Below are 234,239 nucleotides of genomic sequence, written 5' to 3'. Positions count from 1 at the left end.
GGTGCTGGATAGTTCTAGTATTTATGTGCCCCCTAGTGGTGAAGTGCTGAATAGTTCTAGTATTTATGCGCCCCCTAGTGGTGAGGTGCTGGATAGTTCTAGTATTTATGCGCCCCCTAGTGGTGAGGTGCTGGATAGTTCTACTATTTATGTGCCCCCTAGTGGTGAGGTGCTGAATAGTTCTAGTATTTATGCGCCCCCTAGTGGTGAGGTGCTGGATAGTTCTAGTATTTATGCGCCTCCTAGTGGTGAGGTGCTGGATAGTTCTAGTATTTATGCGCCTCCTAGTGGTGAGGTGCTGGATAGTTCTAGTATTTATGTGCCCCCTAGTGGTGAGGTGCTGGATAGTTCTAGTATTTATGCGCCTCCTAGTGGTGAGGTGCTGGATAGTTCTAGTATTTATGTGCCCCCTAGTGGTGAAGTGCTGAATAGTTCTAGTATTTATGCGCCCCCTAGTGGTGAGGTGCTGGATAGTTCTAGTATTTATGCGCCCCCTAGTGGTGAGGTGCTGGATAGTTCTACTATTTATGTGCCCCCTAGTGGTGAGGTGCTGAATAGTTCTAGTATTTATGCGCCCCCTAGTGGTGAGGTGCTGGATAGTTCTAGTATTTATGCGCCTCCTAGTGGTGAGGTGCTGGATAGTTCTAGTATTTATGCGCCTCCTAGTGGTGAGGTGCTGGATAGTTCTAGTATTTATGCGCCTCCTAGTGGTGAGGTTCTGGATAGTTCTAGGATTTAGCCAACTCCCATGGAAGAGGCTATTTCCTATAACTCAGAGGGACCTGGTCCTCCCTAGTCATGGGAATTAGTCTGTTCTGAAGCAACTGTCTATTTCTCATGACCTGGAGGGACTCTTTATTCTCTTAATGGTTTGGACTATCTTTATCTATGAGAAATTTTGGCTTCTTCAGACTAAATATACACTTATTTAATATTTTGTATATTTTTTAACACCGACTACGTTACGACTACTAAGTACCAAACTCTACCATTTCCCCTTGACTATATGTGGAGATTGGGTTATTTAGGAGAGGTCCTTCTGAGTGTTAGTGATATATTCCCCTACAGCGGCCATTTTAGACCAAGAGAACCAAACAGAAGCCATTTCGAAAATCAAGCGGCCATTTTGGTATTAGCCTGGGGTCATGCCAGGGGTGAAGCACTGTCCAGCTAATGTCATGATTCAAACTTCATTTTTATGTAACCTGCTTGCTCACCTGCCAGCTTCTCCTTGACATTTTATGAGAAGCCAGTCTGTCCTTCACTATTGTCCTATATTTTTGTTCTAGCACCTGCATATCTCCTGTTATTTTCTCAGGGAAATAAGTATAAACAAGGCCTCTGAGAAGAAATAGTTAAGCTATGGTCCTGGTAAATTCATTATGGCCAATAGCATTGCAGTATTCTATCTCCCTGTCACACCCCCCGTATGCTGCTTTTTCTGTTTTTATATACACGACTGCGGTTTTGTAATATACAGTGTAATTTGAGTGCAGCTGAAGACCGTGTCTGTGTCTTGGGTTTGTTCTCTCTCCTGGTACCAGGGCAGCCATGAAAGAGTTAATTTGAAAGTCACCTTTACACTGAAGTAAGGACTGTTTTGAGTCCTAGATAAAAATCTCTATCATGAGTAATGGGGTTTAGCCGCCTCATATAGAAATGACTATTTCCCATGATCCAGAAGGACCTTTTCTATCTACTATATGGGGAGATTGGGTTATGTAGGAGAAGGTCCTTCTGAGTAATGGGGTTTAGCCGCCTCATATAGAAATGACTATTTCCTATAACACAGAAGGACCTTTTCTATCTACTATATGGGGAGATTGGGTTATGCAGGAGAAGGTCCTTCTGAGTAATGGGGTTTAGCCGACTCATATAGAAATTACTATTTCCTATAACACAGAAGGACCTGGGTTATGATCGCCCGGGTACAAAAGGAACAGGAAAGCTCCCTGAAGTCACTATTATAGTCTGATGTCTACTGAAGGGAAATGAGTCAGTAGTGCAGTCTGTTCACTATAGAAAACACTATTCTAGTCTGTACAGGACAGAGAGAGATAGAGCGGAGCTGTCACTATTCTAGTCTGTACAGGACAGAGAGGGATAGAGCGGAGCTGTCACTATTCTAGTCTGTACAGAGGGATAGAGCGGAGCTGTCACTATTCTAGTCTGTACAGAGAGGGATAGAGAGGAGCTGTCACTATTCCAGTCTGTACAGGACAGAGAGGGATAGAGCGGAGCTGTCACTATTCTAGTCTGTACAGGACAGAGAGGGATAGAGCGGAGCTGTCATTATTCTAGTCTGTACAGGACAGAGAGGGATAGAGCGGAGCTGTCACTATTCTAGTCTGTACAGAGGGATAGAGCGGAGCTGTCACTATTCTAGTCTGTACAGAGAGGGATAGAGCGGAGCTGTCACTATTCTAGTCTGTACAGAGAGGGATAGAGCGGAGCTGTCATTATTCTAGTCTGTACAGAGAGGGATAGAGCGGAGCTGTCATTATTCTAGTCTGTACAGAGAGGGATAGAGCGGAGCTGTCACTATTCTAGTCTGTACAGAGAGGGATAGAGCAGAGCTGTCACTATTCTAGTCTGTACAGGACAGAGAGAGATAGAGCGGAGCTGTCACTATTCTAGTCTGTACAGAGGGATAGAGCGGAGCTGTCACTATTCTAGTCTGTACAGAGGGATAGAGCGGAGCTGTCACTATTCTAGTCTGTACAGAGAGGGATAGAGCGGAGCTGTCACTATTCTAGTCTGTACAGAGAGGGATAGAGCGGAGCTGTCACTATTCTAGTCTGTACAGAGAGGGATAGAGCAGAGCTGTCACTATTCTAGTCTGTACAGAGAGGGATAGAGCGGAGCTGTCATTATTCTAGTCTGTACAGAGAGGGATAGAGCGGAGCTGTCATTATTCTAGGCTGTACAGAGACGGATAGAGCAGAGCTGTCATTATTCTAGTCTGTACAGAGAGGGATAGAGCGGAGCTGTCATTATTCTAGTCTGTACAGAGAGGGATAGAGCGGAGCTGTCACTATTCTAGTCTGTACAGAGAGGGATAGAGCAGAGCTGTCACTATTCTAGTCTGTACAGAGAGGGATAGAGCGGAGCTGTCATTATTCTAGTCTGTACAGAGAGGGATAGAGCGGAGCTGTCATTATTCTAGGCTGTACAGAGACGGATAGAGCAGAGCTGTCATTATTCTAGTCTGTACAGAGAGGGATAGAGCGGAGCTGTCACTATTCTAGTCTGTACAGAGAGGGATAGAGCGGAGCTGTCATTATTCTAGGCTGTACAGAGACGGATAGAGCAGAGCTGTCATTATTCTAGTCTGTACAGAGAGGGATAGAGCGGAGCTGTCATTATTCTAGTCTGTACAGAGAGGGATAGAGCGGAGCTGTCACTATTCTAGTCTGTACAGAGAGGGATAGAGCGGAGCTGTCACTATTCTAGTCTGTACAGAGAGGGATAGAGCGGAGCTGTCATTATTCTAGTCTGTACAGAGAGGGATAGAGCGGAGCTGTCACTATTCTAGTCTGTACAGAGAGGGATAGAGCGGAGCTGTCACTATTCTAGTCTGTACAGAGAGGGATAGAGCGGAGCTGTCATTATTCTAGTCTGTACAGAGAGGGATAGAGCGGAGCTGTCACTATTCTAGGCTGTACAGAGACGGATAGAGCGGAGCTGTCACTATTCTAGTCTGTACAGAGAGGGATAGAGCAGAGCTGTCATTATTCTAGTCTGTACAGAGAGGGATAGAGCGGAGCTGTCATTATTCTAGTCTGTACAGAGAGGGATAGAGCGGAGCTGTCACTATTCTAGTCTGTACAGAGGGATAGAGCGGAGCTGTCACTATTCTAGTCTGTACAGAGAGGGATAGAGCAGAGCTGTCACTATTCTAGTCTGTACAGAGAGGGATAGAGCGGAGCTGTCATTATTCTAGTCTGTACAGAGAGGGATAGAGCGGAGCTGTCACTATTCTAGTCTGTACAGAGAGGGATAGAGCGGAGCTGTCACTATTCTAGTCTGTACAGAGACGGATAGAGCGGAGCTGTCATTATTCTAGTCTGTACAGAGAGGGATAGAGCGGAGCTGTCACTATTCTAGTCTGTACAGAGGGATAGAGCGGAGCTGTCACTATTCTAGTCTGTACAGAGAGGGATAGAGCGCAGCTGTCACTATTCTAGTCTGTACAGAAAGGGATAGAGCGGAGCTGTCACTATTCTAGTCTGTACAGAGAGGGATAGAGCGCAGCTGTCACTATTCTAGGCTGTACAGAGACTGATAGAGAGGAGCTGTCACTATTCTAGGCTGTACAGAGACGGATAGAGCGGAGCTGTCACTATTCTAGGCTGTACGGAGAGGGACAGAGCGGAGCTGTCATTATTCTAGTCTGTACAGGACAGAGAGGGACAGAGTGGAGTTGTCACTATTCTAGGCTTTACAGAGACGCATAGAGCGGAGCTGTCACTATTCTAGGCTGTACAGAGAGGGACAGAGCTGAGCCGTCATTATTGTAGTCTGTACAGGACAGAGAGGGACAGAGTGGAGTTGTCACTATTCTAGGCTTTACAGAGACGCATAGAGCGGAGCTGTCACTATTCCAATCTGTACAGAGAGGGATAGAGCAGAGCTGTCACAATTCTAGTCCGTACAGGACAGAGAGGGACAGAGCGGAGCTGTCACTATTCTAGGCTTTACAGAGACGCATTGAGCGGAGCTGTCACTATTCCAATCTGTACAGAGAGGGATAGAGCAGAGCTGTCACAATTCTAGGCTGTACAGGACAGAAAGGGATAGAGCGGAGCTGTCACTATTCTAGTCTGTACAGGACAGAGAGGGATAGAGCGGAGCTGTCACAATTCTAGGCTGTACAGGACAGAAAGGGATAGAGCGGAGCTGTCACTATTCTAGTGTGTACAGAGGGATAGAGCAGAGCTGTCACTATTCCAGTCTGTACAGGACAGAGACGCATAGAGCGAAGCTGTCACTCTTCCAGTCTGTACAGGACAGAGAGAGATAGAGCGGAGCTGTCACTATTCCAGTCTGTACAGGACAGAGACGGATAGAGCGGAGCTGTCACTATTCTAGGCTGTACAAGACAGAGAGGGATAGAGCGGAGCTGTCACTATTCTAGGCTGTACAGGACAGAGACGGATAGAGCGGAGCTGTCACTATTCCAGTCTGTACAGGACAGAGACGGATAGAGCGGGGCTGTCACTATTCCAGTCTGTACAGGACAGAGATGCATAGAGCGGAGATGTCACTATTCTAGGCTGTACAGGACAGAGATGCATAGAGCGGAGATGTCACTATTCTAGGCTGTACAGGACAGAGACGGATAGAGCGGAGCTGTCACTATTCCAGTCTGTACAGGACAGAGATGCATAGAGCGGAGATGTCACTATTCTAGGCTGTACAGGACAGAGAGGGATAGAGCGGAGCTGTCACTATTCTAGTCTGTACAGGACAGAGACGGATAGAGCAGAGCTGTCACTATTCTAGTCTGTACAGGACAGAGAGGGATAGAGAGCGGAGCTGTCACTATTCTAGTCTGTACAGAGATGGATAGAGCGGCTGTACAGGACAGAGACGGATAGAGCGGAGCTGTCACTATTCTAGTCTGTACAGGACAGAGACGGATAGAGCGGAGCTGTCACTATTCCAGTCTGTACAGGACAGAGAGGGATAGAGCGGAGCTGTCACTATTCTAGTCTGTACAAGACAGAGACGGATAGAGAGCGGAGCTGTCACTATTCCAGTCTGTACAGGACAGAGACGGATAGAGCGGAGCTGTCACTATTCCAGTCTGTACAGGACAGAGAGAGATAGAGCGGAGCTGTCACTATTCCAGTCTGTACAGGACAGAGACGGATAAATTTAGGCTGCACAGAGAGGGATAGAGTGGAGCTGTCACTATTCCAGTCTGTACAGGACAGAGACGGATAGAGCGGAGCTGTCACTATTCTAGTCTGTACAGGACAGAGAGAGATAGAGCGGAGCTGTCACTATTCTAGTCTGTACAGGACAGAGAGAGATAGAGCGGAGCTGTCACTATTCTAGTCTGTACAGGACAGAGAGAGATAGAGCGGAGCTGTCACTATTCCATTCTGTACAGGACAGAGAGAGATAGAGCGGAGCTGTCACTATTCTAGTCTGTACAGGACAGAGAGAGATAGAGCGGAGCTGTCACTATTCCAGTCTGTACAGGACAGAGAGAGATAGAGCGGAGCTGTCACTATTCCAGTCTGTACAGGACAGAGACGGATAGAGCGGAGCTGTCACTATTCCAGTCTGTACAGGACAGAGAGGGATAGAGCGGAGCTGTGACTATTCTAGTCTGTACAGAGAGGGATAGAGCGGAGCTGTCATTATTCTAGTCTGTACAGAGAGGGATAGTGCGGAGCTGTCACTATTCTAGTCTGTACAGAGAGGGATAGAGCGGAGCTGTCACTATTCTAGTCTGTACAGAGAGGGATAGAGCGCAGCTGTCATTATTCTAGTCTGTACAGAGAGGGATAGAGCGGAGCTGTCACTATTCTAGTCTGTACAGAGGGATAGAGCGGAGCTGTCACTATTCTAGTCTGTACAGAGAGGGATAGAGCGCAGCTGTCACTATTCTAGTCTGTACAGAGAGGGATAGAGCGGAGCTGTCACTATTCTAGTCTGTACAGAGAGGGATAGAGCGGAGCTGTCACTATTCTAGTCTGTACAGAGAGGGATAGAGCGCAGCTGTCACTATTCTAGGCTGTACAGAGACTGATAGAGAGGAGCTGTCACTATTCTAGGCTGTACAGAGACGGATAGAGCGGAGCTGTCACTATTCTAGGCTGTACGGAGAGGGACAGAGCGGAGCTGTCATTATTCTAGTCTGTACAGGACAGAGAGGGACAGAGTGGAGTTGTCACTATTCTAGTCTGTACAGAGAGGGATAGAGCGGAGCTGTCATTATTCTAGTCTGTACAGAGAGGGATAGAGCGGAGCTGTCACTATTCTAGTCTGTACAGAGAGGGATAGAGCGGAGCTGTCACTATTCTAGTCTGTACAGAGAGGGATAGAGCGGAGCTGTCACTATTCTAGTCTGTACAGAGAGGGATATAGCGGAGCTGTCACTATTCTAGTCTGTACAGAGAGGGATAGAGCGGAGCTGTCACTATTCTAGTCTGTACAGAGAGGGATAGAGCGGAGCTGTCACTATTCTAGTCTGTACAGAGAGGGATAGAGCGCAGCTGTCACTATTCTAGGCTGTACAGAGACTGATAGAGAGGAGCTGTCACTATTCTAGGCTGTACAGAGACGGATAGAGCGGAGCTGTCACTATTCTAGGCTGTACGGAGAGGGACAGAGCGGAGCTGTCCTTATTCTAGTCTGTACAGGACAGAGAGGGACAGAGTGGAGTTGTCACTATTCTAGGCTTTACAGAGACGCATAGAGCGGAGCTGTCACTATTCTAGTCTGTACAGAGACGGATAGAGCGGAGCTGTCACTATTCTAGGCTGTACAGAGAGGGACAGAGCTGAGCTGTCATTATTGTAGTCCGTACAGGACAGAGAGGGACAGAGCGGAGCTGTCACTATTCTAGGCTTTACAGAGACGCATTGAGCGGAGCTGTCACTATTCCAATCTGTACAGAGAGGGATAGAGCAGAGCTGTCACAATTCTAGGCTGTACAGGACAGAAAGGGATAGAGCGGAGCTGTCACTATTCTAGTCTGTACAGGACAGAGAGGGATAGAGCGGAGCTGTCACTATTCTAGTCTGTACAGGACAGAGACGGATAGAGCGGAGCTGTCACTATTCCAGTCTGTACAGGACAGAGACGCATAGAGCGAAGCTGTCACTCTTCCAGTCTATACAGGACAGAGACGGATAGAGCGGAGCTGTCACTATTCCAGTCTGTACAGGACAGAGACGGATAGAGTGGAGCTGTCACTATTCCAGTCTGTACAGGACAGAGACGGATAGAGCGGGGCTGTCACTATTCCAGTCTGTACAGGACAGAGATGCATAGAGCGGAGCTGTCACTATTCTAGTCTGTACAGGACAGAGACGGATAGAGCGGAGCTGTCACTATTCCAGTCTGTACAGGACAGAGACGGATAGAGCGGAGCTGTCACTATTCTAGTCTGTACAGGACAGAGAGGGATAGAGCGGAGATGTCACTATTCTAGGCTGTACAGAGAGGGATAGAGCGGAGCTGTCACTATTCCAGTCAGTACCGGACAGAGAGGGATAGAGAGCGGAGCTATCACTATTCTAGTCTGTACAGGACAGAGAGGGATAGAGCGGAGCTGTCACTATTCTAGTCTGTACAGGACAGAGAGGGATAGAGCGGAGCTGTCACTATTCTAGTCTGTACAGGACAGAGAGGGATAGAGCGGAGCTGTCACTATTCTAGTCTGTACAGGACAGAGAGGGATAGAGAGCGGAGCTGTCACTATTCTAGTCTGTACAGAGATGGATAGAGCGGCTGTACAGGACAGAGACGGATAGAGCGGAGCTGTCACTATTCTACTCTGTACAGGACAGAGAGGGATAGAGCGGAGCTGTCACTATTCCAGTCTGTACAGGACAGAGAGGGATAGAGCGGAGCTGTCACTATTCTAGTCTGTACAGAGGGATAGAGCGGAGCTGTCACTATTCTAGTCTGTACAGAGAGGGATAGAGCGGAGCTGTCACTATTCTAGGCTGTACAGAGACTGATAGAGAGGAGCTGTCACTATTCTAGTCTGTACACAGACGGATAGAGCGGAGCTGTCACTATTCTAGTCTGTACAGGACAGAGAGGGATAGAGAGCGGAGCTGTCACTATTCTAGTCTGTACAGAGATGGATAGAGCGGCTGTACAGGACAGAGACGGATAGAGCGGAGCTGTCACTATTCTAGTCTGTACAGGACAGAGACGGATAGAGCGGAGCTGTCACTATTCTAGTCTGTACAAGACAGAGACGGATAGAGCGGAGCTGTCACTATTCTAGTCTGTACAGGACAGAGAGGGATAGAGCGGAGCTGTCACTATTCTAGTCTGTACAGGACAGAGAGGGATAGAGTGGAGCTGTCACTATTCTAGTCTGTACAGGACAGAGAGGGATAGAGCGGAGCTGTCACTATTCTAGTCTGTACAGGACAGAGACGGATAGAGCGGAGCTGTCACTATTCCAGTCTGTACAGGACAGAGAGAGATAGAGCGGAGCTGTCACTATTCCATTCTGTACAGGACAGAGACGGATAGAGCGAAGCTGTCACTCTTCCAGTCTGTACAGGACAGAGAGAGATAGAGCGGAGCTGTCACTATTCTAGTCTGTACAGGACAGAGAGAGATAGAGCGGAGCTGTCACTATTCCATTCTGTACAGGACAGAGAGAGATAGAGCGGAGCTGTCACTATTCTAGTCTGTACAGGACAGAGACGGATAAATTTAGGCTGCACAGAGAGGGATAGAGTGGAGCTGTCACTATTCTAGGCTGTACAGGACAGAGACGGATAGAGCGGAGCTGTCACTATTCTAGTCTGTACAGGACAGAGAGGGATAGAGCGGAGCTGTCACTATTCTAGTCTGTACAGGACAGAGAGGGATAGAGCGGAGCTGTCACTATTCTAGTCTGTACAGGACAGAGAGGGATAGAGCGGAGCTGTCACTATTCTAGTCTGTACAGGACAGAGAGAGATAGAGCGGAGCTGTCACTATTCCAGTCTGTACAGGACAGAGAGAGATAGAGCGGAGCTGTCACTATTCTAGGCTGTACAGGACAGAGACGGATAGAGCGGAGCTGTCACTATTCTAGGCTGTACAGGACAGAGAGAGATAGAGCGGAGCTGTCACTATTCTAGTCTGTACAGGACAGAGAGGGATAGAGCGGAGTTGTCACTATTCTAGTCTGTACAGGACAGAGAGAGATAGAGCGGAGCTGTCACTATTCCAGTCTGTACAGGACAGAGACGGATAAATCTAGGCTGCACAGAGAGGGATAGACAGGAACTGACAGTATTCTAGGCTCTACAGAGAGGAATAGAATGTTCAAAAACTGAAGTGAGAAAAAATAAAAGGACATTTTTTATTTTTTAATATAAATGTATTAAATTTTTTTTAATGTGGCACAATAGAACATTCCCTCAATAGCAGGACAAGTTTCAGGCCTGCTGCAGTCTACTACTGGCCTCAGAGGCCAAGGGTATAACAAAGCACATAGCACTTTTAAAGAGCACTTATCACCATGTTAAATATTCTTTACTAAACTTCCAGTCATGTAGAAGGCAGTGTGGTTGTGTTGGCTGTAGCACAGCGAGATGACACTGTCTGCCGCTGATGGCACAATGTAAGAGAAGATTAGCATAAATGCATGACACTCCCTTGCTGCAGGCAAAAGTGCCCCTAAAGCAAGACTCACATGGTGGGAAGTTCAATAAAACAAGTTTACCATGGTGATTGTACTCCTTAACGACTTTTTGTTCTGACGTCCGTGTAGCTGTGATCTTCTCTGATGACTTTTTCTCCCTTTGCTGCCATGCGCTGCCTCCAGGATTCCATACGGAATAGAATCTAAAAGAGAGACAAAAACACACACATTTTTACCAGCAAGCATAGAAGTAGATTTTAGGGTGGGAAAATTGAAAGGGATGTTTCAGTGTATCCATGGCTGTATTTAGACTTGATGGCCCCATTGGCATTTACAGAACTTAGGCCCCTATTGGTGTAATCAGGTTATGGCTTTTTTCTAGAAGAGGCCTTGCATAAAGGACATCTATCACCAGTTTGAAGGATTGTAAACCAAGCACACTAACATGATGGCATGTGACCCTTCTTGCTCTTAGGCTTTAAGCATTATGCAAATGTTCTAGTTGACGGTGCTCATTACTAAGGGGGGTCATCATGTAAAACTGCCAACAAAATGGTGGCAAACACTAACGCCCCTACCATTACCTAAGTACCCATCGCCAACAGGTGTTCCGGGAAGATCCAGGGTGACTGCAGGCTGTTATTTTTGCGTTGGCATAGTCCACTAACAGTGGGCTATGCTAGCTCAGTAATGGCAGGCTGCTGCTGTTTTCTTGTACTGGGCTGATTTTGACAATAGGGGGGACCCCACATCATTTTATGGTCAGAAAATAAAAAAATTGATGTGGGGATCCCCCCTATCTTCAAAATCAGCCTGCTACAAAAAAAGAAAAATAAAGCAGCAGCCTACCATTACTGAGCTGGGAAAGCCCACTGTTAGTGGACTATGCCAATGCAAAAATAACGGCCTGCAGCTGCCCCAGTACCTGGTCATCTTATAGATCAGTGGTGGCGAACCTATGGCACTGGTGCCAGAGGCGGCACTCCGAGCCCTTTCTGTGGGCACTCGGGCCAACGCCCCAGCACACCAGACAGAACTCAAAGAATCTTCCTGCAGTTCCAAGCAACTTAAAAGATGCTGCTTTCAGTCATATATTGATACTTGCTTTGCTACTTGGGACTGTAGGAAGAGGTAGAATGAGTAGACAGGGCCGAATTATCTTTGGAGGACCCTTCTGCTGGCCCCACGATTTTCTCTGTGTACAGAGGGAAACTGGAAAGAAGCTAAAATGATAAAAATTTCCATCTTTCTATTGTGTTGCTGTTCTCAGGAGGCCAATATGATTGAAAGTTGTTGAAAAAGGAGCAATAAGTTACTGCTTTAATTTTTGTTGGGCACCCCGCGATAAATTGGGTTGCAGTTTGGGCACTCGGCTGCTAAAAGGTTCGCCATCACTGTTATAGATGGTCAGGTGCTGGTTTGTACCTGGCTCTTCCCAGCACCCGTGGTGGCAATGGGTGCCGGGGTGGTGGTGTGGGTGTTAGTGTAAAATTGCCAACAAAAACACACTCACATTAACCAATTTATTTCTAAAAAATGCTGGTCATTGTCAGATCTGAAGTAGTTTTGTTGGTGCTATATGTGGGAGCATATCAGGAGTACATACTTACCTGCCCTTATTAACTGTTATGGCCTCATGAAAATTTGCATTAATGTTACATAGAAGTTTTGTAACAATCTGTGGGACAAAAGTTAATAGAACAAGAATTGGATTATACTCGATTAAAAGAACATCGTCACCAAGCTCTCGGCATCTATCGCGCATGCACAGATACTAACTCTCACACAGCCGGCCGGCGATAGGTGCTTGGTGAAGTCGCGGCTCTCGGCACCTGAAGGAGGACGGCTACAATGAAGGAGGCGGGCATAATTAAAGATCGGAAGCCATCGCCCTTCCGAAGATGACGTAGAGTAGCACCGGAGGGCTATTTTCATATGTAAGTAAAACATTTTTTTTAGCTAAACTAACGATCGCCGTGCCAAACTATAGTATGTGCCGGCATCAGTATTAAATAGCCTACCAGGTGGTCTGCTCGCATGATTTTATCATGCGAGCAGTGGTAGGTTTCCTTTAAAGGCTTCTGGGTGTGTTTCCAGAGCCACTCCATGCTGCAGATACACAGGCTGTTACAAGGTCTCCTTCCTTTGCCAGCTGGAATCTCTCACAGTAGGGGCAGACAGGGCTCCTGCACATGGGCCTCTGGAAACACATCTAGGAGCCTTCTGGGATCATAAAAGTTGATTTTAGAAGGAAGGAGGCCATGGATGAGCAATATAAGATTATGATGGTAGATTTCCTTCCCACACCCATTTTTGCCCCCCCCCACGTCTTTGCCCCCCCCCCCCTCACCAAGGCCCTGCAGCCGTCTCTGCTCCTCCCCTCACTAAGCCCCCGCAGCCGACTTTCCCTCACACCTCACCAAGGCCCTGCAGTCGCGTGGCTCAGTGACGTCACAGGGTCCCTCTGAGTTATAGGATTTAGTTGCTACCGATGTAGTAGGGGAGGGCTACAGGGAGAAGGGCATCACCACCAGCACTAGGTCCTTGCCCTCTCATGTGCCGTCATGTGAGATCCTGCTAGCAGGGAGTGTATAAATAATGCCCCAAGTTTTAGACTTTATGCCCCTCCCATTTATATAGGCCACGCCCAAAACACCCTTTTTAAATCTAATTTAGTTAATAGATTCCCCTATTTCATTACCCTGAGATGAATGTAGCCGTCAGCATTTTGTTAGTGATTTGTTAGTGATAGGTCCTCACTACTACAGAAGCAAGGTCACACTGTGCTTAAATAAAGACTGTGTGTATCCATAAAACATGTGATTCTGCCACTGAAACTGTTAATAAATAGGGCTTGGCACTTTTTATTTATTGTAAAAAAGCACCCTTCCCTTTCTATCTTTACAAATAGTGACAGAATAGGATTATTTTAGATTTTTCGAGGTGGACCACAGCAGGGAGCTATACATTTAGGACACATTGTACAAAATTGTTGGTACCCCTCGCTTGATGAAAGAAAACCCTACAATAGTCACAGAAATAACTTGAATCTGACAAAAAGTAAAAATGACTTACATTTCTATGAAAATTAATAAATGAAGGCCGATGTTGCTTTTCAGTCATGCTTCAACAGAATAAAAAAATAATTAAAACTCAGGAAACAGGCCTGGACAGAAATGATGGTCCCTTAAATGGGTTTTACCACAAAAGAAATTTCTCACATTTCAATCCCCTAGTGATGTTTACACAATAAAGATTATTTTAAGCCCTGACTTTAGTGTTCATCCATTTTATTGCTGTTTTAGCTCCTATCACTCCCTAGGCTGCTCAGTGCAAAATCCCAGGGTGTGGACGGGGACTCTCTAAGCAGACACATTGTGATCCATCTAGTTCTGTGGGGTGACAATGTGGTTAGATTATCAGGATACAGGTGTATATACACTTTCATCTGAATTCTCACATTGTACTAACACACTGACCAATAGAAAGAAATGCGACAGATGAGAAATGATAAGATGCATGAGATTACACAGAGGCTGACAGGCTTTTACACTGTTACACTGTGAGCTCTGCTACATCTCTGTTATCACAAATCTATGCCTGCCTCCCCCTTCCCCCAGATCACTTATCTCCTTGTAGTTTCTCTCTCCTCAGGATCTGCTGGCAGGAAGTGAGGAGTGAGTGAGCTCCGTGCAGGGGGCGTGGCTACAGGCTCAAAGCAGAAGGACACAGAAACTCAGCAAGCACTCACACAGAAATCCAAGATTGCGGCCCTAAGTCAGAAGTTAAAGGGTCAGGGGCAACTGAAATTGTATACACCAGGACTGATAGAGACAGGTTGGACATATACCTGTGTATTTTTGTGAATTAGAGAATGTGTTATTTTGTTATCCTGAGTACATATAAGAAACTTGTCATTGTGCGAATTCCCCTTTAACTTATAACATATGTTGTTGTACAATCTTTTGAGGCAATCACTGCAATCAGACAATTTCTGTAACTGTCAATAAGACTTCTGCACCTCTCAGAAGGTATTTTGGCTTCTCCTCATGAGCAAACTGCTCCAGTCATTTTCCAGCCGGCAAGCGTCGTGTCTTGTCAACATGTAGTTTTGCAGATTCCACGCTTGCTTTTTTATGATTTGTTTTCACCAATGGTGTCCTCCTTGGTCGTCTCCCATTAACTCCACTTTGGCTCATAAAACAACGGATGGTGGGATCTGACATTATTGTTCCTTAAGCTTGAATTTGACCTTTTTTCTGTGTTGCTGTAGGGTCTCCTGCTCCTGCATGGGAGAAGATAGATAGAAGGTAGAAGCAATTTACTACCTCATCTGCCTTCTCCTTTCCTCATTACATAGCGCTGCTATAGAGGATGTTAACTCTGAGGGTGCGTTCGCACTTGGAGTTTTGGATGCATTTTTTTAGAGGAGTAGCACCTCTCAATGACATGTTCTCACCCATTATATTGCACCTGCTTTTGGCTTCAAAAACTGCATCTGAAAAACTGAACATGTGAACACACTTGTTATCCACATGCGATCAGCAATCTGCACCCGGTGTCTTGACCCACCGGCCATGGCCCGCCCCCATGCTCTTTGATTCTGTTTCAAAACTGAATCAAAAAGCTATCATCTGACAGCACCCTTAACTGCAACCTGTAAACGCACCCTTAAGACCAGGCAGTCTTAAGGGTGCAGAATTTGAACACGTGGGGCTATACAGTGCTCACCTGGCTGGAGAGCTGTGCTGAAGCAGACAATGTTAAATCCATGCTGTCCTGCCGGGACCTCCATGGGGCACAGAGTAGGCAACGCCGGGAATGTGGAACCATGCACTGTCTGTCCGTTCTATTGGCCAAGAGTTTCACTGGGGAGAGGCCAGGACAGAGAGTATGCCTGCCGAGCGGTATGCCTTGGCAGAGGGCAGACCCCTGTCAACGTCGAGCTGAGAAGGGTGGGGGACCTGGCACCATCTGGCATGATACTACTGGGACACCATGGTGAGACTTCCAGCGGTGGTCGCTGTCAAGCAGGGATCGTGAAGAGCAGGAACAGGTGCATTCTCCTATGCTTCACCGTACAGACAACCGCCTATCACGGCACCGCCTTGGATTTTGGATATTTGGATATAATATATCAAAACTAGTTCTATGTATCGTGAAATAAAGGTGCCAGTGCGCAGTGCCCAAAAAATTTACTTATGGCCCTCAAACCACTATATCTTCAAATTTGCTAAAAATTATTTTCAGGCTTTGTCACTAGGGAGTTAAAAACCACACAAAAGGCTTATTATTCACTACTGACCGCTAGGTGTCACTTAACTACCAAAGTGCTGAAGTGGCTGCTTACATTGTGCAATAATAAGTCATCACAGTCATCACAATGCTATAGAACTGCTGGGTGAGTAGGGACTTCCAGGGACAAGCATGCTCCTCCTGGAGATCACAGTACCCAATAAAGAATCTGAGGAAGCAGCGCTCCAATGAAGTGTGATGCTTTATTCACTAACATTCCACACTTGTTTAATGATCCAGCAAACAGGACACTTAGACACCAATGCTTTAAAGATAAAACTCCATGCCTTTTTTTTCGGACCGTGGTCAAAGTGAAAAAATTAACAATGTAACAGCTTTAAAAAACTTCAGCTTTATTCACCAATACTGGGAAACATACAATGTTTCAGCCCCTCAATGGAGCCATTTTCAAGTCTCCTCTGGACAAATATCTGTTGTGACAAGGCTGCTTTTTCCCTACTATTGCTGATTGACTCACAGCGACCATCAGTAGGAGACCAACTGTAAGGCTTTGTACACACCTTACCTTTTGTATACATTAAGCATATACATTGACATATACTGGCAGACGGAAGCTTTATTTTTAGGACATTGAATAGGCAGTAAAACACCCCTCCTCCTCCCACATTCAGAGGCAGGGGCGGTTAAAGACTTTCATGGGCCCTGGGCTGTTGATATTATAGCCCCTACTTGTCTGGAATTCACTTCCTACATATGATACTAGAATCAAGCAGAAGAATGGAGGATGCAGGGTCCCTTCTGCCTGCATTTAATCTGCAGTTACAGGACCTATTGAGGACTTTCAGAGGTTCTGAAATGTCTATTGTGTACATATTGAGAGCATGAACGGATATCAAGATAATCCACTACTGTTTAGGGGGAAGGAGAAGACGCCAGGTAACGTATCCCACTGTATGTGTATACAGTAGGATACGTCTGTGCACCCCTCCGTCATAAGGGTACATTCGGAATGCTCCCAAGGGACACAATAAGGTGTGAATACAGCCTTATACACACCCAGGTGCCTGCCGCTTCAGCCCGGAATAGATTTTAGGCTACCTGCACTCAAAGGGGCAAATTGTTAGGGCGCAATTCTTCACCAAATCTCACCACCCAGCACAGCATATCGCAGCTGCCTGCCCAGATTTATCAGGAGATCCATCCGGATCCAGGGCACCATCATACACTGGCTTACTTAGCGCCAGCGTATGATCAATTTTCCTCTATATGTATAGTTTAATGGGCCAATAATGTGACAATAATAAAGGACTTCAAGGGGAGGAATAAGGTCTGCCCTATCTTTTGTGGCCTGGTAAGTCGGATAATGCGTCAGGTCTTGGAATCCACTGCCTTGTACATGAGCCCCTAGAAGTTTTTAGCTGTAGAAACAATTGCCAGCGCACATCCTACATTTCTGCATGTAGGCTTAGACAAGTGAGAGAAGGTTCCCTGTGTTACCCTGTGCCGTGGGCTTGCCAAAGCAGTGTTTCTGATAACTACAGAAGCCTATTAGAAACAACCTTGACTTAGAGATATATTATTAATATAAAATATTATTTTATAATACCTGTTATGAATGACATAAAAATACAAAAATATATCCAAAATTGCCATTTTTGTGCTTTTGTGTTTTTGTCGCCAACAAAATGCAATTAAAACAAAAATTTGGATTTACCCCAACATAGTACCAATTAAAACGTCATGTTCTTCTACTGTAAATGTTTTCTAAAAAAAGAAAAGTATGGAATAGCTGTTTTGTTCTGTTCCCAGAAAGAAAAGAGTAAATACATTTTTATTATACCGTTTTTACTCTAAATATGAAGCCATGGGAAAATACAACTGCTACTGCAAAATACAAGTACTCAGATTAGCCACTCAAAAAGCTATGGAAAAATTAAATAAAATGTCTCATCGTGAAGGCCCAAATACACAGTGTTAAATCTACTTACAAGGTTACGAGGGAGAGGGGCTGGGACAACCGTATATGCGTTTCCATGCAGTCGGGAACAAGCACATCCCTTATTGAATCCTTATTCCAGTTAATGTTTTCTTGCAGATGTTAAAGAGCTGGATACAGGGGGGTGCACTACTACCGTAGCTATGCCAGCACCACTTATGAGACAAGCTACATGCAGTTTTCTGTCTTTCCACCAGAGGGGACACCAATGAATAGTTTATTAGTTTAGACAAGTCTTAATTGTTTATTTAAGAATTCCTTTCCACTTACTCATTACAGTTTATTTCATAATGATTTGTAAACTCACTGAGATAATAAAGATCCTCTTCTCACGCATTGTCTAACAGCTCCCTAAAAACATCAATTATACTTGGAAATGTTTGATTCATGTCCTGGGCATCTGATTCAAATATACATAGACTAAAGCATCCAATGAATAATAACCCTTTAAAGGAAGTTTACTATTTGATTTTATAAATTATGAAGCAAACATACCTTGAGAATGTTGTAGCTACACTGATGCAGAAATATTTCTTGTTTAACCCCAGACAGGACTAATCAATCTGAGCTGGATGACTCATACACAGCAGTTGGGAGATGGTGCAGCGATTGATTATTTCTGCCTCTCAGGGATAACACAGTAAATACATCATTTTCTGGTGAACTGCATAAGTGATGTGAGAGGAAAAGCGCTGTGCCAGGCAAAGGAGCGACAGAGCTGCACTATCATAATTTTATAATTGTTTTTTCAGCAAAACTACTCAGCTCAGGGATTAAACAAGATATGTTTCTGAATCAGTGTAGCTACAGCAGTCTCAAGGTATGTTTTTTTTTATATTGCATAAAAACAAATGGTAGATTTCCTTTAAGCAACTGAATGGTTTAAAAACCAAAGTTTAAAAAAGATGCTGATAATTTCCATTTCCCAAAAGTAAAAAAAAAAACTAAGAATCTAGGTCTCAGCACAGTAGTTCGTAGGATCATAAGATGGACACCAGCATTTGCTAGACTCCCATTGACTATAGCTAGATTGTGATTGTGCTAGCATGAGACTTGCTATTTGAAGAGGATTTCGTCGGCTGAAGAGAGGGGGCAGTGAGGGAGTTGCCGGAGGCATTGGCAGCGTCACTATGGATTTTTAGATAAAAACTAGATGGGCAAGAGTTAGAATAGTGCTGTGGGAACCTGTTATTAGGTTTAATGGGGGAAACCTGATGACAGGTTCCCTTTAATAACTTAATCCAGTGCAGATCTAGCAATCTAATGAAGATAAACTACCGTCTTTATTTTTTTTAAAGATCTAAAACCCTGCAAATTTCACTTAGGCCATTAGTCCTAATAAGAACTAGACTGATAAGATTGCACAACTGTATGATTTATTCAGTCTTGTAGGATGGGCCTGGATTTTACAATCTTATCTGCTATGAAACAAATTCTATAGGGGTTTCCTGTTCTGCTGTGACCTAATTTACATCACAGAGAGGATAATTATAGAAGATAACACTGCAAATGTGCACAGGGAATTCCAAGAAAACCTCAACTGGGGGGATTTATCATGATTTCTCTAATCGCAACTACGCCGCCTTTTTGAGAAGTGGGCGGGGAACAATGTCCTGCCCCTGGCCGGTCGAATTTACAATCCTCTTAGAATATCTGGTGTTCGTGCTCAGATGGAGGGAATGTTAAGGCTAGAACACGATTCATAATTTCCCAGCAATGCATCTACTGAAGACTATTGTGGCCTATGCCCCTGAGGCTGCTGGAAAGAATCACACTAGATGCTGTCCATAAAGCCAATAAATGGGCTCCCAGAAAGTAGGTACAAAAAATGCGAGAATCTTGATGTATGATTCCTCTGTGACTCAAGATATAGGGTGGCAATATTCTTATGTAGTGTATGTGATCATATATTACACAAAAAGCAACTGAAATCGGAGAATAATTACTGATATTTAGTAATTAACTCCTGGGTAGTTATGAAAGATTGGCATAATGTCGTTTTGGTTGGCACGCATGAAGAGTGTTTGACGCCATACAATGAACTCGTTTGAACTTAGCATTTAGTGAGTAATGAATTGCGCAATGTAATTGAGGTGATGCCGAAAAACACGTCCAATTATACTGATGATCATTTGAACATTTGCTTACTATGCAATGTTAAAGGACAGTTGCTTTCATAAGGCGGTTCACATCCTGTGTTATAAGAGTGTTCCCACAGGAACATTCATTGCGTAGTAAAGATGGGCAGGTTGGTTCACCAATAGGTAAACAGATCTTACAGGTAACAATCTGCTCTTCTGTGTCCAGTACTACATGGATACTTCTCTAAGTTATGACTTATCACTGTTGAATTTAGTAGCAGATGTCTTCTGCTCCTTGCAGCTCATCTCCACACAGTGCCCCGAAAATTACCCCAGTCGTTTACAGTATAGTGTCACCTGAATAACCACTATGTCATGCAATAGCGCCAATATATTACCTCCTTACCACTCCATGACACACAGGATATATGAAGTGGGCTCAAACCCACCGTCAATCACGTGTGTTAACCCTTTGATTGCCGTCAGCGGCATCTAAAAGACAGCGGCACATGAGCACTGCAATCTTTGTTGTGATTGACGCTCCCCATAATGGGAGTGGTGATATGTTGCCATGACTGCCACGGGTCATACAAAGACCCGAAAGTGTCTCATTTTAGCTGATCTATAACAATATGCGATTTTCACATTGTAATCGATGATGTGGAAAATCCCCATATACTGCCATAGTATGGCAGTATATGGTAGAATCAATCAGACAACCTAGGGTTAAAGTACCCTTAGGGTGTTTGAAAAATATAAATAAAACCTAAAAGTTCAAATCACGCCCTTTCCCTTGAACCAATATAAAAATAAATAAACAAGTTAAATCATCATGTTATATATCACTGGCGGGAATCAGGAGCGGGGACAAGTGAGTGGCGCTGTGCCCACGGGCAGCAAGGGGCACAGGTGACCCTGCGACCCGCCATATGGGTCACGGGAACACCCGTGACAATAACTATATTCAAACACATAAAGTTCCACGTTTATACACTGTTACACACATACATACATGTATACACTCATATGCACACATTTATGTAATCATACATGCATTCATACACTCATACATACATAATAAACACATATATACTGTATATAAACAGTATACACACAAGCATACAGCATATACACACACACCATAAACACACGTACAGCATATACACAGAGACATACAGTATAAAGATATCATACACATGTATATACACACATACACTAAATATACAGAATATACAGACACATACGGCATATATATATATATATATATATATATATATACACACATGTAAAGATACATATAACAGGTAAATATATTTATTATACTCAGATAGATCATCTGCTTTGTGAAAGAAAATGGTGCTCAGCATCTGCACTAGCTGGACATCATTGTGTTGGGTCGGGACATGGTCATGTGACGTCACTTGACCTCATCCCGGGAGAAGAGCAACAGACATAGAAGCATGGGGGCATGGCCAAGTGATAATTTATTCATACCGTGTCCTGAGTCTGTTCCTCTATGTCCCTTCTGAGCATAGCCGCCTACAGGGACTCCGTGATGATAAGGGGCTATGCTCAGCAGGGACATAGAGGGAAGGGCCCAGGGGGCCCTGTATGCCCACTGGCTCATTAATATGCCGGTCCCTGGCTGCACCACTGAATGCACACAGTGCACTCACATAACCTGCACTGGGACCTGCACCTTTCTTGGGAAAGAGGCCCCCCTGACCCCCTTTCTGCAGCAGGTCTGAACAGGAGTGTGCCATTCATGTATTTCTATAGGTAAGGGTACATTTACACAGCCGTAGCGGCCAGGTGGGCATACAGCTGTGTGCTGAAAAGGGGGAGGAGGTGACCCCTCCCCCCTCCATACAGAAAAGTGGCGCATATACATCCACCTAGATGGCCGTCTGAATGCAGCCTAACCCCGCTTGCCCCACAGCCTCTCTCATTTATGTCCCTGATGTAACTGTCCCCCCACTCACTGAGGAGGGGCAGCTCCAGCCTCTCAGAGATCCCTGATCAGCTATGCCCCCAGTAGCTGCTCTCAGCTTCTCATATGGGAAATATCTTCACACTTTTAAATAATATCCATTTGAAAAATCTGTATCTGTACGGAAAATGAATTAAATTCAATGTGAATGCTGCGATGGGAACCCACCTTTAAGGTACTGTAAGGTAAGAATATATAAGGTAAGTAAGAATATGAGCTGCCATCCATCTAATATCATTTCTAAATCTGATACCAGTTTATTAATGAACCATGAAATTCCCTAATTATGACCTGGCCCAGGCCTCTAGTAATTACAATGGTGCTGTCAGTCATCATTTGGAAGGGAAATGGAAGTTTAATGAGTCACGGTCAATGATGTAACTCTCCTGTAACATCTCTTGATGAACTGCATTGAACTTGTAGCAAGAACCGTGTATGTAACATTATAACACCGGATAAAGACTCTGATTACCTGTCATGTCTGTACACATCATATGTTGTATGGTTTTATATTATGCGTTGCTTGTGTCACTGTGGTTGGGTGGCCATGTCCTTTATTGAAGAGTGTTGGAAGTGATAATCAGCCAAAGCCAATGCTTTCTCTATAACGTTACTACTTCATTAATGTTCTCAGAATAACATACACATATGCTGGAAAAACACCATATAAACTAACATTTACATAGTAGCACACTATATATACTATACATACTAATAAGTTGCAGGTTCTACATGAGAGTAATCCTCATTTCCAGTTATTACAACATTTACTATGAGTCATAATTAATCTCTAACAATACATGGCAGGGTGGGGTTTCCCCTTTAGAAATGCCAAATCTATTGCTAAGTCATCCTAACTTGAAACTCATTTTGAAGAATCAGAAAATATTGGGGATCTGTAGATTTTGTGGGCAGAATGATTTTTATGATAGTTATTAGTTCTGTAAGGGTAGAGTCTTATAGCGGCACAGTCTACAGACAGTAAGAAGATTATCGCAGGCAGCAGTAGATAACATTTTTAGTAGCACTAACAGGATCTAGTGTCGCTGCTGCAGGAGTAGGGCACTTTGGGAACATTACTTGTAGACAGCTGCTGGGCAGAGTAAGGGGGACAGCTTTAGCTATAGCACGTGACCTGGCATGCTGTGGGTACTGGCCAATGTAAAACTATCAGGCACAGTATGGCAGTGTAGAGAGCAGTGTAAGAAATCATTCACGGACTGAGACATAATGGCTATAGGGGTATGACATGTGTGCATCAGTGGCTCAGGACCACAGGTAGAAAATACATTTTTATATACCCAGATGAGAAGCAAGAAGACCAACCTGGCGTAGAACTGCGCTTCATGACCCCCGCTTGACTTAGGGCTGACGCAATGGGGGAAATAGAACTGCCAGGAATTGCAACTTTCTCAAGGCTTGTACACAGTAGTCTATTGTAATCTAGGTGGTTTGTGGCCAAGCCCCAAGCTTGGGGCCACCCAAACCACCCACCAAATTTACCGATGCAAGGCAGAGGTGTTGTTGCAAATACATCCCACCATGTAGCTTGCAGCCTGTGTAGGGTCTGATCAACCCCACAGCAGGTCACTACATAACACAGGGGAGCACTGCAGCGGTAGAGTCTGCCTGGTAAGGCAGGAGTTAAGTATTAAATGTGATGTAAGATGTGTCACATGTGTTCATACCTTGTATCTGTAATCTGGGATGCAATTGGAGGAGTAACCACCACCTGACCAGTGGGAGTAATAAAACCCCTGGTCAGGAAAGTTCTAGAGTTCAGAACAAGAGCTCTGTCAGACCAGGGAGTCTGAACAGTTCCAGTCTAGTTAGCTCAGCTCCCTGCCCGAGTGGAGTGAGTTAGTTAGTGAGAGGAAAGGGGTATCATCCTACCTTCAAGGTTGATATCTGAAGCAACCCAGGACAAGCTGAAGCATCCTACTAGGACACAGCTACCTCCCAGCCTGCCCTTTGCATCCAGGCTGGTGATCTACTCCTGCCAACATCACCCTGCTGGAGACCTGCCAGGCTGTAGGACAGCCCTCCGGTTCCCCATAACAAGCACCGTGACACTAGCGTGCCTAGGCCGCAACCGCCAGCCACTCAGGTACTGCGGGCCCCGGCTGTCTCTAGGCCCCAAGAAAAGACTAGGACTTGGTGGGGGATGTAGCAGATGCATCCTCCATTGCTTAAGAAGATTGATTCTATTTCCATAAGAAGGACGTGAATTCTAGACTTGTGAGGGCTATAATACTCATACACACCAGGGCCATGGCAGTCTGTACCCCACCTTGTACACCAGTACAAACCTTGATCCAGAACCCCCCTCCCATCAAATCCTATTTGCTTAGTGTAGGGAAGGGAATTGCACCAAATAATCTTAGCCCTTTTCTAAGGCCGTATCCCTTTTGTCATGCTAGAAAAAAAACTGTCTGAAAAATCCTTAAAGGATGTCCAGCATCCAGATGTCCAGTTTTTAGTGCATAAAGAAAGGGCAGGTTTGCAGGGAAAATTACTTAAAATATATGTAAATGATTTGGCTTGGAGCCGGACGGTGACATCAGAGGGCTGGGGTGTGGAGAGAGGGCTGGGGTGTGGAGAGAGAACAATGTATGATCATTTGATTTTTTTTTCCAAAATAATGTAATCTCCATTGATCAACATTTGATGTTTTTTTGTAAGGAGTCACCAGGCCACTAGAACAGTGTTTTACAAAATTACCAAACTATATCAACATAAAACCGTTATTTTGCAAAGAGAACAGCAATGACTGTAGCACAAAGAAAGATTATAGCTCGTAAATGTTTGTACTGTTTTGTATTGTATTTCTTTTGCCTGTAATGTTATCTGTTACACCTTAAACAAAAAAACAATAAACACGAATATGCCAAAAAAAAAAAGTATGTTTCTTGACCAAGGATTTGCCATTTTCCTATTGGGTTTGGATCAGGATCTGGCAGGGGTGTAACGATTGTGATCGCAGGGGGTGTGACCGTGACCAGGCCCCTGTAAGAGAAGGGCTGCAGCCTGGGCCCTTATGTCGGCGATAGCTGTGGGGGGTGGAGATGCGGGTGTCACAGATTTAAATCTGGGCAGACACTGGTTCCCTATTGCGGCTTTCAACTGTATCAGAGCTATCCTCCAATAAAGCTATAAGCCGAGACAAAACAGAAAGTGATGTACAGTGACACTTCCTGCTTAGTCACCTTTTACAGTAGCAGCGCTCGGGCCGCTTCCCCACGCCTGCATCATAATGACGTAATTACTCTGCCGGCGCTGGGTGTGATACTCTGTGCACTGAAGGCAACCGCTAACTGCCGGAGCAACTGAGCAGATTTTCATTTCGCTCATAGTAAGCCTGACCGGGCACTGGGAGCTAAGGCTATGCCATGCCCCAGTAGCCTCTGCAATTAATTTACATATTACATTACTATAATAAAGTTTTTTAGCAAGTTAGGTTAGGTTCCAGGATTATCAAATTACAGATTAGGACAGGAGGAATCTACCATCAGATCTACTTCTGATAAAAGAAAGGAAATTAGCACCAGGTGCCATATTAACACCAATAACTTGCAGAAATAATAGTAATAATCATGATCATCATCATCATCATCTTTATTTATATAGCGCTATCAAATTCCGTAGCGGTTTACAAATCATGAGGTATCTGAAAGTTTTCTCTAATTTTGAACAGTGTTTACAAAAATCTAATTTACATTTTTATTCTATGCTTTAGAATTTTATGAAATAAGCTTAAAAAAACTGCTATTTTACTTATGTTAGGATATATTCACATAGGTCTACACAACAACATTGTGTATTCTCTAATTTTCTATCTCCAGTGTATAGATTGTATGTTTTTAACTTAATCGGTAAAGATATGGGATCTAGGTCATGAGGCCAAGATATTCAAATAAGTTAACTAAAAGAATGGTAAACGTAGCTTAGTTGTAAGGTTTGAAATGTTTCTGACCTCACAAAACATGACCAGACAGGCCATGCATGCAAGGCATTCCAAAAATATTGATGAATTTTAACACATTTACTGGTAGATACAAATGCCTTAGCCTTGGACCTATCTTGTATTCTTATATCCCAGTAGCTCACGGTGGAGACAACTAGCTCAGCTCTTCACGTAAATGACGCTTTATAGTATTTCTCTGCACAGCAGGTGGGTGGCAGCAGAGCAGTAAAAATCTATAAAGGGGCTACAGTCCCCTTCAGTCTGAGTGTTTTGTTGAACTAGCAGTGATCAAAATGCCATTATATGGTAGGACAAAAACACTAACATAAAATGTGGGCAGAATATATATAATGAAGTCAAAACTTTAATTTAGAAGTTCAGCTGCTTATAAAAAATAAAGTAAAATTCCTTTATTGGGGCTTTCTGGGTTAACTGGTAGTAGGATGTGTAAAGTGAAAAGAGAAGACATATTCACCGGCAACTCTCTCTTCCAATAATGGGGCTCCTGTTCACTCTACTTGTAGTACCAGGAGTTCAAGCAGTGAGTCTTCAGGGACCACTGCAGCCTCAATGTATAAAAATGGTGACATCACTTCCCGACATAACCGTAAATGTGACCACTTAGGCCAGATATTAGCTGTTATGTGACTCTTACCGGGTCCATTTTACCCAGATGAGAATGGAACAGGGGCTACGCTGCTGCAACGAAGCACAAGGGGACGACAAGTATGCTGGCCACAAATGGGCTTCTGGTGAGTTTGGTAATAATAATAATTCTTTATTTATATAGCACACACAGATTACGCAGCGCTGCATAAAGCATGACGATTTGGTCCCTGTCCCCATGGGGCTCACAATCTAAACAACCTACCAGTATGTTGTGGAGTGTCGGAGGAAACCCACGCAAAAATGGAGAGAACATACAAACTCTTTGCAGATGTTGACCTGGGTGGGATTAGAACCCCGGACTCCAGCACTGCAAGGCAGTAGTGCTACCCACTCAGCGACCGTACCGCCCCTAACCCCTTTTAACTCTTGCTGGAATTTGATAGATACAAGAGTGTCAAATACTGCAGATTAACAAGAGGCTATAGGAAATTGTATGTTGTGGAAAATCTCCCAAAAAATGTCATTAATAAAATATTAACTTGTTTGGTTCTTTGCTCTTCTGGATTTAACAGATTATAATGCAGTAATGTTCCAGATTATCTGACTATCTGGGTCATGGGATTCAGGTATTTACTATGAATGGATCTGTATACACAGTAGGTAGCATGTGGATCTAAATGAGTGATGAGAACGATGAATTTTTCACGTTGCTCTTTCTAGTTTTTAAACTTTCACTTTGTGGAAATGACTCATAAAAAGTGAATGGAGGAAGATTACTCAGAGCCGAACAATTGTGAGGAGAAATGGATGCCACAGTGCCCTGTGTCCTCTCCAGTAGAGATGAAATGATATACCATGACAGCTGGCAGCAGTTACGCACTTTCCCGCTCTTATCTATGTGGAGAGGAGTAGGTGTGTAAGTCCCTCATTCATATTTATGCTCTATACTTGTAGGATACGTGACACATCTGCTGATGCTTTTCCATGGATTTTCTACTATGAAATAAAGTGTTTTTGTGGATTGCAAAGGATGCAAGCCATAGTGTACACCTGTATCATAAACTCACATGTGGCCTTTTAAAAACCTACAGCGCAGGTCAATTTGGCTGTATTTTTTTGTTCAGCAACCTTCCCTACTTTTTAGGGGATTTGGCACTGACAGGTCCGATTGGCTGATCTTTCTCAAGTATGCCCTGTGTACACCCAGCCTATGACATGCATTTACCAGGGACATGGTATCTATGGAACTAAAACTTCAAAAATCTATGTACACCACTGATCTGAAAAAACCAAGGAGCATGAATTTTGAAGGCTACTTCTGCACTAAAGCAATTGTAAGCATAATAATATAGTAGTAAGTAGATATTAAGTAGATATCTAAAAATGATGCTCCATCAAATCCAACCCATAAGTCACTGAGTTTTGATCCAGAGGAAGGCAAAATAAGGTAGGTTGATGCCGGTTGGACCAAATTATAGAAAAGTTCCCACAATGTGATATTTCCTGCAGCAGAGCACGGCTTTCTGATGGCCTTCAGAGGGCTGTATTATGGCTGGGTAGCAAAGTCCTTAATTTACCAACTTGGTATTGGCACTTCAAAGCTATTATACCATAACTCATAATGATGCTGTAAGTTCTAGAACTATTATAGGGCTTGTACTCTTGGTATCAGATAGTAAAGCCGCAGTAGTTTTAGAACTCACTTCATAGTTCAGTTTTGTTAGGAAATGCAGCGGTATTAACAAATTATCCATTTTGCATATCCAGGTATTCTTTACTGTAAAAGTAGTGAAACTATGGGATGCAAAACCACAGGATTTTGTGATGGTTGCTACATCAGGCACATTTAAGAGGTGCCGGGATACATTTTTATTAAAGTGAAAATTTATGGAAACTAGATTCTTGGGGACTGTGTTCAAGGGCCCGCCCGTTTTCCTATATGAGAAAAAAAAAATCTGTACTCACCTTCCGGCTTCTCCTCCCCATCCCCATGGCTCCATCTTCTGCTCTTCTAGCCCGGACGCCTCAGTATGAAGCAGCGGTGTTGCGATCGCTTGACATCATATTGTATGCGTCATGTGGGCCCTTACACTATACTGTCCTGCTGCCGCAACACCGCCTTAGTAATGCGCCCGGGCCAGAAGAGCAGAAGATGGAGGCACAAGGAGAAGACTAAGTCGCGAGGAGAAGACGGAACTGCGGGCATCTGTGGTTGACATTTCATTAAAGGGGGCGTCTGGCAGGACTTTTCATTAAAGGGAGCTTCTGGTAGCACATTTCATTAAAGGGGGGCATCTGGGGTGGCCATTTCATTAAAGGGGGCGTCTAGGGTAGAAACTTCATTAAAGTGGGGCATCTAGGGTGGACATTTCATTAAAGGGGGTGTCTGCTGTGAACTGGGGGGCTGTGGGGGCTGATTATGGACTGGTAGGACTATCTATATACTGAGTGGGCATGTGCAGGGGCTATCTATATACTGAGTGGGCACGTGTAGGGGCTATCTATATACTGAGTGGGCATGTGCAGGGGCTATCTATATACTGAGTGGGCATGTGCAGGGGCTATCTATATACTGAGTGGGCACGTGTAGGAGCTATCTATATACTGAGTGGGCATGTGCAGGGGCTATCTATATACTGAGTGGGCACGTGTAGGAGCTATCTATATACTGAGTGGGCATGTGCAGGGGCTATCTATATACTGAGTGGGCATGTGCAGGGGCTATCTATATACTGAGTGGGCATGTGCAGGGGCTATCTATATACTGAGTGGGCATGTGCAGGGGCTATCTATATACTGAGTGGGCATGTGCAGGGGCTATCTATATACTGAGTGGGCACGTGTAGGGGCTATCTATATACTGAGTGGGCATGTGCAGGGGCTATGTATATACTGAGTGGGCATGTGTAGGGGCTATCTATATACTGAGTGGGCATGTGCAGGGGCTATCTATATACTGAGTGGGCATGTGCAGGGGCTATCTATATACTGAGTGGGCATGTGCAGGGGCTATCTATATACTGAGTGGGCACGTGTAGGAGCTATCTATATACTGAGTGGGCATGTGCAGGGGCTATCTATATACTGAGTGGGCATGTGCAGGGGCTATCTATATACTGAGTGGGCACGTGTAGGGGCTATCTATATACTGAGTGGGCATGTGCAGTAAAGTAGGGTCCTGTCTAGCTTGTCATGACTCAAAAATGTTTTGGTAAAAATAAATTGTGTATAATGTTATGCATCAATGTGGGAATGGAAACCGGTGGGGGGTTTCACAAAAGTCTTCCAGTCAGGGGCCTCAAAATTCCTAGTGGCGGCCTTGCTGGGGATATCTCATCTTTGGAGTAAGAAAGGAACTTTTTGCCCTTCATGGCCCAGTTGGCATAAGCCTTACTGTGTTTTTTGCCTTTCTCTAAGACTAACACTATAGGTTGAACCTGCGTGTTTATTGTATGACAATGACTATACTATATCTGTGGTGGTTCAATTTTTTTTCATGTTCATTGGCATCTTGTGGAAGATTTTCTCATGCCAGTCTGTCCTAACCATCATAAAACGCCACCGGTATATCACATACACTTGCATTGACAAATCCAAAGGGCAAAACCAAAGTAGTGAGTTGACCATCAAAAAGTCAGCACAAATTGGTAATTTTACCAATCTCCTTTATTTATGCATCTATAAATCTATCATCTATCTATAAATCTATCATCTTCCATATTTATCTTCTATCATCAATCTACCTATCATCTGTCTGTCTCCTATAGAATTCTCCTACAGCCCCATATTACAGATACTTACCTTACTAATTTTTGGAAACTACAACATGTTATTATTGTGCAGGGGTAAAGGAGCCTCTTACTGACTTTGACTGTTCATAAAATTGTTTCATTTCGGGGCTTCACTTTCAGTTTTGCCCAGGGCCCCGCTTTCTCGGAAACCGGCCCTGGGCATTATGTTGGTTAGCCATTTCACCATCTACCATTGCACAATATTTTTGGCACTGAGGTTTCCGAATGTGCAGTATGTGAATTATTTCTGTGGATTCAGAAAAGGATTTTTACCATTGAACTACAACTGTTTAAATTTGGGGGTCAGCTGCTGAATATCTACTTTGGAAATTATGCATTAGCCCCTCCTTGTGTTTCCCCGGCCTTAGACTGTTTCATAAATCTCCACCATTGTTTTATTACACACTGAATGTCTGAAAGTATGGAGTCACCCATCCTCAGACGGGTGGCATGGCCCACCCAGTCCATTATCCTAGTCAGTGCATTTGTTATATGACAAATGTCAGCCAACCCTGTGCATTTACTTACTTCTGTTACGTAGTCTATCCATATAAATACTAACATAGAAAGCTTGGAAATTCATGATTTGCACATTTCTACCTGCATGAAATGCAGAAGTGGCAGCCTGGCCTGTCCCCAATTCTGTCATGTATAACTTTCGAGCATTTATCTTCTCCCATCTGAATGGCCCTAACACCATGAAATGTGATTAGAGAGACTGTGACAACGTGCAGTAAGAAAGCTGTTACACTTATAACCGCCGGCCTTGTGGTCTTGTTGCCAGATTTCCCTTCCTTTTGCTGGTTTCCCTTCTATTTACTCATCCATTTTGGCACGGGATTAAAAACTGAGAAGGATATAGAGGATTCCTCTCCTGTGAGGGAAGAGGGACCCTCATCATAGTGGAATGTGTTTCTTATCCAGGAGCACAAAGGGGATTTTTACACTGGACTATAAAAACACCACTGGAATGCGTAAAAGACCATAATTCAAGGTACTAAAGCGAATCCAGAAACCACAAGTCAGTTATACAACTGTAATATCATTAACAGCATGACATTTCTATATCATTGCACTGACATAGGAAGATCATAGAGCATGAAGTACAACTTCTCCTGCATAACCCATGATATATTTATGAGAATTTATACAGGTTGTGATATACCTGTACATGTGATATGTATTGTGACATACAGGTGACTCAATCCATGCTTCATGTGAGTTTATATCTAACACCTTGTCTAAACTTCAGCCTTGTTACGATTGTCCTTTGTAGCACCTCCATGTGTCCTACTTCCCCTTGCAAAATGGCTCGCTTTCTGTTTAGTCTAAGTAACCTGTCACTTCACATTACCATATTACAAAACTACCTCTCCTCTTGATCATTTTTTAGAGATATTGGGGCTCAATTAATAATGATCCGGGATCCGTACTATTTCCAACCCCTTGTGGTTTGAGGGTTGTGGGGGACATTACTGTGGGGAACATAACTTAGGCTTTGGGGGCATTACTAGGGCTGTAGGGACAATACTGGGGAGACTAGAGTACTGTACTATAATGGTAACATTACTTAGTGTGGGGACATCCCTTGGGTCTTTGGGGACCTTCTAAATTAGATCTGTAGGGGGCATTACTAGGGGCTGTGTATGTAGGGGAGATCACTTACTTGGGGTTGTGGGGGGGCATTATTTACTGTAGGGGACATTACTTATTGTGGGGAATATCTCAGTAATTCCTGCTGCCATTTCTTGACAAAGTCTAAGAGGGTGACCCTCGCCACTGGAAATCTGGCATTTGTCCTCCTTTCTGTAAATGAGTTTCTGTGATCAACTAATTTATGAGGATGAAAGAACTTCTGCCACTTGACTTGGAATGACTGGAGGGCTTCTTCAAAACTTTGTCAGCCTGGTCAACATTTAAGATGGAAGGCAACCTCCCAAACTGGCTTAGGATCTGTGATGACTTCTCACCCTTGTAGGTCTCTGGAGACCTCCTCTCATTGAACTTGCTTGTTGAAAGCCTTCCTGCTATATTAAGCATTTTGCATAATTTGCATTGACGCCCTCCTGGGACTTCCCCCCACTCCTTCTTCTTATTTCCCTTCTCTTTTCTTTCCTGAAAAGAAAAACATCCTCAGATAAAGACCTCATGCATAAGACCATATGCATTTTGCGGACCCATTTTTGCAGGTGCCAGGTGCCTAAACGGGCCATGTGTCACCTATGGCACCATAAATGTGCTGTATATACAAAAAATTACAGTGGGTTGGCACCCACGTGACCTGATCTCCTGGGCAAACCACTGCAATTTTTTTTTCTGCAATCCTATAGACTTCTATGGAGTGACCAAACCACAAAAATGTAGAAATAAAACATGTTCTATTTTTCACATTGCGGCCTGAAGGCCAGTATAAGGTATAGCGAGAAATACAGTGATCAGATACATAGCTGAATTAGACGAAAAAAATCTTGCTGTGTCCAACTTCAACATCATGTGCAGGAGACCAACCTGAAAGCTTGTAACTTTTTGTTTTACAGAACAAATAACCTTAAAAATAAAATCACTGGTTTCACTGGGGATTGAACCCAGGACCTTCTGCGTGTAAAGCAGACGTGATGACCACTACACTATGAAACCTTCTTACTTCAGTCTCTAATGTCCTAAATAACCAACACAGATGCTCCATGCAATAGGAAACTTAAAATGCAAAAATGTTTATGTGCCTCTTAACCTCTTCACGCTCAGCGTCCGATATATCGGACGCTGAGCTCAATGACTTAGCGATCAGCGTCCGATATATCGGACGCTGAGCTGATGCCGGTTCAGCTCAAGATCTGAGCCGAACCGGCATCGGGAAAGACGGGGTGCCGGCTGTGACTGATAGGTCAGTCAGCGGGACCGCGGCATCTAACATGTATCTGGGGGGTCTTTCCCCCACGATCGTCCCCCCCGAACCGTTTTCAGGGTGCGCCGATCGTTGCTATAGTAACTCTGGGGTCCGATCTGGACCCCAGAGTTACCTGCAAGAACTGCCAGTAAGATGGCGTCTGTGACGTCATCTTACTGGCACAGTGCCAGCCTATGCAAGTGTATAGGCTGACACTGATAATGCCCTGCAATACATAAGTATTGCAGGATATTATCATGAACAAGCAATCAGATGATTGCTTCTTCATGTCCCATGGTATAAAAGTGAAAAAGTAAAAAAAAAAATTATTCAATAAAAAAATAAAGTCATAAATCACTAAAAATGCCCCAAACCCCCAAAACATATAAAGAGACATATAACTAAAAAAAAAGTCTAAATCATAAGACAAACCCCACATATATAGTATCACCGCGTCCGTAACAACCCGTAGAATAAAAGTAAATCATTATTGAACCCGCACGATAAACGCCGAAAAAATTTTTTTTATAAACCCTCCAAAAATTATGATTTTTACCTTTTCAATCCCACAAAAAATGCTATAAAATGTGATCAAAAAACCATATGTATTGCGACATGATACTGGTGCAAAGTACAACATGTCCCGCAAAAAACAAGCCATCAACCAGCTCCGTAGCCAAAAAAGTAACAATGTTATGCCACTTGGAAGACGGCAATACATAAATGATAGATTTTTCCCCACATTAGGGTTTTGTTTGACAAATTTAGTAAAACGTAAGAAAATATATTCATGTCTGGTATCCCCGTAATCGTATCAACCCATAGAATAAAGATAACATGATTATTAGTCTATACGGTGAACACCAAAAAAAAAAAAAAAAAAATCCAGTACAGAATTGATGCTTTTCTACTCCTGTCCTCAAAAAAAGTTCCTAAATTTTCAACAATAGGTGATACAAACCCCAAAATGGTAACACTGGAAAAAGCATCTCATCCCGCAAAAAAAATGGCATCACATGGCCCCAATAACGAAAAAGCGAAAATTTTATAGCCTTCAAAAGGGGCCAATGAGGAAACTAAAATCCTGGCAGCTGCAGGGCCCTCCTTCCCTTCTGCGCCTCGCTGTGCCCCCATAACACAAGTCACAGCCACATGTGGGGGGTCTCTGTACTCAGGAGAAATTGCAGAACAAATTGTATGGTGGGTTTTCTCTTTTTATCTTTTGGAAATGTGTAAATTTTAGGGCTAAATGAACGTATAAGGGAACAATTTGACCATTCTAAATTTCACCGCCATTTTGATTCAATTACTATGAAGATCTCAAGGGGTTAACAATCTTCGTAAAAGCTGTTTATGATAGCTTGAGGGGTGCAGATTTGAAAATGGGTTGGTTATATAGGGGGTTTTGATGCTAAATATGTAAAATTTCATTCAAAACTGTATTTATCCCCAAAATAGTCAATTCTGAAAATCCGGAAAAGCGATATTCTATTTGTAAGCCGCATCAAAATAAATTATCCAAACATTTCAGAAATTATGAAAATGTAAAGTAGACAAATGGGAAATGTTATTCAGCAACTTATTTAGGTGGTAAATCTATCTGCCTGAAAACGCAATGATTTAGAATTTCGCAAATTTTTCAAAAAATTTATCATATTTTTTACTTATCAGCCAAAATTTACCACTAAAATTAAGTACAACATGTGGGGAAAAAACAATCTCAGAATCGTTTTGATAAGTAACAGTGTTCAAAAGTTATAACCATATAAAGCGAAGCAAGTCAGAATCCAAAAAATCGGGCTGAGCCTTAAGCTACAAAATGGCTGCATTTTATTAGCTCCTATAACTCAGTGACGGTCATTGGGTAGATTGTACATGGACTCTCTAAGCAGACACTTTATGATTCCTCTGTGCTATTAGATGCGGTGTGCTGACAATGTGCTTAGATTATCAGGGTACAGGGTTTACTTTATTTAGCAAAAGCAGGTAGACGGCACTCTGTGAAAGAGCAGTGCTCGGTGTACGGTCAATGCCTCGATCACATATAAAGTAAAGATCCCCTGTACTCTCGGTCTTCTGCAGCTCAATCTTTAATTGTTAAGTATATCTTACATCATATTCACGCAGGAACATAAGGGAATGCGTTTTCAGCTCGTGACACAAGCCTATACTCAACCATATCAAACAGCTTCATCAAAAGCATATAAATACAAAGAGACATTTGCAGACCCTGCCCACTAACGTCACACTACCAGAATCCTGCTATCCATGGTGTGACGTATTGTCATCATGACATGTGATGTTCCTGCGTGAATATGATGTAATATATACTTAACAATTAAAGATTGAGCTGCAGAAGATTGCAATTGCGATTTACTTTATATACTTTTATTTAGCTTCTTAACAATCTACTAGTACTTGACACATAGAATAAGAGAGATCAGACAGATGAGAGATGATGAGATGGATATAAAACATAATGGGGCACATTTACTAACAGGGTCACCAGAGTTAGCAGAATGTGCATTGTTCGACTACAATGCACCGTGCGGCGATTCACTAAGATTGTGCATCCGATATCCTACTTGTGGCGCTTCCTCGCTCAGGTCCGACAGAATTCACCATCTTTTTAGTGGTGCATGTAAGTGCTTGGGCTTGCCACACAATTTGAAAGTTAAATCCCGCGCTCGGCTCCGAATCAGTTGGACTGTCCGACGGCATGCCCCCCAAATTGTGTCGCATGGAAGCCAGCGCAGCTGCGCAATGCTCCAGAAGGAAAACCTATTCCTAATTTCATCAATGGCAATATTACTGACTAGTCTATGATAAAGTAATTTATTTCTTTTATTTTCACAGAATACATTCTTTACAATACATAATTTATCAAATTAAAAACCTTGTTTGTCTAAATATTTTTTATTGCACTCAACTTATTACCCTTTTTATTTTTAGGTTCCTTCTGGAAGTTTTTTTCCTGGTCAAGGAGTTCATGTTCTCTGTGATTGACTCTTCAGATTCTGCACTGACATAAAGGGACTGGTTCATATAACTGAGTGTTCCCTGGCGTATTATAGTGCTGGAAGCATCAATTAATTTTTCTCGAAGAGGGCAATTTTAAATATTCCTGGCAGTGCTTCAGGAATATTGGACATTTTTCCAGTTTATATTTACCCATATAACATTTCCAATAAACAACCCCTTTCAGCCCGTACAACAGCTGGCGATTACAAGCACACTGCCTCTCCCTTATGCGCCAGTCTCGCCTCTGCCACTTTAAGACAAAGAGCTCTCAGAGGTGACAGCGAGCTGAGTCACAATTACGGGAAATCAGATAGACACACGTGATGGTGAGGCAGCAGAAATAGACAGCTGGGAGTGGTGGAGCCAGTGTCAGAGTATCAGGAATACTAAGGAAGGAGGAGGGAATGGGAAGACGGAGTCTTGGGAATAGTAAGGGGAGGAGTGTAGTTACTACTATGAACAGTTTAGGGGAAGAACAGACAGACATATTGGAAGCTATGTAACAGTGAGGAATATTTCTTACTAGAAAACACCCAGAAGCTTCTAGAACATTGTACTAACCCACCACACAGAGAGGACAAAGCTCAGTACACAAAGTCACCCTGTTCATGAACAAAGCCGCATTGACTTCACATGACATGTTGGCAGGATTGTGCCCACTTGTAGCTTTTTCTCCTTTTGTAATAGCTACGCATCGAAATTTTCTATCATTTATGTCATATTTTCAATTGTTAGATTTCAGTTTAGTCCCAGACAAAGAGAGCTGAGGGTCCTGCTGAGAGAATATGACCCCCCCCCTCTTAATAGCTCCTCATAGACTCACTTATGTGTCTCTAACAATTCAGTTGGGAAAATAAAATTTATTAGCTAAGTCTTTGCATATGTGTTACATATTGGGGCACATTTACTTACCCATCTGCTGAAATTCACGAAAGTGCATTGTCCGCGATTCACTAAGATTGTGTTCCCGATATCCTGCATGTGTCGCTTCCCCGCTCAGGTCCGACGGAGTTCACCTTCTTCTTTCTGGTGCATGTAAGTGCATTGTCTTGCGACACAATTTGGAAGTTAAATCCTGTGCTTGGTCCAAATCCGACGGTGCGTTCCCCCCGGATTTCTGTCACATGAAAGCCAGAGCAGCTGCGCCACAATCCGATCGGGTGCAACACAATCCCAGCCCAAACCCCTGTCAAAGCTGCGCAAATGCCAAAAACGACAAACAGTTCGACCTAAGTGCGATCCGGGACCATCAGTAAATAAGCTAAGCCCCATTGTATGAGAAAACATACATCGATGTCCTGTAAAGCCGATGCACGGAGTATCTGAGCCGGAGTCAGTAGATATAGGAGAGAGACATAAGGAGGTATCCAGCACTCGACCAAATCCATATATGAAGTTTTAAAAAGCAAAAAAAACTTTATTTCATAAGCCTCTATATAACAATGAAATGCCATACATCTAGTTATACTACGATTAAGGGTCGTTCAGACCTGATTTGCGGGTTAGTTGCCAAGTAACACAATCATATAAGCCTTCAAGAGGCTGTGATATCTTTACTAGACTTGATTTTCGTTTTTAGAATCCACAAAAAAGTACATACGGAACATTTTTAAAGATATTACATATTACTGATACACCGATCGAGAGCACAGGCTCATGTGATCTGGTGCTGATCTGAATTTGGTAATGGTGCCCTCAGATAGTAACATGGCAGTGCCTATGTAGTCATTGCTAGGTATCCAAGCATGTTACACTTGATGATGATGATAATACAAGATTGTGCTTGGCTAGTGACTCTTTCACTTGGAATGCTACAGAATTATACAACCATTTTGAAAAACTGCTTTGTGGAGTAGTGACATATCAGCCAAAAGTTCAATTTGCATGGCACATTTTTAGGCAATGAAAGATGGGAGAGGTCAGAATGAGTCAAGGTTGGGATCCTTCAGAATTTCCTGAGATCGCATTCCAGACCCAAGGGTAGCTCTGCTTGTATGGTTCAAGAGAATTGGATCCTGGTTCTGTAGATCTCATTCAATACTTTTTTTTACATAGGACAACACTAAAAGCAACCAGAAAGAAAAATTTGGATCTACTTTGAATTGAAAATCCCAGGCAAACCAATTATTTCAGAAATGAAAAGGGAAAATGAATAACCCAGGAACTAATGGATGAGGAGGTCTATCTTTTAAACTATGTCTGTAACATGTCCTACTTCTTGAGAGCTTCCATATAGCATCAAGGGGAAGTTTTTTACCAGTGGGCAGGTGGGCATGTGGCATATCGAAGAAGACCAGAATTGTCTCAGAAATTTATAGCCATGGTCAGATTTAAAATATTTCTTGTGGTTCAAAAGTTATCAACACTGAAAGCTTCACGAAAAACCAGTGAAATTATGTGAAGCAAAATTATGTGATGCACAGATATTTGAGATGCTAAATCCATTATCCTCTATATTCCTGTAGGCAACACTTCTGGTGTGACAGTAACAAACGCGGTAACCCCATAAACAGCTCCGTCGGAGTGTTGTCACTCGGAGTACGAATCGTTCCTGATTAAATGCCCATTGAGATGAGAAGCTTAACATCCTTGAAAGGAATCAAATTGGGTAGGACTACTGGTTTCAGCCATACTAACAGTTGGCGGTTTCCTGACGAATAAAGCTGTTGTCTTTCGAAACACCTAGAAGAGAAGTATTCCTTTGAAAAATTTGTGGTATCAGTGACGGAAATTTTGCGGGAACTCACTGGAGCACATTTACTAAGGCCATTGCAGCAGTTTTGTGTCTGACTTTGCACGCTCTTTTATGTGCAAACTGCTTCCACATATATTTAAGAAGTTTCCGTGACACAAAATTTTTCACATAAAGGGTCATTCTGGTGCACAGTCCTCGCGTGCGCAACATTTAACATGCAGTGTCCGACAGAAATTTGCAGCACGTCCTATTTTAAGGTACACCAAAAACAGTTGGTGCACTCTGCTTGAGCAGTGCAGAGGACGCCAGATTCATAAAGAACGGGACCCAATAACCTACTCGGTGGATTTTATACCAGTTGCTTATAATCGTGTTGGTATAATAAGGTTTGCTCCAGTGGCATTTTTATTTCCGTGCTTATATATCAATTTTGATTTTAGAATATATGCAAAGATATAAAAAAAACAATAAAAAGATGCCATGTACCGTAACAGCAAAATCAAAAGGAATTTCCTGAGTTTTTGGTGCAAAAAGGGAAATGGACAATAGTGAAAAAGAATGCATACGTTTCTCACCATCCCTGGATACACTTGAAATAAATTTCAAACTAATTTCAACATTTCCATCAAATGTTTAACAATTTGAATGGTCACCATGTGACGCTACATGCATAATTCTGCTTATTAGCAGATGATCCACAACATGATGACTTATTAAAGGGAGTCTATTAGCATTTTTATCATGTAAAAATACAGACACTGTTAGGCAGCAGCACTTGAGATCTGTGTAATTAGATCTCTGTGTGTTTTGGTAGTGGCAGCAGGACTGTGAAAAATGTATTTATGTTCCATGATTGTAGCTGGACTTGGAGCACCAGGAGTGTGTCCTCCCTCTGATTTAATGTTAGATCTCTGCATTTAGATGTTCTACAGTGCCCCTCTGCTCTGTGTGACTGCTGCTGTAGCAGCTTTTATTCAGGGGAGAGATGAGATGAGGCTGTACAGCAGTTCATTGCAAAAAAAAACTAATAGCAGTGAGAGGAGAGGAGTGCACAAAGTCCCGCTGCAATCATGAAATATAAATCCATTTTATTTATTACTGCTATTAGTTATGGCACAAAAAAAGGGATTTTTACACAGGTCTCCAGGACGGCTACCTAAGCACGCGACTGGAGAGGTGAGCGCTCATCACCCCTCCTCTCTCTATAACATGCCAGGCAGGCGTGCCTTAAATCCCACAAAAGATAGGACATACCCTATGTTTTATGGTGAGGCCGCCCGGCTTGGTCATTGTGCGTTCACTGCACCGTGACGGGGTGTAATGCCAGCCTATGAAGGCCATAAGCTAGCTGTAGCTGTTGCAGCCGCTGCATCCGCTGGTGTGTAAGGGGCCTAATGCTGTCCGTAGTTTTTTCCAGTCTCGTTTTGTGGCTTTGCATATAAAATCTAAATAGAAAACTGAAATTAATACATATACAGAGTATTAATAATAATCTTTATGCATATAATGCCATCAAATTCGCAGAGCTTTACAAATTATAGGGGACATATACAGATATAATATTACATTATAGAATACAAGCAGTCATATGGGACAATAGTACCGAGGGCCCTGCTCACAGGAGCTTACAGTCTATGGTGACCTGTGTCACATGCACCAAGTTTATCTTTTCTTTGATGATAAATTTGGCTTATCAAACAAATTTGTACAATACTTTTCACAGATTGTGAACACAGCACCAGGGTAAGGCCACTGACTTCCATGGAATGTTTTTACAAAGTAAATCAATGGGGTTTCCTAAAATATTTTCACAAAGTATATTACCAGTTAATGATACACAGGACACTGGCTAGGGAGTTGGGGTAAGAGTGCTGTACCGAGGACATCAGAAGAGAATATTGTTTTCCCTGGAGTACAAAGTTTTCTAAATAAAAAATTAAAAAACACATCTCTCTTTAGCTTTTAACCTTTTGTGTTGCAGTGAGAATTAACAAGACAGATTTCCACCATGGTGCTACTAGAAAATGCCATGAGGCCCAGTCACACCTTCATCTGTTTAAGGAGGGCGGAACGGAAACTAAAAAACGGACTGTGAACAGAAAGTTTTTCCGTTCACCTTCCTTACCCAATAGATTTTAATAGACCTTCGATTATCTTCTGTTACAAATGGAAAAAAAGATGCAGGCTGCTCCGCATGTTATTACTCTGTCATTTCTTATTCTGTCTGTATATTTGCCCCATAGGAGCACATTTACTAAGGGTCCGAACGCCGTATTTTCATCGGGTTTCGCAATTTTTTTTAGATTTGCCCTGAATTGCCCCAGGTTTTTGGCGCACACGATCGGATTGTGGCACATTGGCGCCGGCTTGCATGCGACACAAAACTGGAGGTTTGGACGCCAGACAAACCGGAATTTAAAATCCAAATTGTGTCGTGAGATCAGCACTCACATGCATAGGGAAGAAGAAGATGAACTCCGGCGGATCTCAGCGGGGAAGTGACACATGCAGGAAATTGAACGCACGATCTTAGTGAATCGCGGAAGCTCTGAATCCTCGACGGGCAATCCGGATCGGCGGCGTCAATGGGACGGGTAAGTGAATGTGCCCCATAGTCTGTAGAGCGCTGCAGAATATGATGGTGCTACATAATAAAGATTTATTACTATAAGGAAAATGGCTGTCTACCCAATTTGATGCCCGCTTTAATGCCCAGAATCCCTCTGCGTGAGTGCTGTGCTCCACAGATATTTAACCCTTTATAAACACTGGCCTGACAGTGGACTGATATATAGTAATGAGCAAAATAAATCAGAGATCAAACAAGTGAAGGAGGTAGGGAAATATAGCAGGTGGACTCGCCTTATAACCTCCTTGGTGGGGTGTTACAGGGGCAATTCCTTTTTTTTTTTTTTTTTTAAAAGCTTTTTAGAAAATAATGAACTCAAGTGGATTAAGGAGTGAGAGGGTTATATCACATCAGACGAATGTGCTGGGTCTGTGTATCCCAGTTCCTATGGTGGACGGATTCTTTTGGGCTGAACATAAAGCATCATAGTTATAGATTATAATAAAAGGGAAAATACAGTGATGTAATGGGATCCTGTTATCAGTACCAGGGGTTTTGCTGGCTCCTTGCATCATATGTTACTACAATTTGCTGGGTTACAGGAAAGCTGTGTTCCTATACTAGTTCAGAATACCTGGTCCTTGCTGTATTGCTGAATGGTACATCTCTTCTTTCAGGAGCCAGAGAAAGCAGTGTGCCTGTCCTATGAGCTCTGGAGAACAGCTTATAGCTCAGGCTCAGTACAGCAGCAGTAATAGCCACACATCTTTCCCACAGTCCTGCAACCCATCATTTCTAAGAATTGGTAACTTTCTCCTCAGTGATTATTCTCCACAGTTACTGAAATGGTAAGAAAACACAAGTACATTTCTTGTGAATGTGGAACTGGAAAGCGTCAGTGTAAACAAGCATCATTTCCCCGCAGTGCTCTCCTCTCAGCCAGGGCTCTCGGGCGCCATTTACTTCACCTATAGTTTCCGTTCCATTCTGGAAACAGCACAGACGCCTCTAGCGAAGGGTTTTCCTTTCGCCGAGGAAGTGCGACCTTATAAGGGCATGTACGTCATCGCTGTAGGTAATCCTAGGAGTGTACCATCGGCAAGGGAGAACAGGGGATGTCATATTTTTTATTAAATCGTATACAAACCATTATACAAATTTTACACTCTCTGTGAATTATGTAGTATTTATAACAGAGCCTGTGATATGAAGGAGATAATAGTGTGAGTATTATCATAGTGTAATAACGTTTCTCCCTTCCCGCTTCCCCCTTTCAGTTTTGGGTTTACTCATTCCGTAAATCGAGGAGTCCCCATTGATAAAAATGAGGCAGCGTAGATGTGTGAGTCAGTGTGAGCGTGACCGAGCGACAATTCACTTCTAGACAATGTACAGAGACTTTACTGGGACTTTTCCTCACCAGGATTTAGGCTGCAGTAGAGGCAGCCCCAGCCCCAGCGACCAAGGAGCTACACAGGTGTATGGGAACATCGCTATGGGTCACAGCCTGAGAGCGACACCTCCGGAGGATCCCCAACAGGTGAGTCCAGTCACCTCTGACCTGTTATCAATGTATGACCACCCCCTAATATAATAAGTACCCCAGATATCCTTGTGTATTTATGAATGAATACAACATTTTGGAATATATAACTTATTTGGGTTATCAAATTTTGTTAGCATTATTTGACAGGAGAATTATATTATTATTTATATATACATATATCACCTTTATAGATATATCACCATATAGATATTCTCCCTTACATATAGATATCACCTTTACACATCTGTCACAATATAGATGTACTGTATAGATATATCACACACACATATATATATATATATATTTGTTACCTTTCTAGATATGTCACCATAATTTTATATCAACATATAGATATGTTACTGTATAGATATATCATATAGATAAATCTACATATAGATATATCACCTTTATATATAGACTTAGCACGTTCATAGATATGTCACCATATAGATATATAATCATATACATATGTTACCTGTCAAGAAATTTCACCATATAGGTTATCACATGGATATTTCACCATATGTATACATGACTGTATAGATATGTCACCATATAGATATGTTACTGCATAGATATTTCACCTAGATCTGCAAATTATATTGTGTTATACAGCAAATAAGAGTTATGATAAAAAGTGCTCTCTAAGGTAACATAATGAAATGGAACTTGCCGCTCCCTACTACAGGAGGAGTTCTGAGATGTGAAAATAGCTGGATTATCATTAGAGATCCTGCTCCAGGCCCCACTACTATTCATGGTCAGGGTATCCTATCCTAGGGTATCCTCTGGTGTCAGGATACCCTTTACGATTTATTCTCTTTAAACAATTCAATTTTGCTGCATACAGAATAGTAAACTGCAAGCCATGCATGTCTAAGTACAAACTACTTGTTATGGTGAAACTGCAAATGGCTCATTAAATCAGAATTGATCATCATAATATACACAAAGCTAAAGTGTCAACTATCTGGTTAAACCCCATGCAAAATAGTTTTACTGTAAATGGCTGGGGGTTGGATGCCATTGATTCTGCAGCAATTAACCTCCATCTAGTGTGGACAGTGACTATACCATCTCTGGAAGACCCAATGTATTTGTCTCACAGAACATTCAGGGCACTTTGGTTCTGATATTTTCATCTGGCTCTTGCAGTTGTGAGGTCTGCTGCAGAATTTCCACTATGTGTCCACAGCATAAAGGTGGTTTTGAAAATAGGAAAATAGGTACTTTAGGAATGTTACACTGGTTTAGCCCAACCACCATCAGTTACCCATGTAAGTTACCACAGATACATGGATCATTATAACCTTACAGCATGTTTTCCCACACTTACAGAACATGTATAACAGCTGGGACCACCACCACACAATAGAATGAGGACCCCTACCCCACATTTAAGGCAGTGATCAAGCACACACCCTAGTATCTTACTCAGAATCCATGGGAATGACTGCGCTGTACCTGGCTGTGAGGAAGAAGGTGGGCTTAGGACCCCTGTTCTAGTGATCAGAGGGAGGCCCCACTAGAGGGACCTCCAGAGATATCTCTCATCTATTCTCTGGATAGGTGACAAATAGCAATTGTTGACAATCCTGCACTTCCCTAAAGCAATGGGGCAATGATGGGTAGTGCAGGGCCACCACATCATTGGTCTTGTAGTAAATGGCGTCTAATTTAGATTATATTAGTTGGCTACTGCCCAGCTCCTAGTGTCTATAGTGCATTGTTCAAACTGATGTTTCATTAGGTTTCTAAATGTGGGGTATGTGCAGGTTGTATATTAGATACACTGCTCTTCCTTAGGTCATAACTAAAAGAGGAGTTGATATAAACATCTATATATGAAGTAAAAAGTGGACAGCACTCCGTGGTTCCAATTTTTAAAAAAACAGTGAAGTTTATTGAACAAGTGGCGAGATTTCGGTGTATAACACCTTCATCAAGTCTCAAATCCTCTTTTCTATATGTGGTAAAGTTAACCACTGCTCTCTTTTCAGTACTGTGGAGGGTGGCATAAAATGTTTGATTAGGCGATGTTGTCCTCTAACATGTTTTTCCTCATCATGACCTAATTCTGCACATAATATCCACACAAAAAAAGTTCACTGCTCTAACGCCATTGTCTTCTATTTATATCAATTTTACAACAATTTAGTTCATTAGCATGTGTGATTTTCCTGGGAAAGGTTTGTTCTCACAAGGGTCTTCCTTGGAGCCTCAGGTGCTATATGAATCACTGCTGACGCCATTGCTGATGTCAATAATGTTTTGTACTGAATGTCCTAAATGTATTCAGTGCATGTAGCAGGCTCAGTCATTTCACAGATTACTCTTTATTAGGCAATATCAGCAAGGATGAGTGAGGCAGAGAAGTACATCATCGGGTCTCTGATAGATTTCCATTGCTGGAATCTGAAGGCAACCTGAGTTCCGACCACCGGACCCATGCCACATAATTCTTCTCCTGGATTCTGGGAGAACATAATGTCATGTGACAACCATCTATCCTGCATTTTAAAGGCAGAATGTAAATCCATCATATCCAGTGATACGTTCCTTCCTGCCTCCTATCATCAGGTCTTTGCCTTTCTATCAGTGGGCATCATCTTAATATAGAGACAGATCTCCTTATTATAGCAGTGTGTCAGATTTCTTTCAGTACTTTCAATATTTTGTTAGGTGAAGTAAGCAAGCACCCTTTCATTTCATTCATGAGTGTCATGCAATGAGGGGTCTGACTGGGGTACATCAGACCCTATCTTACCCCCGTTCACGTGATCTCTCTGAGACCCCCACCGATCAGCAAGTTAGCCCCTTTCCTCTGGATAAGGCCTAACTTGTTTAGTAGGAAAACCCCTTTAATGTACTAAGGAGAAAGCTGTCAATCAGAAATGGTTGGGTGAGAGAAGCCAGCATATCAAGGATGCCAGAACCTTCCTATATAAGTCAAATGAATGTGTCTTTTTATTGTTCTGCACATGATTCCTTGTTGGTCACACTCTCCATGTACATTGGATTCTGATTAACACCTTTCTCCTGATGCAAATTAATGGAGAGATATCTCAGAAATTAATAAAGTAATTGCCACACAACAATAATCACAACTTCATTGTGCCGCCAGATAGGGGAGAAACATTCTCCCATTGATACCATATTACTAATAACCCACAACGATATTATAATATCTCTGAAATATTTTGTCCTTTGTTATGAAAATCTTAATAAAAACTATTGAAACAAAATGATATCTCTGAAATACCTATAAGGGTGGTTTCACATCTGCGTTTTTTCCAAATCAGTGATTTTTCACTGAACCCATTTTAGCTTATTTTTTACTGATGCCTTTCTGACCCATTTATTTTAATGGGCTTTTTCACACTTTTTTTTTCAGTGATCAGTTTAGAACCTGTTCAGTTTTTTTTCATTGATCCAATGTTGTCAGTGAACTCACAAAGAAGTGTGAAAAAGCTCATTGAAAAGAATAGGTCAGAAAGGCATCAGTAAAAAATCACTGAAGCCAGGAAGAAAAATACAATCTGTATGTGTTCGTAAGCCAAAATGTTTTCTGTGAAAAATCATTGATGTGAAAATAGAAAACGCCAATGTGAAACCAACCTAACACAAAGATTTTTTGATAATTGAAAAGGTGAGCTGCTGTTCCAAATCTGAAAACTTAGCACATATTTTCAGGCTGGTTAGACGGCATAACTTTCACTCGACAAACATGGCAGATGTAATAATCCTGTCAAATATCTTGACAGTCTAAATATGTGCCTAATTTATCACAACGGCTGATGCTGGATGATAAAATCTTTAGACACTTGTGTCTTACTTTACTCCACAGAATGTTTTCAGATTTTGGTTCATTAATACAATCTTTCATCTTAAAGGGAACCTGTCAGGTCGATTTGGGACCTGATGCCTGTTCAGTGGTCAACTGAAGCCAGAGCAGTACTCTCAGGCCTTAGTGCACATGTACCAGACCTACTGTACATGCACAGCTTAATTGGGGGTTGTGATTTATACCTTATAAGCTTCACTGACAGAATCCTCTTGGCACCCTGATAAAGTGTCTGGCCTTATAACCCTTTTTATGGTCTCCTTTTCCAAAAAAAAAAAAGATGTTTGAAAAATATGCTACATGCCCCCTTGCAGGACATTATGATATTTTTAAAACATCATTTGTAGGAAAAGGAGGCCATGAAAAGGATTTTAAGGGCAGTTCTGTCAGCGACTCTGCTTTATGTGGTATGAATAAGATGGTAGATTTCCTTTAAAGGGGTTTTCCCCACAAAGGAAAGTTAGGCCCTATCCATGGGATAGAACCTAAATTGCTGATCAGTGGGGGTCTCAGTGCAGGGTCATTTGCAGCCGTCTGCTCCATTAGTGTGAGGAGCGGCTAGGGATCTGAAGGCCCCCTCATTTTCACGATCCCCGGGGGTCTCAGCAAGGAAGACCCCCACTGATCAGCAAGTTAGGCCCTATCCCGTGGATAGGGCCAAACTTTCCTTGGTGGGTAAACCCCTTTAAGGCATACCCCTTAACAGTCAAGGCAAAAAAAATGTAAACTTGGTACAATTTTTGCGACACATTGGGGGACATATTGGTTTTGAGTCTCTGCTGCACATTTGTCATAGTGTTTGGGTGTACTGTTGATTTTTGCATGCCATTTATCTTTAATTGGCGCCTAAAATGTCACAAAAAACACTCGAAAACTAACCTGCTCTGAGCAGGTGCACTTGCAAAAAAATACCCTTTTCATTACTGGATAAAAAGGTCTACGCTTCCCAAATTAAAAATAAACTCTATGCATTGTGAAAAAATACTTCAGCACAGTTTTAAAATGTAAAATCTCACCATTAAAATGGCTTTTTGAGTTGGATTATTGTCAATATTAATATTCATATCTAAAAGAGTCATCAGACTCCATTCCTGGGACATTATAATAAACAAAGCAGACTCATTTGAGCATGAAAATATAATTTCTTTTTTTTGTTGTTTTTTTCATATCTTTAACATTCTATCTATGTACCTACAACAACATGTTGTCTGGACTTTGTACATGCATTTACGGTACTTTTTGGTGCACAAATTAAGTTAGGAGTGTTCTGTCACACCTCAATCTAGCTTCCTTATTGGTCGCAATTGAGGGAAAAATGTTGAGACAAATTAGGCAGTGCGACAATTCCAAATGCATTTAATAAGGCAAAACAACAACTAACATAAATTAGAAGACATGAAAAGAAACAAATCAGGCGCAAAAAAAGGCAAACCTGAGACACAGTAAGATAAATGTCCCCCATTGTGCCAACATTTTAGTTTATTTTCAGCTAAACTATCCAACAAAAAACTGGCATTTTTGCCCAAAGCAACCATCAAAAAGTCAGCTTTTAATGAATAAATAGCATGGAAGCATTAAGCTGAATGTTGACTAGTTACTGCAGCCAACAAAGCCTAATAATAAATTTGTTATACCATATCCCTGTATAGCTGCGATGACTGGTACCGTAACAAAAAAAAAAAAGAATACTATGGCATCTCTCCTCCAGGAAGAAAGGAATAGGTGACATCATCCAAGATGAATTCCAGGCCCATTCAATTTTCCAAGCAGTGTAGATTTCCATTCGTGGGGACCTATGATCAGGTTGTCCATAATAGATTTCTCAGATCTGACCACGGAAATTGTTAAATATAACTCTGATATGTGCAGAATTTTATGGTGTGTGACATTACCACCAGCAGTCAACCAGCAGAAATAGGTTCTCATGAATACATCCTCTGTCTATGTGTCCTATTAATGGCTATGTAGGGGGTAACACTTATGAGAATTAGTATTGCACAAGACTTCACATATATTTTATGCCCCTGAGCTAGTGGGGTCTCAAAAGACATATGTCTATCTATGATCATGAAGAAGGCATAATGCAAAGTTTACAAGGTTACACTAATCTTGCGATATTACAACTTTCCAGAAAGTCATCCAGGCTCCTTCTCAATTCCTTTTGTGACTCATCTAACGCTACATCCTGTGGTGGAGAAATCCATATTCTCCCTGATCTGACACTAGTGGAAAGCATATGTGCTGATGGTGCTTCTAACTGTAGTAGAATCAGTCTTGTTAAGAAAAAGATTGTTGGACAGATCAATAGTATGCAAACATGAACACATTACTAAATTATTCTTAAGTGTTAGTGTAGCTTTTTTCAGGTTCTGTCGCATGACATTTATCTTATTTGTATCTAGGGTTTATGACTAGTACATTCTAGGGCTAGAATTTGCTAGATAGCTAGATAGGGCTAGATAGTAGAGGACTACACTGCAGAGCTAGAACTCAGCACAAAGTTGAAAGAATGAAATATTAATATTGCTATTGCCTTAGGGGGTTGTATATGAAGCCACAATTCTTCTAGGATTACATGTTGGGGCTTCCTATCTATAGGATTAGTTGCAGCAGAATCAAAGGGTTTAGGTTTATGTGGTAAATCATTGGTAATGTGCCTTAGGGTAAATATTAACACTTCTACCCCTAACCCCACATCATTTATGTCTATTTCATGTAATATAGTGTGGAATGATAGAACTCTCCATATACAACATAACCTATCTCATCATAATCTACTATAAATTAAAAAGCATGGCCACCCGAAGGGTCAAGAGACTCCCCAGGGCAAAACCTGTGTGATACATTTGCTTGGGCTCTTGTATAATTAGTCATCATAGTCATAACAGGAAATGATATCATAGGCGACCGCGACCCCCTAGTCCTAAGATGTTTCATAATTATACCAAACTTAATGCAAATAGAAATGTACTAGACCTCTAGTCATAAAGTAGAAGTGCAGGTATGGTCAACTGTGCAATATGGTGAGTAATGAATGACTGAGTAGTGAATGAAACTCTACCAGCTCCAAGTAAGCTAAAGTTCACAAAGTGATCTAAGGTTGGCATATTGTATGAAAATATATAAACTTATTACTCAATCTTCTTAACTTTTAGAGAGGGAATAGTGGGACATGTATTATATGTGCATTGTAGATCTATTACCAGAGAATTACACATAAGCAGGCAATCCATTGGTAGTTTATGTGATTTCCTCTTCTTACGTTATTCCCATATAATCTTATTTAACACTTACCTCTTTGGTATCTCTTTCACAGAAATATCCAATCCATACATCATCTGGTCCTTTTATACCAACAATAAATGCAATAACTTCAAGCCAGGATCTGAACTGGATGGTGCAACCAAGCGTTAGACCGCTGACCTTACCACCCTACCATAGTCCACGTCATGGCGTCATCAGAAGCATGGGGGGAGCGTTGGGCATGGGACGAAGAAGACAAGGTGAACATGTATGTATTCACTCATTAATATATATTATAATGAAGACATTGAGGGTGCGTTCACACGTTCAGTTTTTGAGATGCAGCTTTCAAAGCCAAAAGCAGGTTTGGATCACAATGGGTGATAACATATCATTGATAGAAGCTGCTCCTCCTTTTTTTAACTCCTCCTTTTTAACTCCCGGTTTAAACATCAGAAACTGCATTTGAAAAACTGAACGTGTGAATGCATCCTAAGTGTTCTGTAAATGTATAGTTTTCTTTTAAGTAGTAGTTTAGTCAGCATATGATTACACTTGCAGACTTTTGTATACAGTCTGTAAACCATTTATTGCTAATGCATAAATATTCATACTTCAGGGCTGAAATCCTCTAGCATCAATGTCATCCCTAGCTCTGTCGTCTACACAGGGTGATGTTAAGTAGTCTGATTTTGAACGAAAACTGTTGTTGTTCTATGTCACAGTAAGGGATGTGATGACAAAATTTGTGACCATTTCCAGTACACTAATTTGCTGCTCTGGACTATTATATGGACTGGAACCCAGGGTCTGTAGAAGATAAGAAATGTATCTATACAGGCTCTGACTGGTGAACACATGAATTCCTGGATAGGAGAGGTATTCTCACTGTACTTCATACAGATATTCAACATATAAGCCATCCTATGCTAAGGAACAAACTCTTTAAGGGCTAGGCCACTTATAGGAAACAGAGTAAGCATAGGGTCACCCATATTATGCTTATACATGTTATATTATATCCTAATAAAGTTTCCGGTACATCGCTCAGACCTGCTGGTCATGTGACCCCCAGAACTCTGAACTTCCTGTGATGTCCCATGTCCTGCTGGCTTTCAGCGGGTGGAGGGTGCAGTGCAGACATTATTTCCCCCCTCTCTCATAACCACTTTCATGCCAGTGGTTGGGGGGCAGTTAAATCCCCCTATAAGGGTTTTATACTTAATCAAGTTGCACCAGGCTATTATCACCCAAAAATTTTTCTCTCCAGGCTCCATCTTCTCAAAATTTTTGTAAAGGTTCCTATGTTTTATGACGTTAGGAATGGGTGTTCAATAATATTTGTGTGCAGATGTACTGTGGTGGACCCTGGATCTCCCAGACTGACACTGTATCCATATATACATTGTTAAAAGGTGTTCAAAGACATATTACTGATTAGTACACCAGGTTCTTCAAGGGTTAAACATTGCAATTAGCCTGATGTCAAACTAGCTTCCCATCTGACGGAAACAATTGACGGGCGACTCATAGACCTACGACATGACTCAAAAGGAAAAGGAGCTAAGATATGGGTGCCAAACCACAGCTTGAATCGGGATAAGCATTAATGGCTGACTCATTGGGTCACACACACACACTGCCAATCCTTCTATTCATAAGGAATCAAACCTCATTCATTCCCAGGTTCATTCACCGTTACCTATGTATACAGTTAGAGGACTTAAAGTTCATTGACTATGCCATCCGCACCCCAAAATACCATTCAAAAGTTGGTGCAACTGCAGTATGGGCGGATTATGTGATGTATATGAAATGTCATAAGTAACATTAGTTGTATTTCTTCTTATAGATGTCACCAGAGGAAGAAGAAAGACGAAGAGTTCGTAGAGAGAGAAATAAGATTGCTGCTGCTAAATGCCGTAACAGACGCAAGGAGCTGACAGATTACTTACAGGCAGTAAGTATCCTGAGAGGAAGCACAAGGGCACATGTATCTGGGAGTCGTGCTGCAATGCAATGTAATGTATGGCTCAACTAGAAATTGCCATCTATCCACTTAGCCTAAAGATGAGCCTCGAGGCTAATGTTATCTCTGGTTCTCTTACATTGTAGAAGGCTGCTGCACCTTATTACGAGGTTTATGTAACAGCTTACAAACCACAGGTTAAGACTACAAAACAGCTATTGTATCCATAATCAGAACCAAACCGTTTCCTGCATCCACCTTGAAGATGAGGTCACTGCAAAAAGATTTTCAATACTCTGCATAGTGGTTGCATCTTGCTCGAATTTTATGTAAGGGAAGTAGGGAAGCTAAAGCTGCTTTTATTGTCTGCCATCTTAGGCCCAGTACACACATGTGCTTAAACTTCCACTATTATCTTTCGTCACTAAAATGAAAATGGCTAAAGGGATTTGTTAAAATGTGATTTCAGTGAACTATTAATGGCTTCCATTATTCTCCGTTTTTACCACTTCCATTATCTGAGACCAAATTTTCTATTCAATAAAATAACCAAAGCCCTAATAGAAGTGGAGCCAAGGTTAGCGTAAGGGGACGGCAAACTGGGCTTTTGCCCAGGGCCCCCTGTCCTAAAGGGGCCCCCGGCATGTGGACTTTTGTGGGCAGAGGATGCATTGGTCCTTTTATACGCCTTAGTTGACTGCCCGTGTGAAGATGCTTATCATCTCCTGTCTATATATTGATCATCTATCTGTCTAGTTATCTATCTCCTATAATTTGTCTACTTCCTATCTATATATTTGTCTATATAACCATTTATCTATCTAGACAAAGGAAAAAAAGCAGCACACCAGATTGTAGTGAAAGAATACCTTAGTGGATTTATTCCATGTGAAAGAGCAACGTTTCGGCTCCAAACAGTGAGCCTTTCTCAAGCTGGAGAAAAGTCGACCCTTTTGTCCTATATATTTCAATTAGAGTAGGTGTAAGAGAAAATAAGTAAACTATAATGGAAGAGGAAGTAAAAGTAGAATCCTAGGACATCAACCATTCTGACATTATTTTTGTATCGCTTCAGGAGACCGACAAACTTGAAGATGAGAAGTCTTCTCTACAAAAAGAGATAGCCGAACTTCAGAAGCAGAAAGACAAGCTGGAACTGATTCTGGATGCTCACCAGCCCATCTGCAAGGTGCCCAGAGACCACCAACCAACTCAGCAGACTGACTCTTATAGGATCCTTAAGAAGGAGGCACATGAAGAATTGGCAAGAGGTCCCAAAGTGAAACTCCCCAGAATTGAGCTCAGCAGCACGGTTCTTGAACCGGAAGCTCTTCACACTCCTACACTGATGAAAACTCCATCCATCACTCCCTTTACTCCAACTCTGGTCTTCACTTACCCTGGAACCCAGGAGTCCTGTTCTACCGCCCACCGTAGGCTTAGTAGCAGCAGCAGTAGTGGTGGTGACCAGAGTCCAAGCTCTCTAAGCTCATCCACAATATTGACTCTTTAAGGAAGTCTTTGAAAGGCAATGATATTCCTAAGTGTTACACTATGTCTAAAGAATCTTACAATTGACTTTTGCCAGTATGACTATTGTTCTTTCATAGAATCTAATTCACTCACTCAAAGTAAGGAATGATGGCACCTTCTCTTAAAAGGGTTTCCTATGCTACCTGTAAGAGATTTGTTAGATGCGTGACCTTTTATATGGTCAGAAGTTTATTCAGTAATAGAGCTATATTAGACCCCAGGGTCACAGATATGGGCAGAGCCGACATGTAACTGCATGATCACTGTAGTAAAGTTTTTAGAAAATAAGCGGCAGAGCCGAAATTAGTTTATGTAGTTGTGGGTCATGTTTAAAAGGAACAGCAGAGCTGGACTACTCTGTGGTAAAGTATATTTTTATATGGTCAGTGCTAGGGGGTGCATATATACATTTTGATAATGGTACATTGTTAAGTGCCCCCCATTTAAGTATTGTTCGTTTTTGACTTACTGTGCACTTTTAACTCACAAATCTACATTTATTACTGTATGAAATAGATAATATATATTAAATATAACACTGCTGCATTTCTGTAAAATGTCTGTTGCAATTAATTTGGGTATTTGAAAACTGACTTAGGAAAAAAAGACCAACAGAGACTAACATAAACTGGCCATACACTTAAGCCTACAGCCATAGCCCCCATAGACTAGCCCCCCATTAACTGCCTTGGCTACAATTGTAAGAAGATGGGGATGGGCCTCTGCTCTGGCCAGTTGCCACACAATTCTGATCTAAGGATTGAATAGGGAATGACTCATCTCAAACAAAGTTTTGATTGTAATCAAAAGAGAGGATCAATGGAGGTGTTTTTGCTTTTTATGTTTCCCCTACATGTAATGTTGCTTTAATGAGTCATTCCTTTGGGCTATTGAACATGATCAGAATAAAGCTTCTTTTGGGTCTTTTAAAATAAAAGAGCCTCTCCATTCACAGACCACAAGCAGAGATTTTAGAAATGCCAAAGAGATGAAGCATTAACTATATTAAAAAAAAAAAGTTGCCCAAATTCACTTTACAATGATTAAAGAGGGTTTCCCACATGATGGACAATTGTAGGGTCCAAGTAATGAGCAGAACTTAGGGGAGAGATGCTGGTACTACCACTACGGGGCAAGCCAACATTTAAAATATAGGCCCATATTTATCAAAAATAGTGTAGTGTGCCTGTAGACCTGGGGTGCACAACCCGCTCTATGGGGGCTGTCCTGGCCCTTCACAGTGATCAGAGGTGTGTGTCTTGCGCGGATTGCCCGACCCAGGCGCCGACTCCTGAGTCGTATAGAGGACTTATCTCTATGACCCAGGTGCCGATGCCTAAGCAATGACATCAGCGTCTGGAGAAGAAGATCCCGTGAGTGTGGAGGAGACTGCAGGGAGCGCAGGCAGGTAAGTATTCATTTCTTAAATTTTGTTTGGGTGTTCTTAATATATGCTGCCATGGCATGTGTGGGGCTACTATACACTGTTGGGCACATGTAGGGGCTACTATATACTGTTGGCCACATGTAGGGGCTACTATATACTGTTAGGCATGCGTAGTGGCTACTATATCGTGTTAGGCACATGTGGGGACCACTATATACTGCTGGGGCACATGTGGGGGCCACTATATACAGCTGGGGCACATGTGGGGGCCACTTTTTTCCCCCATGGGGGATATGTACATACTACATACTGCTGGGGAACATATGGGGGATACTATATACTGCTGGGGCATGTGTGGGGGCTACTTTATACTGCTGGGGCATGTGTAGGGGCCACTATATCCTGCTGGGACAAGTGTGGGGACTGCCCCTTCCCCCATGACTTCACGGGGAGTGGTGATCTTCGCCAAGATGGAGACGATCGCGGGTGTAACGCGACTTACGGTGAAGACACACGAGGCGTTTTTAGGCCGTTTTTGGGACATTTTTAGTTAGTGCGTTTTCAGATCGTTAAAAACGCATGTGTTAAAAAACGCATCCGTTTTTTTTAAACGCATGCATTTTTGTCCAGTTTTCCGAATTTGCGCAATTAAAAACGGACAAAAACGCATTACATATTTCTATTACATGCAGCCGGCAGCTGAGGTTCTGTATGTTTGACCTCTCCTGGTTTTAGATCATAAACCTCAAGGAAATAACTGAAAACCTAACAGAGATGTGAACTCCTTATTGCTCTTTCACTTATTTTTTTGGGTAAATTTGCCTGCTGAACACATGAGGGCGGACACCTGAATGTAACACAGGAGATCACCGCTGATCTCTAAAGAGCTTTACCGAGCTCTAAAAAGCACAGGAGGCTTTATCCATGGATTAGAAAAAGTGAATGAAATCGCTGCATGGGAAATGGGGGTTGTGCAAACTCGTGTGACCGCAGATTACTGGCAGAGCGTCATTGGGATGACATCATAAGGACTTTAAGGTTCCCTTTCCAGCTAAAGGGATTAGGACCAGACAAAGGAACTGATGATGTATTAAATGCTGACCTCTGCTACACATGCTTTACATTCAGCGTGTTTATAACATCTGTTATTGGGCATAATCGGTCATTTTTGGGCAAAAAGTGGAATGAAAATGTTTGATTCAATCAGCAACAGGAATACCTGACTTTACAAAAGGAGGGGGGGGGTGCATTTATATTAAATAGGTCAGACAAAATCACTGTCCTCACAGCAGAATATCATAATGTCATGTCACGGTGACCTAGTGCAGAGTGACGTTTTTGCACTGCCTAGTGGAAAAGTAAGATTAAATAATTCACCTTTCTCCATCTATTTTTAGAAAACAAAAGCTTCCATGTAACGGGTAGCAGTGGAAAATTACTATGGAGCTTTTGGGATCTTTCAAAGTGATTCACTTTCATTATGACTCCTGCCTTAGTTTCCTGTGACTTGATGTTTAACACTAGTAAATTGGATTTGTAGGACTTATAGTACATGCTTTGTAACAGAGTTGTGATTGTTTTTAACCCCCAGCATTCTGTATCTTTAATGACTGAGTGAATTTGAGGGAGAAAAATGTAAAAAAAAAAACAGCTGTAAAAGCTGTAAAAAAATTTTTATCACCATTACTGAGAAACTCATGGAAAAACCTTGTGTTATAATGACACTGCAAATAATGAAATCCTGGTAACAAAGTGGTATTATTAGTAAGGTGATGGATCTGCTTTATGGAGTAGGGTAAAAGTAGGGGACAGCAAAGAACAAACTAAAAATGGACCAATGCTTTTTGACTAGTCTTAATCATGGTATAACTTTGGAATTATATAAACCTATTTGTTGCTAATACCTAAATATTTGGCTGTTAAAAGTGTGGGCTACATATGAGAAATTCCTATAGGGCAACTTATTTAGGCATTTTTTTATTTTAGCATGAAGGCACCTTAAATGTCAGTATGTCGAGTTCTCTGACTGGTAATGGACATTGCCATTCTGAGTTCTTTAAGGGAAGAAAACTATAAAGACAATTCCATAGAGAAAATCCATAAAATTGTGGCAGGTATTCATCTTGTGGCCTCCATTTCAAAGTTCCCAGTAAAAAATAAAAATATAATATCTGGCCACAAGGTGGCACTGTCCTACAGATCTGTATGAAGGCTGTTGAAAACTCAAGGCAGGTCCTATTCCTGCCCATGTTTGTGGCTCAATCCTTCCCATAAGAAGTGTATGGGAATGTAAAAAAACAGATATCACATGTGTGCTTAATGGCGACATCATTTATATACGAGGGGACTGCATACAATGATATGGGGGCTGTGTATACAGCTGTGGTAAACTATAAGAGGGCAGCATACAAACTTTGTGTTTATAAATTGAAGAAGTAATCCTTAAATAGAAAAAGTTTGGGGGCGACCACAACTCTTCCTTGACCTTGCCGTCCCGCAAACTAAGCTATCGTGGGAGAAGAGCATTTGTGAGAGAGGTAAAGAAATACCCCAGGATCACTGTGACGGAGCTCCAAAGATGCAGTAGAGAGATGGCAGAAAGTCCTACAAAGTTAACTATCACTGCAGCCATTCATCAGTGAGGGCTTTATGGCAGAGTGTGCCGACAAGCCTCTTTTCAGTGCAAAACTTATTAAAGCCGCATACAGTTTGCAAAAAAACACATTCTCTGGTCTGATGAGTTGAACATTGAACATTTTGGTGTTAATTCTAAGCGGTATGTGCAGAGAAAACCAGGCACAGCTCATCTCCTGCCAAATACAATCCCAACAGTGACACATGATGGTGGGAGCATCAAGCTATGGTGGCAGGGACAGGACGACTGGTTGCAACTGAAGGAAGTGAAAGAGAAAATGTGGCCAGGTACAGAGATATCCTGGACTGGCCAGAGCACTCTGAACCTCCAACAATGACCCTAAGTACACATCTAAAATAACAAAGCAGTGGCTTCAGAACACGACTGTGATCATTCTCGACTTGACCAGCCAGAGCACTGACCTAAACCTAATTGAAATGACCTGGAGAGACTTGGAAATGGCGTCCACCAATGTTCACCATCCAACATTAGTTAGCAAAGCTGAGAGTGTCATTGTGTGTTATATGCATCTCATCATCTCTCATCTCTGATCTGTCTCATCTCTATTTTTCTGTGTCAGATACTAGTAAAATGTTCTTAATAAAAGGGTAGGTAAACCTGTACCATGATGATCTAAGCACATTGTCAGCACACAGAATCTCATAGCACTCGAGGGATCATAATGGGGCACATTTAATAAGAAAAGTGCAAACTGCACTATATGCAGTTTGCCTGTGTATAGTGCTGAGGGCGCCAAATTCAGAATTCCTGGTGCCCAATCTTCATGAATCTGGCGCCCTCTGCACAGTTCCGACAGAGTGGACCACTCTTTTTTGGTGCACCTTTAACATAGGGAGTGCGACACAATTCTGTCGGACTTTCCATGTTAAATCTGGTGCACGGTCCAACTGATCACTGAAACGCTCCCTTTAGTGCAGAAACTTTTGTCACATGAAGAATAGTGCATCCACGACACAAAAGGGACGCGTGCAACACATATGTGGCGCAGATCCTTCTTAGATTTATTGTGTGAAATTTAAGAACTTTCTTTCATGTGAAACCCCTTTAAGTGTGTGAACCAACCAGGATGTCTTATGTTACTCAACTATTCATCTTATATCTCAACTAGCACAGAAATGGGAGCAACATGGGGTCAGGGTTTGGCACACACGTCATTTGTTTTCTGTATTTTGTCTTCTCAACCTTTTGCTTCTACAATAACAAAAGTGTAACATTAGTAAGTTCCAGACGGCCATTCTCTACCAGTAACAACTGGTAAATTAAAAAAAATTAATCATCAAAAAATCTAAAATAAAATACAACACGTGACATGAACGTTCACATGACCATATGGGGGTGTACGTACGGCCACAAGCTTGCAGCCGTACATACGTTCCCTATAGAAAGCAATGGCTGCAAGGAGTGATACGGGTACCGCTCCGTACACAGGGAAAAGGTAGGACGTGTCCTATCTTTCCGCATGTTACAGACCGTGCGCAATAGATCGCTATGGAGAGGGGAGGGGTTACCGCATAAGTCAGTGTGCATGTAGCCGAAGGTCTAGGCTTCATGTGAATGCTGATTCTAATAAAAATACCAAAAGAAAACCCAATGTCAATAAATGCTTCTACTCCTCTTTTAAATCCACACTAGGCTTTACCGTAAAGTTGAAAACTACATTAAAAAATTTAATGTATGTTCTTACCCTTTATATGCACGTTTTTAAAGCTAAGAATTTCCAAAACAGTTCTCACTATTGGTTCACATTATACGATTTATAGGGATTTTTTAACATTCAATCACTTGATAAAAATGCCAGTACATTATAACAAAGGAAAGCAGGCAGGTTGGGGTCTCAGCATTTCCTGAATTGCTATTAATAAGTCGAAGACATTTGTAAAACAATAGGAAAGGAAATGGGTGGGACATATTGAGCGATACCAATGACTACTAGCAGAGAACATGTCAAAACCCTTAAAAAGCCAACCATGACTTGTACATGTCAGCAGCCAGTTACATCACTTCCAGGCTCAAACACACAGGGTAAAATCTACCTATTAGATCCATTAGTGGATTATTCCACCTATTAAAATGTAAGACCACAACATAGAAATCCCCAAATATATATTTATTTGATCATGTGAAACAGGTGAAGATATCTGAACCACACACACATGTATGTGAGCATACGTATGTTTTATGTACAAAGTGACTTTAGTAATGAAATAAACTTTATATATACAAAAAAGTTCATTGCTCCATTAATAAATTGTACAACCATATTTTCATCTTTAGAAAAATCTGATTAATAAGACCATTGGAAATGGGGAACAGAGTGAATACTGTGAATCCTTAGGTATATCTCGGTATCAGGTCTGGCTTCAGTATTCTGAGACTTTCTGGTAGATAGACATTAGATTAATGTTGGCCAAACCTACTGATTCTGTTGGATGTACTGGGGTATATCTCAGCTCTCCCCTAACTGATCATGTAGGTAGAAAAAAATTGCTTGTTGAATTAAAGGGGCTGTACCAACTTTTCAAGTTATCTCCTATCCACAAAATAGAGGATAATTATTGAGGGTCCAACTGCTGGGACCCCGAATGATCACGAGAATGGGAGCCGCAGCAATCCGGAGAATGAGAGTCCTGCTCTTACTAATGGGTGAAGCAGCAGAAAGAGCATGTGTCCTGCCGCTCTAATCAATGGTATGGTAACGCCAGCAATTGCTAAGCTCTGCCACTGCCATAATATTCTATAGAGTGGAAGCGCGCATGCTCGTCCTTCCGCTCCAACCATTAGTGAGAGCAGGACCCCCATTCTCTGGATTGCTAGGGGTCTGGTTCTCATGATCGGTAGGGAACCCAGAAGTCAGACCTTCACTGATCGGATTGTTCTCTCCTATCAGGAGATATTTGAAAACTTGCTAAGTTAGTACAACTCCTTTAATTCAAAAAGTTTTATCCTTATTTGACAGATTTGCCACTCAGAGTTGTATTGGAGTAGCTCTGCTTTCCTTTCCCCATGAATACTATGCATGGCTGAAAATGTTATGGGGCTCAGCAGGATTAACTTTTAGCCAAAGTAATATTTAGCCAAAAACATTGAATATTTATGGACACTTTAACCAGACTATCCCAGCCAGCCCAGACTTTGTTAAAGAGGACCTTTATAGAGGTTTTTGGGGGCTTCCCTTGTTTTTTTTTTTATATAATGAGGAACTACATTGAATAGGAGCTGAGCTGCAGTTCCCCAGATATGCCACTATTAAAGAGAACGAGTGTCCAGCTTTTGTCATTACCCATATAAGGCTGGTTTGTGCCGCTGTCAGAACTGCCACAAAATATCCGCTGCAGTTCTGGCACTGGCACTAAGCAGTCTTTGTAAATAGTTGTATTTCACATACAATGAAACCAATGAAGCACAGTTTTCTCAATGTTGGGCAAGAGGCACACAATCCCATTCGTTCTACGAATTACGGACTGTGTGCCGGCCCGATTTCATGGACTGACTTCAGTGCAGAAGATGGGACTCCATGTATCATAATGATCCCTCTTTCCACACAGAAATACAAGTGTATCACAAGTACAGTTTTGTGTTGATGTTTTGCGGGGTGATGCTTTACTATGATGCTTGGATTCCAGTCCTCTGTACTCTGGTCAGCCCATTAAATTTAGTCAGCACATGGTCCATGATTCACATATAGACCACGGTTGTTTGCCTCTGACCTTATTGTGTCCTGCTTTTAACCCTTGTATGAATAACATTAACTAGAAGTCTCCATTCTCCTGTAGTTGGTTTAGGGTTGGACCTGACAGGTCTTCTGTAAGTTATTTATACATTTCCAGGAGGAACAACATAGGAAGCCCAGCAGAATTCTAGTATTTCCTGAAATAGACTTGTTAATAGAGCTGACATGTCCTCCTTAAGTGACTCTTTCAGATTAATCAGTTTTTTCCACATAAAATATCAGCGGAGAACCTATTTAAATATAAAACAATAAATCCCAACACTATCCAAGCACTTTCATTTATTTGGCAACATTCCATATGTGAAATGAGTTTTTGTATGCTCAGATGACCTGCGGCAGGTAAAAAGTGAACTACAAGTCCCAGGCAGTCATCAGCTTTCTCTTCATGCTATAAACATCCAATGCGGATCAGGAAATGTATTTATTTCACATTTTATGACCATAGCAGACTATACATGACCTCTCCTTAGAATAACTCTGGACGAACGGGAGAGGAGGTACCCTGTCTCCCGACTGTAGAAAAACCTGGAAATGAGATCTCCAACATCATTTTATTCTTTGGTTAATATGTGTTTCCCTGGTTGCCAGAGGAAGTTTATCTCGACCAGAAGCCGAGGGCATCAAGACCGAACTTACAGAAATGTCAGGGATTTCAATCAAGTTAATATAGTCCCGGAGGGGGGGTCAACCTGTAAAACTGATAACCTGCAGAAACTACTAGCGGCAAACTATAGCGACAACGACTGAATCTATCTACACACATTTGTAAATTGCATCAGGAGACCATTGTGACAATAAAACGACAGTGGAAATCTCATTTGCCATCAGAGATTAGTGACTCCTGTATACACATTGATCAGTGACTAGGAGTAGAGTCTATGCTGCGTCGCTCGTCTGTATATACAGAGATCCATGACTGAGAACAGACCTCAAGCGCTCTACCACGTGCATATACTGTATACAGGTCAGCAGAGATCATGTCACCCTGCTAATAAACAGGCCCCATTCTAGTCTTTATATACAGTGATCTGTAAATGGAAAAGGATGGTGGTATACAGGTATCTGGGAAGGAATGAGCTATCTCACACCTGTATATATATAAGGAGATTGATGACTGGGTAAGCTGTTGCCATACATATACAGAAGCAATCTTAGCTCCATTGCGTCTGCATGTATACAGAGATTAGTGTGCTGTCTTCTTTCTTGTATTCACAGAGAGGAAATGGCTTCAGATTTTATGTGTGTACAATATATACATAAAGTGTAGTAGGAAAAAGAGACCCTAAATTCCCCTCAGTAGCTCAATTGGCCCTAGAGTCTGGTTGTGAAAGTCTACAGTCTTTTTCATTCATAGCCATATACATTCACAAGTTTGAGCAGAACGCCCATTTTTAGTCATCGGGTGAACATACGACATGGAGTTGATCTGGACTTCCTACACTCCCTGTACTGGAGCTTCCATCTCCTAAGTCTCGTGGTCCACATGGTAAAAGGCTTAGCTCTGATGAAGCCACAGGGCTGGCATGATGCCTTATGGAAGCCCCGTCTTCCTCTAGAGCCAGAAAAACTTCAGAAAGGCATGAGTTTTCCCTCACCAGCTCATCCTGACGTCTCTCGAGCTCTGAAAGTTTTTTCAGGTACCCACCCAAGTCTTCCCGTAACACTTTGGCTGCGTGGTAACCAAAGAGTTGCCATTCACTAGCCAGCTTCTTGCTTTTCAATCGATCATCATCCAAGAAGCAGCAAAGGTCCTTCAACTCTCTGTTCTCCTCCTGAAGACGATGATTGACTTGTTTTAACTCGCGAATCTCTGTTAAGTGTCCTTGGAGCTGACGGTTCACCTCCTTAATAAGACGACCTCTTTGGATGAGGGCTGCCATTTTCTCGGCTTCCTCTTCTCTCAGTTTCCGCACAAGTTCTTCCTTGCTATGAGATAGCATTTCTTCATCTGTCACCTTAGATAGGTCACGTCCCAGCAGACCACATTCCTCATTCATCCTGTATATCCTTTCTTTTAGCCAAAATAAGTAAAATCTGATGGTTTTCCTTGTTGAGTCAAATCCTGTCACAAATATTGTGACAGACGAAAGAAAACTGTGGAAATATGGAATACAAAATACTTTTTGGACTACAGAGGTAGAGCCCGGAGGCTCTTTTTAATGTCTGACAGGATGATGAGCTGAAATGCTGATTATGCCCCTTCACCGACTCAGGATGGCCCTGGCTCGCTTTGATCTTGCCAGCAGACTGCTGTTAACTGTTCCTTTTTTCCACATTCCTCATTTTACTGAACAGATGGGAACGTGCCTAAGCAGAAGAATAAGACACATTAATAAGACAATTAATAAGATACATAAATCAGTTATTTTCAAATAATTACAATATATCTGGAATGTATCTAGATTTGAGAGTTCATTTTCAGAAAGGTAAGGATTATATGGCTTATTATATATTACACATTCCATACCTAAGGCAAGATCTTGGAGCTGTATCTATAGGTAAGCCCATTTTTCTCTTTACATACATATTTATACTGAAGCTTTTAGGACTGTGACTAGTAATATCCTGTGTGACGTGGGAGATTAGGCCACAATTATAAATGCTGTAAAGAATACTGTTTTTATGTAGTAATGGTGAACAATCTTCAAAAAGGAAATTTTAACCCAGTTCACTGTAGCCTGGCCCTGTTGTCAGTCATGATGATGGGCGATGCCAAGCCATAGTGAACAAGATGGGGAAGTAAAGATTAAATTAATCGCTGGCAGCGTAAAGAGTTGCTCCAGTGATGTAGCCTACGGCTCATTTACATATTTTTGAAAACTTTAATTAGTCTGATTGTAGATACAGTATCCTTTAACTTCACCCAACTGCCTACTGACAAAATACATCACCAGGTGCGGGTCTCGAGTCTGCAGCAATGTCTTTTGGTCAGACATGGCCAGAGATCCTAGAGAGAAGGTAGAAGGGGTTTATTATCGCTTCTACCTTCTCCTTTCATCACTGCATAGTGCTGAAGTAGCAGTAGGCAGTGAATACTGGAGCCAGCAGTGCCGCTGGCTCTATAGACCTGACGGTCATGTGATCACCATGGGTTAAGCAGAGCTCCTGGGTCAGACCCACTACAGCCCACTACATACATTTTCCCTGTGTCTCTTATTGATGCTCTTGTTACAGGGGAAAACTTGTAGAAATAAATTTAAAAAAAAAATGAAAATGTCCATCAGAGGACTTTTATGACATCATGGAGGACATATAAAGTAAAAAAAAAAAAAAAAAAACACACACACAAAAAATATCAATAAATAAAAATCAATCTGTACACTATAGAAAACATTGCCATAGTTGCCTTTTTTTTTTTTTTTTTTTTAGTTTCAACAACATATTATTGAAGGAAAACAGAATGGTGACTTACAATAGGTCACGGCAAAAGCCTTATTTAATTTTTTTAAAATGTATAATATACATGACAACATTTTTAAGTATCCCAATGTGTTACAAAAAAAATCACAGTAAAACCTTTTAAGGCATTGCACAAAACAAGAAGCTATGGCCCTTAGACCAATAATTATAAAAATTTTCTAAAAATGCTGCAGTCATTAAAACCTTTTAAGACCTGGTCAGAAAGGAGTTAAAAGTATGAAACTTTTACGCCTGCTGTTACAATTCATCCATAACATGAGAAAAGTACAAGTGACCATACAATAGGCAAAAATTGTCTAAGCTTGCCAATCTGTATGAAGGTGCCACGGCTCTCCCTACGATGGATGTTGTCGAAGGGTCGGCACACTGGAATTCAACATGCCCAATTAATTTTGTTCTTATGGGGAATAAGCAGTCTCCAGATGGATCTATTAAATAGAAAGCTATTAATGTGTATGGCAAAATTAATAGAGGGCATACCCCAGGGGGTCATTTACCATAGTTGTCATTCTTTCTTTTCTCTCTATTTGTGCCTTCATAAGCAATTTGAGCCTTTTTTGTGACTATTCCAATTTCTGTATAAAAGTGGAGATGTTGTTTTCTTTGCTAGGTTTGCCGTATTTATCTAAGCAGGACAAATCGGGCCAAAAATAGGTGCAGAACTATGCCAGGAAAACCTTGAAAATGAAAGGAGAAAAAGGTGCAAAAAAGCAGAAATCAGAGGACTTGCACCTTTTACATAACAAAGGTGCAAATTGTGCCAATTTCAAAATAAAACCAAACATTAGATTGAACAAACCCTTATAATAACACCTCACTATGATAAATTACCCCCAATGTGTATATCAAACATGTCCATAGCGGATTATAGGCCAAATTTTTAACAAAACTGCTGCTTTAGTTCCAATCCATGTATGTACGGTTTTCTACTGTATTAAAAAGTGTAGTCAACAACATCCGGTAAAGTAAAATATCCGTCACACTATTCCCTGTACACACGTGCTTTCAGATGTAACAGTGTTGTTTGTGGTTATGATACAGCTATGATTAAAAGATCTACAAGTAAATCATCCATGTACTCAGGGGTGCCCTTGCTCATCATGTCATCATTAGAAAGTGAGTTTCAGATTTGTTCAGTCATGATCAGGCTGGAGTCAGGTATTCAGAGCACATCAGAAGTTGCTTATGAAGTTCTTTACCTTTGCCACTACTGGTTCTCATACGTTTGTCCATCAGTTATATGTGGACCCCTGACTTTAAAGGGATTGGTCACTTAATATTTTCTAGCTGTTATATTCAGTGGCGTAACTAGGAGAGGCAGGGCCCATAGCAGACTTCTGAATGGGGCCCCCAATCACCCTTAAAAAAATATACATATTTATATGCTCACAAATGTGAGTTACAGTTGCACGATATACACAGTACACATATAGAGCATAATGCAGTATGTATACACATCATACATTGTGTACACATACAGTATACACACATCACATACAGCATATATGCATCACATATATGTTATACACATATTGGGGCAGATTTATCAAGCTGTCTGAAAGTCAGAATATTTCCAATTGCCCATGGCAACCAATCACAGCTCCCCTTTAAAATATTCATGAGCACTGGTGAAATGAAAGCTGAGCTGTGATTGGTTGCCATGGGCAACTGGAAATATTCTGACTTTCAGACTGCTTGATAAATCTGCCCCATTATGTTGTATAATGTGCTGCACAATATGTATATAAGGGTGTACATCCTCCATTCTTTAGTTTGTCAGGTTGGATGATGGGGGCCACAAAGCAGCTGCTATTGCTGCTACCACTGTAGTTACGCCCCTGGTTATATTTTATTACAGGACATAAATCGATACTTCAGATTTTTAGGAGGCCTGAGGGAGGCTGCCACATTGGGGCACATTTCCGCCGGGCTTCCCTTTTACGCCGCATTTAACAGGGTTTTTGGCTCACGTCATAGTTGTTTGGCGCAATCGCCAAATCGGCACAAATTGGGGGGCGAGGCCGGCGGACGATCCAACTGATTCGGACTGAGCGCGGGATTTAAAATTCAAATTGTGATGCAAGACGTGCACTTACATACACCGGGAAGAAGAAGGTGAACTCTGGCGGACCTGAGTGGGGAAGCGACACATGCAGGAAATCGGGCGCACAATCTTAGTGAATGGTGGCAGACTTCGTCCTCATCGGACAACACACCTCAGGGATCGTGCAGGGACCGGGTAAGTAAATGTGCCCCATTATTTTCAGTCCTTTCGCAGATGCAGTTGATTTTGCATGTGCTACAAGTGTTAATTCAGTTTATATCTACAACATGTACTGTACAAAAATCATCTGTATCTGCCCAAAAAAAAATCTAAAAAAAGGGATCACTACAGCAAATCGTGCAGATTTAATTGCAGATTTATTGAGCAATTGCAGCTATAGTGATATAATATAATGCTCCTGTTTCAGAATCACTCTTCCACATTTAAAGCATAACTTTTGTTTTGGTACCAGCCGGGGCACCCAAGAAAGTGCACATGTGGGTAAACTGCATGACTGCTCCAATGCTTATGGATGCTGACACATCACTTCTGCTTACATCCGGGACCCGCTACTCTATAGGGATTCATTTGCTACAATGTATCAGTCTTGAAACTTTTTATCTATCACACTTTTGTAAATTATTATTATACCCCCATAATTAAAAGCTCTTTACATTATCATACTCTTTACCTTATTTGGGCCTCCCCTCAAGGTATATCATGTCTTAGTATATAAGGAACAATACAGCCAAGGTTATATGGACAAAGAATGTGATGGATAAAGTTTCAGGTTGTAGGTAATGTACACCGAAGGTCAGTTTCATAATCCTGTCTATGAAGTGGATACAGCGGTAAGAGCGCACCATACATACTGGTATACATGATCCAAAATGTTGTTCCTAAATATAACAAGTCTTGTTAAATTGAAAGCTTGAGGTATGACAGAAAATGGCAGAAAGAATAAGCTCTAACAGAAAGCGGACAGATTGCTGACATGTATACACCGGGACCTACATAAACTATTATACACAGGGATGTGGTTGGGGAGGCAGAGGAAGAATGACAGAGGGAGGAAGAGATCTGGGAGATAAGAAGGATGTGAGGGAGCAAAAAGGAAATCTGAAATGGTAGGATTAAGCAATTATAAAAGGAGCCGTGAAGGGCTGATCATGAAGCAAGCAATGGAGCAAATGGCAAGTGAGGCATGAAAGTAGTCCGAGAAAATGGAAGATGCTGAGCTGAATAAATCGAGAAGGAATTCTGCACATAGACGCAGAAGATGTATACTGATCACAGGGCCCAAGGATTGCCAAAAACCTGCCAATGACATGATGCAGACTGTGTGCTGAAAATATATGGACACAGGCGCAAGGTGGAAGAAATGGAGAAATACAAAGAGAAAGACAGATGCAGATATAGGAGGAGAAGGAGGAGGGAGGAACAGAGATGAGAAGGAAAAGCGGACGCAGGCAGAAGGACACACACCTAGAAAAGGCTAATTGTACAGAAATCATGGATGTACAGCAACGCGGAAGGTACGAAGGTAAAGATGGGTATTAAAAAGACAGGACTAACCTGCTCCTGCAGCTGATGGGGACAGAGTGGGAGAGAGAGAGCTGGGGGAGGGGGAGAAGAGGGAGATAAAGGGAGGTGTGCTACGTCACAGGCTCTAGGAGCTCAGGAAATCCTGTGTACAACACACATACCCTGGATGGATGGAGTGTAGGGGGACATGGCAATAGGGAAGGCAAATATGACATTCCACATACATCCTAGCATCAATCAGAGATAAAGAGACGGCATCAGGTAAACATACATACAATGATGATAAACATACATACAATGATGATAAACATATGTATGATGATGATAAACATATGTATGATGATGATAAACATACATACAATGATGATAAACATATGTATGATGATGATAAACATACATACAATGATACTAAACATATGTACAATGATGATAAACATACATACAATGATGATAAACATACATACAATGATGATAAACATATGTATGATGATGATAAACATACATACAATGATACTAAACATATGTACAATGATGATAAACATACATAAAATGATGATAAACATCCATACAATGATGCTAAACATAGGTACAATGATGATAAACATACATACAATGATAAACATAGGTACAATGATGATAAACATACATACAATGATAAACATAGGTACAATGATGTTAAACATACATACAATGCTAATAAACATGTATGATGACGATGAACAAACATACAATGATGATAAACAAACATACAATGATAAGCAATAAGTACAATATGTATGATGATGATAAACATACATACAATGTTGATACACATACATACAATGGTGATAAACATATGTATGATGATGGGAAAGGTAGTGCCACTATTTCATGTCATGTCTCTACTACATGTGGGTTTAAGAAATTGGACCTAAGTCAGCAGATGTTATCTTGCACATTTACTATTTATATTCTGCTTATGAATGCCGGCGTAGGAGCCACCACCTAATAACCCTGACATGCCAATAAGCCAACCTGACCACCGTCCTAGATGCCCCTGTCATGTCACAACAGGCACAAACACAGCAGATTTTCCTTCACAGGAAGATTGCAGTTTTTACGTCCCATGTGGATGTATAAAGATGAAGGTGATTCTCCTATTAGAGTTGTCATCAATCAGCGCTGCAAGGGAACATGACAGCAACAATTCAATTCCCCTGCAGTGCCCCCACAGGGAAACTTAAGTATTACATGATGCCTAGTTAAATCAATGATCAGTCTGTATTATATATGGATGTGTCAGACGGTCTCTGTTCCAGTGAATTTATAGAAATACTGAAGCTCATTAGCTACCCTGCTGGACCATTTGGAAATTGTTCTCATAAACTAGACAATTCATCTAAAGGGTTAAATTGTTTTTGGCCTTTCTTCCGATAACTTCTTCCTGTATTTTTCACAAGTCAGAACAAGTTCTCCAGTCGTTCTGGGTGTTTGTTTGTTCTCTTGTATGTTATACAAAAATCTGCACATGGATTCCTGTACGGATATTCACTTCACAGCCAAATGGGCTTGTAATGATGTGAAATCTGAAGCTTACACAAGAAAGATAAAACCATGTTCACACAGTACAGATTTGTAGGTGTAATGTGGAGATAACCAGCGGCATAAATTAAAGGAAATCTACCAATAAAATCCATCATAATACCATGGGCGCTTACTCATAGATCCAGGTACTGCTGCTGTGGTATTTGTTATCCATGGCCTCCTTCCTTCTAAAATCAACTTTTAGAATTATGATAATGAGTCTAAAAGTATCTAGGATACAATACCAGAGCCCCACTGTCCTGCAGCTTCACAGGTTGCTACAGTGTGCAAGGAGCACTTCTAACCTCCCACCTCCGCTTGTGTAAGATCAGGCAGAAAGAGGGGGAAGCGATGTGGGAGCAGTGTAACAGCATGTGAAGTTACAGCACGTAGAGGTTCTGGTATAACCCTTCAAGCTTACTAAGCATCATTTTAAAAGTTGATTTTTGAAGGAAGGAGGCCATGGCGCCTAGATCTTTGAGTAAGTGCCACTAGTCTATCATGCTTGATTTTGATGGCATATTACCTGTATCTATTTCTATTCTTGGGTCCATCCCTGTACACCTACATGCAAATATAAGCTGTCAGCTGACATCCATTCAAAAAATCTCTTAGTCTCTTTGTACTAAGACATAGCTAGCACAGATTTCCTTTAGCAGTAGTAGCTTGCTTCCTAGCCCTTGCCCTATGTTTCCGCAGGTCATGACAAGCGTAACAAGAAATGAGGCAGCCCTGGTGCGAATTTAGAATCAGGACCCCAAATTCTTAAACCCATGCTACCAGCCCCCATTCCTCAAATTTTACTGCAGAATACACATATACGATATATACACAGACATATCCACATAGACATTACATTATATATATATATATATATGCTTTACACACATACACCAAATATTCTAAATAAATACAATTTTCTGGGAATACAATGTACCCGTGCCCCTCGGTACTCGCTGGCGTTAGTGCAACTCACCCGTCCCCGCTCCGGATCCCTGTCCATACCTTGTGCGCCAGCTCACCGTTAATTGGAGATAGCCATTTTCCAGGAGGTTATTTAAACCTGCCTCTCCCCTCACACCCTGCCTGATTATTATTATGTCCCCGACTACGAGATTGCCTGACGTTTCTGTTCCTCCACCTTGGCTGCCACCCCGCCACACCTGTGGAGTGACCTGGTGGTACCACGCCGCAGCAAGTTCAACCCGGTTAGCGGCGGGCTCTGGTGAAAACCGGCTACCACTTAGACTCCGTCCCAGGTGTCTGCTTGTGTCATCGTCTGCGGTGGTTCAGAGGATCCACTACCTCTGATCCTAACACGTATAATTGCCTCCTGCTCCTTTCAGCATGCCATTGTCCTAGTGCAACTCACCCGTCCCCGCTCCGGATCCCCGTCCATACCTTGTGCGCCAGCTCACCGTTAATTGGAGATAGCCATTTTCCAGGAGGTTATTTAAACCTGCCTCTCCCATCACACCCTGCCTGATCTTTGTGCCTTGTGCCTAAGAGAACGCTTTGTCTGATGCCTTGTGCTGTTATTGTGATTTCCTGTTGTGACCGTGGTTCCGTTCATGGACTACGCTCCTCTGCCGCCTGCCTTGACCTATGGCTTTGTCCCCGACTCCGATCCTGTGCTGCCCGCCCTGACCTCCTGCATGTCCCCAAAACATACTGCAAGACTTCAAAAACATACTGTTAGGTTGTTTAGATTGTGAGCCCCATGGGGACAGGGACCAATTTGACCTGCTTTGTGCAGCGCTGCATAATCTGTGTGCGCTATATAAATAAATTATTATTATTATTATTATTATGTCCCCGACTACGAGATTGCCTGACGTTTCTGTTCCTCCACCTTGGCTGCCACCCCGCCACACCTGTGGAGTGACCTGGTGGTACCACGCCGCAGAAAGTTCAACCCGGTTAGCGGCGGGCTCTGATGAAAACTGGCTACCACTTAGACTCCGGTCCCAGGTGTCTGCTTGTGTCATCGTCTGCGGTGGTTCAGAGGATCCACTACCTCTGATCCTAACACGTATAATTGCCTCCTGCTCCTTTCAGCATGCCATTGTCCTGTTGTAGGATGAAATTTGCTCCAATCAAGCGCTGTCCACAGGGTATGGCCTGGCGTTGCAAATGGAGTTATAGCCTCTGATAGTGATAGTACAAATCTCCCAAAGTAACCCCAGACCATCACATAACTTCCACAGCTTAACAGATGGCGTCAGGCATCTTCCAGCATCTTTTCAGTTGTTCTGCATCTCACAAATGTTCCACTGTGTGATCCAGAACACCTCAAACTTGGATTTTTTTCCAATCTTCCTCTGACCAATGTCTGTGTTCTTTTGCCCAGATTAATCTTTACCTTTTATAATCTTTACCAGTATCATATATGGATTTTTCTTTTCCACTCTGCCCTGAAGGCCAGAAACCTGGAGTCGCCTTTTCAATGTAGCCTAGCGTTTGTCAGGTAATATTTAATGAAGCTGCCAGTTGAGGACCTGTAAGGCGTCGGTTTCTCAAACTAGAGACTCTAATGTACTGGTCTTGCTGCTTAGTGCAGCAGGGCCTCCCACTACTCTTTCTACTCTGGTTAGAGCCTGCTTGTGCTCTTCTCTGAAGGGAGCATAGAATGGCCTTTATTTCTAAGAACAAGAATAGATTGTCGAGTTTCACACTAAAGTTCTTTTTTTCTGGCCATTGTGAGAGTTCCATAGAACAAAAAAAGGTGATGCTCCAGATTGTCAACCAGCTCAAAGGAAGATCCGGTTTATAGCTTCTCTAATTAGCCAAACTGTTTTCAGCTGTGCAAGCATACTTGAACAAGGGTGTTCAAGTTTTTTTTTTAAATATTCATTAGCCTTCTTACACAGATACAATGTACCATTAAACCACTGGAGTGGTAGTTGTTGGAAATAGGCCTATACACATATGTAAATATGGCATTTAAAACCAGTCGTTTGCAGCTAGAATAGCTATTTACCACATTAACAATGTATAGAGTGCTTTAGTTTCAAAAATAACTTTTGAGCGGATTAATAACTTTTGATATATATATATATATATATAAATATATATATATATACATACACACACACTGTCCTAACTTACACACACACTGTCCTAACTTGGGGCCTTGTTGTTCTCACAAGAGGTACATTACGCCCCTGCTTGTCAGTTACCTGTTGACTGTCCTTTGCCTTCATCTGCATATATGCCTGTACAGTGACAGACCTCAGGTAGCAGCATGATATAGGTGATATAGCAAGGTACCCACATAACAAATGATATGATGGAGCCTAGGGTGGAGGAAACTGGTTGACTAGACACTGATTGTAGATGTCACCCAATGCATCTACAGATATAAAAGCAAACTAAGGAGCTTGTTGCATAATATCATTATTATTAAATGAATACATTGGATTGTTAAAATGTTTGAAATACCATGAGGAAACTCTGTTGGCATCACTCATGCAGCACTTGAGGACCCACATAGCATAAAAGACCACCTGTTCACCTGTGGGCCAGTGCGAGTCTTCTTGTGGACCTTAATGCAAATTTCCTGTCTAGCATATCTAGCTAAGTCAGTGATGGGCAACCTTTTGAGCTTGGTGTGTCAAAATTCGCCAAAAAACCGAGCATAACTTGGGTGGTGTGTCACCTTGACAAAAAAAACATATTTTTTTGATATTTATAGTTTAAATAACAAATATGTATACTATTTAACTTCTAGGGTACTTTAACCGTGGGTTGTCTGATTGATCCTACCATGTACTGCCATACAATCAGACAGGTGTGAAATTGCTTAGTAACCTGCAAACTTTCAGTCATGAAAGTTCACAGGTTATAGCGAGGGCGCAGGCACCGCTGTCCGCATTTCTTTCATGCCCTCTTGGCATGGAGAAGGTGTGCGGAGCAAAATAATCGCAATGTCTGGCGATTTGCAAGGCGTTGCGATTATTTCAGGGCTTGTATGTCACAAAACTGACACACAAGCCCTGATAAATGTCTTCTATCATACAGTCACTGACCTTACTCACTGTATGATGGGAGTGGTTGTCCTCCCTCATCCCTGCTCTGGAGCTGGTCAGTGTAGAGGTGGCAGCTGCTGGGACATCACACAAGGCAGCAGCAATGTGGCCTCTGACTGTGTTGCCATCCTACCCCCACCACAACTATCAGGAGCTGCAGAGGAGCCTCCTGGGTGTATGGCCGGGTCACCTCTCCTGCTGTGCCCTGTGCTGATACCTGTGCTGACTGGAGACACTAGGCACAGCTCACACATGGGGAGGGGCCGGCGCGGGGGAGGAGGGGGGAGTGCTGGAAGCTCAGTGCAATCCCTCAGCCTCCCGGCTACTGCACCTGATCATGTAGGATGAAACTTAACTCTCAGGCAGCCGCGTGTCAGTGAAAATGGCTACGTGTGTCAGCACTGAAACGCGTGTCATAGGTTAGCCATCACTGAGCTAAGTAGAAGCATATGTATGCTAGACAGTAAACATCTGTTTTTTTAAAATATATACCTGATGTTGATCAAAAAAAGCCTTAGCCCCCTAGCACCATGCAGACACAAGGGCACATTTACTTACCCATCCGGAGTACGGAGTGTCTGACGATAATGCACCCGATCGTGCGGCCAATATCCTGCATGTGTTGCTTCCTCGCTCAGGTCCGCCGGAGTTCACCTTCTTCTTCCTGGTGCATGTAAGTGCATTGTCTAGCGACACAATTTGAATCTTAAATCCCACGCTCAGTCCGAATCAGTCGGATCATCTGAAGGCCCGACCCCCCCCCATTTCTGTTGCATGGAAACCAGTGCAGCTGCACTAAAATCCGACTGCGTGCGTCACAATCCCCAGTTAAATTTAAATACCTGGCACAGCGGCGAAAATCCTGAAAACTTCAAAAATCGGACGGATTTTCGCGATCCCAGGACCCTTGGTAAATAAGCCCCACAATGTCACTCATAACCCAACCTGGGTTATGTTGAGATGCAGCCAAGCAGGTTTGGGGAATCATGGAGAAGCAGACCCCAGTTACAACACTGATAAGAAGTTCTCAATCTGTAACCTAAAATTGTTTCATCTAAAATATGAGCTGTCCCATAAAAACAAGCCAATAATGTAGGTTTAAAAAGCTCAACAAGCTACGGCTCTGGAGAGACAAAACCTGAAAAACAATCAATGCTTTCGAGGAGCAAAATATCTACATATTCTCCACAATTTTAATTATGCTTGTGGACTCTAATGGTGTCCTCTGTACTAAGCAAGTATTGTATTTCACCTGCTCTGCCGGCCACTCACCAGATTAAGAAATCATGTAATATTACCGCAGCCTCCTCCTAAATGATGATGTACTAGTACCGGCATCTATTTCATGGTTAGTTTAAAGGTTTCTGCCGTATTATTTATAGAGTAGGCCCTCTGGGGCTCATTTATCAAAAATCACAGAAAATCTGTATTTGTTGTTGATGGCAACTAATGAACAATCAGCTTTAATTTCCTAAATGCAATGGTGTAAGGAGCCTCAATGACCTCCAGTCACCCCTACAGATATCCTACAGCAATGGGCAATACCTTCATGTCTACCAACAGCTGAGTGCTAAGGGATTTGTACACATCAGTGGCGTAGAAGCCCTGAAATAATCGCAAGTGCTAGTTTATTGCGAGCACTTGCGATTATTTAGCCCAATCCACCCCCTTTACTCTAGTGGGACATACATCATACATGTGGGTCATACATCATACATGTGGCTCATACATCATACATGTGGCTCACACATCATACATGTGGGGTATACATCATACATGTGGGGCATACATCATACATGTGGCTCATACATCATACATATAGGGAATACATCATACATGTGGGCCATACATCATACATATAGGGCATACATCATACATGTGGGACATACATCATACATGTGGGACATACATCATACATGTGGGACATACATCATACATGTGGGGCATACATCATACATGTGACTCATACATCATACATGTGGGGCATACATCATACATGTGGGGCATACATCATACATGTGGGGCATACATCATACATGTGGCTCACACATCATACATGTGGAATATACATCATACATGTGGGGCATACATCATACATGTGGGGCATACATCATACATGTGGGGCATACATCATACATGTGGCTCATACATCATACATGTGGCTCATACATCATACATATAGGGAATACATCATACATGTGGCTCATACATCATACATATAGAGAATACATCATACATGTGGCTCATACATCATACATATAGGGAATACATCATACATATGGGGCATACATCATACATGTGGGGCATACATCATACATGTGGGGCATACATCATACATGTGGCTTACACATCATACATGTGGCTCATACATCATACATGTGGAATATACATCATACATGTGGAATATACATCATACATGTGGGGCATACATCATACATGTGGGGCATACATCATACATGTGGCTCATACATCATACATATAGGGAATACATCATACATGTGGCTCATACATCATACATATAGGGAATACATCATACATATGGGGCATACATCATACATGCGGGGCATCCATCATACATATGCGGCATACATCATAAATGTGGGGCATACATCATACATGTGGGGCATACATCATACACGTGGGGCATACATCATACACGTGGGGCATACATCATACATGTGGGGCATACATCATACATGTGGCTCATACATCATACATGTGGCTCATACATCATACATGTGGGGCATACATCATACATGTGGGGCATACATCATACATGTGGGGCATACATCATACATGTGGCTCATACATCATACATGTGGCTCACACATCATACATGTGGGGTATACATCATACATGTGGGGCATACATCATACATGTGGCTCATACATCATACATATAGGGAATACATCATACATGTGGGCCATACATCATACATATAGGGCATACATCATACATGTGGGACATACATCATACATGTGGGACATACATCATACATGTGGGACATACATCATACATGTGGGGCATACATCATACATGTGACTCATACATCATACATGTGGGGCATACATCATACATGTGGGGCATACATCATACATGTGGCTCACACATCATACATGTGGAATATACATCATACATGTGGGGCATACATCATACATGTGGGGCATACATCATACATGTGGGGCATACATCATACATGTGGCTCATACATCATACATGTGGCTCATACATCATACATATAGGGAATACATCATACATGTGGCTCATACATCATACATATAGGGAATACATCATACATGTGGCTCATACATCATACATATAGGGAATACATCATACATATGGGGCATACATCATACATGTGGGGCATACATCATACATGTGGGGCATACATCATACATGTGGCTTACACATCATACATGTGGCTCATACATCATACATGTGGAATATACATCATACATGTGGAATATACATCATACATGTGGGGCATACATCATACATGTGGGGCATACATCATACATGTGGGGCATACATCATACATGTGGGGCATACATCATACATGTGGCTCATACATCATACATATAGGGAATACATCATACATGTGGCTCATACATCATACATATAGGGAATACATCATACATATGGGGCATACATCATACATGCGGGGCATCCATCATACATATGCGGCATACATCATACATGTGGGGCATACATCATACACGTGGGGCATACATCATACACGTGGGGCATACATCATACACGTGGGGCATACATCATACATGTGGGGCATACATCATACATGTGGCTCATACATCATACATGTGGGGCATACATCATACATGTGGGGCATACATCATACATGTGGGGCATACATCATACACGTGGGGCATACATCATACACGTGGGGCATACATCATACATGTGGGGCATACATCATACATGTGGCTCATACATCATACATGTGGGGCATACATCATACATGTGGGGCATACATCATACATGTGGGGCATACATCATACATGTGGCTCATACATCATACATGTGGCTCATACATCATACATATAGGGAATACATCATACATGTGGCTCATACATCATACATATAGGGAATACATCATACATATGGGGCATACATCATACATGCGGGGCATCCATCATACATATGCGGCATACATCATACATGTGGCTCATACATCATACATGTGGGGCATACATCATACATGTGGGGCATACATCATACATGTGGGGCATACATCATACATGTGGGGCATACATCATACACGTGGGGCATACATCATACATGTGGGGCATACATCATACATGTGGCTCATACATCATACATGTGGGGCATACATCATACATGTGGGGCATACATCATACATGTGGGGCATACATCATACATGTGGCTCATACATCATACATGTGGCTCATACATCATACATATAGGGAATACATCATACATGTGGCTCATACATCATACATATAGGGAATACATCATACATATGGGGCATACATCATACATGCGGGGCATCCATCATACATATGCGGCATACATCATACATGTGGGGCATACATCATACATGTGGGGCATACATCATACATGTGGGGCATACATCATACATGTGGGGTATACATCATACATGTGGGGTATACATCATACATGTGGGGCATACATCATACATGTGGGGCATACATCATACATGTGGCTCATACATCATACATGTGGCTCATACATCATACATGTGGGGCATACATCATACATGTGGGGCATACATCATACATGTGGCTCATACATCATACATGTGGGGTATACATCATACATGTGGCTCATACATCATACATGTGGGGCATACATCATACATGTGGCTCATACATCATAGATGTGGCTCATACATGTGGCTCATACATCATACATATAGGGAATACATCATACATGTGGCTCATACATCATACATATAGGGAATACATCATACATGTGGCTCATACATCATACATATAGGGAATACATCATACATATGGGGCATACATCATACATGCGGGGCATCCATCATACATATGCGGCATACATCATACATGTGGGGCATACATCATACATGTGGGGCATACATCATACATGTGGGGCATACATCATACATGTGGGGTATACATCATACATGTGGGGTATACATCATACATGTGGGGCATACATCATACATGTGGCTCATACATCATACATGTGGCTCATACATCATACATGTGGGGCATACATCATACATGTGGGGCATACATCATACATGTGGGGCATACATCATACATGTGGGGCATACATCATACATGTGGCTCATACATCATACATGTGGGGTATACATCATACATGTGGCTCATACATCATACATGTGGGGCATACATCATACATGTGGGGCATACATCATACATGTGGGGTATACATCATACATGTGGCTCATACATCATACATGTGGGGCATACATCATACATGTGGGGCATACATCATACATGTGGGGCATACATCATACTGGATATCTTACATTGTTTCTTCGGTTCTTTCCTGATTTGTTGTTGTGGCCCTTAAAAAAACACAGAGTGCAAATAAGCATAAAAAAACTGCTGGTTTTGGGTACCAAATGTGAAATATGTGACAGCATAGCCTCCATAGTAACTGCCAACAAAACAATATTAATAAATACAAAACAGGTGGGCTTTGTTGCTTTTGTTGTCAGCAGTGCATGGCAGATAATCCCCCTCCTGTGGCACACCATGGCATACATTATATGAAGGGAAGCCTGCTAAAGCTTCATCCGCTGACTGTATGCAATTAATCAAACCCTTTGTGTGGTTACCATAGTAACAGAGTGGAAATTTTGATGAATCGTGGCAAAATTAAGGCAGTTATGCCACCTGACAATTTTGACAGTTTAAAAAAAAAAAAAATTATATAGGTTTAAAAAAATGTTCTATGTATAAGAAAAAATAAGAACTGCTTTGAACTGGAAAGCAAAGTGCATTGTAACAAACCCAATTTTTATGGAAAGCTTCGTACCATGCACTTTCCCTCCCCCGTTAACGTCTACAAACAGTGAATGTATATGTGGTCTATAACAACCCCTTTGCAAAAGGAGAGGAGTCTCCCAAAAAACTAATCACTAATTTTAGTGAGAGCCTGTCATACTATTCATCTCCTGTGGAAGTTGTATCCTGTGTCGGACTGGCTCACCAGGATCCCAGAGAATCCTCCGATGGGCCCAGGCTCTAACATATCGGCCCACATTTACTAAGTGCTGTGCGACACTTTTCTGTCGGACTTTGCACATTCTTTCTAGTGCAGACTACTTGTGCATGCATTTAAGAAGTGTCAGCGCCACATATATGTCACACGCGACCCTTTTGTGTGGACATGCAACACAAATTTCTGCACTGAATGGGGCGGTCCAGTGCTTGGTCGGATGTGCACCAGATTTAACATGCAAAGTCCAACAGATTTGTGTTGCACGCTTGTTAAAGGTGCACTAAAAAAAAAAAGTGGTGCACTGTGTCAGGAAACACCAGATTCATGAAGAACGGGAGCCAAAAATCCTGAATCTGGAGCACTCTGCACTATACACTTGGTAAATTTGCCCCATTATCTTAAGCCCCAAAGATTAAGCAGGAGACAAAAGCCTTTGGAAGTAAAAGGAGCAACACTATGGTCTGTTTCCATAAAAATTATGGAATATGAAATATGGGGATTTTATGGATGTAGGTTGAGCCCTCATAATCACCATCTATGGTAGACTCATTACACCCCAGTCTGACATTGGTTGTTTCCACTCAAGATAGGGTCCATGGTTCAGGGTCTTAAAGGGTTTTTTTTCACGAAGCAAGTTGGGCCCTATCCACAGGATAGGCCTTACTTGCTGATCGATAGGGGTCTCAGTGGTGGGACCCCCGTGGATCACGAGAAGGAGGTCCGATGTACCCCTGTCGCACCCCTTGTCATCTCCCCAAAATAACTGGAGCACCCGGTCGCACATGCACGACTGTGTAGTGTGCAGAGGGCACCAGATTAAAGATTTGTGGTGCCCGTTCTTCATGAATCTGGCGCCCTCTGCACTGCTCCGACAGAGTGCACCAATTTTTTTGGTGCACCTCTAACTTGTCTGGAACCGTCTTTAGACGTCGCTGGAGTTTTCTACTGCTCCCGCTCTAGCCGGTTCTCCCTTCTCTGCTCCTCACAGCATTGCCCTGAATGAGCGCGATGCATAGAGGAGTGGAGCCGGTGCGGCTGCCGGCTCTATAGACACGGCAGTCACATGACCGACGGGTCTATAGGGGGTTGAACATAGCTACTGGGTCTAAATAGACCCAGTCCAGCTCTGATCAGAATCCCCAGTCACAGGTGGTCATTTAAACCTAAAATTAAAAAAAAAGTGAATATGTCCCCCAGGGGTCTTTTATGACCTCATGAGGAACATATAAAGTAAAGACATACAAAAAAATATTGAGAAATATTTATAAAAATACAATGACATTTCTCCATATAATTAAAAAAAAATCCCCCGCTACACTACAAAAAGCATTGTCGTTTGCCAGAAACTATAGATATTCTATATCAAAACGACCAAAACAAAATAGGGAATTCATTAATAATGTTCATTTTGAGTTAATTTGAAAATGAAAAAAGTACTATAAAAAACAAAAAAAGCATTTGCCACTTTTAACCCCAAATAAAAATGAAAAGAAATGTTTAAACTTTTTAAGTAAAACCGGTGCTTCCGAAAATTCGCTAAAAAATGCCTGGTCACTAGAGCCATTTTAGGCTGCAACACATTGCTGTGCATGTTAAATGTGGCGCACGGTCCAAAAGAGAACAGGAATGCCCATTTCAGTGCAGAATTTTGTATAGCATTAAAAATAGTGCAGTGCGCAAATTTCAACAGAAAACTGGCGCAGGGGTTTTAGAAAGTCTGGGCCACTCTGTGCACGTAGCCTTAGTTGGGAAAGAACAAGCATTCCCTTACATTTTCAGGAATTCTGATATTTTCTCGGTACATAATACTTCTCAGAACAATGCATAATAAATTTCAACATAGACAGATGTTCCAACTAACTGGATATCGAGTGAACGGCTTTAGAGGATTGTAAGCAATTTTTATCTCCCCAAGGACAATTCTATTTCTGTAGACCATATTATTGAGCTGAGCAAACACAATAGAAACACCGAAGTTAGACATACAACAATCAGTCATAACAGTAAAATAGAATACGGTTGTGTTGAACCCTGTTCTGATGCCAAAAAAGTTGTGACCCATTCAGCGATGGACTCCACAAGAAGTCAAAGTTGTCTTGTCTTGTAATCTAATTTTAAAGGCAGATCTACAGAGAAGTCAGTAGTCCAGTTTGTACAGAGGATCTCTGCTCTTTCTGGGCTTCCCTTTCTGCAGTCTTTTCTGTACATTTACAGACTACTTTCTGCCGGGGTTTGAAGTCCTAGCGGCTAAGACTCATTGCTCTCCTTCCCCTCCATTTAAAGCTTCTATGTAATCTGACGTCTCAGTGAGATTCTGTCCATCTTGCTAGTGAGATGGAATTCAGAAATAATTTTAGGGTTAAAGCAGCTTAGGTAGAAGCCAAAGTAAGTATATATAAGGAGACCTATATGGGCTTCCCCGTGTGGAGCTTCACATAGAGAGATCTCTTGGGCTGGAGCCTCCTCCACAGAAGAGGATGATGATGAGAATGCAGCTCCGCAGAGGAAGCGCTTCAGCCCCTGGCATACGGCATCAGTATCTTCTGGTAGGTCACCAATCACCTCTTTGGTGTCCCAGCAGTCCGGTCGGCTCAGTTTGTGGGTAGTGCTCACACAGGTGCTGGAGCCAAAGAACACCTTTGCTTCAAGTGGCTGGTCACTGGTGGCAGTGGTGTCCAGAGTGCAGAACAGCGGCCTCAGGCTGAGGGTCGAGTGGCACATGTAGATATACAGGCAGACCCTTCTCAGCTTTCCCCTGCACCCATTCCCTCTTTTGTGTCTCTCTAGGATCCCAGGCTGCTACTTCTCACCAAGTGGCAGGATCCCATCTGCCACCGCTTGCTCCTTCTAGAGGCTGCACCGACTCCTGAGTGCGGGAACACTTATATTTTTTTTTAATAACATCAAATTACAAACTTTGTTATTTTTCTACTCTGAATGTAATTAGGATTTGCCCTCACTCATTGTTTCAATATTTGATGCGTGTATGGAATATCCAACAAAGGAGATATTCCACTCACAACAAGTTTTTCCCCTATCCACTGGATATTGGATAACTTGCAAAAGAATGGGTGTATGTTGTTGTACCCCACTTGAATATTAGACCAGTATAAGCATTTGTGCTACCGCTCCTTCAACTGTGCTCTGCTATCTTAGCAACAGGGTGCACATGCGCCCATCAATATGTCTCCATGTACCTGCTTGCACCAGAAAGGGGTAAGTGCAAGCAGGCACTAGATAGGGAAAATGGCAAGGAACATCCAGGCTAAAGTTACCGCAGAAAGTACACATTCTTTTCAGTTTCTTGGCTAGGCTCCCTCTGCTGGTCAGTTATGGGCAATATACACTCACCGGCCACTTTATTAGGTACACCATGCTAGTAACGGGTTGGACCCCCTTTTGCCTTAAGAACTGCCTCAATTCTTCGTGGCTTAGATTCAACAAGGTGCTGGAAGCATTCCTCTGAGATTTTGGTCCATATTGACATGATGGCATCACACAGTTGCCGCAGATTTGTCGGCTGCACATCCATGATGCGAATCTCCCGTTCCACCACATCCCAAAGATGCTCTATTGGATTGAGATCTGGTGACTGTGGAGGCCATTTGAGTACAGTGAACTCATTGTCATGTTCAAGAAACCAGTCTAAGATGATTCCAGCTTTATAACATGGCGCATTATCCTGCTGAAAGTAGCCATCAGATGTTGGGTACATTGTGGTCATAAAGGGATGGACATGTCAGCAACAATACTCAGGTAGGCTGTGGCGTTGCAACGATGCTCAATTGCTACTAAGGGGCCCAAAGAGTGCCAAGAAAATATTCCCCACACCATGACACCACCACCACCAGCCTGAACCGTTGATACAAGGCAGGATGGATCCATGCTTTCATGTTGTTGACGCCAAATTCTGACCCTACCATCCGAATGTCGCAGCAGAAATCGAGACTCATCAGACCAGGCAACGTTTTTCCAATCTTCTACTGTCCAATTTCGATGAGCTTGTGCAAATTGTAGCCTCAGTTTCCTGTTCTTAGCTGAAAGGAGTGGCACCCGTTGTGGTCTGCTCATGCTGTAGCCCATCTGCCTCAAAGTTCGACGTTCAGTTGTGCGTTCAGAGATGCTCTTCTGCCTACCTTGGTTGTAACGGGTGGCAATTTGAGTCACTGTTGCCTTTCTATCAGCTCGAACCAGTCTGCCCATTCTCCTCTGACCTCTGGCATCAACAAGGCATTTCCGCCCACAGAACTGCCGCTCACTGGATGTTTTTTCTTTTTCGGACCATTCTCTGTAAACCCTAGAGATGGTTGTGCGTGAAAATCCCAGTAGATCAGCAGTTTCTGAAATACTCAGACCAGCCCTTCTGGCACCAACAACCATGCCACGTTCAAAGGCACTCAAATCACCTTTCTTCCCCATACTGATGCTCGGTTTGAACTGCAGGAGATTGTCTTGACCATGTCTACATGCCTAAATGCACTGAGTTGCCGCCATGTGATTGGCTGATTAGAAATTAAGTGTTAACGAGCAGTTGGACAGGAGTACCTAATAAAGTGGCCGGTGAGTGTACATTTATGTTTATAAAACACTGCATTCTGCCTCTTCAGAGACACACAATAAATATGTGGGGTTTTTTTCTCATCACCTTAAGAAAAATTTAATTTATTAGCTAACCTATATGGACAATAGCCCTGGGACACTTATCGGAGCATTGGTGACACCCTATTCTAAATCGAAAGTTGGAGAAATGAGCCATCTCAGCATATCACTGACTGAGGACCCTCACCTACTGTTTCCTGCACTGTCAGGAAATAACCAGGAAGAGAAATTAAAGGGGAGGGCAGGACCTATGGGTATTGTTTTTTATGTATTTTTTTCACAGACACTGACATGTGATCACTTGTATAATGCATTGCAGTACTTATGTAGTGCAGGATATTATAATGTCACACACTGACAGTCATTTGGGCATAGGCTAATAGAATCTGCTACAGATCGTCCTGTGTTGCCATCTGTATCCTGAAATTGCTTTCACGGGGTGCTGAGGGCCAAAGAGGGAGCTCCTTTCCTCTTTTAACACCTTTTAACTTTTCTGTGGCTAGAACCCTTCATGATCTCCAAAAAAAAAATCTGTTTAATCGTTTAACGACTACCATATTGGATTTCTTCAGAATAAGTACCCTAAACTGCTGCTGTGAAAACCACTTGAAGGGCTCTAGCCACATAAGAGCCACATAAACATTTAGAAATGATCAAAGATCTGACAGGAAGGTGCCTTGAAAAACTGGCCCAGATCCTGTGAACAAAAACATCTGCTAAAATGTGGTCTGAGGTTGTCCGCTCCTCTGTGGTCATGTACAGTTGCAAGCAGAAGTTTACATACATTATATAAAAAGACATAATTGATGTTTTTCTGACTATCTGACATGACATCAGCATAAACCTTTCCTGTTTTAGGATTAATTAGGATTACCAAAATTATTTATATTTTCCAAATGCCAAAATAATGATAATGAGAATTTTTTAGGCATTATCATTACTTTCTGCAAAGTCAAAAGATACATTTGATTAGTATCTGGTACTTATTGTGCATTTACAAACATGCTCCTTTTGGAGTAAAGGCTTCTTCCTGGCAGAGTGGCATTCCAGCCCATGTCAACACAGTTGTTTCAGTGGATAATGACACACTCTGACCAGCTTCACAAGGTCATTTGATTTTGTTCTTGGGTTGATTTGCACATCGTGGACAAAAGTAGGTTCATCTCTGGGACACAGAACCTGTCTCTTTCCTGTGCGGTATGGCTGGACATTCTCCTCTTGTTTGTACTTGTGTATATTTGTTTGTATAGATGAACAAGCCACCATCAGGTATCCGGAAATTGCACCCAAGGATGAACCAGACAATTCTCTTTCTGATATCTTCACTGATTTCTTTAGACTTTTGCATGATGTTACACAAAGAAGCAGATGTTGCGGATGTGCCTTAACCACTTACCACATTTGGACGTTCCTGAACATTATTCACAGTGTTATTTACAGTGTTTAACCCTATAACGGAAAATGGCGCCAAAAATGCTATTTATTTGCCTGTTTTGCAAAAGAAATACAATAAAAAGTGACCAAAAGGCTGTAAAGTCCTCAAAAAGGTAACATTGAAAAACCGCATCAAAAGTCCCAAAAAATGACACCACACACAGCTCTGTACAAAAGTATGAAAAAGTTATTAGCGCAAGAAGATGAAAATGAATAATTTTTTTTGTACAGGAGGTTTTAATTTTTGTAAATGCATGAAAACAATATAAAACCTATACAAATATGGTATATCTGTTATTGTACCGACCCAAAGAATAAAGTAGACATGTCATTTGGGGCACACAGTGAAGGCTGTAAAATCCAAGCTCACAACAAAATTGTGCAAATGTGGTTTTTCAGAATTTTTTCCCGCTTCCCTGTGCACGGCATGGAATATTAAATACCGTCACTATGAAGTGCGATTCGTTACGCAGAAAACAAGCCCTCATACAGCTCTTTACATGGAAAAAAATTTAAATGTTATAGATTTTTGAAGGTGGTGAGTGAAAAATAAAAATGCAAAAAAACAAAAAGGGCCTGGCCGTTAAGGGGTAAAATACATCCACCGGTGTGTCTCTAATTAACTCATCATATTGGCTGTACCAAAGGCATAGTCACTTAAATGTATGTAAGCTTTTGACCTTGCCAAAAATTCTCTCTCTCATTATTCTGACATTTGGCAAATATAAATAATTTTGGTCATTCTAATTGACCTTAAACGGGAAAGGTTTATGTTCAATTCATGTTAGATGGTGAGAAAATATGCATATGTGTCTTTTATACAATGTATGTAAACTTCTGGTTTCATGAAAGCACCTTACTCCCCTGTACATATTGGTTAATTAAAGTATTCATTTACCCGGTCAGGTGGACTAGAGGTCCCTCTGTATCTACGGGGTGTTCCATCTTTTTATTTATCACTTATTCTCTATAATGAGACTTGGAGCATTCACACATGGCATTTCTTCAAGCCCTGAAATACATATCAAATACAACCAAAAACATGTGAAATATAAATAATATATAATATATCATTTTCCACACCTGAGAATGTAATAGATGCTTTTCCGTTTGGTGCATATTTTGCAGGCATCTACACCACTGAAATAAAAAAAAAAATAAAAGTTAAAAAAGTTAGTCCATATCTCCGGGCTTTGGTTAGCGACATATCCGTATACACACATCTCCGTGACCTGCGTATAGTGATGAGTCCCTGCTACAGCCATGTAAACATATCAGCAGCAGCTCTGCAGCGGTAAAGATGACTGGTGAGTATGGGTGGGATTTATTTTATTTTATATATAGACAACCGTGGATTTCAATGGCCCCGCATACGAGTTACTGCCCAAGCTACAAATTAAAGAGCAGGTTCCATCCCCGTGTTTGCGCCTCTGCAAGTACTTTTCTACTGTAACTGGCGCGTTGATGGAGCTCACATGCGGCTGCAATCATTGGAACATGAATATTGTACACGTTTCATGTGCAGGTAGATTAAACGTTTACAGGAAGCAGAATTTGAGGTTAGGCAATACAGGATACCCTACAACCTACGTGCTCTCATAGTTCTGAGCTGGGCACCTTACTGCATGCCTTCTGCAGGCCTTAAAATCTAGATTATGTAACTCTCTCCCAATATTCCACTCACTAAACTCTCTCCTCTTTAATCTGTTCTTAATGCAGCAGCCAGGCTCATCTTTCAGAACAAACACTACACAGATGCCTCCAGTTTGTGCCAATCACTGCACTGGCTGCCTTTCTCCTTCCGAATACACTTTAAATTAATAACCCTCATCCACAAAGCTCTTCATAACTTTGCACCCCCCGACCTCTCCTCTCTCATCTCAGTCGTTTGCCCAACCCGTGCTCTTCCATCTGCCAGTGATCTAAGATTATTTTCTCCCTTAATTCAAACCTATCACGCACATCTCCAGGACTTCCCCTGAGCTGCACCAATTCTCTAGAATGCCCTACCCCGAGCTATCAGACTAATACCCACCCTACAAAAATTCAGACATGTTCTTAAAACTCATCTCTTTAGACAAGCCTATCACAATGCATGAAATTTTGACTCTCTCTTTACTAACCTATCCTGTGTCCTCCTCCCGTCTGTTTTTCAGCAACCACCAGATACCAGGCTGCAAGCTTCTCTGCAATCCCATTGACCTTGGACTCTGTATATAAAATGGCGGCTGATAAATAAACATCAACATTTTTAATTATTAAATTACTGTATATATTCCGGCGATTTGAATTTAACATGGTCCTTTTTTTAATTTAAATTCTTATGACATGCAGGTATATAGCAGGAAAACTGTCGCTCATAAACATAAGGCATACAACAACAACATTACCATCGTCCATTTTACTGTAAATGTTACCATACTGTACCTTAAATTTTTATTTTATTAAATATTCCATGCCATGTACTCAGAAGCGGGAAAAAAATTCCAAATGCAATGAAAATGGTGAAAAAACGCATTCGCGCCATTTTCTTGTGGGCTTGGATATTACGTCTTTCACTGAGCACCCCAAATGACATGTCTACTTTATTCTTTGGGTCGGTCCGATTAAGGGGATACCAAATTTGTATCGGTTTTATAATGTTTTCATACATTTACAAAAATGAAAACCTCCTGTACAAAAATAATTTTTTTGATTTTGCCAAATTCTGGCGCTAATAACTTTTTTATACTTTGGTGTACGGAGCTGTGGGTGGTGTCATTTTTTGCGAAATTTGATAATATTTTCAATGATATCATTTTTAGGACTGTACGATCACTTTTTATAGATTTTTTTATATTTTTCAAAATGGCAAAAAAGTGCCATTTTCGACTTTGGGCGCTATTTTCCGTTACGGGGTTAAACGCATTGAAAAAACGTTATCATATTTTGATAGATCGGGCATTTTCGGACGCGTCGATACCTGATGTGTTTATGATTTTTACTGTTTATTTATATTTATGTCAGTTCTGGGGAAAGGGGGGTGATTTGAAATTTTAGGTTTTTTTATTATAATTTTTTTTTTTTACTTTTTTTTATTTTTACTATTTTTCAGACTCCCTAGGGTACTTTAACCCTAGGTTGTCTGATCGATCCTATCATTTACTGCCATACTACAGTATGGCAGTATATGGTGATTTTCCTCCTCATTCATTACAATGTGCTATCAGCACATTGTAATGAAGGGGTTAAAACTAAATAGCCTCAGGTCTTCGGAAGACCCGAGGCTACCATGGAGAAGGATCGCCCATGCGCTGCTATACCATCGCTGTAAAAACACCCGCGATCGGTGCTAGCACCGATCGCGGGTGTTACCGGTAAGCCTTTGCTGCAATATGCAGCAAAGACTTACCGGCTATGGAGAGGGCTCAGCCCGTGAGCCCTCTCCATGCACTGGGACCCGACCGCCGCCGTGAATACACGGCGGGCGGTCGCGATTACCGGCGTATAAGACGACCCCAGACTAGACAGAAGATTTTTCTGTCTTCAAAAGTCGTCTTATACGCCGGAATATACGGTATTTTATTCTATTCCATTATAAGGAAGGGCTGGACCATTATACAAGCTCTTATACCTCTTGTGTCACCCACTTCATACTCATGGACTGTAATCTCTAGTGTCACCCCCTCATCCTCATAGACTGTAATCTCTTGTGTCCCCCATCATCCTCATAGACTGTAAGGTCTTGTGAGCAGGGCGCTTTATAAAGATTATTATTATTACATTTTCCGGCTACATTCTTTACACCTTTGTGGGGAATCTCATCAGTAGGGGGGAACAGGATCAGTTTTAGTAATAATGTGGTATCATTGCCTAGCTGTCCTTAGAGACGGCTTTTGTTGCCCACACCACTATACAGGAAGTTCCTGGGTTATGCTCAAGATAGGTTCTTTGGGTTTGTTCTTAAAGGGGTTTTCCCATTAACCCCTTAAGGACGTGGCCCTTTTTCATCTTTCCGTTTTCATTTTTCACTCCCCACCTTCAAAAATCTCAATTTTTTTCTTCTTTTTTCATGTACAAAGCTGTGTTTGGGCTTGTTTTCTGCATAACAAATTGAACTTCATAGTGATGGTATTTAATATACCGCTCGTGTACTGTGAAGCGGTAAAAATTTTTTTTGAATGCAGTGAAAATGATGAAAAAACGCATTTGTGCCATTTTCTTGTGGATTTGGATTTTACAGCTTTCACTAAGCGCCCCAAATGACATGTCCACTTTATTCTTTGGTTCGGTACGATCACGAAGATAACAAATTCATATAGGTTTTATAATGTACACTTAAAAAATATTAAAACCTTCTGTAAAAAAAAAAAAAATCTTAATTTTGCCATGTTTTGGCACTGACTATTTCATACTTCAGTGTACGGAGCTGTGGGTGGTGTCAGTTTTTGTGAATTTTGATGGCGTTTTTAATGAGATCATTTTGAGGACTGTACGGCCTTTTGATGACTTATTATAGAATTTTTTATATTTTTTTAAAATGGCAAAAAAAGGGTCACTTTCGACTTTGGGCGCCATTTTCGGTTAGGGGGTTAAATGCCAGGAAAAATCGTTACTATATTTTGATAGATCGGACATTTTGGGATACCAAAAAATGTTTCTGATTCTTACTGTTTATTTGCTTTTATATGTGATCTAGGGAAGGGGGGGGGGGGGGGGGAATTTAAACTTTTACTTTTTTTTACTATTTTTTCAATTTTAATTTAAAAAAAATTTACCAATATTTCAGATCCTCCAGGGTAAATTGACCATGCAGGGTCCGATTGCCAATACTATGTACTGTAATCCGACTATATTGCAGTATATAACAATATTACAATGATTTCTAATAGCCTGCCATCTGCTGGCTATTAAAGATCATTGCAAATGGCAAGCCTGCGAGTCTCAATGAGACTTTAGGTTGCCATGCCAACCGATCGCAGCCCTCTAATGACGTCACAGGGCGGCGCCCATGTAAAGGTAAGTTAGGTGTCACGGTTGGGTTCGACCACGGCACTTAACAGGTTAAGGCCGCGATCGGTGTCAGCATGGACCACGGCAGTAAACAGACGGGCGTCAGCTGTGTTATACAGCCGTCACCCGCTGTGTATGGAGAGAGCTCCGCTCGTGAGCTCTCTTCATACACCCTTCGCAGCATGAGGACGATATCGTTCGTCCTCGGTCGCAAAGGTGTTAAAGAAAATTCTTAAATCTCAAAACTTATCTGCCTATAGCTTGCAGCTTTCCTCTCCTCACGACTTATGAAAGTGCAGTCACATGTGGCCTTATTGCTTAGGTTTTCAAATGCATCACAACAGCTGAGAAGAGGAGATTTGCATGACTGCATTGCTGTCAACATTGCATTTACAATTACACGAATGTGTTAACATTGTGTTAAAGGAAATCTACCACCAGGTTGAAGGATTGTAAACCAAGCACACTGACATACTGGTGTGCGGCCCCTATGGCAGGATATACTCTTTTTGTAACTTCATATGCCTTTGTTTCTAAGAAAAAGAGGTTTTAAAAATTATGCAGGTGAGCCTTCGGGGCTCCAAGCTCCATTGACATCTACAGAGTCTGGAGCCCCGGAGGCTCATTTGCATAATTTGTGAAACCTTTTTCACGTAAAAATAAGGTCCTAAGAAGCTAAAAGAAAAGCAGAACCTACCAGAGGGGGCACTCACCAGTGTGCTTGGTTTACAATTCTTTATCCTGGTGGTAGATTTCCTTTAATGCATGCGTTTTTATAAGCACCATGTTTACATCAATGTAATTAGGAAAATGTGCTCTTCTCAGCTGTTGTGATGCATTTGAAAATGCATGTGTGAGGCATGTAAAAACGCCAAGTTAAGACACTTTAACCTAAAACCCAAAAAACGCAACGCAAAAAACCAAACAAAAAGGCCACATGTGTCAACCGGCCTCAACGCCACGTGTGACCACACCCTTAGAAGTAACCAATAAATTTCAATAAAATGTGATTGCAAAAATTTATGGATTTAAAAAAATTAAACAGCCCAAACTTTCAATACCCAACAAAGTGCAAAATTATAAACATTTAAATCATGTGAAATAATTTCAATTTACATGTTAAAACAGGGTCCATGAAAAAAAAATTAGGTTTTTAACGTACTGCTTAAAAACGGACTAAAAAAGGGTTCTAAATGTGCCCACAGAAATGGCTCTGAGTGCCACCTCTGGCACCCGTGCCATAGGTTCGCCACCACTGCACTGGGGCATAGGCTAGGAATAAATAGTGCACGATGCTATTGTGCACAGACCATAAATCCCCGAAAATCACTGATCATAAGGACAACACTTGTCTGGCAGAAAACTTAGAATCAGACCAATCCTTTCTTCATTCTTTTAGCATTAGATTCCTTAGTTTCTTTATATCTGCTATATGTTTGATATTATGTTTTTTTTTTTTACACACAAAAAAGGACAACCCCTGTAATGTGCTATAAAAGTCATACATACATTTACAATACATACAATCGGTATCGGGTAGCACATGCCGCTGTATTCGTGAGGCATTGCTAGGCTACGTGCACACGTGGCGTTAACGCATACGTTTTGAAACGTATCACAACAGCTGAGAAGAGATTTGCCAAATACATTGCGTTTACAAAACGCATGCGTTAATGCAACATTAGTGCTTCCCATCAGACAACACCTTCCCCCGTCTGACCTTCCGCCAATCATCTCTCACACTGCACAGACAGCACGACCACGTGATCGTGACGTCATCGAGGTCCTTTCCGCGGAGCTGGATTGGCAGTGGAGGTAAGTGAGGACAGAGGGTGTTGGTGTAATGGTTCCGGTAGAGGTCTCCTCTGTAGGAGGCCACGTATGGAGACATAGCAGGATAGATGCGCTGCTTTCTCCTCACTGTATGCCCTTTACTGTTATTAGCTTGTATATTGTAAGGCACACAACCGTTCTGTTTACGCGTGAATATCGATTCCAAAATGTCGGCTACGTAGCGTTCTAGTGGCGGCGGCCATTTTCCTGTAGACTTTTTTTCTTTTTCGACCTTTGGACCTTGACGCAATGTTGACGGTTGTCGTCGGGATTCCTGGTCTCAAGTATTTTGAGATTTAGCTCCACCTACTTTTTACAGCGTTTTGAAAATATTTAGAAAGAATTTAAAACGAAATGCACTAAGCAGCTTATATATTTGCATTGTGGCAGGTGCCTGCTTTATTATAGACACCCACTGCAACTGCCTGCACCCAGCACAGCTACTTACACCTAAATGACAAATTTATTCAAAGCTTCTGTACAATAAAAGATTTTTAATTTTTGCATCTTCCGATGTATGATTTGTTTTACTATTTAGTAAATCGAGACTATATCAAGTAAATCGAGACTATATCGAGTATATCGAGACTTTGCTATAGTAAAAGTGGCAAACTGACACATTGGGGCAGATTTATCAAGCTGTCTACAAGTCAAAATATTTCTAGTTGCCCATGGCAACCAATCACAGCTCTCCTTTGAAGTATTCATGAGCACTGGTAAAATGAAAGCTGAGCTGCAATTGGTTGCCATGGGCGACTAGAAATATTCTGACTTTCAGACACTTGATAAATCTGCCCCATTGTTACAGATCTTCAGCAATGACGATGGTGCCACAGTGACTGATGTTCACAGACAATATGTTCCATGTTCCGTCAGCATTTCACCAGTGGCAGTCAAAGGGTTCACATCTGCGATTGGTGCAAGAACCAATGGCGGGTGTTACCGGTTCATATGGAGAGAGCTCAGCTTGTGAGCCCTCTCCATACATCCTATTAAGGGTGTTGTCAGACAATAGCGTTTTGATTCCGTTTTTAGATGGAATTATAGTTCACGGAGGCAGGCCATTGACAGTCACATATACGCTTCTATGCAAATGTTTGAAAGCATTTTTCTTCATTGCAGCTGTGAAAATGTTAACACGGCTGCTTGCACTTCTAGCAATGAAGAAAAACTTTTCAAACCAGCCAAGTACATGGTAACATGTAAAAAACTAATGCATTTAAAAACTCATCGCAAGCGCCACGCATGACTGCACCATGAAAGTAAAAAAAAATTCTGTTCTCCGCTCACAAGTACATTGCATGGAATATTACATGGTGAAAGTACAACAAAAAATAAAAACCATTATGGCTTTTGGAATGTGATACTGGAAGGTTATTTGGAAGGTTAACCATGTTAGAAAATACCCTAAACAGTTTGTGTACGCTTAGTTCATTATAGTAAGTAGTGACAATATGTGGTGTTTTTAAATAATACTTGTCAAAAGTACTTGTTGGCTATCAGGGGCACATTTTGGGAAGAGAGTTTCCCAAAATTAAGAAACATAACTCTGTCCAGATTTTAAGGTTTGATATCACTGGGTTTTGTATTAAGCTGACATTATATAAATCACCACTAGGAGGAGAACAACTATTCATCAAAAGGGACGTTTCAAAATGTTACAGGAAAGGGTAGAAAATGAAAACAAATAGGTAATATTAAATATTTTTCCACTTTGCTGGTCCCTGCCATTGACTTTATAGAGGAAAATTTCTGCTCAGGTCCAAACTTAATGAGCTCGAACAAGATTCTGCTGTATAGATGGCTCCCACTCTCAGACTCTAAATAATTCCCATATGATAGTGACTAGTTGTGTAGCAATTGTGGGATCTTCGGAGATCACCTGAGGCCAGCGGCACACGTGACGTTTTGAACCTGTTTTTGGGCCGTTTTTAAGCAGCCCGTTAAAAAACACATGCGTTCACACACCACACTTTTGAAACACAATTCAGTAGCATTAAGGAGGAGTCACTTTGGAACATGTGTTTTATGGGTTAAGAAGGCAACATTTCAAAACATAATGGGGGTCATTTACTGAGGGGCGGAATCGTGGTTTTCCGTCGGGTTACCCGTATTTTTCCGATTCGCGCAGATTTTCCCTGAATTGCGCAATCGGATTGTGGCGCACCGGCATGCACGCAAGGGAAATCGGGGGGCATGGCCGTAAGAAAACCCGACGGATTCGGAAAAACCGCCGTATTTAAAAAAAAAAAAAAAAAAAGTGCCGTTTGACATGCACTTACCTGCACCCGGGAATAGCTTGGTGAACTTCGGTGAACTCTGATGGAATTTAGCACAGCAGCAACACCTAGTGGACATCGGGCGCACTACCTTAGTGAATCACTGGAAGACCCGAATCCTCCACAGAGAACGCGCCGCTGGATCGTGAATGGACTGGTAAGTAAATCTGCCCCAATGTGTGAAGGCGGCCTGAGATAGACATAACTGCTGCTGCCAGGTTTATAATGGAGTGTTTCTCATCCAAGATTTTCTTTTTTCAGGGTTTTTTTTTCACTATGGCCAATGAACTGGACGTGTTTGTTGGAAATACCACCCTGATTGATGAAGAGGTTTATCAGCTCTGGCTGGATGGATATTCAGGTGCTACATTCTTTTACGACATGTCATTTCATGCTTATTTGTTAAAAAGGCGGCTAGTGAGACAAGGGGCCAGCAGAAGTATGGCCATACAACGCAGCTTTTGGACTGACTGCTATTTCTGCAGACCCTACCAGTACACAGACCTGGCACACTTGGCTGAGCATTTGTTTGTATTGTGTAAGGGGAGGAAATTGTTGGCAGTGCCTATCTCGGTTGAGAGCAGTCATGTTATATTACTAGTATCATGCCCTTATCTTGCTCTATATCTAAGATCGGAAGGCTCCAACACATGTGAGAAGGTTGCCTTGTCCCATTAAATTCAACAGGGTTGTCTGCAATTAAGACAATTTGCAGATTTATAGAAACAAGTGATACTGTTTAGGGTGCGGTCACACGTTGCAGTTAAAACTGCAGCGCAATTAGTTTTGGGGTGGTTTTAGGTGATATTACTTAATTTAACAAGTGAAAGACATCAAATCAACAGGTGAATGAAATTTGTGGAACAGCTTTCTCCTTCAAAATCAAATTCACCCATTCAGCTCATTTCTTTCACCTGTGGAATTGACAAAACTTCACCTAAAACCACCTCAAAACTAATTGCGATGCAGTTTTAACTGCAATGTGTGACCGCAGCCTCATACAGATATCATTTACAGATCTGTGTATGTATTTAATATTAATAAACAGTCAGGGGCTTTTAGGCAAGGGGTGCTGGTTCTTCAGATAAAGTTTCCATGTAACATGTATTACCATATATACTCATGTATAAGCCATGTATTTCAGCACAAAAAATGTCAGCTTATACATGAGTCAATAAAAAAACAAACTTACATACTCACCTTCCGGCGCCCCCGATACTCGGGGTGGCTCCTCTTCTGTCTGCTGTAACAGCCGTCAGAGACGCGGCCATGTGCTTTGCTGGCCGGCGCATACTATGACGTCAACAGCGGCCGCTTCATAGTGTGCGCAGCAGACAGAAGAGGAGCCACGGGGAGCGGAGCATTGTGGAGAAGACAGAAGAAGAGCCGTGCCGAACATCTGGACTGCCTGAAGGTAAGTAGGTAAGTTTATTTCTTTTAAGTGCTGGGCAAAATGGGGCCCCTAGGCTTATACTCGAGTATATACGGTATATATATTTTTCTCTATATTTTTGCAGTGAGTGATGCTGTCAACATTCGCTTGAAGAGCGGGATTTTAGATCAGACTGGAGCTGGCCCTGATGTCCTCGAGAGTGACACCATGGACCATTACAGAACATTTCAGATGCTTGAAAGGCTTCTTCATTACCCACCGAAACTGGTGCAGCAGTTACTATTTCAGATCCCTCCTCATAAGCAGAGCATGCTGATCGAGAGGTAACACAGCTCTGTCTGATATCTAAGCACACAATCCTCCCTATTCATACAATAGTGGTATAGTTACATATAGAGATGTGTACCAGGGGTCTTCATCTGTGGGTTATATGTTCTTTGTAAATCTGTGTATCACACAGGCGCTTTGCATTAAGCTAAGCCTTGTCCATATGACCACACTGAGACTGCCATAAAAGGTAGGCCGCCACTTGGATCTGTGATGTTATAGCCAAAGTGGAAAGCTGTGTCTCGTAGATAGACAGGGCAAAGTAATAAGAACATCCCTTTGCACAACAGCCTCATCTAGATCACTACAAGTGATGTAATATCCAGCTCTTCACATGCCATAGACCAGGGGTGTCAAACTCATTTTCATCGAGGAGCCGCATTAGCCTTGTGGTTACCCCAAAAGGGCAGAATGCAATTTTATTATAGTTTTCGTGCAATTGTTGTATGTACTCGAGCTGTTAAGTAGTTACATCTATACAGCATTACTTATACAATCAGTCATTTGAGAGCTACCACATGGCTGAACATATTGTTAAATAACTAGAAACACAAGCATGGATAGTATATGCCCCTACAGTAGTCACATTGCCCCAAATGGTAGCCAGTAATGCCAGCTCAAGTTTTATGTTGCTCCAGGTACTATGCTTTTGATGAGGCTTTTGTGAGGGAGGTTCTTGGGAAGAAACTGTCTAAAGGAACCAAGAAAGATCTAGATGACATAAGCGCAAAGACCGGCGTGACTCTGAAGAGCTGCAGGAGACAGGTATTTAGTAGTATTCTATACTTTATATTCTGGCATCTCACTTATATTAACTGCATTCAACACCTTGTATGGTATGTTCAATTTTTGTTTCCTGCAGTTTGATAACTTTAAGCGGGTCTTCAAGGTAGTAGAAGAAATGAGAGGTGCTCTAGTTGAAAACATTCAGCAGAATTTCCTTTTGTCAGACAGACTTGCCAGGTATGTCGCCCAATCTTGTGTGATTGTATCCAAGATTTTCCATCATGTGACATTTGGTCAGTAAGGCTCTGTTCACACCTGTGTTTGTTAGGTTCTGTTCCCCTTTCCATTATCTAATAGTGGAAAAATAGCCACATAATTTTTTCCACTACTATACCGGAAGTGTAATGGCATGCACCCTTCCATACATTGAAGTCAATGGGGAACAGAAGGTGAACAGAAGACTTTGCGTTCAACAGCTCACCCCAACGCAAGTGTGAACTGGGCTTAAGATGCAGGATGACCTTTCAGATAAATAACATCTTATTACCTGTATATTGCTGGCTCATTATAGAGGGGTTGCTACATCTGCCAGTCAGCTGTTTGCTGTTCAGAGCACCACTTCCACTTCACAGCCATTTGACGTCACATCCATTTTGTAGTTTCCAGCTCAGACCTATTGATATGGTGGGCAATACCAAATACAACTGATGTACAAATGTATGCTGTGTACAAATGTATGCTGTAGACTGTAAGGAGGCAGCAGCACGTGTCTGAATATTTCAGTTTCTAGTAGCTTATCCAATATTAATCACCTTTCCTAATCGTCTGTGAAGTTACTGGTACTGTACTGCAATACAAGTTACATTACATTTTCTGAATAAATCAGCCATATATATAACTTTGATTCTTAATATGGCTGTGAATACGTTTCTTGTTTGTTATTAGTTGTTTTTAACTAAATGTTCTTTTCTCCCTAGAGATTATGCTGCAGTCGTTTTCTTTGCAAACAGTCGGTTTGAAACAGGCAAAAGGAAACTCCAGTATCTGACATTTGAGGACTTTGCAACCTGTGCGGAACATCTAATCCAGAACTGGACCTTAGGAGCAGTAGGTGTGTAAAGATGACATATACAGTAGATCCATAGGCGAAACTGCAGCTATAAAGCCATTGTCCTGTGGTGACAACTCCTGTCTTTATAACCTGTTAGGGATTAGAACACCAAAAATACCTTTCTCAGTTTACACAAAGTAATTAAGTAAAACAAAGTATATACAAATAATCTTTATTGTGTAAACTAACCATAAAATATAACAGACACATTAGGAGCAACACACAGATAAAATCGCAAGCACTTCCCTGGTAGAAATACTATGGTACACACATATATAGAATGCAAAAAGACATATACAATACAAGCAATAAAAGCTATCAGATTAGCATTCATATCCCCACCTGAAGCCCACCTAGGGGAAAAAAACATATAGAAATGGGGAACCAAAGAAGACATAAATGGAAGTTACCGACCAAGAGTAGTGTGCGCCCAAACCAATACGTGTTTCGCGCAATTCATTTTGTCTGGGGGAATAAACCTGTTAAGATTGGACCTTCACATGCCCTAATCCCTATCTGCCAGAAAGAGATTATGCAGCATTATTATCCAGTGGTGATATTAGCCCATATCTTGTAATCACCTTTATGCCTCTCTAACAATCTTTTAGTAATTGAAACCCATGAGCCCATTAAAAATGCAATCTAATTGTAGGAAGCAGGTGACAGTGGGCCCTCCTCACTTGTGGGGCCTCTGTGCAACTGCACAAATTATAACACAGGTATGCACCCCCTGTTCTAGTCATTCTCCAAACTAAAATGCACAATTATATACAATACCAGACAGTAAATTGCCTTTTACTGCATAGAAACAGCTCAATAACAACAGTCTATAATATAAAGAGTGTTTACTATTTTATATATATACGCAGATGTAGCAGAGGACATGGACATGGATCTAGATAAAGAGTTTTTACAAGATCTAAAGGAACTGAAAATTTTAATAACAGATAAAGACCTTCTGGACCAGCACAAGAGGTGAGACGTGTATATGTGAGCAGGAGGAGGGCCTGTGGCCTGGGACAGTAGTAGTTATCACTTGGGAAGCATCTCACAGTGATTGATGATATGTTTGCAATGAGCATAATTGTATGTTCAGGTGTCTGATCAGCGGAGTCTACAAGAATAGGGGTGTTGTGATCCCTATTATTAAAAAAACATTCCTCTTTTACCTATATCCAGCTATTTGTGAAGTTTTAGAAACTCTCGGATAACCCCTCTAACGCCGGACTCGCTTCAAGTTTTATGCACACTTTCATCATATATGCCAGCATAGCCTCTGGTGTACATGGAAAAGTGTCCATAGACTTATATTCTCCTATAGTCCTATTATTCCATACAACTGTTTGTACTCTGTAATGTCTTATTTTATTTGTATATGTCCCCTATAAGTTGTAAAGCACTGTGGAATATGTTGGCTCTTCATAAATTAAGATTATTATTTTACTGGCAGACAGAGACATCCATTTTTCCTCAGTACATGTCACATCCAGCAGGAAACACAGGATGAAAAGATGCAGTTAGCTGTGTTGTTCTGCAACTGTATGGCACCTATCCCCAGCCTCTGCTGAACTTACATTCTGGGAGGTCCCCAGTAATGTCACTGTCCATATGATCATTCCAATGTTCACTCCTCCTCCCTCTATCTTGTAGCCCAATATATCTTTACAACGGAGAGCTACAGCGAGGTATAATCCTAGCCCTAGGGTACAGGTTCAGTTTTCTCTGTTCAGGTTTTCTGATGTAATGTTGAAGCTGAAACAAGAACTGTTTCTGGTTGTATTCATTTTCCAGCGGCTCCCACCTCTGCTGCCTATCACTTAGCTGCTGGTTGGAGACGTTGCGCCACTGTGAGTGGCTGCTTACCCTCCTACCTAGCTAGACTTTCTATATAATGCCAAATCTCCATTAACTTCTTGTTGTTAAGATATCATCTGGGGAACATTTTAGAGTGAAAAGCAAAAGGGGGAATACATCCAAAAGTAATGTGAGTCTAATAAGGTTTATTACAAAGTCTCTTTATGTTCAATCAAGTTTTATTAAACATTTTTATAACCGCAAGAAGAACAAAAATATATTCCAGGGCATTGTAACATTATGACAGCAACAGTAACATGTCAAGTACAGTCTAAAGTCATTGAAGACACTAATGAGACAGGCCTGCAAATGAGGGTAATTTCTGAGGCCGACTCAGCAATGGAAGGACAATGGGTCGAGCACCAATGGCAAGATAAAGTCATTCCAAATTGTTCCCAAAGAGTCCTCACCGCAAAAAGTACAATTTGTGTGTGTATATAAAGATCTGTGGTCTGAAGGTTGTGCCCTTTTCCTGCTCCCATGTAGATAACAATGCACCTCCCCTGTCACCTCACATTGCATCATGGAGTAAACAAGGGAAATAGCATTGGATGAGTGTAGTGCGTCAGTACAAAGGGTCACGTAGTAGGCTGATTCAAATGCTCTAGGACAGTGATGGCGAACCTTTTGGAGATCGAGTGCCCAAAGTACAACCAAAACCCACTTGTATGTAGCAAAGTGCCAACATGACAATTTAAGCAGTAACTTGAAATCTATTGTATGACAGGTTTCAATCGTATTGTACTGAGTTCACCAGTACAATAGCAAGATGATGGAGAACTTGGATTCAGGGTCCCCTGAAGAGGAACAATCAGGGTTCCCAGAGCAGGCGCTCCAACATTAATCTCTATCCAAACCTTCTCGGTTCTCCTGTAGCCTTGGCAAACGAGGATGTTGCTTTAAAATGGCGCCGAGCATGGCACATCCTGGGCTGTATTGGACCGCAGGAGGAAGCCTTGAGTCCTGTCTGGCACACTCTGTGTTGGGGTGAAGGCCTGGGTGCCCACAGAAAAGGTTTTTAGTGCCACCTCTGGCACCCGTGCCATAGGTTAGCCACCACTGCTCTAGGAGATCGTAGATAAGAGCTAAAATGTGAGAATTGCAGCCAAGACAAATCTAAAGTAAGGTCTCGAGCAGGCAACCTAGCGTATGTCAGTAGGGGAGCACTACGTAGGATAGTGTAGAAACAATGTCAGCCTGGTAGCCTAAGAAAGATTTTGTGTATCTCACAGGGAGAAGGATAGTTCAATTATGGGGTCACAGGGTTAAATGCGTGGGATAAGATTATAAGAAGCCCTTTTTGAGCAGTCCCCTACAAGTTCTTAATGTTGCTTTATGGAAGTGAGCCCTGATAACTACATCTACCAGCTCAGAGGGGTAAATCCAAGGAAGATATTTAATAGGTTTTGAAGAAAGGCAATTTTCCAATTAACCTTCTGTTTTCCTCTGGGCAGAAGCAGTCACATAAATGTTGAAATGAAAACGTCCTGATGGTAGACCTGGAAGTCCTGCACCACTTAGGGCGAGTGAGGAAGCGCCAACCCACCCTAAATCTTGATGTGTACCAAATTGAAGCATCACTGTGCCTAATTTTTTTAAAATGTGAATTATAAAGTTGCTATAACGGTCATGAAGATCACACGATATCTGTGGTTGATAAGTACAGCATAGAGAAGAGGGGACGTTATTAACAGAGAATGCATTGGGGCATACAATTACAAAGTCTCTTTTAATCACTTGTACTATCGATTCATGCTGTGGAGAGGTTAGTAACCAGTCAATATCTGGATTACAGGGAAGATTGTCAAGGCGGACTTGCTATACACCATCTGGGATCTCTGGGGGAATTTAATCAATGTGGTGCAGAGTATATACACCAGTTTGGTCTTTTGCTGTGTCAGATTTATCACCGTGATGATAATTTTAGCACAGTGTACAACTGTCGGGACCTACGTTACACCTTCTTTGAGTGGGTCTAGATGTGCACCACAATGTGCTCATGTGCACAAAAGTGTAAAATAAAAAAAATTAAAAACCTATAAAAGCCTCGATAAATGTGGCTCAAGGCATCTAAGCCAGTTATTGGACGCAAATGACGCCAGAAGTCTGGCCAAAGTGCACAATTAAATCCCCCCCCCCCCCTGTGTTTTTCCTGCAACAGTTGACATAAGACATCACTTCTCAGCAGCAGGAGGCGACACAAGTCTATTTACACAAGTGGTGGAGATTGACTTTTTTCTCTCTTTTTATTTTTAGTTTGGTTTGTACTTCACTAAGAGGGAAAATCTCTGTGTTCCATGAAATGGAGGCAAATTTTAAGGTAGGTCTAATAGTAACTGTGTATTGCACCATGTAACATTCCCATATTTTGGAATAAAAACCCTGTCCTTGTCTCCACACAGATGCTCTCTAGGGCTTTGGTGAACATTGGAACGAGCCTTACCCATAACAAAGATGTGCGAGATTTCTTCATTGATCTTGTGGAAAAGGTATTGATCTGTAGACTGCTGCTTCATTATAATTTTTTTCTTCTTTACATTAAAATTCATTCATTTACATGTTAAGGCTTATCATCTTCTACATCTTTCATAGGGACTATAATATGCACAGACCTGTAGGTTATTATCAGAATAAATCATTGCTTACACATTGGATATATACTGACCAACCTCCTACTGTTTATTAGGTCCTCAAGTACATGGGTGGACATTTATCATGGCATGATCTGGCCTCCTGATCTATTAGGTGGGGCCAGACAACTGGCGTACAAGCCCTAATAAATCTCCCTGAGGTGTCTTTTCTCTCTCTGCTTGTGTGGGTTTCCTCCCACACTGCTGTAACAGAGTTTAATGGAGATTGTGAGTTCTGCGGGGGACAGAACTACAGAATATGTTGGCACAAGAGGAGTAAATTATACATTATAGTTAGAATTTTAGTTATAACATTGGTTACTCTTCTTATCATACATATATATTTGATATGTAGGGAGAGGACAGTATGTGTATTACTGCTTCCTGTCACCCAGTATATAATGCTTACACATATCTTGTAATCGGTGGGGGTCCCAGCGTTTGGACCCTCACTGATCAGTTTGATATTCCCTACAATGTGGATAGAGGATAACTTAAATAGTTGGGACAACCCCTTGAAGCGTGATGGTCACACATTAGGCTTGTATTTCATGGGGACAGGAAGGTGTTAATGATGGGGCCGCGTAACAAGCAACAGCTGAGTTTTTTTTTTTATCTTTCTCAGTTTATAGAACCTTGTAAAGCTGCTAACTGGTCGGCTTCGGATGTTCAACTGTTTCTCACTCAGTACACAGCATCTGCTCGCGCTCTTGATGCCTTCAAGTGAGTGTTTTATTGGTTTCACTGATGTAACTGCGGCACATCCTGTTCTGTCTTACCCTCTTTCCTCTCCAGCCAGTTTTCATCCTTTTCCTTATACCTTTCTAATATTCTTTCTGTAACAGTTTCCGTGACTTTATTCAGTAGAAAATCATGTAGCTATTTCCTATTAGTCTTGCTGACCCTTGAGTTATTTTCAGTTACTCAGTCCCATGTGTACAGCAGTAACAGACCTGTAATATCAATATGCAGTATCCATTGCAGCCATTCAATCCTCATCAATTGGCTTGTAAGCAGCTTTACCATGGAGAGTGTATCCTCTCCTCAGTGATAGATGTTGAAGAAGGGAAAGATTGGGTATGCGCATTGGGGTTGTTTTGAGTTCTACATTCTTAGGTGTATGGCTAACCTATGCGGGCCTCCTTAATCCTGGAACAGTATCAGCATTACAAATTCATATGCTGTAAAAGGCCGTAAGCAGATAAACCAGGGACACTTTTAGACTCATAGATTTAGGTACCGTGTCTGTGGTAATCTTCTTACAGTTGTTATCCATGGCCTCCTTTTAAAATCAACTTTTAAAAGTAGGCTAATGAGCCTGAGGGCCCCTCTATGATCTGGCATTACAGACACTGTCTCACGCACACCCCCCTGCTCTGTCAATACTGAGAATACAGCAGTGTTATATCCGTATATCCAATATATGAAAGGGGAGATTCTCTTCTTTAATAGGACACCATAATTGTGTTTCTAGCTGCCACAGTCCAGGAGATAAGAGGGATTAAAGTGTGCCACACGTATATATACATGCAAACAGGGCCTATATAGCCATTTGACATTGGTGAAGGGACTGTTGAAAACTGCTTTAGGCCCCGTGCACACAAATGTTATGGGGACTGGCCAGATATATACGTCTATAGACGGTTATGGCACCCAACCATGGTACATCACCGTACCGTAACCGGAAAAAAGCATCTTTTCCTGTAAGTACTGCCGGGGCGCTGCTCATTGCTATGCAGAGGGGGTGAGCAGCGCTCTGCTGTATGTAAATACGTGTGTATGGAAGGAGCCTTACACTGTTCTGACATCGTGTTTGAAGCACCAATGTTGGCTGTTTGGCAATACAAGGATTAATCGTAGTAAAAAAAAAACAAGAGTCCATTATCGTGGATATAAAATACATCTCCCTTCCCCATTAATTAAATTCTATTAATTAAAAATTCTAAGTAGAAATCACAAATATCAGGGATTCCAATATAAATCTTGTTATAGAACAATTCCGAAGCCTCTAAGTCTATAACAGTACTAATATATTAATGGTCTATACATCTATACACCCTACACACCATCTTCTATCTGTTTAATCCATATTCTGTAGCTGTTGGGGGTATTTATGGTACCAGCTATATATTGTATATATGAGGAGATGTTCTTCAGCAGGGGTCTTACATCTGATCCCTGTGGTATAGAAAATCCTAGACATATAAGTCTTCTCTCTAATATACAGAGAGATTGATAACATATTAACTCTCTATGCCAAGTGTGCTCTGATCTATCTCTAGTTATCATTGTTAGTGAAGTATAACTAGTAACACCTTGAACCATGTTTGCTGTGTTCTTCACAGGCAGCAGTCTCTCTGGGAAAGATACATGGGGACTTTAAGGAGTTGTCTGATGAAAATGTATCACAACTGATACAAGCGATTGGTTTCCTGCATTCATACATGGTCAAGCCTGCGCAGTCCATAATCTGCATCATCTAACACGACACCCTCCATATATGACAGCATCAATTAGGGGAGATCCGGATCTTCACTGTCTGACGCCAATGTTTGTATATTTAGTGTATATATGTACATATGGAATGGATAGAGATCTCTTTTTATAATAAAGCTCTATAAATCTCAGTTTGTGTAAGTTTACACTGTCATACTCAATGGTTCTTCACCTCTATGGTCATTGACTACTATTTGCTACCAGTCATTAAACCTACTAGCTAATGTGTGTGATAGACTGAAAACTGTCCCTCAATGGAAAGTGTAGAGGACTGGTAAACCACAGTGCACGTAGCCTGAAGCTGATGGCTCCATGCAGGGTGTAGTGGTTGGGAGCTGTAATCACAGACTTATCTCCTATTCAGACACTTCTTTATACTATACATCAGTGATGGCGAACCTTTTAGACACAGAGTGCCCAAACTACAACCAAAACCTACTTTTATGTCGCAAAGTGCCAAGATTACAATTTAAGCAGCAACCTATTGATCCCAACTGTATCAGAAGTCTTAATCATATTGGTCTTCTGAGGACACCAATACAATAGAAAGAACATTTGGATTGTAGCTTCCCTCCAGGGTACCCTGAAGAGGAGAAATCAGGGGACCCAGAGCAGGAGCTCCAACCATAATCCATCTCTATCCACACCTTCTTGTTTCTTGTGTAGTCCTTGCAGCCAAGAAGGTGTTACCAAGAATAGTTTTGGACCGCAGGAGGAAACCTTGAGTCATGTCTAGAAAATGTTGTGCTGGGGTGAAGGACTGGGTGCCCACAGAAAGGGCTTTGAGTGCCACCTCTGGCACCCGTGCCATAGGTTCGCCACCACTGCTATACATCATTCTGCTCTCAGCCACTACTAGTTGCATAGAGTCCTCTGCTTCTAGCTAGGTGCATCACATTGTTTCAGGCTGAAACCGTGTATTGATGCCCTATGTGCTGCATGGTAAATGTTGAAGAGGATAAGGATGCGGCAAGCTGGAATTCAACTGAAAAATCTTTGTGTTCTTTGCAGATAAGACAGTGACCGAGGAGTCTGGTTGCATATTTCACCTTTCTCTACAAATGGACTATTGTCTGTGCCAATCATGCATACATATGAGGTAGTCAGGAGAGAAAGATACTTGCTTTATTTCAATTTTTTGTGACATATTTCCAGATTGACTCATACAATTCCCCCTCTATGCTGCTCTACTAACCTACTTCTTAAGGAATGCTCTAGTACACAGAAATGTAACTTCTGTTTTACTGCATTTTTATAATAAGGAAATCTCCCATCCTGAGAAGCAATCGCACCACTGGGTGACGGTGACAGCGGGGATGTGTCTTACTGAACACGGTGGCTTCTTGCTTTTTTCTCAGTCCTGTGCTTTGGCCTCTCTGCCCTCTACCTTCTAATGTAGATAACAGATTATCACTCTTTTCCCCTAGGAATGTAATGGAGGATTTTATAGTGACAGCTGTCCCCTTCTGGGACCACCCAGCCTGTAGGCACATTTGTTATGGTCACCTGCTTTCCTTAGTCCCTATGCGGAACGTGTCGCCACATCAATATTCTGTTTGATGTCTGCTTATTTTTAGATATATGAGATTCCATTGGTGATTGATCTCTCATGCTACAGATTCTAAGTGTCCATTTTCCAGACTTCATGTAGAGTATATGCAATGAAATGTATTCAAGAACAAAGCCTGGGTAGCTATGGTGTCTTTATTGCTCATCCTCCAAGCTGAAAGATGCTAGACATGGGGACTAGTTCCTATAGTCATTGGTTAAGAATGGCAGAAATCCATATGTCATTACAATGTTACTTAACTCCTTGCAGAAATTAACATATGGATTTTAAAATCACCAGCGTATTAATTTTCTCCTGCAGCTCTGGTCCAACTTTCTTTTGAAGGAAGCCTACCGGCTCACAAGTAGTGGAAGCAGCATTGTGTATGGCTGTTTACCAGAGAGCTATCATTTTGATGCCGTTTTTATTTAGGGGCTTTGCTGGTGCACTCATATAATTTATAAACTTTCCTTCTCTAAGCAATTTTAATCATTGTGTAATGTTCAATAATGATCAGGATTCGCCCGTGGTGTACCAAAAATCTAATTTAAATAAAAACTGAATTTTCTCTAAGATAAGAAATGACTAGGCCAGAGTAAAGATTTGTCTCTGTGTACAAACAATCCATGAATCGTCTAATCTCCTGAGAGGTGAATCATTAAGTGAAATATTCTCAAAGTATGCAAAACGTTTATCTTTACCCTTCTTATTTGCCTGAGGTCGACAGGCCTCAGAAGGCTTTCAGATGCACTGCTCTCTACGGGAGAAAGAGCAGAAAAAAGTACAGTGAACCTGCTTCAGGTACCTAGTATGAAGGTACAGTAATGTCTCAGAATTACTTTTCCAAACTAATATTTGGTGGTGTTACCATTGTTTAACTACTGTTTGGTGGTTCCAAGCTAAACAGATGTTCCAAGATCAACTGCTGGCACCTCTGAACAGGTATTCCAGTCCAGGAACATTGGATTACATTTAATACATTCAGGGATTATGTGACATACTGTCTGGTCTCACTAGACACAAAAACAAGACTTTTGTTATCTTTAGACCATAAAATGCTACCGTTTCTCATTTGGCCAGGTAATTTATTCCTTTGGTAACTTCAGATCTTCTTGTTTTTGAACACTATATCTTGCGGGCTTTTGGTTTGCATTTATGCACCATGAATTTCCAGACAGAATACAGGATTTGTGGACAATCTATGTTTAATGCATTCCTACAGGGTAAGATAAATCTGGATTAGAGCAACACATGTTTTTCACCCAATATAATATCAGTTTTCATTTTAAATGTTTCTATAGGTGTCCCAACATACAAATGAGTGAACTTTGGAAAATATGTAAACAGCTTTAGCTACCTGTAAGTATATGTCTGAGTGTTAAACAAAGGGTTAATGAGTTCATTTAAAGTTGCCCAAGGTTGGGGAAGGAAATACATTTCATATCCAGTGGGAGCTGCTCCATACACAGAGCCCAAGGGCCTGTCTCATAAGATACATGTGTAGGGCTCAGAACATCAGAGTCAACTTGAAGTTCTTCTTAAATATTCCAATATAACGTTACCCTGTTCACCTCGCACATAACAATTCTGAGATGAAGTTACTATTGGAGAAGTCCATGGATATAGTTAGGTTGGGGGTCTCACAAATGCTTTGGCCCTTTAAGATCAGGACAGTGAAATTAGTAGGCGTTATGTAGAGTTTTACTATAAGTAATAACAATTCTGATGAGAAACCAATGGCAGCTCTTCTGTTAGGTGTTGGGGCCTCTTGTAGAGCAACTTTTATTAGTGTGGTTAGGTGAAAGGTGTAACATAAGTATGAGTAGTGGTTGTGGTAATGTGTGGGAGGGAGGAGGAGCGCAGTTTTAGCTAAACGCAGGGGCTCCAGCTTACGAGGGGGTCTGTGTAAGGAACATATAATAAGTTCTGGGGATCTCTGGGGGAAGGTGTTGTGACACAGGTCTCTAAGGATTGTGCGAGGGGTGGGGACCAGGATGGGGGTGAACAGCTGGACATGAAAGAGCTGTGTGTCTGTGTTTAAGTAAAACCAGGTGTGGGGGGGATTTTTACTGGAAAGTAGGGAGGGATTGGCAGAAACTCAGGAATTTGGAGAGAGGCAGAAAAAGAGAGAGATAGAAGTAGTGAGAGCCTAAACACACAGGGTGGGACCTGGTCACTAGACGTGAGAAGTTAGAGTGTGTAAGATTGTGTGATTAAGGGGGAAAGGAGAAAGAGACAACTCCTGGCATAGGGAAAGCGAAGGAGGGGAGACGGGCGCACAAAGAGGAAGTGAACAAGAGAGACATTTAGTGAAGGAGAGAAGAGGGGGGAGTGTCGCTGGACTGGAGAAAAGGAGAAAGTGTGCAAGAAAGTCAACCGGCTGCGCTCATTCATCATAAAGAAGTGTAAGTACGCACCTCTCTCTGGCTACGTATATGTACAGATTTGTGATCTTCATATGCAATAAATGAAATCTATCCAATCTACCCATCTGTATTCTCAAGCAGATCTCCAGGTACAATATATAATAGCAGCTTCAAAGATGGATTCTGCTTATTAATAGTGTTATTCCCCACTACTGCTTTGTATATACTAAGAGGAGATGCCCCTAAAAGTTAGAGTTTATCTGGTCACGGTGGTGCACAAATCCATGTACAATGGATGAGTGTCTGCTTGTCTTGTGTCCATGTGGTTGTGTGTTCGTTTTGTGTGTGCTATAGTGCCGCTATTACTATTAATGATATATAACATGTGACCATTTGTGAACTTTTTGCAAAGACGTAAAAAACTTTGCTTATAGCGCCAGAGAATTAGGAATAGAAATAAGTGTGAGAGTTTGTATTATACCTGTGGGATTCAAATGGACCTGAAATAACTAATGTAACTTGAAGCACCATCAGATCTGCTGTAAGAACTTAATTATGTCATAATTATATCCATATTTTTTATATTAACATTATAAAATGTATGAAGAATTTATTTTACTATTGTCTAAAGTGAAATTCCTATCATGCAGCATGTGCTCCTTCTTCTTGTCCTCCTTCATTCATCCTGCAGAAAACGCTCAGTCTGAGGGCATGCTCACATAGGATTGGAAACATTTTTTCAGATTTTTCTTACACAGATTGTGATACTATCCTTGGTGAAAATCCATGGGAATTCTGCAGCTTTTGAATGTGAAATTGAAGGTCCTTGTTATATATAGGTTTCTTGTCCTAGTAGCTGTGTGTGTCAAAAGTGTTTTCTTTTATGTATTTATTGCCCGGTTTGTTTTGATGGCAGCCTAATTCCTCTAGTTTCCCCACAAAACTGGTAACAAGCAATAAATGTTTAATAGCGTTTAATAAAAAATACCCGTGACATGCATGGCTGAACAGGAGGAGATAATGCATGACCACTATGTGAGTCTTTGTCCACAATGGAGCACATAAGGGGAGAAGCTTCCAATGCTCCAAAAACAGGTTATTTTCTTAACCCTGTGAGAATATCTGACTGACTGAATAAATGGTGGTTACAAGAAGCCACCACATGTAGGATCTGTGAACCAAAGATACTTCAGATAAATTTGTGACCATCTGAGGTATCAGGTTCTCACAGCAAGCTTCTGGTCAGCAATCTCATGGAAGTTCACGACTTCAGACATTTCAGGCTATAATGGTCTGATAAGAGGAGAGTTGTTTCTTCTCAGATATAGCAGTCGTCTTTGGCTTTCTGGGTCCATACACAGGACGAGTGAGGTTGTATACAGGAATACTGTGAATGGTTTCCTCACCTAACTTTCATCTTCTTTGCTTTTTTTTCTAGATGATGCATTTTATCTTACTACTGTGTGTCCTGCTGGTTCCCAGCTTCCAGCAAGAAACTGACGAGGCAAACACTTTCACGGTACTCTGCTTATATATATTTACATAGATGATAATGTTGTATGGTATAGATCATGACATCACATGCAAAATCTGAACAATTGAATCTACTGCCCATAATACAGTCTATGCGGGAGATAGATAAAGGTTTCAGAATGAACTACATTGCAGCCCTAATGTTCAGCATAGTGGATGCTAAACGATCAACTCTGAATGTACTCAGAGTAAGGGACTACATGGACACTTCATCCAACCAATGGTCACAAGTGGTTACCTACCCTTATTGTACACGGGGAAGATATCTAATATTTTTAGGCAGCTTGAGTCTTGCAAAAAGCTTATCAGCTTGGAGGCAAACCCTTACCCATCTGATATTAATGACCTATGCTAATGATTAGACATCAATATAGTGATCCCAAAATATTCTTCATATGTACTTTACAAACTGATTGAAAATGGGGCATGCAATATAAAAACTTTACAGGCAGTTGTAGATATAGTTAATCATTTTATAAGTAACACTGTAATGGACTGTATTTTTTCATAGTAGTCAGGAAATGCATTGGCTCAGTGGAGTTGTGGCGTTTCACTGGAAACCCATATTCGATCAGGCTGAGGCCCACCCAGTGCACTAGTGTTCTGTTACCGCACCCTTAGGAATACTATCTTGTAGGTGGGGACAGATTTGTAAGACATTGATCTGCCAATACGACTACACAAGAAAATCACATCGGTTGATTGGAAAGCCACATCTACTACTCAGTTTTCCAAAAAGAAAATTTATTTGCTTTTTTTTTAGCAAATAAATGTTTTTTTTTGGAAAGGATCATTCTTTAGGACCTTTCATTTATTACTCAGTTATAGATATCCTGGTCATATGAAGATGTAATCTATAAATTACTGTTATATATATCGTAGTAGGAACACATAAAGCAGAATTGCCATGTCGCTTATAAACCATAGCACAGTATCCAGCCCCTACACTATTACTGAGTGGTCATCTGATTCTGGTAGAAAATGTGGTGTTCTAGACGTCTCATTTGACAAGTTAACAAACTGATGTCAGTGCTACTCCATGTAGTCCCAACTTACACTCCAAGACTCCTTTATATCATCAGATTACCAGGACAGATTGTTAGCAAATGTGAGTAAACACTTAGGAAGCAAGCAGAGATCTTGACAAACATAATGGATTTACACTATGTACTGGAAATCAAAATACTTCTTGTTATACAAAGAATAATAACTGGAATCCACCTGTATTAGTAATGTGACCATTAATGTGAGTAATGTACAAGTGATGGCATCTGTGAACAGCACCACAGAATATGCTGGAGCTATTGAACCAACAGGAGATGTGTGGATATTTTTCATTTACTGTTACCGGACTGAAAAGTCACTTTCTCACTACAAAACTTATGACATATCTACCAGAAAAGTGATAGTATCAGATGTTTAGGACTAGCCAGGATATTCTGTAGAATAAATGTGTCAGTGCGGATCACTTCTGGGTGTATCCTGGATGTTAATGCTCCATATTTTTTGGAAAACCTTACACATATTTTACAGTAATGACAATTATACTGCAAAGACTCCCCTATTTTATTTCCAGACCATTGTCCAGGTCTGTCAAACCAGGCCCCAGTCCTTCCTGTTATTGTTTCCTTGAGATAAGGGTAATAGGAACATATCAGTTTTTTGCCTTACACAATGATATCGGTATCTGGTATGCTGCATATGTTGCTTCCAACTTTTTCTAATTTCTAGTAGAGGTGTCATCGGGTATAGTAAAGATGTCATCAGAGGATTTATTGTATATTTTCTACAGCTGACTGCTTTGAAACACACAAGAATTGTGGGAAGATGTTTCCATGTGTGGTTTCTAGGGTGTATGTGGGATATAACTACATCACTGACACTAGAAGTTTCCCTTTGGATAACAATTAGTATACACGTATTTAAGGTAACCCCTACGGTCTGATCAGGGGATCATCTATTTCCCATGGAGGTGAAATCCGCAGCCAATTAAATTTTCACTGGCAGTAAATTAGGAAAAATTAAATGTATTAAAAGATACATTTTTTTAAAAGGGTATCTATTATAGGAAATAGATGGGGTACCAAGTGGGAAACCCCCTTTGCGATCTCCATTTGCCATAATAAGATATACAGACTAGGTTTTCTTTATGGTTATCCATACCCACCAAAATGGCTACAACTACTTACCTGCCCCTACTTACAGTATAAACTGCAGCTCTGAAGTACAAACTGGTCCTCCATCAATTATAAAACAAAATATGAGTATATGTGTATTTATTATGACATGGTTGGAGATAAATCTTTGATGTACAGTAAAATCGCCCTGGATTCAATCTAAAATAAGGAGTAAACTGGTTACAGGGCACAGAGGCTTTACGACATAGACTCACAATTTATAACATGCTGATGTTTTCCTCTCTGACATTTAGGAATGCACAGATGGATACGAGTGGGATGCAGAACGACAACATTGTAAAGGTAATGTATAGCAATCCCTATTGAAATCCCATGAAATAACCACTGCCTGTCAGCCATAATGATATCTCTCCCGCTGTCTTGCTTGCACTGTTACAGATATCAATGAGTGTGTGACAATTCCTGATGCCTGCAAGGGTGAAATGAAATGCATCAATCATTACGGAGGTTACTTGTGCCTCCCCCGCTCTGCCTCTGTGATCAGCGACACCCATACCGACCCTGGGACCGCCGGGGCACCCAACACAAACACAGCTGTGGAAATTGATCAGAGAAACAACCCGTGTCCAAATGGTTACCAACCAGACTCTCAAGGATTGGGCACCTGTGTAGGTGAGTGCATTAGCATTAAGAAGTTGTCCGGGAAAGACAGGCAGGTCAGAATTTGCCTTTTTATTACTTTTCTATATTTACATGCCACAGTTGTTTTTTTCCATTGTTTACATAAAATTGCTGTGGAAAGCTGTAATTTTGACAGATATTTGTATTTCGGTGACTAATACTATGCAAACTGTGATGTAACATCCACAAGATGCTCCCTTCTTGCCTTAAGAACAGTAGAATGAGCTATAAAATAGGGTGGAAGGCGCACGGGGAACAGGTCCTTCAGTCATACTACACCAAAAAATGTGGAGGAAAATAATGAAATGTTTTGTATAAAGCACATAGATGAGTTAGTAAAGTAAGAGCACGACGTACAGAGCTCTATAGGCAGTCCCTTGGTTACATACAAGATAGGGTCCGGAGGTTTGTTCTTAAGTTGCATTTGTATGTACCATATATACTCGAGTATAAGCCTAGTTTTTCAGCACAAAAAAATCTGCTGAAAACCCAAACTCTGCTTATACTCGAGTAAAAAAGAATATTTTTTTCTGTAATGGGACCAGGGATTATCAATAAAGCTTCACACAGACACTTTACAGCTGATCATTGCAGTCTGGGACTATAGTAACATCCAGAGAACTTCACCAGAGATCACAGTGGGCAGAGGGGTCAGTCTTTAACTAGGGGTCATCTGTAAGTCGGGTGCCCTTAAGTAGGGGACCGCCTGTATAGGCCACTGTAACTTTCCAGCAGAAACCAAGAGGTGGCAGTCACCATATTCTGGCTCCCGTTACAAGATGTGAGGATGAAATTATTATTACTTCTAATTTTTCCCCCTAAGATGTAAATGAATGTGAATATGAAATGGACGACTGTCTTCCCAGTCAGGAGTGTGTAAACATACCTGGTGGATTCCATTGTAAGTGTCCCGAAGGCTACAGGAAGATTGGAAATGAATGTGTAGGTGAGTGTAAGCCTGCGCTACATATACTGCTTTCATTACACGTCTCTGCTCTTACCCAAATGAAACTACTTCAGATTATTGCAATTTATTACTGCTTATTTACAACAGCCTTTTGTAGACCATATTGAGAAGGTGGATATTTTCAAGTAGAGTTCATATTATATTGGTTGGGAAACAGGTTTTGCTGTAGATTCTGGTTCCTTATTGTCAGATATGAAATGACCACTGGACATAGTGACCTGTGTGTGAGCCTCATGTCCTATGTCTAAAGAACAAGGAACAAGTATTAGAATGGGAACGGCGGTTTCTTGATCGATATCACATATTATGGGAATTTTTTTTATTGCCATTCTAATATTCTCTTTATTGTCCATAAATCTGCTCCAAATATAATGGTAATTATTACATATCTTCATGTCTCATTCTAGACATTGATGAATGCCGATACAGATACTGTCAGCACCGCTGTGTCAACTCCCCCGGGTCTTTCACCTGTCAGTGCGAGCCGGGATTCCAGTTGGCATCCAACAACCGCTCATGCGTAGGTATGGAAAGCAAAACTGGATTAGGACCTATTAGAATAAAAAATATAAGAACCCCCTTCAATAACTAAGAGGAAAAGGGAATTGCAATACAGGGACCTCTTATTGAAGAAATGGCAGTGACTGGGTATATGTATATACATATTATCATCACTATTTGAAAGGGAACTGACAAAGTTAACAAGTTATCATATAGCCATAATTTAGTGATCATCTCTACAAGGATGACGCTCGGCTGTCTCTGACAGACTCAACTATAGTATTGACAAAAGTAATGAAGTGCATTGTAATTTAGTACTGTAAACATTTGCAATATTGCAAAGACTGGAGCTTATAAAGAGGGAGCATGGTATTCTGCAACTAGAGAGGGTTATAGTGTATACCCAAATTATAGCTCACTTGTACAGCAACCCCATCGCTGATACTGATTGCACAGAGTGGTATAGAATTAATAGGAATATCTCCCTAATGAATAACTTCACTCCAGGGTGGGGAGATCAAGACCCTCCATAACCCCCCTCCCCTTTTTGTGTAATATTTAGTTCATATATGTTCATATATTAGTTTTGAGTTACAACCTTTATTATAGTGTACAGGCAGTCCCCGGGTTACGTACAAGATAGGGTCTGTAGGTTTGTCCTTAAGTTGAATTTGTATGTAAGTCAGAACTGTATTCTTTATCATTGTAACACCCAGCCAAATTTTTTTGGTCTCTGTGACAATTGGCTTTTAAAAATGTTGGGTTGTCACAAGAACCAGGATTAATAATAAATCTTCATTGTAGACACCAGTGATAACTATTACAGCTGATTATTGTAGCCTAAGTATAAAGTACAGTAAATTGCCAACATCCAGAGGTCCGTTTGTAACTAGGGGTCGTATGTAAGTCAGGTGTTCTTAAGTAGGGGACCGCCTGTATTTAACATTCTCATGGTTGTTATTGGACCTGGTCCACAAATTCTGCTGTCAACAGGCAATGTTTTCCTTTTCCCATCCTGGAAAACTTATTTGCATATTTCCCAGAATCCCCCAGTGGAGCATCAATGGCTGTATGTCTCCACACACCTGCTAGGTGGCCTTTAATGGCTTCTTAAGGAGTCTTTGTACATCCCTGACACAAATTCTGTTTTCAGACATTGCCTACATGGCACTACAAGCTATATAATACTCTAGAGCTGTATTCACAATTCTGCTGCTTGTAATTGAAACATGTCCAAAATATTCTGACATCAGATGTTGCCTGGTTAGGTGACAGCTCTTTTTTCCGACATCATACTACTCTGCAGTGCTTGGAAGTTACAGTGACAGATCCCATGTGTAAGGATGCAGGTTCTGCAAAGTAATTTCTGAGTTATATTTTTATATTGTTAACTGTAAACTATTTTTTGTTAACTATTTGTTCCATTTTAACAACCCTTGCTTGGAATGATGTGGGCCCAGATCATAGGTTTGTTAATATTCGGACTTGCTGGACCGGTGTCTTGTTTAGTCTAGTTGCTCTACTAGTGATAGCACATCAGAGGAGATCAGCTTTAACTTGGATAAAGACCAGATAGCTGGAGGAATTTTAAGATTTTGGTGCCAAAAACCTCATAATAATAAGACTTCAGAGGGCTCAGTGAGAGGATGGTTGTGAAATCCTGCTGGTAATGGTAAGGATTCGGATATCATTTACTGGGAATGCAGTAAACATATTTTAACCATTTACAGTAAGGCTATGCCATGTCTATTATTGTCATATAGAGTAATCCATATTTTATCACAAACAGATGTCAATGAGTGCTCCATGGGGGCACCGTGCCAGCAGCGCTGCTACAACACCTATGGCACTTTTCTCTGTCGCTGTAATCAAGGCTTCGAGTTGGACAATGATGGATACACCTGCAATGGTACGTAATGCGGTTTTATCTGTGCCATTATTATCGCTCTTCACATAATGTAGATTTTCATTGTCCAGAATTCAATCACTTCTTATGGATTCTGGTAAGGCCTCCTCCTAAATGAACCCAATAACTGCTTATATTTTAACAGCTGACTGGTCCAATGCTGTGAATGTGATTGATCATATTGGCATTTGGTCAATATGCTATGAATACTTCTAATAGGAGAATGCCCAGCGTGATAATCAACATTTACACTGGTCTAAAATTATTACTAACATTTTTCTATCGATATCAATAGTACAAACAAATATAGGAAACTTTGTAAGACATCAGAGGAAACTTATTCTTTCTCCACTTCTCTCACCATATTCCTCCTCCTGACAATAACTGAATTCTCAGAATCACAATGAGATTTTTAACCCTTTACTTTACAATTTTATTGATGTTTTAGCTCCTATCACTCAGTTTGGGTGGGGACTCTCTAAGCAGACACTTCATGATTCCCGTGTCCTATCATATGTATGTACTGATAATGTGCTTAGATTGTCATGGTTCAGGGTTTATCCACACTTTTATTTAGCTTCTGAACATTCTACTAGCATCAAACAAGAGAAACCGAAAGATGAGATCCATGAGATGGATATCAAACACTGACATTCTCGGCGCTACTAACTCACCTAATCAATATAACACAGAGTCGGCTCTGTTATAAAGACCTTATCTGTCTGCCGGTTGTACAGTGAGTCTCTGCATACTGCTGCTTGCTGGCAGGAAGTGCTTGTGTCTGAGCTGGTCTTGTAGTACAGTGGGAGGTGCAGGAGGCAGAGAGAATAGAAGCTGCAGTGTGCAGACAATAGAAGCTATTGATGAGAAGAATCCAACCATAGTCATAAGATTTACAGTCGTATCCAGGGACAACCAAAATTGGAAACCCCAGAACTGATTATTTCACAGTTACTGAATTATAACTGTGAAATGCTGTATTTTTGTTAATAACAGTGAATTAGAAAATGTGTTATTTTGTTGCAGATTGCGATCCAAAAATTAACCCTTGCAAAACAAAGGTTGAATTCCGGCCCCTGACCGCAGCAAAATCAGAATTGTGTCTGCTTTCTGATGGCTGCAGATTTACCACTGATGTAAATCCAAAATCAATTTTGCAACGTGTACAGATACCATAAAACAAACTGCTGCTCACAGATCTATGCAATTACTGATTTCGAATGCAATGATGGAGTTATAATAAAATGTAAAGAGGGAGTGAGCTTTAGCTGTGTAAGAGAAAGGCTAGTGTAGCTAAATAGTACTTTTCCATCTCACCCCAAGTGCATTATAGAGCTCAATACTCATCACATCAATACTCATCTCATATACCTGCTGTTGCTTTTGAGTGAAAAAGAGAGATCATAGAAATCTTCTTTGTGCATTGCCTATAGATATCATTGCAGTTCTATTACAACTAAGGTGGAGCCTGCAGAGGAGAAAACTGCTAAAACAAATGCTAAATACAATTACTACAACAGTCATGATCTCCCTTACACACTGTATTATGGATTTGTGCAAAGTATAGAGAAAATCCAACCAAATTTGGAGGGGGCATCCCGACTTTTCCCTTACATGATGATGCTTGTTGTATTTTTATCATGCCTGATATTTTATTTTCTATGAAACACACAAGCTCAGCCGTGTGTGCATGTGCATGGGGCAGACAGACTGAATACCTGCCAGCTGAAGAATACATGAACATTGTTCTGAATTACAGTACATTATTAAGGAGTATTTTTTGACTCTAGACATTGATGAATGCAGTTACTCCAGTTATTTGTGCCAGTACCAATGTGTGAACGAGCCTGGGCGCTTCTCCTGCGTTTGTCCAGATGGATACCAGTTGTTGGGCACTCGTCTGTGTCAAGGTGAGACCTGTCTTTCTAGCATTTCCTTTATGATGGTCTTACATTTGGGATCATTCAAATGCATCATACTACTTACCACTTTGTGTGTCTCTGCAGAGTTTTATAAAATTGTATTGTAGAAGGATCATGGGCTTAAGGGGTGGAGCTCAAAAGTTTTGGCTTCTGGTTTTTGATTTTAAAGGGAACCTTTCACCACATTATTCACAAATACAGCTAGTGGCAACTTCCTATAGGTCCTAGCAACTAACTGACACCCTTCTTTTAGCTAAAAATAGTTCCCCTCAGATTCTCATATATTCAACTTTATAATTTTACCTGGTGTCTAAGGATGTCTGTAGCATGTTGAGGTGGGCGTGGCCCCCTCGGGCTGAGTCTGGCAGCTCCCCCCCCTTGCTATGTCTACATGCAGCAATAATGACATGTGACCAGGGTGACATCATCGCAGGTCCTTTAGCCTTCTAACATTAAAATACTGTACACCAAGCACATATCTCATGAAATACAGCAAATCCGTTACCTTACATGAACTCACAGCAGGCAAGCAAGTAGAAGTCCATGCAGGCATGCTGTGATTTTTTTATGTTATGTGGTCAGATATGTGCATGGGGAACATTTTGCTGATGTTAAGAGGCTATAGGATCTGTGATGATGGCACCCCGATCACATGCCATTTGGTTATGCCCCTTGACTCACTCTATAGTTGCATAGATTGGCAAGTTTATCACTAAGATTTTGTGGGGATCTGAGGGGTACAATTTTTAGCTAAAAGAAGGGTGTCAGTTACTAGAGCTCCATAGAAACCTGCCACTAGTTGTATTTGTGAAAAATGTGGTATCAGGTTCCCTTTAAAATCCATATCATCATTTATGTGCCTCCTTTTAAGTACACAAGTACTTAAATAACATTGGGCAGTAATACTCACGACATAGATTGTATTATACAGGTATCCAAAGAAACACCATTGTTATTGCGCCACAGCTCACCCAGCAGAGTATACTATTTATTCGTTTTAAGGGGGCTTTTACTTCCCTAAATGGTCTGACCGAAAAATGATATCGTATCATGCATGGTGATCATATGTATTAGAAGTTTATTTTCATTCTTTACTTTCTTAAGTGGACCATATATGCTGGAAGATTTTACCAGTATTGTAATGGGTATTAGGTATACAAACATCAGGGGAAGAAAGGTTAAGCTACCCTGATGTCAGATGTCTCCTTGTCTTCAAGTGTACAATTCCACAGCACCGAGGAATCTTCTTAATAACAGGAGACACTGGCTTTGTTTTGTCTACTGAGTAAGAATTGCCATGTTAGGATTTGTCTGATTTTTATCATCTATGATGATTCCTATCTTTAACATGTATTCCTTTTACATTCCTGCTGCCCACCCCCTTAAATAATGCTGTCACCAGACAAATGGCACAACATGCAGCTTTATGTTTGTCAGATAACCTCAAAGGGTTTTTTTCCAAGAAAAACATTTAATGGCCTTTTCTTAGGGTTGGTCATTAATAGTTGATCTGTAAGCATTAATGACCAATCCTATGTCCCCGGCTGCAATGATCAGCTGTAAGGCGTCTGTAGTGAAGCTTTATTGATAATCCTTGTTCCCATGACAGCGCAAAATTTTAAAAATCCAATTCTCACTGGGACAAAACAACATTTTGTATCGAGTTACAATTAGAAAATATACCAGTTCCGACTTGCATACACATTAAACTTAAGGACAAACATAAAGAACCTATCTTGCATGTAGCTGGGGTACTGCCATACATACATACATATTGCCTGTAAGTCACTTAAATATTCCATACAATCGATTGTATATTTTAAAGTATATTTTTATTCATTTACGAAGCACCTACCCTGAAAGTAGTCGTAGTACTCTTGTGATCACTGCTTCTGATACTCAGGCCTATAATATCTCATTTCATGATTACATTAATCCAATTTGTGGCTTATTCCCATTCATATAAGCTATCAACATCTTCTTGCAATTAGTAACTGGGCTGGGTTAACATCATTAAACTGGTATCACTTGTTAGTTACATGTTGTTATAACATGTTTTTAATAATTACAGTAAAGTTTTGATACTTTTCTGTTTAGATATTTAAATTCAAGTGAAGGAGGCTGCTATAGGTAATAGTGAGGGTTTTGGCCTGAGCCCATGGCTAGTGATCTCCAGTGGTGTGATGTGACATCTCTATCATGACTGTGCACAAGTTTCTTGTACTCTCTTGTGTCCAGCTACTGCCGCTCCACAAAGAAACCTTCACTATTTTAAAAGCTTTGCCATGAAATGATGTATAAATAGATTTTTTTTACTCTCTAATTTGACAGAAAAGCAAATACTTGTGATGGCGTAGCTCTCCGCTGGCTTGTGGTTTCTCTGGCTCCCGTCTTCTAGTAACTTGCCAGAGCAAGCCTGACACAGATATGCTTGAGGGAGCACATCAAAACATGGTGCTAAGGAAGATTACTGATGTGGGAGATCCCCGGAAGCCTCACATTGGGATCCCTCCTTTTCTGTGGGAAAGAGATAGTCCTGTTATTTCAGAGGCTAAAGTATGAAGTTATTCTCTGTTAAGTGCTTGGGGTATACACAGTACTGGCCAGTGGCCAGAGAAAACTAGGCGATCCATAAAATCAAACATATATTGTGTTGCCTCAACACTGGACCAGTGCCATTTTCTGTTTTGTGGCTGGGAGAGGTAACTGCATCTCAATGAAATTAATGGGAGGTGAGCTGCTCACAGAATGAATAGAGATGTTTTTTCCAGCTTTTGAGCCCAGCGTGGGAACAATGGGGGTGCTAGGTGTAGGACACCCACCAATCTGGGGTTACCTGTATATTTAAGTGCAATCCCCCCTTTACAGTGAGCTTCTTCAAGATTAAAAAAATCTCAAGTTAAAATGGGCTATGAAAATGTAGAAATGTTACCTTTAAGATGTAGAAATAAAAGCGGCACATATGGTATTGGATGGTCACACCAATAAGTTGTGTTCCAGTCATTGAGCAGGACAATCCGGGTTATGATTATGTCTTGAGGTCGGTGGAAAGTGATATGTGCATTGTTGCTTTTAACACCTGTTTCACTTTGATATCTTTCATTATATTAACAGACATCAATGAATGTGAGACAGGAACTGACACCTGCACGGACACACAAACCTGTATAAACTTCCATGGAGGATACCGCTGTGTGGAGCAGAACCTTTGTATTGAGCCCTATATACAAGTGTCTGACAAGTAAGAGAAGAGAGTCAGAACCTTTTATTTCCAGCATGCAGACATCTCAGTTGGATCTTGCCCTTCTACTTATCCATTGTATTTGTGTTATTTTCTGTTGCAGTCGCTGTATGTGCCCAGGTAGCAACCCACTATGCCGTGATGAGCCTGGTTCAATAGTGTATCGGCACATGAGCATCACATCAGACCGAAGCGTGCCCTCTGACATATTCCAAATCCAGGCAACCAGCGTGTATCCTGGAGCGTACAACACCTTTCAGATTCGGTCAGGAAATGAGCAGGGAGACTTCTATATTCGGGTGAGTGACAGATTGTGTATAGTATTATACATCACTCATTTACTATGGGATATCTGACTTCTTTCCTATAGATAGAATCGCTCCATTAACATAAATGAAAGTAAAATGACCTTTAAGGCTATGTGTGTATATGACCATATCACCAATTTATTTAAACAAACAATGGAGATTAGATAGAAATCTCATATAGTGTTGTGTATACTATGTAGACCTCCTGTGTAACATCTGCCACACCTAGCATGTAACCCTCCATACAGCCTTCTTCTTTGGCCCTCTGTACACTCATCGCTAAATATTTGGCAGCACAATAATTGAGTTTGTTCAGGTTACATTCGGAGCATCCACATAGGGAGACGATAAAGCAGTATTGGACCCTATGGACATTTATGTCCTATGTATGATAGACACAGATCCCATTGCTGGGACTTGGCTCTTCCTGTAACTACTGTAGAAGTGAATGTATATCTGTGACCACCCTCCTATTTTTACTTTGGATGGGGTTACTGGCCATCTCTTAGACTGCTGAGGGACCCCCATTATCTACAGATGTGGTACCTGCATCTACCAGACATTTAGGCAGTTTCAAATGTCCAAGGTGGGAATACACTGTGGTCTCACAATCATACATAGGGAGCAGCGGATTTCTGTTCATTATATGCATTATATGTTCATTATATGGCAAAATTAGTGTTTCTTGGATAATTTAGCTAAATTATCCAAGAAACACTAATTTTGCCATATTAGGGGACAAAACAACTTCTTCCGGACTCCAAGTCTTTCCGCTGGAAGTAATTAGGATTTAACATCACATGGCGTATCACTGGGGCATTCTCTGCTATAAGTATTGATAGAGAATATAGGCACCATACTATAGCACATGAGGACTCAATGTGCACCATCAGTGCCGGCACCAGCACTTGGCATACATGGGCAAGTGCCGGGGCACAGAGCTGCTGGGGGGGCCACATAAGGATGAATATAAGGAATCTATGGGGGAGAGGGGGGCTGTATCTAATGAATCCATAGGGTGTGAATTGTGCTATATAAAATAACCATGAGGGGGCTGTTTGGGATGATAAACAAGGGAAGATTTTAGGGAACAGGAAACTGTTTTAGTTTCTTTATTTTTTAATGCTTCCACGTGAGGTTACTGCAACTTAGGCTCTGTCGCCCATGGGCCTACTGAAACCTGGAGCCGACCCTGGGCATCATACAAGGACCCTGTGCATAAATTTGCTGCGTCGTGTATTGTACAGTGACACAATCTCTCTAAGCTAAATATAGAGTGTATCCAGTTTCGTACAGTCTGTCCTTCACGAAGAAGAATAACATTGATCATTCTTTATTTTCCAGCAAATAAACAACATCAGTGCGATGCTGGTCCTGGCGCGTCCTGTCAAAGGTCCTCAGGAGTTTGTCCTGGATCTGGAGATGCTGACTGCCAACTCCCTCCTCAGTTACCGCTCCAGCTCTGTGCTGAGACTCACCATTTTCGTGGGGGCCCACCCCTTCTAGACAGCGAGTGTTGTCGTTTGTGGGGCTATTAACATATTTTTGTCAAGTCATTTTCACTCATTGGTATTTTTTTTTTTTTTTATTAATGTCTACCTTGGTTTTGAAAGAGACGGTATCTTTCAGTGCAAGGCGATGTCACAAGCCTCCGGCACTGGACAGGTGACCAAAGTCCTGCCTGTAATATACGATAGCACTATAGACAGGGCCATGTAATATAGTGTGACTACCCTGCTACATAGTTATACTATCTGGATTCTAAAAGGTCTGAAGAACTGAACAGAATTCTGGACCTTAGAACCGGAGGGGGTTCCTCAATATGGGCTATATTGATCGTTAGACATTGGCTCTCGTGATGCCATTGGGACAGACTAAGGTGCACTGGTATTATTTTAGGATGTAAGTTAGGGTCAGTAGGGGTGTAGGTTTTCTGCTCATGTAATATTAATATTTAAGTAAAGTCTCTAGAGCTAATCCCACCATTCACCATAACATGATTTTTTCCCTCACAAGCGGTCATTAAATTATAAAATTTCCATAGGTTAATGACTGAAGAGCCTCAAGGCACGGCCTCTACATGGTGTGGACTTCATGGTGTATAAACATTGTTTCGTATTACCCCTGTCCTTGTAAATGACTCCTCTTTGTTATACTGTTTTCATTGTTACAATTGTATTGATCATTAATAAAGAGAAAACATAAAACTTCAAATTATCTATGAGTGTTGTGGAGGAATAAGTAAATCTAAAGTTACCTGAAAGGGAATTGTCATATGATGTATACATGATCTTTCTGACGGAAGCTCATATACACCAGAGGTGGGTCATGTGTCTGTCAGTAGTAGGCAGCCTTGACCATTTTTTGCCATTTCCATAGAATATAATGAGTGGTGTCCTGCATTATACAGACTAGAATTGTAATAATTATAAAAGGCCAAAAAACACATGATATATATGATATAAGAAGTCCCTTGTTCCCCATAGAACAGCAGCGCTGATCACATGGTAATCACATGCTGATCTCTCATGACGCAGCTCAGCAGCAAATGAGATTTCAACAATTAAATCCACCGAACTCTGCAAAGACTGTACATATAGGATCTAGCCTCATATGGAGGAAGAGATTCACAATGGAATAAGTAGTAGAAACCAGCAGTGAAATAGTTACATGCGTGTGTGTGATGTGTGAGCACCAAGGGTTAAGTTGAGTAGAGTTAAAGGTGTCCGTGGTGCAGCTTGAGGTGAGAAGAGAAATGGAGAAAGTTGTGCAGGATCACAGACTGGGAATGGATTGTCTGGGAATCGGAGACTCATTCTGCCACCCCTATTCTTTGCAGGAGACTTGAGCATCGACAAAGACAAAGAGACACACACACACACACACTAACAATATTAGGAGAGATGTATTAATGTGTCCATCTTTAGAACTAGTCAGTCTTCTGCTTTGCCAGATTTATCCTGGTGTCCAATGCTGCATGATTAATCTGGTGCAGTACTGGGGAGTCATACGTTGCACCTCCTATTGTGCTGCACCACAATATTTAGCTATGATCTATTTTCTACAAGGCTATGCCGCCCCCCTCTTTTTTGGATAAGTAGGGAAATTTTCTAAAAATGCTCTTAACCCCTCATTAATTGTGGTGCACAGCACTTCAGGGGCAAAATACTTTTGTATTCAATGTATTCAAAATAAATCACTCCTTTCTAATGGCAACCCTTCCTCACAAGCCATACTTTCTCAGTCTTTTTCTAATTGTAACCATTATGCTAATGAGCCTGAAGGGCTCCAGGGGATGTTACCAGCTTCACAGGCTGTTATACTGTCTGAACCCCTGCCTGGCTAATGTAATCTCATAGCAGCAGAGGAAATTTCAGCACACAGTTGAGGGGGGGGGGGGTGGCTCCTGCACAGTGTAACAGTGTTTGTATCTTCAGCACTGAAACACCCTCAGGATCCCTTCATAGCGTGTACTGTTCAGGTTATACCTGTATACATATTGTTTTACTGACAATACAAGTGGGTGAAAAAACAAATAATTTTTATGAAAATATTTATTGACAAGTAGAAAATATTATTAGGCCACATCCACATGGAGTACAGAACATGAGGGGGGGGGGGTACTCTTAATACATTCACATTAATATTACCAGTTGGTAATACTGTATGATCTCAAATTTTCCATAATGTACACACATATAAACATTCAAAAAATGAGGTAGATTTAACAGATCAGAAGATTCTGATGGTTTCTGAACAATTTCACTTGACAGGAAGAATTGAGCGATCACCAAACAATAACACCGAGCACTAAGATTGTATGTTCGTAGTTCTCAGATTACCTATGATAAGTTATGGTCAAATAAATGAATTCATCCTATAAAACTGCAAACAATGTCACATATTGTCCCTGGAAATCCATGTAACATATCCTTGTGTGTGGTGTTAGCAGCAGCAGGACTATGAAAGATGTAGCTGGATCAGTGCACTCTGCTGCACTGGTGTGCAAGATCTCTTCACTGTACGGCTGCACATCAATAACTGCTGTAGTAAACAGAAGCCTGCTATAGCATTGAGGTATGTAGCTATGGGAAGGACATATCACACACCCGTGCACCAGAGTGCTACAATATTGAAATATAAATCCATTTTTCACAGTCCTGCTGCTACTAACACACAAAAAAGGTATGGTTACACAGATCTCCAAGCCCAATACCAAACATTGTCTGCAGCTTTCTATGGTCAAAACTGCTGACGGACTCCCTGAAAAGCGTAATGTTCATTTAATATAATGATATTGTGTTGAGGGGAATGTGGTTGATGTCTACAGCCTCCATGGTCTGCGTATATACAGGATGAATGTGAGATGCAGCTTTAGAAGGTTCACATGGTGGAATGTGACAACACTGATTTCTAACTGTTATGTCCTATATTTCTGGCAGAATCTGCCTGGATTCTGGCCGAATATAGGGCACGCTATGAGGACAAATCTGCTCCCAAAAAGAGTACCTGATGACTTTGCATCCCTTTCCACACTAGAGGTATTGTAACAAAATCCACTGTGTGAACATACCCCAGGGGTTACAGCTTCTATTCTCTATTTTAATTATTTTTTGCTCCCTATGGCTAGAATTTATATAATCTACTAACCCAATACCTTGTCCCCCTGTCTTTAACTTTCAGCTAGTGGAGGAGAGACTTGCTAAGGTTTCCCCGCTTCCAAAGACACACAGGACTTTACAGCCTGTTCTGCACAAACTAAGCGAATTCTACCATCAAAATGCATAATGATAAACCAGGGATAATTACTCCTAGATCCAGGCCCCGTGACTGTGGTAATCTTAGATTTAATATCCATGGCCTAGGGATGGGAGATAGTAGCAACCAGTGAAAATAAATCACTGGGGTTGTCTGGAAACAACCCCCAGAGCCCTTGAGGCTCATTAGCATAATTTTACAAGTTTATTTAAGAAGGAAGGAGGCCATGGATAACAGTGGAAGAATTTATGAGTAAGTGCCCCTGGTTTATCATGCTTGATTTTGATGGTAGATTTTCTTACAATTCAGAGTTAGTTTGTGAAGAACAGGCTGTAAAGATAGAATTACCGAGAGAAAATTTACATAATTTTGAATGACTATCATCTTAAATAGTCTTGTGTCTGCTCCAGGCAAATGCAACTATAGAAATGCATCAATAGTAATATAAACATGTAAATTCAGAATAGTGGCCATATACTGCCCCACAGAATAATCCGCTGCCAGGTCATGCAAGTGAATGGAGACTTTAAAGGTTGAGATAACTACATGGGAGAGTGCTACAGAGCTTCATAGCGGGTATTAGTTTCAGTGACAGATGAGAAAGTTCTGCCACATAATTACAGATTAATCATCATATGAGAATATTATTTGCAGCTATTTCCATCATGATTACTGTTGTTTGGTTGATGCAATCTTCAGACCAGGGTTGGAATAGTGCAGAGCAGTCAGGCTGTAGATTCACTGGATCGTCCATCTTTAAGACAAGGCTTCTTTACTACAGTAAAGCTGAGATATAGTTTTGCTCAGGACTGGTCCAAGGTTTCTGTGGAAAGATTAATGAAATGAAAATGCATCTGGAAGGAGATTTCTACCATGCAGTCATATTCTTCTCTTCAAAATATTAACTTTTACCCCTTCTATCACAAAAAGGTGGCCTATTTAGCAGGACTTACCTCTGTAGCTTCCCACATTTCACACTGGACAACAGCTTCTCCCTCTCCTCGGTGGAGGTGCACGATTCATATGCAGCAAACAGGCTGTTGGTCATAAGAAGAGATATCTGTGATATAACATTAGCTCTGCAAGGACATCACTATCAAATGTCTATCTGTAAGGAGAAACTGAAATGAATTACTATCCAGGTATGTAAGGGGTAAAGCTTTAGCTTTCTCTCCTTATCTCTCTGTTAAATACAGATTTCAGGAATATTAATTAGTGCAGGGGCAGATGAGTACAGACACACACATTTTTTTCTTTTCTGCCCCAAGAACTTTCAAAATGAACTTAAGTAAAAAATGAACCCTCGCTTAGTGGCTGTCCTATTTCTTTTTCTAGTCCCTGTCAATCTATATACCAAACAGAGATTAGCAGATAAGCATTGTTGTCCAATGAGAAATCTTTGGATAGCTAGTTCTCTAAACGTGACAAAAGTCACATTTTCTTCAGTAGGATAAATAATTTTCAACAGTGACTATAACACCACAGATATGTTTTAATGATAATAAGTAGATATATTTCTTTTTTTTTTTGTTTTTTTTACATATTTAAATTTTATTAGGATTTTTATAACAGTAAACAAATCAGGGGAAGGGAGAACACAATGTTGAAGGACGCATGGATACCAAGTTGTACCCAATATGGGGGGTTACCAATAAAAGTTACAGCATGTTCCAAATTGGAAAGAAGGTACAAACAACAAAAATACATAATTCATCATACAGTATTACTATAGTTATCCCGAATATCCTTATTTGCCTAACATAGTTAATCAGTTACCTAGAATAATTTCCGCATTATGTGAGTGGAAAGGGGGAGGGTAGAAAAGGAGAAGAGGGAAAGGATTGAAAGAGAAAAGAATGAATGGGGGGAGGATAAGGAACCGCACCTCCCCTCTACCTGGTGTTCAGCTCTCCGTAATTTCACTGTCCTGCAGCCGCACCGAAACTGCACTAGTCAGTTCCAAATAGCGAGGAGATGTCACAAAGGTCGTCCAATGAAAAAGTTGATATATTTCTAGTTCATTACCTTGCCCATCTCCGTATTGCACTACTATTCAAATGTTGCCAGGACTTGATTTAGGTAAAATTATTAAAATGACATCTACCATCAAATATACTGATGGTAGACTCCTATAATGTACTTACACTTTTAAAAAGAAGATTTTGAGAGGAGTTTTTATTAACTCCTGGAATGGGCGATTCTTCAGGAAGAGGACTCAGGCCTACGTCACTACCTGGCTCCGGAGGCCGATAACTATATTCACACCCCTGTTAATCTTAATACAGCCGGGTCTGGTCTTCTCATCGTTCAGACTGACGGAAACGTCAGCCAGCAGTCTTGCACATGTGCACTGAGACTTTCCTTGCACAGCCGAAGACGCAGCATACATGCAAAGTCTCTGCAAGATTTTCAGACTGCCGGCTGACATAACCAGCAGTGTGAACGATGAGAAGGCAGGACCCAACTGTATTAAGATTAATAGAGGCATGCATATATTATCAGCCCCCGGAGCCAGGATGCGCTCAGGTGACGTAAGCCTCAGACCCTACGGCTCATTACCATATTTTATTAAAGTGAATCACCCGTTCCAGGAGTTAATAAAAACACTTTTAAAAAGAAGTTGTTGCAATGAGTAAGTATATTATACTTATCAGTATACCTGATGGTTGATGTTCTTTAGGAGGAAGTACACTTGCTTCATGATCCCCTCTACAGGAGTCAGCATGTCGTATATTACACAATGTAAGGTAGGGCTGTAGTGACTTACTTTCTTCACAAACAACACCGGAAGGGGAAATCCAGGAATCATTTCCAATGACATCCCATGAATTAGCAAGATATGCTGAGGATTGTCACCGGGTATTCCATTATTTTCTTTTCATCAGTTTTGACAAATCAAAAATTCTCACTTAGTCGTCGGCAGGAAACCTGGACACGCCCTTAGAATTAATATAAGTTAAGGTTGTACTCTACCTGAAGGGGGTGCTGTATCTTTCTAGGATTGCTGCGGCCTTCTCACCACTAACCCCACTTATCTGCATCAGTTGTCGAGCAAACACTTCTTTCACAGTCTGTGCCTGTAGTTGAAACAATTCATGTAAAATACAACTTTGTTATTAGCCTTTCTCTGATGTACTTAGCCTGTATTTATACATTAACAGAAAAAAAATCAGGACATAACCAGAGTCATACAATGATGCCCTGACAGCAAAGAACTCCATTTTAGGATACTAATTTTAGTCGCCCATTAAAAAGATGCATGCTGGATTCCCTTTCTCCAGGCAAAAACTCTTTCCATGTCTCTTCTATTCTTCATCCTCTTGTTTGCTTACAGGGCAGTCGATCTAGGGATAGAATTTCTTATCACATTTTCCCATATAACAGTGAGGATCGTTGTGACCGATTGCAGCCACCAACTGGGCAATTCTTAGGAAATAACCCTGATCCTTACCCTGCTTGTCATCCCACTTAAAAAGGAGAAGTGATGTAGATAGCTATAAGTGATCTACCAGATAAAATTACACAGGCAGGAGTAGAACGTAAAGGAGAAAAGAAAATCATCCCAACAAGATAATGCACACAATCCACGAACATTTAGCAAAGTACACAAATATTAGAGTCATCACGTCACCTTATTTTTCATAGCTCCCTCATTGAAGTCTCTGAACTCTAGAAGGATGCAGCTTTGGTCTTCATGTTGAAAGACTCGGTTACATTTACTGGCTTCTTCCTTGGTGCAGCTCAGCAAAGTCTTGTTCTGGAAGAGATAAAATTTAATCCTAAAATTCCTGCCCAATTAAACAGACTAAGGGGGGGGGAGGGGGTCATGCCTCACTCCTATTGCATTCTTTTTCTTTTGGCAACTTTTGGTGAGACTTTTTGCAGTTTGAGACTTTTAGGTGCAGAATCAGTAAGCTGCCTCCAGGATTTAATTCAGTGTTTCGTATTTATCTTTGTAGCCAAGATGTTTTCTCAACTTGTGTGACTTTTGTGCTCTGAATTTGTCCCATTCTTGCACCTACAAGTCACAAAACAGAGCCCGCTAGACCCAGACTTACTTTTGAGAGCTACTATTTGGGACTAAGAAGTCAACTCCTCACATGTATCACAAAGGGGAAAAACCTATGATGCAAACTCATAGATATTTAGTTCAGATTTTTAAAGGGGGCTCATCACTGGACCAAGAGCCAATTTTCACAAACAACCTCTCATCCAGGCCACTCTGATCTAACTGTTGCATGCAGGGTTAGCAGGTTGGGAAGGACCTGACAAGCCCCAGTAAAAAAAATGTTTGATAAGCACAAGCAGCACCCAAAGTTTTTTTTTTTTTAACACCACCCAGTCCCAGGTCTCTGGAACATTTCCATTGACAGCTCAGCTGCCACATCGGCAGTGAAAAATGCTGCAGAAATGATACATGGAACATCCAGACAAGAGGCGTCCCAATATCCCCCGTTCAATTGTCACTGCACATATTTTTAATGAAATTCCTTCTTTACATCTTCCTGTTTTTTTAGTTAGATAAACAGTTTATTCCATGAGGCAATAAAAATGTAAGTTTATTCTTATGTATGGGATGTGCTGTCTGTGTTCTCCAATAAAAATAATGTGCAGCACATATCCATCATGAACTGATTAAGATAAAGAACCAATTACTTTGATGGAAGCCATTGGCCTAACAAAACAGACGAATTGGAGCCCGTCCCTGTGGTGTGGTCCGAACAGATCCATTATAGTCAAGAGAATAAAACCTAAAAGAGCCTTAGATTTATAGACCAAAAACAGAGAAATAGACTTGTAAAATAAGAAGTCGAGCTTTTACCAAGTACATTGTCTGCAAATGCCGGGTCATTATGGTCAGGTAAGCAGCAGACTCCCGCACATCTTTGGTACGCTTGATGAAGAATCCATCGACCACCTAAAAGGAAAATCATGCATAGACTAGTTGTTCTTGTCCTCTATAGTATGATTTATCTGGGAGCATAATACTGGTAAGTGTGCTTTATTTATGGTTATAAGGGGTTATATAATAAATTACATGCATTCTTTATCCATGGGAATAAGAACATCCACTGATTATGGTATATGGTCAAGGGTTTCCTAGTCTGAATAGGGGACATCTCACTTATACATCCTGACAGTTTATTCAATATTAAGGAACAATATTAAAATATAGAAGAGCACTGCTTATCCTTATGTACCAGCTACATTAATGGAATGACTTTGTGTAAAAGTGACCACCAGTGATATCCATGTCCTTAGTCTGTGCAGGATGTACGCTGGCTACAGTCCAGAGCTTGAGCATAGTGCAGAGGACGAGACTCCATGCAGTTGTGTTACAACTCCTTCGAAAAGTGGTCACAATTTACCAACAGCCACCATATCTACAAGCAGACTCAGGTTGTTGTATGAACCATTGTCAGCAAGCAATTCAAGGTGTCTTGTCCATAATGAAACAAATGAAGGAAACACAAAAAAAACTTAATTATACAGAAAAAAAAAATATTCAGGTTATATTCCATGCCAGATTTTGTATGTTACCTGTGTATTGACTATGGCTTGCTGCAAAGTACTTTCAGGAATACTGAGGTGCTGTGCGGCCCCATAATCTTCCACCAGATATATTGGGTGAAGTAGTCCACACCTCTTGAGCCGAAACTACAGAGAAGAAAACAAGAATACATTCAGATAAAAGGAAACCAGACTAATGAACCTACAACATTATTTACTGGCCCTGTGAAAATAATTTACTTATCATTTAATGACATGATGTCGGGAATATGCTGAATATTTCCTGGTTTTAGCTTCTTGTACATGGAGAGATTATCCTGCACATTACAGTGGTATAGAACTTTAATAGTTCACACTTTTCCTTGAATTATACAAGAGCAAATCATAATCCCACCAAATCGCTGGATTAAATAGAAACCCCAATATTGCTCACATTACAGCAGTCATGAAGGGAACCTGTCATCAGAAATTGACCTAAATAAACCACTAGCAATATGTTGTCAAGCAGTTGAGCAGCTTCGAGATGATGTTTCTTTCATGGCCTGGTGTGGTGGCATCATCCAGAAAATCAACTTCAAATTGATTTTCTGCATGATGCCACCACACTGGGTCATGAAAGAAATATGAACTAGAAGCTGTTCAACGGCTTGACAACATAGAAATTAGAAATTGCATGTCACACATTGTTCCGTTATTATTCTACTATTATTGTAATTTTATTCTATGGCTTTTGGTACTTATTGCCCCAAAAGGCACGCCATTGCTTCATTGCACTGTCATGCCATTGCTCTGTTTTCTGTTCTAACCTCATGATTAATAAAATCACTCGAATGGAAAGAATTAGCATCTGTTAGCAGATATTCTTCAGCCTTCATATATTGTACTATGTGGAAGCTGCTGGAAATATGACATTCATCTTCATATCTCTATCTTTGTAATGTTCATGTGAAAGGTTCTTTTTCTCAAGTTACAAGAAACTGAGAGGAGACGAGTCCAGTTATGGGTTCTTCAAAACAATAGTGGTTTGGCTATTTATTAGTCAAACTAAATGCAACTTGCCTTTTGTTCTCTAAATCGACCATCTATAATACTCCCACAAAGGTCGTCCATTCTCTTTCTCTCAATAATATAATCCAGCACCAGCTCCCGTGCCTGTGGCATTCGGAGTTGCCCTGCAGAAAAATATATATGTTTAATCCATATAGACAATTCAGGAGTCATAGTTAGGACCGGACACAATACTAGAGATGATGGGAGGCCGTTTCCTATTTACATGATAAGAAGAATATTCAGGTTGACAATAAGCTCACGTTAGGTCTTAATGGTAGCTGTCTTACTGTGCCTGGTAACCTGGGATCCAACTAAAAAAAGCCTATATTATAATGGCACGTGTATGTTTCAACACTGCGAGTCTTCACCTCACTATAGTATGCATCTGGCTGTAACTTGATTTATAGCAAAGCTGAACCCAAACTCAATGACTAGCAGAAAGCAGAATAATTTGGCTAGAATGTATCATTTTCCGCAGCTCTTCACCTACCTGCCACTGGTTGGACTTTTTCTTGTGCTATCCACAGAAAGTCTCCAATGTGTAACTTGCGGACATCAAAATTGACTCCATTTCTTTTCAGTTCTGAAACCAATTCCTGTTTTTTATGTGCTGCACCCCTGAAAAAAAAATACATTATAAATCTTAAAGAGGATTTCCATCTTCTATACAGTAATGACCCATCCATAGTTGAGAGAGGAGAATTTGTGATGTCTGTGCAAGAGTGTAGTTAGTGTCACTGAAGAAAGCTGTGAGAATGCAGATACCTTGTCTGCCTCTCTCTCAAGTGAGAAACAGGGGAGCATGAAGTGACTGTCCTCTCCAGAAATGAAACTTCCTATTAATACATCATCAATGACAACATCAGGGAAGCGTCTAGATTAGAGATGAGCGAACATGCTCGTCCGAGCTTGATGTTCGGTCGAGCATTAGCGTACTCGTAACTGCTCGTTGCTCGGACAAATACTTCGCCAGCTTGAGAAAATGGCATCTCCCGCCGTTTTGATTTTTAGCGGCCAGAAACAGAGCCAATCACAAGCCAGGAGACTCTGCACTCCACCCAGCATGACGTGGTACCCTTAGACTTCGATAGCAGTGGTTGGCTGGCCTGATCAGGTGACCCTGGAATAGACTAGCCCCTGCCTGCGCTGCTCGGATCATTCTCTGTCTGGATGTCCTTAGGGAGAGAGCCGCTGCTGCTGCAGGGATAGCGTTAGGGTGTTATATTAGCTTACTGTTAGGCAGGAGTGATTCTACAAGAACCCAACAGCCCTTGTTAGGGCTAGAATAGCATTATATATATATTTTGTTGATTTGCTTGTGGCTGGGCTTGCTGGCACTAGTAGTGCAGCTAGTACCATATTGTGAGGAATTTGCTGGGAGACTTGCGAACGTTGTGTTTAGCTCTTAGTGACACACATATCCATCTCAAACACCAAAGTGGGACAATTTATTAGGGGTTTGATTGAATTAGGCACAGTCAGCTTTTTCTTTTTTTTTTTACTTTTATTTTTTTTTATAACTTAAAGTCATCAGGCACAGCACAAAATCCTGTTGTGTGCTGTCAGTGTAGGCTAGAAACTAGCCATAGCAATAGAATAGCATCGTTTTGTTAAAAAAACAAAAACACAAAAAAAACTAAAAATTATTTACAGTTTACACTTTAATTTTGAAAATGTTGAAACCGAGGGCTAGGGGTAGAGGACGAGGACGTGGGCATCCAACTACTGCAGGGGTCAGAGGCAGTGGTCCTGGGCGGGGTGAGACACCACCTGCTGATGAGGGAGCAGGGGAACGCCGCAGAGGTACACTCCCTAGGTTCATGTCTCAAGTTACTGGGACTCGTGGTAGAGCACTGTTGAGGCCAGAACAGTGCGAAGAGGTGATGTCCTGGATTGCGGACAATGCTTCTAGCCATTTGTCCACCAGTCAGTCTTCCACGCAGTCCACCCATGTCCCCGAAATCAGCACTCCTCCACCTCAGCCTCCTTCCCCCCCAGTCTGACCTGACCACGGACACGTGGACGAGTGCTGCCGGGCAGGGCCACTATATGTCGCTGACGGCACATTGGTTTAACTTGGTGGAGGCTGGGATCGAGTCTGACCCTGGGGCTGGTCATATACTGCCGACGCCGAGGATTGCGGGGCCTACCTCGGTCCAGGTCTCAAAGGCCTACTATGGCTCCTCCCACCCCTCCTCCACCGAATTACCATCCGTGGGCATGGCGCCATCAGTCGGTAGCTTTAGGCACAGCAGCAGTGCCATCGCTAAGCGACAGCAGGCGTTGCTCAAACTGCTGAGCCTAGGCGATAAAAGACACACCGCCTAAGAGCTATTACAGGGCATCACGGCGCAGACTGATCTGTGGCTGGCACCGCTGAACCTGAAGCCAGGCATGGTTGTGTGTGACAACGGCCGTAACCTGGTGGCGGCTCTGCAACTCGGCAGACTGACACATGTGCCATGCCTGGCCCATGTGTTAAATCTCATAGTTCAGAGTTTCCTCAAGACATACCCCAATCTGTCTGATTTGCTCACGAAGGTGCGCCGCATCTGTGCGCATTTCAGGAAGTCCAGCACAGATGCTGCCACTCTCAGGGCAGCGCAGCGCCGCCTCCAACTGCCCGCTCACCGACTGTTGTGTGACGTGCCCACGAGGTGGAATTCAACATTAACCATGTTATCCTGACTTCATGCTGACCAGAGAGTTTTTCAACAGGCCAAGCAGCGGGATGGTGAGGCTGATGATGGCGGCATCGCCACTGACCATCTGTGTTGACTCCTCAAAGTGCATTTCTGCAAGAAAAGGTCTTTTGACCGAAGAGAAAAAGTGAAAAAGTATGTCTAAAATTTAACTTTTAATTATATTCATATACTAAAACCAGAACCAAGTCTGTGTTTGTCTCTTATTTGGAAAAAATGTGCTAGGCCGAAAATATTTAAAAAGTTTTTGTGGTGGTAGTGGGTTTGTAATTGTGTGTATCGTAACACCATTTAAGGAGGACACCCAGATCTATAGCAGTGGGGTGTGTGTCCGTGAAGTTTCTTTTGTCTCTATTTGAGATGGGAGTAATCTCTCCAATTGTAAAAGCTGCCGGGCTGGTATAGACTTCCCGTGGTGCCCCAGCAGTCTTCGATGCCCCCAGAGGAGATCCACCAATTGGTGGTATGTTGCCTGTCCTCTCTTTATCCGCAGTCACACATGCTTGCTGGGAAGAGGTATTGTAGGAGTCCACACACACACACACACACTGATATATAGCTTACTGTAGTCCTGCTTCTTGCATTGTCCCTAGTATCAGGGCTGAACTGATACCCCCTGAGGACGCCAGATTGTAGCGAAACATGTCGGGGGGGCTGATTGAGTGGCTTCTATTTTAAATTGTGATGAAAAGTAGTGGGCAGATCTAGAATTTATATATGTCGGACTGCAGCGACTTATCATTAGGTCAATATAATACTAGGGACAATGCAAGAAGCAGGACTACAGTAAGCTATATATCAGTGGGGATATAAGTGTGTGTGTGGACTCCTACAATACCCCTTCCCAGCGAGCATGTGTGACTGCGGATAAAGAGAGGACAGGCAACATACCACCAATTGGTGGATCTCCTCTGGGGGCATCGAAGACTGCTGGGGCACCACGGGAAGTCTATACCAGCCCGGCAGCTTTTACAATTGGAGAGATTACTCCCATCTCAAATAGAGACAAAAAAGAAACTTCATGGACACACACCCCACTGCTATAGATCTGGGTGTCCTCCTTACATGGTGTTACGATACACACAATTACAAACCCAGTACCACCACAAAAACTTTTTTCGGCCTAGCACATTTTTCCAAATAAGAGACAAACACAGACTTAGTTCTGGTTTTAGTATATGAATATAAATAAAAGTTACATTTTAGACATACTTTTTCACTTTTTCTCTTCAGTCAAAAGACCTTTTCTTGCAGAAATGCACTTTGAGGAGTCAACACAGATGGTCAGTGGCGATGCCGCCATCATCAGCCTCACCATCCCGCTGCTTGGCCTGTTGAAAAACTCTCTGGTCAGCATGAAGTCGGAAGCTTTGTGCTCGTCACAAGAGCTTTGTTGATAGCCAAAGCACCCTCAGGTCTGTTTCTCAGCGCATATCGGAGGAGGTGGAGGAGGATGAGGAGGAAGAGGAGGAAGAGGAGGAGAATGTTGGCGAGACAGAAGAGGGGAGCATTGCTCAGTCCTTCACTGTTCAGCGTGTATGGGCAGAAGAAGAGGAGTTGGAGGAGGAGGAAATGGACAGTCAGGCCAGTGAGGGGAGTGAATTCTTACGCGTTGGTACTCTGGCGCATATGGCAGATTTCATGCTAGGCTGCCTATCCCGTGACCCTCGCGTTCAAAGAATTTATTCCAGCACCGATTACTGGGTATTCACTCTCCTGGACCCAAGGTACAAGCAAAATCTTTCCACTCTCATCCCTGGAGAGGAAAGGAGTGTGAGAATGCATGAATACCAGCAGGCCCTGGTGCACAAGCTGAAACAGTATTTCCCTTCTGACAGCGCCGTTAAGCATACACGCCTGACGACTGACAGCGCTGACAGGCTGACGCTTATCAAGATGAATAAAGCCTGGATTTCTCAGGATTTCCATTCTCCACCAGGTGAAAGAAGCTCAACCTGAATAATGTATGCACTCCTCCTCCTCATTGTCCTCCTTCTCCTCCTCTTTGTACACTAAAGCAGAGGAAACTGGCTATTTTTTGCCAGGGCCAACTGGCTCTAGGTATAGTACTCTATGTATTTAATTTTTCTGGAGGGCCACCTACCCAGTCCTCTGGTTTGAAATTTTTTTTGGAATGCCACAAACAGGCACTATCCAAATTTAATTGTCCATAGCAGCCTCCACACGTCGTCTTTATAGCTGCCTCCACACGTTGTCTCCATTGCTACCTCCACACGTCATCTCCATAGCTGCCTCCCAAAGTCGTCCATATAGCTGCCTCCATACATCGTCCCCTTAGCAAACGAGCTGTGTCAGGCAGAATTTTGGGTTGTTTTCATGGCTTCCACATCAAACTTGTTAACTTTGTCGCCACCCTGCTGTGTTATCCACAAAATATACTGGCAAACTTTTATCATTTACCAATATTATTTCAGCGCTTCTTGCGCATCTGTTTACATTCCTCTCACCCGCCATAACCAAAACTTACAAGAACACTACTACACTTGATCTTATACAAAAGGTTCTTAGAAGTGCTGTTTGTAGCCCCCGCCTGCTTTGAAAATTATAATTTTTTCAAAGTAAACGCTTCTGGCCCCCAGGCCCATTTTGGGTGGGTAGGAGCCGAGAGACAGGGGCTTGGACAGGCGAAAGCTCGTCTGGCAGCGGACCGCCAGCTGCATCCCAAGAATAGGCAGCCTCAGAGAAATCCATGCATGCTGCCCCTGCTGTTTCCTGTCCATTTCGACTCCACGATCCTCCACAGCGTCCACCAATGTCTCCATGCGCAACTTTCAACTCTCTATACCCCAGACGCTGGAGCACGAGAGGATATGCAGCACCTTCATCCCCTTATCAAACGAGCTGTGTCAGGCAGAATTTTCAGGTGTTTCACCAGATACATAGTGGAACTCGGCCCATCTGTCGCCGCCATGCTGGAGACCTGAAGTTTCAATCATAGCAGCGCAATATGGATGCCCCATACTGTCGCTCTTAATCATGGAAGTCGTCTCCATGGCTGCCTCCACATGTCGTCCCCTTATCAAACGAGCTGTGTCAGGCTCATTTTTCGGGTGTTTCACCAGATACGTTATGGAACTTGGTCACTATGTCGCCACCATGCTGTGTTATCGACTAAATATACCATCAACCTTTTGTTCACATAGGAAATCATTTCAGCGCTTCTTGCTCACCTCCTTTGGTTCCTCTCTGCCACCCATTGGTTTAAAGCCATTTGGGGTATGTCGCCATGACACTCTCTAGCCTGCCGCTGCTGCCTCTGCATGCCGTCTTCTATAGTGTCAGGGTCAATTATTGGATGTTTTAGATGCTATCTAGCCTCATTCGATCACTCTGTCATGGCCATGCTGTTGCCCATAATTTTGGCATAATGGTACGATTAAGCAGCCTCAGAGGCATCCATGCATGCTGCCCCTGCTGTTTCCTGTCCATTTCCGTGGTGTTTCCATCCTTTTCTGAGGTTCCCAGGTGTTTGGCCAAGCTTCCCTGTGCAGAGCCTTGGTCCCCTTGAAAAATGCTCGAGTCTCCCATTGACTTCAATGGGGTTCGTTATTCGAGCATTGGGAAAAGTTCGTCTCGAATAATGAGCACCCGAGCATTTTAGTGCTCGCTCATCTCTAGTCTAGATGCATGTTTAAGCTGTATTGACCTCCATTTGCACAACTGAACATACAACCCCAGTCATTGCCTTATGTGTCCTTCAGGGCAATCATGAAAGATAGGAGGTGCTATGTTCAGTTAGATACAATAGAGATAAGTCATATAAATGTACTATTAAAATACAAAGTTAGCAAATACACATCAAGCAAATGTTCTAATAGTCTTACCCCGTAGTCTCAATGAAGTCAACACAAAGAATGACATTGAACTGGCCTGGGCGTAGTGTAAAATCTGGAACATGGTTATATGAGCTGAGCACAGGATCTTCTCTTGACTGTCTACTGGAGATAGCGGAGAAGGGCAGACTAACAGTTGTACGTGATGGGGCTCTGCAACCAAGCAGGAGACAAACAACAAAAATCAGCCAACAAATAAGCAAATGCATACTTTGTACAACTACCCCCTCATTTATCTGCATCATGTCAACAGAGATAATGCAAAATGTATGTGGAAAAACAATCAAACTATGAATCTTTAACTCATACTTTTGTGCCATTCAAATGTAATAAACTTAGCCTCAGTTCACACTTGCATTACACTCACAGTTTAAGGAGTTGTTTAATATGTCCCTGCAGCCTAGAGAACATATGGAACAGCAAGTGGTTATACGCAACCCTGGAGAATATGTATACATTTCTGTAGGAGAATTAAACACTTTATACAGTTTGTATATAGAATATATTTCAATAATAATTTGGAGACTAAAAAGAAATTATTCACTCTCCCATTAGAAAGGTATATAATGTCACTTGTAATACAGGTCTTATTACCAGTGAGTGATTCTGGTCCTCCCCTGTGTCATGGGACCATAAACCAACCTCCCTGACACGTTCCAGTGTCTTATGTGCACAGGTAGTCAGTTTCTGTATTCATTCCTGTGAGACCCGGAATTCAGTCCACACAAAAGACACTGGGATTGATCTACTAAGAGTGGCTACAAGTTACACTGCATAAGTATTATAACACTGTCTAGTGCTAAATGAATGAGAAATCTGTCAATGTTTAAGTGTTTTAAGTCTTATGTTACATCGCATAGGATTAGTTTGTGTATTTGCACACAATTTTGTTAAGTTGTAAAAGAATCAACAGTCGATATCATATACCCATAAAATACAAACTTTTCTTGATTTTTAATATATCATAGACAAATTAATTGTTATGAAGTTACAGCCTATAGACAACATTGGTAGTGGAATGATTGAACTCTCAATGTCTCTTTTGAACTTGCTTTGATCATTTGTCTAAAGAAAAGGAAAACAGAGTGAAAGTATCTCTAGTAACAAATTAGTTAAATCATGTATTTACAGAATTACATTTGCACATTTGCTTTATAATGGGGATCAAGGGTAGCTTCACCCTTTAGGCTTGGAGATAGTTTCACTTACAATACATTTAGGGTATTTTCTCGGTGCGGTTCATCCAGATCCTCTTGATCTTCCTCAGATGCGGTGGTACAACCATGGCTAGCACTACCATTGTTATCTTCAAGCACTTCTTCAGCAGCTTCCAATCTCTGTGCTAGGAGAAGTCCCTTGTCAGTGAGTGAGTATCTGCACAGAAGACAGAGGATCATATCAACAGCTATACTGTTAAATGACATGTGTTAAGGCAGTAAATATGTGAATGTAAGGGTGCATTTACACGGCCGTCTGGAGGGATAGTCCCCATAGACGGCAATGGCGACCTGGCAGCGGTACAGGTGTGGCACCATTTTGTGCCGTACACCGGGAAAAGATAGAGCATGCGCCGCTGTTTCCTATGGAGGGGGTCATCCTTGTGTGAATGCACCCTAACCCCGGCAGAGTCTTCCTAAAACAATTAATCCCAGCTTCTCTTCTTCAGCACATGGTAGATGAATGAGACTAGTGAACATTGGTTACAATGGGAAAAGAATATCCAATTTCTTTGCCAGACTACAAAGAGTATCTAGGTTTACATTATATCATCGAGCACCCTGGAGCATGACATGAGAGTGACCTGAACAGTATAGATCAAAGACCCCCCCCCCCCCCTCCCCTGTGCGGGTAGGACCATAGAATGAGAGCCACCCGAGTAGTGCAGAGCACAAGGCTTCATGTAACAGCAACACAGGTAGCAGAGATTGACGTCAGAGTAAATAAAAGACGCCTTACATACACACTAGATGGTAGATAGATCAGGCAATGTCTGTGCTTGTTAACAGCATTTGGTGGAAATTCTTGGTAAGTGTTTTCTTAAGGGCATGTGGCAAATAACAAGTCACAATCCTTTCTAGCTACAAGACATTTGCAATGCATTTATAGGGTTGTGACATTCAATAGCAGTATACTGAAAGGCTGACTGTGTTACCTGGCTGGGCTGTGAGTTTTCAGAACCAATTCCTTCTGAATCAATGTGCTAACAGAAGACCAGGCTGTGTATTTATTACTGGGGTCAGTCTGTAGGGGAGGACAATTAAGATGTTACGCGTCTTTTACACATGATGACATACTTTGCATCATACTTCTCAATACATGAAAATAAATTCTATTCTCTAGACGCTCCAATTGAAGACATAGAGATGTAACCCTGCAGCAATAAATGTACACAAAAACTAAAGCAGTATACACCAAAACTGCAAGAAGGCTTGTGTAGACAGAAAGGCACCCCCAGCCTGAGCCGTGCCCTGTCATTTATAAGACAGACGGGTAAGGCACAGGGAATGGTCTCACTTCCAGATATGGGCTGAAACAATGTATTCACTGTGTGTGGCCTGTGCACAAAGTCTGACTGCAGAGATGGCCAAAAGCAGGCACTGAAAGTTGTAACTATTTATTTGAGCACTGTGCTAAAAAATTACATACATTTATTAAAAAAATTTCTTTTGTTTTACAAATTAAGTAAAAACATACTGATATTCTAGATTTATAAAAGTTGCAGTGATATTTGGATTTTATACCCCCTTCCAAAGTCTGAGTTAGTGACGTGTTGAGAGGAACTGGCAGTCTGGCTCAGTGGACAGGGGGCCCATTGTGTTTCTGTAGAGGGTCTGTACTTCAGGGCTGCTCTTGTATCAGAAGACAAGCTGGTCATTGAAAAAACAATGACATAAACCCCACTATATATGCAGAAAATATTATTCAATATGTATTCATTATATGCACATAGTAAATATCCCTACTACGCACACAAGTCTCTATGGTTACAGACGGAATCCAAAAGAACTTCATGAAGGTTGGCGATGTTCCCCCTGACATACCCACTGACATAAATACAAATTTTTGGCTGCTAGGAATCACTCCTCTTTAGGCCTTACCAAAGTGAATGACTTGTCGCACAAAGTCTGGGCCTCTCTCTGCAACTCAGTCTTGGTCATGTAGCCTTTAGAATTCGGATTCTTTAAAATAAAACCAGAAGATTGGAATGTATCACTATACCTTTTTATCAGGTAGCTTCATGGTATAAGGGTAAAGAACAGTATGTGTCTAATCGTATGTAGTACATATAGATTGTCCACCATAGTCTACATTGTTTTTATTAAAAAGGGGCCATCTCCTTAAAAGGGGCCATCTCTTTGACTTCTCAACATAGGAAGAGCAGCAGTGTAGGTGCAAAAAAGACTGATAATAAGACTCAGTTCATACTAGCACTTATCCTTTCCATTGAATAGAAACAGTAAGTCTCAGTTACAACAACTGCACCAATTTTTCTACTATAATTAACAAAAAGACACCTAGGAGTCCTTGCTATCATCAGGTTTTTAGTAGAGGGAGGCATCACTCCATGCAAAGAGGAATCCACCAGGGAACAAGAACACACCTATGCCACAGTTTGCGAACTATCATTGGTGAAAGTTTGCATTCTGTGTATATATATATTTCTACGCCAGGTAGGACAAACCTCCTCTCCTTAGCGGTTGTATTGTGTTTTCAAATGCAATGTAAATGCCACTTGTTAACGCAGCCTTAGGGTGGTGGCACACGTGCCGCTGTGTCTGCGTTTGCAAACGCAAACAAACCCGCACCCAATGGGGCGGCCCGATCGCATCAGCTTTCTATGGAAACGCCTGCGATCGGGAACGAGCCGCAGGAGTTTTGCATTAAATTAACGAAAAACACCGGCGGCTCGTTCCCGATCACAGGCGTTTCCATAGAACGCAAACGCAGACAAAGCAGCACGTGTGGCATCACCCTAAGAAAATTGTAGAGACTAATAAACACTCATTACCTTGCTCTCCTTGTAAAGAGTGAGCAGCACAGCATAGCCTCCTGATCTCTTCTGTGGAACATATTCCCGCTGCTTTTTTCCCTCTGTCTTTTTCTTTTTCTATCACAAACAGCAAGTTAAACCATTTTATTTCTTGTAAGTGATGTTGCATTTCAGTAAATACAATTCCATCATCCGCTTGAATGATGAACCTTTAATCCAAGAAGTATAGGATGCCGAACACAGAAGTAATTCCGTTAATGTTTATACATCAATTGGTCACAGATAAAACAAAATCCAAATCTGACAATCAGACAAAAAATTACCATGAGTGAGCACAAACCTTATAAATGGGCCAGTTGCCCTCTGGTTAGTTTTGGCTGACTCTCTGTAAGCAGTTACGTTTATGTCTGGATCAATAAAAGGGGAGGGGTACAATTTTGGCAAGAGATACATATTTTTCCTTCATTTTTCTGCTAGACCAGATAATATTTATACAGACAATCAGAGCTCCAGTGTGGCAGGACATATTAGCATACAAAACAAGTCAAGCTTATTATAGCACATGAAATAATAAGAGGCAGTGTTTTTAAGAAGAAAAGTGAGCGTTTTGTGGAACAAACAATTGTTAAATCTTCTGACACAATTCTGTTCCTCAAGCACACTGCCACCCATCCTCTTAGCGGTACAATCTAATTTGGTCCCTCTGGTGTTTGTTGATATGGCTATTAAGGTGACGGCACATGGCTGCAACAGACACTCACTGGTCCCGGGTGGCATCATGTCACTGGAAGTTACTGAATGCAGCAGGTGTATGAAGTCAATGTGATGGCACCGAGCAGAGACTGAGGCTGCATCCACATGTTACGTAGGCATGGTATTTATAAACGCAATGCAAATGTACGTGGGCGAGGCTTGGCCCAAACGCATATGCATTTCCTTTAAAACACAAGTGATTGGCGAAGCCCCTCCTCATTCGCTTGGCATGCGTTTTGAAACACAATCCAGACAGATCGTGTGAATGCAATGGTGGGGGGAATAAGAAGTTAAAGGGAACCTGTCAGCAGAAATTGACCTAATAAACCAATAGGTTCTCAAGCAGCTGAACACCTTCGAGAATATGTCTCTTTCATGACCCAGTGTGGTTGTCTGATCCAGATAATCAACTTTGAAGTGATATACGATTGGTTGTATAAAGTCAAGGAGGCGGAGAGTGCAACTCTCAAGTCAAGCTCTCCCGACCTCGGAATGCCTCTTTCACTATATTAGTGGTCCAGCATCCAGAGACATCACTAAGCAGATATTCTGAAGTCAATTATATCAATTATGATATCAATTACAGCTCAGGGGGCATTCTGAGATCAAAGATCTTGATTTCAGGACTAAACTCTCCGCCTCCATAACTTTATACAACCATTTTACATCTCCGTTCAAAAATGATTTTCTATATGGTTCCCATCACACTGGACCACGAAAGAAGCATGATCTCAAAGGTGTTAAATATCCTTGCAACAAACTGGTATTGGTTTTGAGCACTTAAAATTAGAACTAAAATCTTTCCAATATTTCACTAATACGGTATCTTGATTTTCATATTGCACAATTCTGGGAGAAGAACTTACTGTAGGGGATGGTCCGTCCTGTGGAGGTTTTGTCAGATCTATTTTCAGGGTAGATGAAGTGGGAGGTGGAGAGGCAGCTCTAGGCTGGTTTCTACTTTTGCCTCGGCTGCCAGGGAGAGAGTGAATTGGAGCGTTGGGTCCTAGAAACAGAAGAAAATAGATCTGTAAATAGTGGATATGAGCCTTTGTCTAGTCAGCTTTCTGGAATTTTCTGATATTTACTGGAAATTATGTAATTGCTCAGATTCACCACAAGATGGCAGCACTGCTCCTGATATCCGTTCCTACTGTTAGAAAAAGAGGCCATTTTATGGATGTTTTGACCCAGGCAAATAGATGAGGAATCAAAGACCAAGAATGAACATGTTTAGCAATGCTCCCACGGCAGAAGGCTTTCACAACCCAGCTCACAAATCACAACAGCCTTTCCTGTACGGCCACTTTTAACTAGTACAACTAGTAACTAGTAAGGTTCTACTTCCCACATTTAGTAATAGAGTATCTGGGCTGGGAATGGTCACTCGAGAAGCGGATCTTACAAAGTATGTATAACTATTACCCACCATGCTCTGCATAATGCTTTGCCAACCGCTGATCCAACATTTTACAAATTCCGTCTCCAAAATTTTGAAGGATCTTTGCTTCTTTCCCGTTCTGAAGCGGCAGAGGATACTTCTTCAATGAGCTAATGGCCTAGAAAGAAAGATGGAGCTTATAAGACAGTTACTTAACCACACAGACATTTCAGTTTCAGCTACGTGCACACAATGCAATGCAATGTACAATAAGATAATTGTAGCAATGTATCACAGCTACAAAACAAGGAAACGTTTGTGCACCCCGAGATGCTTGTGTGATGAGTTGGTAATTTTTTCCTCACAATGTTACCAACAGGTTTACTAATTTTGTAGGCCTCAATTTTTTTCCAATACAAAAAAAAAAATCTACAATACAGTCACAAGGTGCGACCCCGCAGCATATCTGTCCGTGGGGACTTCCTCTTATACTCGGGTGGTCACACACAACAGACATTTACATGTAACAAGTCATCTTCCCTTTGTATTAAAAAACTGAAGGAGAGAATTTCTGAGCTCCTGGTCACATGAAAAGTCCTACAGTCACAAAAAAAAAAAAAATTTATAATAAAAATAGATTTCTGCTTTTTGTCCTTTATTGTGACCTGGAAGAAAGGGTTTGTCAGGGTGGAAGCTCCATACAATGCTCAGAGCACTTCTCCATCTGTCCCACCAAGATCCTTATTGCTGTAACCTATGCTCAGTTACAAAGTCCTAATCTTCCTAAGGGTGATGCCACACATGGCGTTTTTTGGTGCGTTTTTAGTCGGTTTTTCCCAATTATCTTAATAGATAAACAGGTTCTAAGCAGCCAAACGCATGGTAAACTGCCAAAAACGGACCGAAAACGGATGTTTAAAAGCGGACCAAAAAAGCCATGTGTAACATCACCCTAATTCTGGAAGATGTGAAGCACAAAAGAAATAACAGCTGGGACAAGACAAGTTCACAAATTTGTCTCTTGATTTTAAAAAAATTTGGGTGATTTTGCATGATGTTTGCAAAACGCATCACATTCGCATTCAACTACTGAGATAGGATTGTTTTTGCATTGCGCAAATGCCATGTGTGAACACGGCCTGAGGCTTTGTTTAAACATTGTATTTAAATTATGTAAAATAGTGTTTACACAGGCACATAAATAATACATAGTGTTAACAAAATGTGAACATAGGGGATGGAATAAATCGGATACGTTATATAACAATGAATCATCACACATTTATGTTTATAATGTTTATGTTTATAAGTGTACACCTTTTCATCTGAGCACTGCTCCTAGTTTTTGAAAAGTAAACATTTGGACAAATATCCCAAACCTGTTAAGCTCTGGGCAGCTGCGGTGCTGTTTTTTGTTTCAGTTAACATTTCTGTAACCTTAAGATGTGATTGCAGGTTGTGCCTCTGTATTGCTGTGAAGAAATGAGGACGTGTGCTAGCCATATTTTCTACATATAGTCTCCATATGCTTCTACAGGCTCATTCCACGTGGGAACGCACCCTGAATGGTCATCAGTGTGAGCTCTGAGATGGGGTACAAACAAGGGTCCACAGGACTCTTGTTTGGGTCCCACATTCCTGCAAACGCTGTGTACAGCTAGGTAGAATTTATGACACAAGTACAGTGTTCCTCTTGTTATACATATCATGGGGTACAAGTGTCTTACCTTTTGGTACACAAATTGTGTTTTCAGACCTTTCTCAGCAGCAGAATCTTTCCACTCTGTCAACCATTTCAGAAATAAAGGGTTGGGGCAGGGAGGCAAGGGGCGTTTACGTCCAAATGTGACTGGGCCCGGCATCTTCTGTCTGCTCGTTTCAGCTGGACATGAGGACTATCGTATTTTCTGTGAAAGATTTGACATTTGACATTACAAAAAAAAACCCTATAATTACAATAATAAAACTAACAATGAGCTATAATGTGCGGACACAAATTCGGTTTTTCAGATGCAGTGTTTGCAGCCAAAAGCAGAAGGGTGAAGACATATAATTGAAAGGTACTACTCCTACTATTATTACTCCATGGTCTGGACATCAAAAACTACATCTGAAAAACTGTCCGCACTCATAGAAAAGGGGTAGTGGATATGGGGTGGACCAGCCTCCTTTCCTAGGTGTGCTTAGTTTTTGAGTAATGGGCTGTAAACTAGCACTTTAATATACCAGTAATCAAAAAGAAAATGGAATATGATCGCAAGTACATGGCCTTATACAAGGCAGCAGCAGTGTCCCCTCCACCCAGTGGATGGGCACCCCAGCACCTCCACATTCCTGACACGGAAATGTGGCTGTGTTAACATAACATATTTTTACATTTTTTCACCAGTGTTAAAGTAACCGATGTATGACAAGACTTGGCAGCTCCACAGGTGAAATGCATCTCTAGGTTTATGGGAAAGAATGACACATCCTCTGGTATTTGTAGAATCCAAACACTGCAAACATCCATTTATACAGAAATTGTCATAAACCATCATGCAATGCAAATCTGGGGAGCTGGGAGAAATCGGAGAGATAGAATGTGCAACATCCCTTGCTAGATGTTTTCGTAATGAAACACAAGACAAGATAAACATCACAAATGTAAACAAATGACTACTTTTTCAGGAGGGATAGGGTCCGTTCACACCTTCAGTTTTTCAGATGCATGTGTGTTCGGGCCGAGGACCTCCCCCTGTGCGCTAGCGTCGCGTTATGACGGACGCCTAGCGGTACGTGTAACCGCGGCCTGAGAGAATCTGTTCCTCTTTTTTTCATTCCACTCCTAGTTTGGACATGAAAAACTGTATCAGAAAAATGGAAAGTGTGAAAGCACCCATACAGAGAGAGATCAGAAGAGTGTGAAAGTGAGGGTGCGGTCACACATTGCGTTTAACGCATGCGTTCAAAAACGCATTGCAACAGCTGAAGAGAGATTTGCCTAATTAAACAGCTGTTAACGCTTGCATTTACAAAACGCTACCATTAATGCATTGTTTACACAAGTGTTAACGGCTGTTTAATTAGGCAAAATACATAATCTATAGAGCGTCTCAAGTGCCAGTAAGGCCGCGGTCACACGTACCACTAGGCGTCCGTTCCTAACGCGACGCTAGCGCACAGGGGGCGGTCCTCGGCCCAAAAGCACGTGCGTTTCCAGAGAAACTAATGAGATGGGCTTATCAATCGCATGCGTTTTCCTGGAAACGCATGTGCGTTTGGGCCGAGGACCTCTCCCTGTGTGACCGCGGCCTAAAGTGACAAGGTGTCAAACATCTGTTAAAAGGGTGTAGTGATGCTGCAGAGCTAGATCCAGAGCAGGTATATAATGTATATAGTCAGTGGGCTATCCAGAAGTAGTAAAACAAGTAATATCCCTTATAATATAGCACATGGTGTTCTGTGATGTTGTATCTTCCAAGCTAACAAAATGCTTACGAGAGATACTTGTAGCCTGCGGCTCCGGCCTTCCCAGCCCACAAAGCAAACAGCCTTCAGATATAAAAATAGTCATGTGGTATGCGGAGATTACACTATTCTACATAATCAGACAAGTTATTATGTAAGAATAAAATTACACATACTAATGACAGTAAATACATTTCTATTGTGTTTGTTCATACAACTAACGAGATGTAAACCTCAAACTAACCCTTTGTGCTCACAGGTATTGAAAAAAGGTGACACCTTAAAGTCTAAGCTCAGTGTCACAGATTTCACAGCCGCGTCTGTAGGAACATGCGGATACTTGTATCTCTGCAGTAGGAAAGCTCCAACATTTACCATCACAGACCTGGAACAAAGCCCTCAGGGGAGTCTGTCACCAAGAGAACCATCCTACACCACTACCCTGCAGTCACACAGCATACACTCTATACACTACTAAAGCACATAGGACTCTGCCATGTTATTCCCTGGAGCTCAGGAGTCCACAGGAGCACGGGCCATGTGTGGTTCTTTGTGGGAAGATTTACCCACAAAGAAAAAGTTTGGGGCCCCAGCGATCAAATAGACCCTAAGGTAATGGGATGAAAGCAGTTGTAATTATTAGGGTGATGCCACACATGGCGTTTTGAACCTGTTTTTGGTCCGTTTTTTGAAAACGCATCCGTTTTTGACAGGTCTTTTCGAATTTGCGCAATAAAAAACAGACAAAAATGGATGCGTTTTTAACGGACTGCTTACAAAAACGGTCTCAAAACGCCATGTGTGGCATCAACCCCAGGCTGCACATGTCAAGCATGTATAGAAGGAAAGCTCCTGGCAGATACATTGGGGGAGATTTATCAGAAGTATCTGAGGTAAAACTGTTCTAGTTGCCCATGGCAACCAATCAGAGCTCAGCTTACATTTTCCCACAGATGTTTATAAAATTACAGCTGAACTCTGATTGGTTTCCATGGGCAACTAGAACAGTTTTACCTCAGATACTTCTGATAAATCTCCCCCAATGTGTCCATAGACTTATACTGGCAGGCAGACACATCCATTTTGCCTCCATCTGCACAGTATGTCATGGGCACCATGAAACACTGGATGAATAATGCACCGCAAAATGCACTATATAATCTGGTCTATCTGCAATATACACTCAGCGGACACCATTAGAGGCTATGGGGGAATGATGCCAATGTATGGCATTTGTCTTTGGCCTCTGCTGAGAGTACACTCTGTGGGGCAGATTTACTTACCAGGTCCATTCGCGATCCAGCGGTGCGTTCTCTGCGCTGGATTTGGGTCCAGCCGGGATTTAATAAGGTAATTCCTCCGCCGTCCACCAGGTGGCGCTGCTGCGCTGAAAAGCATCTGAAAACGCCGGAATTCACCGCGGCCGGCTGAATGCAGGTAAGCGCGTCCCGAGCGACACATTTTGCGTTTTTAAATGCCGCGGTTTTTCCGAATCTGTCGGGTTTTCGTTCGGCCACGCCCCCCGATTTCCGTTGCGCGCATGCCGGCGCCGATGCGCCACAATCCAATCGCGTGCGCCAAAATCCCGGGGCAATACAGGGGAAATCGGCGCAAATCGGAAATATTCGGGTAACGTCGGGAAAGAGCAAATCGGGCCCTTAGTAAATGACCCCCTGTGTGTTTTCCCAGTGATGTCACTGGTTACTATAAGAACAGGAAACAACCTGAATGTCAGCAGCAGCCAATCACTGAGGCCTCGGTCATACGTACTGATAGGTGTCCGTTCATAACGTGATGCTAGCGCACAGGGGGTGGACCTTGGCCTGAACGCACATGTGTTTCCAGGGAAAGCTGATTGATAAGCCGAAAACACATGTGCGTTCGGGCCGAGAACCGCACCATGCGCTAGCGTCGCGTTATGAACGGACATCTAGCGGTACGTGTGACCGCAGCCTGACAGCCAATTCACTACTCTTCCTGCTCTAGGGGGGAAGAGATGAACTGGAGGACATATGCCACTGTAGGATCGTACAGAGGGATATATAAAGACATGTCGGGAATCCTCCCTCCACACACTATCAACAAAGGGCTAAAAATGTATTGGGAATCCAGCCTAAGAGGAACATTTCTTGCCAATTTTACGGCGTGCTTTAACCCCTTCACGGATATATCCGCCACGGAGCTGTGAAGGTTGTATGAAGAGGGCTCACGGGCTGAGCCCTCTTCATACAGAGTTGGGCTTTGCTGCATATCACAGCAAAGACCCATCGCTATCACCGATCGCGCGTGTCAACCTTTTCTTTGCTGCCGGCAAAGTCGCCAGAGGCACTTTAAATGTGGCGGCGCATGGGCGCCGCCATCTTACCTCCAATCGCTGCTCCCCTGATCGGTTGCCATGGTAGCCTCGGGTCTTCGTTTAACCCGAGGATACATGGCTTCTGCACATGCATTACAATGAGCCTGTGGTAATGTACAGTGTGCAGAAATGCCATATACTGCAATACAGTTGTATTGCAGTATATGGTAGGAACGATCAGACCATCTAGGGTTAATATACCCTAGAGGGTCTAAGAAATAGTGGGGAAAAAAAGAAAAAAAAAGTTTTAAAAAAATAATAAAATATTAAAAGTTTAAATCACCACCCTTTCCCTAGAACTGATATAAAATATAATAAATAGTAAAAATCACAGACACATTACGGATCGCCGCGTTCCAAAATGCGCGATCTATCAAAATATAAAAATGGTTATTGCAGGTGGTGACCATAACGGAAAATAGCGCCCAAATGTCCAAAACGCGACTTTTACACCTTTTTAGATTACATATAAACTGTAATTAAAAATGGTCAAAATGTTGCACAGACCTCAGAATGGTAGCAATGAAAACGTCGGCTCATTTCGCAAAAAATGACACCTCACACATCTCCGTGCACCATGTATGAAAAAGTTATTAGCGTCAGAAGATGGCAAAAAATTTTTATTCTTTTTTGTACACATTCGTTTAATTTTAGAAAATGTATTAAAACGCAATAAAACCTTTATAAATTTGGTTTCACCGCGATCATACCGAACCAAAGAATAAAGCAGATGTGTAATTTGGAGCGAAGAGTGAAAGTCGTAAAAACTGAACCCACAAGAAAGTGCCGCACATGCAATTTTTCCACATTTGGAATTTTTTTTACGGCTTCCCACTACATGGCAGGGAATAATAAATAACGGCACGGAAAAGTAAAATTTGTTACGCACAAAATAAGCCCTCACACAGGTCTGTACACAGAAAAATGAAAAAGTTATGGATTTTTGAAGATGGAGAGCGAGAAATTAGCGAAAATACCCTGCGTCCTTAAGGGGTTAAAGTATCCTCTAGGGCAGTGATGGCGAACCTTTTACAGACAGAGTGCCCAAACTACATCCAAAATCCATTTATTTACCGTGAAGTGCCAGCATAGAATTCTATACAGTAACTTATTGCTTCCTGTTCTTCCACATCTTTCAATTGTATCGCCCCCTGAGGCCAACAATATAGTTGACAGAAGGAAGGCAAATTCAAACTATCATTGTAGCTTCTCTGTACAGAAAGAAATGGTGGGTCCAGCAAGATGACCTCCAAAGATAATGCAGTACTGTTAACACCTTTTTACTTTCCCCGCAGTTCCAAACAGCCAATAAAGTGCCACTTTAAAATAGTGCAGAGAGCAGCATCTCTTAAATTGAAGATTCAGTGTTTGGTGAACTCTGCCCTTGGACAATGGTCTGAGCGCCCACAGAAAGGGCTCCGAGTGCCACCTCTGGCACCCGTGCCATAGGTTCGCCACCACTGCTCTAGGGTTTGTCCGGTGGTTGAAAATTGTGGATACTTTCTTCCAAAAACAGGGGCACACCCAAACATGGGTAGAGCACTAAGTTACAACTAAGTTCCATACTTTTCTCTACAGCTGAGATGCGATACAGGCATAAACCATGTTCTGGCGTGGTGCTGTTTTTGAAAGGGGACTACCAGAACAGGCAAACCCACCCCTAACAGCAGGTTCGTAAATATTAGCTTAAAATTACTATTTAATTAAAAAAACATTTATTAATTGAATTTGTGTCTGTCATTTTTTACTTGTTTTTAGATACTGTCTTTGCAGATCCCATATAACAGTGATCTTCTGGTGATCCCATAGGGTCACTGTTATCAGTGCTCCAGTCACATGACCTTCTATCCGAGGCCATCGGCTGCAGCTCCACAGGAGGGATTAGGAGAGAGGAGAAAACTCTCAGGCGGATTTTTACACCTGAGAGCTTTTTTAAATGTCACATGTAGCATACAACTCATGCCACCTCAGCACCCGTCAGACTAGCAGTCCCATGAAACATACACCTCATGCCACCTCAGCACCTGCCAGACACACAGCCCCATGTAACATACACCTCATACCACCTCAGTACTCGCCAGACATGCAGTCCCATGTAACAAGCACCTCATGCGCCCTCAGTACTTGCCAGACATGCAGTTCCATGTAACATACACCTCATGCCACCTCGGCACCTGCAAGACACACAGCCCCATGTAACATACACCTCATGCCACCTCAGTACTCACCAGACATGCAGTCCCATGTAACAAGCACCTCATGCGCCCTCAGTACTTGCCAGACATGCAGTTCCATGTAACATACACCTCATGCCACCTCAGTACTCGCCTGACATGCAGTCCCATGTAACATACATCTCATGCCACCTCAGCCCCGCCAGACATGCAGCTTCATGTAACATACACCTAATGCCACCTCAGCACCTGCAAGACACACAGCCCCATGTAACATACACCTCATACCACCTCAGTACTCGCCAGACATGCAGTCCCATGTAACAAGCACCTCATGCGCCCTCAGTACTTGCCAGACATGCAGTTCCATGTAACATACACCTCATGCCACCTCAGCATCTGCAAGACACACAGCCCCATGTAACATGCACCTCATGCCACCTCAGTACTCACCAGACATGCAGTCCCATGTAACAAGCACCTCATGCGCCCTCAGTACTTGCCAGACATGCAGTTCCATGTAACATACACCTCATGCCACCTCGGCACCTGCAAGACACACAGCCCCATGTAACATGTACCTCATGCCACCTCAGTACTCACCAGACATGCAGTCCCATGTAACAAGCACCTCATGCGCCCTCAGTACTTGCCAGACATGCAGTTCCATGTAACATACACCTCATGCCACCTCGGCACCTGCAAGACACACAGCCCCATGTAACATGCACCTCATGCCACCTCAGTACTCGCCAGACATGTAGTCTCATGTAAAATACACTTTATGCCACCTCAGCCCGCCAGACACACAGCCCAATGTAACATACACCTGATGCCACCTCAGTACTCGCCAGACATGCCGACCCATGTAACATACACCTCATGCCACCTCAGCACCTGCAAGAAACACCCCATGTAACATGCACCTCATACCACCTCAGTACTCGCCAGACATGCAGTCCCATGTAACATGCAACTCATGCGCCCTCGGTATTTGCCAGACATGCAGTTCCATGTAACATACACCTCATGCCACCTCACCACCTGCCAGACATGCAGTCCCATGAAACATACACTTCATGCCACCTCAGCCCCCGTCAGACATGCAGACCCGTGTAACATATACCTCATGCCACCTCAGCCCCCACCAGACACACAGCCCCATGTAACATACATCTCAGCCCCTGCCAGACACACAGTCCCATGTAGCATACACTTCATGCAATCTCAACCCCCGCCAGACACACAGCCCCATGTAACATAAATGTCTTCCCTGACCTTACTACAACCATCATATCCATTGCTATCAAGCCCCCTCACCTCCATACATCTGTATACACACAGTACCCCTATGGGTTCTACTTGCAGGAACCCATTAAAGTTCTACTACCTGCACTGAAAAGAGACTGAAGAAAGCCACACCCCTTTCCCAGAGGCTCTGCCCCATCCCATGACAGCATTGCTACCCAGAGCACCTTTTTCTGCATCCCCTACTTTATAGTGCCCCTTCTGCATAGCCTCCTCCTTATAATGCCTCCTTTTCTATAGCTCCCTTCATGCAAGGACAGGCCACAGAACAGGGGTCATTATGCAATGCAGTCTACAGAATAACACCCCCTTTTCTCTAGGCTCCCACATATAATGGTCTCATATCTGTGGTCCATGTAGCATCACTACCCACACTTGCACCCTCCTTCCCAGAAGCAGTCCTCTTCTCCTGCAGCGACAGTACAACAAACTGACAAAAGCAATGTGATGAAATCATTGCATCTGCAGACTCCAGCCCAGCATACAGGAGGAGAGAAGAGCATTGCTGCTTTGGGGGAGCAGGGATGGGCAAGTATGTTTGTTTTTAAAGTGGTTGGCCGCTTTTCCTTATGTTTTTTTGTAATGTATGAAAGTGTGGTGGGCAGAATATTAGCAAATTTATCAATACACAACTAAAAGTACTTTCTGGATATGTAAATTGAATCCTCCTGTCTTTTACCTAATCAGGCAAACATTCCTAACCATAATAGGGTGCCAGACAAACTGCCAATGAACAAACGTCCTGCCAGGACCTTAATCTGCCAGGATTATTGATCATGGACAGAGATCATATGACCATCTGCGGCCATTTTATAGGCATGAATGTCTGGCTGATGAGTACGCAACAGGAGGCTTCACTTTATATTTCAAAAAAAGTGGTAAAGAACTATTAATAAATGTATATCCCTCCCCCACACATTACAAAAACATGATTAAAATGGCCAACCCCATTAAAGTTCTTTGGCCTTGGCCTGGGGTCCGGTGTTCCTCAGACCAGTCTTGGGCCATAGCCCAGCATCTGTAATACTGTTTAACACAGTAGGAAGAGGATTCTCCATCTAATAGTCAATACAGGTATAATATATATGATTTGTAACAGTTCCTAGAAACAGCCAAAATAGGTCAATCACTTTTTGGTTGTGACACATTTGGTTTAAAACTCTTCTTAGTACAGTACCATTCCTCCATCTATGGAGACTCATGGAGGGGAATTTACTGGCTCATTTTTGCACACCAGATTTACCACGATGTTATGATCTTTTCTTAAATGTGGTGCAGCAATCATGGATATGTATTAGTTGTAGCCTATAGCAGACAGTTTATATTAAATGAAGGCCCCTAGAACACTGTCCAATGTGCTTTTATTATGCATAAAATATTTAATAAAAATAAAAGAGAACATTAATACATGACTGGTCTATGCAATTAATGATGAAAGGGCATGAGTAGCAGCAGTTGTCACTGACCACAAACACTGCGCACTGAGGGGGAAGTATGAATGATTGAGAAATATATATATCCTGTGACACCATTATAGAATGGAAGGGTTATTAGTACAATTGTATTTCACCAGGTTTTAACTTTAAAGCCTACAAATTCTGTATTTCTTTCAGTAGAAGTTTAATAGCAAAACAACCTTAACAGAAAAACATTAACAAAGTCCTCACTTAAAGAACTTTTCTTAAGAACTTAAAGAACAATATTTAACAATTTTAGTAGCGATTTGTAAACCGCGCATCATTTGGTCTATTGTGTCCAGCAAAGTCTCCACCACCTTGTGGTCCCACAGTGGCTGGCATGTTTTGTGAATTCTCATTTGGAGGAAAATTGCTATGAATGCCTCCTCCTCTATTCATATGTCCTTGTCCTGATGGACCTGGTATTCCACGATTACCAGGTCTAGATGGGTAAGTATCCATTTTACGACCATGATCTCCCCAATCATGACCATCCCTACCCTGCAGTGGTGCACTCCTTTCTTCATGCACATGTCTATTGTAATCCCCCCAACCTTCACGGGGGTCTCTTCCATGACGATCGGGATAATTATCTCTTCCGCTCCTGTCAGTGTGCAATGGATCCATGTACCGCCCACGGTCTCTGGTTGCAAAATCTTGATATCGGTCCTGTCTTCCAAACTCATATCGATCATCCATAGCCATTCTCTTTGACTCTGGCCAATATGAGTCATCTCTTCTGAAATCCGGATCATAGGGCCTTCTGACCCCAGATCTGCGATCTTGTTCGTAACGCAAGCGACGAAGCTCCTCTCGTTCTCTCTGTATACGGTCCTGTTCAATTCGCCTTTCTTCCTCTATCCGCATGCGTTCCCTTTCTAGTCTTTCACGCTCCATTCGCTCCCTTTCTAGACGTTCCCTCTCAAACTCAAGCCTTACACGCTCTCTACGGAGCCTCTCGCGTTCTTGCCTTTCGCGAGCCATGAGGATGCGTTCTCTGAGTCTTTTGTCTCGTTCTCTTTGCCTTTCTACCTCTCTTATTTCTCTCTCTCTCTGCCTTTGACGCTCATGCTCCCTCTGTTTTTTAATTTTATCAAAAGACAGTATTTCCTTTTTTTCTTTACTTTCAGACTTTCTATCACGGCTTTTGGAGCTCCTTTCAGAAGATGTTTTCACACTTATTACGGGCTCCCCCTTTGATTTATCCATTACAACAGTCCTTTCAGTACCTCTGCTTCCAGATTTGCTTGTTCTGGAACGATCAGAAGTTCTACTTCTGCTCTCTTCCTTATCATTTTCGTTAGGTTTGCCATCATCTTTGTCAGACACACCATCTTTCTTGCTTGGTGAAGACTTTCCCAAATTTTCAGCTGAATGTTGTTGGTCACTACTTGATGACTCCTCTCTCTTTGACTCGTTTTCTTTCTTGTCTGAAGGTTTCTTACCAACAGGCTCATTTTTTGCCATTTCCACTGAAATCATTCTTCCATTCAGTTCTGTTCTGTGAAGATGGTTGATGCATTTTGTTGCATCTTCTGAGGAAGACATTGTTACAAATCCATAACAGCGTGCCCCAGGACTACGAGCATTGGTTACCACTTTTGCACCAACCACCTTCCCATATTTGCTGAACAGATTCTTTAAGTCAGTGGCTCTTGTGGTAGATGAAAGTCCACTGACCCACAATTTACCAGAATAGGCATCAATTTGCGCTTTATCATCTTTTCTGATGCTTTTATCAGGTTCATTAGCTGTACTCGATTTCTGATCTCCCTCTTTCATAGAAGGCTCTCTTATGGTAGAACTCTCTTGTGACTCTTCACTTTTCTTGGAGTCTTCTTCACCACCAGGGTTTTTCTCTTCATTTGCCAAGTTTTCTATTAAATCAGACTGAATCTGGCTACTCTGACCACTGTCTTTAACTACATCTATCATCTCACAGTCTATGTCCTTGTTTGTCTTTGATTCTTCTAACATATTATTTGAAACTAAATCTTTACTCTCTCCATCTTTACACCCTCGATCTGATTCTCCATCTAAATCAATGGGGTTGTCTGCAGATTCCATTGTTACAAATACCTCTTCTCCCTCCTTGGGATTCTCTGATGCAACACAGGAGTCCTGATGAGGCGAGTCTTCTGCTTCTGGAACTTTAATCTGATCATCTTTATCGTTTAGTCCCGATGTGTCGAGCACTTTCTCCTTCTCTTGCTCGGCGAGTGTCTCTTCATTTTCCTGACTATCGCCCGAATCATCCTCCACTCCGTTATCATCGGCCTCGAGCTTCTGCACTCTGCTAGCACTGCGCCTAGGGGGCTTTGTATTAGGAGTATCGGGGTATAGCTGAATCTCATCGGGATTCCCACCCTCCTCCTCAATGGCTCTCCTCAGCCTCTCCGCGAGGACGCTCTTGTTCCCGCCAGTGTCTAAATTGCGCTTCTTTAGCTCGGTCTTTAGATCGATAACACGGAGCTCGCTTAGCTTCCGGGTCTCCACCTCGCTGGTGGCTCCGGCATCAGCGGGAGAATGTTCGTCCGCCATGTTGCGATATGTAGAGACTTACAAAGACCGTTCGCCAACCTCTGCAAGACTGTGCAGCGTGCGCCGTAAAATGCAAACCCCTCAAGACTCATGTGCGCATGCGCGAACACCCGCGGCCGGAACTTCCGTTAGTACAGGGCTACTGCGCATATACCTGCTTAGGACTTCCGGCCCAGGGGGGTTACTATAGACCAACCAGTAATATCCTTGTTCAGCGCCGGCGACACAACACAATAACACAGATGTGAACTGGTTAATGTGGGGCGTCTACAGTGCTTTACAGGCGGCCGACGTCACGTACTGACAGCTATGAGAGGGGCCAGGAGTGTAAGCAGTATACATAGCTGACATGCAGCGGCATCTCATGTACACTATGCTCGTCATGCTATTACTGTTGGGCACCACTGTCACCCACATAAACACTGGGGGCAGAAACCTGCAGCTCCTCCGTAGGCAGCAAATTAACACAATTCCCTGTGGCAACTAGTCCTGGAGCCAACAGCAGGGGGGAGGGGGGCACTGCTGGACCTTATCCTGACAGGGTATCAAAATTACAGGTTGGTGGGATCCTGGGTAATAGTGATCATAATATTGATTTTATATTAGGTTTTACAAAGATATTAGAGGGGCAGCAATAACCTATAACAGTGATGGCGAACCTTTAAGAGCCCGAGTGCCCAAACTTCAACCAAAAGCCACTTATTTTTAGCAAGTGCCGGCAAAGCAATTTAAGTAGTAATTTATTTCTCCTTGTTCTTTGACAACTTTCAATCGTGCAGCCTCCTAAAGACACCAATGCAGTTGAAAGGAGGAGGGCAAATTCGCCTATCATGGTAGGAAGATTCTATAGGAAAATTCTTTGAGTCCTGTTTGGTGAACTTCATGATGGGGTGATGGCCTGGGTGCCCACAGAGAGGGCTCCGAGTGTCGCCTCTGGCACCAGTGCCATAGGTTCGCCACCACTGACCTATAACCTCAGGAGGGAAAATTTTCAACAGCTAAGGGGTTGTCCGAGAGTTCTGGAAAAAAAAACTAAAGGTGGCCGGCAGAGGGCTACTTACCTTCCGGTGTCCTCTGGTATCCAGCGCTGCTGTCACTCCGGTCCGGGCGCCATGTAAACAAACATGGCCGCCGGAGCAGCGCAGGACTCAGCTTCCGGCCGGCCATGGCCCGGGCACGCCTACCCGTTCCTAATCACAGCATTGTGTATGGGGCCGGAAGTTTGTCGGGTCTGGCCGGAAGCTGAGTCCTGCGCTGCATACCGGAGGGCACCGGAAGGTAAGTAGGACTTTTTTTTTAAGCAGCCCTCTCCTGGCCACCTTTAGTTTTTTTTCAGAACTCGGACAACCCCTTTAATGGCATAAACTGGAACAATGGCCCACATTTACCAAGAAGGGCGCATTCACATGTTGCGTTTTGGCCTGTGTTTTCATTGTGTTTGAAACGCATTACAACAGCTGAGGAGAGGTGATTTGCCTAATTACATTACTGTGAACATTTGCATTTACAAAACGCAAACGCGTGAGTTTACAATACAGTAACGCATACGTTAACATCGCATTAACAAATGTAAATAGTAATGTAATTAGGTAAATCACCTCTCCTCAGCTGTTGGAATGCGTTTCAAACGCAATGTGTGAACGCGGCCGAACAGCGCAGTCTGTACTATGGTAGTGCACAGGGTGCGTCAGGTTCAGGATTTCTGGCGCACATTCTGCATGAATCTTGCACCCTTTGCACTGCCCCAACAAAGTGCACCATTTCATCATGGGGCGTGCGACACACTTCTGTTGCACTTTGCATGATAAATCTGGCGCACGGTCTGAGCACCAGAACACCCCCTTCTGTGCAGAAATTTGCACAATTGTGGTGCAGACACTTCTTAAATACCTTCAGCTAAGAAAAAAGACGACTGAGGGGAGACCTCATTACAATGTACAAATACCTGAACGGACAGTACTAGGATCTCTCCAAAGATCTTTTTATACCTGGGCCTGTGACCAGGACAAGGGGGCATCCTCTACGCCTAGAGGAGAGGCGATTCTACCATCAACATAGACAAAGGTTCTTTACTGTAAGAGCAGTGAGACTATGGAACACTCTGCCGCAGGAGGTTGTAATGGCGGACTCTATGTACATGTTCAAGAGAGGCCTGGATGACTTTCTGGAGAGTAAAATGCACAGGTTATGGGGAAAAAAACATTTGTGGCCAATTTTAGCGAGTACGTTTTCAGGTAGTTAAAAACGCATGCGTTTTTGTCCGGTTTTCCGAATTTGCGCAATTAAAAACGGACAAAAACGGATGCGTTTTTTTAAAGCATGCGTTTTTAACGGCCCAAAAACGCCATGTGTGTCTTCACCCTTATAGGTTGGACTTGATGGACTTTTTCTAATCTTATATGCTATGATACTATGAAGCCATGCTATTGCAGGGGAAGAGTCGCTTAAGAGTAGGGCTCAATTCAACAGCCCTAAAACAAAGACAATGCTATTCAGGAGGCGACATTGAGGGTCCACTTCAAATGTAAAATTGTATTGTTAAACATTAGCGTTAAACGTGCACATTTACAGTAAGGTTATAGCCAGAGGTATTATTACTTTGTCAGACATGAAATGATTACTGATGATCATCTTCAAATTATAAGACACTTAAAGGGAACCCGTAAGAAGAAATTGACCTATTAACCACTAGTAATAGATCACGTTTCTGTCATGGTCCAATGGGTTGGCGTCATTCAGAAAATCAAATTTGAAGTGAGATATAAAGTTAGGGAGGCAGAGTGTTAAACACTGAAGTCAAGCTCTCTTCACCTCAGAACACCCCCTTTGCTGTGATTGACGTCATAAACTAGACTTCAGGCACTTAGGCCCCTTTCACACTAGCATGTTCAAACGCATATTCTATGTGTGTTTTTGACACTTCGCATTGCACTCTGTCCTATTGTATTCAATAGGTTTGTTGCTATTTGCGTCTTTTTCTTACATGTGTGCACTGCCACCACCCCCACACACAGAGTGTACTACTACATCCTCCACACACGGTGTGCACTACTACATCCTCCACACACCGCGTGTACTACTACATCCTCCACACACAGCGTGCACTGCTACCACCTCCACACACAGCGTGCACTGCTACCACCTCCAGACACAGCGTGCACTGCTACATCCTCCACACACAGCGTGCACTACTACATCCTCCACACACCGCGTGCACTACTACATCCTCCACACACAGCGTGCACTGCTACATCCTCCACACACAGCGTGCACTGCTACATCCTCCACACACAGCGTGCACTACTACATCCTCCACACACAGCGTGCACTACTACATCCTACACACACAGCGTGCACTACTACATCCTCCACACACCGCGTGCACTACTACATCCTCCACACACCGCGTGCACTACTACATCCTCCACACACAGCGTGCACTACTACATCCTACACACACAGCGTGCACTACTACATCCTCCACACACCGCGTGCACTGCTACATCCTCCACACACAGCGTGCACTGCTACATCCTCCACACACAGCGTGCACTGCTACATCCTCCACACACAGCGTGCACTGCTACATCCTCCACACACAGCGTGCACTGCTACATCCTCCACACACAGCGTGCACTGCTACATCCTCCACACACAGCGTGCACTACTACATCCTCCACACACAGCGTGCACTACTACATCCTACACACACAGCGTGCACTACTACATCCTCCACACACCGCGTGCACTACTACATCCTCCACACACCGCGTGCACTACTACATCCTCCACACACAGCGTGCACTGCTACCACCTCCACACACAGCGTGCACTACTACATCCTCCACACACAGCGTGCACTACTACATCCTCCACACACAGCGTGCACTACTACATCCTCCACACACAGCGTGCACTACTACATCCTCCACACACAGCGTGCACTGCTACCACCTCCAGACACAGCGTGCACTGCTACCACCTCCACACACCGCGTGCACTACTACATCCTCCACACACAGCGTGCACTACTACATCCTCCACACACAGCGTGCACTACTACATCCTCCACACACCGCGTGCACTACTACATCCTCCACACACCGCGTGCACTACTACATCCTCCACACACCGCGTGCACTACTACATCCTCCACACACAGCGCGCACTACTACATCCTCCACACACAGCGTGCACTACTACATCCTCCACACACAGCGTGCACTACTACATCCTCCACACACAGCGTGCACTACTACATCCTCCACACACAGCGTGCACTACTACATCCTCCACACACAGCGTGCACTACTACATCCTCCACACACAGCGTGCACTACTACATCCTACACACATAGCGTGCACTACTACATCCTACACACATAGCGTGCACTGCTACCACCTCCACACACAGCGTGAAAGCTGTAAAATCCAAGGCCATAAGAAAATGCCATAAATGCGTTTTTTCACCAATTTCATTTGGAATTTTTTTTCTTCCCAGTACACGACATGGAAGAATAAATACCATAACTATGAATGGCAATATGTTACACAGAAAACAAGCCATAACACAGCTCTGCGCATGGAAAAATAAAAAAGTTAAAGATTTTTGAAGGTAGGGATTGAAAAATGAAAATAAAAAAAAATTTTAAAAAAAGGCTGTGGTAGGAAGGGGTTTACTTCTAGAAGAAATAATTTTTTAATCTAACATAAGCATATGAGAATTTTTAGGGGTAAGAGTTGATTTTTATGGTAAAAATAGCATAATGATAACAGTATAATACAATAAAATGCAGTACAGCCTTGGGTTGGGCCTAATAGGCTTCTGTACATGACAGACACAGACCGGTGTAACAAATTGCACTTCCTGGTGGTGGAAAGCTGGAGAAAAATTCCATTTTTTTTGTGGGCTTCATTGTTACGGTTTTTGCTGTACGCTCCAAATGACACCTCTACTTTATTCTTTGGGTTGCTACGATGCTGGAGATTCCATATTTTTATAGGTTTTATAAGGACAGAAATAAGGACCAAGCAGAACTGTTGCTTTTCATGAATTCAATGTCTTCAGAAGTGCAATAACAGCAAAAAAGGCTGTGTCACCTATGGCTACTGGTGCTGGGATTGTCCCTGACGCCGAGATATCCCCAATGTACCTTTAATTTGGTTGTGAAGTCCAAATAAATTGTCTATGGGTTTTAGAAGGTTTTTTTGCATGAAAAAAAAAGCATTGTGAAATGCAAAAAAAAAATGTGGTAATTCAGACATTTGGTCGCTATTTTCCATTATGAGGTTCAACGCTGGGAATAACCATTTATATATTTTGATAGATAGGGATGTATGGGACGCTGCAATACCTAACTTATTTATGATTTTATTTGTTTATTTTTTTATCAATTCTTGGGAAAAGAGGGCGATTTGAAATTTCTTAACATTTCTAAACTTTTAACTGTATTTGTAGAACGCTTAGGGCGCTGTCACACGTTGCGTTTGCAGACGCAGACGCAGACCAAACCGCGCCCACCGGGCGGTCCGCGGTCCAATCGCATCGGCGTTTCTCTATGTTTCTATTGAAAACGCCGATGCGATTGGACCGCGGACCGCCCGGTGGGCGCGGTTTGGTCTGCGTCTGCGTTTGCAAACGCAACGTGTGACAGCGCCCTTAGGGTGATGTCAGACGTGCCATCTTGGCTGCGTTTGCAACGCAAACTCAGACCAAGCCGCTCCCACCGGGGCGGGACGCGGCCCCATCGCATCGGTGTTTCTATGGAAACACCTGCGATCGGGAACACCGGCGGCTCGTTCCCGATCGCAGGTGTTTTGCATTAAATTAACACAAAACACCGGCGGCTCGTTCCCGATCACAGGTGTTTCCATAGAAACGCCGCTGCGATCGGGCCACGGCCCGCCCTGGTGAGTGCGGCTTGGTCTGAATTGCAAACGCAGCCAAGACGTCTGACATCACCCTTAGGGTGCGTTCACACATGGCATTACCGCATATATCACCTATGTACCCTAATGGGTCTGAAAAAAAGTAAAAAATAAAAAAAAAGTAAAAAGAAATTATTATATTAAAAAAATATAATCACAAATCCGAAGTTTACGGTGATACTTGGGAACGAATTTCAATTTTTTTCCTTCCCTTTATTAGCAAAATGGTCATGAGCACACCGTTTTTTTGGGCAGAGAGCTCTGGGAAGAAGGAAGGAACATGGTTGTACTGTTCCTCACTGTATGGGGGTAGTGTCCCTCACTGTATGGCGGTAGTATTCCTCACTGTATGGCGGTAGTGTCCGTCACTGTATGGGGGTAGTGTTCCTCACTGTATGGCGGTAGTGTCCCTCACTGTATGGCGGTAGTATTCCTCACTGTATGGGGGTAGTGTCCCTCACTGTATGGGGGTAGTGTCCCTCACTGTATGGCGGTGGTGTCCCTCACTGTATGGTGGTAGTGTCCCTCACTGTATGGCGGTAGTATTCCTCACTGTATGGCGGTAGTGATCCTCACTATATGGGGGTAGTGTCCCTCACTGTATGGGGGTAGTATCCCTCACTGTATGGGGGTAGTGTCCCTCACTGTATGGGGGTAGTGTCCCTCACTGTATGGCGGTAGTGTTCCTCACTGTATGGCCGTAGTGTCCCTCCATGTATGGAGGTAGCGTCCCTCACTGTATGGCGGTAGTGTCCCTCACTGTATGGCGGTACTGCTCCTCACTGTACGGCGACAGCGTTCCTCACTATATGGGGGTAGTGACCCTCACTGTGTGACGGTGGTGTCCCTCACTGTATGGCGGTAGTATTCCTCACTGTATGGCGGTAGTGATCCTCACTATATGGGGGTAGTGTCCCTCACTGTATGGGGGTAGTATCCCTCACTGTATGGGGGTAGTGTCCCTCACTGTATGGGGGTAGTGTTCCTCACTTTATGGCCGTAGCGTCCCTCCATGTATGGAGGTAGCGTCCCTCACTGTATGGCGGTAGTGTCCCTCACTGTATGGCGGTAGTGCTCCTCACTGTACGGCGACAGCGTTCCTCACTATATGGGGGTAGTGTCCCTCACTGTATGGGGGTAGTATCCCTCACTGTGTGGCGGTAGTGTCCCTCACTGTATGGCGGTGGTATCCCTCACTGTATGGCGGTAGTGTCCCTCACTGTATGGCGGTAGTGTCCCTCACTGTATGGCGGTAGTGCTCCTCACTGTACGGCGATAGCGTTCCTCACTATATGGGGGTAGTGTCCCTCACTGTATGGCGGTGGTGTCCCTCACTGTATGGCGGTAGTGTCCCTCACTGTATGGCGGTGGTGTCCCTCACTGTATGGCGGTGGTATCCCTCACTGTATGGCGGTAGTGTCCCTCACTGTATGGGGGTAGTGTCCCTCACTATATGGCGGTAGTGTCCCTCACTGTATAGCGGTAGTGTCCCTCACTGTATGGTGGTAGTGTCCCTCACTGTATGGCGGTAGTGTGGTAGTATTCCTCACTGTATGGAGGTAATGTTCATCACTGTTTGGCGGTAGTGTCCCTCACTGTATGGGGGTAGTGTCCCTCACTATATGGCGGTAGTGTCCCACACTGTATGGCGGTAGTGTCCGTCACTATATGGCGGTAGTGTCCCTCACTATATGGAGGTAGTGTTCCTCACTGTATGGCGGTAGTGTCCCTCACTGTATGGCGGGAGTGTTCCTCATTGTATGGCGGTAATGTTCCTCACTGTATGGCGGTAATGTTCCTCACTGTATGGCGGTAGTGTTCCTCACTGTATGGCGGTAGTGTTCCTCACTGTATGGCGGTGGTGGCCCTCACTGTATGGTGGTAGTATTCCTCACTGTATGGCGGTAGTGTCCCTCACTGTATGGCGGTAGTGTCCCTCACTGTATGGCGGTAGTATTCCTCACTGTATGGCGGTAGTGCTCCTCACTATATGGGGGTAGTGTCCCTCACTATATGGCGGTAGTGCTCCTCACTATATGGGGGTAGTGTCCCTCACTGTATGGTGGTAGTGTCCCTCACGGTATGGCGGTAGTATTCCTCACTGTATGGCGGTAGTGATCCTCACTATATGGGGGTAGTGTCCCTCACTGTATGGGGGTAGTGTCCCTCACTGTATGGGGGTACTGTCCCTCACTGTATGGGGGTAGTGTCCCTCACTGTATGGGGGTAGTGTCCCTCACTGTATGGCGGTAGTATTCCTCACTGTATGGCCGTAGTGTCCCTCCATGTATGGAGGTAGTGTCCCTCACTGTACGGCGATAGCGTTCCTCACTATATGGGGGTAGTGACCCTCACTGTATGGGGGTGGTCTCCCTCACTGTATGGCGGTGGTGTCCCTCACTGTATGGCGGTGGTATCCCTCACTGTATGGCGGTAGTGTCCCTCACTATATGGCGGTAGTGTCCCTCACTATATGGCGGTAGTGTCCCTCACTGTATGGCGGTAGTGTCCCTCACTGTATGGTGGTAGTGTCCCTCACTGTATGGCGGTAGTGTCCCTCACTGTATGGCGGTAGTGTTCCTCACTGTATGGCGGTAGTGTTCCTCATTGTATGGCGGTAGTGTTCCTCACTGTATGGCGGTAGTGTCCATCACTGTTTGGCGGTGGTGTCCCTCACTGTATGGCGGTAGTGTTCCTCACTGTATGGCGGTAATGTTCCTCACTGTATGGCGGTAGTGTTCCTCACTGTATGGCGGTAGTGTCCATCACTGTTTGGCGGTGGTGTCCCTCACTATATGGCGGTAGTGTCCCTCACTGTATGGCGGTAGTGTCCCTCACTGTATGGGGGTAGTGTTCCTCACTGTATGGAGGTAGTATTCCTCACTGTATGGGGGTAGTGTTCCTCACAGTATGGGGGTAGTGTTCCTCACTGTATGGCGGTAGTGTTCCTCACTGTATGGCGGTAGTGTCCCTCACTGTATGGCAGTAGTGTCCCTCACTGTATGGAGGTAGTGTTCCTCACTGTATGGAGGTAGTATTCCTCACTGTATGGGGGTAGTGTTCCTCACTGTATGGGGGTAGTGTTCCTCACTGTATGGGGGTAGTGTTCCTCACTGTATGGCGGTAGTGTTCCTCACTGTATGGCGGTAGTGTTCCTCACTGTACGGCGATAGCGTTCCTCACTATATGGCGGTAGTGTTCCTCACTGTATGGGGGTAGTGTCCCTCACTGTATGACGGTAGTGTCCCTCACTGTATGGCGGTAGTGTCCCTCACTGTTTGGCGGTGGTGTCCCTCACTGTATGACGGTGGTGTTCCTCACTGTATGGCGGTAGTGTCCCTCACTGTATGGGGGTAGTGTCCCTCACTGTATGGGGGTAGTCTTCCTCACTGTATGGGGGTAGTCTTCCTCACTGTATGGCGGTGATGTTCCTCACTGTATGGTGGTAGTGTCCCTCACGGTATGGGGGTAGTGTCCCTCACTGTATGGTGGTAGTGTCCCTCACTGTATGGCGGTAGTGTCCCTCACTGTATGGCGGTAGTATTCCTCACTGTATGGAGGTAGTGTCCCTCACTGTATGGCGGTAGTGTTCCTCACTGTATGGCGGTAGTGTCCCTCACTGTATGGCGGTGGTGTCCCTCCCTGTATGGCGGTAGTGTCCCTGACTGTATGGCGGTGGTGTCCCTGACTGTATGGCGGTAGTGTCCCTCACTGTATGGCGGTAGTGTCCCTCACTGTATGGCAGTAGTGTCCCTCACTGTTTGGCGGTGGTGTCCCTCACTGTATGGCGGTAGTGTCCCTCACTGTATGGCGGTGGTGTCCCTGACTGTTTGGCGGTGGTGTCCCTGACTGTATGGCGGTAGTGTCCCTCACTGTATGGCGGTAGTGTCCATCACTGTATGGCGGTAGTGTCCCTCACTGTATGCCGGTAGTGTCCCTCACTGTATGGGGGTAGTGATCCTCACTGTATGGGGGTAGTGTTCCTCACTGTTTGGCGGTAGTGTCCCTCACTGTTTGGCGGTAGTGTCCCTCACTGTATGGCGGTAGTGTCCCTCACTGTATGGCGGTAGTGTCCCTCACTGTATGGCAGTGGTGTCCCTCACTGTATGGTGGTAGTATTCCTCACTGTATGAAGGTAGTGTTCCTCACTGTATGGAGGTAGTATTCCTCACTGTATGGGGTTAGTGTTCCTCACTGTATGGGGGTAGTGTTCCTCACTGTATGGCGGTAATGTTCCTCACTGTATGGCGGTAGTGTTCCTCACTATATGGCGGTAGTGTTCCTCACTTTATGGGGGTAGTGTCCCTCACTGGATGTCGCTAGTGTCCCTCACTGTGTGGCGGTAGTGTCCCTCACTGTTTGGCGGTGGTGTCCCTCACTGTATGACGGTAGTGTTCCTCACTGTATGGCGGTAGTGTCCCTCACTGTATGGGGGTAGTGTCCCTCCCTGCTATGGGGGTAGTATTCCTCACTGTATGGCGGTAGTGTTCCTCACTGTATGGCGGTAGTGTCCCTCACTGTATGGCGGTGATGTCCCTCACTGTATGGCGGTGGTGTCCCTCACTGTATGGGGGTAGTGTTCCTCACTGTATGGCGGTGGTGTCCCTCAATGTATGGCGGTGGTGTCCCTCACTGTATGGGGGTAGTGTTCCTCACTGTATGGCGGTAGTGTCCCTCACTGTGTGACGGTGGTGTCCCTCACTGTATGGCGGTGGTGTCCCTCACTGTATGGCGGTGGTGTCCCTCACTGTATAGCGGCAATGTTCCTCACTGTATGGCGGTAGTGTTCCTCACTGTATGACTGTATTCGTCACTGTATGGGGGTAGTGTCCCTCACTGTATGGTGGTAGTGTTCCTCACTGTATGGCGGTAATGTTCCTCACTGTATGGAGGTAGTATTCCTCACTGTATGGGGGTAGTGTTCCTCACTGTATGGGGGTAGTGTTCCTCACTGTATGGGGGTAGTGTCCCTCACTGTATGGTGGTAGTGTTCCTCACTGTATGGGGGTAGTGTTCCTCACTGTATGGAGGTAGTGTTCCTCACTGTATGGAGGTAATGTTCCTCACTGTATGGAGGTAGTGTTCCTCACTGTATGGCGGTAGTGTCCCTCACTGTATGGCGGTAGTGTTCCTCACTGTATGGGGGTAGTATTCCTCACTGTATGGCGGCACTGTTCCTCACTGTATGGAGGTAGTATTCCACACTGTATGGCGGGAGTGTTCCTCACTGTATGGTGGTAGTGTTCCTCACTGTATGGAGGTAGTGTTCCTCACTGTATGGCAGTAGTGTCCCTCACTGTATGGCGGTAGTGTCCCTCACTGTATGGCGGTAGTGTCCCTCACTGTATGGCGGTAGTGTCATTCACTGTATGGAGGTAGTGTTGCTCACTGTATGGCGGTAGTGTTGCTCACTGTATGGAGGTAGTGTCGCTCACTGTATGGCAGTAGTGTCCCTCACTGTATGGAGGTAGTGTTCCTCACTGTATGGAGGTAGCATTCCTCACTGTATGGGGGTAGTGTTCCTCACTGTATGGGGGTAGTGTTCCTCACTGTATGGCGGTAGTGTTCCTCACTGTATGGCGGTAGTGTTCCTCACTGTACGGCGATAGCGTTCCTCACTATATGGCGGTAGTGTTCCTCACTGTATGGTGGTAGTGTCCCTCACTGGATGTCGCTAGTGTCCCTCACTGTATGGCGGTAGTGTTCCTCACTGTATGGCGGTAGTGTTCCTCACTGTATGGGGGTAGTGTCCCTCACTGTATTGCGGTAGTGTCATTCACTGTATGGAGGTAGTGTTGCTCACTGTATGGCGGTAGTGTTGCTCACTGTATGGCGGTAGTGTTGCTCACTGTATGCCATAGTGTCGCTCACTGTATGGAGGTAGTGTCGCTCACTGTATGGCAGTAGTGTCCCTCACTGTATGGAGGTAGTGTTCCTCACTGTATGGAGGTAGCATTCCTCACTGTATGGGGGTAGTGTTCCTCACTGTATGGGGGTAGTGTTCCTCACTGTATGGCGGTAGTGTTCCTCACTGTATGGCGGTAGTGTTCCTCACTGTACGGCGATAGCGTTCCTCACTATATGGCGGTAGTGTTCCTCACTGTATGGTGGTAGTGTCCCTCACTGGATGTCGCTAGTGTCCCTCACTGTATGGCGGTAGTGTTCCTCACTGTATGGCGGTAGTGTTCCTCACTGTATGGGGGTAGTGTTCCTCACTGTACGGCGGTAGTGTTCCTCACTGTATGGGGGTAGTGTTCCTCACTGTATGGGGGTAGTCTTCCTCACTGTATGGGGGTAGTCTTCCTCACTGTATGGCGGTGATGTTCCTCACTGTATGGTGGTAGTGTCCCTCACTGTATGGTGGTAGTGTCCCTCACTGTATGGCGGTAGTGTCCCTCACAGTATGGCGGTAGTGTCCCTCACTGTATGGCGGTAGTATTCCTCACTGTATGGAGGTAGTGTCCCTCACTGTATGGCGGTAGTGTTCCTCACTGTATGGCGGTAGTGTCCCTCACTGTATGGCGGTAGTGTCCCTCACTGTATGGCGGTAGTGTCCCTGACTGTTTGGCGGTAGTGTCCCTCACTGTTTGGCGGTAGTGTCCCTCACTGTATGGCGGTAGTGTCCCTCACTGTATGGCAGTAGTGTCCCTCACTGTTTGGCGGTGGTGTCCCTCACTGTATGGCGGTAGTGTCCCTCACTGTATGGCGGTAGTGTCCCTGACTGTTTGGCGGTGGTGTCCCTGACTGTATGGCGGTAGTGTCCCTCACTGTATGGCGGTAGTGTCCACCACTGTTTGGCGGTGGTGTCCCTCACTGTATGGCGGTAGTGTCCCTCACTGTATGGCGGTAGTGTCCCTCACTGTATGGGGGTAGTGTTCCTCACTGTATGGCGGTAGTGTCCCTCACTGTATGGCGGTAGTGTCCCTCACTGTATGGCAGTGGTGTCCCTCACTGTATGGTGGTAGTATTCCTCACTGTATGAAGGTAGTGTTCCTCACTGTATGGGGGTAGTATTCCTCACTGTATGGGGGTAGTGTTCCTCACTGTATGGGGGTAGTGTTCCTCACTGTATGGGGGTAGTGTTCCTCACTGTATGGCGGTAATGTTCCTCACTGTATGGCGGTAGTGTCCATCACTGTACGGCGATAGCGTTCCTCACTATATGGCGGTAGTGTTCCTCACTGTACGGCGATAGCGTTCCTCACTATATGGCGGTAGTGTTCCTCACTGTACGGCGATAGCGTTCCTCACTATATGGCGGTAGTGTTCCTCACTGTATGGGGGTAGTGTCCCTCACTGGATGTCGCTAGTGTCCCTCACTGTGTGGCGGTAGTGTCCCTCACTGTTTGGCGGTGGTGTCCCTCACTGTATAACGGTAGTGTTCCTCACTGTATGGCGGTAGTGTCCCTCACTGTATGGGGGTAGTGTCCCTCCCTGCTATGGGGGTAGTATTCCTCACTGTATGGCGGTAGTGTTCCTCACTGTATGGCGGTAGTGTCCCTCACTGTATGGCGGTGATGTCCCTCACTGTATGGCGGTGGTGTCCCTCACTGTATGGGGGTAGTGTTCCTCACTGTATGACGGTAGTGTCCCTCACTGTATGGGGGTAGTGTTCCTCACTGTATGGGGGTGGTGTCCCTCACTGTATGGTGGTAGTGTTCCTCACTGTATGGCGGTAATGTTCCTCACTGTATGGAGGTAGTATTCCTCACTGTATGGGGGTAGTGTTCCTCACTGTATGGGGGTAGTGTTCCTCACTGTATGGCGGTAATGTTCCTCACTGTATGGCGGTAGTGTTCCTCACTATATGGCGGTAGTGTTCCTCACTGTATGGGGGTAGTGTCCCTCACTGGATGTCGCTAGTGTCCCTCACTGTGTGGCGGTAGTGTCCCTCACTGTTTGGCGGTGGTGTCCCTCACTGTATGACGGTAGTGTTCCTCACTGTATGGCGGTAGTGTCCCTCACTGTATGGGGGTAGTATTCCTCACTGTATGGCGGTAGTGTTCCTCACTGTATGGCGGTAGTGTCCCTCACTGTATGGGGGTAGTGTTCCTCACTGTATGACGGTAGTGTCCCTCACTGTATGGCGGTGGTGTCCCTCACTGTATGGGGGTAGTATTCCTCACTGTATGGCGGTAGTGTTCCTCACTGTATGGCGGTAGTGTCCCTCACTGTATGGGGGTAGTGTTCCTCACTGTATGACGGTAGTGTCCCTCACTGTATGGCGGTGGTGTCCCTCACTGTATGGGGGTAGTGTTCCTCATTGTATGGCGGTAATGTTCCTCACTGTATGGCGGTAGTGTTCCTCACTGTACGGCGATAGCGTTCCTCACTATATGGCGGTAGTGTTCCTCACTGTACGGCGATAGCGTTCCTCACTATATGGCGGTAGTGTTCCTCACTGTATGGGGGTAGTGTCCCTCACTGGATGTCGCTAGTGTCCCTCACTGTGTGGCGGTAGTGTCCCTCACTGTTTGGCGGTGGTGTCCCTCACTGTATAACGGTAGTGTTCCTCACTGTATGGCGGTAGTGTCCCTCACTGTATGGGGGTAGTGTCCCTCCCTGCTATGGGGGTAGTATTCCTCACTGTATGGCGGTAGTGTTCCTCACTGTATGGCGGTAGTGTCCCTCACTGTATGGCGGTGATGTCCCTCACTGTATGGCGGTGGTGTCCCTCACTGTATGGGGGTAGTGTTCCTCACTGTATGACGGTAGTGTCCCTCACTGTATGGGGGTAGTGTTCCTCACTGTATGGCGGTGGTGTCCCTCACTGTATAGCGGTAATGTTCCTCACTGTATGGCGGTAGTGTTCCTCACTGTATGACTGTATTCCTCACTGTATGGGGGTAGTGTCCCTCACTGTATGGTGGTAGTGTTCCTCACTGTATGGCGGTAATGTTCCTCACTGTATGGAGGTAGTATTCCTCACTGTATGGGGGTAGTGTTCCTCACTGTATGGGGGTAGTGTTCCTCACTGTATGGCGGTAATGTTCCTCACTGTATGGCGGTAGTGTTCCTCACTATATGGCGGTAGTGTTCCTCACTGTATGGGGGTAGTGTCCCTCACTGGATGTCGCTAGTGTCCCTCACTGTGTGGCGGTAGTGTCCCTCACTGTTTGGCGGTGGTGTCCCTCACTGTATGACGGTAGTGTTCCTCACTGTATGGCGGTAGTGTCCCTCACTGTATGGGGGTAGTATTCCTCACTGTATGGCGGTAGTGTTCCTCACTGTATGGCGGTAGTGTCCCTCACTGTATGGCGGTGATGTCCCTCACTGTATGGCGGTGGTGTCCCTCACTGTATGGGGGTAGTGTTCCTCACTGTATGACGGTAGTGTCCCTCAATGTATGGCGGTGGTGTCCCTCACTGTATGGGGGTAGTGTTCCTCACTGTATGGCGGTAGTGTCCCTCACTGTGTGACGGTGGTGTCCCTCACTGTATGGCGGTGGTGTCCCTCACTGTATGGCGGTGGTGTCCCTCACTGTATAGCGGTAATGTTCCTCACTGTATGGCGGTAGTGTTCCTCACTGTATGACTGTATTCGTCACTGTATGGTGGTAGTGTTCCTCACTGTATGGCGGTAATGTTCCTCACTGTATGGAGGTAGTATTCCTCACTGTATGGGGGTAGTGTTCCTCACTGTATGGGGGTAGTGTTCCTCACTGTATGGGGGTAGTGTCCCTCACTGTATGGTGGTAGTGTTCCTCACTGTATGGAGGTAATGTTCCTCACTGTATGGAGGTAGTGTTCCTCACTGTATGGCGGTAGTGTCCCTCACTGTATGGCGGTAGTGTTCCTCACTGTATGGGGGTAGTATTCCTCACTGTATGGCGGCACTGTTCCTCATTGTATGGAGGTAGTATTCCTCACTGTATGGAGGTAATGTTCCTCACTGTATGGAGGTAGTGTTCCTCACTGTATGGCGGTAGTGTCCCTCACTGTATGGCGGTAGTGTTCCTCACTGTATGGGGGTAGTATTCCTCACTGTATGGCGGCACTGTTCCTCATTGTATGGAGGTAGTATTCCTCACTGTATGGCGGGAGTGTTCCTCACTGTATGGTGGTAGTGTCCCTCACTGTATGGCGGTAGTGTCCCTCACTGTATGGCGGTAGTGTCCCTCACTGTATGGCGGTAGTGTCCCTCACTGTATTGCGGTAGTGTCATTCACTGTATGGAGGTAGTGTTGCTCACTGTATGGCGGTAGTGTTGCTCACTGTATGGCGGTAGTGTTGCTCACTGTATGGCAGTAGTGTCGCTCACTGTATGGAGGTAGTGTCGCTCACTGTATGGCAGTAGTGTCCCTCACTGTATGGAGGTAGTGTTCCTCACTGTATGGAGGTAGCATTCCTCACTGTATGGAGGTAGTGTTCCTCACTGTATGGCGGTAGTGTTCCTCACTGTATGGCGGTAGTGTTCCTCACTGTACGGCGATAGCGTTCCTCACTATATGGCGGTAGTGTTCCTCACTGTATGGGGGTAGTGTCCCTCACTGGATGTCGCTAGTGTCCCTCACTGTATGGCGGTAGTGTTCCTCACTGTATGGCGGTAGTGTTCCTCACTGTATGGGGGTAGTGTTCCTCACTGTACGGCGGTAGTGTTCCTCACTGTATGGGGGTAGTGTCCCTCACTGTATGGGGGTAGTCTTCCTCACTGTATGGGGGTAGTCTTCCTCACTGTATGGCGGTGATGTTCCTCACTGTATGGTGGTAGTGTCCCTCACTGTATGGTGGTAGTGTCCCTCACTGTATGGCGGTAGTGTCCCTCACAGTATGGCGGTAGTGTCCCTCACTGTATGGCGGTAGTATTCCTCACTGTATGGAGGTAGTGTCCCTCACTGTATGGCGGTAGTGTTCCTCACTGTATGGCGGTAGTGTCCCTCACTGTATGGCGGTGGTGTCCCTCACTGTATGGCGGTAGTGTCCCTGACTGTTTGGCGGTAGTGTCCCTCACTGTATGGCGGTAGTGTCCCTCACTGTATGGCAGTAGTGTCCCTCACTGTTTGGCGGTGGTGTCCCTCACTGTATGGCGGTAGTGTCCCTCACTGTATGGCGATAGTGTCCCTGACTGTTTGGCGGTGGTGTCCCTGACTGTATGGCGGTAGTGTCCCTCACTGTATGGCGGTAGTGTCCATCACTGTTTGGCGGTGGTGTCCCTCACTGTATGGCGGTAGTGTCCCTCACTGTATGGCGGTAGTGTCCCTCACTGTATGGGGGAAGTGTTCCTCACTGTATGGCGGTAGTGTCCCTCACTGTATGGTGGTAGTGTCCCTCACTGTATGGCAGTGGTGTCCCTCACTGTATGGTGGTAGTATTCCTCACTGTATGAAGGTAGTGTTCCTCACTGTATGGAGGTAGTATTCCTCACTGTATGGGGGTAGTGTTCCTCACTGTATGGGGGTAGTGTTCCTCACTGTATGGCGGTAATGTTCCTCACTGTATGGCGGTAGTGTTCCTCACTGTACGGCGATAGCGTTCCTCACTATATGGCGGTAGTGTTCCTCACTGTACGGCGATAGCGTTCCTCACTATATGGCGGTAGTGTTCCTCACTGTATGGGGGTAGTGTCCCTCACTGGATGTCGCTAGTGTCCCTCACTGTGTGGCGGTAGTGTCCCTCACTGTTTGGCGGTGGTGTCCCTCACTGTATGACGGTAGTGTTCCTCACTGTATGGCGGTAGTGTCCCTCACTGTATGGGGGTAGTGTCCCTCCCTGCTATGGGGGTAGTATTCCTCACTGTATGGCGGTAGTGTTCCTCACTGTATGGCGGTAGTGTCCCTCACTGTATGGCGGTGATGTCCCTCACTGTATGGCGGTGGTGTCCCTCACTGTATGGGGGTAGTGTTCCTCACTGTATGACGGTAGTGTCCCTCACTGTATGGGGGTAGTGTTCCTCACTGTATGGCGGTGGTGTCCCTCACTGTATAGCGGTAATGTTCCTCACTGTATGGCGGTAGTGTTCCTCACTGTATGACTGTATTCCTCACTGTATGGGGGTAGTGTCCCTCACTGTATGGTGGTAGTGTTCCTCACTGTATGGCGGTAATGTTCCTCACTGTATGGAGGTAGTATTCCTCACTGTATGGGGGTAGTGTTCCTCACTGTATGGAGGTAGTATTCCTCACTGTATGGGGGTAGTGTTCCTCACTGTATGGGGGTAGTGTTCCTCACTGTATGGGGGTAGTGTTCCTCACTGTATGGTGGTAGTGTCCCTCACTGTATGGTGGTAGTGTTCCTCACTGTATGGCGGTAATGTTCCTCACTGTATGGAGGTAGTGTTCCTCACTGTATGGCGGTAGTGTCCCTCACTGTATGGCGGTAGTGTTCCTCACTGTATGGGTGTAGTGTTCCTCACTGTATGGAGGTAATATTCCTCACTGTATGGCAGGAGTGTTCCTCACTGTATGGTGGTAGTGTTCCTCACTGTATGGAGGTAGTGTTCCTCACTGTATGGCAGTAGTGTCCCTCACTGTATGGCGGTAGTGTCCCTCACTGTATGGTGGTAGTGTCCCTCACTGAATGGCGGTAGTGTCACTCACTGTATGGCGGTATTATTCCTCACTGTATGGGGGTAGTGTTCCTCACTGTATGGAGGTAATATTCCTCACTGTATGGCAGGAGTGTTCCTCACTGTATGGTGGTAGTGTTCCTCACTGTATGGAGGTAGTGTTCCTCACTGTATGGCAGTAGTGTCCCTCACTGTATGGCGGTAGTGTCCCTCACTGTATGGCGGTAGTGTCCCTCACTGAATGGCGGTAGTGTCACTCACTGTATGGAGGTAGTGATGCTCACTGTATGGCGGTAGTGTTGCTCACTGTATGGCGGTAGTGTTGCTCACTGTATGGAGGTAGTGTCGCTTACTGTATGGAGGTAGTGTCGCTCACTGTATGGCAGTAGTGTCGCTCACTGTATGGAGGTAGTGTCACTCACTGTATGGAGGTAGTGTCACTCACTGTATGGAGGTAGTGTTGCTCACTGTATGGAGGTAGTGTTGCTCACTGTATGGCGGTAGTGTTGCTCACTGTATGGCGGTAGTGTTGCTCACTGTATGGAGGTAGTGTCACTCACTGTATGGCGGTAGTGTTGCTCACTGTATGGAGGTACTGCTGATCTGATTGGGCCGCGGCCTGCCCCGGTGGGTGCGGCTTGGTCTGCGTTTGCAAACGCAGCCAAGACGGCACCTGTGCCACCACCCTAAAAAACTAAATTCTAGGACAATCATCAGGCAAAAAGTGAGAGGCGCTGCCATATTGGCTCTGGCCTATGCCCCCTGTGGCCTGATTCCCACATGGCATTTTTGTCACGCAAGTGGAAGGGGATTTGGCCTAAATGCACACGCTTTTTGGCCAAAACCCCTCTCACTTGCATTTCAGATGCATTTAAAAATGCCACCTGGGAACACGCTCTGTGACATTATCAGGGGGTTCCGATTGCTGGTAGTGACAGCTGGTAGTCTATTAGAGACTCTGAGGGCGCGTTCACACGTTCCGCTAGCGTTGCTTTCATTTCCCTGGAAACACATGTGTGTTTGGCCCGAGGACCGGCCCCTGTGTGCGAGCGTCATGAACGGACGCCTTGGACTGCACAGGAAACTATGTATTAAAAAAATCCATGGCAAAAAGGCGCAATGGTGGAGGGTTTTTTTGTAGATTCTACCACATTTGGATTTTTTTTCCGTCAAAACATAAAATACCCATACCTCCAGTGGCTCAAAAATAGAGAAGATGAACTAGTTTTTTCAGAACACTTCCTCCCTGTCGCTTCTCTTATGGAATTTGGCTTCCAAAATAAACATTAGTAACTAAACGTGTGAAAATGTGCTTAGTCACAGCACAAGCCAGGCGTTTACTATCCGGCGGCAGGAATAAGACAGATCTGCTGCTGGCCTTACGCCAGGGACACACGAGCCGTAAATGCAGAACACGTAGTTAAACGCTTGAATAACCTGATGTATTTAGTAAGTATTATGAATGAGATATTAAAAAAAGTCTTACCCATGGGCTGTGACTGTAACTGGCATGCAGTTCAACACGTGGTGTTTACATTGTGTTTTGAAGCGCAATACAACAGTCGAGGAGGGGAAATTTACTTGCTGCTAACATTTGCACTTACAATCACATGCGTTTCCCAGGTAACGCATATGCGATCAGCCTGAGCCCCGCCCCCTGTGTGCTAGCATCGCGTTTTTAGGCCGTTTTTAGTTAGAGTGTTTTCATATTGTAAAAACCGCATGCGTTAAAAATAGTTTTTTTAAAATGCATGCGTTTTTCACAGGTTTGACCAATTATCTTAATTCAAACTAGTCAAAAATGCTTGCGTTTTTTTCCCGATCTGAAAACGCTCTACTAAAAACGGCCTAAAAATGCCACGTTAGTCTTCACCCTAAGGCCGGCGCCACACAGGGCGCTTTGTCTGCGCTTAATTTAACGCGAAACACCGGCGGCTCGTTCCCGATCGCAGGCGTTTCCATAGAAATGCCGATGCGATCGGGCCGAGGCCCGCCCCGGTGGGCGCGACTTTGTCTGCGTTTGCGTTTGCAAGCGCAGACAAAGCGCCCTGTGTGGTGCCGGCCTAAGACTGAACCCGTTTGTGGCCCGCTTTTAGGCAGTTCGTTAAAAAAAGAAAGCGTTTTGAAAAAAGCATTTTGAAAATGCATCAGTTTTTGACCAGTTTTCTCAGTTATCTCAGTTTTCTCAGTTATCAGATGAGTTTTCAAAAAACACATGCGTTTTTTAGCAGACTGCTTAAAAACGGACCAAAAACGGGCTCAAAACGCCATGTGTGGCATTAGCTGTAGGCCGCAGTCACACGTACTGCTAGGCATCCGTTCATAACGCGACACTAGCGCACATGGGAATTGATTGGGATTGATAAGCCGATCACATGCGTTTCTTTGGCCGCTAGCATCGTGTTATGAACGAACGCCTAGTGGTATGTGTGACTGCGACCTTAGGTCGGTGGCACGTGGCATTTAGAACCCATTTTTGGGCCTATAAGTTGTTTTTGAAAACCCATCAGTTTTTTTTTAAACGCATCAGTTTTTCCTGTTTTTGTCCGTTTCCCCCCAATTATGGTAATTAGATAATTGGGAAAAACTGACAAAAACTGAAAAAACTGCTGCGTTTTCAAAAAAAAGGATGTGTATTCAAAAACGAATGCGTTTTTTAACAGACTGCTTAAAAACGGCCCGAAAATGGGTTCCAAACACTACGTGCGCCATGTGGTGACACACATAGCGTTTTCAGCTAGTAAAAAACGCATGCGTTTTTGACTTGTTTGACCAATTATCTTAATTCACAAACACATGCTTTTTCAAAAAACAACTGAATTTTTTTGACGCATGCATTTTTGCCCGATCTGAAAACGCACCACTGAAAACGGCCCGAAAATGGGCTAAAAAATGCCATGTGTGTCACCTCCCAAAGGATTGGCTAGGAGTGGTGGCACACGCGCCGTCTTGGGCCCACCGGGCACCAGCCTGAGGGCGTTTCCACACGTTCACACAGGGGGCGGAGTTTGGGGCGATCGCATATGCGTTTCCAGAGAAACGCATGCGATCGGGTTATTAATCGCATGCGTTTCCCGGGACAACCCATATGCGATCGGCCCGAGCCCTGCCCACTGTGCGCTAGCGTCGCGTTATGAACGCGACGATAGCGGAACGTGTGAACGCACCCTTAGGGTGAAGACACACATGGCGTTTTTGGGCCGTTTTTGGGCCGTTTTTACTAAGTGCGTTTTCAGATCGTAAAAAACGCATGCGTTAAAAAACGCATGCGTTTTTTAAAAACGCATGCGTTTTTTGAAAACGCATGCGTTTTTGTCCGTTTTTCATTGCGCAATTTCGGAAAAACGGACAAAAACGCATGCGTTTTTAACGATCTGAAAACGCACTTAGTAAAAACGGCCCAAAAACGGCCCAAAAACGCCATGTGTGTCTTCACCCTTAGGCATCAGTGAAAATCACCAATGGCCTATGAAAAAAAAAATCAGATGTGTAAGGGCGCGTTCACACGTTGCGTTTTGACCTGCGTTTTCATTGCGTTTGAAACGCATATAAAACAGCTGAGGAGAGGTGATTTGCCTAATTACATCACTGTTAACGTTTCTGTTTACAAAACGCATCGTAAACGCATTGCTAACGCATGCATTAACAACGCGTTAACGCATGCATTTTATTAACGCATGCGTTAACATTGCGTTTACAAATGTAAACGGTAATGTAATTAGGCAAATCACCTCTCTTCAGCTGTTGTATATGCGATTCAAACGCAATGAAAACGCGACCAAAACGCAACGTGTGAACGCGTCCTGAATGAGCCCTAATGCAAAGGCTGCTGGGATTGCACAAATAACCCTGCAGATAAACCACAGCAACGCCAAGAACCATCAGGTGAGCAGTGACCCAGGACAGAACCAAATCCGTCTGTGTGACACATTGTTACATAACACGCCAGAATCCTTTCTATTTCAGTGTGGCATATGAGCGCAGGAGAGCGCCATCCCTGCTCCCAGAATAGAGGACAATGAGAAGGCGACAGCTCAGACAGCCTCACCTGTTTTCTTACTCCGGCAGGAAGCATGACTCAAGAAGAAATGCAGAAAGTAATTTCCTAGTCCTGATACTCACATCCTGTCACAGGCCAAGAAAATACATGTGGCTCTGCTTCTTCTGCTGACAATGACTACAAGTGACGTGACCATTAGTCTATGTGTAGAAAACCATATATACAGTATATATAAACATGCAGCCCTTCTCACCATCCATGTGCCTCGCCTCTCTTCTTATTCATAGGCGTCCTATTACTACAGGGTGGAGGATCTGGAACTAGTGCTGAGCAAACTGGCAGGTGTGGACACAGTATTACAGAAAAGTTACACAAGGGATTGACACAAGCAAACAGCTTCCTATAATGTATTTTGTAGGTGTAATATGTTTGGCCTGATACTTAGCAGTATTGGTCTAAAGACTAAGTCCGCATTCACACAATGAATCCAACAGAGTCTGACTGAACAGTCGTATTCTGCAGCAGATGAATCGTGCTGGATGCAGTATCTGGTGCAGGCTACATTCACACAAGCATTATAGTGGCTGTGATACAGCCACACCACAATAGAGGTCCCAAACGTGGCATTCACGCATGTGTTTTCAAAACGCATCACAAATGGTAGTGTGGCAGTTTTCTGGTAGACTTTGCACATTTTTTTTTTCGGTGCAAACTGCTTGCATAGGCATTTAAGAAGTGCCCATGCCACATTTTGCTGCCCTATATTCTTCATGCGATATTTCTGCACCGAAAGGGGCGTTCCAGTGTTCAGACGGACCGTGCGCCAGATTTATCATGCATAGTCTGACAGAAAAAAAAGTGGCACACTCTGTCAGGGCAGTACAGGGGACGCCAGTTTCATGAAGAGCGGGCACCACAAATCATGAATCTGGTGCCCTCTGCACATAGTACACACTGCACTGTTATTAGTAAATGTGCTCCAGTATGCTCCAGTAATCCAGCAATAATAACATATTGGCCCACATTTACTAAGGCCGGTGCCACACGCACCGCTTTGTCTGCGTTTGAAAACGCAAACGCAGACAAAGGTGTGCCTACCGGGGCGGGCCGCGGCCCGATCGTATCGGAGTTTCTATGGAAACGCCTGCGATCGGGAACGAGCCGCCGGTGTTTTGCATTAAATTAATGCAAAACACCGGCGGCTCATTCCCGATCGCAGGCGTTTCCATAGAAGCGCTGATGCGATCGGGCGGTGGGCGCAGCTTTGTCTGCGTTTGTGTTTTCAAACGCAGACAAAGCGCTATGTGTGGCACCAGCCTTAGGGCTGTGCGACAGTATTCTGGCAGACTGCACTTTCTTTTCAGTGAAGACTGCTTTGTTACACTGCTAGCGTTATCAGAAACCTCCGATAATGCTAGTACTGCTGCACTGTACACTAGAAACTAGTGAAACTATTCATGAGGGGGCGGGATTAGGAGCGGTTACTGCCACATAACGCACAGCAGTAGCCGCTGGCCTATGGAGTGGGTAGGGCGGTGGAAGAGGCAGCGCCTCAGACCGCCCCCTCATGAATAGTAGTATACATCATGGCAGTGTCTGCTACCAATATCGGAGATTTCCGCTAACACTGCTGCGCCTGTTTTAGCACTAGGAGCTGCTTAATATAGTGCCGCTTTTATAGCTGACAGGTCCTCTTTAAGAAATGTCTGGACCACATTTGTGTCGCCATTTTCTTCACACGACCGTGCTCCACATCTACTAAGAGTAGTGCAAACTGCACTAAAAGTGTGTTTGCTGTGTATATTGCAGGGTGCGCCACAATTTGTGTCGCATGCGCCAGAAATGGATTTTAGACACTCCTTAACCCCTTACTGACATGTGACGTAATAGTACGTCACATGTCGGGTCCCGGTACATGGAGAGGGCTCGCGGGCCGAGCCCTCTCCATAGCCGCTAAGTCTTTGCTGCATATTGCAGCAAAGGCTTACCGGTAACACCCGCGATCTGTGCCGGCACCGATCGCGGGTGTTTTACCGCTGATCGGTGCCGGCGGCTTCAAAAAGACAGCGGCGCGCAGGCGCCGCCATCTTTCCGTGGATCGTCGCTCCCCGTGACGTCATCGGGGAGCGGCGATCCGTCGCCATGGTAGCTTCAGGTCTCACGAAGACCCGAAGCTACTTCGGGTTAACCCATTCATTACCATGTGCTGTCAGCACATGGTAATGTATGAGTAGTAAAATCCCCATATACTGCCATACTGTAGTATAAAGTAAGTTAAAATAAAAAAATTATAATAAAAAAACCTAAAAATTCAAATCACCCCCCTTTCCCTAGAATTGATATAAATATAAATAAACAGTAAAAATCATAAACACATTAGGCATAGCCGCGTCCGAAAATGCCCGATCTATCAAAATATGATAACGTTTTTTTACTGTATTTAACCCCGTAACGGAAAATCGCGCCCAAAGTCGAAAATGGCACATTGTAACATTGTAAACGTCATCAAAATCCGCAAAAAACGACACTACCCAAAGCTCCATACACCAAAGTATGAAAAAGTTATTAGCCCCAGAAGATGGCAAAATCCCCCCCAAAATTTTTGTACAGGAGGTTTTAATTTTTTTAAATGTATGAAAACATTACAAAACCTATACAAATTTGGTATCCCCGTAATCATACCGACCCAAAGAATAAAGTAGACATGTAATTTGGTGCGCACAGTGAAATCCGTAAAATCCAAGCCCACAAGAATACGGCACAAATGCGTTTTTTTACCAATTTCACTGCATTTGGAATTTTTTTCCCACTTCCCGGTACACGGCATGGAATATTAAATACCACCATTTTGAAGTGTAATTTGTTACGCAGAAAATAAGCCATCACACAGCTATGTACATGGAAAAATAAAAAAGTTACAGATTTTTGAATGTGGGGAGTGAAAAATGAAAACGCAAAATCGAAAAAGGGCCGGGGCGGGAAGGGGTTAAATACCTGTACAAGCAGTTTGCACTGAAAAGAACAGGTAAGGTCTGACAAAAAACTGGTGCACAGCCCTTAGTAAATATGGGACACAATTCCAGAATCAGGTGCACACTGCACATAGTACAGTCTGCACCTTTTTTAATAAATGGGCACCATTATGCTCACAAAACTTCTGATTGTTGTCACTGACTGTACGTACGAGCCATAAGAACAAGGGTGACACCAACCGGTTAACACATATAATCTTCCCGTATAAACACAGGTTAATCATTATTCTGTGTAATTACAATGTGCATTGTGTTATGAGTGTGTGTTGAGTTGAAAGGCCTCACAAAGCTAGACCTTCTTATAGCATCATATGTTATAACCTCATAACAACTGGGACATAATTGTAATATTATATAAAAATCCATTAATTCTACTTAGATTAACTAAAACAGACACACACATAAAAAAAATAAACTAAATAATCCTGTTTTTGGAAGGCAGAGCTGGGTTGCAGGTGCTGCTACAGTTATTTTTCTGACCAAATCTTCTGAAAAAAGGTAATCTATTTATAAAATGTTGGCATTTTCTACTTCAATAAAGAAAAAAAGTGTTGTGATACAATACTAATCTGGGCGGTGAGGACTTTGTCCTATTACATATCAGGAGTCAACATACAAGCAATATAAAGAAAGGTGGCGCTGACACCTGGGATACGGCAGGAATTTTCATGCCCCGGGCAACGGCAACTAGAGTTACATACCAAACACACCCTATGCTATCTCCTCCTGGAATGACTGGCTGCACACACCCTACCTGGGGCCTGACGTCACTGTGCAGGTACGTGTAAGGCAGAAAGGGCAAAGGGCAGCAGTCTGCACAGCAAAAACTACTCTGGGAGACAGACTGGCCACAATATACTGCCACTTACAGGATCCAATTATTCATAGTAAATAGACATAAAGCAGGGCTGTAACCCAGGCCTGAGCAGAGATTGTTCAGAGTAGGCTCCTGGTACTTCTAGGTGCCATCAAATATTATTATCATAATCCCTTCCTTAAGCTGAAGGAGTGAGGCACGACAATAGCAGACAATGTTATAAATGTAGACATATTTCTCCCTGGTTTTCAGTTTCAGCTGTAGACAGAAAGCCCTGAGTACAAAGCAAAGAAAAACCGTGTGACCTGAGGGGAGGTAAATGCTGAGCCCGTGATAGATAAAAAAAGGAACACAAGAGGGGGAGGAGCGATCTGTAATGGTTTCTTTTGTGGTCACTTGCTGTTCTATTCTGTCTTTGATTTTTGACATCACTGATAGGAAATAAGAAAATGAGCCAAGAAAAAATGATTACTAAATGAAAGGATAAATGTAATGTGTGATGAATGAGGGTCAGACACCAACTCCTTTGGTCAGCAGAAAGAAGGAAGCGCTAGAGAAACATGGCCTCTCACTACATCACTGAATACTAAGGCCGCGGTCACATGTACCGCTAGGCGTCCGTCATAACGCGACGCTAGCGCACAGGGGGAGGTCCTCGGCCCGAACGCACAGGCGTTTCCAGGGAAACGCATGCGATTGTTAAGCCGATCGCATGCGTTTCTCTGGAAACGCATGTGCGTTCGGGCCGAGGACCTCCCCCTGTGCGCTAGTGTCACGTTATGAACGGACATCTAGCGGTATGTGTAACCGCGGCCTAAGCAGTCCATGCCGGGCTCTGTTCACCTCTGTTTGGAGGTTGCGTTGAGCTTCTCTGTCTCAGATTCTGCCAAAAAAGGACCAGGTGGAAAGGAAACTCAGATTCAGCAGGGAGGAGCTAGTCCCAATCGCACATGCATTTAGACCTAAACGCTTGTGATCAGGAACAAGTAACACATGTTTTGCATTGTTTACCAGCAAATCACACGTTGCTTATTCCAGATCACTAGCATTTAGGTCTAAATGCATCTAATCTTAGATCAATCCCCTAGGGTTGCCATAGGGGGGAGGCGTCGATCAAGCAGGGAATCTCCCAGCAGGTATTTAACTGCCACGGTTGCGTTGACTGTGGCATTTAGTTGGTTAACACTCGCGATCGGACCTCACTCCTCGGGTGTTGCAAGGGGATGTCAGCTGTAAGATGCTGGTTAAGCTTCACTGATGAGCTGAACTGGCATTGGCTCCATGACATAATATTACTGCATAACTTCTCTAAGTTATAGCGTTCCATGCAGTAATAGTACGCCATAAAGCGCTAAAAGGTTGAATGTATTGATATTTCTAATAGTTCTCCCCTCTTCTGGGTTTATCCAAAATTCTCAATCGTCTGAGAGCTGATGAGTAGAGAATCGATATTATGAAGTCACCCGCACATGATCTGTACTGATATATATATATGAAGCACTTGGAGACATACTTACTCTTTACCTCAAACAGTATCTGTGTCCTCGGTCACTCAGCTCCTGCTCACCATTCCTCTCTTCTTTCCATCCGATGTGTCTGTGAAGCTGCAGAAAAGATTCCAGAATTAAATCACTTTTGAGGGAGGAAGAAAACATAAGAAATATAAGTGGAGAAAGTAGCACTTTCCTGGTTCAAGATGTATTACATTTCTTGTTCTCCTATTCTTATGATGTACACACATTTGTTAAAGGGAATCTGTCAGTGGGGTTGAGGCCACTGAACCATCAGCTTTGGGCACCATATTCCTGGATGGTTCGTAGACTTGAGTCGGCTGCAGGTACTGTGCGTACTACTAGATTTGTACACCACACTTCTCTGTGCATTTTCAAGCATGTGTCTGGGGGTCACCATATCCCCATCACCTTTCCCCTCCAAAATCTTGAGCGTGCAACAAACAACAGCTGTAATGTAGCAAGGTACGGGAAACTGCATCCCAGCAGGTAGTTTATTGTCCCCAAATCTAATGAAAGGTTTCCTGAGTCGTTCAGTCTGTGGAGATCAGGTAAAGTATATACAGGCGGTCCCCTACTTCAGGACACTCGATGGCCGCTAGTTACATACAGACCTCTCTTCCCACTGTGATCTCTGGTGAACCTCTCTGGATACTTTACCTTAGTTCCAGGCTGCATTGATCATCTGCACAGTGTCTGTAATGAAGCTTTATTGATAATCCTTGGTCCCATTACAGCAAAAAATGTTGAAAATGCAGTCGTCACTGGGACAAAAAGTTTTTTTGTCTGGAGCTACAATTGTAAAATATACGGTTCCGACTTAAAACCTAAAGAACCTATCCTTTACGTAAGCCGGGGACTACCTGTACTGTATGTTACAACATACCGCCTTATGCAACCGAAATCTGAATCTATGAAAGGAGTAAGAACGCTGATGCAACACAATATTCCTGAACTGAACCTACTGTCTCCTGAGACGAGATAGCGACAGGTGCTATGGTGCCACATGGTTCCTCACAGTCTTTACCTAGTAGTATTCATGATCATCTTGGTCCTGTCCTTTAGGGAGTGAGGTCTAAAAGAAGGACACAGGCAGCATCCTCTATGAGTACCTTTTTAAGGTGACACGTGTGGACTGTGTATTTTATAGCTTTGTTGTTCGATTCTGAATCACCCCCTGTAAATCTAGCAGGTATCTAACTTAATTGGATCATTTTCTGATGTCTATGGGAGTGTTTTGTGGCTATTGACTCACATGCTACTTAGAGGAAATCTACCATCAAAATCCATCATGATTAGCCAGGAACACATAGGGTACAGAGGGGGCCGAGAACAGACTGTGAATCTGGAGCACTGAGGGGCTGTGGTAACTCCCCTAGAGCCCTTTAGAAGAATTTTAGAAGGAAGGAGGCCACATACAACAAATATAAAATTACCACAGTCACGGTGCCTTAATCTATAAGAAGTGTCCCTGGTTTACCACAATGGATTTTAATGGTAGAACTACCAAAACCTTTGAAGCCAATGTTTTTTGTTTTTTTTTTGTTTTTTATTTCAGAACTAAATAGAGCAGGTGATAACAGTACTTCAATACTTCTCTGTCAATTTTTCCAGCTTCTTTTTTAGAGCCCAGCGCACAGCAGATAGATATGGATAAGAGGCTAAAGATGAACTCCTAGCAGACCAGCAGAACATTCTTTTGATTCAACTCTGTAAGGAGATATGTCTATTCAGTGCTCATGTTAGGAACTTTATCATCTTCTTATCCCCCCACCCAATTAGGACTTATCCAAATAGACCTATTAAATTTAGTAAATGTGTGTGAATGTCTGTATTTATTCAGTGAAAATCAAATCAAAAGTTATGCTCTTATTTGTGATCCAGTGACTTCCATTAAAGGGTTTTACCTACAAAACAAATTAGGCCCGATCCACAGGGTACGGCCTAACCAGCTGATTGGTGGGCTTTTCAGTTCTGTTTGTAAAGACGGCCAGTACACATCTGTTACTGATGCTAATAACTTTTTCATACTTGGTTACATGGTTGTGGAGCTATGTAAGACGTCATTTTTAGCTAGATAGGGGGGGGGGGGGATTTGAATTTAATTTTCTATTATTACTTTTTTTCAATTTTTTTTGGACCCTCTAGGGTACTATAACCCTAGATGGTATGATCATTCTTACAATATACTGCAAGATTGTAATGAATCTACAGATGCGGTACAAAGACCTGAGGCTGTCATAACAATCGATCGCCGCTAGTATTAATGGTGGGTGTTTGCTGGAATATGTAGCAGACCCCATCTCGAGTGCGTGAGGAGCTCCTTGGCGTACAAGTACGGCGCAGAGCGTCAAGAGGTTAAGGGATCCAGTAACTTCTTGACCCGAAACGTGTCAGATAGACAATGATAAGCAGTATATGTACTACCTTTTAACCCCTTAACGACTTGACCATTGTGCACCTTCCAGACAGTCTTTTTTTAAAAATCTGAAATGTGTCACTATGAGTGGTCAGAGTGGTCATAACTTTGGAATACATATCCAGTTGATTTTGAGAAAGTTTTTTCTTGACACATTGTACTTCATGTTGGTTATGACAGATAGTTAGATAGATAGATTTATGAAATAAATAGACATTTTGTGAAAATTAAAAAAAAAAAAATGTTTTCCAAATTAAAAATGTTCTTGTTTTTGGAAAGTTAGTCATATCACCAAAATAACTTGATAACTAACATTTTTCAAACATCCTTTCCTTTTTTAGGATGTTAGGAGGCTCATAACTTTAGGTGCGATTTTTCAGATTTTCACGAAAGTCATCAAATTTTTGAAAGGGACCAATTTAGTTATGATAGAAAACCCCCACAAATGACACCATTTTAGAAACTGCACCCCTCAAAATATTTAAAAACAACCTTTGGGATGTTTGTTAACCCTATGAGTTTTTCATGAGGGTGAAAAATAAATGGAAGTGAAATTACAGAAATGTAATTTTATCTTACAATAGATTAATTGAACACTAAAATTTGCACATCGCAATGGGTTAAAAAGGAAAATGCATTTTACAATGTTTAGTGCAATTCCTCCTGAGTACGCCAATACCCATTTTGTCACTGTACCCTGCTGTACAAACACAGGGGGGCACTTAGAAAGGAAAGAGCGTTGTTTAGATTTTGGAAAACAAGCATGGCTGAAAAAGTTTTAATGTGTTGGGATGCATTTAGAGAGGCCTAGTGGTACCAAACAGAGGGGAACCCCAACAACTAACACCATTCTGGAGGGTACACCCCTTGGAGAATTTAGCAGGGTGTATTTGCCGCAATAGGTGTTTGATTCATTTAGGCCCCAAAAAGGAGAACATTTTTCCAAAAAAGTCACAATTTCCCCTAAATTTTTATAGCCACAAAAAATGTAATAACCCCCATACCCCCACATGAGAAACACCCAATGTGTGATCCTAAACGCTAGCCAGAAAATACAACTATGATAAAGCACTTGGAGTATAAATAAATAATAATAAATAACTTGGAGAAATCCAGAGGATTGGAGGGGAAATAGAAAACCTAAATAAGAAAAAGAAAATCAACAAATGTAGTTTGCAAACGACATCCCTCAATGAAATAATCGAGGGGTATGGGGAGCAATTTGAGCTAATAGTTGTTACAATAATTTCTTTTACCAAAATAAATTCTCAACAAAGGTTGGACATAAATTGGGAATGTGTTGAAAGGTGGAATATATCAGGGGACCAACTAAAATTTTGTGACTCAGGAGTTCTTGCAGGTCTCGTAGTAGTATATAGTGTCCTTCCTATCCCCCATTTTTGAAGAGACCTTTTTCTGAGTCTTTCCTTTGGAAGCAGCGGAATTCACCGAGAAACTGTTGTCCTGGAAAAACCGGGAGACATCTAATCAAGAGGTACAGGAGCCCTCTTCTTCTTGTCCAAATATTAGTTGCCTAAGGCTTCAGCATCTCATCTGATAGATCAACCCCACCCATGTATTTATTGTTAGCCAGGATGCTGTCTGGCTTGGGGGAAGCTGTGAGGTACCTTGTACAGGGGTGAGGGTGCTGGAGTCCCCATGAATTGTGGCCAGAACAAGGATATCCCTTTTAGCCTTATATTAGACCAACACCATGTTCTGATTGCTGAGTGCCTTGATGTCCCCTTTCTAAGTGGCTGCCTAACAAAGGTTCCAGGGGACCACTCTGGTTTTTGGGTACAGTGGATCGACCACCCAATAGCAGCAAACATAGACCTGGGAGGAAGCGAAAACCTTCCGGACCGTGAGGCGATATGGATGGCTGCCAGGAACATCCGCCATCCTCCTGTGATCAACATGTCTACAGACAAAGTGATCAGTATTACTAATGACAAAAGTAAAATCGCTGCTATTGGTTGGTCTGCATTGACCAGCCAATAGCAGCGATCTTGAACAAGGGGGGACCCCTCTGTGTCTGAACAGTGTTGGCAAGTCACATCCCGCCACACCATTCTATTGCAGCGCGCGGCAGGAAGTGGTTTATAGGCTAAACAATCTTTATATTTTGTTTGGCAATTTGGACAAATAAGGGCTTATTTTTAGCGAGATTAGATGCACTTCATTTTAGTGGGTCTTAAGTTTAGTGATGAGAACTTTTCATCTCATAGACTGTACGCTCTTGTGAGCAGGGCCCTCACTCCTATTGTTCCATATGACTGTTTGTACTCTGTAATGTAATATAGTTGTATATGTCCCCTATGATTGGTAAAGAGCTACGGAATTTGATGGCGCTATATAAAGATTATTATTATTATTATTAGTGTGTGGAGAAAAATGAAATCATCAATTCTCGTCTTTTGTATTTTAAGCATTTTTTTGGGAGGGGGTGTGTTCACTGTAGTATAAAAATAATATATTCACTTTATTCTATGGATCACTACGAATAAGGTGATACCTCATTTATATAGTTTTTTTTATATTTGTCCAATTTTATTGAAGATAAAATTAGGATAGAAAAGAAATCGCATTTGTTAAAGGATCGCCATTTTTTTTTCAGGGGCAGAACTTTGGTATTTTTTAATTGACAGAGCTGGTTGTGGGCTTATTTTTTGCGTGTCAAGTTGTTCACACATGGCACTTTTGTTCCGTTTTTAAGCATCTGTTTTTGACAGTTTTTGACCGTTTACCATGCGGTTGGCTGCTTACAACCTGTTTTTCTCTTAACCTATTAGCGCACTGCGTCAGTTATACCGGACGCTGAGCGACTTAACGCTCAGCCTCCGATATATTGGACGCAGAGCTGATGCTGCTTGCGATCTTAGCCGAACGGGCATTGGGATACACAGGGTGCCAGCTGTAACTAACAGCCGACACCCCAGTGTAACACCCGCGGTCGGAGTGGGTCCAGTCTTGCGCGTTTAACCCGTTAAATGCCGCTATAATCCTGACCTCTGTATTTAAACTACCTTTGGGGGAAGGGGGGTCTTTTCCCCACGATTGGCCTCTTGGTGCCGTCTTCAGGGAGCGATGATCGTTCCTATGTTAGGACCCCAGGGCTGCCTGTAGGCAGTGCCTGTAAAAGGGCGTCTATGACCGCATCTTAAAGGCACAGTGTAAACCTATGCATGTTTCATAGTATATAAGGGTCGGAAAAAGACGCAAGTTCAACCTTTAAGAATTAAATGTTTTATCCCCATAAGCCATGATATTTTTTCTCTCCAGAAAGGCATCCAGGCCTCTCCTGAACATGTACATAGAGTCCGCCATAACAACCTCCTGCGGCAGAGAGTTCCATAATCTCACTGCTCTTACAGTAAAGAACCTTTGCCTATGGTGATGGTAGAATTGCCTCTCCTCTAGGGGTAAGCATAGGCTGACACAGCTAATACCTAATATCAGATAATTGCTTGTTCATGTCCCATGGTGGAAAAAATAAAAAAGTGTTAAAAAATGCTATTCAATAAAAATGTCCATAAGCCCCACATATAAAGTATTATCGCGTCCGTAACAACCCATAGAACAAAAGTAAATAATTATTGAACCTGCACAATGAACGCTGTACAAAAAAAAAACTGTTAAAAACCCGCCACTAAATATGATTTTACCTGTTGAATCCCACAAAAAATGCAAAAAAATATGTACACCAGAATGATACTGTTGCTAAGTACCCGCAAAAAACAAGCCATCAACCAGCTCCATAGCCTAAAAAGGAAAAATGTTATGCCACTTGGAAGACGGCAATGCAAAAATGATAGATTTTTCTCCACATTAGGGTTTTATTTGGCAAATTTAGTAAAACGTAAGAAAAAATATTCATGCCTGGTACCCCCGTAATCGTATTGACCCATAGAATAAAGATAACATGATTATTAGTCTATACGGTGAACACCAAAAAAAAAAAGAGAGAGAGAAAAAATATCAAGTACAGAATTGATGCTTTTCTACTCCTGCCCTGAAAAAAAAAAAGTTCATAAATTTTCAACAGAAGATACCAACCCCAAAATGGCAACACTGTAAAAAGCATCTAATCCCGCAAAAAAAAATTCCGTGACATTGGCCAAATAAAGCAAAAACTAAAATTTTATAGCCTACAACAGGGACCAATGAGAAAACTAAAATCCTTGTAGCTGCAGGGCGCTCCTTCCCTTCTGCGCCTCGCTGTGCCCCCATAAAACAAGTAAGGGCGAAATGTGGGGGGGGTCTCTGCACTCGGGAGAAATTGCATAACAAATTGTATGGTGGGTTTTCTCTTTTTATCTTTTGGAAATGTGTAAATTTTAAGGCTAAATTAACTTACAACCAACTAAATTTGACCATTGGAAATTTCACCTCCATTTTGATTCAATTATTATGAAGATCTCAAGGGGTTAACAATCTAACTAAAAGCTGTTTCTGATAGTAGGGGTACAGTTTTGAAAATGGGTTGGTTATATAGGGGGTTTTAATGCTAAATATGTAAAATTTCATTTAAAACTGTATTTATCCAGAAAAGAGACAATTCTGAAAATACGGAAAAACGATAATCTATTTGTAAGACGCATGACAGCAAAATAAATTATCCAGATATTTCAAAAATTATGAAAATGTAAAGTAGACAAACAATCCAAAAAATGGGACTGAGCCTTAAAGGGGTATTCCAGGAATCAGCATAATTCATATACAAATGGGCACTCAAAATATAAGCTTATATGTAATTAGTTGTTATTTAAAATTTTGCTCCGCTTAGCAGAAAATGCTGCTGACATAGACTGTAATGAAGAATTAAAATGCTACTGGCCCTTTAATCAGTCCGTTAATTTCCTCCGCGCGGTCCGTTGCAGAACAGAAGATGTACTAAGAAGATGGCCACCGGTCACATGTCCACATCACATGTCCATCACCTGCCTGGGAAGGTCATGTGATCACCACTAGATTTGGCTGTTGTTGGTTGGTTGCAGTGCATCCAGTATGGTCAGTGTTGTGGTAATGGCAGTTACACATCATTACTATGGTAACAGAGCAAGAAAACCTGTTATATCATCACTGTTAGCAGAGCATAAGTGGTAGGAGGAGTTACTGAGAACCAAAGGATCATGGAACTTGTAGTTACCAGTGGCAGCCATCTTAGTGATAACTCCACCTACTTTAGAGAGGCCATAAACTTTGTAAATCATAAAATCAAATTATTTTAGCTCTGTTTTGTGACTAATGACATTGAGTATTGTTGTATTCATTTATTTATATCATCATGGGTTTTTGTGTCAGACGTTCATATTCCCGGAATACCCCTTTAAGCTATAAACTGGCTGCATCCTTAAGGGGTTAAGATAATTGGTAAAACGGGCAAAAACTGATACGTCTTTTACTGGTTACCTTGTGTTTGGCTGCTTTGAACCTGTTTAATGGTAAAAAACGCATGCTTTAAAACGATCTAAAAACGGTATGTGTGGCAGCTCCCTCAGATACAAAACGCATGTGGGGACATTCATCAGAAGTGTGTGAGGCAGAACTGTTCTAGTTGCTGAGCTCTGATTGGTTGTCATGGGCAACTAGACACAATCGCAGTCGTTGTTGTGTGAACACGGCCTCAGATTGCAAATGTTGTGCCGTCATTTGCACATGAGGACAGGGAATGAGGTCACATAGAGAGGCGGCAGGTTAGTATCTCTGCAGCATCGTTATGTGTAATAATCTGAGGGGGACGTGACCTGCTCTCCTTACTGCACTATGATATGGGAGTATCTATATGAATAGACGCCATAGCAGCTGATAGAGAGGTGCCCTCCGCCATGCTGTGACGCTTGTATAGAGCACATCACAGTGAGCACAATGGTGACTGCCGCCTCCTCCCCCGCCCCCCGTGTGACGGGCGCGCACTGCGCAGACTCCTCCGGCGCCAGGTTTAACGCTTCCAAAAATGGAAGTCCCAGGCGCCTTGTCTCCCCATCCCCGCCCCGGCCCCGCCCCTGCAGCCTGCATGCCCATATTAGGACATATAGGGCAACCCTGCGCCTTCCAGCGCTGCTCAAGACAACGTCCAGCTCCCCCCCCTCCTCCCTCCATGGCGATGCCAAGCACCCGGCACCTGCTCCATCATTACTCCATGTACCGTGTACAGCAATACACACAGATGCCCCGGCATAGGGTTGCGTTCATACAAGGCACGTGTGTCAGCCGGCTGTGTATAGTCTGCCCCCGGTCTATGATGCCCCCCCCACCGGTATGAATAGAGGTTTTGTATACACAGCTATGGCTCATGGTTTCCATCCCTTCCTGCCAGATAGAGCGGCACATGTAGTCACTTTCCTAGGATGGCAGGAAAGAACTAGCACTGTGTTATACTGCTGGTGATATCACCCGTGCCCCAGCACGTACTGAGGATCCTGCCGAGTCACAAGGGCCTAAAGCCAGGCACATAAGTGACAAAAGAGGGAGAGGAGCTGCTGTACAGTGCCCTGGAGGAGCCCTACAATCACAGCATTACAGTCCTCTATGATGCTGCAAGTCACTGCTCACAGTGATTGTCATGTTCATGTCATTTACTAGGGGGATGCTCATTGCTCAGCATGGTAACATCTACAGACTGCCGTACAGCCAGATATAATAAAGCATCTACTCCATGTGCTGTATTATCATTTCCATATCAGTGTGCTGAGTCTAGGTGGTGTGCACCCTGTACAGCAGGCTTGTATGTGCACCAGGCCTGCTATGCTTTACTTCCTATATTTTAAGGGCTTACGAAATAGAAAGGCTGGGGAAGTGCACTGATCGCCATATAAGGGGATTTCAGAAACTGTAAGGTATAACTATGCTGAAAGCTGAGATCTGCTGCACAGTGCAGGAGATGCTTCACTGCTCATACAGAGCTGAGGAAATGCTATGCAAATCCATTCCTCCTGACCAGACATATCCCTTTACTGGAAGAATATAGTGTATAGTATTCTATAAGCACGGAAACATTGAAGACGATTTACTGCTAAAAGTGTCTGGCACATGCCATGTACCATATTTACTGTAGATAGTTTTTGTGGCCCAACAAGGTAGTTTGGATTAGCAGACATGGGGCATGATGCAGAATTACTTTTTTTCCCCAATCTATGCAGGTACTGAGTCTTAAAAGGAACCTGTCACCTACTTTTACCCCACTGACAACCTAAGGTAGACTATGGAATGTCCTTTCTAGAATGCTCCCTCATTTACCTACAAAAATATCTTTTCCAGCGAAGAGTGAGGGCGCATTCACACAATGCATTGCGTTTTTGACGCATTCCTCTGACTTCCGCCTTGATCACATGCTAAGGTTACATTGCGTTTTAGCAGATGTAATGGTAACGCAATGTAACCTTAGCATGTGATCAAGACTGGAGCCAGTGGAATGCATCAAATACGCGACTCAACACATCGTGTGAATGCGCCCTCAGGCTAAGGGGTCAGAGGGGGTGCGTCACTTTAGATGCCTATATCTTGGGTTCTTCAGCAGCTAAAATCATGATACTAGTATTGGATTAAAGAAGAAACTGCTTGTGGTCCTGTGAGCTAAAGAACAGGAGATAAGCCCATGTTAATTCAAAGTGTGGAATGAAAGCTGCAGAGAAAGATCCAATTCCTGCCTTTTTCTTAAACTGCCTGTTCTCCGGTTATGTAGCTCACAAAACCACAAGACTAATACAACTTGGAAGAAAATATTGGGGGTCATTTGTTAATCCAGCGCAGAGAACGCGCCGCTGGATCGTCAATGGGCCGGGTAAGTAAATCTGCCCCATTATCTTCTTTAATATGATACTAGAACCCAAGATAAAAGTCTTAAGTGACAACCCCCTCCAGCCTCTCAAACTGACTCACCTCTAGCAAAACATGACTCTTCTCTGCTCATTTTCACACGAGTTTGGAGGAGATTATTTTATAGGTAAACGGAAGAAAAAAAGAAATTCTAGAAAGGAAATGTCATACTCCACCCGATGTGGCTTCTAGTTTATTGCAGTAAAATCCTATTATTGCATTGACTGTATATGATAGGGTCCACTGTACCTCATAGATTGTAAGCTCATGTGAGGGCCCTTAATACTCTGTAATCTCTTTTTTTGCTTTTATATGTCCCTCCCTATCTGAATAAGGAGGAATCTGTATACTGAGGAATGTGATGGCTCTCTAAAAATAAAGCTTTGTTATTATTATTAATTGGTGGCAGCTTATTGTCATTCTAAAGTTTTTGTTATTGACTTATGTGGTGTTGAAAACCACATGTGGTTTTCTCAGTGTGACTTGGATCTAGGAACACTTTCTCCATTACCTTCATAGATAATAATAGAGAATGCACTCTCTACTCTTAGGTCACAGTCACACGTTCCTCTAGCTTTGAGTTCGATAACCCGATAGCATGCGGTTTCCTGGAAATGCATACGCAAACAAGCCGTGGCCCACTCCCTGTGCGCTAGAGTCGCGTTATGAACCAAATGTTAGCAGAATGTGTGATCGCGGCCTTAGGCTGGCGGCACACTTGGCATTTTGAACCCGTTTTAGGGCCATTTTTAAGCAGTCTGTTAAAAATCGCATGCGTTTATAAAATGCTTTTATGAACGTTTTTACCAATTATCTTAATTAACACAGGTAAAAAACGGATGTGTTTTTAACGGACTGCTTAAAAACGGCCCAAAAACGTGTGTGCCGCCGGCCTTGCGTTTTCATACACATCAGAGCAGCTGAGAAGAGATTTTCCTAATTACCATACATTGCTATCAACATAGCGTTATCCCCTTGTCAATGAAGCCACTTTTAACCTTCCTGACACGGCTCATTTTTTCAAATCTATAACCACTATAAGGGGTTTAACATATCCAAGCAATTTTGAAATTGTTTTCTCATGACACTTTGTACTTCATGTTAGGCCCCTTCTCCACTGGCGTTTTTCACGCGCGAGTTCTGCGCGTGCATTTGACGCTCAGAACTCGCATTGCACTCTGTCCCATTGTATTCAATGGGTCTTTCTCCATTAGCGTTGTTTTTGACGCGCGTGCTTGCGTTCGTTTGCACGCGCGTCAAAATCGCAGCATGCTCTATTTTTGCGAGTCACGCGCAATTTTCACGCCCCATTCAAGTCTATGGAGATGCATCAAGAACGCATTGCACTCGCAATCATTGCAAGTGCAATGCGAGTGCAATGCGTTTTAAACGTAAGGGTTGCTAGGTGACCAGAATAACATTATTTCCCCTGCTCGCGAACGATCATTTAATTAAAAAAACACAGTGAAGAACAGTGAAGAATAGAATAAAAACAGTGAACACAGGATCATTTAAGATAAAAACACAGTGCAGAACACAGTGCAGAATAGATTACAGATGTTCGGCACATCTGCTTACTTGTCGGGAGATACGCGCGGAACGGCGCGAACAAAATAGCATGTGAAGAACAATATATATGTGTGAAGAACACATTGCAGATGTATTTAAACATCTGCAATGTGTTCTTCACACACATATATATTGTTCTTCACATGCTATTTTGTTCGCGCCGTTCCGCGCGTATCTCCCGACAAGTAAGCAGATGTGCCGAACATCTGTAATCTATTCTTCACTGTGTTCTGCACTGTGTTTTTATCTTAAATGATCCTGTGGTCACTGTGTTCACTGTGTACAATGATTTTATTCTATTCTTCACTGTTCTTCATTGTGTTTTTTTAATTAAATGCTCGATCGCGAGCAGGGGAAATAATGTTATTCTGGTCACCTAGCAACCCTTACGTTTAAAACGCATTGCACTTGCAATGATTGCGAGTGCAATGCGTTCTTGATGCATCTCCATAGACTTGAATGGGGGTGAAAAACGCGCGTGACCCGCAAAAATAGAGCATGCTGCGATTTTGACGCGCGTGAAAACTAACGCAAGCACGCGCGTTAAAAACAACGCTAATGGAGAAAGACCCATTGAATACAATGGGACAGAGTGCAATGCGAGTTCTGCGCGTCAAATGCACGCGCAGAACTCGCGCGTGAAAAACGCCAGTGTAGAAGGGGCTTTAGTTGAAAAATTTGGGTGGTATGTTTCGCATGTATTTAAGAAAGAAAACGATATTTGGTGAAAATTTGGAAAAATGCTCAATTTTCTAAGTTTAAAGAGAACCTGTCACATGTAAAAACTAGAAACGCCGGACCACGCTGTAAGAGATCGGGTATATTTACGAGGCGGCAGGATTAGGGGCGGTGATTGCTGCATGACGCTCTGGAGTCACCGCCAACCAATGGAGTGGGCGGGGCGTCCCGGGGAAGAGGCAGTGCCTTAGACCGCCCCCTCTGGTGTATACAGCGGCAGTGTCTGCTAGCGTTATGGGAGGTTTCCGATAACGCTAGCAGTGTAGTAAGCCGTTTCTAGTGACGTTTTTACAGGTGACAGGTCCTCTTTAAAATGTTCTACTTTTTCCACACATAGTCATAACAGCAAAAAAACTTGACAACTAACATTTCCGGAAAGTCTGCTTTATGTTGAAATAATTTTTTATGCATCCTCTCATTTTTTGTAGAAAGTTATGGGGCTTTGAACTTTAGGTGTGATTTTTCACATTTTTAAATTTTTCACATTTTCAAAACGCAAAATCCTGCTATTGAGGGTCCTGCTCAGATTTGAAGTCACTTTGAGAGGCCTAAATAATAGTAAAACCCAAAAAATACCCCATTATAGAAACTACACCCCTGAACGTATGTAAAACAACTGTTATAAAGTTTATTTACCCTTTAATTGTTTTACAGGGGTTAAAACAAAATTGTGGCTAAATGAATGTGTTTTTACCAAGTTTGATACCCAATTTCATGTGGTAACCTGATGTATGGGCACACGCCAGGGCATTGAAGGGGAGCTGGGCCATTCACAGCAGATTGAGCATTGTCACTTTTTAAGGGCTATACATTCTTTATTTATTTTTTTGCAATTTGGACATATAAGGGATTATTTTCTGCAACATTAGATGCATTTTACAAATACTTCATTTTAGTGGGTCATTAGCCTACTGATTAACTCTTAAATTTATGGAGGGAAAAAAAATTGTGAATTCTCGTTTCCTTTCTTTTAATATGTTAGCTTTTATACGATTACGGTGATTCCTCATTTATATAGTTTTTTATATACCGTATATACTCGTGTATAAGCCGAGTTTTTCAGCACAAAAAATGTGCTGAAAAAACGTCCCCTCGGCTTATACACGAGTCAATACTACCAAAAATTAATTAAAAATGGACTAAAAAAATAATAAACTTATATACTCACCCTCCGGTGGCCCCGATGCGCAGCGCTGCTCCCCCGATGTCATCGCGGCTCCTCTTCTGGCTTCCCGACTGCTCTTCTTGCTTCAACGTGCTGGGCGCCGCCATGTTCTTCTCGCAGGTGGTGCCTAGTATGACGTCAGCCGTGGCGCGTCATACTAGGCGCCGCCCGGGAAAGAACGATGGCGGCGCCCAGCACGCTGAAGCAAGACTAGGAGCCGCGATGCCATCGGGGGAGCAGCGCTGCGCATCGGGGCCACCGGAGGGTGAGTATATAAGTTTATTATTTTTTTATTCTGGGCTGTATACTGCTGGGGCAGGCTGTATACTACTGGGGGCAGTGATGTATACTACTGGGGGCAGTGCTGTATACTACTGGGGGCAGTGCTGTATACTACTGGGGGCAGTGCTGTATACTACTGGGGGCAGTGCTGTATACTTCTGGGGGCAGTGCTGTATACTTCAGGGGGCAGTGCTGTATACTTCAGGGGGCAGTGCTGTATACTACTGGGGGCAGTGCTGTATATTATAGGGGGCTGGCTGGCTATATACTGGGGGGGGGGGGGTATGTGAGCAATGCATTTCCCACCCTCGGCTTATACTCGAGTCAATAGGTTTTCCCAGTTTTTGGTGGTAAAATTAGGGGTCTCGGCTTATACTCGGGTCGGCTTATACTCGAGTATATACGGTAACTTATTTTTGTGCATGTTGATTTGTTCTTTCAGTGGTATCATTTTGGCACACATAACTTATTTGATCCCTTTTTGGAACAATTTAATGAAAGGATTTTATGAAAAATTTCCATTTTTGGCAAGTTTTTCAGGTTTTGTTTTTACGCCGTTCACTGACAAGTCAAATAATGTTGCTGCTTTATTGTACAGATTGTTACTGACCCGGCAATACCAAACATGTAGGGTTTTTTTGGGGGGGGGGATGTTGTACTTTATTTGATGTTTATAGGGAATGTAGGTGTTTAGGGGATTTTTACTTTATTTAATTATTTTCATTATACAAACTTTATGAAGTGTTTTAAACATTTTCTTTTACAGGCTGCCCCGCACAAGCGATGCTCTGATCGGTTCTTCAAGCTCTTATTCCTATAACACTGTGTAATACAGATGTATAAGGCCCCTTCCAGACTTGGGAGTGCGATGAACAATCTTGTCTAGAAGCCATTTACATGGCGTTTCTATGCATGACACTGGTGTGTAAAGGGTAAAAGCCCCGCAGCTTCTGGTACTGGCTCCGTGGAGGAGCTGATGCCAGAAGCTTGATGTAATTGTACTGCATAATGCGGGACCCACCTACCGCCATGCAGTAATATTATGTCAAAGGTTGAGAAGGGGTCTTTAACAAACACATGTGTTAACACATGTTTGATTTGGGGGTATAAATTGTATTGCAGATCTATTTGTCTCTATAGCAACAGACTTCAAACCTGTGTAGTCTGATTTCTCAGTCACGCTTCCTCCCATCAGAGCCCTGCCTCTACTGAATGTATATTAACAAATATATTTTCTTGCTTTTAAACTGTTAGGTTTTTTTTCACTCCATTGAAGTTCAGCCATATTGCTAAAATGTACAACATCCTAATAAGGCCATAATATAAAGGCAGAAATCTAAAGATTTCCATAATTTGTTATTTCTGACTACTATGAAGAAGCCTCATATTCTGAGCTGTAACTACCTCTTCTACTGAAGAATGGACGTCAAGGATACTCTGTTATCCGTATTGCTGGGTGTATGGTTCTTTTGATTGGGGGAGTCCCTGAAGTCGGACCGTTAACAGATCAGCTTTTTGTCCCTATTCTGTGGATAAGGGAACTTTTAAATAGTTGAAATAACCCCTTAAAGGAAACCTACCATTTAGAATGGCAGGGGCAAGCTGTAAGTACCGAGCACCAGCTCAGGGTGAGCTGGTGCCGGTACTTACTTTCGTTAGTGTTATAAACCGCGGTATCGCAGTTTTAACACTTTTTAAACTTTAGAGCAGCAGAGGCTTCGGCGCTGCGTGCGCACGATCGTGCGCGCGCCTACATAGGAAATAGCGGAGATGTTGCAGGCACGGTCGTGCGCAGCGCCGAAGCCTCTCCTGCTTTAAAGTTTAAAAAGTGTTAAAACCGCGATACCGCAGTTTATAACACTAACGAAAGTAAGTACCGGCACCAGCTCACCCTGAGCTGGTGCTCGGTACTTACAGCTTACCCCTGCCATGCTAACTGGTAGGTTTCCTTTAACGGAGGACCTACCAGCAACTTAGAAACATTCCACAAAGCTCAACCACTGGGACTACACAGAGGATTTTGTCAGGGTGCAAGGTAAGTTACAACACACAATTATATTGTAATGCAAATACTCAGAAAAGGCAGAAAGGCATATTTGCACTGCTGCTGTGATGGGCTTCTGCTACCTGTCTTTAGTGAAAATAAGGTCCCTAGTGACAAGTTCCCTCTAACAGTTTTGTAGACCTCTTCTTGCTGTCACACTATCGGAAGCTTCAGCGTTTACGCCGCAGTCACACGTTCCGCTAGCAGTCTATTCCTAATGCAACGCTAGCGCACAGGGGGTGGGGCTCGGGTCGATCGCGTATGCGTTTCCCGGGAAACGCATGCGATTGATAACCCAATCGCATGCGTTTCTCTGGAAACACATATACGATCGCCCTGCCCCCTGTGCAGTAGCGCCGCGTTATGAATGCGACGCTAGCGGATCGCATGAAGGTGCCCTTAGGAACGAACTGCTAGCGGAACTTGTGACTGCGGCCTTATATCTAGCGCATAGAAATCTGTCCCTGGTCATGTGATGTCACACAGATGCAGGGCTCGTAATCAACGAGCCATGAACCTGTGTGACATAACATCAAGCATTGCGTTTTTAAAAACGCAAACATTTGAAAAATGCATGTGTAAAACTGCTGGACTAAAAATGGGTTCAAAATGCCACGTGTGCCACCACCCCAAGGACGCATTCACACGGTGCGTTTAGGAAACGCATTAGAACAGATGATGAGAGGTGATTTGCCCAATTACATGACTGTTAACAAAACGCATGCATTAACATTTCATTTAGGATACTGTAAATGTTTACAGTAATGTAATTAGGAAAATGACCTCGCCTCAGCTCTTGTAATGCATTTCAAATGCAATGAAACCGTAGGCCAAAACGCAACATGTGAAGCGCCCTTAAGGCTGCATTCACACATAGCGATTGCGTTTAAAAACACAAGACGCTGACTCATCCTGCGATCACCCATTGAAACAAGATTGCGTTTGCATCACATTTACTAAACATACGATGGAAAAGCAATCTGACTTCAATGGGTGATTGTAGGTGGAGTCTGCACGTCCCATTTTGAAAGATGGGGCAATCGCCATGTGTGAACGTGGCGTCAGTGGACAGTTGTACATGGGTTGAGATCTCCTCACACCCAGCAGGTACAGGGGTAACCTAGTACATGGCTACTCAGACATCTCATACACAGATGAGGCTGCTTATCATGTGATGCTAAGTGTAAACTGTACTAAAGGGCTCTGTGTTCCCCGCACTGACGCCACATGGCTTCGTACATTCGTATTTTCGGGGACTATCGGCCCCACCCTGAGTCACTGACCATAGCCCCCATCCCTCCTGTCCCCCCGGCTGCCTACAACTCCCGGCAGGCTGTGCGGCCACCGACAGGAAGCTTGCCCCGCCCTCTTCATTGTGCAGCGCTTAAAGAAAGCGGAAGGAGGGGACGCAGAGGCTTCATTTCAGTGCGAGTCTGTCAGGCAGCTGCACGGCCGTTTTCTAGCATCTCCTGGAGCCAGCGGCCGCCTTCCCCTCCTATCTCCAGCTCCCTCTGCGCCTCTTCTAACCCACTAACCCGAGTAAACATGGTGAGTAGCGGCGTCTGAGCGCGGGGTGTCCGCGGCACATTGTCTGGGGTCTACGCCCTAGTGGAGCCGGCAGGACCGCTCCCCTCATGCCGCCATTTTCTGCGACCCAACCCTTCAGTCAGTCAGACGCAGTTATTTAGTTGTAATTTCTGCAGCCGCCGGTCCCCGGAGATGTCTGTGTAATTATGTGTCTAGCTGAGCAGAGTCTCCGGGGACCGGGTGTTGTGCGGGTGACCGTCTGGATACTAGCGGGTGAGTGTAGAGACAGCTACAGCAGGGTCTTACCGGAGACGGTTGGTTAATACAGTGAAGCCGGTGCTGGGGGGCGCGCCCGGTGACGCTGGATGTGGGTGTACGCGCAATGTCTTTTCGGGGGCAGAAGAAAGGGCGGGAACAGAGTGCGCCGGCTATTGGGCGTGGCTTAGACCCTCGGCAGGCACAGCCCATCCCGCTGGGGAGGGGGGCTGGCTGAGCCGCGTGCTCCGTCCACCTCAGCAGGCGCGGCCCCGGGACATTGCGCAGTGCTTGTGGCTGCGGCACGAGCAGGGAGGTGACGCAGATGGGAAATGCTGCGATTCACCGCCACACGAGCCGCGCTTCAGGGACCTGCGCAACATAAGACGTTACCCTACAGGGCGATGGCGTCACCTGCCCATCATCGTGCTGGACACAAGTCATCCGCATATTATATCCCAGTCTGCTCACAACCTGGTGAAGGAATATGTGGGTTTTTTTTTTAGTCTGTTATTCATATGCCCCAGCACTGGGGTGCAGATGTCTCATAGACCGCTCACCCCTTGTGTCATGTTAATGGTCCGCGTGGAGCCCTTTTATATCCTCCAACTGGAGTGACCAAGTGTCTAATGGCTATAAATGTTGTTTGTCTAATAGCGCCACCTACCGGTCTAAATTTGAAACTAGCAGAGGTTATAATGAACAGGTTTAAAGGACATGTACCACCAGAATCAAGGGTTATAAACCAAGCACATACTGGTGTGTGCCCTCCTATGATAGTATCTGCTCTTTTTAAAGCTTCTTGTGCCCTTGTTTTTAAAAGAAAAATCTTTTTACATGTACCTTAGGTGCTCCATTAAAACATGTGTAGCCCAGAGCCCCTCAATATTTTAAAAGCTGTTAAAAAAGTCATAAGCTAAAAATAGATTCTTCCAGTGGGTGAAGAAACCAGTATGTTAATGTGTTTGGTTTATAAGCCTTGATCCTGGCCATGGATGTTTAAGTGGAATGTGCCCCACAAACTTAATGGTGTAGAATATTCGTCTTGCAGAATGACAGCTAGTCTGAATCTCCACTGAGTAGCATTACCAGTATGACTAGGGCTGGAGAAAGGCAATGATTCAGCAGTTATAAGAAAGCTTAACTTGGATGACCAACATTTTGGTTTTTCAGCTTTATTTTTCCATTCCTTTGGTAAAAGTCCTTCATTCAGTGCCGTTTGCTGGTGTCATCTCTGCTTTTTTTTTTTCTGCTACGTCATGGAGGCAGTCTGACCTGTGCAGGGCTGTCATTAACTGGTGGAGCTTCCCAAATGTCTAGATTGCTTACTAGAATAAAAAAAGTATTGCTGAATAAACTAGATGTTATAAATTCATTGCGTACTAGCCCTTCATGATGCTCATTTTGTGCTGGTTATTTGAAAATTGTGCATCTGGATTAATTCTGTGGTCCTACCCTACATCCATGGTTTTAACTCATCACAGGTTAATTGGCAATGACAAACCCAGAATTTACCTTGATCCTGCAGTTTTGGCACCCCTATGTTTTGCTCGTTTCCTTTCATACTGATGGCAGGTGCTGAGACTGCAGGAACAGGCTATAGATGCGTTTCTAGGTTAATCAGTCTGCTGTGTAGCTTTTGACTTATTGTAGGGTTATTGGCCTCTCTACAATCACATGTTCAACTCCTGATTAGGGATGAGAGGAACCGAACCACAAAGTTGCCCCTTTAAATGTCATGGGGAGAGTATCCAAGAGAAAAATCAGGTGGCATTACATGGGTTTACATCAATGATCAGTGCTGGCAGCAAACTTTTGTTCATGGTTCGGCAAACCAGAATGGGTCCACTCATCACTGTTCCTGACCAGACTGCATGTGACTTGTATAGTCTACATTTCACCCTTGTCCTAGTTTACCAATCCTATTTTTTTCTTTTTTTTTTTAATATATCTTTTTGTAGGCCTCCGGTGTGATGGTTTCAGATTGTGTCATTGCCATTTTCAATAAAATGAAGGTGCGAAAGGCCTGCTCCGCTGAAGAGGCAAAGCTGCGCAGAAAGGCTGTCATATTCTGCCTGAGTCCTGACAAGAAAACAATTATTCCAGAAGAAGGGAAAGAAATCTTGGTAGGAGATTGTGGTGACAAAATTCCTGATCCCTACACGCACTTTGTGGATATGTTGCCCCATGATGACTGCCGCTATGCTCTTTATGACTGCACCTATGAAACAAAAGAGAGCAAGAAAGAGGACCTGGTCTTCCTTTTCTGGTGAGATGCTGACCATGGAAATGGCTCTTTTGTCTAAGAATTGAGAAATCGCTTTGAAGAAATGAAATTAAAAGTGGGCCAACATACCCTGCAGGAAGAAAAATCTATATTTTTATATTTTAAGCTAAGCTTTTGACCCTTCCGTAGGGTATATCATGTGAATGCTGGCTCCCTCTTCATAGGGAATGTCATAAAAAATTGCACAATATTTAAACTTGAGTTAAATTTTACTCCTATGTTGCTTACATGTCACTCATCCTTCACATAGGGCTCTTATTACTGATGTATACCAATTTGACTAAAATCATTAGAATCTGTATAAGATATTAAGCCATGCACCCTATATATGATTGTTGTGGCATTTTTAGGTGGTGGAAATCAGTTATGTCTAATACTCTGCAAGTGCAAGGCCCTTAGGCCAATTTTTCGCAGCAGTTATGCATTCATCAGAATATAGAAGGAAATATCCTAAATCAGACAATTCCATTACAAAATCCATGCAACTTTTGGTTTTTGGCTTAAAAATATTTATGTAACATACCTTGGCTTGTAACTAGCCTTCGGTCATTTTCCATATGGTGTTTGGTAGCTGTAACCTGGAGTGGCTTTGAAATATTTGAGGTGTAAATATGTCTGTTGCTTGGGCAATTCCTGCTTGTGGCTTAAAATTACTAAACTTCTGAATAGTTTACCCATACGTGCAGTGGTGTTCATGTGGAAGTCCATATTTTGGTCAGCAATTGTTTTGACACTAGAGGGTTTTTCTTGATGTTTGGACTTGACAACTCCAGCTGGGTGTACATCGCCCAATGATGTATGGTCTGGTGTTGTGGATTGAGCTCTGGTCTTTGTATCTGAAGGAGAGTTCCCACCTGTTCTGACAGAAGTCACTGTTTCTGAATGTTGGGACTTGGCCCACTTGTGTCTAGCAGACTTTATTTTGTGGGACCAACACTGAAGTGATTTAAGTTCACAGCCTGGCACTTCGGGATGACTTTGGATTTCTTATGTTGGAAATGGTATACAGTCCTAGATCAATGGAATGTGCCTGGTAATTCTGATCCTCATTGGGATTTTTTTTAGCTGCTATACTGCCCATAACCTGGACTCATGTGGTGCATAGATACTTGTGTGCTACATTTTTGTAGATAATGACTTTCTGTTCTCATGGTAACTGTAATTTCCTGAACTGGTTAGTTGGATTACACATATCTGCTTCTGTCATCTGAGAAATGTGGAAAAGGTAGCCCTAGTCTGTGGATTGTCAATGGGAGCTCTCATGATTGGAGCCATGTTTGATTCTGGTAATTATTTGAGATGTGGCTGGACAACAGTATTCAACAAATGGGGTGTTTTTTCTGGCTCTTTTGTGTAGTTTAATCTATATCAACATTGTAGTTGGGTCGTGCAGCTTTGGAATGAGTCAGGCACCAATGATGGTGTTTCTTAGATGTTGACACAATCATTAAGTCACATAGGTGGTTTCTGTGTTATGTTGCAGGTTTACTAGCATTATCATGAAATGCAGTTGGCACTGTAGCTTATAACCATGTGGGTCATTCTTGCTTGTTGGGGAAAGGTTTGGTTATACATAAGGCCGCGGTCACACGTACCGCTAGACGTCCGTTCATAACGCGACGCTAGCACACAGGGGGAGGTCCTCGGCCCGAACGCACATGCGTTTCCAGAGAAACGCATGCGATTGGCTTTACAATTCTACCAATGGGTTGCCAAAACATTTGGAGAATAAACTTGGGTTAAAGCACATTCTTGGCTTATGTGGCCTAGTAGTGTATAATTCACTGACAAATTTTTTACAAATTTATTTCCTTCTATGTATTGTATGTGTGACCCCTAAACTGTTCACTGGCGTTGGTGAAGCGCTGTGAAAGATGTCAGTCCATTAGATGTAAATGGTGCTGTGGTCACTCGTGTTTGCTGACTAGTTGGGGTCACTGATGTGAGATTCTCCAGTGATCGTATTCAAATGTTGAGATATTGTAATGACAAGCTCATGATATTAAAATTGGCTTGTCTGCTTCAAATGGCACTCTTGGCATTTTAAAATGGCACTTACACATTTGGGTGGATCCTGGAACACTTGGCAGTATTAATAATGGCTTGTGTTTTCTTTTATAGGGCTCCTGATGAGGCCACATTGAAAAGCAAAATGATCTACGCCAGTTCTAAAGATGCAATTAAGAAGAAATTAACAGGCAAGTACTTGGTGCTAGTAGTCCTGCTATTCTTGGCCACTAATTTACCTTCAACAGGTGTTTGTTTGAAGCCTTCATCTAACTTTCTATACTTTCCCTCTCCAGGTATCAAGCACGAGGTTCAGGCGAACACCAAAGCTGACATTAAGGACCGTTGTACCCTTGCTGAGAAACTTGGTGGCAACTCTGTCGTCACTGTGGAAGGAATAGCTGTGTAAAAACCTCATTGCCTCCACTCCCAGTGTCTGTGCCACTTCTTAAAGGGGCTTCCATGTTTTCATCCCCAACAGTGTCTCCTCTGTTACCTTTTTGATCCCTACCCCTCTTGATGAGGGATTCATTTCAAGGCAGGCTTCTCCTTCAAGCATTCCCCCGCAGGCATACATGTCCCCATAGTATGTTTTTGTGTTTCCAACAGAGGCAGCTTTCCATGCTAGTTCTGAATTGTCCTCCTGCCCCTTAATTCTTCACTTGCCTCCTAATCTGAGTTGTTTTGCCAAATGCAAACCTGGCATCTTTATCATTCTTCACTGCTCAGTAGTTACAGAACTGGGCTCTGTAGAACACCCTAATGTAGATGAATAGAATGCTAATTGTGGATCAAACTGCAGCCCATAACATGCTTGTGGGTTTAGCTGCTAACATTCCCAGAACCAGCTTTCCATTTCAGATGAGGGCACTTCCAAATTCCACTTTCTGCAACATTCCTCCTGTTACCCTCCTGGCAATTTACAGGGTATAAGTACTTGTAGTATTGTTAGGAAACCTTTTTAAGAAGCTTGTAATGGCACGTTTATTAATTTGTAAACCTTCAGTAGCACAGAATTCCTTTAACTTAAGCAGAATATGGGACTCGGGGGCCCCTTGCTCTAGTCCAGCATTCCATATTTCGTTTTTGAAATAGATGGCCGCACATTATGTTTTGCCAATTTCCTGAAGTCTGACCCTTATTTTGGCACCTGTGTGTTAGGGGGTCTTTTGGGAGGGTAAAGAGATAGATGACTGAAGCCTTTCACCACCTACAACTGTTTCCCCCCCACTCAGTCACATGTTCATTGCGGTCTTTAATTCCTTTTGTCTTGCGTTACTAATATGGAAGTCATTATGGCAGATCCAACATTAATAAACCAATAAAGGATTGATTGTTTCATGCTGTGGTTTTTTTTAATGAAGAACTCGGATTTCTATTGCCACCAGTGACACTTGGGGTGGTTTCACTTTTAATTATGCTAATGTGCTCAAGGGGCTCTGCTAGGTGTTTCCAGAGCCCCTTAGGCCAATGGCACACATGGTGTTTTGAAGCAGTTTTTGACCTCTTTTAAATAAGATAATTGGTAAAACCAGTGAAAAAGGGATGCGTTTTTAACGGATTGCTTAAAAATGGGTTCAAAACGCCACGTGTGCCGCCAGCCTTAGAGCTGCAGAGTCGGGAGCTGAGCAGAACATTTCTCGCCCTGATTTTTCTAGCTGTGTAATGTAGCAGCGGGAGGATAGACTAAATAAAACATAAGCTATACATAATTGGATCATAATTGTAACAACAAACTTTATTCTATTTGCACCTGTGGGTGGGGTCACACGTTGCAGTAAAAGCTGCATTGCAACAAGTTTTGGGGTGGTTTTACTTATTTTAACAAGTGAAAGACATCAAATTAACAGGTGAATGAGATTTGTAGAACAGCTTTCTCCTTCAGGGTGCGGTCAAACGTCGTGTTTACTGCATGCATTTAACGCATTGCTACAGCTGAAGGGAGATTTGCCTAAGTAAACAGCTGTTCACGCTTGTTTACATAATGCATGTTATCACGGTTAACACATGTGTTTTGTAAACGCAAGTGTTAAAAGCTGTTTAATTAGGCAAATCTCCCTTCAGCTGTAGCAATGCGTTTTTAAATGCGACATGTGACCTCACCCTTAAAATCAAATTCACCCATTCAGTTCATGTCCTTCACCTGTGAAATTGACAAAACTGCACCTAAAACCACCTCAAAACTAATTGCAATGCAGTTTTAACTGCAACGTATGAACGCACCCTGTGGATGGCACTTTACCTGCAAAAAAAATTCTAGAAGTTAAACCTGTGTTGGCAACAAAGTATTAACCAGGTCCCTTTTTTAAATGTCTGTATGCCAGACTTTGTGCGCAACTTTTTATTTATTTTTTGTGTCATCCTATGTTTTATCTATAGGAAAAGTGATTCAATGAGGTAACAATACCAGGTACCCCTGCCTATCAGCTGTTACAATACAATTGCCTGCCTCCATACAGGACACTTGCATTTCAGCTACAGCTTTCATTGATGTGATTGAAAGCCAATTTTTCAATATACTTTGTTTCACTTCCTTGTGGCTTTTTTGGATCGCTACTTTGTTATCTTATAGAAAGCTTCTGTTTACTTCCTGTTAACATAAATTTGATGATGGCCACACAGGTGCATGTCTCGCTAGTTTGGGATAGGTAATCGGAGCGGTGTTGGAACAAGCCCTGCCCCTGTGTTACATCACATGACCATGGTCAGATTTCTGTCCACTGGAAATAAACAATGATGCTTCCTATAGAATGACACCATGCAGAGATCTAGAAAACTGAGGAATTCATACATTATACAAGTATATAGGAAAATTGTAGAACTTTATTGTTCAAACACTTATTTGCTGAAATGGTACTACCCCCACCTTTAACCATAACATAGTTCATTAGTAGTATAGAGGCTGGAAACCTCTTTGAATAAATATAACCCACACTCCCAAGTACTGCACAGTTGAATTTGAACTCCCAATGTGATCATATGGGCTCTGTTCCTGGGTCCATATGATAGTTTGAGTGACTCTTCCAGTATGTTAATTTAGCATTAAGGTCTAGGCTTGTTTTGCCTACATCCTATTACAAGAGAACATGAGTTTAGTACATCTAATACAGTGGTGCTTTCTAAGGGTGCTGTCACACGTCGCGTTTACTGCATGCGTTTAAAAACGCATTGCTACAGTTGAAGGGGTATTTCCCTAATTAAACAGCTGTTAACGCTTGCGTTTACAAAACGCAAGCGTTAATGCATTGTTAACGTCGCGGTTAACGCATGCGTTTTGTAAACGCAAGCATTAACCGCTGTTTAATTAGGGAAATATCCCTTCAGCTGTAGCAATGCGTTTTTAAACGCATGCAGTAAACGCGACGTGTGACAGCACCCTCAGGCTGGTTGCCTTAAATAGTTCATATCAGCACATCATATGCAGGTGACTAAAAGGATGCAAAATGTATTTATTGAGCTAATTTTTTTTTAGCCAATGTCAACACTGAAGTTGCTTAAATATGTAGCCTTAATTCCATGTTGTATTAAAATGTAGTTGTCTTGACAACTATTCAGCCAGTGTGACATCTTTTTATATCCAGGACTAGCTACAACCACAGGTCAGATGACTTCTGGACTCTGCTGGATAGTTCCTGAGATCCAAACTCTGTATTGCAGTTGTCAAGAGTTAAAATAAAGCAACACTTTCTCTTTAATTATAAAAAGAGGCCACATGTGATCATACCCTAAGGAAACAAGACCATTTAGCTTATAGTGGCTTCCATGAGTAGTGAAATACATAGCTGTCAATATAACATCACTAGAAATTGCTAACCCAAGCAGTATATGGCAATAGGTGTACTTGAAAGGGTACAAAATATTATTTAAAAAAATAAGCACTTTCATATATTTGTCCACCTGTAAAGAGGTTAGGAACAAAATTCACTTATTCTAAAGCTAGTCACAAATGATTATGGGCCGACCAGCACAAAAACATTAGACTGCTCAAAATCTAAACATACTCTTAATGGGGGAGATTTATCATAAAGTTTGAGGTTAAACTGTTCTAGTTGCCCATGGAAACCATTGGAGCTCAGCATTAGTTGTATAAACAGCTGTGGGAAAATGAAAGATGAGCTCTGATTGGTTGCTAGAACCATTCTGCTTTAAGAGACTTGTGATAAATCTCCCATAATGTGTGTGGCTTTACCCATTGTCTATAGTTCTATAATCTTGTTATAGAGCTATAAGCCCTCTGGCACCTCGATGAGGCACTATATTCACTTTATATAACACTGTGTACATAGTGCATCTAGTATAAGGTATGACAGCTCTGTACAAGCATCTGTATAATAATAATCTGTAACAATGGATCATCCAAGATCTATAGCGACTATAATGGGTTCTGTCAGCTATTAGTTATGTTACCCAGTATTTATACCCTTAACAAAACCTCCACGCCTCAGCAGCTACTACATCAAGGCCTCATGCAGATGAGCAGACAGTGGTGTGGTAACACGGCAACATATAGAACATATTGTATATTTTCCCATGCACCTGCCCGGCTCGCTCAGCCGGGTGCCATAGACCTCTATTGAGGCTGTAATCACAGTCCCCCTTACTTTCATCTACATGATTCCTAACTCCTTTACCTAATGTCAATGCAGGCAGTTTGGAGTTCTGCATTAAAAAAAAAAAATATTGGATGCAAAAATGTTTCTAACGTAGCAATGTCCTAAAGGCATTTGGGTGTGGATGCTCGATCCACATGAAACTTTGTCCTGAATCACTTTGTACATTGATGCTGTAGAATGTGTTACATTAGTGTTATGTAGATACATATTTTATCTAATATTATATTACATGAACCATCATTCACAACTCTCACCATTAAGAATCTGCAAAATAGAGGCATAAGGAAATCTATCATTGCTGCCAAACTTAAAGGACATTTACCGTCAAAATCAAGCACGGATAAACCAGGGACTGCAGTCATTTTTTTTTATATTTCATATCCATGGCCTCTTTCCTTCTAAAATCAACTTTTAAAATTATGGAGTCAGAAGGGCTCTGGCGAGCTGGCTCATGCTCCTCACTGTTCCTTCAGCACTTCCCCCTTCCTATACCTGCTGTAATCTCACAGCAGCAGAGGAAGTATCAGCAGAAGGAGGGAGGCAGTGCTCCTGCATAGTGTGGAGGGGTTCTGGTAACACCCCACAGAGCATTTCAGGCCCATTAACATAATTTCTAAAGTTGATTTTAGAAGAAAGGAGGCCATGGATAACAAATATAAGATTACCAGTCACAGTACCTGGATCTATGAGTAAGTGCCACTTGATTTTGTATGGTAGATTTCTTTAAGTTTATCACTTTTTCCCTGACATGTTTGATCCACCACACAAAAAATAGGCTTTTTTGACACCAGAATTCTGATGTAAATGTCCTGTAATATTCTGTAAATTGTACACGATATACACTTGGGCATAGTAATGGCACCATAGTGGGCCGTACTAGTACTCAAAGTAAATACCCCACATAAGATAAAAATAGGTAAGATATAGGTCACCCCTGCAATATTCTGAGCTTTGGCAGTATAAATCCAGCAGTCTTGTGAGTGATGTCCCAGAGGTGCATTGGGGAAGCCTATTGCAGAAAAACCTTTTCTTTATTATTGCAGTATCCTTTCTTAAGTCTTCAATAATGATGAACTTTTATACTCAACTTGATGTGATTCTGATGAGGCAAGATAATGCGCCTCCTCTTGCGATGTGGCGTGTAAAGCCAGGAAAATGCCTCTCCTTCACTGCGCATGCGCTGTACTTTGAAGTGAAGTGAAACCGGGGTGTACTACTCCGACTTCACTTGCTGAATCACAGAGCTGCCAAAGGGAGTGAGGGACAAGGTGAGTATAGAGTTGTTTTTTAAAAAAAATGTGATTGCTTAAAAGTACCAAATGGCAACTTGGGGTACTAAACCACCGGTCCGTAAGGACCTGTGGATGGTTTAGTGTCTCAAATCACCATGAAAGGTTCCCTTTATTATTGCAGTTTAAAGGAAACCTACCTCAACACAGGGATTAACCAAGATATGATCCTGCATCAGTGTAGCTACAGCATTCTCAATGTATGTTTGCTTCATAATGCATCAAATCAAATGGTAGTTTCCTTTAAAGAGGAGGTTGCTGTAAAGAGTGGCGGAATTCCCTATTTTTCTGCAGCTAGTACATATTATGTGCACACAATTGTTCTTTAGTACATACAGGTTTTTTGTGTTTTTCTCATACACTGGATATTTTGTTTCATGGCAGTAGATGCTGGCGAGGCAGGTAATTGAAATGACTCCAATACTGTCTATGAAGATCCTGGGACCGAGTATTTCAGAGAAGGTGAGTACTGTGCAGTAAGGGGCTGACATCACTCTGTAGAGTCACCGCCAGCTTCTTGGAGGTGCGTTGGAGTAAAGAACTGTCAGGATGCTGGTGTTGGAGGTGATGGAGGTGGCTCTCCTGGCTGTCAGCTGTGAATCCACAGTCTTCACACACATAGAGCTTGGTCCTGCGCTCCTTGTAGGCATAATTCTGTTGTACCCCATGGATTTTCTTCAGATGTGACTCCAGTGAGCAGCGCTGAGTGAAGGCCTTGTCACAAAGGTGACACTTATAGGGGCGAACACCTAAAAAAAAAAAATGAGAATATGTTCTCACCGCTTCCGCATAAGTAAAAATTCTCTGCTTCCCCATAAATAAAGATTGGTGATATAAATTATATCATAGATTGCGGGTGTTAGGACCGACCCAGTGGCTTATTAGTGCAATTTCATTAAAAGGAACCTGTCACCAGGGACCTCATTTCCACTAAAGACAGATAGTAAAAGCCCATGACACCAGCAGTGCAAATCTGCCTTTTCTAAGCATTTGCAATATAATTGTGTGTTATAACTTACTCTTACCCCCTGACAAAATCCTGCTGTAGTCCCAGGGGCCGGGCTTTGGTTTGGATGCATTCCAAAAAACAAAATGTGACTTTTCTTAGTTGCAGGCTGCCTCCATCTTTGTGCTCCTGTACAGCTTGCTCCTGTCCCACTGATGTCAGGCTGACCAGGCTGTGACCTCTGAGAAGGAGCAGGAGGAAGAGCTGTACAGGAGCACAAAGGTGGGGGCTAAGCTTTGAGGAGTGAGCAACACAGATAAGGCACATGTTGTTTTTTGAAATGCATCCAAACCAAAGCCCAACCCCTGTGACTACCCCAGGATTTTGTCAGGATGAAAGAGTAAGTTATATCACACAATTATACTGTCATGCAAATGCTTAGAAAAGGCAGAAAGACATATTTGCACTGCAGGTGTGATGGCTTCTGCAACCTGTCTTTAGTGAAAATGAGGTCCCTGATGACAGGTTCCCTTTAATATCATTACATTATAGAGTCGATTGTTATGCAATCCCATAATAGCATATATCAGCAGTATTGATTTTAAATCCTTGGGACAGGATCTCCATTTGTGTTAGGATTTCCACACAATGTTAGCATGGTTCTTCAGATACGATGACAGGAAGCAACTTTGACACATTTCCTGTAAGTCGAGTCCTTTCACCATTCTGTAAGTTATTGTGTGGTGCAGGATGTAGGACTCGTGTATCCTGTATCCTCACATCTTGAACACTTAGAGCTCGGTAGCTCGCTGCGCAGCGCACAAGGCTGACATCGTTACCTCCTATTACATCCTGAGAATTTTAGATCTTTTAAAAATCTTTTATTTTTTTTTAAATTTTATTGTAAACCAGTAATTGTATAACTATTGTCAATAGGTGGCGACAGAGATTTACTAATTTGCTAATCCTCCTTTGTTGTCTTTCATACAGTAGTATCAACCACTAGATGGCACAAGAGCTACACAATAAGAAATATCCAAAGCAAGTACGCCCTCTAGTGTCTTATTTCACCTATATTCATTGGTCTTCCAGACCACAGCAACCAATCACAGCATAGCTTTCATTTCCTAGCATGTGCAAAGTTGTAATGTAATTTGTTGCTCAATTTGTGACACAATTTCATAAATCTACCCCTTTCTTCATAAGTGATGACTATAAGTGCAGCCATATTGAGTGTTACTGATGGTAAACCTACTCTATAGTTATTGTGTAACTTGCTGACATAAAAACAGTTTATTTGCTACTCCAGAATGTACTTATCCCTGATGCTGGAAGTGATCATGGTGCTCCAGTGATATTGCTTCCACTTTTCAGGCCTGTTTTAGTTGCGTCTGGTTCAATCCCAATTAAAGAACAAACTGCAATACCAAGACCGATCACTATATGTATATGGTGTTGTGCAAGGTAGATTGTCGAGCGGCTCCTGCACTTGCGTAATTGGGTATTCCAGAAATAAGCATAATTCATATACAAAGGTGTCCTTAAAATATAAGCTGATATGTAATTAGTTGTTATTAAAAATTTTGCTTGTGATCGCCACTAAGTTTGGCTGTAGTGTTTGCAGTGCATCCAGTATGGCCAGTGTTGTGGTGAGATGTCATCTCAGTGAGGCAATGTGCACTGATGGCAGTTACACATATCATTACTATGGTAACAGAGCAAGACAGTCTAATACATCATCACTAGGAGCAAAGCATGTGAGGGGTAGGAGGAGTTACTGAGAACTAAAAGGATCATGGGACTTGTAGTTTCCAGTGGCAGCCATCTTGGTGATAACTGTCTATTTTAGAAAGCCCATAACATTTTGTGAATAATAAAATCAAACTATTTGTACTCCATATTCACATTTATTTATTGCATTATGGGTTTTTGTATCAGACATTCCTATTCATGGAATACCCCTTTAACACTGCAGTCTTGCCGAACAGCTAATCGTGACCTGGTGTGTATTCACAAAATAGGAGATCAAAAATACATCCCCAAGTAGCTCTTTATTTCCCTATGATAACTAATTTAAGAATCTTACAGCCGCACTAGGGATGCATCACCCGGTCTACCACGGTCAGGCTTCTCCTTTCTTACCTGTATGGGTGCGCACGTGTCTTTTGAGGTCAAAAGTGTCATTGAACCCTTTACCACAATGTTGACACCGATGTCTCTTCACCTCACTGTGGCACTTCATATGGCGGTTCAGCATCCTTTGGTATGTAAAGCTCTTGTCACACAGTGTACAACAGAAGAGCATCTTTTGTTCGCCCTGTAATGATAATATAGATTAAGAATAAAGATAGAGAAACTGGTGGGAGAATTATAATAAATCAAGGACAACAACCCTCCATGAATACTAGGGTAAACTGCTGGCTGCCTTCAGGGGCATAACAACCGGGCACGTTGTCCGACAGAGGGCCACACTTGACCCGTGTGCTGATAACTCGGCGCAGCACACCCTCTGTTCCCTATCAGACATTGGGATCCGACTGGGATAAAGCCGGGTCCCAACTGTCTCCATCACCCAGGCCGATGCAGGAGCATTTAATAACGTCGCCTGCACTGCATTCATCTAGAAGAGAGCAAAAGGGGGAATAAGTTACGTTTTTTGGGGGGTTTTTTCTTAAATATATTGGGGATTTGTAATTATTGTAATGCAAAACTACTAATGGCCATTGCGGGGGGATATTACTAAAGGTTGCAGCTGTGGGAGGGTGGGAATATTACTTATAGCTACTGGGGGAAAACTTATTAAAGTTGTTAATGTTAATGTTGGTTGTGGTTCTGTATCTTAGTTGTAAAATTGCTGCTGGTACTGTACCCATGTAATATCCTAGTTATGTTCTAGTTTCTATGCAGCAAATCTATGCAGTTTTGTCATATCACAGTTTTTATACACTAGGGGCAAATTAAAGGGACATTTACTTAGAATGTAGACATAAAGAATAGGGGCAGAAAAGATGGCACTTACTAAGATTAAGGGAATTAAATCAGATGGATTTAACAAGGAAGGGGGCAGTAACCCTAAAAGTAGGTACTTAACTTAAATGAGGTAACAACCTAAAGCCTCATGCACACAAACACTTTTTGGTACTGTGAGTCAGCCATAATTTCGGTGGCTAGCTCACAGCCTCATTACTTTCTGTGGGCTCATGCACATGGCCATGAATTCCACGGTCCTGAGCATGAGCCAACTGTCCGTGCCACTAATAATAGAGCACGTCCTTGCCGCTGACAGATGTGCTGCATCTATAAAGTATTGCACTATAAAAAAAACTGAAATGGAGGAGAATAATTAATTTTTGGGGGGCATAGAGAGGAGTGGCCCATTGGAAATTTGGCCCCAGGGCCCAGAGGACTTGCTCATATTTCACATATACAATTCTAGGATAAGCCATATTACCTAAAGGAACGGATAAAAAGCTGTTGTCATACGCCTTTTGTTTTACTTATATCCTAGAGAAAGATTGGGCAAATTAACTAATTTTTCCCAATGCTGGCGGGCAGTTGGGTGGATATATTTTGACAGATCTACATATCTACATTACACAGGGTGTTCAGGACGGTGGAATACCTTGCAAAATACACATCAGATCCGAAAACTAAAAATGTATGTGTCAAATATTTCGCACAAATCTATCCAATGATGCCAAATTTGGTTGGTGTAATGTGAGTCCCTGCCTCTCACACATACAACGTTTTCATATATCGAATGCTTAACATCAAGTGCTCAAATTTGGTAATATTGGATAGCTTTTAGAAAAATATTGCATATGTGTATTTTCAGATTTTGGATCTGATGTGCATTCATGGCAGTGGTATAACTTGAAGCTGATGGGCCCCAGTGCAGAGTCTGCGCCAGGCCCACTGACTATAATGTATGTTTTATAGCACTCGTCTTCTCATATTGGAAATTGACACCTTATGGGCCCCCTAAACCTCATGGGCCCGGTTGCGATCACACCCTCTGCACCCCCTCAAGTTACGCCCCTGATTCATGGAATTATCCCCCTTTTCAACAGTTTTGTAGACATTTTGATTTTTGGCGATTACAGCACCATCTATCACCAAAACGGATAAGAGACCTAGATCAAAGCAATGTAATTTTTCCAGGGAATCCGAATCTTCAATAAAAATGGGAGTTCCCATTTCAGATTTTTAAGTTGCCCCCTGCCCCACCTCCAGGCAATTGCAAAATCCACAATACTTTCTGAAGATTTTGCCCGATAGCAAATCTACTTCTAGTGCCACCGAAATAAATCTAAGAAAAGATCCAGGCACTCCAAAATTATAGCTCAATGCAGATACAACTTTATTGTGACCTGCAGGTTATGGTTTAACCAGATCATTTTGGCTTGTGTGAGCTGGTCCCAATCATGCCCAAATTCATGGCTCGACCAGTCTTTTCTACATTGTTTACAGTGCAAGTTCACCTTCAGAAATATGTGTTGTTACATTATATTATAAGTACCTGCGGTGAAAGTCTCAGCTCCTGAATCTGAGGAGACTGACTGATGCTCTTCTGTGTCCCTTTATAGGATGAGGAACTTGCCAAACAGCGGAGGTGAGGAAGAGATAGATCCAGAGCCACCTCATTGTCGTACTCCGTTCCCACATCTTTTTGGGGAACATATTCCAAGGTCACTGTATTGGGATAAAAAGACACAATCAGGTGAAAAGGTGCTGCAGGATCTTGGAACATTATGAAGGTTATGTATAACACTGACAAGCCAGAAGAGTTATGCTGGGACTTGCATATCTCCACTATTCACACAATGTCTTCTCAATGGTTAAAGAAAATCTACCATTTGTTTTATACAATGTGAACCAAACATACATTGAGAATGCTGTAGCTACACTGATGCAGAAACATATCTTGTTTATTCCTTGATCTGAGCGGTTTTGCTCAAAAAACAATTATAAAATTCAGGACCTGCATATAATGCATGGAGGTGAAGAGGCTGCATGTAATGCATGGGGTTAAGAAGGAGGCTGCATATTATGCATGGGTTAAGGAGGCTGCATATAATGCATGGGAGGTGAGGAGGAGGCTGCATATAATGAATAGGGGGAAGAGGGGCTGCATATAATGCATGGGGGTGAGGAGGGGGTTGCATACAATCCATGGAGGTGAGGAGGAGGCTGCATATAATGCATGAGTAGTGAGGAGGGGGTTGCATGCAATCCATGGGGGTGAGGAGGCTGCATATAATGCATGGGGCTAAGGAGGAGGCTCCATATGAAATGCATGGGGGTGAGGAGGGGGCTACATGTAATACATGGGGCTGAGGAGGGGGCTGCATGTAATACATGGGGGTGAGGAGGAGGCTGCATATACTTCATTGGGGTGAGAAGGAGGCTGCATCTAATGCATGGGGTGAGAAGGAAGCTGCATATAATACTTGGGTGGTGAGAAGGGGCTGCATATAATGCATGGGGGTGAGTAGGGGGTTGCATGTAATACATGGGGGTGAGAAGGAAGCTGAATATAATACTTGGGTGGTGAGAAGGCGCTGCATAAAATGCATGGGGGTGAAGAGGGGGTTGCATGTAATACATGGGGATGAGGAGGGGGCTGCATATAATTAATCCATGAGTGTGAGGAGGCTTTATATAATGAATCCATACCGCTACTTGAGTTTACTGCAAAAGGGCCCACTGACGCTCTGTTGCCCAAGGGCCTACTGAAACTTGGAGCTGTTCATAATATACAAAAGCAAACAATGAATTTCCTTTAAGGGATTAACAGCCATCGCAGTATTACGTCAGGTGCTAGTGACAGTCAATAAGACTTAACTTGCAGTTCTCATTCCAGAACTCGCTGAGGGTGGAGTTCATGCTCGTTTCTCAGGTTCTTCCACACCAAACTATTTTCTTTAAAAAATTCACTTATTTAAAAAAGGAATGTTAACTGTTGTTTTTACATGTTTCACGGAAGAAGGAAGTACACGGCCCCTGCTATTGCATCTCATCCAACAATGTTATGAGCAAGGAACATTGGTCTGGATATATTGTTATTCAAGCAGATGTTGCTGGCATACCCTGTTATTGGGGGCAGCTGTAGCTAGTATGCAATGTTATGGGGCTGCAGGGTTGCGCTGGAGCTTGTGGCTGGTGCAAACTTATGTTTGTGAGGACTACTATGGCTTGTACACACTGTCATGAGAGCAGTCGTAGCTCACATGTACTGTTATTGGTGCACCTTTGGCTAAAATCTATTGTAATGTGGACCCTCTTTGCTCATGGAGCCTGGTGCACCATGTCACCATGTGGCCCCTGTTATGTACTTTATACTGTACAAGCAATTGTAGCCTTCTTTTTTTTCTGGAGCTTGTGACACAGACTTAGACTGTGACAGCCGAGGCCTATGTCAGCACCTGATAGTCCTGTTCGATCAGCTTGTGTGACCTGCTTCCTCATAGCTAGGGTGCTGCTCCTAGATTTGCCCCCTTCAGAGCAGCAGTCCTCTCATAATGTAAATTTACAAACAGAAGCTAGGTATCCTATGACTGTACCACACCAAAAGTTATGGAGATGTTCACTATGACCCATTCAGTTTAAATGTTTGCCTATGGATATTTTAAGACGGTCCATTAAATACACCTGTTATCATGGGTGTGGTGGTAATAGCTAGTAGTAGGGTAAACCTTTACATTTACTCATGTGCAGCACAGTAGGTAATATGAGTGACATTTTAGGCTAAATAGGCGTTTCACTCTAATAAATATTGATCTGCATGTTTTGTATTGTATTTGTATTTGTTATTGTACTAATAGATGTAAACTTGTATGAAGTTGCTGCTGTTTATTTGATTTTGATATCATGTGATAGGGAGAGGGAGCATCCGGGAGCATGTTTGTATTGGATCACGTTATTATACCGTAGCAGTTGTATGGTAAAGTGATGTTACATCTCACAACTCTCTTGTTTTGGCTAGTTAGTAAAAGTGTTGATGGTGCCTATATGTGTCATTATTAAAGGCTGCTTAAAGGAAATCCAACCCCAGGATGAAGGATTGTAAACCAAATACATTGACATACTACTATGTGCCCCCTCTTGCAAGATACTCTCTTCTTTTAGCTCCTTATGCCCATGTTTTTACAAAAAAGGCTTTAAAAATGATGTAAATAAGCCTACTACAGAGCCTGGAGCCCTTCTGACTGATTTGCATAATGAGCTAAAAGAAGACCAGATTATGCTAGAGGGAGCACACGCCAGCATGAAAGTATTCTTGGCTTACAATCATTGATCCTGGTGGTAGATTTCCTTTAAGGATACATTTACACATTTTTAATTGTGAAGATAATCCACCACTAGGGGGACATAAATTTGTACTCCATTCTAGTTTATTATTTATTTTTGACAGTACAAAAACTCTCACCCTAACCTCCCTCCAAGAATAAAAGTAGGCAATGTCATTATCTATGCACTTTAGGATATACGGTACATACAATAAATGTCATGAGAATGGGGGTGGTGGTACATTTTAAAATCTTGGGCAAACAAGAGCACTTGTCATATCAGTTAGATGATCTACAGGAAATCTTTACAACTCCAGTGGGTACGGAAAGTATTCAGACTTCTTTTTCACTCTGTTTAATTGAAGCCAATTGGTAACTGTAAACCCCATCTTGACAGAAAAAAACTGAATTGTAGATATTTTTGCTAATTTACTAAACAAGAAAAACTTTGCTCAGTATTGCAGCTTTTGAGCTAGTACAGCCATGAGTCTTCTTGGGAATGATGCAACCGGTTTTCACACCTGGATTTATGGATCCTCTGCCATTCTTCCTTGCAGATCTTTTCCAGTTCCCTCAGGTTAGATGGTGAACGTTGGTGGAAGCCATTTTCAAGTCTCTACAGAAATGCTCAATTGGGTTTAGGTCAGAGCTCTTGCTGGGCCAGTCAAGAATGGTCACAGAATTGCTCTGAAGCTGCTGCTTTGTTATTTTAACTATGTTGTTAGGAACCAGTTTGAGTTCCCTAGCACTCTAGAAGAGGTTTTCTTTCCTTCAATTGTAACCAGTTGTCCTGTCCCTGCAGTTGTAAAAAACCCCCATAGCTTGATGCTGCCACCATCATGTGACACTGTTGGGATCGTATTTGGCAGGTGATGAGCAGCGCCTGATTTTCTCCACACATACCACTTAGAATTCACACCAAAAGGTTCAAGAGACAAGAGAATCTTATTTCTCATTGTCTGGGAGTCCTTCATGTATTTCTTTGCAAACTGTATGCAGGCTTTCCTATTTCTTGCACTGAGGAGAGGTTTTCATCAGCACACTCTGCCACAAAGCCCTGACTGGTGGAGGCTGCAGTGATAGTTAACTTTGTGGATCTTTCTCCCATCTCCCTAATGCATCTTTGGAGCTCATCCACAGTGATCTTGGGGTTCTTCTTTACCTCTATCAACAAGGCTTAGTTTGGCTGGACGGCCAGGTTGAGGAAGAGTTGTGGTTGTATCAAACTTTTTCCATTTAGGGACTATAGAGGCCACCGTGCTCTTAGGAACCTTGAATGCTGCACAATTGCCACAATTCTGTCTCTGAGCTCCTTGGGCAGTTCAGTTTTTGATCTTACCAATTGGTTGCAACAAAGAGTGAAATTTAAAGAGGTCTGAATACTTGCCATACCTACTGTATATGCTTCTAGAAATATTGAAGCACATTTAAGTGTCAACAGGACCTTTGCACAAGATGTCAAAATTTTGGCACTAAATTCTGTCCCAAAGTAGTATAGTAGTATAATCTTAGGCAACACAATGTAAAGATGCACCAGATTTATCATCAACCATCAGACTGTGATAAAATTGATACATTTTTAAACTAAGTTTGTAATGTGAACTATGAACAAAATTTAGATGTTGCTTCTACGTGGTTCCTATACAGGTTATCATTTTTTAAAGTAAACCTTTAAAAGTAAGCATTTGTGTAAGTGTGTAGGTATTGGTCTATTATGTTTTCTTCCCATTCTCTGAGGTTTCCTTGTGGAATTAAGTTAAAAAGTGGATCTGTCATAGCTGTCAAGAGTACATTAAAGGTGTTTTCCACAACAACGATATTGATACTTAAGATGGGTCATGAACATCTTGACCTTGCAGCTCAGCTCCATTCACCAAAGTTCCCTTTTCCAGAAGCTATTGAGTTTGCTCTATTCTAAAATGATTTATCCTAAGGAAAGATCATCAATACAGTATTTTAATCCCAAAAAAAACTTTTAAAAACAAGGCTTGAAAAATATTTTTTAAATATTTTGACAATAGTATATCATTTACCTGGAATGTATAGCTCCCCTCTGTCCTCATCAAGTACTTCACTCCACTTTTTCTTACAACTTCCCAAACTGGATTTCTTCACCAGAAATGCCCTGGGCATCTTGAAATCTCCTTGTTGTACCAGGGACCACCAAAGCTGGAAACCCCTCAAACAATCAACTAGGAGTAGTTAGCTAAATTACCGTACTTCTGGTGATAAGTTAAGTTAAACAATAAATTATTTCTGGTAATATAACATAACTGCTTGCTGAGATCAGTACAGTCCATAAACTTCAGATGGATGGTTCAATTAGTGATTTCTTTCTATAAGCAAAATTTAAGCCAGGCCTTGGTGGTATTTCCGGAGAATAAACAGATGGTCAATTTTATCCTTCTTGAAGTAGCATAAAAATATTGGAAATAAACACAGTGCAAAGTTTTCCAATGGTAAAATAGAAACCATACAGAAAAAATATATGGAAAAATACCTCATATGTTAGACACAATATTAATAATATTCATATAGTTGTCCAGGAAGCCCATTCAAAAAGTTCCTACTGAAAATGTGTCTATGTCTTTAGCAAAAAACAATCTAAGCCCAAGTCCGTGGATGAGATTCAAATTTGGAATTGAATCAGTTGTGAAGTCTTTGTCATCTCTATAAAATGTAATAAGGTGAAACTTCAAGTTAGTCTCCCGAATGACTTCTCTTCCAAAGCTGGAGGATATATTGATGAAGCGTGAGTGTCTTCTGTAAAAGAACCAGTTGTGAAATAACGGTGGGGGGAGGATCCTCTGTATTATTATTTTTTTCATCATCTTCTTTCAACCTGCTGAACCAGTTTCAAAACCGCTTGGAGTGAGGTGGAAAAGCTTCAGGGAGGAGATGAAGATTGGTAAGGTGGGGACATGGCTTCTGGGTGGGAGAAAGAAAGGACCCACACCCTGACCTGCACACACATTGCCACATGAAAATCAAGTAGCTCTTGTTAGGAGTATGTGCATGAGCCTGTTAGAAGGGTGTGTTTATTTCTGCGGTGTGAAAACAGTGACACACAGTTGCACAGTGTTTGTATGTAGGACACGTAACTGTCAATCCCTAATGCTCTAAGATCATCCCACTGAGAGAGAAATAGAAGGATACAATCCTGCCACTCCTCTATTCAATGGGTGTCCCATCTCTTACAAAATTCTCAAGATGTACCATGACTCCTCCAAACAGACCAAAGACCACTCTTATATAATACACATGCAATGGAATACCTCATTCTCAAGCCCATCCCCATGTGACACATCAACATGTTCTTCTGTAGCTGTTCTCTAGTTTCAAGATATCCTGAGGTGAGGGGTACAAGATAACCAGTTTAAAAATAGAAAAATGGTTATTTATAATATAGCAAGACAGGGTAACAGAATAAGGCTAGGTCCACCTAGTATTGTTTTCATACACTCAGTGTATACATCAGGAAAGCTTTGCATAATTTCTTGCCTTCGTCTGCACAGTTCACTGTGAAACTATGGAAATTTCCATTGTGGTCCCTCCTGCTGAGAGACGTATATGCTCAGCGAAGGCCAATGGAGGCAAAGTATTGCATCCCTTCACTGGCCTCCGCTGAGCATATCCGTTCCTCAGCAGGAGGGAAGTCCACAGTGAGGTCACAGTCCATATGAAAACATTGACATCACTGTGGAGAACACCCTGAACATCGGCTGCAGCCAATTACTTCTCCTCCCACTCACTCATGTTGTCCTTGAAATATAGGTAAGTTATAATTAGCAGCATTGAGCGCGGGGAAAAGATGTCCAGTGCTACGGGCAGCTAATTATGCATGCCCTCGCCACCTCCCTCTTTCATGCATGCATGGGAGGGCTTGCATAATTAGCACCCCTTCAAGGTGAAGAGGAGCAAGGGTGAGTATTATTAGGTTTTTTTTATGTTTTTGAGGTGGTTGGTTTCCTTTAATAAACAAGGGAAAGGAGAATTGTCTCTAGGGTCAAAATGTGGAAGCACAAACATACCAGGCCTTACTGTTTTTGGAATAAAAAAATAGTACACTGATGCCAGTCCCATTTGGACTTTTACTGTGAAGTCCGTGTTTAAAGCTATGTGAGGGCTTGTTTTGTGCGTAACAATTTGCACTTCCTAGTGGTGCCATTTAATATTCCATGCAACGTATTTGGAAGTAGGAAAAACGCATTTGTACTATAAACAAAAATAACTATTTCATTCTTCAGTGTACGGAACTGTGTAAAGTGTCATTTATTGCTGGATGAGCTGACATTTTCTTTACAGGTCCTCCGGTTTCCTCCCATACTCCCATTACTGCGTAATCTGCGCGCGCTACATAAATATAGTAATTATTATTATTACTACTACTGTTCCATTATGAGGACTGTACAACCTTTTCATTACTTTTAAATTTAATTTTGATGTGTTGCAAAATGGTGGAAAAGTGGTTATACAGGCGTATGGACCTTATTTTCCGTTGGGATTCACCATCAGAAATAATCATCTTTATATTTTGATACATTAGGCATTTTATGACGTGGCAATACCAAAAATGCTTATGTTTTTTATTTTTAAATTTGCCTTCTAGGGGTAGGGATGTGATTTTAACTTTTAGAGTTTTTTTTTGCATTTAATGCAACTGTTTTCTGTGAATGCCACTTGTCTTAGGATTGATATCTTATTTTTCTTCAATAAACAAAATCTTTAATACATTGATGGTAGATATTGCTGAGATCAATGTCCGGTCAGTGACCTGTTGAGCCGCTGCTCAGGCTTAGGACTTATTCACAGGTGTTTCATTTCTGTGTCCATTGAAACAGATCCATTTTGTTTACATTGTTTTTCTGTTCTTTGCCGGCATCCTTTTTTTCATGTCCGTTTGGCATACATTTTACATTGAAAAAAATTATTTACATTCAATAGAAGCCAAAACACCTGGATGACATCAGTTTTATTTTTTATTTGACCGATTGACTTCTATTGCCATCAGTGGTCCACAAATAATAGGACGACAAAAAAATAGGACAAGCTATAAAATTATTTAAACAGACATTGAAAAAAGAGAAATGTAAAAATGTGAAAATAAGCAGTTGTGTGAATAAGCCCTTAGGCTCCATGCACATGGATGTGCATTTTGGATGTTTGCTATCTATTGTTCCACTGGCTAGCACAAATGTTTTCCTGAGCTCAAACACAGGGTCGGCTCCAGTTTTCTGTTGGCTCCTGGGTGTAGTCTAGCCAGCAGTGACAGCTCCGTGCTCGCTGGTGGCTTACAAACTATGGATGTCAGCCACTTGGCAATGTCATACTCTGTGCGGCACCGGCGCGCCTGGAGCTGTCACTGCTGGCTGTACTGTATCAGCGAAGCTACGGGGGAGCGTTGAAAAGGTGGGTACATGGGGGTTTTTTCGACCGGTCCCAGGCCAGTTGGGCCACCAGGATTTCCCCTGATGGGTCTTATGGCCACTCCGCCCCTGGTGTACTGTGTGAGCCGACTGCCCGGGCCACAAATTATTAAGAAGGTCCTATTCTTGCCCAAGTTTGTGGTTTGGACAATCTTTTTCTATTCAAATGAGTGGAGCTCACCCACCAATTAAATACCTCTGAAAAGAATGCATTTGCGCGCTTGAGTCTTTTTTGCCATACATAAGATGTTTTGGCTGACCAGAGCGATTTAATTAAAAAATTAAATGATTGGCTATTTGTTGTCCACCAAAGGTTTTCTTGTCTGCATGTTAGGACATTTGTAATTCCACTGCACAACAGAAAGATGAGGTGCATGTACAAACCTGGAAATAACCTGGGAATATAATGAGTCATCGACAGAAAACGATATCTCACATTTAATAATACATCACATCAAAGCAGTTATCTCTCACCTAATGCCAGTATAAACACCGGGACACCTACACTGCAGACTAGCAGCAGCATAACCATCAGCTAGCATCATATTAAGCATTCAACTTCACTATCTCATAAAATGGGGGGAAAGAATCCTATCCACACGCCCAGTAAAGAATATTTTTGCAATAATTCCTGAATAAATGGAAAAAAATCTGTAAATCCTGAACTGTGTGGTGACAGGACAGGATTCCAAGAAGAGACACCTTGTTTAATATTGAACCTGGAGTCCTATCCATATCAGGGTCGGCTCCAGGTTTCAGTAAGCCCCTGGGCGAAAGAGCCTCAGTGGGTCCCTTTGCAGTAAATTTAAAAATTCAAAAACTAAAACAGCCTCCTGTTCCCTAAAATATTCTCTAGTTTATCCTCCCAAACAGTCCCCTCATAATTATTTTATATAAGCCCCCCTCACACCCTATGGATTTATTGGATACAGCCCTACTCACCCCCCATGGATTCGTTATGTACAACCTTATGTGGGCCCCCCAGCAGCTCTGGGCCCCCGGCACTTGCCCAAGTATGCCCAGTGCTGATGCTGGCCCTGATCCATATTGATACCTGGAGTCCTATCCATCCACCACATTATTTAAAGGCGGAGCAAGTTCATGTGTTTTTAGCCTTCTGTGACCACACTTGTCCTAGGAGGGAGACCATATGACATATGCGAAAGCACCCTAGATCCACACAGCATAGGAAGGATTGAATGCCTCCAAACTCAAACCCAAACCCATCACGTTTCAGCATTATTCAATGTGGTCATGCTCAATGCCGTCTTTTAACAGGTCCCCCGTATCTGTGTGTCCCATCTGCAATGTTTTTTTAACAAGTCAATGACATCATTTGTCAGCCTTCCATATTTTATATAGGCTATAAATACGTTGGGCATATTGATTCAAGGACTGTATTTGTATCCATACAGGGGGAAAACAGGACACAAACAGGACACAAAAGGTGGACAATTAGGGGCAACCAATCCATTGTTTGAGGTGGGGCAGGTGGGCCGCAATTTGTGCAGCCAGATCACAGACACAATTATGGCAGTGTATATGGGGCCTAAGGGATGGGGGAAAATCTGTGTAAATCTCATAGCAATTACATTTCCTTTTTTGTTGTTTAAAAACACCCACACCATTTCAGGAGGAAAGAATATTGGGTCACATGGTGTGTATGCCATAACAACAACACAAAGAAAACCATTTCAGAAGCCATTCACATGATGATGCTCCATTTGTAAGGCATGTTGTATATTGGGTGCCCGACAAAATCCTGAGTATTTGGTTACTTTTTCTGTTCACTTTTCCCATGATTAAGTCAACCATTTATTCAACATTCTTGACCAATCTGTTATAAATCCTTAAGACACATGCAGGAAATCGGACGCACGATATTAGTGAATCGCGTCACAGTGCATGCTGCTCGTACAATGCACATCGGGGAACGCGCCAGGGATAGGTAAGTGAATGTGCCCCATTAAATCAGTTGGTCGAGGACAGAGACCCACGGAAAGTGCTGACCAGCCATAGGTTTCCTTAGAACATCTTCAATGGTCATACAATTGCCTGGGGGGGCAGACTTAGCCCCAACGGAGGGGCCTGTAAAGATGGGAAATTTTAAGCACCCCTTAGGACTTTCCTCTTGTACCTGACTTGGCCACTCAGTCCTTTAAATATGCGGGTCACCCTAAAGCCAGATCTCACATGTAATCTTTGTACGCTAATTTTTGTACTAGACAATCACAATTCATTAGATAACACCAAGGACCCATTCCCTCCACATATGTTCATGCCATGAATGAACATAACAATAGGCTTCTTAGAAAGCTGTAATCACCAGCCATTAGGTTTCTGTTACTTTATTCAATTATTTATAGTTAAGAAGGAAAGTATCCAGACCATGTCACAGCCCTTTCACTGGACAATGTAGACAGCTTTCACCTCTTATTCCTGTCCCTTTAAGCTACATGGCACACTATGAGAACTAAAGTGCGCTGGGTGTATTTCAAAACATATTGGGCCGAGCTGTTATAATTACAGGGTGGTGATAATTAATAGAGTAACTGGTTTCATTTGACTGCTCCTGTATGAACATGAAACTGGGAACAGTTATTAGCTCCTGTTATTGTTTGTGGATAACTAGTATCAGTTACCTGCGCTCCACCCTTTCCGAGTACTAGTTTACTTGAGTATGTTCCTAGCCGCTGAGTGCTGTTTGCTAGAGGTTTAAAATCATTTTCTAAATTATTTAGTTCTAGAAATCAGTGTCTTCAACCTTCATAAGAAGAAAATCAAAATACTTTTCCCAGGATATGTAACCCCAACATTTTTTACAGCTTTTTCTTCATCTTGGATAATATGAAACATACTGGTAGGTTGATTAGATTGTGAGCCCCATTGGGGACAGGGACTGATTTGGCCAGCTCTGTGCAGCGCTGTGTAATCTGTGTGCGCTATAGAAATAAAGGAATTATTATTATTATGATTCTTTGAGTGGTTTTAAATAGTGTGCTACAGGGGCGTAATTGAGGGGGTGCAGAGGTTGCGATCACACCCGGACCCAAGACGTTTAGGGGGCCCTTATGACATCACTTCCCCATATGAGAAGACTATTACTATAAACCATACATTTTAGTTTATAGACTTTGCACTGGGGCCTATCAGCTTCTAGTTACGCCACTGGTGTGCTACTAAGGATTTAGGCACCCAATTGTGTGCAGCCCATAAAAACGGTTCCAAAATGGAAAGTCCTTGCATCATGTTTCTATGTAACGCAAAGACTCCCTTTCTGTACAAGGTGTGCAGTCCATGGGTTCTGGCCAACTTAGGAGCCTGTATCTGTGTACAGGAGGCCTTAAGCCCTTTTATACTGCTGTTGTAAGGACGTATATCCGGTGGTACATTGACCACACATGTACTGTACCATTTCTTTTTTTTTTAGAAATAATAGGCTTTCTCTTGGTAACCTTTTCAATCAACCAAGTCCTCTATAGTCTTGGACGTAGTTCTTGTCTTTGAGCACGGTCTGCCATTTAGGTTACCGTAATTTGCCATGGTGTCCATTGCTAGGGCAGATTGTTAACTGTCTTAAAATGTTTTCCACTTGTGCATAAACTTTCTCACTGTAACATTTTTGATTTTGAAGTCTTATAACCCTTCCCAGGCAGCAACAATTATTTCCCTGAGTTCTTAACTAATAACTTGGCATTGTACTAATACATTCCAGTCTATTCCAGATCAGAAAACCCTGATAAATTCTGATTTACCTGCCACTCCACCCATTAGTGAGAACAGGATCCCAGTTTTCCAGATTGCTGAGAGCCCTGTTCAATGATTGTGGAGGTCGCTGCAGTCAAACCCTCACCAAGGTTTTAATCATGTCATGTCAAGATTGTATGCTTTATTTTTTCCAAGACTGAATGTCATTCAGCATTTTGTAATAATTTCATAAAAGAATGAATGAAAAGGAGAGGCAAATACCTATTCCTCACATTTAACATGCCATAGACACAGGAATGAAGAGGATGGAATGAGTCAATTACTTTACACGCTATACACACCCTCGTAAGCAGGATTTAGTGAGACTCTTCTTCCATGAAGTTCTCAGGCATAAAAAAAAAAATATGTTTTTTTTACATTTGTCATAAGTAATTGACAGCCATAAAGTTTTCAGGTATTAATAGCATTGAATATCCATCGAATAGTAAGGTAGTAAAGTAAGGTCTAATTTCTGATAACATTATTAAACTTTATATAATTGCCATGGGAGAGACTTAAACAAATTTGGCATTTTCATTCTCCTATTATAATCAAGGTGATATTTTTAGTGACAAAGGGACTAAGTCGTAAATTTGGGAATTCTAAGTATAGAATTAGATAAAAGAATGTATCTGTAACGTCCATGCCAAAACGTTGCACTATCGGCTGTTGGCAGAATAGGTGGCATTAATTTGTGTGTGAACTGTGGCTTAGTATTTGTGTTTTAACAGAGCCACACCCTGCTCCTTACATTTCAGCCTTCCCAGCAAGGGTTACTAGCCTGATGGACAGTTCCCCCAGTGTGTATTATATACCTGCCTTGCTGGTTATTTCAGTCTTACCTGTGTATATAGTGCTCTTGCTATCTTGTTTGCTATTCTGTGTTTTGACTTCTGCTTCTCCTACTGACCATTCTATCTGCTATACGATTCTGTACCTATGCCGCTATCTTGGTTTTGACCTGGTTTGTTTGACTCCGCTTGTATGTCTTATCTGTTGTTTGTCCCTCAGTATCTCCTAGTGTTCTCCTGC

At 42.7% G+C, this 234,239-nt stretch overlaps 8 protein-coding genes and 1 non-coding gene across 24 annotated transcripts; 4 read left to right on the top strand and 5 right to left on the bottom strand.

Annotated features, from left to right (window-relative positions):
- Positions 1 to 32,587: 32,587 nt before the first annotated feature.
- On the bottom strand, positions 32,588 to 32,660 carry TRNAV-UAC (transfer RNA valine (anticodon UAC)). Its single transcript has one exon. It is a non-coding gene; the product is annotated as a tRNA-Val (tRNA).
- A 9,886-nt stretch (positions 32,661 to 42,546) lies between these two features.
- Positions 42,547 to 54,126, top strand: FOSL1 (FOS like 1, AP-1 transcription factor subunit). The gene is made up of 4 exons (XM_072117973.1): positions 42,547 to 42,735; positions 49,902 to 50,096; positions 51,681 to 51,788; positions 52,873 to 54,126. The coding sequence occupies exons 1-4, from the start codon at positions 42,583 to 42,585 to the stop codon at positions 53,308 to 53,310; spliced, it is 894 nt and encodes a 297-aa protein (XP_071974074.1). The 5' UTR covers positions 42,547 to 42,582; the 3' UTR covers positions 53,311 to 54,126.
- Positions 54,127 to 59,465: 5,339 nt separating this feature from the next.
- Positions 59,466 to 92,933, bottom strand: CCDC85B (coiled-coil domain containing 85B). Of its 7 annotated transcripts, none has more exons than XM_072117964.1 (5): positions 92,668 to 92,815; positions 88,079 to 88,183; positions 87,039 to 87,095; positions 79,225 to 79,263; positions 59,466 to 63,410 (listed from the first exon to the last, which is right to left on the bottom strand). In XM_072117964.1, the coding sequence occupies exon 5, from the start codon at positions 63,098 to 63,100 to the stop codon at positions 62,495 to 62,497; it is 606 nt and encodes a 201-aa protein (XP_071974065.1). In that variant the 5' UTR covers positions 63,101 to 63,410; positions 79,225 to 79,263; positions 87,039 to 87,095; positions 88,079 to 88,183; positions 92,668 to 92,815; the 3' UTR covers positions 59,466 to 62,494. The 7 variants fall into 7 exon arrangements, with proteins under 7 accessions (XP_071974065.1, XP_071974067.1, XP_071974066.1 ...); XM_072117966.1 differs by having other exon boundaries at positions 88,079 to 88,165; XM_072117965.1 differs by lacking the exon at positions 79,225 to 79,263.
- On the top strand, positions 67,977 to 105,727 carry FIBP (FGF1 intracellular binding protein). 3 transcript variants are annotated; one of them, XM_072117961.1, is made up of 11 exons: positions 67,977 to 68,110; positions 95,321 to 95,420; positions 96,577 to 96,775; positions 97,418 to 97,544; positions 97,642 to 97,742; positions 98,483 to 98,616; positions 99,486 to 99,591; positions 102,727 to 102,790; positions 102,873 to 102,959; positions 103,726 to 103,823; positions 105,446 to 105,586. In XM_072117961.1, exons 1-11 carry the CDS (start codon positions 68,084 to 68,086, stop codon positions 105,513 to 105,515), a joined length of 1,113 nt encoding a protein of 370 aa, XP_071974062.1. In that variant the 5' UTR covers positions 67,977 to 68,083; the 3' UTR covers positions 105,516 to 105,586. The 3 variants fall into 3 exon arrangements, with proteins under 3 accessions (XP_071974062.1, XP_071974063.1, XP_071974061.1); XM_072117962.1 differs by lacking the exon at positions 67,977 to 68,110 and adding an exon at positions 92,552 to 92,762; XM_072117960.1 differs by lacking the exon at positions 67,977 to 68,110 and adding an exon at positions 95,037 to 95,216 and having other exon boundaries at positions 105,446 to 105,727.
- Positions 105,562 to 124,922, top strand: EFEMP2 (EGF containing fibulin extracellular matrix protein 2). Of its 3 annotated transcripts, none has more exons than XM_072117959.1 (12): positions 105,562 to 105,650; positions 108,447 to 108,504; positions 110,950 to 111,030; positions 113,476 to 113,524; positions 113,621 to 113,854; positions 114,687 to 114,809; positions 115,238 to 115,354; positions 117,121 to 117,240; positions 119,028 to 119,147; positions 122,274 to 122,400; positions 122,504 to 122,699; positions 124,053 to 124,922. In XM_072117959.1, exons 3-12 carry the CDS (start codon positions 110,950 to 110,952, stop codon positions 124,212 to 124,214), a joined length of 1,329 nt encoding a protein of 442 aa, XP_071974060.1. In that variant the 5' UTR covers positions 105,562 to 105,650; positions 108,447 to 108,504; the 3' UTR covers positions 124,215 to 124,922. The 3 variants fall into 3 exon arrangements, with proteins under 3 accessions (XP_071974060.1, XP_071974059.1, XP_071974058.1); XM_072117958.1 differs by lacking the exon at positions 105,562 to 105,650 and adding an exon at positions 106,614 to 106,695; XM_072117957.1 differs by lacking the exons at positions 105,562 to 105,650; positions 108,447 to 108,504 and adding an exon at positions 108,567 to 109,550.
- A 1,322-nt stretch (positions 124,923 to 126,244) lies between these two features.
- Positions 126,245 to 205,884, bottom strand: MUS81 (MUS81 structure-specific endonuclease subunit). Of its 6 annotated transcripts, none has more exons than XM_072117946.1 (18): positions 205,655 to 205,884; positions 187,793 to 187,879; positions 148,436 to 148,615; positions 146,757 to 146,886; positions 146,194 to 146,333; positions 144,593 to 144,691; positions 143,682 to 143,762; positions 142,736 to 142,824; positions 141,793 to 141,957; positions 140,575 to 140,736; positions 134,518 to 134,645; positions 134,037 to 134,149; positions 133,008 to 133,124; positions 132,289 to 132,384; positions 131,098 to 131,223; positions 130,440 to 130,543; positions 128,420 to 128,503; positions 126,245 to 128,289 (listed from the first exon to the last, which is right to left on the bottom strand). In XM_072117946.1, exons 3-18 carry the CDS (start codon positions 148,568 to 148,570, stop codon positions 128,223 to 128,225), a joined length of 1,836 nt encoding a protein of 611 aa, XP_071974047.1. In that variant the 5' UTR covers positions 148,571 to 148,615; positions 187,793 to 187,879; positions 205,655 to 205,884; the 3' UTR covers positions 126,245 to 128,222. The 6 variants fall into 6 exon arrangements, with proteins under 6 accessions (XP_071974047.1, XP_071974050.1, XP_071974049.1 ...); XM_072117949.1 differs by having other exon boundaries at positions 187,800 to 187,879; XM_072117948.1 differs by lacking the exon at positions 205,655 to 205,884 and adding an exon at positions 195,618 to 195,716.
- Positions 157,239 to 160,107, bottom strand: LOC140070899 (scaffold attachment factor B2-like). Its single transcript, XM_072117945.1, has one exon. It carries the CDS (start codon positions 159,992 to 159,994, stop codon positions 157,709 to 157,711), a length of 2,286 nt encoding a protein of 761 aa, XP_071974046.1. The 5' UTR covers positions 159,995 to 160,107; the 3' UTR covers positions 157,239 to 157,708.
- Positions 205,211 to 211,238, top strand: CFL1 (cofilin 1). The gene is made up of 4 exons (XM_072117953.1): positions 205,211 to 205,369; positions 207,565 to 207,872; positions 210,012 to 210,088; positions 210,194 to 211,238. Exons 1-4 carry the CDS (start codon positions 205,367 to 205,369, stop codon positions 210,304 to 210,306), a joined length of 501 nt encoding a protein of 166 aa, XP_071974054.1. The 5' UTR covers positions 205,211 to 205,366; the 3' UTR covers positions 210,307 to 211,238.
- Positions 211,239 to 213,261: 2,023 nt separating this feature from the next.
- On the bottom strand, positions 213,262 to 226,970 carry OVOL1 (ovo like transcriptional repressor 1). The gene is made up of 4 exons (XM_072117944.1): positions 226,068 to 226,970; positions 221,265 to 221,437; positions 218,888 to 219,062; positions 213,262 to 216,548 (listed from the first exon to the last, which is right to left on the bottom strand). The coding sequence occupies exons 1-4, from the start codon at positions 226,165 to 226,167 to the stop codon at positions 216,253 to 216,255; spliced, it is 744 nt and encodes a 247-aa protein (XP_071974045.1). The 5' UTR covers positions 226,168 to 226,970; the 3' UTR covers positions 213,262 to 216,252.
- Positions 226,971 to 234,239: the final 7,269 nt, after the last annotated feature.

Source organism: Engystomops pustulosus, chromosome 7 (genome assembly GCF_040894005.1).
Source record: "Engystomops pustulosus chromosome 7, aEngPut4.maternal, whole genome shotgun sequence".
Classification (NCBI taxonomy): domain Eukaryota; kingdom Metazoa; phylum Chordata; class Amphibia; order Anura; family Leptodactylidae; genus Engystomops; species Engystomops pustulosus.
The sequence above is the reverse complement of the archived record's forward strand: the minus strand, read 5'-3'. Positions and strand labels throughout refer to the sequence as shown.

Coding starts and splice junctions, on each gene's coding strand:
- EFEMP2 (XM_072117959.1), top strand. CDS start 110,950: ATGATGCATTTTATCTTACTACTGTGTGTCCTGCTGGTTCCCAGCTTC. Junction 117,241..119,027: donor TGATGGATACACCTGCAATG/GTACGTAATGCG, acceptor TTTTGACTCTAG/ACATTGATGAATGCAGTTAC. Junction 122,401..122,503: donor TATATACAAGTGTCTGACAA/GTAAGAGAAGAG, acceptor TTTCTGTTGCAG/TCGCTGTATGTGCCCAGGTA.
- CCDC85B (XM_072117964.1), bottom strand. CDS start 63,100: ATGAATGAGGAATGTGGTCTGCTGGGACGTGACCTATCTAAGGTGACA.
- MUS81 (XM_072117946.1), bottom strand. CDS start 148,570: ATGCCGGGCCCAGTCACATTTGGACGTAAACGCCCCTTGCCTCCCTGC. Junction 146,334..146,756: donor AAAGCATTATGCAGAGCATG/GTGGGTAATAGT, acceptor TTCTGTTTCTAG/GACCCAACGCTCCAATTCAC. Junction 130,544..131,097: donor AGGGAGCTATGAAAAATAAG/GTGACGTGATGA, acceptor TTTCAACTACAG/GCACAGACTGTGAAAGAAGT.
- CFL1 (XM_072117953.1), top strand. Junction 207,873..210,011: donor GACCTGGTCTTCCTTTTCTG/GTGAGATGCTGA, acceptor TTTCTTTTATAG/GGCTCCTGATGAGGCCACAT. Junction 210,089..210,193: donor AATTAAGAAGAAATTAACAG/GCAAGTACTTGG, acceptor TTCCCTCTCCAG/GTATCAAGCACGAGGTTCAG.
- OVOL1 (XM_072117944.1), bottom strand. CDS start 226,167: ATGCCCAGGGCATTTCTGGTGAAGAAATCCAGTTTGGGAAGTTGTAAG. Junction 219,063..221,264: donor AGCTGAGACTTTCACCGCAG/GTACTTATAATA, acceptor TTATCATTACAG/GGCGAACAAAAGATGCTCTT. Junction 216,549..218,887: donor ACACGTGCGCACCCATACAG/GTAAGAAAGGAG, acceptor TTTTTTTTTTAG/GTGTTCGCCCCTATAAGTGT.
- LOC140070899 (XM_072117945.1), bottom strand. CDS start 159,994: ATGGCGGACGAACATTCTCCCGCTGATGCCGGAGCCACCAGCGAGGTG.
- FOSL1 (XM_072117973.1), top strand. CDS start 42,583: ATGTACAGAGACTTTACTGGGACTTTTCCTCACCAGGATTTAGGCTGC. Junction 42,736..49,901: donor CTCCGGAGGATCCCCAACAG/GTGAGTCCAGTC, acceptor TCTCTTTCACAG/AAATATCCAATCCATACATC. Junction 50,097..51,680: donor GAAGAAGACAAGGTGAACAT/GTATGTATTCAC, acceptor TTCTTCTTATAG/ATGTCACCAGAGGAAGAAGA.
- FIBP (XM_072117960.1), top strand. CDS start 95,103: ATGGAATTTAGCACAGCAGCAACACCTAGTGGACATCGGGCGCACTAC. Junction 102,791..102,872: donor AAATGGAGGCAAATTTTAAG/GTAGGTCTAATA, acceptor GTCTCCACACAG/ATGCTCTCTAGGGCTTTGGT. Junction 103,824..105,445: donor CGCGCTCTTGATGCCTTCAA/GTGAGTGTTTTA, acceptor TGTTCTTCACAG/GCAGCAGTCTCTCTGGGAAA.